Source organism: Haematobia irritans, chromosome 3 (genome assembly GCF_050003625.1).
Source record: "Haematobia irritans isolate KBUSLIRL chromosome 3, ASM5000362v1, whole genome shotgun sequence".
NCBI lineage: Eukaryota > Metazoa > Arthropoda > Insecta > Diptera > Muscidae > Haematobia > Haematobia irritans.
In genome coordinates, this window is record NC_134399.1 from 191,532,934 (window position 1) to 191,821,291 (window position 288,358).

The window sequence follows — 288,358 nt, forward strand, 5'->3', positions numbered from 1 at the left end:
AGAAAGTTTTGTCAAAATTTTATTTCTATAGAAAATTTTGTCAAAACTTTATTTCTATAGAAAATTTTGTCAAAATTTTATTTCTATAGAAAATTTTTTCCAAATTTTATTTCTATAGAAAAGTTTTTCCAAATTTTACTTCTATAGAAAATGCTGTCAAAATTTTATTTTGTCAAAATTTTATTTCTATAGACACTTTAAACTTAATTATATATGTATTTAATCGGCCTTTGTTAGTTTAATATATACCACGTATGGACTATGTGGTATATATTACGGTGTTAGGAAGTTTTAAGATACCTTGCCATCGGCAAGTGTTACCGCAACCCAAGTAATTCGATTGTGGATGACAGTCTTCAGTAGAAGTTTCTACGCAATCCATGGTGGAGAGTACATAAGCTTCGGCCTGGCCGAACTTACGGCCGTATATACTTGTTAAATTTTATTTCCCTAGAAAATTTTTTAAAAAGTTTATTTCTATGGAAATTTTTTCCAAAATATTATTTCTTTAGAAAATATTTTATATTTGATTTCTATATATTTTATTTTAGAAAATTTTGTCAAAATATTATTTCTATAGGGTTTCTTGTCAAAATTTTATTTCTATATGAAAAATTGTCAAAAGTTTTATTTCCATAGAAAATTTTGTCAAAATTTTATTTCTCCAGAAAATTTTGTCAAAATTTTATTTCTCCAGAAAATTTTGTCAAATTTTTATTTCTATAGGAAACTTTCTCAAAATTTTATTTCTATAGAAAATATTTTATTTTTTGTTTTATTTCTATAGAAAATTTTGCCAAAATATTATGTCTATAGGAAATTTTCTCAAAAATTGTATTTCTATAGAAAATTATGCCAAAGCTTTTATTTCTATGCAAAACTATGTCAAAATATTATTTCTATAGAAGTTTTTGTCAAAATTTTATTTCTATAAAAAATTTTGTCAAAATTTTATTTCTATAGAACATTTTGTTAAAATTTTATTTCTGTACAAAATAATGTCAAAATTTTATTTCTATAGGAAATTTTCTCAGATTTTTGTTTATAGAATATTTTGTCAAAATTTCATTTCTATAAGAAATTTTGTCGAAATTTTAATTCTATAGGAAATTTTGTCGAAATTTTATTTCTATAGAAAATTTTGTAAAAATATTATTTCTATCGAAAATTTTTTAAAAATGTTATTTCTATAGAAAATTTTGTCAAAATTTTATTTCTATAGGAAATTTTCTCAAAAATTTTATTTCTATACGAAATTTTCACAAAATTTTATTTCTCCAGAAAATTTTGTCAAACTTTTATTTCTATAGTAAATTTTGTCAAAATTTTATTTCTATAGAACATTTTGTCAAAATTTTATTTCGTTTTGTTTGTTATTGTTGGCTTCTCTTCAATCGTTATTGTTGTTTTTGATCTCAGCATAAAGCCATGCATTGACTAAACTACAAGTGTAGCTTAAACAACAGAGGAAAAGTATGCTTGTCAAATTTATTTGGGCAAAGCCCTATAGACTGCAAGATGGTTGGATGTACAGCTGTTTCGGAATTACCACATTCCTCATCAGCATCCTCTACTTGCAGCAAAACTATCAACCAATTATTAGAATAAATTCGGGTAATTCACTCAACCCAAAGTGAACTACACTTGAACCTCCCGAAAAAGGGTTTGATAGTCGGTTACTGCCTAAACAAATTTGCCAGCATATCTCTTTTCCTTTGCCAAACTCAAATCATCGATTTGAATGTATTTGGCTGGGTTTGTTTTTGAGCGTGCTTCATCTATCTTCATTCGTTTTGTTTGTTATTGTTGGCTTCTCTTCAATCGTTATTGTTGTTTTTGATCTCAGCATAAAGCCATGCATTGACTAAACTACAAGTGTAGCTTAACCAACAGAGGAAAAGTATGCTTGTCAAATTTATTTGGGCAAAGCCCTATAGACTGCAAGATGGTTGGATGTACAGCTGTTTCGGAATTACTACATTCCTCATCAGCATCCTCTACTTGCAGCAAAACTATCAACCAATTATCAGAATAAATTCGGGTAATTCACTCAACCCAAAGTGAACTACACTTGAACCTCCCGAAAAAGGGTTTGATAGTCGGCTACTGCCGAAGAGGTATGTTGGCAAATTTGTTTAGGCAGTAGCCGACTATCAAACCCTTTTTCGGGAGGTTCAAGTGTAGTTCACTTTGGGTTGAGTGAATTACCCGAATTTATTCAGATAATTGGTTGATAATTTTGCTGCAAGTAGAGGATGCTGATGAGGAATGTGGTAATTCCGAAACAGCCGAAATTTTATTTCTATAGAAAATTTTGTCAAAATTTTATTTCCGTAGCTTCAAAGCTTTTATTTCTATGAAAAACTATGTCAAAGTTTTATTTCTATAGAAAAAATTTTGTCAAAATTTTATTTCTATAGAAACAATTTTGTCAATATTATATTTCTATAGACAATTTAGACACAATTTTTTTCTATAGAAAATTTTGACACAATTTTGTTTTCTATAGAAAATTTTCTCAACATTTGATTTCTTAAGGAAATTTTCTCAAAAAAAAATTTGTGAATTTCCTCTTAGTTGGAGAGGATTATTTTACAAAATCTACCAAAACATCAAGATTTCTACCAATCTACCATTTTTGGTGGAATTCCACCAACTGTGGCTACCGTGATCTGGTGACATTTGTCGATGGCAAGATGGGGTTTTATTGCTTAGTATCTTTCGCCAACACATTCTGTGAAAAGTAAATTTTCAGTCGTTCTCCAAGACTGAAGCCTTACTTCTTCATGCGTGCTGCTGCAACAATTCAGATTTGCCTTAAAAAATGAAGTTATCTTTGATCGACATTGTCTTTCTGGAATTTTCGCGAGAAAAGTTACAAATGTGTCCCTAGTCTCCTTAGGGTGTGTGTTTACACACCAGGTCATTGACATTGACTATCCGTATCTTAAATCAAAGATTTCGATATGGAAAATTTTCAACCATGATCCAGGTGGTTGTTTTTACTTGGACAGAATTCATTTAATACCACCACCATATCAGCAGATGCATTGATGTATTCTTAAATATGAATGTTATTTCAATATGGGTCCTAAAACAATCATGAATTGACAACCTGTTTTCCATCATTCCAAATTGTTTTGTTTTCGCTTCGCTTACCAGATGAGGAATATTGGAATATTTATTTTTCACAGCTTCAACATTCATCATCGTAAATGTTTTCGTGGTGTTTTTTTTCCTATTTGCTATTTGTGCAAGAGCTCAATATTGTCTTGTGAAAAAGTGCGGCCATTCATATCGCCCCCTTCCATTCCTTTTATGCGTTTTATTTTCTTTGGAGTTCTATAATGATGGAATAAATGGATGTTTGTTTGCATGTGGAAATTCGATGGAGACAATGATGGTTATACTACATACACATGCAGATGAATCCATCATCCATCATGGGAACATTATGATGCTATGGCATTTCCTCTCCCACCCCCCGTCCACAAACCCAACATTGAAAACAAAACCAGCATTGTCATCAATGTTTGGTCGACCAATAATACCATCACCACCACCATTGCCGCCTCTACTATCATATCAATGATCACTTCAATCAACGCCAACTCTTCATTGGGTGTCATTGAAATTGCATTGCATTGTCATTGGTCTGGGGATGTTCTGGAAATGCAACAAATCCTTTTTTTCTCATTTGCTTTATTGAAAAACAGAGAATGCATCCAAAACAACAAACCATCGCATAAGCTCATTTACCATTAAGCGTGGAAAATTTTACTTCGTTTTTTTTTTTGAGGGTTCTGTTTCTGGATTAATTTTTTTCATTTGGCGTTGATATCTCTGGTGTCAGTCATTGTGGTTTTTAGCCATCACCATTAGTGTATGCTTTTCCATAGTTTTCAACCCTAGAGATGTCAGAGCCTAGGCTTGACTAGGATTAATCGATGGGTTGCATTTACTTGGATTGACCGGAAGTTCCATATGGGAGCGAATAGTGTTGCCATCATATAAAGGTGACAAAAATTTTGGGAATATCTAGAATTTCAAGTTGGTTCGATACTCTCCCACACAGATCGCTTCAAATAGTACGTTTCCCGAAATTAAATTACATATAGGGACTATAGGGCTGTTTTCTCTTATCATTGGTTGCAACTTATTCTATTCAGAACATCTCATCAGTGCAAGCAAAGATAATTGAGAAGAAGATACAGTCTTGTTATAGTAAAACTGAAGCACCAGAGGACTCTGCCAACAAAATATCATAAAGTTTGCGTCGACGTGTCTCTCAAATGTACTGCCGTTTGCGTCGGAAAATATCATAACATTTGTGTTTTTCATAAATTTCTGAATAAAAACCCACAAAAGCAATACCAAAACGATTGTAGAAAATTAAAATAAAACGTATGTATATTTTAAAGCGAATATTCATTATGGTTTTATGTGAATATTGCCGTTTTAAATTTATTCCTGGGCAGAGCTGCTTGGGAAAATAATTGTCAAATAAAACAATTTTTTTCTCAAAGCCCTCTACACCTTGACATTTGTTTTCTCTTTATAAGAGCACAATGCTTAATCTTGTTACACTCAATTATGTTTGGTGCAAGTCTCTTCGGTGTTGCCAGATTGCATTTTGATCAAGTGACGCTTTTTAGACGCTTGTTTTCTGTGATTGATGACAGTGTTGGATATTTTTTGGATATGCTGTTTTACATGTCCTGGATAAACGAGTACTCTGTTTTCTTTTAGTCCGTGACTGCTTAGGGTATCCAGTGCTAAAAGAAAAGAGCTCTATATTAAATTTTTGGTTGAGTTTTAGAGGAAAGAATATCCCATGAAATAACATTGGATAAAAGTTGTGGTTTTTAGGAGTCCAACACCCTCAAAAAAAAAACAAGTAAGGAAAGTCTAAAGTCGGGCGGGCAGAGTATTATATTATACCCTGCACCACTTTGTAAATCCACATTTTCGATACTATATCAAATCCGTCAAATGTGTTAGGTGCTATATATAAAGGTTTTTGTCCCAAATACATACATTTAAATCTGACTCCAACTGAACAAACTTTGTAATCTATAGACTTAAAATTTAAGTCGGCTAATGCCCTGGGATGGCACACTATGTTAGTAAAAAACAAGTATATACGGCCGTAAGTTCGGCCAGGCCGAAGCTTATGTACCCTCCATCATGGATTGCGTGGAAACTTCTTCTAAACACTGCCATCCAGAATCGAATTACTTAAGTTGCGGTAACGCTTGCCGATGGCAAGGTATCTTACAACCTCCTAACACCATCTTCTAAATTGTATGTAAGTCCATACGTGGTATATATTAAATTAAAAAAGATCGATCCAATACGTATATATTTCAGTTTGACAAAGTAGACATAAAATTTTTACAAAATTTTCTACAGAAATAAAAGTTTAACAAAATTTTCTATAGAAATAAAATTTTCACAAAATTTTCTATAGAAATAAAAATTTTGACTAAATTTTCTATAGAAATAAAATCTTGGTAGATTATTTCTGGCTCGAGTGGCAACCATGATTATGAACCGAATAAAATTTGAACAACATTTTCTATAGAAATAAAATTTTGATAAAATTTTCTATAGAAATAAAAGTCTGGCAATGATGAAAATTTTATTATGAACCGAATAAAATTTTAACAACATTTTCTCTACAAATAAAAATTTGACAAAATTTTCTATAGAAATAAAATTTTGGTAGATTGTTTTTGGCTTTAGTGGCAACCATGATTATGAACCGATATGCACCAATTTTTGTGTGATTGGACCAATTTTGGTATGGTTGTTAGCGACCATATACTAACACCACGTTCCTAATTTGAACCGGATCCGATGAATTTTGCTCCTCCAAGAAGCTCCGGAGGTCAAACCTTGAGAACGTTTTATATGGGGGCTATATATAATTATGGACCGATATGGACCAATTCTGCCACGGTTGTTAAAGATCATACACTAACACCATGTTCCAAATTATGTGGATGTGGACCAATTTTTGCATGATTGTTAGATACCATATACCACCACCATGTACCAAATTTCAGCCGAATCGGATGAAATATGCTTCTCTTAGAGGCTCCACAAGCCAAATCTGGGGATCGGTTTATATGGGGCTATATATAATTAAGGACCGATGTGGACCAATTTTTGCATGATTGTTAGAGACCATAAACCAACACCATGTACCAAATTTCAGCCGGATCAGATGAAATATGCTTCTCTTAGAGGCTCCACAAGCCAAATCTGGGGATCGGTTTATATGGGGGCTATATATGATTATGGACCGATGTGAACCAAATTTTACATGGTTATTAGAGACCATATACCAACACCATGTACCAAATTTCAGCCGAATCGGATGAAATTTGCTTCTCTTTTAGGCTCTGCAAGCCAAATCTGGGGATCGGTTTATATGGGGGCTATATATAATTATGGACCGATGTAGACCATTTTTGGCATGGTTGTTAGAGACCATATACCAAATTTCAACCGGATCGGATGAAATATGCTTCTGTTAGAGGCTCCACAAGCCAAATCTGAGGGTCCCTTTATATGGGGGCTATACGTAAAAGTGGACCGATATGGCCCATTTTCAATACCATCCGACCTACATCGATAACAACTACTTGTGCCAAGTTTCAAGTCGATAGCTTGTTTCGTTCGGAAGTTAGCGTGATTTCAACAGACGGACGGACGAACGGACATGCTTAGATCGACTCAGAATTTCACCACGACCCAGAATATATATACTTTATGGGGTCTTAGAGCAATATTTCGATGTGTTACAAACGGAATGACAAAGTTAATATACCCCCATCCTATGATGGAGGGTATAACAAATAAGGAAAGTCTAAAATCGGGCGGGGCCGACTATATTATACCCTGCACCACTTTGTTGATCTAAATTTTCGATACCATATCACATCCGTCAAATGTGTTGGGGGCTATATATAAAGGTTTGTCCCAAATACATACATTTAAATATCACTCGATCTGGATAGAATTTGATAGACTTCTACAAAATCTATAGACTCAAAATTTAAGAAGGCTAATGCACTAGGGTGCAATACAATGTTAGTAAAAAATATTGGAAACATTTAAATCTGATGCAATTTTAAGGAAACTTCGCAAAAGTTTATTTATGATTTATCGCTCGATATATATGTATTAGAAGTTTAGGAAAATTACAGTCATTTTTACAACTTTTCGACTAAGCAGTGGCGATTTTACAAGGAAAATGTTGACATTTTGACCATTTTTGTCGAAATCAGAAAAACATATATATGGGAGATATATCTAAATCTGAACCGATTTCAACCAAATATGGCACGCATAGCTACAATGCTAATTTTACTCCCTGTGCAAAATTTCAACTAAATCGGAGCAAAAAATTGGCCTCTGTGGTCATATGAATGTAAATCGGGCGAAAGCTATATAAGGGAGCTATATCTAAATCTGAACCGATTTCAACCAAATTTGGCACGCATAGCTACAATGCTAATTCTACTCCCTGTGCAAAATTTCAATTAAATCGGAGTAAAAGATTGGCCACTGTGGTCATATGAGTGTAAATCGGGCGAACTATATATATGGGAGCTATATCTAAATCTGAACCGATTTCAATCAAATTTTGCACACTTGACTATACGACCAAGCGTTGTGTTTGTGCAGAATTTCAAGCAAACCGGGTAAAACTTTTGGCTTCTGGGGCCATATAAGTCCATATCGGGCAAAAGATATATAAGGGAGCTATATCTAAATCTGAACCGATTTCTTCCAAAATCAATAGGGTTCTATTCTGACCCAAAACATGAACTTGTGCAAATTTGAAGGCAATTGGACTTAAACTGCGACCTAGACTTTGATCACAAAAATGTGTTCACGGACAGACGGACGGACGGACATGGCTAGATCGACTCTGGGACCCACCCTGAGCATTATTGCCAAATACACCATGTGTCTATCTCGTCTCCTTCTGGGTGTTGCAAACATATGGACTAACTTATAATACCCTGTTCCAGAGTGTGGCGCAGGGTATAAAAAATCGCTTCTGTAACATATACCCCAAACACATTTTCCTTCAAACATATATATTTTCAGGATTGGTCCAAGTAAAATATTGTTTGTATTGTTCAAACATATTGTTTCACCTTAGGGCATACACTGGTAGAAAAAAAACTTAATGAAATTTTCTTTGTGTGGATATGTTTTTAATATGTTACTTCCATTATTTTACTTGCAGCATACTCTCTATGTCTCTATTTCTAAACACATATATGTTTATAGGCTATTTCTAAATTAATATATGTTTGCATCTAAGCATATTATATTTACAAACAGTTTATGTACCAAGCATAATATGTTCTAACATATTAACATATATGTCCCAAGCATGTCACTTAAAAATATTGTGTTAAAAAATTTTAGTTCCAAACATACAATTCTTACAACCAAACATATGAAAAACAGTCTTTTTCGTCCGTGAAGAAGGGTGCTAAACCAAAACATGGACCGGCATGCATCATATTATTGTATATAGGAGCTAAATAAATAAAGGGATCAATAAAAACCAAATAAATCAACACAGTCTTTCTGGACCTAAAATACCTCTAGATTTTCAATTTTAGCCAAATCGGATATAAATTAGGTTTCTAGAAATCCCAGAAGTCATATCGGTTTATAGGGGTGCTTTACCGTGGATCGAAACACACCTATTAATGGATCTAAAATACCTCTCGATTTCCAATTTCAGACTAATCGGATGATAACTCCCGAATCAAAAACACCTGAAGTCAAATCGTGAGAGTGGTCTTTATGGGCAATATAACAAATCATGGACCAAGGCACACATATTTTCGGGCTCTAAATATCTCGAGTTGTTGCATTTCAAACAAATCGGATAAAAAATTGTGGTGTCTAGATACTGAAGATCCCAAATCGGTGGGTTCGGTGTATATGGGGACTATATCAAAACCTGAACCTGGAAGAAACTGTACCAAATTTCAGGAATATTGCGTCATTACATTGTTTCTCCCTGAACAAGAATCTTTATCAGCAAATATCCCACAAGCGAACCAACTTTCAAATTTCGAAGAAAAATACCTTTATTGTTGTAGTATTTTTACTTTGTTCCATCGTTCCCCCACCCCCAAGTAAACCAAACTCCCGATTTTACTTTCTTAAGGGACTACACTCCACACTTTTCATCCGATTTCCTGTAGTTTTGTTTTACCCACAGTTCGGATATAACCCACATATTCTCCCATTCTTCATGTGGACATTCGATTATAAGGGTTAGAATGGTCCAAATAAACATTAAATCTTGATTTTTAATAGTCCAGTTCTTCAGATATAATTAAGATGGTCCCTAAAAATGTATAATTTACTATAGACCTGCATAAGCGTAGGAAGGCCTCTGGGGGGGGGGGGGGGCTTAGACCCCCCCAGAAAAATTTTAGCCCCCCCCCAGAATTTGAAACTCTATTTATGACTTTCCATTTTTCAATAAATGTCAATAGTTTTTTTAATTTTTATAAAAATAAACAAGTATATACGATCGCACAAATTTCCGCTAAAGACTTTCATGAACAATCGAATTACTTGGGTTGTGGTAGCAGTTGCCGATGGCAATGTTTGAAGTAAGATATTTATGAAATAAAGCTGTGGTTGAACTTATGATTGATTTAGTTTAGTCAATTTAATTAAAAAAATAGTAATTGATATTAAAACTATTCTTTCATAAATTAATATCTTAATAATGCTGCGAAAAAGCGTTGCCAAAAAAGTAGTGAAAATGTTCTTTTTGGGTCTAGAAGTGGTGCAAAATTGGCGGAGAAGCAATGAATGTAATATGAGCTTGTCATAGGACAAATGTCCACCGTTTCAACAGCCGTTGCAATGAATTTGCATCACTTCTTAAGGTGAGATCCGAATTCAGTGTTTTGAATGTGAATTAAAAAATTGTTTCCCAAATAAATAATTTTTATATTGTTTTTATGATTTTTAATGCATTCTGACGCTTGTTTGAAACGTTTTTCCTGGAATAATTTCCAAAATTATCGATTTTTCTATAATGGATTTAGCAGTTTTGTGGCAAAATTTGAATAATTTGTACCAATTTATTTATTCTTACTCTTTTTTTAAACTATTTGAAAAAAAAGAAAGCAAAAAATTACACATTAAAATATGAAAAAAAATTAAGTAAAAAAACTTCCTGTGTAGTTAAAATAATTGAGGACATTTTTGGAAGTACTTTTAAAGTTGTTCTTTTAGAACAACTCATAATTTTTTTGCTGGGAAAAGTGTGGAACTACTTTTAGTTGCTTTATTATAAATTGTTTGTCGAGTTATTTTGATGTCTAATTTTTTATTCAATTTTATGAAATAAAACATTAATTGAACCTATAAGTTCAGTCTATAAATTTTAGCTATGGGGGGGCTATAGCCCCCCCTAGGAAAATTGTCTAGCTACGCTAATGTAGACCTGACACAAACCGTGTAATCAAATTTCAAAAATTATTTTATGTCATCGGTGGTGTTTGGTCCGATCGGACCAATATAGTAACACTTTTCTTTATATAGTATGAAATCAATGTGTCTTTTTCAATTTTTCCTTTATTTCCTCTTGGCTATTCCATTGGAATTATTGGGTTTTGGTTTCAACGTCATACCCATACAAATATGATTCTTCCCGAGTTATGACCTTCTGGAGGTATTGTTGACTGTCGCTGATGATGCTCAACAACTTCTGAGTAATGTCCATGCGACATTGTTTTTAGAAATTGTGGAATATTCTTCCGTTCTCTAAAATATCCTAAAAATACTTTAGCATGGGCCGAACGATAAGCTAGTATCAACATTCGTGATTGTAATTCGGCGACTATCCAAAATAATTTTTAGTGCTTTAATGTTTTCATCGACAATTGATTTCGATTGTTGTAAATTTTTAAAGTCGCCGATTCCATTTTCCCAAAATTTTAAAGATGACGTTTTAATCCTGATTATTATATTTTTTGCCACCTGACATATTCAATAGTTTAGTCGTGGCCACCTGATAATAGTCTAAGGCTATTATAAGGGTGATAAGGTGTGACTCTTATGTGGTATAAAGCAACTCCCCACAATATCAAAATTCATATACAGTCTCAGCAGTCATTGTGAATGATTTTTTCTCATATTGCAACAACTTCATCACATTAAGAAGATGACAATTAATTAATTAAATATTGTTTACAGTGTATATAAGATTTACATATAAAATTGTTGCATTCTAGTTTTCTTTTAGTGTATGCATACCACACATATTTTCAATATTGACATAATGAATTACTTTATCAACATTTTATGTATCCAAAGATCAGCAACATGTTTAAAATTCTTGTTTTTGTTTTGATCGCAGTATTCGTTTTTTTTGTGGGGGGACAACAATAACAAGTAACATTTAAACATATGTCTAAAACTCATCTCAAAAAAAACAGAAAAAAACGAAACGAAATAAAGCAAGAGAGACTTATATTCTGCTCACGGATTCCCTAGTGAATAGCGGCAGAGAGGCAACAGAATAAAAGAAGTAAAATAAATACAAACAACTTTCGTTACTTAATAACATCTATGAAGAAGACAACTGTTGCTAGCTCTGCTAAGCAGAGGGAGAGAGAATTACAGAGAAACAGAGATCTTCTCTTCTACTTCTTTTTCTACTTGTGTAATTGTTATTATTTTGACTTAGCATATTGTGATTGTATGAAGTAAAGGGCATCAAACAAGAGTGCAGCGCACAAGAGTTAACAAATAGACAATCAATGGATCAGTTAAAACCACACATGACGATCACGTTTAATCATAATGATTGAGATAATAATTATCATAATATACATATATGCCTTTGTTCTGTTGATTATACAGCGAGATATATGTAGTAATGATCATTTACATTGACTGCAACGTCATTGTCACTTACAAACATCAACGTTGACAGTCTTCTGGGCTAAAGAGACTGAGCCATGATGGCATTAAAGCAGTGACGTCTACGTCGCTGTCATCGTCAACGACACTGAGAAACCAAAAAAGAGACGAAGTAGTAGTCACAAACAAATAACAACATATGGGAAAAATGTGTTTCATTTGTTTTGTCGTATTTTAGTCAATAGCGAGATACCGTTTTGAACGGACTTCATAAAAAAATTAATGCGAAGCATAAAGAAGCGTAACGAACGACGCTACATTGCGGGTTAAAACAACGGAGAACTTTATTAAAAACAAAACACGAAAATATTAAATCCCTTAAACCATGAGAATTTAAGAAAAAATTCCAGAAAAAAAAGTGTAATAAAAATTCTTCGAAATGTATTTTAATTTAAAACAAAAAATGCTACTTATAAATTATCAAGGGAAAAAGTGTAAAATCGTATAGAGTTCAGTTCAATTGTCTTTGTTATCAGTGTTAATAGAAAAAAATCTCATCCCATCTTCTTAATATTCATTCGGGATTAATTGTCTACAACCACTTGTTTGTATTTTGTAAAATAATACATACATACATAATATATACATATATACATACCAAAATAATATTTAATAAATACAACGTCAATCGAAATGTCAAATAGAATGTCTGTTTCACAAAACAATCACTCTCTACTATAATTGTTGCTGTTTTTAATTTGTTACAAATTGGAATTGCATCTGCTTCGTCTTTAAACAATCACCGAAAAATATATAGTGTTGTTGTTTTTGTTGTTATTTTGTTTCTACTGTGTTGGGTGTTGAATTGATTACAAATATTATAATCAGTGTGGTGTTTTTTTGTTATTTATGAAATTCCCTTTCTCCACTCAAAATCTCAACGAGGAGTAAGAAATTGTAAATAAGAAAATAAATAACGAAAAAAAGAATCTTGAAGAAGTGTAAAACAAAGAGAAATAAATATCAACATCCTCAAGTCGAAAGAAAGTGAAAAAGTGCAAGATATTTTCGTTTTATATAAATTTTATTAAACAAAAAAAAAAATTAATAAAAATAAAATATACAAATCTTTCTTATATACATGTGTAATTAAGTGTTTTCGTACTTGCTATATTATATATTTTTGTGTTGCTGTATTCATTCATTGTGGATTATAAATATTTACAAGTAAGTTTATTATTTTTTTTTTTTGTACATTTTTGGTTTCCTCCATTATCGCAAATGTATTTTATTAGCAAAATCCAAGATACTTGTTTTTTAAAATAATAAAATAATGACAATTATTGCAATTTGGATTAATTCTTTATATATAGACTACACTGAAAAGAAATCTTGCCCTCTTCAAGGTATTTGTATTTACACTAATGATTTTGGAATTGATTCCGAGCCAAAGGAAGAAAATTAGAATTTATTAGTTTTATTTTACTTTTTTTTTCTTCAAATGCTATCGAAGTCTGGTAAAAACGTCCCAGCAAAAAAAAAAAAGGACGCAAAAAACATAGTGAACATTTTCTCTTTGGATCCGGAAGTGGTTCAAATTGGCGCAGAAGCGATGAATTTATAAACATGGGCTTGTCATAAGTAGGATTTCACCGTTGTACTGAATTTGCATCACTTCTTAAGGTGTGATCCTAATTCAATGTTTTGGATGTTAATTAAAACAAGTAAGGAAAGTCTAAAGTCGAGCGGGGCCGACTATGTTATACCCTGCACCACTTTGTAGATTTAAATTTTCGATACCATATGACATCCGTCAAATGTGTTGGGTGCTTTTTATAAAGGTTTGTCCCAAATACATACATTTATATATCACTCGATTTGGACAGAATTTGATAGACTTTTACGAAATCTATAGACTAAAAATTTAAGTTGGCAAATGCACTAGGGTGGAACACAATTTTAGTAAAAAAATATGGGAAACATTTAAATCAGAAGCAATTTTAAGGAAACTTCGCAAAAGTTTATTTATGATTTATCGCTCGATATATATATATATATATATATATATATATATATATATATATATATATATATATATATATATATACAGTCGAAGCTCTGTTTAACGAATATCCCATTTAGCGAAAATCCAATTTAACGAATGTCAAAATTCTTAACATTGAGTATTCTAAATAACGAACAATTGAACAAAATTTACGTTCGATTTAACGAAAAGGCTTTTAATCTTAAGAAAATAAACAACAAAAAATCAGCAATATTTGACGATTGTGAGAATGGCTTAAGTCCTTAGGAAATGTCCACCAAGTACGGCATTCCCAAGATATTTAAATTCCATTAAAATGTTTGAAAACACATATTCAATGGCCGGGTCTGGTCCCGCCGGGTAACTGGTCCCGCAGCTTCGCTACGGGAAATGTATCTACAACAGAGCCGGTGCAGGACTACTCCCTGGTGTGAATAGACCAGTTCCAGTCATTGACGGGGATAAATTTACACTGCAGGCCACGGATTGGACTCATTTCAAACTACATGACCTGGGAGAACTTAGTAGGACTAGACAGGTCCTCATGAACCAGTCTGGGACAAACCCTTAGGTACCGGAATTATTTGGATCATCCAAAGTGCACCAGAAAGAAAAACTTTTGGACTATGTTGGCCCATAGGTAAATGTCTAGATCAAATAAAATTTTAAAAGAATGAGAGTATAGAAATCAATAAAATATATGAAAATTTAAAAACTACGACAAACACGAGCACTGGTACTAGTCCTGTGATAGGTCCGTTAGTGGCATATTTCGTAGAATTGCCAGTTGGACAAGTGGTGAATTTTTCTCTTAATAATGAGTGCTACCCGATTCTATATTTAGCTCAATAACAAGGAACCTCCGTCTTATAGCTGAAGAGAAACTATAAAATACACAGGAATGTCAACATCATTAGTGAGAGGGATAAACTACCCCTGAAAAACTTTTTTGGTGCTTGGTCGAAACGGCAATCTAGCGTTGAGAGTACATCTATGCCGGCAGGAGCAGCAGAGTAATGGTGTATGTAGGACGTTTTAGGAAGATGTTACTATGAATACTACCTATGCCTGGCCCATCTTGAAACCGGGGACTGGAAACAAATTATGCAATTCGTCTAAGAAGTTAAGAGCACACAAATTATGACATAGGTATATATAGGCCCCCATACGACAGCGAATCTTGGATCCTCTTTTCAATCTAATCTAACCTAGATATATCAACTTCATCAGGATTATTTTAAATATTATTTTTTAAGTATCTCTGTGCTTTAATTTTTTCAAACGATTATGAATTTTTACTCATCTGGTAAAAAACTACGATTTTCAATAAAAGTTAACATTTAATATTCCCGTTCGATTTAACGAATTTTTCTAAATAACGAAAGAGCCTGACAATATATCGTTCGTTAAACCGAGCTTCGACTGTATATATATATATATATATATATATATATATATATATATATATATATATATATATATATATATATATATATATATATATATATATATATATATATATATATATATATATATATATATATATATATATATATATATATATATATATATATATATATATATATATATATATATACATATATATATATATATATATATATATCGCAGTGGCGATTTTACAAGGAAAATGTTGGTATTTTGAACATTTTTGTCGAAATCAGAAAAACATATACATGGGAGCTATATTTAAATCTGAACCGATTTCAATCAAATCGCACATGACTATATTACTACTACCTATAGACTCAAAATTTAAGTTGGCAAATGCACTAGGGTGGAACACAATTTTAGTAAAAAAAAATATGGGAAACATTTAAATCAGAAGCAATTTTAAGGAAACTTCGCAAAAGTTTATTTATGATTTATCGCTCGATATATATGTATTCGAAGTTTAGGAAAATTAGAGTCATTTTTACAACTTTTCGACTAAGCAGTGGCGATTTTACAAGGAAAATTTTGGTATTTTGACCATTTTTGTCGAAATCAGAAAAACATATATATGGGAGCTATATTTAAATCTGAACCGATTTCAATCAAATTTGGCGCACATGACTATATTACTACCCAGCAAAAAAAAATTAGAAGTTGTTCCACAAACATTTCTTTTAAAGCCCAGCCCAGAATCCCCCATCGAGTTTTTCCACCTTCCGATGCAGTCCTTTTGGACAAGTCCACAAACATTTCTTCTAAAACGCATCGTGGAATCTCCCAATAATTTTTTTCCACTTCTGATGCAGTCCTTTTGGAAAAGTGCTCAAACATTTCTTCTAAAGCGCATCTTGGGATCCCCCAATGATTTTTTTCTACTTCCGATGCAGTCCTTGTGGACAAGTATTAGAAAGAACGCACTCAGGCTATTTTAAGTGCAAATTTTGTACAATTAAATTTTACAAAAAAAATAGAAAACTAATAAAAAAACTACAAAAAAATAGAAATTAATAAAAAAAGTAAACAAATAATAAAAAAAAAAAAATAAATTCCATCCCCGCTGGGATTTGAACCTGTGCCGTTTGACTTTTTCGCTTCCGTGGAAGTTCTTTTGAGAAGGTTTTGTAAATTACGAGAATTTTTTTGTTGATTTTTAATGGAAAAAATATATTTTAATGGAAAAAATATATATATGCCGAAAATAAAAACGATGCATGACATAAAAAAATAATTTTGTAGAAAAATATTTGATAAAAAAATTGCTGCTGGTGAGATTTGAACCTGCGTTTCTTATTTTTTCGTTCATACTAATAAAGAACATCTCGAGAAGCAATTAGAATGTTATTCCTTGGTGTCGTATTACGATCATATCGCAAACATTTGAATTGACTTTTCGACGCTTTATGTTCAATGGCGTTTGTGGCTGTGTGTGCTAAGGCGTTCTGTTATGGTGCCAGCAAACCCAGGTTCAACCCCTGGTCGGAGCGAAAAAGTTTTTCAAACTGTGAAAATTCGATAATAGGAAAATAATTGTGTAATAAAACATATGGATAAAAAAAAGTGAAATTGGTTGAAAAAAAATTTTTTTTTGCTTTTTAAATTTCTTCATTCAAATTAACTTCCAGGGCACAACTTCTAAAGCAATGCAAAGGATCCAAAAAGAGAGTACTTCCGTCCTATGACAAACCCATGTAAAATTCATTGGAGATGATCCAAGTTTGCACTACTTCCAGATCACAGATTGGGGATCCAAACTACTTTTTTGGAAGCTCTTTTTTTGCTGGGTAATTGTACTCCTAGTGCAAAATTTCAACCAAATTGGGCCAAAACTCTGGCCCAAATTTTGTACACTTGACTATACGACTAAGTGTCATGTTTGTACAAAATTTCAAGCAAATCGGTATAAAACTCTGGCTGCTGGGTCCATATTAGTACATAAGGGCGAAAGATATATATGAGAGCTATATCTAAATCTGAACCGATTTCTTCCAAAATCAATAGGGTTCTATTCTGACCCAAATTAGGAACATGTGCCAAATTTGAAAGCGATTGGACTTAAATTGCGACCTAGACTTTGATCACAAAAATGTATTCACAGACAGACGGACATGGTTATATCGACTCAGGGACCCACCCTGAGCATTATTGCCAAAGACACCATGTGTCTATCTCGTCTCCTTCTGGGTGTTACAAACATATGCACTAACTTATAATACCCCGTGCCACAGTGTGGCGCAGGGTATAAAAATATAGTTATATTTTGAAAAATAAATAACTTCTATAATTGTTTATGATTTTTAATGCATTCTAACGCTTCTCTACAACGTTTCACCGCAAATAATTTCAAAAATTCGCAATTTTTCAAAAATGGATTTAGAATTTTTTCGACAAAACTTTTACCAAATTTGTACCATTTTATTATTTCGTACTTTGTTTTTAATCTATCATAAACAAAAAAGTTAAAACTGTCCCTTTAAGTTATGAATAAAGTTAAAAAAAATTTTTTTGAATTAAAAGAACTTCCTCTGTAGTTAAAATAAAAAACATCTTTGAGAGGAAATTTTTGGTAGTGCTTTTAAGAATGTGCCTTTAAGGTCTTCAAAATGAAGTGTTGAAAGACATCCCATATTTTTAGTTTTTTTAGTCGATCTTTAGATATATGGTCGAAATACTAAAATTCAACCAACTTAAAGACGATTTCATTAATTTTGAAGAATAATTCCGAATTATTAAAGCCAAGTTGATCATAGTATAGCAATTTGTTTTTTTTTCATGTAAAGAATCACATTTTCAGGTCGGATCATTATGAAGAAAACGCAACTTGATTGAAAACTTTATCGACTTTTGTACAAGGAAAAAAACTTTCTATCAGAGACATGCGTTTTCTATTCTAAGCAAAAATCGTAGTGGTATATTAAGGACAATAACTCCTTCGCCTCAAGACAATATATTTTTCAGCGTGTATTGTCTCAAGAAAATACAGTGAAAATTAGGCTTCGGTAATTGAGCTTAATTTTTTTGGATCATTTATGGTCAAGACTTAAAAGATACAAACGCAAAAACAAATTTTGTCATCGTTTCCTGCAAGTTTCATCAGCCTTTTCAACAGGGTTTGGTTTTTTTTAAATTATTTTTGTGAGTCTGCAAATTCTTAGGAACGTTTTAGACAGGAAGCTGAACTTTAAGCTCTATAATGAAAACAGTTTTTAAAAAGTTTCGATAACCTTTTACTCGTTCAAGAAGGCAATTCCGGATAAGTGGAAACAAAAAATTACAATCAAAAAATGATTATATACTCGAAATACCTGGAAACTAATATAGCACAATGATTACCCTAGCAATGCAGTATTTTTCAGGCTGCAATACTTGCAATAAAAGTACTGACAAATGCACTGCAACCACATTTGTCTTTTCGTATCGTATAATCAATTTTCAAATATTTTTTTTTATATTTTTATATAACCTCCTGAACCAAATATGTAGCATTTTTGCCTAAGAGAGATTTTTCATTAGTATAAAAATCTTGTAAATCCAATCCTACACTGAAAGAAGAGTTTTCTTTTCTGAGCTGCTGACATACTCTCTCTCTCTCTGATGGTGTCAAACAGCTGACCTGTGAACTAATACCGGTCGTTACATTTGGTGAATCGTTCATTGGAACTAGTCCATTCCGGAACGACACAAGTCTATAAGCGACAGACTAGTTCAACCGAGGAATTTAATTTTCTCTTTATATTCTAAATCCATATATTCCATATATACCTCCTAAATTTAATTTTAAGATTCCTTGATTCATTCTGAGGAGATATCCATTAACTTCATGTTCATTACAAATCTATTGCAAAATAGGCTTGCGGGCAAGCTTAGTAAGAGATTTGAAAAAACACCTTCGCGTAACATTTCTTTTATCTACCACCGTAAACCTTTCGCATATTAAATATTTATTCATATCTGCAAATCTTAAAATTTATGGAAACGGATAAAAGAATAGAATAACTGATCACCAAATTTTGTTAATTTTATTTTTTTTAAAAACCATAGTAAAAAATAATTAACATAACTTGTTTCATCTCAGATTTCTTAAAATCTTGCTAATATTGGACAGCGAATATAAAATTACCGGTTTCGCAATTTGCCAGCAAAAAAATAAAAACATTTGCGAAATACGAATGTTTTTATTTTGTCAATTATTTTAACGCCATAAATAATTATTTCTCTTGTATATAGTAAATTGCAACTGCTATCTTTAAAAATGCTCGTAAATTGCCAGAGATATTCTTTATAGGGAATATTCAATAATGGATCCTTCATTAATTTTGTTACGATCATATTGCCTGTTTTTGGTTTTTGGTTTTTTTTTAATTAGCCTTCTTAAAACCTTTTATGTGACATTTTGAATTTTATTCATTTTTTTCATAAGTATAGAAAAGGTTTTTGGTTTATTATGATATGGTCAAACTCGTTTCCTAATGCTTAATTTAAAACCATCATAACAAGCTTAAAGTCGTAAAAAATCAATTAGAATATATTGATATTTCAGAGTTGGATATGCGATAAATTGCTTGTAATAATAAAAATTAACAACTACGACAGGGTATAATAAGTTTGTGCCCAGTTAGAGCTGTTTATTATTGTACCAATCGTATCTGAATCAAATTCTGATTCCATTTAACTATGTCCGTGTATTTGTGCCCATTTATTTTTTGTTCAAAGTACAGCTCATAAGACCAATTATCCTGAAATTTGGCACAGGTTTTAGTCTATCTTAGAAAATCTTTTTTGATTTTTTAATATATGAGGCAGCTATATCTAGGTATGAGATGATTCTTCGTATATTTAGAGATATTTCAAAAGGTATTATGATAAATCTAAAGTGAATCGTTTACCCCCATACTACGTTTGAGATATTTAATTAACCAAATCGTATTTATAATCACCTCACTGTGACCAATTGTCTCAAATTGGGAATGTTCTAACATCAGCTTGCAATATCCGGGTGGGATTTTCAAATTTAACGGCCACTTTCTCATCCTTAACTTAATATATAATGAAAATATAAACCGCTTGATTGTATTTTGATCAGCCTGGTTATGATAATTCAAACGTGATTATGATAACTCAAACATCTAAACGCCAAAAAGGGAATTACTTGTATAAAATTTCGAGTGAGATAAATTTTTTTTGTGTTGAGTGAGCAACCTTTTCTAATCTAATAATTAATAAAATTTTGACATTTTCTATAGAAATAAAATTTTGACGAAATTTTCCAAAGGAATAAAATTTTAACAAAATTTTCTAAAGGAATAAAATTTTAACAAAATATTCCACAGACGAAAAAAATTGGCAAAATTTTTTATAGGGATACAATTTTGACAACATTTTCTATAGAAAAAAAAAATTGACAAAATCTTCTGTAGAAATAAAATTTTGACAAAATTTTCTATAGAAATAAAATGTTGATAAAATTTTCCATAGAAATAACATTTTGACAAAGTTTTCAATAGAAATAACATTTTAACAAAATTTTCTATAGAAATAAAATTTTAACCAAATTGTCTAAAGGAATCAAATTTTAACAAAATATTCCACACACGAAAAAAAAATGGCAAAATTTTCTATAGGAATACAATTTTGACAAAATTTTCTATGGATATAAAATTTTGACAAAATTTTCCATAGAAATAAAATTTTAACAAAATGTTCTATAGAAATAAAATTTTGACAAAATTTTCTATAGAAATAAAATGTTGATAAAATTTTCCATAGAAATAACATTTTGACAAAGTTTTTTATGGAAAAAAAATTTCGGGAAAATTTTCTATGGAAATAAAATGTTGACAAAATTTTCTATGGACATAAAATTTGGACATAATTTTCCATAGAAATAAAATTTTGACAACATTTTTGATACGGGAACATTTTTTATGGAAATAAAATGTTGACAAAATTTTCTATAGAAATAAAATGTTAATAAAAATTTCCACAGAAATAACATTTTGACAAAATTTTCAATAGAAATAACATTTTAACAAAATTTTCTATAGAAATAAAATATTAACCAAATTGTCTAAAGGAATCAAATTTTAACAAAATATTCCACAGACGAAAAAAAAATTGGCAAAATTTTCTATAGGAATACAATTTTGACAAAATTTTCTATGGAAATAAAATTTTGACAAAATTTTCCATAGAAATAAAATTTTAACAAAATGTTCTATAGAAATAAAATTTTGACAAAATTGTCTATAGAAATAAAATGTTGATAAAATTTTCCATAGAAATAACATTTTGACAAAGTTTTTTATGAAAAAAAAAAAATTCGGGAAAATTTTCTATGGAAATAAACTGTTGACAAAATTTTCTATCGACATAAAATTTTGACATAATTTTCCATAGAAATAAAATTTTGACAACATTTTTGATTCAGGAAAATTTTTTATAGAAATAAAATGTTGATAAAATTTTCAATAGAACTAACATTTTGACAAAATTTTCTATAAAAATAACATTTTAACAAAATTTTCTATAGAAATAAAATTTTAACAAAATTTCTAAAAGAATAAAATTTTAACAAAATATTCCATACACAAAAAAAATTGGCAAAATTTTCTATATGAATACAATTTTGACAAAATTTTCCATAGAAATAAAATTTTAACAAAATGTTCTATAGAAATAAAATTTTGACAAAATTGTCTATAGAAATAAAATGTTGATAAAATTTTCTATAGGAATAACATTTTGACAAAATTTTGTAGGGAAAAAAATCGGGAAAATTTTCTCTGGAAATAGAATATTGACAAAATTTTCTATGGACATAAAATTTTGACAGAGTTTTCCATAGAAATAAAATTTTGATAAAATTTTTGATGGGAAAAATATTTCGGGAAAATTTTCTATGGAAATACAATGTTGACAAAATTTTCTATGGAAATAAAATGTTGACAAAATTTTCCATAGAAATACTATTTTGAATAAATTTTCCATATAAATAAAATTTTTATACATTTTTCCATAGAAATAGAATTGTGACAAAATTTTTTTATGGGGAAAATTTTCTATGGAAATAAAATGTTGACAAAATTTTCCATTGAAATAAAATTTTTATAAATTTTTTATGGAAATAAATTTCTGGAATAATTTCTATGGAAATACAATTTTGAATAAATTTAGTATGGAAATAACATTTTTATAAAATTTCCCATAGAAATATAATTTTTACAAAATTTCCTATAGAATTACAATTTTAACAAAATTTTCTATTGAAATAAAATTTTGAGTTTGTATAATGCGTAATTAGTCACTATTGTGAATTATATAAATCACAAGAAGTCGCTATTGTGAATACGGCGATAATCAGTGTTGCTAGTATTTGTGTTGGGAGCCACCGTGGTGCAATGGTTAGCATGCCCGCCTTACATACACAAGGTCGTGGGTTCGATTCCTGCTTCGACCGAACACCAAAAAGTTTTTCAGCGGTAGATTATCCCACCTCAGTAATGCAGGTGACATTTCTGAGGGTTTCAAAATTTCTCTAAGTGGTTTCACTGCAATGTGGAACGCCGTTCGGACTCGGCTATAAAAAGGAGGTCCCTTGTCATTGAGCTTAACATGGAATCAGGCAGCACTCAGTGATGAGAGAGAAGTTCACCATACCACAATGGACTGAATAGTCTAAGTGAGCCTGATACATCGGGCTGCCACCTAACCTAACCTAGTATATGTGTTCGTGAAAGGGTTTCAGTTGAGGACTGGGATATTTGATGGGGGAATTTCAATAAATTCGAAATCTGTTCAGTATACTAAAGAACGTTTGTAATTTGTTATTTCTCTAAAAGACATTTCCTGAGGACTCGGGAAAAATGTCTCCTTGTCAGTGTTCATCACTGATTTACACAATATTTTCCTAGAAATAGAAATGATGAATATGGTTCACCTTGACATTAATGTTTCACCATATTTTATTATTTTTACTGATTTCCTACAGAAGAGCATATTTCTTTAGAATTTTTTCATAAAAACTTGTAAAAAGTTATTGAGAAATTGTCGCAAGGAATTTTAACTTAAATTAGGGAACTTTGGGGATGAAATCACTCTGATTTGAGAACAATACCACACTAAATTTAGATGATTACCATACTAAAGAATTGTTTTTCTTTTCTGAGTAACGAAATTTTAGACAAGCAAATATAAATGATTTCAAGAATCTCTGATCATTAATTTGAGTTTATTTGCTCTAAAAAAGAAAGCCGAATTTCGTTTGTCTAAAATTTCGCTTCGGAGGAAAGTAATTTTTCTTTGGGTGTTTATGGAAAATTTAAGAAATCTCATTTAAAATATCTTTTATCTTCAGCAGCATTGTCGAACCATACCAAATTTAATTTGTTAAATTTTACTTACACAAATATTGGTTTTATTATAAGATGTATTATTATTGTTATTATCTTCGTCATATCTCTTCTCGTGTGGTTCGAATTCCGCATCATTTCATTTACAAAACTTTTGCAAATTAATTCATTCAAATGCAATATCCAAGTATTTTTCCCCAAGGACTACCTGTGGTATTCTCAGATTATTTACATTTTAATTTTTATAAAGTGCAAATATCAAACCGCAGGTGGATTAGTAGCTGCAATCATATAATTGAAAAGTAAACTAAGGTAGGGCATGGACAAGAAACCACCAAAGAAAGATGAGATCCATAACGAAACTGGAGCAAAAAAAGCTCTGCAGAAATTCCAAAAACCACTACTAATCCATTAAAATCACAAAATAAACAATGGAAAAAAGAGATAAAGAAAATAAAAAAAAAAAACACCACACAGAAACATTACACAAAATAGTTCAAAGATTGCGAAAGTGTTACAATAAACACCTCTATCTAGCTCAAGATTCATGGAAGAATTCCAGGGGAAGGGTAAGAGATGACGATGGTATAATCATTCCAAGTGTTTGTTTGGACTATTCAAGCGATTCACTACTTTCCAAACCTATAAGCCATACCTCAATTTGGCGCCTGAGAGTTGAAATAAAATTGAATGCTTAGTAGCATGGTTACTGGCAATAAAATCATATTGAATACTATTTCTTTTCTTTTTCTTTGATCTTCTGGTTAAGGTTTAAGCTTTCTTTGAATCTTAATTCTTTGGGGGTTTTGAATTGAATTCGAATAAAAAAAAAAACATTTTTTTATTGCTAGCTATTTTGTAAACCACAGACAGTGTTAAAGGTTTTTGTTTGTGGTTCGACGAAATAGATTCCAAGTCAATTGATTTATTTACTATCAAATAAATCCATTAATAATGACAGCCCCCATATTAAATTTGGCCCTTCCAATCATATTTAAACATGGTCCACATATATTTTAACCGAAATAATTTATGAAGGAAAAAGTGTTTCCCTTTTTCTAAAACTCACAAAACACACAAACACCCACTTACCGAGTTGTAAGAGAGAGAATTTTACTTTGTTAATAACAGATGTGGAGCGAAAAATAGCAATGTTATTATACCCATTCCTTTCCCTCTGTAGTTCTTTTACTGTTTGGTAGATTGGTAGAATTCTTGATGTTTTGGTAGATTTTGCAAAATATACCCCTCCCACTAAGAGGTACATTTATTTTCTATAGAAATAAAATTTTAACAAAATTTTCCATAGAAATATTTTGACAAAATTTTCTATAGAAAAAAAAATTGAAAAAAAAAATTCTGTAGAAATAAAATTTTGAAAAAAAAAATCTAGAGAAATAAAATTTTGAAAACATTTTCTATAGAAATAAAATTTTGACAAAATCGTCTGTAGAAATAAAATTCTTACAAATTTTCTATAAAAATCAAATGTTGACCAAATTTTCAATAGAAATAAAATTTTGACAAAATTTTCTATAGAAATAAAATGTTGGCAACATTTTCTATAGAAATAAAATTTTAACAAAATATTCAATTGAAATAAAATTTTGACAAAACTTTCTATAGGAATAAAATTTTGACAAAATTTTCTAAAAAAATAAAATTTTTACAAATTTTTCTATCGAAATAAAATTTTTACAAAATTTTCTGTAGAAATAAAATTTTTACAAAATTTTCTGTAGAAATAAAATTTTGACAAAATTTTCTATAAAAATTAAATTTTGACAAAATTTTCTATAGGAATAAAATTTTGACAAAATTTTCTATAGAAATAAAATTTTGACAAATTTTTCTACAGAAATAAAATTTTAACAAAAATTTTGTATAGAAATAAAATTTTTACAAAATTTTCTATAGAAATACAAATTTTACCATATTTCCTATAGAAATAAAAATTTGACAAAACTTTACAAAGAGATAAAATTTTATCATAATTTTCCATAGAAATATTCCATAGAAATTTTCTATACAATTAAAATTTTGACAAAATTTGCTGTAGAAATATATTTGTGACAAAATTTTCTATAGAAATAAAATTTTGACAAAGTTTTCTATAGAAATATAATTTTGACACAATTTTCTATAGAAATAAAATTTTGACAAAATTTTCTAAAGAAATAAAATTTTAACAAAATATTCCATAGAAATGAAATTTTAACAAAATATTCCATAGAAATAAAATTTTGAAAACAAATGTCTATAGAAATAAAAATTTGACAAAAATTTTCTATGGAAATAAAAATTTTAACATAATTTTCAATAGAAATAACATTTTGACAACATTTTTCAAAGAGATACAATTTTAACAAAATATTCCATAACAATATAATTTTGACAAAATATTCTGTAGAAATCAAATTTTGAGAAAATTTTCTGTAAAAATAAAATTTTGACCAAATTTTCTATAGAAATAAAATTTTGACAAAATTTTCTATAGAAATAAAATTTCGACATAATTTTCCATAGAAATATAATTTTGACAAAATTTTTACATAGAAATATAATTTTGACAAAATATTCAATTGAAATAAAATTTTGACAAAATTTTCTATAGAAATAAAATTTTTACAAAATTTTCTATAGAAATAAAATTTTGACAAAATTTTCAAAAGAGATTTTGACAAAATTTTCTATAGAAATAAAATTTTTACAAAATTTTCTATAGAAATAAAATTTTGACAAAATTTTCCAAAGAGATAAAATTTTAACATAAATTTTTTTGACAAAATTTTTACATAGAAATATTATTTCGACAAAATATTCAATTGAAATAAAATTTTGACAAAATTTTCTATAGAAATATTTATTTCGAGCGTACTTCTTCTTCTTCTTTCTTTCATTAGTTTTGTTTTGTTATTGTTGGTTTTGTTCTTTAAGCATTGTTGTTGTTTTTATACCCTGCACCACACTGTGGAACAGGGTATTATAAGTTAGTGCATATGTTTGTAACACCCAGAAGGAGACGAGATAGACACATGGTGTCTTTGGCAATAATGCTCAGGGTGGGTCCCTGAGTCGATATAACCATGTCCGTCTGTCCGTCCGTCCGTCTGTCTGTGAACACATTCAAAGAAATAAAATTTGTAAAAAATTTCCTATAGAAATAAAATTTTGACAAAATTTTCCAAAGAGATAAAATTTTAACAAACTATTCCATAGAAATAAAATGTTGACAAAATTTTCTGTAGAACTAAATGTTGACAAAATTTTCTACAGAAATAAAATTGTGACCAAATTTTCTATAGAAATAAAATTTTGACGAAATTTTGACAAAATTTTCTATAGATATAAAAATATGACAATATATTTTATAGAAATAAAATTATGACAAAATTTTCCGTTGAAATAAAATTTTGACAAAAATTTTCGTTTAAATAAAATTTTGTCAATATTTTCTATAGAAATAAAATTTCGACAAAATTTTCTAAAGAAATAGAATTTTGAGAAAATTGGTGACAACATTTTCTAAATAAATAAAATTTTGACAAAATTTTCTATAGATATGAAATATTGACAAAATTTTCTATATACAATTTTGACAAAACTTTCTATAAATTTAATATTAAAAAAAATAATAATAATTTTCGTTTAATGTCATTCTACCAAAGTCCATTTTAAGTTCTGCCATTTTTGTAGAAGTAGTAACTTGGAAGGCTATAATTCATGCCAAAGGTAGCCAATTCGAAAATATCTAAGCTTCTTAAATCTAATTTAATCTAATTTAATCTAATTTTATTTCCAACATTTTTTTTTTGAAAAATAAAGCGCTTTACTTTGTTGAATTACATATCAGCCACTTTATATATAGCCTGATTTAAATGTAATGTACTCTTTTGTTGTAAATGATCGATATTGACGCTTTTATCGATTGTGTCTACTAATAACATTTTTTCCAGTGTAGCTAAAATATGATGATCCATACACTATCCAGAATTTCCTCATCATTTGCTATTTTTCTGCTCTTCGCTGTAATCTTAACAGTGTTTTTGGTTCACTAAGGGTCACCCACATAGAATTATTGTAGGTTTTCATGTTCGATCTGTTTTTGTTGTGTTCCCCCCTTTTGCGTTGAACGATGATGAGGTTGTTGTTGTTGTTTTTTTCGCCATGAAGTGGGGCATTTGTAATAATAACAATAACAATAATAATAATATTCATAAATGAGAGCATTAGAAGCAGAAGTAATTCTGCTGTTGTTGTTTGCTGCCAGCTCTCAATATTGTGACCGAATGACGGCGACTGTGTGTAGTTGCCGGTGGTTTTGTTGTTACATTGACATAAACATACAAATTATGATTTTGTTGGTGACTTTTGGTTTCATTTTCAAACAAAAAAAATTCTTGTGATTTTTCTTGGTTAGTGCTAACCAGAGATGGGAGAATAAAATTGGGAATTTAATTTACAATTATAGCAATGGTATGAAAGTGGTACTTTTTTATTATAGCAACGTAAACATGTAATATACACATAAAAAAAACTTTTTGTCTTCTATCACGAAATTAATTGATCTAATTAATTTTTAATTGAAATGTCTTCAACCACAGAAATGATAGTATCAATCACCAAAGTCATTTAAAAAATTAATTGATTCAATTGATGTTTATTTCAATTAAAAAATTTGTTGAACCAATTAAATATTTATTGATTTTTTTAATTCAGTTAAAATATTAAATGTTGGTGATATTTCTTCTGTGTAGTTGAAGAAATAAAGCGAAAATTATATTTTTTTCTTTTTTGTATAACGTAATCTGGGCTTTCTGCATCCCATTCAATTCTATGTTGTTACAATTTAATCATTCCCATCTCTGACTGTAAACAAGTTATAACATTGAGCATGGCATCACTTCTAGTTTCTCACTTATTTCTAACCATGGAAAAGTTGTGGTTGTAGGAGATTTGAAAGTGTTTTCTGTTTTTTTGTCCGTCCTCCCAATCGTCTATCTATTCCTCCTTTTCCATCATAGTCGTCTTGAAATGAATCTGAAAGTGTTGAGAAATTTATTGCCTAACCCATGAAATGAACAACAAGAAAAATCACACATCATCTTCATATCACATTTAAATTTGTACTAGAATCATTTAACATCATGCATTCTCTTGTATTGGCATTAAGCATACATACATTTTTATATGTTTTGTTGAACATTTAAAGTTTAGTCAAAGTGAGGGATTATTTTGTCTTGTCGTCAATATTGTGAAATATGTATTTTGGTCATGTTTTTTCCATATGAATGTTGTAGTATATAAAAATTCTAAATTACTTACATTTATTTAAAAGGTCAAGATCGTGTAAAAATTATTAGATATGAGCAAATCTTTTGTGGGAAAAAATGTTTATCAATTACAATACTTTTGTGATTTGGATTCACAATAATTCATAGAAAAAAATAATAGAGATTTTATAGGACCGGACGACGAAATGAGTGGGATCCTATCCTATATATCTAATTTTTTGATAATGGAGCCATCGTGGTACAATGATTAGCATACCTGATATACAGACAAAGAGTTCTGGGTTCAATCCCAGTTTCGACAGAACACGAAAAATTTATTCAGTTGTTGATTATTCCTTCTCAGTAATGCTGGTGATATTTTTGAATATTTAAAATTTTCTATGTAGTTTCACCGTAATGGGAAACGCTGTTTGGACTCGATTATAAACAGAAGGTCCCTTGTCATTGAGCCTAACATGAAACGGACCGAATTCAGTGACAACAGAGAACTTCACCACTTCGGTATCACAATGGACCGAATAGTCTCAGTGAGCTTGAAATATCGACTTAAGACTACCAAAATTTGAAGAAAATTTTACCAAAAATCTACCAAAATTAAAAAGTTTTATATTGAAGTTTATGATTAATTTTTTTGTATATAATATTTTTTTAAAATTTTATTTCGATAGACAATTTTGCCAAATTTTATTTCTAAAGAAAATTTTGTCAAAATTGTATTTCTATAGAAAATTTTGTCAAAATTTTATTTCTATAGAAAATTTTGTCACAATTTATTTCTATAGAAAATTTTGTCACAATTTTAGTTCTATAGGAAATTTTGTCAACATTTTATTTGTATAAAAAAATTTGTCAAAATTTTATTTCTATAGAAAATTTTGTCACAATTTTAGTTCTATAGGAAATTTTGTCAACATTTTATTTGTATAGAAAAATTTGTCAAAATTTTATTTCTATAGAAAATTTTGTCAAAATTTTATTTCTGTAGAAAATTTTGTCAAAATTTTATTTCTATAGAAAATTTTGCAAAAGTTTTATTTCTATAGAAAATTTTGTCAAAAATTTATTTCTATAGAAAATTTTGTCAAAATTTCATTTCTATAGAAAATTTTGTCAAAATTTCATTACTATAGAAAATTTTGTCAAAGTTTTATTTCTGTAGAAAATGTTGTCAACATTTTATTTCTATAGAAAATTTTGTCAACATTTTATTTCTATAGAAAATTTTGTCAAAATTTCATTTCTACAGAAAATTTTGTCAAAATTTCATTTATATGGAAAATTTTGTCAACATTTTACTTTTATAGAAAATTTTGTCAAAATTTTATTTCTATTGAAAATTTTGTCAAAATTTGTTTTCTTAGAAAATTTTATCAAAATTTTAGATCTTTAGGAAATTTTGTCAAAATTTTAGGTCCTTAGGAAATTTTGTCAAAATTTTATTTCTATAGAAAATTATTTCAAAATTTTATATCGATAGAAAATTTTGTCAAAATTTAATATTTAAAGAAAATTTTGTCAAAATTTTATTTCTATGGAAAATTTTGTCAAAATTTTATTTCTATAGAAAATTTTGTCAACATTTTATTTCTATAGAAAATTTTACAAAAATTTCATTTCTATAGAAAATGTTGTCAAAATTTCATTTCTATAGAAAATTTTGTTAAAATATTATTTCGATAGAAAATTTTTTAAAAGTTTTATTTCTATAGAAAATTTTATCAAAATTTTATTTCTATAGAAAATGTTGTCACAATTTTATTTCTATAGAAAATTTTGTCAAAATTTTATTTCTATAGAAAATTATTTCAAAATTTTGTTTCTTTAGGAAATTTTGTCAGCAGTTTATTTCTATAAATACAAAAAAAATCTATAGAATATACTGTCAAAATTTTTTCTATAAAAAATTGTGTCAAAATTTCATTTCTATTGGAAATTTTGTCATAATTTTATTTCTTTAGAAAATTTTATCAAAATTGTATTTCTATAGAAAATTTTGTCAAAATTTTAGTTCTATAGAAAATTTTGTCAACATTTTATTCCTATAGAAAATTTTGTCAACATTTTATTTCTATAGAAAATTTTGTCAAAATATTATTTCTATACAAAATTTTGTCAAAATTTAATTTCTATAGAAAATGTTGTTAAAATTTTATTTCTATAGAAAATTTTGTCAACATTTCATTTCTATAGGAAATTTTGTCAAAATTTTATTTCTGTATAAAATTTTGTAAGAGTTTTATTTCTATAGAAAATTTTGTCAAAATTTTATTTCTATAGAAAATTTTGTCAAAATTTTATTTCTATAGAAAATTTTGTCAAAATTTTATTTCTATAGAAAATTTTGTCACAAGTTTATTTCTGTAGAAAAGTTTGTCAAAATTTTATTTCTATAGAAAATTTTATCTACTTTTTATATCTATAGAAAATTTTACCAAAATTTTATTTCTATTGAAAATGTTGTCAAAATTTTATTTCTATAGATAATTTTGTCAAAATTTTATTTCTATAGACAATTTTACAAAAATTTTATTTCTATAGAAAATTTTGTCAAAATTTCATTTCTATAGAAAATTTTGTCAAAATTTTATTTCTGTAGAAAATTTTGTAAAAGTTTTATTTCTATAGAAAATTTTGTCAAAATTTTATTTCTATAGAAAATTTTGTCAAAATTTTATTTCTATAAAAAATTTTGTCAAAATTTTATTTCTGTAGAAAATTTTGTCAACATTTTATTCCAATAGAAAATTTTGCCAACATTTTATTTCTATAGAAAATTTTGTAAAAATTTAATTTCTATAGAAAATGTTGTCAAAATTTTATTTCTATAGAAAATTTTGTCAAAATTTCATTTCTATAGGAAATTTTGTCAAAATTTTATTTCTGTAGAAAATTTTGTAAAAGTTTTATTTCTATAGAAAATTTTGTCAAAATTTTATTTCTATAGAAAATTTTGTCAAAATTTTATTTCTATAGAAAATTTTGTCACAAGTTTATTTCTATAGAAAAGTTTGTCAAAATTTTATTTCTATAGACAATTTTATCAACTTTTTATATTTATAGAAAATTTTACCAAAATTTTATTTCTATTGAAAATGTTGTCAAAATTTTATTTCTATTGAAAATGTTCTCAAAATTTTATTTCTGTAGATAATTTTGTCAAAATTTTGATTCTATAGAAAATTTTACAAAAAATTTATTTCTATAGAAAATTTTGTCAAAATTTCATTTCTATAGAAAATTTTGTCAAAATTTTATTTCTGTTGAAAATTTTGTAAAAGTTTTATTTCTATAGAAATTTTGTCAAAATTTTATTTCTATAGAAAATTTTGTCAAAATTTTATTTCTATAAACAATTTTGTCAAAATTTTATTTCTGTAAAAATTTTATTTCTATAGAAAATTTTGTCAAAATTTAATTTCTATAGAAAATTTTACCAAAATTTTATTTCTATTGAAAATGTTGTCAAAATTTTATTTCTATAGATAATTTTGTCAAAATTTTATTTCTATAGAAATTTTGTCAAAATTTTATTTCTATAGAAAATTTTGTCAAAATTTAATTTTTATAGAAAATTTAAAAAAATTTTATTTCTATAGAAATTTTTTTCAAAATTTTACCAAAATTTTATTTCTATAGAAAATTTTGTCAAAATTTTATTTCTATAGAAAATTTTATCTAAATTTTAGTTCCTTAGGAAATTTTGTCAACTTTTTATTTCTATAAATAATTATATAAACATTCCATTTAAAAAAATTTCTATAGAAAATATTGTAATTTTTTTTTCTATAAAAAATTGTGTCAACATTTCTTTAGAAAATTTTATCAAAATTTTGTTTCTATAGAAAATTTTATCAAGATTTGTTTTTTTTATCGAACATTTTTGGAGTACCTCTTAGATGGAGAGGAATATTTGGTAAAATCTACCAAAACGTCAAGAATTCTACCAACCTATCAATCAGTAAAAAATCTACCATTTTTGGTAGGATTCTACCAACTGTGACAACGGTGCTTTCCACTATACCTAATCTACATAACCTAACTTTTGCGATCGTAGTAATTCATGTATGGGGATGCTGTTCGGAATTAATTTTAGTTGAAAGAACATACGACTGGTATGATAAAAAAGCGTTGACAAAGACATACATTCTGTCTACCAGGAAACAAATTGGAATTCATTCGTTTTTTTCTGAATTTTTCTTTATGTGCTTTCAGAGTCCTTTCTTTCACTTGAAGAAGAAATTATGCTTCAAGTAGGAAACATCTTTAAAATACAGTGTTGCAAAACATCTCCTATTTTTAAAGGCCTTATTGCTTTGTAGTCCAAATACAAAATTTCATCAAATTTAAAGACTTAATGTAATTATTTTGAATATTAATTAATTTTGTAATTATTTTGAATATTAATTAATTTTGAAGAATTTTTCATAATTATTGAAGCCAAGTTAATCTTAAATAAATTTTCTTTTATGTTAAAATACCCATTTTTAAGTGGAATCACTTATACTATAAAGACAAAACGACTTCATTGAAAAGCTTATCGACTTTTGGACAAGGAAAAACTATTTATATCATAAAAATGAGCCTTTTATGCTAAGAAAAATTCACATTCGTATTTTAGGAACATAAAATCTTTGATCTCACGACCAAACTACGCAATCAATCTCGCATTATTACCCAAATATATTTCAAATTTGCTCATCTCAATCGAACAGACTTTAATCTAAATTGAAATTTATTTGTACATGGAAAATAGCTTTATATCACAAAAATTGAGCCTTTTATGATAAGAAAAAATCATACTCGTATTTTAGGAACATAAAATCGTTGATCTTTTAACCAAACTACGCAATCAATCCCGCATTATTCCCCAAATATATTTCAAATTTGGTCATCTCTGTATCGTACTTTTAACTTTATAGAGCCTAGATTTAATGACGGATAACTCCCAAAAAATGTCTTTATTTTAAAAAAGCCAAGTCTTTGGTTTGGAATCAATACCAAAATCCTTATGCGAAGATCAAAATATTTGGGTCCAAGTAAACTTTTGTAGAGACTTATTTTAGTTAGCAACCTTGGTTTTATTACCAATCTACACAATCCTGACTATGCACATGTCTCATCGCTGGCTAATTTCCATAGCTCTTGGTGTAGATCTGGCGGTTGCATACACTGAAAAAAATATTGTCGTGAGGTCAAAGATTTCATGTCTTTAAAATACAAATGCAAATTTTGCTTACAATAGAAGACGCATTTCTCTAATATAAAGTTTTTTTCCTTGTCCAAAAGTCGATAAACTTTTCAATGAAGTCGTATTGTCCTTATAATTAAGCGATTTGACTTAAAAATGGGTATCATAACATGGAAGAAAAAATGTTTGGGCTAAGGTCAACTTGACTTTAATAATTCAGAAATGTTCTTTAAATTTAATGAAATTGTCTTTAAATTTGTTGTCTTTTTGCATGTTGACTACAAAGCAAAAAATCGTTCAAATATAGGACATGTTTTTCAAAACTTTATTTTAAAGAAGTTTTTTACATCAAACATAGCATAATTTCTACTGGAAGTCGAGTCTTAATTTGAAAAAAAAAGTTGTCGTTAACTCGTTTTTAAAGGACTTTCATATCATATGAAGAAGAAAAAGCTGAAAAAGTGAAAAATTAAAATTTGCTTCCTAAAAGCAAGTACACAAAACTCACATTTAAAAGAGAATTGTGTCTTAAAAGTATCCTTACTTGTATTCTCCGCTTCTTTGGCTCGGAATCAATACCAAAATTTTTAAAGTAAAGACAAAATCTTTGGAACCGGGTATGCTTATTTTTCAGTGTATGATTCATTTTTGGTCTTTTATGCTTCAAATGGAAATTACATACAAGAATTATTCCTCTCAAATTAAACCATTTTTCATTACCAAGAATTGTAGTTATATGAAAAACATGATACACAAGTTTTTCATATAACTACAATCCTTTAATCTTATTTTTTGATTTCAGTTTGTTACTACACTAATGCACCAATATATAAACATCAATTTTTAGGGACATTGCTGAATTCACCTAAATTCCATTGATAAAGAAACTATTAACACTCATGGATCGGATTAAGTTTCATTTGTGATGAAATTGATTTTAATAAAAATATAAAAACAATATCCTACTAGTTCGATTTTTTCCATTTCTCCATTCTGTAAAATCATAATTAATTCCATTTTATCACAAACTTGAATAATATATTTTGTCAAAACTATTCATTGTTTTTTTGAAATATCCCATATACACAATTAATCCTTTAATATTCAATATCTCCATAAATAGTCTGTTGTCTGACTTTTTAGGCTATAGTCCACCAAACACTTATCTCTTTATGCAAATCTCTTCTGATGTTTTGCATGCATATCAAAAATATTTACATTATATGATGTTTTGTTTTAATGTTTTTTTTTTTGTATTATTGTATATCTCTATCTCGAATAAGTAAATAATTTGTTGTGACATTATGTGTATGGCCCTCTCTGTCTTTATTGGGGATATTGTACTCGATTTTAAAATCATATACAGAGCACAGGGACCAAAGATAGAGTGAGAGAGAGTGAGAGAGGGAGTATGATGATGTTAAGCGACACAACATAATCTATTGTCATAAAGCTGATGATGCCGGCAATTTATGTGATAATATTGGTGACACACATAAAAACGCAAGCACAAAAACAGGCATGCATGCATGCGTGCTTGTATGCATATTTTACAACATAATTATGCTATATTTCCGCATTTCCTGTTTTGTTTTAGTTGTTGCCGTTTATTTCATTTTTGTTTTGGATTTTTTGCTATTCCCTTATTTTCCGCTGCGGCTATTGTCTGTCTGTCCGTCTGTCTGAGGATGGGTCGTTGGATCACATTGTGGAAATCTGCAATACATTGAGAGAAAATGACAATGATTGAAGAAAAATTGAAACAATTACCGATGAGCCTTTTTAGCGTTATGCCACTATTTTTGCTGTGCTACTAAATGCCACATTTCTTCAATTTTATGCTACTTTTTGTTGGGAATACAAGACAAATTTAGAAAATATTGATAGTTTCCTTCTGCTTTATGAGGTGCAACTTTTTGTGCCACCTTTTTTTAAAATGTGCCATTTACATGTTTAACGAATATTCTCCACCCTAACAGGGATACGTTAAGAGTTACTGCTTAGAATTTGCAACAAGTTGATCAATTATATAAAAAAGGTTGCACAAAAAGTGGCACATCATAAAGCCGAAGGAGTATAGAATAACCTAAAATAAATTAGTTTTTTTTTTCTAATTTATTAACGTGTTTTTCTAAATTACGTTTCGGCTAAAGGACTGAATAGTCTGAGTGAGCCTGAAAATAAATCGGAGTGTCACTTTAACCTGTAATCTATGTTTTGGTTGATTCCATTATAACATTCCTGGTATTTTATCGGGAAGTGCTGAGTACATGATATAGGCATAAAAGCTGGTTGACAATATGATATTTTTTTCTTACTGCTTCCCAGCAAAAAAAAGCGTCTCCCAAAAAGTAGTGAAAATGTTCTTTTTGGATCCGGAAGTGGTGCAAAATTGGCGCAGAAGCGATGAATTTAAAATGGGTTTGTCATAGGGCGGATATCCACCATCACTTCTTAAGATGTTATGCGAGTTCAGTGTTTTGGATGTGAATTAAGAAATTTAGAGATATTTTGACAAATAAATAAATTTTAATTTTTTTATGATTTTTAATGCATTCTAACGTTTGGCTGGAATGTTTGACATCAAATATTTTCAAAAACTCGCAATTTTTCTAGAATGGATTTAGCATTTTTTTCGGCAAAATCAAAAAAAAAAATGGAACATTTTAATTATTATTGGACTGTTTTTAACCAATTTGAAATAAATGAACTTCCTGTGCAGTTAAAATAAAGAACTTCTTTGGGAGAAAATTTTTGGAAGTGTTTTTAAAGTTGTGCCTTTGGAACAACATCCAAATATTTTTACTGGGTATTTATGGGAGCTATATCTAAATCTGAACCGATTTCTTGCAAAATCAATGGGGTTATATTGTGACTTGTGACAAATTTTAAGTCGATTGGGCTAAGACTGCGACTTGGACTTTGATTACAAAAATGTGTTCAGAGACAGAGGGACGATTCTGAGCTGTATTGCCAAAGACACCATGTGTCTATCTCGTCTCCTGCTGTGTGTTGCAAACAAATGAATTAACTTTTAATACCCTGTTCCACAGTGGGGCGAAGGGTGTAAAACCCAGCACCAAGACTGGAAGTTACGATTTTTTATTAGGGAACAGGATCCCGCATTTCCCGGGATTTTGCCTTATTTTCGCTCTCGCTTTCCTTATAGATAAGGGGGGAATTCTCTCCAATTTTTTTTTTGCTGGGTTTATAATAAAAGTGTGGCACTTTTTGTACTATTTTCTCCAAACTGTGCCACTTTATGTTACGAATGATTTCTTTTGTGATGTTTTACATGTATTCTCAACCCTTATAGGAATACGAAAAATGTTAGCGCTTCGATTTATAAAATATTGCACAATTATTTCAAAAAGGTTGCACAAAAAGTGGCATGCTTTATGATAAAAAATTTCCAAATCTGAATCAGTGTTTCTTCTAAAATTAGTCATAATTGCAGATAATTCAATACAATTGCCTGAGATCCACCGTGGTGCAATGGTTAGCATGCCCGCCTTGCATACACAAGGTCGGGGGTTCGATTCCTGCTTCGACCGAAAACCCAAAAAAAAAAAATTTTTCAGCGGTGGATAATCCCACCTCAGTAATGCTGGTGACATTTCTGTGGGTTTCAAAGCTTCTCTAAGTGGTTTCTCTGCAATGTGGAACGCCATTCGGACTCGACTATAAAAAGGAGGCACCTTGTCATTGAGCATAACATGGAATAGGGCAGCACTCAGTTATAAGAGAGAAGTTCACCAATGTGGTATCGCAATGGACTGAATAGTCTAAGTGAGCCTGATACATCGGGCTGCCACCTAACCTAACAATTGCCATAATTTTGAATCAAACTCGATTCATATTTGCTTTATAATGAAATTGTGGCACTTTTTTCCAACTGTGCCACTATATGTTCGAAAAACTTATTTTGCGATGTTTTTCAAATATTCTCAACCCTTATAGGAATATGAAAACTATTAGCGCCTTGATTTGTAAAATATTGCACAATTATTTAAAAAAAGGTTGCACAAAAAGTGTCATGATTTATCATAAAACTAACCTTCCAATATTAGTCATGAGTTGTAGAAAAAAAAAATCCCGAAATCAAAAATTTTATTTCTTAATATATTGATTTTTAAAATTTTTGTTTACTCATTTGTTTACAGTGTATTATGGGAATTGTATTTAAATTAAAATACATGATGATTTGTGATGGTTGCCAGCATTTTGACTCATACTCGATCATTCTAGCAGAATGAGAGCAAATCCCAAGAATCTCAACCCTTCACACTTCATATTTTATATGAAGTCAAAGGGGCCCTCACACCACTATCCGGCATTTGTGGCATATGTCCCTCCTTTTCATAGGTTTTGAACTCTTCTGTAAATATCATTTCAAGTGAAATGGTGAAACAATTTTAACCGCAGAGTTTTATTCGTTTTGTCATTATTTTTTTCTTTTGCTCTCAGTGATTATTGACATAACAATGTGATTTTTTTTTTTAATTTTGCATTTAACTTTAAAGAGCTATGATGATGATGAAGGAGAAGGAGGACAATATTGGATACCCTAACTTTGGATATTTAATGATGCTGCTGTTGCTGTTGCTGTTGCCGCTGCTTCTGCTATTTTGCTTTTTGGACTTTAAATAACACCATCGTTGTCGCCATAATCATCACCGTCATCGTTGTCGCCACCACCATCATCAACATCATTGCCCTGACAATTGCGTGTGAATGTGATTTTCTTTCATTTTTTTTGTGGTTTAAATTGAAATGAGTTTATTTTCGGTTTCGAGATTAATGCTTCATTGTATTTAATGCGCATCAAAATAAGAGTTGATGAATGCGCTTTGTAGCATAGTCGACACTAAATTGAAATGTTGTGGAAATATAATACTGAGTTGTTTATTGGCGCAACTATGCTATTGCGCTGACAAAAATTGTAAATGGGTCATAAATTACAATTCTCTGGTTGTATTTTGAAAAATAAATTATTTCAATCATAAATAGTAATAAATAATTTAAGCGAAAAAAAAACAGTAAAATGGGACTTATTTCGAATGGCCCAATTGCGCTATAGGCATTAATGGAACTATTGAACGGTTAGACATGTCACTGATGGTATTCGCAAGATCTTAATCACAGTCGGATATTCTCATAATACCCATCAGATATTAGGATAGAACACATAAACCTCTGCATGATCTATACGAGAACCATATATACTCAAAAAAGGTTGACAAATTTGGACTTTCCCTTAAGGATTCTGGTTTTGATTCCGAGCCAAAAATGCTGCTTCTTAAAATTAATATATTTTTTAGGACCCATCTTGCTTTAAATTCAGAATCTGTAAAATTAAAATTAGGATAACGATCTCATTCATCGAATTTTCATTATCCTTTTGTGATATATTAATAAAGCTTTTTACTTAGAAATAAATATCAGTTTAAAATTTGAAATTACCCACCAAAAAAAATATGGGAGTTTTTCCAAAGGCACAACTTTAAAATCACTTCCCAAAAATGTCCTCCCAAAGATGTTCTTTATTTTAACTACATAGGAAGTTCTTTAAATTCAATTTTTATAACTGTCTTTTTTTCATATTTTTATTGAGAAATTTTAAGATTTTTTGTCTCAAATAGGTTAAAAACAGATTACGAATTAATAAAATGGTACAAATTATTAAAATTTTGTAGAAAAAATATTCTAAATCCATACTAGAAAATTTGCGGATTTTTGAAAATATTTGAGGAAAAACGTTTCAGACAAGCATTAGAAAGCATTCAAAATTATAAAAAATTATAAAAATTATTTATTTGGGAAAATATTAAAAATTTTTATACCCTCCACCATAGGATGGGGGATATATTAGCTTTGTATTGCTCTAAGACCCCATAAAGTATATATATTCTGGATCGTGGTGAAATTCTGAGTCGATCTAAGCATTTCTGTCCGTCCGTCTGTTGAAATCACGCTTACTTCCGAACGAAACAAGCTATCGACTTGAAACTTGGCACAAGTAGTTGTTATTGATGTAGGTCGGACGGTATTGCAAATGGGCCATATCGGTCCACTTTTTTGTATAGCCCCCATATAAACGGACCCTATGATTTGGCTTGCGGAGCCTCAAAGAGAAGCATCCGAAGCATCCGAACCGGCTGAAATTTGGTACATGGTGTTAGTACATGGTCTCTAAAACCCATTCAAAAATTGGTCCACATCGGTCCATAATTATATATAGCCCCCATATAAACGGATCCCCCGATTTGGCTTGAGAGGCCCCTAAGAGAAGCAAATTTCATCCGATCCGGTTGAAATTTGGTACATGGAGTTAGTATATGGTCTCTAAAAACCATGCAAAAATTGGTCCACATCGGTCAATAATTATATATAGCACCCATATAAACCGATCCCCAGATTTGGCTTGCGGAGCATCTAAGAAAAGAAAGTTTCATCCGATCCGGCTGAAATTTGGTACATGATGTTAGTATATGGTCTCTAACAACTATGCAAAAATTGGTCCATATCGGTTCATAATTATATATAGCCCCCATATAAACCGATCCCCAGATTTGGCTTGCGAAGCCTCAAAGAGAAACAAATTTCATCCGATCCGCCTGAAATTTGATACATGATGTTGGTATATGGTCTCTAATAACCATGCAAAAAGTGGTCCACATCGGTTCATAATTATATATATAGCCCCCATATAAACCGATCCCCAGATTTGGCTTGCGGAGCCTCTTGGAGGAGCAAAATTCATCCGATCCGGTTCAAATTTGGAACGTGGTGTTAGTATAAGGCCGCTAACAACCATACCGAAAGTGGTCCATATCGGGCTATAGTTATATATAGTCGATCTTCAATCATACAAAAATTGGTCCATATCGCTTCATAATCATGGTTGCCACTCGAGCCAAAAATCTACCAAAATTTTATTTCTATAGAACATTTTGTCAAAATTGTATTTCTATAGAAAATTTTGTCAAAACTTTATGTCTATAGAAAATTTTGTCAAAACTTTATATCTATAGAAAATTTTGTGAAAATTTTATTTCTATAGAAAATTTTGTTAAAATTTTATTTCTATAGAAAATGTTATCAAACTGAATTATATACGTATTTAATCGATCATTTTTGATTCAATATATACCACGTATGGACTTACATACAATTTAGAAGATGGTGTTAGGAGGTTTTAAGATACCTTGCCATCGGCAAGCGTTACCGCAACTTTAATAATTCGATTGTGGATGACAGTGTTTAGAAGAAGTTTCTACGCAATTCATGGTGGAGGGTATATAAGCTTCGGCCTGGCCGAACTTACGGCCGTATATACTTGTTTTTAATTCACATCCAAAACACTGAATTCGAATCACACAATAAGAAGTGATGCCGATTCAGTGCAACGGCTATTGAAAAGGTGGACATCCGTTCTATGAAAAGCCCATGTTAAATGCATTGCTTCTGCGCCAATTTTGCACCACTTCCAGATCCAAAAGGAACATTTTCACTACTTTTTTGGCTACGCTTTTTTTTTGCTGGATTATTATAAATTTAAAATTTAAATTAAATTATTCTTTAAATTCTTTACTTTAAGGGAATTCGTCCTTAGTACAAAGACATGTGACTTTGACGGAAGGATGAAAATTTTCAAGATTCGTGTCTTACTTTTAACGAAACAAAAGCGATGTGTGTTCTAAATAAAAATTTTTACAATACTTTTTAAGTACACAGAATATAATATTATAATTTTTGAGCTAACAATAAATTGTTGTTATAGAAAATTTTTAAGTTCAACAAAATTTTTGTTGATATAACAAAATGTTTGTTGATATAACAAAATTGGTTGCTAAAGTGACTAAAATAGTAATTGTATTTACAAATTACATTGTTAGCTCAAATTAAAACATAATTTTAATTGTATTGATAATCAAATTAATTGATATTTTTTTGTGTGTATATTACCTCGCAGATATCATTCATATCAACGTTATACTAAAACTTAAAAACAGCTTAGGAATTATGTTCTTTTTTGTAAATATTCCGCGATTCCGGGATCCCGCTCAAAGAAAAATTTTCCAAGTCTAAATTAACCCCATGGTAATTTTTGTGGTATTGAATATAATATTTACTGTGAAAAAAAATCCCGAGAATTCCCTCTAATTATAAGCGAGAGCCAAAATAAGGCAAAATCCCGGGAATTCCAGGGATCATGTTCCCGAAAAAAAAATTTCCAGTCTTGATGCTTGGTTTTATACTCTTTGCCCCACTGTGGAACAGGGTATTATAAGTTAGTTCATATGTTTGCAATACACAACAGGAGACGAGATAGAAACATGGGGTATTTGGCAATACTGCTTAGGATCGGTCCCTGAGTCGAATAGCCATGTCCGCCCGTCCGTCTGTCTGTGAACACATTTTTGTAATCAAAGTCCAAGTCGCAAGTTTTGGCCCAATCGACTTAAAATTTGTCACAAGTTTCTGTTTTGGTCAGAATATAACCTCATTGATTTTGGAAGAAATCGATTCAGATTTAGATATAGCTCCCATAAATATCATTAGGTTTTTCCAAATCGGGCTAATATAGCCAAAAACCCTAATTTTCAACACTGTTAAGTAGAGAAATTTTAAAAAATGAGTCAAAATCAAATTTTCCTATACCTCGAAAAATCATAAATGCACTTTTGGGAAATTGCATGAAAATGGCCGTAGATTTTGTAGAAGCCTAAAATTTTTTGGAAATAAAATTTTTTTATATAACCCAGCAAATTTGAAGTATTTGAGATGGTATCGAAAATACTTCAATACAAAGTGGTGCAGGGTATAACATAGTCGACATCGCCTGACCTTAGACTTCTCAACTAAGTCCCACTAAAATATATGTATGTTGAAGGCTCTAATTTTTTTCAAAAGATATTTAAACAATTCCAGTTTCTATTTCCACAAAATAAAGTAAAACTTACTAGGCCTATACATTAGTCTGCTGGTCTCAATTGCTATGCGTGGGTGTTTCTCTATTTTCCCTCAAACCATGTGAAAAATCCCATTCGACTAATGAATAACAGAAAAATAAAACGCATTTTAATTAAATCATTCATTCTAATGAATATTTATTTAAATTTCAATTGAGTAGCAACAAAGACAAACAAAAAAACCCTCTGACGACCACGCAATATCATGATGTGTGAATCTAGCCAATGCCAATGCCACCATTACCATCATCACCACAGAACCTACAATGTTGTTTTTTCTCCCCTTTTTGTTTTGTAACGAATATCGGTTATATATTCGGTTTCATATGGCTATAATCTGGCTGAATTGAGGTTTTCGCTTGGGTTCGGTGGTTCTCACTTCTGTTATGCCACATTCAAAAGTGTCAGAAATAAAGAAACGATTGCCATTGACTTGCAATGCAATTAAGAATTAATTAAACATGCATCCAAGTGTAATCGTAAAAAGCAACAGTAACCATCATATATGTATGATGCAACAACAACACATCACAAACCTATATGTATGGCTAGTGATAGCCATCACAAACAATATCTGGAAACATCACATATACGCACACGCTCTCACACTCTCTCCCGCACCCACAAAACATACAACAACCAGGAGCAGGAGCAAAAAAGAGTGTTACATTATTTCATGTTAGTCACTCAGTTGGAAAAGTCAGTTCGTTTTGTTGCAATGCAATCTCACATCGTTCTGTCTGTCTGTCGGTCCATCCTTCATTCTTATACATATGTATGTACATATATTATGCTAATGATAATGATTGTGATGGTCTATAGTTAGATCTATAGCAAGTTCGAGTTAGAAATTTGCTATTGAATAGATATGGGCAAGAAATGTAATATAAACGAATGAATTGTGATCTCTGAATATGCTGGAGAAATTAAAGATAATGATAATGTTGATGATAATGATAGCGATTGAGGGTGTTACATATATTGCTACTGTCCATTTATCTTGTGAAATATGCAAATATTTCATCATACCGAACTCTGGGTATAATGAACATATGTGTAACTACTATGTTCTGTTAATTGAACAATCAAAAACTGACCTAATTTTTTATTTTTTATAATAATCGATTTAGCAGAATGACACATACTCGTACACACCAAACATTGGTTAATTTTACAAAATGTAGAAACAGTATTGCAAACGCCGATATAAAAACAAGTAGGGAAAATCTAAAGTCGGGCGGGACCGACTATATTATACCACATATTCGATACCATATCAAATCCGTCAAATGTGTTGGATGCTATATATAAAAGTTTTTATCCCAAATACATACATTCAAATTTGATTTGATGAGGACAAAATTTGTTAGACGTCTACAAAATTTATAGACTTAAAACGTAATGCTACACGCAAAAAAAAATAATTCTTTCCTCCCAAACGAAATTTTAGACAAACAAAGTACGTTTCTCATTTGCTTTTAGAAAGTTTAGTTGGAAGAAAAGTATATACTTTTTGTGATAAACGTTTATTCTTTTCCAGGATGTAAAAACAATTTCATAAAGACTAACTCAAAATAAAAATCTTTTCTGGCCAATTGCATTTTCCCTCATATCTTTCTCACTTCCAAGAGGTTGGGTCATAGTGGGACAATTGTCCATTTGACAACAATGACCACTGGAGGCAGAATTTTATAAAGAATTTTATTTTTTTCCAAAACTGAGCGGATCTAAAAAATTCTATCAAATATCGATAGAGCTCTTCAAGCCCTTTCATATGGAGTATGGGTCATTGTGGGACAATTATCCATGTGGCCACAATGGTCACTTGAGTCTCATCCTCTCAAAAAATTGTGCCGAAAATCTCAATTTTCTGCAAAATTTTGAATGTAGCTGTGAGTGATAATGCCACAAGTGGGTGATTATACCCTGCGCCACACTGTGGAACAGGGTATTATAAGTTAGTGCATATGTTTGTAACACCCAGAAGGAGACGAGATAGACACATGGTGTCTTTGGCAATAATGCTCGGTGTGGTTCCCTGAGTCGATATAACCATGTCCGTCTGTCTGTCCGTCCGTCCGCCTGTCTGTGAAGACATTTTTGTGATCAAAGTCTAGGTCGCAGTTTAAGTCCAATCGACTTCAAATTTGGCACATGTTCCTGTTTTAGGTCAGAATAGAAACCTATTGATTTTGGAAGAAATCGGTTCAGATTTAGATATAGCTCCCATATATATCTTTCACCCGATATGCACTTATATGGATCCAGAAGCCACAGTTTTATCCCGATTTGCTTGAAATTTTGCACGAGGAGTACAATTGGTAGTATAGTCGAGTGTGCAAAATTTGATTGAAATCGGTTCAGATTTAGATATAACTCCCATATATATCTTTTGCCCGATATGGACTTCTATGGCCCCAGAAGCCAGAGTTTTACCCCAATTTGGTTGAAATTTTGCACATAGAGTTCAATTAGTAGTGTAGTCAAGTGTGCTAAATTTAATTTATTTAAATATAGCTCCCATATATATCTTTCGCCCGATATGGACTAATATGGTCCTAGAAGCCAGAGGTTTGGCCCAATTTGATTGAAATTTTGCACTAGGAGTACAACTAGTAGTGTAGTCAAGTGTGCCAAATTTGATTGCAATCGGTTCAGATTTAGATATAGCTCCCATATATAGCTTTCGCCCGATTTACACTCATATGACCACAAAGGCCAATTTTTTACTTCGATTTAGTTGAAATTTTACACAGGGAGTATAATAAGCATTGTTGCTATACGTGCCAAATTTGGTTGAAATCGGTTCAGATTTAGGTATAGCTCCCATATATATGTTTTTCTGATTTCGACAAAAATAGTCAAAATACGAACATTTCCCTTTTAAAATCGCCTCTGCTTAGTCGAAAAGTTGTAAAAATTACTCTAATTTACCTCTACTTCTAATACATATATATCAAGCGATAAATCATAAATAAAATTTTGTGAAGTTTCCTTAAAATTGCTTCAGATTTAAATGTTTCCCATATTTATACCCTGCGCCACACTGTGGAACAGGGTATTATAAGTTAGTGCATATGTTTGTAACACCCAGAAGGAGACGAGATAGACACATGTTGTCTTTGGCAATAATGCTCAGGGTGGGCCCCTGAGTCGATATAACTATGTCCGTCTGTCCGTCCGTCCGTCCGTCTGTCTGTGAACACATTTTTTGATCAAAGTCTAGGTCGCAATTTAAGTCCAATCGCCTTCAAATTCGGCACATGTTCCTAAGTTGGGTCAGAATAGAACCCTATTGATTTTGGAAGAAATCGATTCAGATTTAGATATAGCTCCCATATATATCTTTTGCCCGATATGCACTAATATGGACCCAGCAGCCAGAGTTTTATGCCGATTTGCTTGAAAGTTTGCACAAAGGGTACAATTAGTAGTATAGTCGAGTGTGCAAAATTTGATTAAAATCGGTTCAGATTTAGATATAGCTCCCATATATATCTTTTGCCCGATATGGACTTATATGGCCCCAGAAGCCAGAGTTTAGGCCCAATTTGGTTGAAATTTTGCACATGGAGTACAATTAGCAGTGTAATCAAGTGTGCTAAATTTTATTGAAATCGGTTCAGATTTAGATATAGCTCCCATATATATCTTTCGCCCGATATGGACTTATATGGCCCCAGAAGCCAGATTTTTGGCCGAACTTAGTTGAAATTTGGCACTAGGAGTACAATTAGTAGTATAGTTAAGTGTGCAAAATTTTATTGAAATCGGTTCAGATTTAGATATAGCTCCCATATATATCTTTCGCCGATATGGACTAATATGGTCCTAAAAGCCAGAGTTTTTCCCAATTTGGTTAAAATTTTTTACAGGGAATAGATTTAGCGTTGTAGCTAGGCGTACCAAATTTGGTTGAAATCGATTCAGATTTAGATATAGCTCCCATATATACCTTTCGCCCGATATGCACTTATATGGACGCAGAAGCCAGAGTTTTATCCCGATTAGCTTAAAATTTTGCATAAGGAGTACAATTGGTAGTATAGTAATGTGTGTCAAATTTTAGTGAAATCGGTTCAGATTTAGATATAGCTTCCATATATATTTTTCGCCCGATATGGACTTATATGGCCCCAGAAGCCAGAGTTTTGGCCTAATTTGGTTGAAATTTTGCACTAGGAGTACAATTAGTAATGTAGTCATGCGTGCTAAATTTGATTGAAATCGGTTTATATTTAGATATAGCTCCCATATATATTGTTCGCCCGATTTACACTGATATGACCACAGTGGCCAATCTTCTACTCAGATTTAATTGAAATTTTGCACAGGGAGCAGAATTACCATTATAGCTATGCGTGCCAAATTTGGTTGAAATCGGTTCAGATTTAGATATAGCTCCCATACATAGCTTTCGCCCGATTTACACTCATATGACAACAGAGACCAATTTTTTGCTCCGATTTAGTTGAAATTTTGCACAGGGAATAGAATTAGCATTGTACCTATGCGTGCCAAATTTGGTTGAAATCGGTTCAGATTTAGATATAGCTCCCATATATATGTTTTTCTGATTTCGACAAAAATGGTCAAAATACCAACATTTTCCTTGTTAAATCGCCACTGCTTAGTCGAAAAGTTGTAAAAATTACTCTTATTTTCCTAAACCTCTAATACATATATATCGAGCGATAAATCATAAATAAACTTTTGCGAATTTTCTTTAAAATTGCTTCAGATTTAAATGTTTCCCAAATTTTTTTACTAACATTGTGTTCCACCCTAGTGCATTAGCCGACTTAAATTTTGAGTCTATAGATTTTGTAGAAGTCTATCAAATTCTGTCCAAATCGAGTGATATTTAAATGTATGTATTTGGGACAAGCCTTTATATATAGCACCCAACATATTTGACGGATGTGATATGGTATCGAAAATTTAGATCTACAAAGTGGTGCAGGGCATAATAGACTTTCCTTACTTGTTTTTTACTAACATTGTGTTCCACCCTAGTGCATTAGCCGACTTAAATTTTGAGTCTATAGAATTTGTAGAAGTCTATCAAATTTTGTCCAGTCGAGTGATATCTAAATGTATGTATTTGGGACAAACCTCTATATATTCAGCACCCAACACATTTGATGGATGTGGTATGGTATCGAAAATTTAGATCTACAAAGTGGTGCAGGGTATAATATAGTCGGCCCTGCCCGACTTTAGACCTTCCTTACTCGTTTAATTTTAGATAAAGTAAATTGGTCAGGAAGACCATTTAATTTTTTTCTGGGTGATCAAAAAATAAATCTATCATTGGTTAGATAGATTTAATTTATTATGAAAACTACGCAAATCAAAAGATTTTTATATATCACTTTAAATGAACTTTTTGCGTTATTTAAAATTAGACCATCTCTAGAAATTTTTTGGAAAAAGAAAATTCTTCTTTTTGTGAGTAAAAAATACGTCATTATAATAATATTAATCTTCGATTCCACAAACTTTTCTCTTGTTTAAATTTTTTGTGATGAACTATATTAATAGAATATAGTTACATCGAAGATGTGTGGAACTCAAAATCTATATCCTCTGAATTACAACGATTTCGAATAAAAGGAATAACACTTATGCTCTTCAGCTATAAGGATCTAATTCCAATTAATGTAACTCTGTATTATTTTACCTCAAGATCTTCGATACATTCCAAACTAGTTTTGTATGCCCTATTCATTTGTCTTCCTTTATTCCATTTGAGCTAGAATTCCATTTGCTCTTGTGGAAACAGAGGCACTGACTCTTTTATCTGGATGAATGTACAGAAAAAAATACCTAAAAAGAATCGAAGACTTTTCACTAAAAGTACAAAGCATTAGCTGATGGCCTCAGTTGTCAATGCTTTTTATATTTTTATACTAATATTATATTTACTATAAATTTAGTATCAACTATAAATAAATAAATAAAAGTACAAAGTGTTACGTTCTTTCTTAAGTACTGTGAAAAACTTCGTTAAAAGAACGTAAAACTTCGTACTTTTTAAAATACCATTGTAGTACACAATATCAAAAGAGAGAGAGAGAGAGGAGGAGGGAGATTTGCTCTCGGTATTCACAAGCCGAAGTGGAATATCATCACCTCAAACATGTTTGCAGAGCTTAATGTTATTTTTGGACAGGGCAATTTGGAACATGTCTGTCTGATTTCGTCAAACATTTTTATATTTGTCGAGAAAACAATATTTTTGCGTTCTTGAAGCAGTTTTCGGGTAGTAGGTTAGGTTATGTGGCCCGATGTATCAGGCTCACTTAGACTATTCAGTCCATTGTGATACCAAATTGGTGAACTTCTCTCTTATCACTGAGTGCTGCCCGATTCCATGTTAAGCTCAATGACAAGGGACCTCCTTTTTATAGCCGAGTCCGAATGGCGTTCCACATTGCAGTGAAACCACTTAGAGAAGCTTTGAAACCCTCAGAAATGTCACCAACATTACTGAGGTGGGATAATCCACCGCTGAAAAACTTTTTGGTGTTCGGTCGAAGCAGGAATCGAACCAACGACCTTGTGTATGCAAGGCGGGCATGCTAACCATTGCACCACGGTAGCTCCCGTGGTGCAATGGGTCCAGGTAGTAATGTCCCTTCTCTGCTTGCATTGATGTCTTCGAGAAATATTTAGATAAACATTTAGATGCAATTTGAAAATTAAGGCAATATTTCCACCAAAATGAAACCTTATGATCAATTTGTGTATACATTTAAAAGGAAATTATGGACAATCTGTACTGTGATGTAGTCTCCAAAGACTTTATTTGGCAATTGTGGTAACGACTGCATGATTTATGTGTGTGGTTATAATCTTCTACATGATGCATTCCTATAGTTAATATCTCACTCAAAGTGCATATGAACTCTGAATATGATGTTCCAGAAATAAATTTCAGCCAACCATGCCTAAACATCCAACACATGAATAGTGGCCCCACCGTATAAAGGCAAACCGAGTAGAACTTGGTGGCCCAAACCGCATTTATCTATTGCACGCCCTCCAGCTCTCTCTCTCTCTCTCACACCACCAACGAAGCTATCGGCAGACAAAACTACTCCACCATGACCAATAAAGCCACCCCAATGATCATAAATGTTATGGTGCGTACACACAATGTTGTGGAGGGGGTAAAAAAGGGAAAAACTTTATTCATTTTCATTTGAAAAACTTCCGGTTGGATACAAACACACACCAATGCTTAGAACGCAATTGCAACGGTAGATATGGTTGTTTGTTTGCGATAGGCAGACTTCAACATTCTCCTCTTGCCTTTGGCATGGATTGCTGGTTTGATGGTCGCTGGTCAATAAAACTACTTAACATAGTTTGATTTATGCACCTCGTTTGCTCTCTGTGGGTATATGTGCATGTGTGTGTGTGCGAGCCATAAAAGCCCCCGGGCATTTCTTTTTGTTTGTCATCCTTATGAATGACCCTTTTTAATTTTGGACATCGCTAAACACCAAAGTTCTATTCTAGCAATTGATCATAGACTGTGGTCGTTTCAATTCTTCTTTGTATTTGTTTGTGGCAACCTAACCATGAACATTTCGCTGAATCCCCCCGGCAGGCAGCCAGGCTGGCAGTAGTAGAAATATGGTCAAATGAACACGTTCATCAACACTTTGACGCTTCGTTGCATTGGTAACGAACGTTTGTATAATGAAGTGAAAACCTCCCCCTCTACATATATAGAGAGTTTTTGAGCAGTGTCTAACACATTGTTAATAAGTGAAATAATTGATACAGATGACCCTCTAATAATGGAAAATGGTAATTTTTAGGAAAGTGAAAACTAAAACAAGGGACTGCAAGGTATGGAAAGAACTAAAATCGAATCATAACTTTGAAGAGCCACATTTTATTGTACACTCAGAAATGACGTTCTTGTGATGATTCTAACATTGAATTCAGGAAAAGGTGCTAAAGGGCTTTCCAATAGAGGTCCTATTTTGTGGTTTGGATTTGAGATAAATAATATTTTATAAAAAAGAGGAAAGTATAATAAAAAGCAATATAAGCTAAATGGCCATCACGTCTATACGCTCATTTCCTTTTCATGAAATTTTGTATAAATAAATCCCAAAACGCCTGCACTTATGTCCTCACATACTATCTTTGATGTCTTAAATCGATGATTGGCTTTTGGCGTAGACCTTATCCTTCACGTGGATTCAAAAGAAAGATGACATACTAAGATCTTGTGTTAGATCACAAGATCTTAGTATGTCATGTGATTCGAAATAGCACCTCCGGTTGAAACCCCAAAAGTGTTATTTCGTATGGTGGGACTTTTTACCATTGTTGTAGGGAATCAATGCTAAATTTCTTTGATCAAAATCAAAAACTATCTAACTTTTTATAAACACAAAATCAAAAGTGAAGTCGTCTTTGTGCAATCATCAAAATCGCAAATTAAAAATGCGGGATATTTTCAAATCTTTGGGAATTTATGCCGAAAAAAACAATGAAACAGACTGATCAATTGATAAATTCTCCATCGTTAACCACTACTGGCTCCCATCCTTCTAGCAATATAAGAATGCCGCGACGGAAACACGATTCGTCTTTCGACTCAAACCGCGAATCGACCAAATTTTTGGCTTACTCATAGAACGAAAATGCTGATCAGCCAGGTCATCGATCGGAACAAGTGGTAATCAGAAGAAGCAATGTCTGGGCAAAACAGCGAGTGAGGTAGGATTTCACCTTTAGGTTAGGTATAGTCGCAGTCCGATATTTCTGACTTACTTAGACTATTGGTCCATTGTGATACCAAAGTGGTGAATTCCCACAAAAAAGGGGTTTGGAATATGTGACCCGGTTTTGGAACTGTGACCGAGCGTTATCGACCTTCAAAATCACCTTGTCGTGCCTTTCCAAATATTGTGACCATTTATCACACAATGGTTAGATTAGATTGTGGAGGAGGACAAAACATTTTGAATCGAATTGCTGCCCACTTAGCTGATTTTTTCCAACTTCTGCTTCCTGAGGTGGTCTCCTTTAAATAGCTCAAGTACTTCCACTTGTCTATCTTCCTTAATGTTGCTTAAAACATCCATATAGAGGTCCTGATGAAGGCGAGTGTTTTCCTTAAGCTGTACTTTCGCAGATTGGTGAGAGGCTGAAAGAAACAGGAGTTTAGTATCTTGTTTTTGTCTAATGCTGGACACTGGTACAGGAAGTGGTAGGAATCTTTCGTAACTTCCGGCTCCAGCCATTATCTGCAAATGTCATCATCTTTCAGACCCATTCTTACCATATGTTTCCGAAGTGTTTTATGTCCAGTTATACATATTATAAATATTGACCGCCATTAGAATTTCCCAATTCCTACGGTTATTTTCGTCGCATATCAGTTTAGTTTGTACGCAACTGTCCAAGGAGACCAGACGTCTACGCCATAGTTAATTATATTTGACATGAATCCTTTAAAGATATGAAGACAGCGGAGGAAACACAATCGCAGGGACATTATTCGTTTCATGAGCGGCCACTCTGCTCATCTGTATCTTAATTTCCCGTTATTTCACAGTAGCCAGGTACCCAGCACAGAGTTATATTATGCTGTCCAGTGAGAACCCTCTCTCTACCTATCGACGACAGCGGCTGACTAACTAACACCATATATCTGCGTTGCCCAAGGCTTTTATAGCTACTTGTCTGTCGAGTAGCTAATATCGCTTCTGACCGATGGCTCCATCAACGTCCTACCGTCTAAGACTCCCGTATTCCTATTTCACTGCAATAAATGCTCCCACCAGTTCCTTTTCCATTTTGAAATTTTTTGGAAAAAGAAAATTTTTCTTTTTGTGGGTAAAAAAAAATTACAGCAGTGGTTTGAAGTCATTATAATAATATTAAACTTCGATTCCACAAACATTTCTCTTGTTGAAATTTTTTGTGATGAACGATGTATCTCCTCCGAATGCGATGTAACTATATTAATAGAATATAGTTACATCGATGATATGTTGAACTATAAATCTATATTCTCTGAATTGAAATCTATATCCATCTATGCTCTTCAGCTATAAGGATCTCATTCCAATTAATGTAACTCTGTATTATTTCACCTCAAGATCTTCGATACATTCCATCTGTATACATATTCAGTGTTCCAAAAGGTATCCTCCTTTCCCCTCCCATGCAAAAAATTGGTTCATATCGGTCCATAATTATATATAGCCCCCATATAAACCGATCCCCAGATTTGGTTTGCGGATCCTTTAAGAGAAGCAAATTTCATCCGATCCGGCTGAAATTTGGTACATGGTATTAGTATATGGTCTCTAACAACTATGCAAAAATTGGTCCATATCGGTCCATAATTATATATAGCCCCCATATAAAACGATCCCCAGATTTGACCTCCGGAACCTCTTGGAGGAGTAAAATTCATCCGATCCGGTTGAAATTTGGAACGTAGTGTTAAAATGTGGTCTCTAACAAACACGCAAGAACTGGTCCATAATTATATATAGCCCCGATATAAATCGAACCTCAGATTTGACCTCCGGAACCTGTTGGCGGAGCACAATTCATCCGATCCGGTTGAAATTTGCAACGTGGTGTTAGTATACGGCCGCTAATAACCATGCCAAAATTGGTCCATATCGGTCTATAGTATATAGCCGATCCTCAATCACACAAAAATTGGTCCATATCGGTTCATTATCATGGTTGCCACTCGAGCCAAAAATAATCTACCAAAATTTTATTTTTATAGAAAATTTTGTCAAAATGTTATTTCTATAAAAAAATTTTGTCAAAATATTATTTTGTGAACATTTTATTTAGAAACTTTTGTCAAAATTTTGTTTTTATTTTATTTAGTCAAACTTAATTATATATGTATTTAATCGGCCTTTTTTAGTTTAATATATACCACGTATGAACTATGTGGTATATATTACGGTGTTGGGAAGTTTTAAGATACCTTGCCATCGGCAAGTGGTAGCGCAACCCAAGTAATTCGATTGTGGATGACAGTCTTTAGTAGAAGTTTCTACGCAATCCATGGTGGAGGGTATATAAGCTTCGGCCTGGCCGAACTTACGGCCGTATATACTTCTTGTGGCTTGAAATTGTCGTAGTGGATACATTCTTCATCTCTAATTGTAGCTTCTAAGAAGCGAATGAGAAATGTTTTGAAGAGATCCTTCTTCTATTAAGGCCTTATCATATAAGGTTCATATTGCGATTTCCATTTAATTCAGGAGAATTTCTTATGCAAAGATCACCAACGTTTAAACCTTTCCAATTTTTCAGTCCTACTTTATTGTTCTAATTTCATAAACTTCATCCATTGTGTATTCTCTGTACTTCCTTTGCTTCAGAAACTCCAAGTACAGGTGTTTCCTATACCAAGAACAAAACAGAAAACCGAATGCACAAAACATTCGATTGTTGCTGTCTGTCTATATTAGTTCATCATTTTTATTGTCTCTAAGTCGACTGAATGTCATTGTGATGACAATGGTTCTTGTCATTAGAAATATTCTTCAAAAGATTCCATTTCATACCAAAAAAAAAAAAAAGCAAAAAAGAAGACAAAACAAACAACGAAAGTATGGTACGTATTGCACTTGTTGGTTCTATTTGCCTATGGATAGAAAACCCCTTTCTGAGTTTTCATTTTTGTTGCCTTGTTTCATAGTTCTTTCATTATTTTCACGCGTAGTATTCTTAATTTATTCCCCGCCCCATTGAGGTGATTCTTTGAACATTTTTTATGATTATTTTGACAGACTGTTTTGGATGGATATGCCGTGCCGTGTCGGCAGATGGACGGACAGGCACATAGTAAAGTAAAGCGAAGCAAATTGAAGCAGAAGCCTAGGGAAAGCTGATGCAATAACAAACAAGCATTTCCCATATGGCATAAGGTGCAATGGCAGGAAGCTAACCATGTTTTCTTTAATTTTTCTTTTTTGTTTTTTTATTTTTTTATTTTTCACCTGTGAAAATATTTTATAGCCGGCTGTGGTTCAGTAACGTCTTGGTTAGTTAGTTTCCATAGTTCAGAGCTTCCTCATTCTATTAGAAGATTCTTGCTTTCATATCAAACAAAACTAGCATAAGCAACAGGCTAGCCGATTCTAGCTTCAACTTAGCCTATTACCATTTGTCTATTGATGTAACTAGCATTACTAATTTTTTTAGTCTGAATTTTCTTTCATTTCGTTTTGTTTTTTGAACCATGGAAAATTGAGCTTCAGCTTTAGTTTTGTATCTCGGTGTGATTTTCTTCAATTCTTCATGCTATTTATTCTTCGTTGTCATCCATCGGGGTCTTATGTAATATGTGTCTCGTCTCTCCCTAATGAAGTGCAAGGGAACCCAAGTTAATAGGTTTACGTTTCATTCTTTGGAGCTATTTTTTTTTTGGGTAATACTCAATTCTATGGTATTTTTAAGGCGATTACACTATGGGTATCTCTTCCATTCACAATCATCCTAATGGTGAATCTGGCAAAAACAAGAAAAACAAAAACAAATGTATTAGGTAAACGATGCAATAATTAAAGTGAATGGATAATGTAATCTGTTGTCTATTAGTTACCTCATTGCTGGATGCATTCCATATGAATGAGAGAAAGAATAACCAAAATAGAAACGAATATGGTCGTGAATCATGATTATGTAAATGTAGGAGGGACTATTCATACAAATACTGCATCATTGGATTGGGATGGTTTCGAAGGTCTTTGATATCTAATTAATCATTTAAGGATCATTGATTACAAATTGGCTGGTACAGGTTTAGGAATAAATGAAGAAAATGGTACTACTATGTGGTCAAATCTCCAAGTAAACCAAATACCTCAAATTGGAAGCCAAGGCGATTTGTCTGCAAATGGTCACTGGTTTAATCTCGCTGTCAGCAATGTGTGTGAAGAAATAGTCAAACTTGCAGTTTTGAGCAGAAAACATAGTCGAGACACGAACCAGAATCTAAAAACCAATTTATGTTTTCTAATTGGAATTTGGATTTTTGCCAATTTCAGCAGAAAACATAGCCGAGGCACGAACCAGAATCTTAAATACGAATTTACGTTTTCTAATTGGAATTTGAATTTTTGTTATTTTGCTTATTATTCAAAAACTAAGCCGCGTGCTATATAGAGATTAGGTTCGTTGTCAAAATTTTATTTCTATAGAAAATTTTGTCAAAATTTTATTTCTATAGAAAATTTTGTCAAAATTTTATTTCTATTGAAAATTTTGTCAACATTTTATTTGTAAAGAAAATTTTGTCAAAATTTTGTTTCTATAGAAAATTTTTTCAAAATTTTATTTGTGTATAAAATTTCGTCAAAATTTTATTTGTATAGAAAATTTCGTCAAAATTTAGTTCTATAAAAAATTTTGTCAAAATTTTATTTCTATAAAAAATTTTGTCAACATTTTATTTCTATAGAAAATTTTGTCAAAATTTTATTTCTATAGAAAATTTTGTCAAGACTTTATTTTTATAGAAAATTTTGGCAATAGAATTTTTGTTGCAATTTAGTAAGAAGTACTTTTTCGCTCAAAAAGATACATTTTTAGTACTTTCTTAAAAATTGTATTTTGCAAACCTGGTCCTGGTCCTGGGTAAATGTTAATCCAAAAAAAAAAGCAGATCCTTGATCAATATATAGGAAGGTCTATAAATTATTCCGAACCGACATGAACCAAAATTTTACTCTCCCAAGAGGCTCCGGAGGTCAAATCTGGGGATCGATTTTTATGGGGGCTATATACAATTATGGACTGATATGGATTCATTTTTGAACGGTTGTTACTGGCCGTACACTAGGTTAGGTATAGTACAGCCCGATATTGCAGGCTCACTTAGACTATTCATCTCTTTTTGATTTTCTCCGATTGTACATTTTAACATGCAAATATTTAATCTTAAACATACCAAATATTTGGCGCATCCCGTTAATATACCAAGCGCATCGCCCACCCAAGTTAATGCACTAATACGGTTATTCGCACAGTCATTCACAACCAAATATGCTTCTCAAGGAAAGCAGCAAACATTTTCTCTCATTTGGCTGTCTCATTGTGTCAGTGTTGCCAGTATTGGGGATTTTCCTCCAAAAATTGAGATATTTTTCGCTGATGAAGATGAAATTCTTGAGTTGAGTACTTGGAGATTTGGTGGGGAATTTCCAAAAATTTAGAATTTTTTTGCGGGATTTTTCCAAAATTTTTGAAAATAATAAATCAGGCTTAGAATAATGGTCTAGATGAAATTCTTTTTTCCTACATTCTTAAAAACTCGCTTAAGGGAGTACAGCGAATCCTCAAAATATAAAAAGAGCGTTACTCCTTTTAATTAAATGACACCATGTGTTGGAAATGGAGCATTTGGACTGAAAATGGTGTCAGGATTTTATTTCGGCGGCCCAGGCGCTAATTTATATTTTACTTTGCTTGGCTAATGACCAGTTTCTCATCCTCCGATTAATTTTAACCGGAGGATAGACCTCCGGTTAGTAAATTTTTTGTATGGGATCAGCTGTTTTATCAACACGATAAATAATAACAAGACATTGAGAAACTGACCCTAAGACATTTTAATACTATTGTGAAATAATTTCGTTTGGACTCGGGTCAAAATGTTACCGATATCTTAAAAATATCGATAAGATGAATATGTTTCAAAAAGGCCTATTTTTTATAACGCCTTTTTATAAATGGATCAACCAATTTTTATTATTATACCCTGCGCCACACTGTGGAACAGAGTATTATAAGTTAGTGCATATGTTTGCAACACCCAGAAGGAGACGTGATAGACACATGGTGTCTTTGGCAATAAGGCGCAGGGTGGGTCCCTGAGTACATCTAGCCATGTCCGTCTGTCCGTCTAGGTCGCAGTTTTAGTCCAATCGACTTCAAACTTGGCACAAGTATGTGTTTTGGCTCAGAATAGATCCCTATTGATTTTGGAAGAAATCGGTTCAGATTTAGATATAGCTCCCATATATATCTTTCGCCCGATATGCACTTATATGGACCCAGAAGCCAGAATTTTACCCTGATTTGCTTGAAATTTTGCACAAACATAACACTTGGTCGTATAGTCAAGTGTGCAAAATTTGATTGAAATCGGTTCAGATTTAGATATAGCTACCATATATATCTTTCGCCCGATATGGACTAATACGGTCCCAGAAGCCAGAGTTTTACCCCAATTTGGTTGAAATTGTGCACAGGGAGCACAATTAGTACTATAGTCAAGTGTGCCAAATTTTATTGAAATCGGTTCAGATTTAGATATATCTCCCATATATAGCTTTCGCCCGATTTAGACTCATATGACCACAGTTGCCAATCTTTTACTCCGATTTAATTGAAATTTTGCACAGGGAGTAGAATTAGCATTGTAGCTATGCGTGCCAAATTTGGTTGAAATCGGTTCAGATTTAGATATAGCTCCCATATATAGCTTTCGCCCGATTTACACTCATATGACCACAAAGGCCAATTTTTTGCTCCGATTTATTTGAAATTTTGCACAGGCAGTAGAATTAGCATTGTAGCTATGCGTGTCAAATTTGGTTGAAATCGGTTCATATTTAGATATAGCTTCCATATATATCTTTCGCCCGATTTACACTCATATGACCACAGAGGCCAATCTTTTACTCCGATTTAATTGAAATTTTGCACAGGGAGTAGAATTAGCATTGTAGCTATGCGTGCCAAATTTGGTTGAAATCGGTTCAGATTTAGATATATCTCCCATATATAGCTTTCGGCCGATTTACATACATATCACCACAGACCCCAATTTTTTGCTCAGATTTAGTAGAAATTTTGCACAGGGATAAAATTAGCATTGTAGCTATGCGTGTCAAATTTGTTTGAAATCGGTTCAGATTTAGATATAGCTCCCATACTTATGTTTTTCTTATTTGGACAAAAATGGTCAAAATACCAACATTTTCCTTGTAAAATCGCCACTGCTTAGTCGAAAAGTTGTAAAAATGACTCTAATTTTCCTAAACTTCTAATATCGAGCGATAAATCATAAATAAACTTTTGCGAAGTTTCCTTAAAATTGCTTCAGATTTAAATGTTTCCCATATTTTCTTTTTTACTAACATTGTGTTCCACCTTAGTGCATTAGCCGACTTAAATTTTGAGTCTATACATTTTGTAGAAGTCTATCAAATTCTGTCCAGATCGAGCGATATTTAAATGTATGTATTTGGGACAAACCTTTATATAGCCCCCAACACATTTGAGGGATGTGATATGGTATCGAAAATTTAGATCTATAAAGTGGTGCAGGGTATAATATAGTCGGCCCCGCCCGACTTTAGACTTTTCTTACTTGTTTTTTCTTTGTTTAGTGGTAGTGCGTTATTTCAAGCTTATTTAGACTATTCAGCTCATTGTGGTGGTACCACAGGTGTTGAACTTCTCTCTTATGAGAGCATGTTAACCATTACACAGAGGTGGCTCTTAGCCGACTATAAATTTCCTCTTTGTAGACGTAGGTGAGTCTCTGACATATATATACAGACTCAAAAATTTCACTTAATCCTATACACTCTAATTCAAAACTATCGATTTAAATCATTCCTCCATATTATTCTCAAGTAAAAATTCTACCAGCAACTTTTTTCATCGACATAAATTCAATTCATTGACAGCGAAAACATCACATAAAACCGAAGTTTATCTCTAAAACTCATAAATACTAAAATAAAATGATAATGCTGGAAGATGATGAAGTAGAGAAAACGAAGAAAGACAAAGCAGCAAAACTAACTTCAAAAGACATGAAATAAAAAAAAAACAATGAAAATCAAAAAGAAGAAGAACATAAACAATACAATTTTCTGAATTTGAACTTTTAAACGCCATTGCCGCAAACCATCAACAACACACAATCGAAGCAGCAACGTTGGCGTCAGCGACAACGACAGCAAAGAAAAAGAGATGAAGAAAAAATGAAAAAAAAAAAAACAGAATCCATTCTTTGGCGCCAAATGCAACATTTGCAATGAAAAATTCGTGCAGATTTATTGCAACTGATTAAATGGAACGCCAATGAACGCATACCAACAACAATGAATAGACGATGGAAAGTGTTGTATATGGTGGATTACTGGTCTATGTTGTACCACCATATACACAAATGTACAAAGTTAAAAAGCATCCAGTTCAAAGTTCTGACGAAGATAGTTGTTGCAATGGAGACCTAGAGAAGAGATTCTTCTCATGCACGAGATTAGAAATTGTGGAAATTGAGGGAAAAATCTAATTAAAAATTTATACACATGTTATAGAAACATGGTTGGTCTCTATGTTGTTCCACGAAGAGGAGAAAATAAAAAAAGGAAAATAAAACTATATATGTACTACAAACCATTAACAAGATCCAGTGATATCTATTACAAGGGCAATATTAATTTCCAAAGGATTTATTAAATTGCTGCAAAAGGGGGGAACGAACAATGTTTTGCAACTTTGTATAATCCACTGCGAAAACAAATTTCAGAATAGAGAATAAATAGTGAGCCCTTCATCACTCACTAAACTAACATAACAATTTCAGGTTCCAATCCAATCAAATCGATTGAATTCCATTTATTAATACGAACTATATAAATAAAATTACCTCTATTAAAAAAAAAAAAAAACACAAGTATATACGGCCGTAAGTTCGGCCAGGCCGAAGCTTATGTACCCTCCACCATGGATTGCGTAGAAACTTCTACTGAAGACTGTCATCCACAATCGAATTACGTGGGTAGCGGTAACACTTGCCGATGGCAAGGTATCTTAAAACTTCCTAACACCGTCTTCTAAATTACAAGGTAGTCCATACGTAGTATATATTTAACTAAAAAAGGCCGATTAAATACGTATATAATTAAGTTTAAAGTTTCTATAGAAATAAAATTTTGACAACATTTTCTATAGAAGTAAAATTTGGAAAAAATCTTCTATAGAAAATAACATTTTTACACAATTTTCTATAGAAATAAAATGTTGACAAAATTTTCTATAAAAATAAAATTTTGACAAAATTTTTTATAGAAATAACATATTGACAATGTTTTCCATAAAAATAAAATTTTGGTAGATTATTTTTGGCTCGAGTGGCAACCATGAATATGAACCGATATGGACCAATTTTTGGGTGATTGGGGATCGGCTATATATAACTATAGACCGATATGGACCAATTTTGGCATGGGTATTAGCGGCCTTATACTAACACCACGTTGCAAATTTCAACCGGATCGGATGAATTTTGCTTCTCCAAAAGGCACCATAGGGGGCTATATATAATTATGCACCAATTCCAGCATGGTTGTTGGATACCATATACTAACATCACGTATCAAATTTCAACCGAATCGGATGAATTTTGCTCTTCCAAAGGGCTCCGGAGGTCAAATCTGGGGATCGGTTTATATGGGGCCTATATATAATTATTGACCGATTTCGACCAATTTTTGCATGGGTGTTTGAGGCCATATATTAACACCACGTACCAAATTTCAACTGAACCAGATGAATTTTGGTCTTCCAAGAGGCTCCGGAGGTAAAATTAGAGACCACCGAATCAGACTAATTTTGCTCCTCCAAGAGGCTCCGGAGGTCAAATCTGGGGATCGGTTTACATGGGGGCTATATATAATTATAGACCGATATGGGCCAATTTTTGCAGAGTTATTAGAGACCATATACTAACACCACGTACCAAATGTCAACCGGATCGGATGAAATATGCTCCTCCAAGAGGCTCTGGAGGTCAAATATGGGGATCGGTTTATATGGGGGCTATATATAATTATAGACCGATATAGGCCAATTTTTGCAGAGTTATTAGAGACCATATACTAACACCACGTACCAAATGTCAACCGGATCGGATGAAATTTGCTTCTCTTAGAGCAATCGCAAGCCAAATTTGGGGGTCCGTTTATATGGGGGCTATACGTAAAAGTGGACCGATATGGATCAATTTTTGCATGCCGGATCGGATGAAATTTGCTTCTCTTGGAGCAATCGCAAGCCAAATTTGGGGATCGGTTAACATGGGGGCTATATATAATTATAGACCGATATGGACCAATTTTTGTGTGGTTGTTAGAGACCAATATACTAACAGCACGTACCAAGTTTCAACCGGATACGATGAACAAGAGGCTCCGGAGATCAAATCTGGGGATCGGTTTATATGGGGCTATATATAATTATAGACCGATATGGACAAATTTTTTTGTGGTTGTTAGTTACCATATACTAACACCACGTACCAAGTTTCAACCGGATCGGATGAAATTTGCTTCTCTATGATGCTCCGGAGATCAAATCTGGGGTCGGTTTATATGGGGTCTATACGTAAAAATGGTCCGATATGGCCCATTGGCAATACCATCCGACCTACATCAATAACAACTACTTATACCAAGTTTCAAATCGATGGCTTATTTAGTTCGGTAGTTAACGCAATTTCCACAGACGGGCGGACATTGCTATATTGACTCGGAATTTCACCACGACCCGGAATATATATACTTTATGGGGTCTTAGAGAAATATTTCGATGTGTGACAAACGGAATGACAACTTTAATATACAAATTAATATATCCTAAGTTGGAGGGTATAAAAAAATAAATAATAATACACAGAAAAAAATTTCACGGAAATTTTTCCAATTAAAATCATAATTGAGTTTTAAAAAATATTCAATTAAAAATTTAATCGATACAATAATGTTTTTAATTGAAACAATAATCAATCACACAAAAAATAGTATTAGTTTTTAATTGGATCAATTAATTTTTTAATTCACTTTCAATGAATTTTTTAATTGATACTATCATTTCTTCACACAAAAAATTTTCACGAAAATTTTTCCAATTAACATTTTAATTGAGTTTTAAAAAATATTCAATTAAAAATTTAATTGATTGAACAAATTTTTTAATTTGAACAAAAATCAATCACAAAAATAATAGTATCAATTAATTTTTTAATTGGATCAATTAACTTTTTAATTGACCTTCAATTAATTTTTTAATTGATACTATCATTTCTGTGATTGAAGGCATTTCAATTAAAAATTAATTGGATCAATTAATTTCGTGATTGAATCAGAAAAAATTTTGTTTTGTGTGCAGAATATATATACTTTATGGGGTCTTAGAGCAATATTTCGATGTGTTACAAACGGAATGACAAATTTAATATACCCCCCATCTTAAGGTGGAGGGTATAAAAAAATAAATAAGAATAATACACAGAAAAAATTTCACAGAAATTTTTCCAATTAAAATCATAATTGAGTTTTAAAAAATATTTAATTAAAAATTTAATTGATACAACAATATTTTTTATTGAAACAATAATCAATCACACAAATTAATAGTATCAATTTTTAATTGGATTAATTAATTTTTTAATTTACTTTCAAAGAATTTTTTAATTGATACTATCATTTCTGTGATTGAAGACATTTCGATTAAAAATTTAATTGGATCAATTAATTTCGTGATTAGAACAGAAAAAAAATGTTTTGTGTATAAGATTTGTATATGTAATGAAATGTTTTAATATCTCAGTTAATTTAGAAATAAGTTCTTTAAATCAAAAATAGTTTCCTCATTTTAATGAAAATTTCCTATACTTCAATGACTTATGACTTTTACGGAGGGGCGCAAATTTCATGGGTTTGTGTCTTAAAGTTAAATATTATTGTTATTGCAAAGATTAAGAATTTTCTTTTAATTAAAATTTCTTTGTTTTAAAAAGGTTTGTCCTTTATATAATATAGATTACATATCCTCAATTTTAGGATACATCATTTTGCATATTATTTGAATTTTATTGTTTTCAATTATATTGTTTTAAAAAATTTAGTTTATTTGGTTGTTGTTTGTTTTTTACATATTTAATATTTTCGTATGCAATAAATTGAACTATTTCTTATGATCTCTTAAGAAAACTTTCAAAATCATTAGGTGATTGGATATTTATTTTTATTTCATTCAATTCAATACGACTAATAAATACTTCTTAAATGTCACTGGATAATCTTCCATGTCCCCAAACCATGTAGATAAACCATCAATAGATAAATAAATAGCTAGAATTTGCTATTATAACATTTAAGTTCGAAAGAAAAAAAATCCCACCAACAATATCACTCACATCAACCTTTTGCAAACACCACCAACACTAATAAAAGCACTAAAACATCAACAGCAATGGATGGGACAGGGACAGATGAACGGACATATAAACGTCGCATGATATTGAGCTCTAAAATAAATTACGCTTGCGTAAATTCCCATCAACAAATGGCAGCTGGTGCAGTTTGGCTGCAGTGAGTCAATCCATCCATTGAATGGCGCGAATCCGTCAAGTCTGTGACACAACACCATAGCAAACTTGACGGATTAATATTAGAAAAGATACATTCACAAAAATATACTCGAAAAAAAAAACAAATGATACAAACAACAATGCAATATAGAACCAACGATCCATCCAACAACTCATCCATCCATCCATCCATGCACCATCAGTAATGAACTTTGTTGTTTTTTGTTAATGGCTACAACGATGCTGAATTAAATAAAAATCTTAAAATATATAAAAAAAATCAAATAACACACACACACACAAAGGGTGTAAATTTATAGGGAATCTTCGAGAAAGAAAACCACTTGTTAACTTTGAAACCTCTTAGTCCATATTTCCGTGTGTTACAGAAATATTCTTCAAAGATGAAGTTGGTATGTCAATGATGGTAATTAAGATGGTGTAAATAAAGCCGGTTTGTAAATTGTAGTAAGAAAACAGAAATGGCAAATGTACATACCTTAAATTTTATGCTGCTGAAAAAAGAAAATATAAAAAATATATTTATTTTTTTTTAATAAATTATAAATACAATTATAGATAATAAATGCTAGGAATTAACATAAATAGAAACAGGTATATAAGGCCATTGATCGATATGAACTATATTCCTTTGGATATGTAGTAACTCCAGATTTTAAGTTTTAAGTAAATAGGGTAAAAATTGCGTCCTTAATGCCCTCAATGGGAGCTATATACACCAAATTTGCCATAACTATTGACGACATTAAAATATCGGCCTCTATGGGGACTACATATATCAAAACATAGTCCGATATAGGACACATTTAGGACAGCTTTTAAAAAGCCTTAAAATACTTATAGGTATTTAAGAAAATTCGAAAGAAATTTGTGGCTTCCATGCACTTGAGAAGACAAATCGGCAGAGAGGGATCTTTTATGGGGGATATCGGAAAATATAACCCAAAGTATACGAAATTTAGCACAGCTCTTAGCTTCCCAACAGAATTCAACGAAATTGTTTATAGACGATTTAACTTTATTTTAGTTCATGAAAATCAGTTGATTTTAGTTCAATTTTGCCAAATGTGAGATTTTTATTGTTATTTTAATTATTTTTTTTAAATAATTCAATGACGTGATCTTAACATGAAGAAGATTGAAATACAGTATTTTACTTCACTTGAAAATCGATCATATTTTCCCAAAATGGGTTATGTTTACTTAAATGGCGTTCATAAGTTTCCCAAATGAGTATAATTGTCATAAATTGTATCTATTTCCAACTTCATATAGCGCTAAAGATATTTTTGGCAATTTTTATTACCAATTTTTTCTTTTAAAATATGAAATTCTCTTAAGTAACAGAAACAAATTTCTTATTTTTAATAAATTTTGTTCAGTTTGACAAAAATTGTTAACTTATTTCTATCACGTTGCAATTAGTAAAACATTTTAGTTAAAATCTACTAAAATGAAACTATATTTTATTTCATTGTGGGTTCGCTTTTTTCTGGGTGTAATTTGTTTAAAATTGTTTTAGATTTCAAATTTCCGATGAAAATTGTTGATTGCATCCCCTCAAGATATCAAATCGTGAGATCGGTCTATATGAAGGCTATATCAAAACATGAACCAGTCTATACCACATTTGGAGCAGCTCTTTACCAAACTAAAATGCTGATATTTCATGAAAATTTGATAAAAAGCAGTGGCGTGTATAGGCTCACGAAGTCGGTGGATTGGTTTATATGGAGTCAGTAATCGATATTTCAATATGTTAAAAACAGAATGGCTAACTTATTATACCTCCATATCAATCAACATTCATGGTGGTGGATATAAAAATTAAGTTCAAAAATTCACTAAAAATCAAAACGGAATGTTTACGGTTTCATCCACGTGAACGTTTGTGAATATCTTTCGTTTTTCTTTGGCCATAAATAGTCTTAAAATATTCCTTAACATTTAGTATACCAATCACGGGTGCCACAGTTTGGAGAATTCTACCACAAATGGCAGATTTTTTAATGTTTGGTAGATTTTGCAAAATATATAGAAATAAAAATTTGACAAAATTTTTGTATAGAAATAAAAATTTGAAAAATCTTTTGAACAGAAATAAAAATCTTACAAAATCTTATAAAAATAAAAATTAAAAAAAAAAAAAAATTTCTATAGAAATAAAATGTTGACAAAGTTTTCTATTGAAATAAAATTTGACAAAATTTTCTATAGAAATAAAATTTTGACAAAATTTTCTATAGAAATAAAATTTTGACAAAATTTTCTATAGAAATACATTTTTAACAAAATTTTCTATAGAAATAAAATTTTGACCAAATTTTCTATATAAATAAAATTTTGAAAAAATTTTCTATAGAAATAAAATTTTGACAAAATTTTCTATATAAATAAAATTTTGACAAAATTTGAATATAAATAAAAATTTGACAAAATTTTCTAAAGAAATAAAATATTGACAAAAATTTTCTATAGAAATAAAATTTTGACAAAATTTTCTATAGAAATAAAATTTTGAAAAAAAATCTATAAAATAAAATGTTGACAAAATTTTCTATAGAAATAGAATTTATAGAATTTTGAAAAAATTTTCTATAGAAATAAAATTTTTACAAAGTTTTCTATAGAAATAAATGTTTAACAAAATTTTCTATAGCAATAAATTTTTAACAAAATTTTCTATAGAAATAAAATTTAAAAAAAGAAAATTTCTATAGAAATAACATTAAAAAAAAAATTTTTCTATAGAAATAAATTTTTAACAAAATTTTCTATAGAAATAAAATTTTGACAAAATTTTCTATATATATAAAATTTTCACAAAATTTTCTATATAAATAAAATTTTGACAAAATTTTCTACAAAAATAAAAGTTTGACAAAATTTTGTGTATAAATAAAAATTTTGGCAAAATTTTCTAAAAAATAAAATATTGACAAAATTTTCAATAGAAATAAAAATTAGTCAAAATTTTCTATAGAAATAAAGTTTTGACAAACTATTCTATAGAAATAAGATATTGAAAAAATTTTCTATAGAAATAAAATTTTGACAAACTGTTCTACAGAAATAAAATTTTAACAAATTTTTCGATAGAATTAAAATGTTGACAAAATTTTCTATAGGAATAAAATTTTAACAAACTTTTTTATAGAAATAAAATTTTGACAAAATTTTCTATAAAAATACAAATGTGTCAAAATGTCCATACAAATAAAATTTTGACAAAATTAACGATAGAATTACAATCTTGACAAAATTATCGATAGAAATAAAATTTTAACAAAATTTTCTATAGAAATAAAATTTTGACAACTGTTTCTATAGAAATAAAATTGTGACAAAGTTTTCTACAGAAATAGAATTTATAGAATTTTAACAACATTTTCGATAAAAATAAAATTTTGACAAAATTTTCAATACAAATAAAAATTAGTTAAAATTTTCTTTAGAAATAAAGTTTTGACAAACTGTTCTATAGAAATAAAATATTGACAAAATTTTCTATAGAAATAAAATTTTAACAAAATTATCTATAGAAATAAAATTTTAACAAACTTTTTTATAGAAATAGAATTTTGACAACATTTTCTATAAAAATAAAAATGTTAAAATTTTTTATAGAAATACAATTTTGACAAAATTTTCTATAAATATAAAATTTTGACAAAATTGAAATAAAGTTTTGACAAACTGTTCTATAGAAATAAAATATTGGCAAAATTTTCTATAGAAATAAAATGTTGACAAAATTTCCTACAAAAATAACATTTTGACAAAATTTTGTATATAAATAAAAAATTGACAAAATTTTCTAAAGAAATAAAATATTGATAAAATTTTCTATAGAAATAAAAATTTGTTAAAATTATATATAGAAATAAAATTTTGACAAACTGTTCTACAGAAATAAAATTTTAAAATTTTTTTCGATAGAATTAAAATTTTGACAAACTGTTCTATAGAAATAACATTTTAACAAAATTTTCGATAGAATTAAAATCTTGGCAAAATTATTGATAGAAATTAAATTTAAACAAAATTTTCTATAGACAAAATAGACAAATTTTTTTATTGAAATAAAGATGTTACAAAATTTTCTATATAAATAAAATTTTGACAAAATTTTCTACAGAAATAGAATTTACAGATTTTTGACAACATTTTCTATAGAAATAAAATTTTGACAAAATATTCGATAAAAATAAAATTTTGACATTTTCTAAAAAAATAAAATTTTGACTAAATTTTCTAAAGAAATAAAATTTTGACAAAATTTTGTATAAAAATAAAAATTTGACAAAATTTTCTAAAGAAATAAAATATTGGCAAAATTTTCAAAAGAAATAAAATATTGGCAAAATTTTCCAAGGGTATAAAATTTTGACAAAATAATTTTTTTGTTTGGTTATTTTTTGGTCAAATATTATCCCAATTTTTGGTAGATTTTTTTGGCTCGATTGGCAACCGTGATACCAATTAGAAAATGCAAACTATTTTTAATAACTTAGATATTGTGTCCAACCACGAAATGTACAAATAAGAGATGATGCACAGTGCTAGTGCATCCATTTGGGAAGAGTATTTGTATGTAATTTCCATAAGAAGTTAGCATATAAGAACCAAAATGAGTCATCTCCTGCCGCCAGTTTTATTGTAAAGGCTATGAAAATTCCAATTAGCCAGCGATTAAACATGTGTGTAGGCAGATTTGTGTAGATTGGTATATGGCATTGTCTTTTCTCTCACAAAACAAAATTTTAAGAAAATTAAAAAAATCAAATACGGGATTTGGACCTGAATTTTCACAGCTCTTGACTATCATTAGTACCCAGCAACAAAAGAGCTCCCAAAAAAGTAGTTTGGATCCCCTATTTGTTATCCGGAAGTAATGCAAACTTGGATCATCTCCAATGAATTACATGGGCTTGCCATAGGACGGAAGTACTCCATTTTTGGATCCTTGGCATTGCTTTAGAAGTTGTGCCTTGGAAGTTCATTTGGATGAATAAATTTAAAAAACTAAACAATCAAATTTTTTTCCTATTTCACTTTTTATTTTTTTATTTTTACAAATTGAAAAGCTTCTTCGCTTCCACCGGGGGTTGAACCTGGGTCTGTTGGCTTGTCCAAAGAACTGCATCGGAAGTGGACAAAAATTGATGGGGGATTCCGGGATATGCTTTAAACTAAATGTTTGTGGAACAACTTCAAATTTTTTTTGCTGGGTGCACACAAAAAAAAAAAATTTCTGATTCAATCACGAAATTAATTGATCCAATTAATTTTTTAATTGAAATGTCTTCAATCACAGAAATGATAGTATCAATTAAAAAATTAATTGAAGGTCAATTAAAAAATTAATTGATCCAATTAAAAAAATTAATTGATACTATTAATTTTTGTGATTGATTTTTGTTTCAATTAAAAAATTTGTTGATTCAAGTAAATTTTTAATTGAATATTTTTTAAAACTCAATTAAAATTTTAATTGGAAAATTTTTCGTGAAATTTTTTTTCTGTGTAGTTAATAACCATACGATACATATGTTGATTAACTTCCAGTTGTATTATATTGCTATAGATATGATAGAATTACGTTTAGTCAATGTAAATCGCAACGTAAATTCCTGTAAATGTATTTGCTCAAATTTTGTATTCTATACACTTTGTTAGATGTTAAAAAATATAATTTTTCTTCTCTTCTGTACTAACAATATGTAGAAAAAAATTAATTTTTAAGGAGCTACCTCAAATAGAACTGAGAACTTGATTTTTGAGTTGTGACCAAATGGCCTTACGAAAATAAGCGTCATTTGCAACAGCCTCTACTTTCAAATAACATTGAGAACTACATCGAAACTAAGTGAGGAAATATAGCTCTTTTGTTCTTTTCGATTGTCCTCCTAAGCGGACATCGTTATTGAAAGGGTTAAGCAAGTCTCTAAGGATTATATTGTAATTTGTCAAAAGACGGTGGCAATAGGATAAGGGGAGGGTTTAGAGAACTTTATGTTTGTGAATAACAATATAATATTTAATTTTTTTTATTTATTTGCAGATCCGTTTATATATGTGTATGGCGTGTATTCCAACAATAAGGATGTTTTAAACGGTAAGAAATCATTCGATTATATTTCATTTATTCAAATACATTAAGAACATTTTATAAATAGATCGTTGTACCAACTCAAACTTTTCTGGGTAGTTTTTCACTATCTAATTGATGGCCTTCAATGCAGTTTTTTGCAGCATTGTTCGAAACATAAAAATCAGTTTTCTTTAAGTAGTACTTACAGAAACCAAAAATAACCCTTTCCCTTAATTTGCATACCACAATCACCAATTCCAACATCACTTAAATGATGTTATTGGTGTGCATTCTCAGGCTCGATTTCAACTTCAAACCAATGTTCACAATATTTTTGTTGATGTTGTTCTTTTTGTTTGTAATCCCATTCTCTGTGAAACGTAGTAAGTCACTAGCGGCTAAGTTACAAGAGTTGCCTATTCGCAAAAACCATCAGACTTGGTATACTACTACCATACTACTCAGTTGCATCTTCCTCAAATGAATACAGGGTCTTATTGCTGATGCCCAATGTTGCCGATGGCGTTTCCTGAGAAATTGCAAATATAGCTCTAACAAAGCAAACAACCAAATAAACAAACAAACGGAAAGAACTTAACATCCAAAGAATCAGCACAACACCAATCACTATTCAAAGAGTATTTTCTCAGGCTTGAGGAGTCTTAGAAAATATTATTATTGCCACCATTTGTGTAAATATTGTCGTCAGTATTGTTGTTACATCTTATTGCTAACATTGACTGCTGGTTGTAGCTTTGCTTTTTTCGTTTCTTGCTTCCTTCTTGATATCAGACGGGGCCCATCCACACTAGCCTGTTGTGAAGAAGTTTTTAGTTTTTTTTATACAAAAGTTTCTTAAGTAGCAAAACTTTGCTACATCACACAAACCAAAGAAGTTGTAGACCATTTAACAGCGATAATGAAAGAGTTCCTTTAATATATCATGACCGATTTCCTATAGAGCGATTATAGCTCGTGTGTTGAATTATAAAATAAAAATTCAAATCGTCTGGGGTAGTTGTACCATACCTATCAGTTTTTGATACCGATTGTAATGATAATCAAAATGAGAATAAAAATGTCGACTTTACGATTTTTTCAAAATGTTAAATAGTCAAAAGCCTGTAAAAGTGAAAATTTTGGATGCATGAATTTACGCATCCCAGCAAAAAAAGCGTCCACAAGAAAATAGTGAAAATGTTCTTTTTGGACCAGGAAGTGGTGCAATTGACGCAGAAGCGAGGAATTTAACATGGGTTTGTCATAGGACGGATGTCGACCATTTCAACAGCCGTTACACTGAATTTGCATCTCTTCTTAAGGTGTGATGCGAATCCAGTGTTTTGGATGTGATTTAAGAAATTTTGTGCTATTTTGACGAATAAATAATTTTTAAAATTTTTTTATGATTTTTAATGCATTATAACGCTTGTCTGGAACGTTTGACAGCAAATATTTTCAAAAATTCGCAATTTTTCTAAGTAGGAATTAGCATTTTTTTCTGCAAAATTTAAATAATTTTCACTATTTTCTAATTCTGGTTTTCGCCTATTTGAAACAATACAATTTTAAATTTCCCAGTAAAAATATGAAAAAAGCGACTTATAAAAAAATTTACTCAAATGAACTTCATGTGCAGTTAAAATAAAGAACATCTTTGGAAGGGCATTTCTGGAAGTGCTTTTAAAGTTGTGCCTTTAGAAGATCCTCCAATTTTTTTTGCTGGGATATGCTGGATCTCTTTATTCCCGCATCCTGCACTATCCCTCAACAGTGAAACAAATGATAGAGTTACGTTCAAAGAAATTCTGAAAAGGGTTCGTCCTTCTCCCCGATCAGATAACGCAATAATTTACGTACCTTATAGTGACCAAGTTCCTTACATGGTTGCCACAGATGGTAGAATTCTACCAAAATTGGTAGATTTTTTTTACTGTTTGGTAAATTAAGAGGAATATCAATTTACTGTAGATATACAATTTTGAAAACATTTTCTATAGAAATAACATTTTGAAAGGATTTTCTATAGAAATAAAATTTTGACAAAATTTAGTACAGAAAAAAATTTTGACAAAATTTCTTATATAAATATTATTTTTTTGACAAAATTTTCTATAGAAATAAAATCTTGACAAAATTTTCTATGGGAATAAAATTTGACAAAATTGTCTATAGATATAAAATTTTGACAAAATTTTCTATAGAAATAAAATTTTGACAAAATTTTCTATAGAAATACAATTTTGACAATTTTTTCCATACAAATAAAACAAAGACAAAATTTTCTATAAAAATAAAATTTTGACAAAATTATCTATAAAAATAAAATTTTCTATAGAAATAAAATTTTGACGAAATTTTCCACACAAATAAAATAAAGACAAAATTTTCTATAAAAATAAAATTTTGACAAAATTTTCCATAAAAATAAAATTTTGACAAAATTATCTAAAAAAATAAAATTTCAAACGAATTTTAACGACCTTACACGAAAATTAAGAATTTTTGAAGAAATTGAAGTTATAAATTTGTTTTTAAATTTTATTTCTATAGAGAATCTTGTCAAAATCTTATTGTCTTTATTTATTTGTATGGAAAATTTTGTCAAGATTTTATTTCTATAGAAATTTTGTCAAAATTTTATTTCACATTTGTTGTTTTGATCTCAGCTTTAAACCCATTGCGTTGACTAAACTACAAGAGTAGCTTAACCAACAGAGGCAAAGAATGTTAGTCAAATTTATTTGGGCCCTGTGGACTGCAAGATGGTTGGATGAACGCACATTTCGGAATTACTACTTGCAGCAAATTTTGTCTTCTACAGAAAATTTTGTCAAAATTTTATTTCTGTAGTAAATTTTGTCAAAATTTTATTTCTATAGAAAATGATGTCAAAATTTTATTTCTATAAAAATTTTTCTCAAAATTTTATTTGTATATAAAGTTTTGTCAAAATTTTATTTCTATAGAAAGTTTTGTCAACATTTTATTTCTATAGGAAAATTTGTAAAAATTTTATGTCTATAGAAAATTTTAACAAAATTTTATCTGTAATAAACAAAAGTTTATTTCTATAGAGAATCTTTTCAAAATTTTATTATCCATAGAAAATTTTTTCAAAATTTTATTTCTATAGAAAATTTTATTTTTATAGATAATTTTGTCAAAATGTTATTCTTGTAGAAAATTTAGTTTTTATTTAATTTTTATAGAAAATTTTGTCAAAATTTTATTTCTATAGAAAATTTTGTCAAAATTTTATTTTTATAGATAATTTTGTAAATTTTTATTTTTATAGAAAATGTTGCCTTTATTTTATTTGTATGGAAATTTTGGTCAAAATTTTACTCCTATAGAAACATTTGTCAAAATTTTATTTCTATAGAAAATTTTATTTTTTATAGATAATTCTATTTTTATAGAAAATGTTGTCTTTGTTTTATTTGTATGGAAAATTTTGTCAAAATTTTATCTCTATAGAAAAATTTTTCAAAATTGTATTTCTATAGAAAATTTTGTCAAAATGTTGTTGTTGAAATAAAATTTTGACAAAATTTTCCATAAAAATTAAATAAAAACTAAATTTTCTACAAGACAAAATTTTCCATAAAAATAAAATTTTGACAAAATTATCTATAAAAATAATATTTTGACAAAATTTTCTATAGAAATAAAATTTTGACAAAATTTTCTATGGATAAAATGTTGACAAAATTTTCTATAGACATAAAATTTTGACAAATTTTTCTTTAAAATTTTTAAAAGATTGTTTTTACAAAAATTGTCTATAGAAATAAAATTTTGACAACTTTTTCTATAGATATAAATTTTTGATAAAACTTTCTATAGAAATATAATTTTGACAAAATTGTCTATGAAAATAAAATCTTGACAAAATTTTCTATAGAAATAAAATTTTGACAAAGATTTCTATAGAATTAAAATTTCGACAAAAATTTCTATAACAATCAAATGTTGCCAAAAATTTCTACAGAAAACAAATGTTGCCAAAATTTTCTATATAAACAAAATGTTGACAACATTTTCTATAGAAATACAATTTTGACAAATTTTTCTATAGAAATAAAATTTTGACAAAATTTTCCATAAAAATTAAATAAAAACAAAATGTTCTATAAGAGTAACATTTTGACAAAATTATATATAAAAATAAAATTTTCAATAGAAATAAAATTTTGACAAAATTTTCTATAGATAAAATGTTGACAAAATTTTCTATAGACATAAAATTTTGACAAATTTTTCTTTAAAATTTTGAAAAGATTGTTTTTATGAAAATTGTCTATAGAAATAAAATTTTGACAACATTTTCTATAGAAATAATTTTGACAAAACTTTCTATAGAAATAAAATGTTGACAAAACTTTCTATAGAAATAAAATTTTGACAAAATTTTTTATAGAAATAAAATTTGAACATAATTTTCTATAGTGATAAAAATTTGAAAAGATTTTCTATAGAAATAAACTTTTGATTTGTTACAGATAAAATTTTGACAAAATTTTCTATAGACATAAAATTTTTACAAATTTTCCTATAGAAATAAAATATTGACAAAAATTTGTCAAAACTTTCTATAGAAATAAAATTTTGACAAAATTATCTATACAAAAAAAAATTTTGACAAAATTTCCTACAGAAATCAAGTTTTGACATAATTTTCTATAGAAATAAAATTTTGACAAAATTTCTTATAGAAATATTATTTTTAACAAAATTTTCTGTAGAAGACAAAATTTACTGCAAGTAGTAATTGCGAAACTGGCGTTCATCCAACCATCTTGCAGTCCACAGGGCTTTGCCCAAATAAATTTGACAAACATTCTTTTCCTCTGTTTGTTAAGCTACTCTTGTAGTTTAGTCAACGCAATGGTTTTAAAGCTGAGATCAAAACAACAAATATGAAATAAAATTTTTACAAAGTTATCTATAAAAATAAAATTTTGGCAAAATTTTCTATAGAAATAAAATTTTGACAAAATTTTCCATAGAAATGAAATTTTGACAAAATTTTCTATTGAAATAAAATCTTGACAAGATTCTCTATAGAAATAAAATTTAAAAACAAATTTATAAGTTCAATTTCTTCAAAAATTTTTAATTTTCGTGTAAGGTCGTTAAAATTAGTTTAAAATTGGATACATTTGTACAATTCAATAGGAAGGATCATAATATATAATATTGCAAATATTGATATAAACTTCTAAACTAAGATAATTAAAATTTCTTTGAAAGAGAAATATTATTTTTATTCTAGCCATAAAATAGGATATTTTTAAATTTAGAAGAAATTTAATAAAATTTTCTTAAAGTTTTCGTAGATTTTGTTTGGAATGCGTGCCAACCGTGGCCCCTTATCATATCTTAGCATTGCTACAGTTTGAAGATTAAAGTACAAAAGTAAAGGCTTATAATGAGTTATCGATTCCATATATATATTACAGTATAGTTACAAGATATTAAGAAAATGCCCCTATGTTTCTTAAAGGTTTTTTCCTGTTGTTCTTTTTGTTTTTTTTTTTGTAATAAACACAGTTGTGCCGCCTATTTTCATTAACACATCAACAGCATCTCCACATTGTTGATATTTACTTTGCCCATGAATTGGCCACTTGTGTAAACATATGACGCGAAAATTATGACGAAATAAACTGTTAAACAATCTGTGACATCTCCGGTTGAGTTCTCACATTGATTTCAATGCAAAACCTTGACAGATCTCATCCAAAGATGTGGATTGTTTGTAGCAAATGAAGCATTTCAGTACAAAAACACATCATCCACAATATGGTCGATTGAAAGTTATGAAAGTGGTCGTTTGGAGGGGAGATTTTTACCTTGGTTGAGTTGTGTAGTTTAATTTGAGAAATCTTATAAAAAGATCATAAAGCTTATAATTATAAAATATGAAAGTCGTATACGAAATTCACAGAAATTTTATTAAAAGATGATAAACGTTTATAATTATAGAATATTTTTTATTTATACTAAGGGTGTGGTCACACTAGCCAAAAATATTTGGCCAAAATGAGTGTGAAAAATTTTGCCAGGAGTATTTTCTAAAAGACTGGGTACACATTTTTCGGGATGTTATCTAACAGGTTGGCTGATAAGTCCCCGGTCTAACAAAGAAAACACATTTTTTTTTGTCAAAATTCGTTTTTATTATTCAAGAGCGATACAACGATTATAACGACCTTCCAATTTTTTGATACCATTTTGGTGTACTCCTTCGGTTTTGCCTCAAAATAGCCCTCAGTTTCATTGCAGCCAATTTTTTTCCTGCGAGCATCCTTTTGAGGTCTGAAAACAAGAAAAAGTCGCTGGGGTCCAGATCTGGAGAATACGGTGGGTGGGGAAGCAATTTGAAGCCCAATTCATGAATTTTTGCCATGGTTCTCAATGACTTGTGGCACGGTGCGTTGTCTTGGTGGAACAACACGTTTTCCTTCTTCATATGGGGCCGTTTTGCCGCGATTTCGACCTTCTAACGCTCCAATAACGGCATATAATAGTCACTGTTGATGGTTTTTCCCTTCTCAAGATAATCGATAAAAATTATTCCATGCGTATCCCAAAAAACAGAGGCGATTACTTTACCAGCGGACTTTTGAGTCTTTCCACGCTTCGGAGACGGTTCACCGGCCGCTGTCCACTCGGCCGACTGTCGATTGGACTCAGGAGTGTAGTGATGGAGCCATGTTTCATCCATTGTCACATATCGACGGAAAAACTCGAGTGTATTACGAGTTAACAGCTGCAAACACCGCTCAGAATCATCATGGTGGTGTGTAGGGTGACCTATTGACTTTTTAAAATCTCTGTAACTTTTTTGTTTATGAATATAAGTAAATACTTCAAAAGCAAAAGTTTCATATTTTGTTAAGATCTTTATAATGGTTATCAGAAATGTGCATCATAGGGGTATACGAAGCGAAGTAAAAAAATTAAAAATTTGACGTCGGAGTCAAAAATGACCAATGCACGAAATATAGCCCCTGATCAACCACGAACAACGATATGCGTTTTTTTTCGATCGGACTGCAAATGACGGCACTGCACCATAAATTGTATTTCGGGGGGTCGTAGGGTGCACGGAAAAAAAGTTTTGGTGTTCTGAAATTGTCTTCGAATATGCTACAAAACCGGGGGGGTGACCGCATCAACTTTTTTCGTGACCCTATCGCCCGATTTTGCCAAATTTTGGCCTTAAGTCCCTATTTATGAACCGATCTGACTCAAAGTTGGCCAAATCTAATTTTCTATAGCACTTACTATATGTGCAAAAAAAATCATCGAAATCGGTTCTGATTTAGCTATAGATCCCATATATATGCATTGCCCGATTTTCCAAAATTTGGCCATAAAACCCTTATTTATCAACTGATCTTACTCAAATTTCGCTTACTCTAATCTTGTATAGTATTGACTTTATGTGCAAAATATCATCCAAATTGGTTCAGATTTAGATATAGCTCCCATATATATGTAGCGCCCGATTTTCAAAAAAGTTCTCCTTATAAACTTATTTTTGACAATAGTGGCCTCATTTCTTAAATTTAGCACAAGATAATTTCCTGTAATATCAACAAAGTTCTGTCCATAAAACATCTTATTTATTTATTTATATATTTACAATCATAATGAATTATGAAAATAAACAGGTAATATAGGTGCTAACAACATAGGTTTTCGACCTGATGAAACATTTAATCAACATCGAAACATATGAAAAACATATTTTTCTAACAGTGTAAATGTATTATTATCCCTTAATAACTGAATTAAACCTTGGAGGCATATTATGCAATAATGCATTTTTTTAAAACAATTCATTTTATTAATATTTATTTGGAAATTAACATTTGTCGACATCAGCCAGAAAAAAAAGCAAAAAAAAACTTTTAAAAACCTTTGTTTTCGGTGTGAAAAATCCACAAGCGCCATGGTTTTTCTCCCTGGTATAGAGTGGTGTAATAAAAAGTTAAACTTGAAATGAATTGATTGCATAAAGTCGCGCCACAACAGACAGAAACAGCATCAAGCTTTTGTTAAAAACACACACCAACCATTGCAATAAAAACTGTAAATATATATCAAAAAAAAAAAAAATATACAATCAATATTATAATTTAATATGATGATACCCCAAACCACAATATCACATATGAATGGTATATGGTGTATTTTGATGAGTTAGTGTATGTGTGTGTGTGTGTGTGTGTGTGCAAGTGTATGCGGTTCTCTGGACATATTTCGCTTATATGATATTTCTTTGACACTTGTATACGTTAAACTTTAAGAGGGGGACCCCATCAACCGGTGGCATTTAATTAATGTTTGATAATTAATAAATAAAAGCTGAGGGCAATAAAGGCGTCTCAACAGACATGTGACAGCTTTGATGGGTGGGGGACTTTCATTAGCCGTTATAAAAACAAGAGCTTAATTAAAATGTCCATAAATTTTAATAAATTAATGGTTAATTTAAACGCATGGGGTTTTTTGACATTTTTCAAACTTCCTGTAGCAATGCAGTCACCAATCGCTACGTCTCTGATGAATTAACTAGCATCTAAAAGTTTTTACTGACTGTCTGTCTATCGTTTTTTTCTTGGCTATTTAGTTTATTATTATGGCGTCTATTAATGTCTACTGTTTCTTTATAATTTAACAGTTTTAAATATTTATTTATTTTTTGATGTTTTTTTTTTATATGTGCTTGAGGCAGAAAATCCACTGCACATGTTAACAATAAATTATTTTTTTTGGGAACTTTTGAAAGGAAAACCTGACATTTGTATTATATAAAAATCACGTTTTCTCCTTTGTGTGGCGCCTAATTTGTATGTCATCTATTAATGACAGCTTTAAAGTTTAAATTTTATTTTTAGTTATGTGTTCAGGTAATGGGATGCTAGTTAGGAAATTCAAGGAAAACTACTGTTCATTGGAACCCATTTAATTTCATATGACCAATTAGCTTCAAACAAACTTATCAATGGCGAAACTACTGGAACAGCACTCGCAAAGAAATAAAAAAAGGTTGGAAAATATGTATTAAAAAACTTTGTTATTTTGTTTGAGTTTTTTTGAATTTCTTTGAAATTTTAAACTTTTATAATTTTTTAAAAATATTTATTTTTTGCAATAAAGAAACTAATTTTTGTTCTACAATCAAAGCTCATTTCGTTTATATTAAGTACTTCTCACTTGAAGTCTTTAATAAGACACTTTTTGAAATTTCATGGTAAAAATTCAATGTAGAAGTATATAGTGCCGGATATTATTTCTGTTGTTAAAAGTTTTATTTTTTAGAAAGTGGCCAACCTTTGGCATACCTTTATGCTTCTGTACACAAACACGGTTGCCGAACTTGGTAGAATTCTACCAAAACAGGTAGATTTTTTTACTGTTTGGTAGATTGGTAGAATTCTTGAAGGTTTGGTAGATTTGCACAACATTCCTCTCCAATTTTCTATAGAAATAACATTTTGACAAAATTTTCTATAGAATTAAATTTTGACAAAATTTTCTATAGAAAAATAATTTTGACAATATTTTCTATAGATATAATATTTTGACAAAATTTTCTATAAAAGTTAAAAATTTTGAAAATATTTTCTATAGATATAACATTTTGAGAAAATTTTCTACAGAAATCAAATTTTGACAAAATTTTATATAGAAATAAAATTTTGAAAACATTTTCTATAGATATAAAATTTTGACAACATTTTCTATTGATATAAAATTTTAACAAAATTTTCTATAGATATAAAATTTTGAGAAAATTTTGTACATAAATAAAATTTTGACTTAATTTGCTATAGAAATAAAAAGTTGACAAAATTTTCTATAGGAATAAAATTTTGACAAATTTTCTATAGGAATAAAATTTTCAGAAAATTTTCTATAGATATAACATTTTGACAAAATTTTCTATAGAAATAAAATTTTTACAAAATTTTCTATAGGAATAAAATGTTTACAAAATTTTCTATAGAAATAAAATTTTAACAACATTTTCTATAGATTTGTACAAAATTTTCTATAAAAATTAAATTTTGGCAGAATTTTCTATAGAAATAAAATTGTGACTTAATTTGCTATAGAAATAAAATGTTGGCAAAATTTTCTATAGGAATAAAATTTTGACAAATTTTCTATAGGTATAAAATTTTCTATAGAAATAAAATTTTGACAAAATTTTCTATGGGAATAAAATTTTTACAAAATTTTCTATAGAAATAAAATTTTTACAAAATTTTCTATAGAAATAAAATTTTGACAAATAGAAAATATAGAAATAAAATTTTTACAAAATTTTCTATAGAAGTAAAATTTGAACAAAATTTTCCATAGAAATGAAATTTTGACAAAATTTTGTATAGAAATGACATTGTGACAAAATTTTCTATAGAAATACATTTCGACAAAATTTTCTATAGAAGTAAAACTTGTACACAATTTTCTTTAGAAATAAAGCTACGACAAAATGTTCTATAGAAATAAAAATTTTGACAAAATTTTCTATAGATATAAAATTTTGACAAAATGTTCTATATAAATAAAATTTTGACAAAATTTTCTATAGGAATAAAATTGTGACAAACTATTCTATAGAAATAAAATTTTGACAAAATTTTCTATAGGAATAAAATTTTTACAAAATCTATATATATAAAATTCAATCTATGTTTGTTTGTTTGTTTGTTTGTTTGTTTGTATGTTCCGAGTTGGCTCCGAAACGGCTGAACCGATTTACTTGAAACTTTCAGAGATCGTAGGGGGCGTTCATGTGGTGAAAATAGGGTACCTCATTTTTTGACACCTGGTCGCGGAGGGGGACCTCCCCTTTGTCGGACTTTTTGAAAATTGGACCAAAGTTGACCGATTTGCTTGAAATTTTCATTGAAGGTTGGGGTTGGCATCTAGATAAAGATCCGCTACTTTATATTTCGATATTTGGTGGCGGAGGGGGACCTCCCCTTTATTTGACTTTTTTTAAAGTACAGTAAAAAAACTAAAATTCTCTAAATTATCTGAGATTTACAGAGAACATGCGGTGAGGTTATGGAATTAATATGGGGTACCTGATGATTTCATATGTGGACGGAGAGGGGGACCTCCCCCTTACCCTACTTTTTGAAACTTGGAACAAAATTATGCGATTTGCTTGAAATGTTCATTGAATGTTGGGGTTGGCATCTAGACAAAAATCCGCTACATTATTTTTCGATATTTGGTCGGGGAGGGCAACCACCCCTTTGCCCGACTTTTTTTTTAAGTACAGCGAAAACAAAACTAAACTCCGCCGACTGAAATTTTACGGAAAAAATGGGTGAGGTTATGAAATTTATATCCGGTGCCTGATTTTTTAATAAAAATAAAAGGGCATAGGGAGACATCCGCTTCTCTTAAGTACATACAGAGAAACAATTAAACTTTACCGAGTTACTTGAGATTTACAGAGGACTGGGGAGAGGTTACGATATTAATAGTTGATACCTGATTTTGTGATATTTGGACGGAGGAGAGGCCGCCCTTTTAGGCTTCTAATTTGCTTGACGTTTTCTGGGACGTTTACAAAATATACGCTACATCACTTTGCGATATTTGGTCGGGGAGGAGGTTCTCCTCTAAAACTGCAAAAAAAAAATTCCTAAGTTTTCTTGAAATTTACAAAGGCAGTGGGGGAAGTTTAGGAAGGAAGAGGCAACCTTCATTGCTCCACACTTGAAGGAAAGTTTCAAGAATTTTCAGGGAAGGTTAGGGGTGCTATTCACTACGGTGTTTGTCCATATTGTATCGGGGAAAGTGACGTCCCTTTAAAACAATAGAGCAAAATTTAAACATCGCCGATCTACTTGGAATTTACAGGGAACGTGGGAGGAGGTGATTAAATTTATACATGATTTTTAAATTAGTATATGATTTTTCGATATCTGGTTGGAGAAGGGGAAATTGAAATAAACTTTGTCGATTTACTTCGATAGAATTTATAGGGACCATTGAGTCGTTGCGAAATTAATATAGGGTACGTGATAGTCCGATATCAGGTCTTAGTGGAGCGAAGGTGGGGAGAGGGTTCCCTTTTGTCCGTTTTTTTTTTTTTTTCTTAAATTGAAAGTAGAGGGTTGTCCGTAAATGGGAACTCGGTACATAATTTGATGATTTTTGCACAGGCTTCTGCAACACTTCTTTTTAGTAAAGAACTTAAATTTATATGAAATTGGCAGCCAACGTAGAGGGTGCATCATTTTCCAACATTTTAGCAAATGTTAATGTGGTAAAATTTTTTAATACTTTTGCTTTTTCCGATTTATTGGATGGGAAATAGTAATTCTTTGTATGATATAATATAGTGCTTAATTTTCAGATATGTTGAGGAGAAGGATACCTTTCCTTGACAAACCACATTTAAAAGAAGATTGTCCAACTACTTGAATACAGAACATTATTAAACAAATTTGGAGGAAAGGGTCCAACCACTCCCGCCGTATTTGTACCTATAAACGAAAAATCAAGTAGTCCGATTTGTTTAAAAGAATTCAAATCTTTTCGAATTTGTTTTCAGCACGAAGGATATAGTTGACTAAGTTAACGCAAAACGTTCCTCCAAATACGCTTCGGAAGGCGCAGCGAAGCGGGCCGGGTTACGCTAGTTTTGTATAGAAATAAAATTTTGACAAATAGAAAATATAGAAATAAAATTTTGACTTAAATTGCTATTGAAATAATATGTTGACAAAATTTTCTATAGGAATAAAATTTTGACAAATTTTCTATAGGAATAAAATTTTGAGAAAATTTTCTATAGATATATAATATTTTGACAAAATTTTAACAAAATTTTCTACAGAAATAAAATTTTGACAAAATTTTCTGTAGGAATAACATTTTTACAAAATTTTCTATAAAAATAAAATTTTTACAACATTTTCTATAGAAATAAAATTTTGACAAAATTTTCTATAGAAACAAAATTTTGACAAAATTGTCTGTAGATATAAAATTTTGAGAAAATTTTATACAGAAATCAAATTTTGACAAAATTTTCTATAGAAATAAAATTTTGACAAAATTTTCTATACAAATAAAATCTTGACAAAATTTTCTATACAAATAAAATTTTTACAAAATTTTTTACAGAAATAAAATTTTAAAAAATTTTGAATAGAAAAAAAATTGACAAAATTTTCAATAAAAACAAAATTTTAACAAAATTTTCTATAGAAGTAAAATTTGTAGAAAATTTTCTATAAAAATGAAATTTTGGCCAAATTTTCTATAGAAATAAAATTTTGACTTAATTTGCTATAGAAATAAAAAAATATTGACAAAAATTTCTATAGAAACAAAATTTTGACAAAATTGTCTATAGATATAAAATTTTGAGAAAATTTTGTACAGAAATCAAATGTTGACAAAATTTTCTATAGAAATAAAATTTTGACAAAATTTTCTATACAAATAAAATTTTGACAAAATTTTCTATAGAAATAAAATTTGAACAAAATTTTCTATAGAAATAAAATTTTGACAAAATTTTCTATAGAAATGAAGTTTTAACAAAATTTTCTTTAGAAATAAATTTTGACAAAATTTTCTATAGAAATAAAGCTACGACAAAATTTTCTATAGAAATAAAGCTACGACAAAATTTTCTATAGAAATAAAATTTTGACAAAATTTAATATAGGAATAAAATTTTCACAAAATTTCTATAGAAGTAAAATTTTGACAAATATTTCTATAGAAATCAAATTTTGACAAAATTTTCTATAGAAGTGAAATTTTGACATAATTTTCTATAGAAATACAATTTTGACAAAATTTTCTGTAGAAGTAAAAATGTTTACAAAATTTTCTATAGAAATACAATTTTGTCAAATGTTCTATAAGTATAATATTGTCAAAATTAAATAAAATTTTGACAAAATGTAATATAGGAATAAAATTTTGACAAAATTTCTACAGAAAGAAAATTTTGACAAAATTTTCTATAGAAATCAAATTTTGACAAAATTTTCTATAGAAGTGAAATTTTGACATAATTTTCTATAGAAATACAATTTTGACAAAATTTTCTGTAGAAGTAAAAATGTTAACAAAATTTTCTATAGAAATACCATTTTGTCAAATGTTCTATAATATAATATCGTCAAAATTTTTTGTAGCGAATTTCAAGTGGAACTCAATCCTGGAGTCGCGAGGCTGGTAGCATATCAAAGGATTGGAAAGGTACTGTTGTTCATATTGCCGTACTTCAGCCGAAGATTCTTTAGAAATATATACCCAAATAAATATATATCCCAATTTTGGGAACTTATTTTATGTTTTTTTATTTTTTATTTTGGCGAGTTATTTCATGAGGACTTATTTTATTGAGTCATTAAATTAAATAAAATAAAACTATAATTTATTTATTGACGCAATCTATTTTAATTACTTTATTAAACTTAGGGAAGACTGCAACATGAAATTAAACAAAAGGCAATAATAAGAATTGCATTAAAGAGAAAAATACATTTTTTGCTCTTTTCTTAATGATTGTTTTGGGGTTTTTATTGCTTTAAAAGAATGGCTGCTTTAAAGAATGAGTTGCTATCGAAATTCAATACATTGTAAATAAAGAAAGGTGAGGTATTTTGAATTAAAAATTGTGGTGAAATCGATTAGCTGAATTTTCATCATTTTCTGAAAATATAAAAAATTGACTTTTTATTTATTTTTCTTACATTTAAAAATGACGATATTTGACGTTTGGAAAAGTAGTCTTCTCGAATCTCCAGCTTTCTTGCAATTTGAATTTTTCGACTTTTTACAAATTTAGAAAAGTCCACTTTCGACGTTGTGATGTTTCAACTCAAGTTCGATGTTTTCGTTATTAGTTTTTTTAATCGGATTGTAACCCAAAATCAAAAGTCGATTATTCGATTAAAAGAAAAAAAATTTTCTGATTCATTCACGACATTAATTAATCCAAATAATTTTTAATTGTAATGTCTTCAACGAAGAAAATGATAGCTTCAATCACAGTTTTAATTGGGCATAATAAAATACTTGATTAAAAATTAATTGATTTGATTAGCCAACAACAAGATTTTTTAAACAAAAAATTTAATTTACCCATTAAAAATAAGAAAAAAGTGAGTTATAAATATTTGAATTAAAAGAACTTTCTGTGTAGTTAAAATAAAGAACATCTTTGGGAGTACATCTTTTCGAAGTGCTGTTAAAGTTGTGCCTTTGGAAGAATTTCCAAATTTTTTGTTGGGCAGTTAAAAATTTAATTGATGTTGATCGGAAAACTCAATTAATTTTTTAATTGATTCAATTAATTTTTTCTTTAATTAACTAACTTGACTGACTTAGTATATTTAATTTGATTAATTCAATTAATTGTTTCATTAAAAATTTTAAAAACAATCAATGCTTTTTTAAGTGATTTAGGCTTCCGAGTTTGATTAAAAAGTTTATTGTAAATTAAAAAAATTGCAATCTTTGACCTAAATTTTCAGCCCCAAATAACTGCTTAATTGGAAATATTTTGGTGACATTTTTTCAGTGTTTGTAGATAACAAAAACTGGACGTATTGTTCTTGCATGTAGTATTTTATTTATTTATTTTATCGTGATTCTTTTAATTATTTATTTCTTTCAATGTATATATCCAATTTTTTTTAAGCTTAAGCACATCCCCCAGACGTCGCCAATTGTGAACTGCAATCCACTGGTAGCAATTGATTATTGCATGTTTCTTTTTTTTTGGAATACGTATTTTTTTGTTCTTCTGCTTTTTTTTGTCTCAAAAAATGACGTGAGATTTTATAAATGGCTTAAAGAAAAAGCAACAGAAAATACAAATCAGCAGCAGCAGCACCATAGTCATTATCATCATATCGACCACCACCAGAAATCATACTCATGAGCCCAACTCATTTTCACTTTAAATTGAATTTTTACGAATGCATATTAATTTTTTTAAACATTAAATAATGTATATGCATACGAAATGCATTTTTTATTTTGATATTTTTTTATGTTTTTATATTTACAAGGAAATTATTTATTGGCCCTCATATGAGGACAGCGATACTAATCATGACTTGTGGTATTTCTATGAAGGAAGTGAGAGTGATTGAATGATGATCATTTGAAGTTTTGTATTTTTTATTAAATTTTAATTAACTCTATAATCAAACTACCAATCAAATGTCATTAAATTTTTAATGTGGTTACAAAATTTTTCACAAATTAGTAGGAAACCTTTGTTTGGATGTTCGATTATATTAAGTTACTTAAAGATCTTATTTAATTTTCGAATGTGATCTAAAATATTTAAAGACGTTGCAGGTATTAGGTCTTACATTGTTCGAATGAGCTTTGAAACAATGACATATTTGGTGACTGAGGAAAAACGTTACCAAAGTAATCATATGAGCATGGAAAAATTGTGGTGCATACAAAAGTAAAAAATCGACTTTATCGACCTCATGTAAAAAAAAACTCGGAAATTTTAAATCGACTATTTGTAGTCTTCTGCAATCTGATTTAGATTTTTTTAATAGTCGCAAAAATTGAAAGCCTGTTCCTTTAAATTTGGCACAAAGAGCGATTTTAACCGACTCTAACAGCAGAACACAAGGAGTAAAGCCCCTATGAAGCGTGAAGTTTGTACACCACTTATCAGTAATTTAATTGGAAATTCTGATGGAGAAAGTTTGACAATTGTAAAATTTGTTAAAAACTATTAATTGTACCATCTGCGAAATAATCGTTCGAAACAGCCACCAATCGAGATTTCAACGGGTAAATTTCTGTCACAATTCTTTTCATCATTCCAAAGTGAAATAAAATAGCATTGAAATCTTTCATCCACATTTTATATCAATGCACTAAAAAAAGTGAACCAACCAACAAAAAAGAAACAAGTATATACGGCCGTAAGTTCGGCCAGGCCGAAGCTTATGTACCCTCCACCATAGATTGCGTAGAAACTTCTTCTCAACACTGCCATCCACAATCGAATTACTTAAGTTGCGGTAACGCTTGCCGATGGCAAGGTATCTTAAAACCTCCTAACACCGTCTTCTAAATTGTATGTAAGTCCATACGTATATACGGCCGTAAGTTCGGCCAGGCCGAATCTTATGTACCCTCCACCATGGATTGCGTAGGAACTTCTACTAAAGGCTGTCATCCACAATCGAATTACTTGGGTTGCGATAACACTTGCCGATGGCAAGGTATCGTAAAACTTTTTAACACTGTCTTCTAAATTGTAAGTTAGCCCATACGGGGTATATATTAAACAAAAAAAGGCCGATTAAATACGTATATAATCTAGTTTGACAAAATTTTCTATAGAAATAAAATTTTGACAAAATTTTCTATAGAAATGAAACCTTGACAAAATTTTCTATAGAAATAAAATTTTGACAAGATTTTCTATAGAAATAAAAATTTGACAAAATTTTCTATAGAAATAAAAACTTGACAAAATTTTCTATAGAAATAAAATGTTGACAAAATTTTCTATGGAAGTAAAATGTTGACAAAATTTTCTATAGCAATACAATTTTGACAAAAATTTCTATAGAAATAAAATGTTGACAAAATTTTGTATAGAAATGAAATTTTGACAAAATTTTGTATAGAAATAAAATGTTGACAAAATTAAAATAATAAATAAATAAATTTTTTACAAAATTTTCTATAGAAATAAAATTTTGACAAACATTTCTATAGAAATAAACTTTTGATAAAACTTTCTATAGAAATGAAATTTTAACAAAACTTTCTATAGTAATAAAATTTGACAAAATTTTCTATGGAAATAAAGTTTTGGTAGATTACAAAATTTTCTATAGAAATAAAATTTTGACAAAATTTTCTATGGAAATAAAATTTTGACAAACATTTGTATAGAAATAAACTTTTGACAAAACTTTCTATAGAAATGAAATTTTGACAAAACTTTCTATAGTAATAAAATTTGACAAAATTTTCTATGGAAATAAAGTTTTGGTAGATTGTTTTTGGCGATATGGACCAATTTTTGTGTAATAAGTCATCGGCTATATATAACTAAAGACCGATATGGACCAATATTTACATGGCTGTTAGAGGCCATATATTGACAAAATGTACCAAATTTCAACCGTATCGGATGACTTTTGCTCCTCCAAGAGGTTCCGGACGTCAAATCTGGGGACGGTTTATATGGGAACTATATATAATTATGGACCGATATGGACCAATTTTTGCATGGTTGTTAGAGACCATATACTAGCACCATGTACCAAATTTCAACTGGATCGGATGAATTTTGCTCTTCCAAGAGGCTCCGGAGGTCAAATCTGGGGATCGGTTTATATGGGGGCTATATATAATTATGGACCGATATGGACCAATTTTTGCATGGTTATTAGAGGCCGTAAACTAACATCAGGTACCAAATTTCAACCGGATCGGATGAATTTTGCCCCTCCAAGAGGCTCCGGAGGTCAAATCTGGGGATCGGTTTATATGGGGGCTATATATAATTATGGACCGATATGGACCAATTTTTGCATGGTTGTTAAAAACCGTATACTAAGACCACGTACTAAATTTCAACCGGATCGGATGAATTTTGCTCCTCCAAGAGGCTCCGGTGGTCAAATCTGGGGATCGGTTTATATGGGAGCTATATATAATTATGGACCGATATGGACCAATTTTTGCATGGTTGTTAGAGGCCGTATACTAACATCAGGTACCAAATTTCAACCGGATCGGATGAATTTTGCCCCTCCAAAAGTCTCCGGAGGTCAAATCTGAGGATCGGTTTATATGGGGGCTATATATATTTATGGACCGATATGGACCAATTTTTGCATGGTTGTTAGAGACCGTATACTAAGACCACGTACCAAATTTCAACCGGATCGGATGAATTTTGCTGCTCCGGGAGGCTCCCCAAGCCAAATTTGGGGATCGGTTTATATGGGGGCTATACGCAAACGTGGTCCGATATGGCCCATTTTCAATACCATCCGACCTACATCAATAACAACTACTTGTGCCAAGTTTCAAGTCGATAGCTTGTTTCGTTCGGAAGTTAGCGTGATTTCCACAGACGGACGGACAGCCGGACAGCCGGACAGACGGACAGACGGACGGACGGACGGACATGCTTAGATCGACTCAGAATTTCACCACGACCCAGAATATATATACTTTATGGGGTCTTAGAGCAATATTTCGATGTGTTACAAACGGAATGACAAAGTTAATATACCCCCATCCTATGGTGGAGGGTATAAAAAGATCGATCAAATACGTATGTAATTCAGTTTGACAAAATAGACATAAAATTTTGACAAAATTTTCTATAGAAAGAAAATTTTGACAAAAATTTCTACAGAAATAAACTTTTAACAAAATTTTCTATAGAAATAAAATTTTGACAAAATTTTCTAAATATAAATTAAATTTTGGCAGATTATTTTTGGCTCGAGTGGCAACCATGATTATGAACCGATATGAACCAATTTTTGTGTGATTGGAGATCGGCTATATATAACTATAGACCGATATGTACCAATTTTGGTATGGTTGTTAGCGGCCATATACTAACACCACGTTCCAAATTTGAACCGGATGGGATGAATTTTGCTCCTCCAAGGGGCTCCGGAGGTCAAATCTGGAGAACGTTTTATATGGGGCCTATATATAATTATTGACCGATATGGACCAATTCTGGCACGGTTGTTAAAGATCATATAATAAACCCATGTTCCAAATTACAATCGGTTTATATGGGTGCTATATATAATTATGGACCGATGTGGACCAATTTTTGCATGGTTGTTAGAGACCATATACCAACACCATGTTCCAAATTTCAGCCGGATCGGATGAAGTATGCTTCTGTTAGAGGCTCCACAAGCCAAATCTGAGGGTCCCTTTATATGGGGGCTATATGTAAAAGTGGACCGATATGGCCCATTTTCAATACCATCCGACCTACATCAATAACAACTACTTGTGTCGATAGCATGTTTTGTTCGGAAGTTAGCGTGATTTCAACAGACGGACGGACGGACAGGCATGCTTAGATCGACTCAAAATTTCACCACGACCCAGAATATATATACTTTATGGGGTCTTAGAGCAATATTTCGATGTGTTACAAACGGAATGACAAAGTTAATATACCCCCATTCTATAGTGGAGGGTATAAAAAGTCAGGTTAAGTATAAACAAGGAGGCTTTTTTCTTTATGTCGGCCAGAATACGCCTTGTTGAGCTCTCTGTCCTTAACGAATTCCCTAATATTTCCAGTCCTTGTTTCAAAGTGTTACAGTCCCCGAATCACCTCTTCAACGATATGGTTAACTCGTTAATAAAGGCAGGGCAGTGACAATGGTAGTGTTTCAATATCTCATCATCCGCAAAATACGCCCCACATCAGCATAGATGTGCTCTTATTTCTACAAAAAAAAAACAAATTCTGATTTAATCACGAAATTCATTGATCCAATTAATTTTGTAATTCACGAAAATGATAGTATCTATCACAGTTTTAATTGGGCACAAAAAAATATTTGTATTTATACCCTGCGCCACACTGTCGAGCAGGGTATTATAAGTTAGTTCATAAGTTTGCAACACCCAGAAGGAGACGAGATAGACACATGGTGTCTTTGGCAAAAATGCTCAGGGTGGGCTCCTGAGTCGATATAGCCATGTCCGTCTGTCCATGAACACATTTTTGTAATCAAAGTCTGGGTCGCAGTTTTAGTCCAATCGACTTAAAACTTGGCAAAAGTAAGTGTTTTGGTTCAGAATAGAACCCTATTGATTTTTTAAGAAATCGCTTCAGATTTAGATATAGCTTCCATATATATCTTTCGCCCGATATGCACTTATATGGACCCAGAAGCCAGAATTTTACCTTGATTTGCTTGAAATTTTGCACAAACACAACACTTGGTCGTATAGTCAAGTGTGCAAAATTTGATTGAAATCGGTTCAGATTTAGATATAGCTCCCAAATATATCTTTCGCCCGATATGGACTAATACGGTCTCAGAAGCCAGAGTTTTACCCCAATTTGGTTGAAATTTTGCACTGGGAGCACAATTTGTAGTGTAGTCAAGTGTGCCAAATTTTATTGAAATCGGTTCAGATTTAGATATAGCTCCCATATATAGCTTTCGCCCGATTTACACTCATATGACCACAGAGGCCAATTTTTAACTCCGATTTGGTTGAAATTTTGCTCAGGGAGTAGAATTAGCATTGTAGCTCTGCGTGCCAAATTTGGTTGAAATCGGTTCAGATTTAGATATAGCTCCCATATATATGTTTTTCTGTATAGTCGGCCCCGCCCGACTTTAGACTTTCCTTACTTGTTTTTTTTTCTGAATAGATGCTCGGTAATATTCCCACGATCCTCCTGACTGCAGTCCTGCACTCCTTGAGTAGTTTTCCAGACGTTTTCTTGTCTGTATTTGAGTCATCCTGCCGACCTTTGCATTGGTCCACATCACTTTATGTGTCTCCCGTGCCCATTCATCCAACTAGGTCCTCGTTGCCTCTATGGGCTTTGCGTTCTTTCAGTTCACTTATCACCAGTTAATTTATCTTTATGTTTCTTCTTAGTGCGGCATCTAGCGGCACCCATACAATGCGGATCCTGCCCTATTCCAAGTATTCGTTAATTATTCTTTTGCATTCTAACACGGTTCGCTATCGAACCGTAATGTCTGCTATTGCCTTTATTGCCCTCCGGCAACCTCCGGTATGACATGCAGAAATATGCTGTGGTCCAGTACTAGGAATAGGGGTTCTTTGTTTGAGTCCTCCACATATACCCCCAATCCCGTCCTTTCACCCATTTTCGATCCATGGGTGTAACAATCATGTCCCCCTGCTATCTGTTCTGGAGTCCCATTACTCACTGCCATCTTACTGACAGCAGAATGTCACACACGCCATTTACACCCACCGCCTCCCCAATTTTTGATGGTTAACCATGTTTCCGTCAATTTTTTTAACATCTTCAAGCTCGTCGAAGCCATGGCGGTTTCGATTTTGATGTGAACCTCTACAGGTTTTAAGTCCAGTATCATTTCCAAGGCTCTGGTTGACTGGTATTCATTTCTTTTGTGTCATAGAAAGTTCATAATGGGCACATGTTTGGTAAAATTCAAAAATTAAGTAAAATTTTATTTGTGTATATTTTTTCTTTTTTGGTCATTTTACTAACACAAAAAATATGCAAGTGAAGGAAAGTTTCATATATAGGTGAACATTTAACTAAAACTTAGTAATTTCCATCCGTGGTGCAATGGTTAGCAGGCCCGCCTTGCATACAAAAGGTCGTGGGTTCGATTCCTGCTTCGACCAAACACCAAAAAGTTTTTCAGCTGTGGATTATCCCACCTCAATAATGATGGTGACATTTCTGAGGGTTTCAAAGCTTCTCTAAGTGGTTTCACTGTAATGTGGAATGCCGACTCGGCTATAAAAAGGAGGTCCCTTGTCATTGAGCTTAACATGGAATCGGGCAGCACTCAGTGATAAGAGAGAAGTTCACCAAAGTGGCATCACAATGGACTGAATAGTCTAAGTGAGCCTGATACATCGGGCTGCCCCCTAACCTAACCTAACCAAATAATATCCATGAACTAAAATAATCGGCTATAGTGCCCTGGAGAGATCACTTTTTTTTGAGTGTGCCCAAATCAAACCATATACTCTAGAATTTAATCATTGGGGTGACTACATCATTCTACTTTCACTTTATATACTACGTCTCTTTATAAAAATTTATTTCCCTAAATATTATAAATCTATGCTAAAAGGGACAAAAAACATCATTGCCATGTAACAAAAAATTGTTAATGAATTTCGATTTCCTTTCTTTACAATGTTTTGGTTAAATGAAATTAGGTCACAAAAACAATTCTTTTCCAACCGCAGAAAACTGACTTGAGAACTAAATCATTTGGTAAAAGAAGAGCCCAGAACTGAAATTAAAAAAAAAAAAACACCATTGATGTAAAGAAATTCACCCAAGCCATTCCAACCATACAAGCAGTCATTATTAATGAAGAAAAAAAAATGAAAAAAAAAAAAACAATATCAACATCAAGTTAAGTAATTAATTTTAATTTGCTTAAGCAGAAATATCTTGTTTTGGGATTTTCAACAGTTTTTGCTTATTATGATTTTTTTTTCGGCAAAGTTAAACTCAAGAAATGCCATAAATGCTTTTGTTCGTTTTATTATTCTTTTGTTGTTAAACAAACTATAAAGCAGTTAAATTGAAATACGTGATTTTTGATAAACTAACAAAAATTATATAAAATACCACATAATCGACAGATATAAATGTGGTTACAATAACATAATAGTTACTTTATTTAATCACTTCATTTTCAAAGAAAGTTGTGTGGCTTTATCAAATGAGATAGGCAAAGACTTAAAAAGAAACTACTTTTAAAGCACATCAAGGGAGAAGTAAGGCTAGGTATAGTGGCAGCTGTACTGAACTGTATGCAGGATAACCCAACAAACAAAAGAGCTTCCACAAAAGTGGTTTGGATCCCCAATTTGTGATCCGCAAGTAGTGCACACTTGGATCATCTCCAATGATGTTTACATGGGCTTGTCATAGAACGGGAGTACTCCACGTTTGGGTTCTTTGTATTGCTTTGGAAGTTGTGCCTTGGAAGTTAATTTCGATGGAGAAATATAAAAAACTAAAAAAATAATTTTTGTCAGTATTTCTTGTTACATTGCAAGTCAAACGGCGCAGCTTCAAATCCCAGGGATAATTTTTTTAATATATTTTTTAAAATTTTTTATTGATTTTCTATTCAAACGGTCAAATTCCATACTTTCTAAGACTTGTCCAAAGGGATTACATCGGAAGTGAACAATAATAGATTGGGGACCCCGGGATGCGATTTAAAGGAAATGTTTGTGGACTTGTCCAAAAGGTCTGCATCGGAAGTGGAAATAACGTGATGGGGGATTCTGGGATGCGCTTCAAAAGAAATGTTTGTTGAACAACTTCCAATTTTTTTTGCTGGGAAGTTGAACTCAGAGAGATGTAAAATAACCCACGTGGAAATGAAGAAGAAACAAGTAAGTAAAGTCTAAAGCAGCGTTGCCAGAATTGTTTCACAAAAAACCGCTAGATTTGTCCAAAAAAAAGCTAAAATTTTTTGTATTAAAAGTCACATTTTTGATTGAAATTTAACAAACTTAAAGGCTTTATTTATATCACTTAAAATGCATATTATTTTAATTGTATTCATTTTAATTCAATTTCTGTGAGACTGTAAGAAAATTTAAGTCATATTAGCTCTGTTTGCGCACTCGATACATTTTGATTACTATCACAAATTTTTACTGGAAGTCCTTCGTTTATATTTCCTAGTAAAAACATTTTTCCCAGTAAACTTGCAATTGTTAGCTGGTTAATCATCAACAAGTCCAATGTCACATAGAACTGCATTAGAAAATATCAATATATTTCGTTTTAACTGAATTAATGATAAATTCGTGAACGTGTACACTTCTCCTAATTTTACCCAAGAGAATAAAACCCATTCTAACTGTCTTGCAAGTTTATATTGAATAACTTTTATTCGAAAATTTCCCATACAAACCTATTGTAGTCCAATTTTCGTAAATGTAAATCCATTCCATTAATATATAGCAGATTTGTTTTGATCCTATCACTACGAATTTTTTCATTGCATTTTTTTGATGTTAAAAAAAATAATACCACATTCAAAACTTTATTTCCTTAATTATTCTATGTTCGGTTCCAAAGATTTTGTACACTAATAATTTTGGTATTGATTCCGAGTCAAATTTGAATTTATTCGTTTTTTCAGATTTTTCTTCATGAGCTATCACAGTGCTTTAAAAACGTGCTAACGACAACTTAGATTTCCAAATTCAGGCTCGACTTTAAGTAGAAATTATTCTATGTATACGTTTTTAAAATAAAATGTTGAAAAACCTCTTCTATTTTAGAACGCTATTTTGGTTTATGGTCAAGATACAAAAACTCCACAAATTTAAAGACTATTTCATTAATTTTAAGAATTTTTTAGAATTGACCCTAGCCTTCTTTCATGAAAAGATACCCATTTTAACTATAAGGACAAAAAGAATTTTTCGGCTATTGGACAAGGAAAACAGTTTATATAAGAGAAATTCACAAATGCTATTATAACCAAAATTCGCGTTCGTATTTTAAGGAAATGAAATCTTTGGCCTCACCACAATATTTTTTCAATGTATAAAGCAATTCACATCTACTATTTTAATTTAGTAATATCATAATAACTTTAGAATATTATAATAACATAAAAGGAGTCAAATGCTAATATTCCTAATAATTTACTGACCGTTTATATAAGGAATTGAAATATGTGGAAAACCTTATTCTGGCAGCAAGGCTTAGATAAAAACGAAGTTTTATCCATATTTCAATAGGAACATGTCGAAAATAAAAAAAGCCAAAAATAGCTAAAAGGGCCATGAAAAAAGCCAGAAAAAAAGCTAAAAGCTAAATGCATTTTTTTCCCGCTAAACGTCTTCAAAAAAAGCCAAATCTAGCGGGAAAAAAGCTAAATTGGCAACGCTGGTCTAAAGTCAAATGGAGCCAACTATACTATAACTAATTTGGAATATACCTATATTTAAATCTGAAGCGATCGGGTGATACATACACTGAAAAAAAATATTTACCTGATATTAAAGATTACGCAACCAAAATTTTAGGATGGGCAATTTACAAAATTTAAAGGACAAATTACTTTAAAATAATGAAATTTTAATTAAAATAAAGTTTGTAATCTTTGCTTCAATTTTTTAATCATTAAAGTAAGTAAAGTCCAAAGTCAAGTGGAGCTGACTATACTATGACTAATTTCGAATATACCTATATTTAAATCTGAAGCGATCGGGTGATATATACACTGGAAAAAAATATTTACCTGTTATTAAAGATTACGCAACCAAAATTTTAGGATGCGCAATTTACAAAATGATAAGGACAAATTACTTTAAAATAATGAAATTTTAATTAAAATAAAGTTTAAAATCTTTGCTTCAAATTTTTTTCGTTAAATTTAGAATACAAATTTTGTAAATTTGCGTCCCTCCATTAAACTCTTATGTCATTGAACTAAGGTAAATTTGCCTTAAGGTAAACAAACATACTTTTGATTTTAAGAAATAATCCTTAAATCAGCAGCACTATTGAATATTTAGATTTACGATGAAGCTATCGACTTGAAACTTGGCACAAGTAGTTGTTATTGATGTAAGTCAGATGGTATTGAAAATGGGTCATATCGGGCCACTTTTACGTATAGCCCCCATATAAACCGACGCTCAGATTTGGCTTGCGGAGCGTCTTGGAGGAGCAAAACTCATCCGAACCGGTTGAAATTTGGTACATGATGTTAGTATATGGTCTTTAACAACCATGAAAAATTTGGTCCAAATCGGTTCATAATTGTATATAGCCCCCATATAAACCGATACGCAGATTTGGCTTGCGGAGCCTCTAATAGAAGCAAATTGTATCATATCCGGCTGAAATTTGGTACATGATGTAAGTATATGGTCTCTAACAACCATGCAAAAATAGGTCCACATCGGTACATAATTATATATAGCCCCCGTATAAACCGATCTCCCGATTTGGCTTGCGGAGCCTCTAAGAGAAGCAAATTTCATCCAATCCGGCTGAAATTTGGTACATGGTGTTAGTATATGGTCTCTAGCAACCATGCACAAATTGGTTCACATCGGAGCATAATTATATATAGCCCCCATATAAACCGATCCCCAGATTTGACCTCTTGGAAGAGCAAAATTTACCCGATCCGGTTGAAATTTGGTACGTGGTGTTAGTATATGGTCTCTAACAACCATGCAAAAATTGGTCCACACCGGTCTTAATTATATATACCTCAATTTGAACCGATCCCCAGATTTGACCTCCGGAACTATTGGAGGAGCAAAATTCATCCGACCCGGTTGAAATTTGGTATATTGCGCTAGTATATGGCCGCTAACACCCATGTCAAAATTGGTCCATATCGGTCTATAGTTATATATAGCCGATCCCCAAAAACAATCTACCAAAATCTTATTTCTATAGAAAATTTTGTCAAAATTTTATTACTATAGACAATTTTGTCAACATTTTATTTCTATCGGAAATTTTGTCAAAATTGTATTTCTATAGAAAATTTTGTTAAAATTTTATTTCTATAAGATTCGGCCTGGCCGTATATACTTGTCTTTAAATGTGATGATTTTTTATAAAGTGACTATGTGAAAACATCATTTTGAAGACGGTTTTTTAGTGAAGCGTTGTGTAATTTGAACTTCAAGTCGAGTTTGAAATTCAAATTTTTATTTGTGATTAAAAAGTTTATTTAGGATTTTGATATTACATGAAGATTTGTTTTGTAATTTTGTCTTCAATATGTCCTAAGTTCAATTCGCAGCTTCTTTGGCTTGGTGAAAATACCAATCATGAGTGGAAAGGCAAAATCTTTAGAACCGGGCAAAGTTATTTTAGTGTACTCCTTAGCCCGTGTTTTGAAGTTATCTCTTTCTACGCTAATTGCCTTTTGTAAAATTATGAATATCCTAAAGAGGTTTGACTTTAACCCCCATTTTCATAAAGCTCCGTTAGTGTTCCGTTAACTAACCAATTTTTAAACCGTATTATAGACGAAGCTGTCATCTTGCCTTTATATTCCATAGGCCAGTTAGGAACTTAACTGACGAAAATTTTTCAGTTAAAGATAACCGGAGAGGATATTTGGAATTTACTTTCAGTTAACTGGCAGTTAAAGCCTACCGGAGCTACATGAAAATGGCCGTAAGAGATATAATATAAATGAACATATCTCGTATGCAATAACTACATCGCGAGAATCTACATCTGGGTAGGCCCCGTCATATTAATATCCTCCGTTCCTATTTACGTTACATTAAATTTTAATTAATGAACATATCGAAGATTTTCCCATTTTAAAGAACCTACCTTAATTCTTTGTTCAACTCGATTTCTATAAAATACAAGAGTAATTGTGTTATCTCAACATACACACGAAAAAAATCATTGGAAAAATAATCCGGAATTAAATATGGAAACAACGAAAAAAAAAAAACTGACAACAAATAAGGAAACCATATGAAAACCAAAAAAAAAACAGTCCTTCCTCAAAAATATGGACATAAATCTTTTTAAATCCCCATTTCTTTCCTAAATATTAAAATTGTCTGATAAACTCAATATGAGACATGGAAAGGAATACATGTACTAAAAGAAACAGATAACAAGTTCACAAGAATAATGGATTATTAAGATTTGTCCAAATGCAATGAATCAGGTTATCACAATTACGAAGACTTGCATCAAAGAAATGAAAATGAAACCAGAGATGGGCAAAGAAGATGATAAGTTTGAGACACTATGAGACATCATGACACTGAGAATGATGAAGTCATTGCAGGCAGAGACTCAGGCTCTTTCCAAAGATAAGAACACAAATGAATGCTTTGACATATCATCAGTTTTTTATACCCTCCACCATAGGATGGGGGTATATTAACTTTGTCATTCCGTTTGTAACACATCGAAATATTGCTCTAAGACCCCATAAAGTATATATATTCTGGGTCGTGGTGAAATTCTGAGTCGATCTAAGCATGTCCGTCCGTCCGTCCGTCCGTCCGTCTGTCCGTCTGTCCGTCCGTCCGTCTGTCCGTCTGTCCGGCTGTCCGTCCGTCTGTGGAAATCACGCTAACTTCCGAACGAAACAAGCTATCGACTTGAAACTTGGCACAAGTAGTTGTTATTGATGTAGGTCGGATGGTATTGAAAATGGGCCATATCGGACCACGTTTGCGTATAGCCCCCATATAAACCGATCCCCAAATTTGGCTTGGGGAGCCTCCCGGAGCAGCAAAATTCATCCGATCCGGTTGAAATTTGGTACGTGGTCTTAGTATACGGTCTCTAACAACCATGCAAAAATTGGTCCATATCGGTCCATAAATATATATAGCCCCCATATAAACCGATCCCCAGATTTGACCTCCGGAGACTTTTGGAGGGGCAAAATTCATCCGATCCGGTTGAAATTTGGTACCTGATGTTAGTATACGGCCTCTAACAACCATGCAAAAATTGGTCCATATCGGTCCATAATTATATATAGCTCCCATATAAACCGATCCCCAGATTTGACCACCGGAGCCTCTTGGAGGAGCAAAATTCATCCGATCCGGTTGAAATTTAGTACGTGGTCTTAGTATACGGTTTTTAACAACCATGCAAAAATTGGTCCATATCGGTCCATAATTATATATAGCCCCCATATAAACCGATCCCCAGATTTGACCTCCGGAGCCTCTTGGAGGGGCAAAATTCATCCGATCCGGTTGAAATTTGGTACCTGATGTTAGTTTACGGCCTCTAATAACCATGCAAAAATTGGTCCATATCAGTCCATAATTATATATAGCCCCCATATAAACCGATCCCCAGATTTGACCTCCGGAGCCTCTTGGAAGAGCAAAATTCATCCGATCCAGTTGAAATTTGGTTCATGGTGCTAGTATATGGTCTCTAACAACCATGCAAAAATTGGTCCATATCGGTCCATAATTATATATAGTTCCCATATAAACCGTCCCCAGATTTGACGTCCGGAACCTCTTGGAGGAGCAAAAGTCATCCGATACGGTTGAAATTTGGTACATTTTGTCAATATATGGCCTCTAACAGCCATGTAAATATTGGTCCATATCGGTCTTTAGTTATATATAGCCGATGACTTATTACACAAAAATTGGTCCATATCGCCAAAAACAATCTACCAAAACTTTATTTCCATAGAAAATTTTGTCAAATTTTATTACTATAGAAAGTTTTGTCAAAATTTCATTTCTATAGAAAGTTTTGTCAAAAGTTTATTTCTATACAAATGTTTGTCAAAATTTTATTTCCATAGAAAATTTTGTCAAAATTTTATTTCTATAGAAAATTTTGTAATCTACCAAAACTTTATTTCCATAGAAAATTTTGTCAAATTTTATTACTATAGAAAGTTTTGTTAAAATTTCATTTCTATAGAAAGTTTTATCAAAAGTTTATTTCTATAGAAATGTTTGTCAAAATTTTATTTCTATAGAAAATTTTGTAAAAAATTTATTTATTTATTATTTTAATTTTGTCAACATTTTATTTCTATACAAAATTTTGTCAAAATTTCATTTCTATACAAAATTTTGTCAACATTTTATTTCTATAGAAATTTTTGTCAAAATTGTATTGCTATAGAAAATTTTGTCAACATTTTACTTCCATAGAAAATTTTGTCAACATTTTATTTCTATAGAAAATTTTGTCAAGTTTTTATTTCTATAGAAAATTTTGTCAAATTTTTATTTCTATAGAAAATCTTGTCAAAATTTTATTTCTATAGAAAATTTTGTCAAGGTTTCATTTCTATAGAAAATTTTGTCAAAATTTTATTTCTATAGAAAATTTTGTCAAACTAGATTATATACGTATTTAATCGGCCTTTTTTTGTTTAATATATACCCCGTATGGGCTAACTTACAATTTAGAAGACAGTGTTAAAAAGTTTTACGATACCTTGCCATCGGCAAGTGTTATCGCAACCCAAGTAATTCGATTGTGGATGACAGCCTTTAGTAGAAGTTCCTACGCAATCCATGGTGGAGGGTACATAAGATTCGGCCTGGCCGAACTTACGGCCGTATATACTTGTTTTTTTTTGGTTTTGATAAAAAGATTTTATTTTTTATGGAATTTTTCCCATCATTGGACATTAAGGAAATGGACAAATACCCATAGTAGGAATAGAAGAATAAATAGATTTTTATGTTTATAAACAAACAAGCAAACATTTAATGTTCATTTGATGAAGAAGCTTTTTGGTCTGTTGCATATATTCTTCATTTCATGGTTTCATTTCATGATCCATCTTTGGAAAAATTTCATTAAAACTTTGAATATAACACCAGAGGTCAATAAACCCTGTGGTATAGTTGAAGACGACATAAAATATGCTTTTGTTTTAATTTTTGTTATATGTTTTGTCCACTTCCCCAAACACGTTTCTTCTTTCTGTAGTTAATAAACATATAAAATTTGTTAGTTCATGTGTGACAAATTCCTCTAGAACATTAATCTTATGTACCACCACAATAAACACACATTTTATGCCAATATCTATATTAAATACAAAGTTAATATTTTTATAGTTTGTAATAATTGCTTTAATGTGTTTATTTTTATTTACTAGTATGTTGCTTTTTTTTTTGGTTTTTGATTGCTATCATAAAATATGATTGTATTTTATACAATTTCATAGGAAATAATTTTGTAATTGACAACTGACAATATAATTAAATGTGGTCTAACTTCCGTTGTATGGTTAATTCTGCATATACCATCAATTATGGCGGCATATTTTATGTTAATGTTTATAAGGGTCGCACTTAATGAAAATGGGAAAATTGGGTCGACGGTTGGTAGATTTTTTTCTGTTTGGTATATTGGTACACTTCTTGAAGTTTTGGTAGATTTTGCTAAATTATTCCTTTCCAACTAAGAGGTACATAAATTTTCTATAGAAATAAAATTTTGACAAAATTTTCTAAAATAAAAATTTGGAAACATTTTTTCTTTAGAAACAAAATTTGGAAACTTTTTCTATATAAATAAAATTTTGACAAAATTTTCTATAAAAAAATTTTGAAAAAATTTTCTATAGAAATAAAATTTTGACAAAATTTTCTATAGAAAACAAATTTTGAAAAAAAATTTTGAAGAAATAAAATTTTGACAAAATTTTCTATAGAAATAAAATTTTAACAAAATTTTCTATAGAAATAAAATTTTGGCAAAATTTTCTATAGAAATAAAATTTTTATAAATTTATCTATAGAAATAAAATTTTGATAAATTTTTCTATAGAAAACAAAATTTTACAAAATTTACTACAGAAATAAATTTTTGACAAAATGTTCTATAGAAATAAAATTTTGACAAACTTTTCTATAGAAATAAAATTTTGACAAAATTTTCTATAGAAATAAAATTTTGACAAAAATTTCTAAAGAAATAAAACTTTTATAAAATTTTCTATAGAAATAAAATTTTGATAAAATTTTCTATAGAAATAAAATATTGATAAATTTTTCTATAGAAAAAAAAATTGACAAAATTTATTACAGAAATAAATTTTAGACAATATGTTCTATAGAAATAAAATTTTTACAAAATTTTCTATAGAAATATTTTTTTACAAAATTTTCTATAAAAATAAAATATAGACATAAAATTTTGACAAACCTTTCCTTAAAAAAATTGGAAAAAGGTTTTTATAGAAACAAAATTTTCTATAGAAATAAAATTTTAACGAAATTTTCTATAGAAATAAAATATTGACAAAATTTTCTTTAGAAAATAAATTTTGACAAAATTTTCTATAGAAATAAAAATTTGGCAAAATTTCTATAGAAATACAATTTTGACAACATTTTCTATATTTTCTATATATTTTTGACAAAATTTTCTAAAGAAAAAATTTGGAAAAAGTTTTCTATAGAAACAAAATTTTGCAAAATTTTCTTTATAAATAAAATTTTCACAAAATTATCTATAGAAATAGAAGTTTTAAAAAATTTTCTATGGAAATAAAATTTTAAAGAAATTTTCTATCGAAATAAAATATTAACCAAATTTTCTATCGAAATAAAATATTGACAAAATTTTCTATAGAAATAAAATTTTGCCAAAATTTTCTATAGAAATAAAAATTTGGCAAAATTTTCTATAGACATAAAATTTTGACAATATTTTCTATAGAAAAAATTTGGAAAAAGTTTTCTATAGAAACAAAATTTCGCAAAATTTTCTATATAAATAAAATTTTGATAAAATATTCTATAGAAATAAAATTTTGACAATACTTTCTATAGACATAAAATTTTGACAAAAATTTTTATAGAAATAAAATTTTGACAAAATTTGTTTATAGAAACAAAAATTTGACAAAATTTTCTCTAGACATAACATTTTGACAAAATTTTCAATAGAAATAAAATTTTGACAAAATTTTCAATAAAAATAAAATATTGACAAAATATTCTATAAAAATAAAGCGTTGACAAAAGTTTCTCTAGAAATAAAATTTTGACAACCTTTTTTATAGAAATAAACTTTTGACAAAAATTTTTATAGAAATAACATTTCGACAAAATTTTCTATAGAAATAAAATGTTGACAAAATTTTTTATAGAAATAAAATGTTGACGAAGGTGCTATAGAAATACAATTTTGCCAAAACTTTCTATAGAAATAAAAATTTGGCAAAATTTTCTATAGACATAAAATTTTGACAACATTTTCTATATATTCTATATATTTTTGACAAAATTTTCTAAAGAAAAAATTTGGAAAAAGTTTTCTATAGAAACAAAATTTTGCAAAATTTTCTTTATAAATAAAATTTTGATAAAATTTTGTATAGAAATAAAATTTTGACAAAACTTTCTATAGACATAAAATTTTGACAAACTTTTCTAGAGAATTAAAATTTTGACAAAATTTTTAATAAATAAAATTTTGACAAAATTTTCAATAAATAAAATTTTGACAAATTTGCTATAGACATAACATTTTGACAAAATTTTCAATAGAAATAAAATTTGGACAAAATAGAAATAAAATTTTGACAAAATTTTCTGTACAAAGAAAATTTTTTATAGAAATACAATTTTAAGAAATTTTGCTATAAAAATAAAATTTTGAGAAAATTTTCTATATAAATAAAATTTTGAGAAAATTTTCTATAGAAATAAAATTTTGAGAAAATTTGATATAAAAATAATGGCCTGTTCCTGTATATCGAACGAAAGCTTTCTTTCGTATTCCAAACGAAAGAAATTTGATTTTTGTTCTTTTATTTCGAAAGGCAAGTCACTTCATATTTTGTTGTCGAGTAATAAACGAACATATATAAGTGTCAAGAAAAAAGTAAAAGCATTGTTAACATTTGAATGAATTCTCAGGCCAAAAATTTAAAAATACTCATTTTTAATAATCAATGTATTCTCATACAAACGAATCGAACTTTCAAAAATATAAAAACCCAAATTCATTCGAATTCGAGTGACTGCCTTTCATTCGAACTGGTTTTCGTTCGATATACAGGAACAGGACATAAAATTTTGTCAACATTTTCTATAAATTCAATATCACACAAAAAATATCAAGCAAAAATTTCAATTGATCATACAATCAAAATGCATTGAAGTTCTCCATTTTTGTAGTTACTTTCCCTTTATGGTTTAAGCTAAAATTCTTATAACATTTTAAATTCGACACATTGACAATTCAAGCGATATTTATACACCTAGAAAAAATTCGCTAGTAGTAGAGATCAAAATATGTAATTAATAAACTTCTAATTTAAAATAATAAAACATTTGTTTAGAAGAAAATGTTTTGTCGTACCAACCACAAAAATTTGATCAATAATTTTATACGGAGATTTTTTAAATTTGGTAGATTTTTGATAAAATGTTCTTCAAATTTTGTAGATTATTTTTAGCACAAATGGCAAGTGTTATCGGATTTCTTTGTGCTTGATATGTGGCTTTGTGTGAAACCAGAAATACTTATTGAGGGTAGTTGATATGTAATGCGACCAAGTAAAGCACTATATTTTTCTATTCTTTGTTTAATTTTATTATGCAAAACGAAAAAATGTTGCTTAGATTTGTTCGAATTGTCTACTTTTTCCACGAATTATTACCTTAAAACGGCTGCCAAAGCCATCGAAAGCTGTAGGAAAGTCGTTCTGTGATACTTTGGTCAAGGCTGGGGCGTCGAAGTATTGTAATTGGAGTTTGTAGATTTTGTTGTAGTCGGAGTAGAGAAATTTTTGCCCAACTCAGACACCTACCAAATTAAAATTTATGCAAATTTGATTCCATTGAGTCTTCAGTCTATCAATCACTGACACTGCATAACTACTTCCAATGATGGAGATTATTCTATGTTTTCTATGAGTAAAGATTAGAAGAGGGGTTGAATTGATATATCCTAATGCTCACTACCAGGAAATTCAGTTTGTAACATTTCGAAATACCGATTTAATTTTATTTACTTTTTTCTATTATATTTAAAATGATAAATTTATGTCCGATTTTTGTAGACTTTACGCTTCCATGTAAAAAAATCTTTTGATTTAAACATTTTTTGAATTGTTTATTTATTCGTTGCATACTAATAAATATTCACAATTTCCCATATGAATATGAAATTTTGTAGGATATCCCAGTATCAGAACAACCTGGTTCACAGTTGACAGACAATGAAATACAATATCCAGGGATAGATGTTATCGGAACGAATTATACATGTTGTACAACAAATATCAGGAAATGTGATATATGAACAAAAATGTCAAATATGAATGTGTAATTGAGAATAAAGTAAAACATTGGAAAAAAAGACATAATCATTGGATAGTTTAGTCAATATTGTGCGAAAAAAAAGAATAAATGAATTATGATAGTGACATATACATACATTATTGGTTTGCCTTTTAATTTCAACTTCTTATAATAAATTATAGCAGAATGATAAGATAATAAATCATGTGTCTATATATCACTTTACGATACATTTTAACCTTGGCGGGTTATATATGCTTTCACAATATCCTCCAAAGGGATACTACATACATTTTAAAAAGTTCTCTCTTTATATGAATTTAACTCTTAACTCTACCCCAATAACCAGTGTTGCCAATTTGGTGCTTTTAGCACCAAATTTAGTGCTTTTTGATTTCTAAAAAGCACCAAATTGCCTTTTTGGTGCCTTTTCAAAAAAACCACCAACTTGGTGCTTTCTGGCATTTTCATTTAGTGCTTTTGGTGCTTTTTTATTTTGAACAGTATTAAGTTTAATTGATACAAAAATTTTGATTAGACTTTCAAGAGCCGAAGAAACTCAAATTTATTGCCAAATATAGAATTTGATTGTTATGAAGTTGGTATTGATTATTTTTTAATTAATATTGTTATTTAGTGTATTCTGTAGGAAAGTCGAACAATGAGTGGCGAATTTTTGAATTTGGTAAAGATGTCATTAAAAACGTTGTATTAAATTCACAAAAGCACGCAGAATTGGAATAAGCAATAGACTTCTTCCATATATTAATATTTTGAAAGTTGAAAAACATGACTGATCAAAATGAATTGGACGAAAGCATTAAAACTGATCAAAGTGTATACTTAAATAGCGGTTCATAATGATGAGTACTAACAGCCTGTTTCTGTATGTCGATCGAGCTCTATCGATCGACTGAAATGGAAACAAGCAGCTGAATTTATAACCAAAAATCAGGTGTTTTTATGCATTTCAGTCGATCGATAGAGCTCGATAGACATACAGAAACAGGCTGTTAGTTCGAGTTTTGCTGCTAAAGTGAAAACTATATCAGTAAAAACGGTATAAAATTATGCATATTTGCTGCAAATTTTATTATAATGGGGAATAGCCAAATTTTCACAAAGTTTGTATTCCTTAAAATGAATTATTAAAGAAAAGTAATTGTGAAAAAATGACTATTTTAGCAGCTAAACTCCATCTTAATACCCACCTTAACTTCTTAAAATTCAATTCATAATACATCTTCGAAAGTTTTTTTTTTTTTTTTTTTTTTTTTAGTAGTAGTAGTAATTTTCGATTTTGTGGTGGAAGGTGGTATGTTAGAATTTATAATATATTTTTGGTGCTTTTTGGCCTTGGGGAGTTGGCAACACTGCCAATAACAACCAATGCCATGGACTTTTTCCCTACGTGTTTATTTATATGCCTCTCTGAGATTTTCAAATGAAGAGAGTGCATACTTGACCCAATAAGACATTATTTGCAATGCACACATGTGTGTATGTGCAAATAATGAATTTCTACCGCCATTGCTGTTTCAATGATGCTTGATAACAACTCATCTTTCAATAGATGACGATGATTATTTGCTTTGTATTCATTGATTTCACACATTCTCATACATATATGTGGTGAGCAGAAAATGTTATCTACCAATTTGCAATCCTATTAACAGTGCTCTTTATATGCATGACTCTATATTCTTGTTTACTCTCACAATTAACTGTGCTATTATCAATCAACAACATCTAAATGAATATACAGAGAATGTCACATCTATGGATGTCAGTCTATTCATTAAACAGACTAACTAACACATATGCACAATTATGTGCGCACATCTAGAGATCCATATACTAATACATATGTACGTTCTACTATTAATGGGGAGAAGTTGGCACATAAGCCTATTTTCATAGATGCAATGAATGAATTTATTGATAGGTTCTCATCCCTTCACTTTTCTTTGGTTTTTGTATGACATTAATGATGTATGATGATGAGAGCATAGAACATATGATGTACTTATGTTGTTGGTTATTTGCATAAAAACAGAAACTCAAGCACACAAATATAACGGTATATACATACAATTTGCTGTTTGATATTTAGAGTGAGATAAGTCAAAAATTAGTATAGTTGTTCTCAGGCACAATTGCATGCCCGCCTGGCATATAAAATATAATCGAAACTAAGATTGAACCCATGAGGGTTTCGATTAAACACCAGCGATATATTATCCCCCCTTAGTAATTCTGGTGACATGTCTGAGTGTTTGAAAGCTTCTCTGGACAGTCTAAGTGAGAATCTTGTCAGGCTACGAAACTGAATACCCAGAATGATTGCTGAGTTTATTCACCGATGCCTTCATCGAGCAAAAGAACAAGTATATACGGCCGTAAGTTCGGCCAGGCCGAAGCTTATGTACCCTCCACCATGGTTTGCGTAGAAACTTCTACTGAAGACTGTCATCCACAATCGGATTACTTGGGTTGCGGTAACACTTGTCGATGGCAAGGTATCTTACAACTTGCTAACACCGTAATATATACCACATAGTCCATACGTGGTATATATTAAACTAACAAAGTCCGATTAAATACGTATATAATTAAGTTTGACAAAACTTTCTATAGAAATAAAATTTTGACAAAAGTTTCTATAGAAATAAAATTTTGACAAAATTTTCTATAGAAATAACATTTTGATAAAATTTTCTATAACAATAAAATTTTAATAGATTATTTTTGGCTCGAGTGGCAACCATCATTATGAACCGATATGGACCAATTTTTGTGTGATTGGGGATCGTCTATATATAACTATAGACGGATATTGACCAATTTTGGCACGGTTACTAGCGGCCATATACTAACACCACGTTGCAAATTTCAACCGGATCGGATGAATTTTGCTCCACCAAAAGGCTACGGAGGTCAAATCTGGGGAACGGTTTATATGGGTGCTATATATAATTATGGACCGATATGGACCAATTTTTGCATGGTTGTTAGAGACCATATACTAACACCACGTACCAAATTTCAACCGGATCGGATAAATTTTGCTCCTCCAAGAGGTTCCGGAAGTCAAATCTGGGGATCGATTTATATAGGGGCTATATATAATTATGGACCGATATGGACCAATTCTTGCGTGTTTGTTTGAGACCACGTTCCAAATTTCAACCGGATCGGATGAATTTTTGCTCCTCCAAGAGGGTCCGGAGGACAAATCTGGGGATAGGTTTATATAGGGGCTATATATAATTATGGACCGATATGGACCAATTTTTGCATGTTTGTTAGAGACCATATACTAACACCACGTACCAAACTTCACCCGGATCGGATGAATTTTGCTCCTGCAAGAGGCTTCGGAGGTCAAATCTGGGGATCGGTTTATATGGGGGCTATATATAATTATGGACCGATATGGACCAATTGTTAGAGACCATATACTAACATCACGTACCAAATTTCTACCGGATCGGATGAAATTTGCTTCTCTTAGAGGCTCCGCAAGCCTAATCGGGGGATCGGTTTATATGGGGGCTATATATAATTATGAACCGATGTGGACTAATTTTTGCATGGTTGTTAGAGACCATATACCAACACCATGTACCAAATTTCAGCCGGATCGGTTGAAATTTGCTTCTCTTAGAGGTTCCGCAAGCCAAATCGGGGGATCGGTTTATATGGGGGCTATATATAATTATGAACCGATGTGGACCAATTTTTGCAATATTGTTAGAGACCATATACCAAATTTCAGCCGGATCGGATGAAATTTGCTTCTCTTAGAGGCTTCGCAAACCAAATCGGAGGATCGGTTTATATGGGGGCTATATATAATTATGGACTGACTATGGGGGCTATATATAAAAGTGGACCACTTTTTGCACGGTTGTTAGAGACCATATACCAACACCATGTGCAAAATTTCAGCCGGATCGGATGAAATATGCTTCTCTTAGAGGATCGGTAAGCCAAATTTGGGGGTCCGTTCATATGGGGGCTATACGTAAAAGTGGACCAATATGGCCCATTTGCAATACCATCCGACCTACATCAATAACAACTACTTGTGCCAAGTTTCAAGTCGATAGCTTGTTTCGTGTGGAAGTTAGGGTGATTTCAACAGACGGAATGAAGGACGGGCATGCTCAGATCGACTCAGAATTTCACCACGACCCAGAATATATATACTTTATGGGGTCTTAGAGCAATATTTCGATGTGTTACAAACGGAATGACAAAGTTAATATACCCCTCATCCTATGGTGGAGGGTATAAAAATGCATAGTCGACTTAGTATATTTAAGAGGTAGAATGTCAATATCTGCATATAGCCTAATAATGGTGATGATATGCCATTAGGTGGGTCGAAATTATGCTGCTGATGTCATCATATTTTTTTGTTGCAGCTTTGAGTTAAATCTGTTAAAAAAAGATTTTATATGTTTAACCATAGACAGTCATCCTTTGTCAAAATGCCGACGCGCAATTTCATTTTCGATCTAAAATGCGTTTTAGGCGATTGAGAAATGATAAATTCAAATTATACTAATTCAACCATTTATATTTTCATAACATTTCTTGACAATAATAGAAAAATCACAATTTTGAGACAATTTTTCTACTCTACGTCTACGAGTATATAACTATAGCCTATATTATTTCAGATTCTTTTTTGATTTTTTTCCAACACTTCTACAGATATTACAAGCCAAATAGCGTTTCGTATGACCATTTGGTCACAATTCAAGAATTAAGTTTTCAGAACAAACACATATAGCTTTATAAATAATTGAGGTAGGCCTTCCAAATTGCAACATTTTTTCTGCATGCTGTTAGTACAAGTAGAAACAGAGGAAAAATGAAAGTTTTTAACATTAGGTTCAATTCGGTAGTGAAAGGGTTAAAGAATGCAAATTTTTTAACGCCGTCTTTTTTAATTGACGATTTTAATCACAACTCAGTTAGCACCACTATTGTACTCATTCTCTCATGGAAAATTTCATGTCACGATTTGACAATTCTCTCTTCCTTTCCTTCCCCCAATACCCGAAAATTGTGATAATTGTATAATTCCTATGAACTAACCCACCTTAACAAATAGTAACAATGCCAGTGGCATGCATTCACTGAACATACTCATTATTGACATACTCATGATGCTACTGTAAAGTACGCAGTAAATAAAAACAAAACTATTGATTGTGGCTAACAATGCCATGTGTTATACTCGCACTCAGAGTAGATGATGCACTCAATGCGAATGACACAAACACAGGCACATAGCATTCTCTTACTCAATTAATTTGCAATGAAAGAAAAAAACAAAAAAAAATAGAAGAGGTTAATTATCTATTGTGTACTGAAATATAAATATTGAAACGAAAGCAACATAATGATGGGGAAAATAATTCAATACTATAAAAAAAAAACAAAAACAAAACAAAATCGAATCGAATTGAAAAGAATTTTAATGATTATTGAAGGAGAAAAGAAACCCTTAATAGATATGAAAATATACAATATGTTGTTATTGAAGTTTTGTATTATATCTCAAATGGTTATTAACGTTTTAATGTAACTGTTAGCAAATTGTAAAATTATTGAATTTATTGGAAACCACAGTTGTTTTATTAACTCAAAATAATATCAAAAGTTCATTGACTCATGTCATAATCAGTGTATACTTCTATAGGTTCGTCACTGGCTAAAATGTATATTCCAATGTTTAGGTATTTGGAAGATCATCTAATATTTAGAGACATTGCTGAATTCTGCAATCAGGTGTAGTAAAACACCGAAACCATAGACTGCCATCCATCTTGCAGTCTATAGGGCTTTGTTCAAATAAATTTGACAGACATTCTTTACCTCTGTTAGTTAAGCTACTCTTGTAGTTCAGTAAACGCAATGGTTTTAAGCTGAGATCAAAACAACAAATATGGTTGAAGAACAAACCAACAATAAACAAGTAAGTAAAGTAGAAAGTCGGGCGGGGCCGACTATATCATACCCTAAACCACCATTACAGAATTAGTAATCATAAGCATTTGTGGGGTAACATGTAGTTCTGGGAGATAAACCGCATTTGAATATTTAAGAAAATTAAGGGGTACATGTCTATGGGTGCTTTGTGTCAATCTGACTATAGCTCATAGTTGACAAAATTTTCTACAGGAATAAAGTTTACCACACATTGTTAAAGATCAAGCCTTGCCGGCTTCTAATTTCCTCCTCTAGAGCCACAAAAATGTATAAATTATTACAATTTGTATTGAGTGAAAATGTCCTACATTGTGGCCCTACGTCCCTACAAGACGCTAAATATTAGAAAAAAACCTACATATAGGGAATTTCCCCTACTTCTAGCAACACTGGCTGTGTTGATATTACACCTACGGAGTTAGTATGCCACTAATATTGAGCCCATTATTAAAAAAGAGAAAATCGTTAAATTAGTGTGGGTAATAAATACAAATTTGTAAAAATCGAGCAATATTCTTATGTATGAGCTACAAGTACGTATAAGTATATATATATATATATATATATATATATATATATATATAATATATATATATATATATATATATATATATATATATATATATATATATATATATATATATATATATATATATTATATATATATATATATTATATATATATATATATATATATATAATATATATATATATATATATATATATATATATACAGTATGTCAAGAAAGTATTTTGACAATAAGATAAAAATTATGTTTTGTTCCAAAATTAAATATAATGAAATTTTAAAAAATATTTTATTACATATTACGTACACAGCATTGCTGCAAAAAAAATAATGCAATGTCAAAATACTTTCTTGACATACTGTATATATATATATATATATATATATATATATATATATATATATATATATATATATATATATATATATATATATATATATATATATATATATATATATATATATAAAACCCTTATTTATCAACCGATCTTACTCAAATTTGGGTAAATGTAGTCTTCTATAGCACTAACTATATGTGCAAAAAATCATCGAAATCGGTTCAGTTTTATATATAGCTCCCATATATGTATCACCCGATTTTGAAAAATTCGACCTTAATAACCCTATGTTTGACCATACAGGTCTCAATTCTTAACTGCTCGTATTCAAATCTTGCACAAGGTAACCTTTTGTGGTATTAATCAAACCCGCAAAATATTTTGCAAATTGGTTCAGATTTAGATATAGCTTCCATATATATGCATCGCTCGATTTTCCCAAATTTGGCCATAGTACTCTTATTTATTAAACAATGTTACTCAAATTTCAAATTTTGATGTACTAGCCTATCGTACTTATACGTACTTGTAGCTCATACATAAGAATATTGCTCGATTTTTACAAATTTGTATTTATTACCCACACTAATTTAACGATTTTCTCTTTTTTAATAATGGGCTCAATATTAGTGGCATACTAACTCCGTAGGTGTAATATCAACACAGCCAGTGTTGCTAGAAGTAGGGGAAATTCCCTATATGTAGGTTTTTTTCTAATATTTAGCGTCTTGTAGGGACGTAGGGCCACAATGTAGGACATTTTCACTCAATACAAATTGTAATAATTTATACATTTTTGTGGCTCTAGAGGAGGAAATTAGAAGCCGGCAAGGCTTGATCTTTAACAATGTGTGGTAAACTTTATTCCTGTAGAAAATTTTGTCAACTATGAGCTATAGTCAGATTGACACAAAGCACCCATAGACATGTACCCCTTAATTTTCTTAAATATTCAAATGCGGTTTATCTCCCAGAACTACATGTTACCCCACAAATGCTTATGATTACTAATTCTGTAATGGTGGTTTAGGGTATGATATAGTCGGCCCCGCCCGACTTTCTACTTTACTTACTTGTTTATTGTTGGTTTGTTCTTCAACCATATTTGTTGTTTTGATCTCAGCTTAAAACCATTGCGTTTACTGAACTACAAGAGTAGCTTAACTAACAGAGGTAAAGAATGTCTGTCAAATTTATTTGAACAAAGCCCTATAGACTGCAAGATGGATGGCAGTCTATGGTTTCGGTGTTTTACTACACCTGATTGCAGAATTCAGCAATGTCTCTAAATATTAGATGATCTTCCAAATACCTAAACATTGGAATATACATTTTAGCCAGTGACGAACCTATAGAAGTATACACTGATTATGACATGAGTCAATGAACTTTTGATATTATTTTGAGTTAATAAAACAACTGTGGTTTCCAATAAATTCAATAATTTTACAATTTGCTAACAGTTACACTAAAACGTTAATAACCATTTGAGATATAATACAAAACTTCAATAACAACATATTGTATATTTTCATATCTATTAAGGGTTTCTTTTCTCCTTCAATAATCATTAAAATTCTTTTCAATTCGATTCGATTTTGTTTTGTTTTTGTTTTTTTTTTTATAGTATTGAATTATTTTCCCCATCATTATGTTGCTTTCGTTTCAATATTTATATTTCAGTACACAATAGATAATTAACCTCTTCTATTTTTTTTTTGTTTTTTTCTTTCATTGCAAATTAATTGAGTAAGAGAATGCTATGTGCCTGTGTTTGTGTCATTCGCATTGAGTGCATCATCTACTCTGAGTGCGAGTATAACACATGGCATTGTTAGCCACAATCAATAGTTTTGTTTTTATTTACTGCGTACTTTACAGTAGCATCATGAGTATGTCAATAATGAGTATGTTCAGTGAATGCATGCCACTGGCATTGTTACTATTTGTTAAGGTGGGTTAGTTCATAGGAATTATACAATTATCACAATTTTCGGGTATTGGGGGAAGGAAAGGAAGAGAGAATTGTCAAATCGTGACATGAAATTTTCCATGAGAGAATGAGTACAATAGTGGTGCTAACTGAGTTGTGATTAAAATCGTCAATTAAAAAAGACGGCGTTAAAAAATTTGCATTCTTTAACCCTTTCACTACCGAATTGAACCTAATGTTAAAAACTTTCATTTTTCCTCTGTTTCTACTTGTACTAACAGCATGCAGAAAAAATGTTGCAATTTGGAAGGCCTACCTCAATTATTTATAAAGCTATATGTGTTTGTTCTGAAAACTTAATTCTTGAATTGTGACCAAATGGTCATACGAAACGCTATTTGGCTTGTAATATCTGTAGAAGTGTTGGAAAAAAATCAAAAAAGAATCTGAAATAATATAGGCTATAGTTATATACTCGTAGACGTAGAGTAGAAAAATTGTCTCAAAATTGTGATTTTTCTATTATTGTCAAGAAATGTTATGAAAATATAAATGGTTGAATTAGTATAATTTGAATTTATCATTTCTCAATCGCCTAAAACGCATTTTAGATCGAAAATGAAATTGCGCGTCGGCATTTTGACAAAGGATGACTGTCTATGGTTAAACATATAAAATCTTTTTTTAACAGATTTAACTCAAAGCTGCAACAAAAAAATATGATGACATCAGCAGCATAATTTCGACCCACCTAATGGCATATCATCACCATTATTAGGCTATATGCAGATATTGACATTCTACCTCTTAAATATACTAAGTCGACTATGCATTTTTATACCCTCCACCATAGGATGAGGGGTATATTAACTTTGTCATTCCGTTTGTAACACATCGAAATATTGCTCTAAGACCCCATAAAGTATATATATTCTGGGTCGTGGTGAAATTCTGAGTCGATCTGAGCATGTCCGTCCGTCATTCCGTCTGTTGAAATCACCCTAACTTATATATATATATATATATGAAAAAAAGCGCAACGTGACCCCATTTGTCGAAATCGGGCGATACATATATATGGGAGCTATATCTAAATTTGATCCGATTTCTTCCAAATTCAATAGCGTTCGTCCTTGCGTCCAAAAAACTCGCTGTACCAAATTTCATCAAAATCGGTTAATACTTGCGACCTGAATCCTGTGAACAACAAATACATGGACAGACGGACGGATGGACGGACGGACACCAAGCGCTAGATCGACTCAGGAGGTGATTCTGAGTCGATCGGTATATATTTTATGGGGTCTAAAATCAATATTTCTGGTAGGCACATTTTTTGGCCGATCAAACTTATTATACCCTGACCACTATTTGGTTTAGGGTGTAACAAAGCGAATGAAGTAAGAGGAAGCACCGTGGTGCAATGGTTAGCATGCCCGCCTTGCATACACAAGGTCGTTGGTTCGATTCCTGCTTCGACCGAACATCAAAAAGTTTTTCAGCGGTGGATTATCCCACCTCTCTAAAGCTGGTGACATTTCTGAGGGTTTCAAAGCTTCTCTAAGTGGTTTCACTGCAATGTGGAACGCCGTTCGGACTCGGCTATAAAAAGGAGGTCCCTTGTCATTGAGCTTAACATGGACTCGGGCAGCACTCAGTGATTAGAGAGAAGTTCACCAATGTGGTATCACAATGGACTGAATAGTCTAAGTGAGCCTGATACATCGGGCTGCCACCTAACCTAACCTAAGAGGAAGCACGCTCAAAATATACACAGCCAACTACACTCAAATCGATAATTTGACATTGGCAAAGAAAAAGAGAGATGTTTACACAAAGATTTAATTCGGCAAAATCCGACTATCATAAGGGTGGTTCACTTTGGGTTTAGTGAACTACACCAATTTATTTTGATAATTGGTTGATACTTTTGCTGCAAGAAGAGGATGCTGATGCACAATGTGGTAATTCCGAAACGTGCGTCCATCCAACCATCTTGCAGTTTATAGGAATTTGCTCAAATAAATTTGACAAACATTATTTTCCTCTGTTAACTTTTGTTTCAAATAGGTTAAAATCAGAGTAAGAATTCCTAAAATGGTACAAATTATTTAATTTTTTTTCGAAAAAAATGCTAAATCCAATCTGAAAAAATTGTGAATTTTTGAAAATATTTGAAGTCAAACGTTTCAGACAAGCGTTAGAATCCATTAAAAATTATAAAAAATTATAAAAATTATTTATTTGACAAAATATCACAGAAATTTTTAATTTACGTCCAAAACATTGAATTCGGATCACACCTAAAGATGTGATGCAAATTCAGTGCAACGGCTGTTGAAATGGAGGACTTTTTTGGCGACGCTTTGTTTGCTGGGTAGTTGTTATTGATGTAGGCCGGATGGTATTGCAAATGGGCCATATCGGTCCACTTTTACATATAGCCCCCAATAAACGGACCCCCAGATTTGGCTTGCGGAGCCTATAAGAGTAGCATATTTCATCCTATCCGGCTGAAATTTGGTACATGGTCTAAGTATATGGTCTCTAACAACTATGCATAAATTGGTTCATATCGGTCCATAATTATATATAGGCCCATATAAACCGATCCCCAGATTTGACCTCCGGAGCCTCTTAGCGGAGCAAAATTCATCCTATCCGGTTGAAATTTGGTACGTGGTGTTAGTATATGGTCTCTAACAACCACGTATAAATTGGTTCATATCGGTTCATTATTATATATAGCCCCCATATAAACCGATCCCCAGATTTGGTTTGCGGATCCTCTAAGAGTAGCATATTTCATCCTATCCGGCTGAAATTTGAAACATGGTGTAAGTATATGGCCTCTAACAACCATGCAAAAATTGATCCATATCGGTCCATAATTATATATAGCCCCCATATAAATCGTTCCCCAGATTTGTCCTCCGGAGCCTCTTGGAGGAGCAAACTTCATCCGATCCGGTTGGAATTTGCAACGTGGTGTTAGTATATGGCCGCTAATAACCATGCCAAAAGTGTTCCATATCGGTCTATAGTTGTATATAGCCGATCCCCAATCACACAAAAATTGGTCAATATCGGTTCATAATCATGGTTGCCACTCGAGCCAAAAATAATCTACCAAGATTTTATTTTTATAGAAAATTTTGTCAAAATTTTATTTCTATAGAACATTTTGTTCAAATTTTATTTCTGTAGAAAATTTTGTTAAAATGTTATTTCTATAGAAATTTTTGTTAAAATTTTATTTCTGTAGAAAATTTTGTTAAAATTTTATTTCTATAGAAAATTTTGTCAAAATTTTACTTCTATAGAAAATGTTGTCAAAATTTTATATTGTCAAAATTTTATTATGTCAAAATTTTATTTCTATAGAAACTTTAAACTTAATTATATACGTATTTAATCAGCCTTTTTTAGTTTAATGTATACTCGTATGGACTATGTGGTATATATTACGTTGTAAGGAAGTTTTAAGATACCTTGCCATCGACAAGAGTTACCGCAACCCAAGTAATTCGATTGTGGATGACAGTCTTCAGTAGAAGTTTCTACGCAATCCATGGTGGAGGGTACATAATATTCGGCCTGGCCAAACTTAGGGACGTATGTACTTGTTTTGTTTCAAATAGATTAAAAACAGAAATGGAAGAAATCATTAAAATTGTTCATTCGAGAAAAATTTTTTGGAAAATATTTCAGGTCAAACGTTTCAGACAAGCATAATAATACATTGAAGATTATAGAAAAAAATATAGAAGTTATTTAGTTGTATATCACTAAATTTTTTAATCCACATTCAAAGCACTGAATTCGTATCACACCTTAAGAAGTTAACATTTTCATTTTCACTAAATTTTTGGCGATTATTTGTTTGCTGGGTAGTCTAAATATTTCCGCAATTTTTTTGTTTACAAGCCACATGTTTTATTTTTTTAGGATGTTCCAGCAACATTGTGGTAACATCATAAAAAGTGGTGCCATTTGTATGCAACATTTTTTTCCCAAACGAAATCAGTATTAATAATAACAATTCCTTATCCTTCATGTCTAATAAGCTCAAATGGAAATTTTAATAAAAAATGTTCCACGTTCCATGGGTATTTAAAAGATCACCCATGCTGAATGCTTCCTAATATCTAATTTATTATAATTACCTATTCCGTAGGTATTATTTGTTATAACACCTCATATAATAATGTTATAACTAAAATTTCAAATTTTAAAAAAATTCACACCTCTATTATTTACGTCACTTGAGAACAAAGAAAATATTTGAGCTAAATCTATGACACACGACATTACTGATAAGCTGCTCAATGACCCTGAATATATATGCCAATAATCCAGTGTTTTAAATTATTTCCAATCCAAAAGGCCTTCACACTGAGACATAAAATAGTTTGTTCAACAACCTTTTAAGAAAGTAGCATGCGTTTGTAAATTATTTCGAAAGGAAATTTTCATCATTCAAGGATTTCTTCGTGTATACAATACTGATTGTTATGATAATGTAGAATTATGTGAAAACAATAATGGGTGATTAAATTTCAAATTAGCACATTCATTAGCAATGTCAATGACATTAGTTTTTTCTTATATTTTTAGTCAAATATTTTTTGTTGATGCTTTTCAAGATATACTTAAGTAAACAAAAAGGGCTCTTTTATATTATGAATCAGGTCTTATGCCATCAAGATCAAGACAATGTTTGGTAAAGTTCATGCAATTTTCTTTCCAGCAAACTCAAGGTCGACATTCGAAATATTAAATTCCAAATATTATGAAAGATTGTTTAAAAAAATTATGGAACTTGGTTTAAATTGAAGAGTTTTACAAGAAACATGTATTGGAGATGAGTAAATGTAAGTTTTTGGATCTATCGCTAAGATAAATTTTTTTTTTACCAATATCGCAGATAGTGATCCAACATAATAATACTGAAGTTATGCTCAAACACTCAAAAATTAGGCTCCATCAGAATCTACAGGATGGTTGATATATAATGCAACAAAGTAAATCACTATGTTTTTTTTTTTGTATTGTATTGTATTTTTCAAAAGCAAAAAATATCGGAAATAACATCAATTTTTTTAAATCAGTTTAGATTTAATTGATGATGATGATTTTTTTTTTAATTTTTTCCATTTACTCCAAGTATTTTGTTTCGTGAAGTGAACTTTCCAGACGTCCATAATGAAGTTTTCAAAAGCAATAACCATATTGAAGTAACCTTTGTAATTGTTGTCACGACTTCCTATGAACTAACCATTACTATGGTCATAAATGTGGAGAATTTCGAAGGCAATGGACAAAAGATTATAGGTTTTTATTTTTTTTTTTTTGTTGCCATTGTCCAAATTGACACCAAATGTTCCACAAAAAAGGTCTATTAATACCTATTTGCTAGGTTTCAGCTACAAGCCCCTACTTCTTGTTGTTCTTGTTATTCGTCCTTTATACCTCCACCCAGCAATGGTGAACACAAAAAAACAGGAATATAATTTCAAAGGTCAACAACAGACATTTATATATTGTATTATTAGTATATCTTTTATTACGAGTATTAAATTTTTTTCGTTTTAGAATTGGGACAGGTTCTTTGAAAGGCAATGGAGGTGGAGTTCAGTTGTTTTTTCTCCTTATTGATGTAATAATAGAAGTTAAAAATAAAATAAAAAAACAATATGTGCAGACAAAAGTTCGGTCGGGCCGAATCTTATGTACCCACCACTATAGCATTACTACATCTTTTTATCGACTGACCATATGATTTTGCTTTCTTAGGGAAATTTGGATCGGTCTATATGGGAGCTATATCTAATTATTCTTTGCATAGTTACTTTAAAATGAATACTGACATCTTGTACCGAGTTTTTAGCGGATCGAATCGAGATAAGCCTTCAATAAATAAAATCTAGGGATAAGTCTATATGGAACCTATATCTAAGTATGGATCGATATGGACTAATTTTTATGTCCTTACTTAAAGTGAATATTTGCCGAAATTTTTATGAAGAGAGTGGATAATAAACCTTCAGGCCACTCAGTCTGGTATTTATATGTATTAAAACAAAAAAAAAAAAAACTAAACACCTGTCTTTGGATCCAACGAGTTTGACCTCCCCTCCCCTTGATTCCGAGTAAAAAATTCTGCTTCTTCAAAATTATGTTAAAATCAAAATTATTGCAGATACTTTGAATTATATATTGTATCTTAATACAAAAAAAAAGTATATACAGTAGTAAGTTCGGCCGGGCCGATTCTTAAATACCCACCACCATGAATCAAATATAATAGTTTCCTTTGAAAACTCCAGGGGGGTTTGATGACAGATATTTTCCCAAGCAGATCAGTTCAACCAGTAAGCTTCCCACAGATAAATGTAAAGATTTTACCTATGAAGACTAGGTTAGGATAGGTGGCAGCCCGAAGTATCAGGCTCACTATTCAGTCCATTGTGATACCACATTGGTGAACTTCTCTCTTATCACTGAGTGCTGCCCTATTCGATGTTAAGCTCAATGACAAGGGACTTCCTTTTTATAGCCGAGTCCGAACGGCGTTCCACATTGCAGTGAAACCACTTAGAGAAGCTTTGAAACCCTCAGAAATGTCACCAGCATTACTGAGGTGGGATAATCCACCGCTGAAAAACTTTTTGGTGTTTGGTCGAAGCAGGAATCGAACCCACGACCTTGTGTATGCAAGGCGGGCATGCTAACCATTGCACCACGGTGGCTATGAAGAGTAGATCAGATTCTGAATTTATAAGAACCATTTTTTGTATGAGTTTTAGAGGAATCATAAACATCTCTTGTAAGTGTACAAGAAAATTATGAAATAACGCCTTAATTTGAAATGTAAAATCTGTAGAATTTCATTCCAATTATTTTAATGATTACAAGAAGAAAATCGGGAGATCGGTCTATATGGGGCCTATATCGAAACATGGTTCGATAATCACCATTTTCGGCACATCTCTTTATTTTCCTAGAGTACCTCTAGATTTCCAATTTCAGACAAATTGGGTAAAAACTACGGATTCTAGAAGCCCAAGAAGCAAAATCGGGAAATCGGTCTATATGGGGCCTATATCGAAACATGGTTCGATAATCACCATTTTCTGCACATCTCTTTATTTTCCTAGAGTACCTCTAGATTTCCAATTTCAGACAAATTGGGTAAAAACTACGGATTCTAGAAGCCCAAGAAGCAAAATCGGGAAATCGGTCTATATGGGGCCTATATCGAAACATGGTTCGATAATCACCATTTTCGGCACATCTCTTTGTTTTCCTAAATTAGCTCTACATTTCCAATTTCAGGAAATTGGGTAAAAACTACGGATTCTAGAAGCCCAAGAAGTAAAATCGTGAGGTCGGTTTATATGGGGACTATATCAAAACTTTGACCGATATAGCCCATCTTCGAACTTGACCTGCCTGCAAACAAAAGACGAATTTGTGCCAAATTTCAGGACGATAGCGCCATTATTGAAGGCTGTAGCGTGATTACAACTGATAGACAGACGGACATGCTTATGTCGTCTTTGAATTTCTCCCTGATCAAAAATATATATATTTTATATAGCCAGAAATCGATATTTCGATGTGTTACAAACGGAATGACACACTTAATATACCCCCGTTACCATTCTATGGTGGTGGGTATAAAAAGGCCGATTAAATAGGTATATAATTCAGTTTGACAAAATTTTCTATAGAAATACAATTTTAACAAAACTTTCTATAGAAATAAAATTTTGACAAAATTTTCTATAAAAATAAAGTTTTGATAAAATTTTCTATAGAAATAAAATGTTGACAAAATTTTGTATAATAATAAAATTTTGACAAAATTTTGTATAGTAATAAAATTTTGACAAAATTTTCTATAGAAATAAAATTTTGACAAAATTTTCTATAGCAATAAAATTTTGACAAAATTTTCTATAGCAATAAAATTTTGAGAAGATTTTCTATAGCAATAAAATTTTGACAAAATTTTCTATAGCAATAAAATTTTGACAAAATTTTCTATAGAAATAAAATGTTGAAAAAATTTTGTATAATAATAAAATTTTGACAAAATTTTGTATAATAATTAAATTTTGACAAAATTGTGTATAGTAATAAAATTTTGAAAAAATTTTCTATAGAAATAAGATTTTGGTAGATTATTTTTTGGGATCGGCTATATATAACTATAGAGCGATATTGACCAATTTTGGCATGGTTGTTAGAGGCCATGTACTGGCGGAATGTACCAAATTTCAACCGGAATTTTGCTCCTCCAAGAGCTTCTGAGGTCAAATCTGAGGATCGGTTTAAATTGGGGTTATATATAATTAAGACCGGTATGGAACAATTTTTGCATGGTTGTTAGAGATCATATACTAACACCACGTACCGAATTTCAAACGGATCGGTGAATTTTGCTCTTCCAAGGGGCTCCGGAGGTCAAATCTGGGGATCGGTTCATGTGGGGGCTATAGATAATTATGGACCGATGTGGGCTAATTTTTGCATTATTGTTAGAGACCATATACTAACATCATGTACCAAATTTAAACCGGATCGCATGAAATTTGCTTGTCTTAAAGGCTCCGCAAGCCAAATCTGGGGATCGGTTTATATGGGGGCTATACGTAAATGGGACCGGTATAGCCCATTAGCAATACCATCCGACCTATATCAAAAACTACTTGTACGTGTAAGTTTCAAGTCGATAGCTAGTTTCGTTCGGAAGTTAGCGTGATTTCAGCAGACGGACGGACATGCTTAGATCGACTCAGAATTTCACCACGACCCAGAATATATATATTTTATGGGGTCGATGTGTGGTTGGCTGATAAGTCCCCGGTCTAACACATAGATGGCGTCGCATATTATTTTTATGTAGTACCAACCTTCAAATGATTCGTGTCAAAATTTGACGTCTGTAAATCAATTAGTTTGTGAGATAGAGCGTCTTTTGTGAAGAAACTTTTGTTACTGTGAAAAAAATGGAAAAAAGTAATTTCGTGTTTTAATAAAATACTGTTTTCTGAAGGGAAAAAATAGGGTGGAAGCAAAAACTAGTCTTGATAATGAGTTTCCGGACTATGTCCCCAGGGAAATCAACAATAATTGATTGGTATGCAAAATTCAAGCGTGGTGAAATGAGCACGGAGGACGGTGAACGCAGTAGACGCCCGAAAGGGGTGGTTACCGATGAAAACATCAAATAAATCCACAAAATGATTTTGAATGACCGTGAAAGGAAGTTGATCGAGATAGCAGAGGCCTTTAAGATATCAAAGGAACGTGTTGGTCATATCATACATCAATATTTGGATATGCGGAAGCTCTGTGCAAAATGGGTGCCGCACGAGCTCACATTTGACCAAAAACAACAACGTGTTGATGATTCTGAGCGGTGTTTGCAGCTGTTAACTCGTAATACATCCGAGTTTATCCGTCGATATGTGACAATGGATGAAACATGGATCCATCACTACACTCCTGACTCCAATCGACAGTCGGCTGAGTGGACAGCGACCGGTGAACCGTCTCCGAAGCGTGGAAAGACTCAAAAGTCCGCTGGCAAAGTAATGGCCTCTGTTTTTTGGGATGCGCATGGAATAGTTTCTATCGATTATCTTTGAGAAAGGAAAAACCATCAACAGTGACTATTATATGGCGTTATTCAAGCGTTTGAAGGTCGAAGGTCGCGGCAAAACGGCCCCATATGAAGAAGAAAAAAGAGGTGTTCCACCAAGACAACACACCGTGCCATAAGTCATTGAGAACGATGGCAAAATTTCATGAATTGGGCTTCGAATTGCTTCCCCACCCACCATATTCTCCAGATCTGGCCCCCAGCGACTTTTTCTTGTTCTCAGACCCCAAATGGCTGCAATGAAGAGGTGATCGCTGAAACTGAGGCCTATTTTGTAGCAAAACCGAAGAAGTACTACCAAAATGGTATCAAAAAATTGGAAGGTCGTTATAATCGTTGTATCGATCTTGATACAATAGTAAAAAATAATAAAAACGAAATTTGACAAAAAATGTGTTTTTCTTTATTAGACCGGGGGCTTATCAGCCAACCTGTTACATGGACAGACGGACGGACACCATGCGCTAGATCGACTCAGGAGGTGATTCTGAGTCGATCGGTATATATTTTATGGGGTCTAAAATCAATATTTTTGGTAGGCACATTTTTTGCCAGATCAAACTTATTATACCCTGACCCGTTACATTACACTCTTAAAATCTTGTTATAGTCTTTAGAAGTATGATCTCCAATGTATTCATTAACTTGTCTTTATGGCAAAATATATGCTAGCTTATTTGAATGACATAATAATATTTTTAATATTTTCTGTTTATTTATTTTCATTGCATTTTTCATATATTCTTTTGCAGTTTCCATACACAGTATTGCAGTACTTCAACGAAGAGGACAACAAACAAAAAATCCTCATAAAAACCCAAACGCAAACAAAAACAAGGAAAACTCAACGTAGCACGTGACATATGATGATTGCTCATATCCAAAAAATAGTGGAGCTAACATACACCGTTCGTGACATATGAAGAGGTACGTACGTAGAGATAGTCTCCATTTGAAGTGAACAATCAACATGTAATATTAGACCCAACATATGGAGGAGTTAAACTCTGGCCACAGTTGTCATGGGTAAACCATACAAGGATGGGAAATTTATTCGCAGATTGAAGAGTTTTCGTGGGGGATAACCTTGTAGCAAATTTTAATAACATTGGACAATAATATCGTCGTATGTGAGAAAATTGGACGATATATCTATAAAATGGGACTTTATTCAAATTTTAACCAATTTATTCAATTTTGCGAAGTTTTTAAAATATTACGCTGAGCAAAATTTAAGTTTATTAAACAGATGCCATATGTGAACAGATCGGCGATAAGTATATAAGAATACATCGATGCCCTCATTCCAGAATAAGCTAAGTCGACTTAGTATGTTTTGATGGAGTTCGGCGATAAGTATATAAGACTATATCGATGCCCTCATTCCAGAGTACGCTAAGTCGACTTAGCATGTTTTGAAGGAGTTCGTTGTTTTTTATTCGGATTGATATGAATTGCATCCTGTCAAAAGTTCGAATTTATTGGACATTTTTATCAAAAGTTATGGTTAATATTTTACTTAGTCTGTGTCTAAAGTTTAAAAAAAATGTCCAATCCAAAAAGGGCAAAAAGCTTTGTTCGGTCTAAAGTGGTCTAAGTCATTTCTAGCCATGTTCTATTATCACTAATTTGAGTTCGTATATACTAAAAAAATTATAAAAAATACGATTTTAAGACGGAAAATAAGGAAATTTTTATCTTGTACGGGTTTTGAGAAATTTAAAAAAAGAAACTTGTTTCTTGTTTCCTGTAAAATTCACTTTTTACACTTAGGGCATTTTGGAATGTAGACATCGATATCTATATTTGAACTTTTGAGTCACATTGTGAGCTAAAAAATTCAAAAGTGATCGGAATTTAGTTGCAGGCTGAAATTTGAACATAAAAATACCTGCATAGAACGGTAGATGGACGAAAATCCGATTGGCTCTGAAGTTAGGTTAGGTTAGGTTGAAAAGAGGATTCTGGTTGACCGGTCACACATTGGCTGATATACACATAAGCCTGTATTCGGTTTGTTGTGCGCTATAACTTCTTCTTTCCATCGAATCCTTCTTTTATTCCAGGAACTTTGTGTCTCTAACAAATTACTAAATTTGTTTCCAGTCCCTTTTTCCCAGCTTGGTCATGTCCCAAATCACCTATTCACCGATATGGTTAATTCTTTGCTAGTTACAGCAGGGATGTGACATAGCTAGTGTTTCATGGTCGCATCATCTTCAAAGAATGTCCTACACCCGCAGAGAAGGAATATGATCACCTCCTAGAGCTAAATACTATTTTCTATGGGGAACATATAAACTTTTTGCAGCAAAAATTTTGTTTTCGCTCCAAACCTTAAATGGTTGCGACAAACATGTTATATGTACTCCGTCCAATAATAACAAAAATAATAGGTACACTACAAAAACAGTGAACCCACTAGGAAAGACAATTTTAGTTAATATTAAAACAAATATAAGATTAATTTTAGAAAATTTTAACTAAACTATATTAGAAACGCTGATGTCGCAGATGTAAGTAAATAATTTTTTAGACAAAATTATTATTTTTCACGTATTAAAGAAAATTTGGTAGCTTGAAGGAAAAAATTGGAGTTCAAAATTGCAAAAATATCTTTAGTACCCCACGAAGTTCAACATGGGCGCATTATTGGTAAAATTTACAAATTTTAAGAAGTTCAATGTTGTGGAACACACGAATATAGTAAATTCTTACGTTTCATTTGTGTATAATTTTTATACCCTCCACCGTAGGAAGGGGTTATATTAACTTTGTCATTCCGTTTTTATACCCTCTACCATAGGATGGGGTTATATTAACTTTGTCATTTCATTTGTAACACATCGAAATTCTGAGTCGATCTGAGCATGTCCGTCCGTCCGTCTGTTGAAATCACGCTAACTTCCGAACGAAACAAGCTATCGATTTGAAACTTGCACGCTCACAAAAAATCGCTTCTGTTACATATACTCCCAAACATATTTTGCTTCAAGCATATACATTTTTGGGTATTGCCCAAACATTTATATGTTTGATCTCTTCCAATATATAATATGTTTGAAAGCATATTGGTCTAAACAATATATGTTTGGGTAGTCTAAGTTCCAAACATTTTGTATTTTTGCATCCAAATTCAATAATGTTGTCTTCCAAAAAACAATATGTTATTATGTGGACATATAATATGTTTGGAAGCATTTTGCACCCAAAAATATTATATGCTTAAAAAAATTCTTCCAAACAATATTGTGCTCAAAATTTTATTTATTTATATATTTACAATCATAATGAATTATGAAAATAAACAGGTAATATAGGTGCTAACAACATAGATTTTCGACCTGAATGCTTAAAATTTTGTTTCAGCCCAATTGTATATTCCCCCACATCTTTTTCACTTCCACGAGATTTTTTAGTTCTTAGCACCTTTTTCTGTAATACAAACATTGTAGAAGAAATTATTCAATTGTATGATTTTTTTTATTTTAATTTTACCTTTTGCCGGACGGGGATTCGAACAGCGGACCACACAGTTTGTAAGGATCAAAGAAGTTGCTGATCAATTGCCCAAGGGAAAATAAAATGTTAATTTTGTAATAACAAGCAACAACCACCAACTTAATTCAATATCGCTCCCTGTTAAATAGCGCTCCAAGCTACTAAACACATATATGTTTATAGGCTATTTTTAAATTAATATATGTTTGCATCCAAGCATATTATATTTACAAACATTTTATGTCCCAAACATAATATGTTCTAACATATTATCATATATGTCCCAAACATGTTATGCTAGTTTATGAACATTATATGCTTGCACTCAAAAATATTGTGTTTAAAAATTTGTGTTCCAAACATATAATGTTTATAGCCAAACATATGAAAAACAGTCTTTTTCATCCATGTGGCACAAGTTGTTGTTATTTATGTAGGTCAGACGGTATTACACATGGGCCATATCGGTCCACTTTTACGTATAGCCCGCATATAAACGGCCCCCCAAATTTGGCTTGCGGATCCTCTAAGAGAAGCAAATTTTACCCGATCCGGCTGAAATTTGGTACATGGTGTTAGTATATGGTCTATAACAACCATGCAAAAATTGGTCCACATCGGTCCATAATTATATATAGCCCCCATATAAACCGATCCCCAGATTTGGCTTGCGGAGCCTCTAAGAGAAGCAAATTTCATCCGATCGGGGTGAAATCTGGTACTGGTGTAAGTTTATGGTCTCTAATGACCATGCAAAAATTGGTCCACATCGGTCCATAATTATATATAGCCCCCATGGTTAGGTTAGGTTAGGTTATGTGGCAGCCCGATGTCTCAGGCTCACTTAGACTATTCAGTCCATTGTGATACCACAGTGGTGAACTTCTCTCTTATCACTGAGTGCTGCCCGATTCCATGTTAAGCTCATGACAAGGGATCTCCTTTTTATAGCCGAGTCCGAACGGCGTTCCACACTCCAGTGAAACCACTTAGAGAAGCTTTGAAACCCTCAGAAATGTCTCCAGCATTACTGAGGTGGGATAATCCACCGCTGAAAAACTTTTTGGTCGTAGCAGGAAACACCATGGTTGCATACACAAGGCGGGCATGCTAACCATTGCACCACGGTGGCTCCTCCCCATATAAACCGATCACCAGATCTGACCTCCGGAGCCTCTTGGAAGACCAAAATCCATCTGATTCAGTTGAAATTTGGTACGTGGTGTTAATATATGGCCTCAAACACCCATGCAAAAATTGGTCGAAATCGGTCCATAAATATGTTATATATAGCCCCCATATAAACCTATCACCACATTTGACCTCCGGATCTCCTTGAAAGAGCAAGATTTATCCGATTCGGTTGAAATTTCGTACATTGTGCTAGTATATGGTCGTTAATAACCATCACACAAAAACCAACCCAATCACACAAAAAATAGTCCATATCAAGTTCATAATTGTATATAGCCCCAATATAAGCGACCCCCATATTTCAATTCTGGGTCTCTACGTACCGTCCATATCGATTCGTAATTATTTGTAGGCTTACCTACCTTTTTTTCTAATATTTATATACCACGTATGGACTAACTCACAATTTAGAAAACGATGTTAAGAAGTTTTAAGATACCACAGCCCAAGTAATTCGATTGTGGATGAGAGTCTTTCGTAGAAGTTTCCACGCAATCCATGGTGGAGGGTACATAAACTTCGGCCTGGCCGTATATACTTGTTTTATTTTAAAAATTTCACTCATTGACTTTTTCTATCTTGATTAAAAAGTTAATTGTATCAACTATTTTATTAATTGAACATTTTTTCAACTTCAATCAACTTTTAATTGGAAATATTTGGCTATATTTTCTTCAGTGTACCCTTCTTTTATTCCAGTAATCCTGTGCCTCAAATGAATTCCCTACATGTACCATCTCCTTCTGTTCCTATTTTGCAAAGGTTTTCCCTCAGTTCTAGGGGTCCACCGTGGTGCAATGGTTAGCATGCCCGCCTTGCATACACAAGGACGTGGGTTCGATTCCTGCTTCGACCGAACACCAAAAAGTTTTTCAGCGGTGGATTATCCCACCTTAGTAATGCTGGTGACATTTCTGAGGGTTTCAAAGCTTCTCTAAGTGATTTCACTGCAATGTGGAACGCCTTGTCATTGAGCTTAACATGGAATCGGGCAGCACTCAGTGATAAGAGAGAAGTTCACCAATGTGGTATCACAATGGACTGAATAGTCTAAGTGAGCCTGATACATCGGGCTGCCACCTAACCTAACCTAGGGGTCCGGTCATTATTTTCACAGTCCTACTCTTCCTACTCTGCTTGAGTATTTCTCTTGATTTTTTCTTATCTTGGTCATCCCATTGCCATTTCGTCGTCATCCTACTCGGCCCATGTTGCCTGTATTGGCTTTGCGTTCCCTGAGTTCACTTCCCTATGTGCCCTACCTCTTATCGTCAGTTCAATTGCCTCTAATTTGACCATGTCCCGGCACCCATATGATCCTCCCATATTCCGTGTATTCTTTGGCCATGTTTTTGCATTCCAATACGACTCGCTATCGAACCTTAATATTTCATATTGTCTTCAATGCCCTTTGGCAATCTGTAAAAATTTTCATGTTTTGTGTCCTCGTATTATTTTCCAGACATTTACTGCATTCCATTATGACATGTACTTCTGCCTGCATAGTTGTGCCGTGGTCCGGTATAAGAAATGGGATATCAGTATCAGGATCCTGCACATATACGGCTAGTCTCATCCTCTCTCCCATCTTCGAGTCGTTGGAGTACCAGTTATTTTCCTCTGTATCTGTTGTGGAACCCTATTCTCCCTGGGCTCTCAGTTATACGATCATGGATTGTTGCGGCATACATCATTACCCCCACTATATTTCCTATTATTATTTGTTGGTTCGTCATATTTCCTAACATCTTCAATCTCTTCGCAGTAATGGTGACTACTTTCTTTATCCGAACCACTATAGGTTTTATGTCCAGTATAGTAACCAAGGCTCTGTTTGCCCCAGTTATCCCAAGACAACATGTCCGTTGGACCCGATGTGAAATTTCTGTTTCACTTTCTCTCCATCATACATCAGGTGGACCCTGAATCGAAAGGTAACAGTGTCCAACATCTGTAGGTTTTCTCAGTCCTCTCTTTAATGTGGCTCTTCCAATTCAGTTTCCTGTCTAATATTGCTTCTAGGTGTTTTGTTTTTAATCAGTCACTGATATCGTCTTGCCCAAAAAAAACTCCGTTCCATATTTTGAGTCTTTTACGGGAATACTCGTAGGCACAATTCTGTCTTCTCCATGCAGGCCTCTGGGTGGGCCCTGTCATATGCTGTCCTCAGGACCCTTTCTGCCCTCCTACAGAGTCTGTTAGGATATGTTCCCTGCAAAAGTATTATAACAACGTCTGTCTTCGATGTATTGCCTACTCAAAATTGGCGTATAAAAAAGACATCAACGCCATGAAGGTCTGTATTGCGAAAGCTTGATTTAAAAAGTAAATAAGGTTTAAAAATCTTTTAAAAATTTCTTTTCCAAATAATTTGTTCTTTCGCCAAAAATTTATCGACTTACCATATCGTATGTTCTTCATTGACCCAATGTACAAAAATGTGTACTATGAATAAATGTCGCATCTCTGTTATTCGAATCACCCACTCTCAGAATAATTCATTCGACAACACTGTGCGAATGAGAATGTCAGTCGACACCCTATTTGATCCGGATGTAAAACGCCAAGTTCGTAATACATTGGAGCAAAGTTTTGCTTTTTTTCTTTTGGTATAAACATGTATATGTTTTTGACAAGAAATTGACATGTTTTCGGATTGGGACGGTATGGTTGTATGTACTTTTTGCTCATTTCTTTTTCTGATGCTGGGTAAGGGAATTTTTGCGGTATATTAAAGTAACGGACAGGAAAGTACACGTATTGACGCGTATATATGTTAATATTTTTGTGAGATTATAATATAATACATATGTATATGTTATCACGAATATAAATGTGTATGAATAAATGTACATATATGTATGCATAACTCAGTCACGGCAAGTGTATGTGAACACTTCCTTTTTGCGGTTTATTTATTATTGTAAAACAAAACTATTCGCACGGAATTGAACTTTTGACAGATTTTTTTTTTTTTGTTTTTTGCAAAATATAACATTTTTTTTTTATTTTTTAAGTAAAACGTGTATATAGGAGAATATATTAAAAAATATAGTAGCGTTGAAAAGTTTTTGTTGAGAACAAATATTTTTTGTCGATAATACTGTTCCATGTTGAAACATATTTGAGGTGATCACATTCACATGCATAAAAAATATTGATTTTAGACCCCATAAAATATATACCGATCCACTTGAAATCCTCTGCAATGGGAACTAGAACTTGGTAAAGTCCACTTTATGCTTACACTTACACCAACCCTTCTAAATTACTGATTTATTTTGAACTTAGTTGACTTATTGTTGTATATATAAAAATTCCATATTATTACCTCTCAGGCTATACTCTGTAGGCTATTAAACTAACATTTGGCCCCCCTAGGAATATTTGACTCATTGCTAAAATATGCATTGCTGGCAATTTTCACAGTTATTTCAATAATGATGTGGATAATGAGGTAAAATATTTAATTAGTCCTTTCCTAAATTTAAATTTGTAAATGAGTATATAACACCTGCAGGTTGGGTGTTAAATTGTGGCAGAATTATTGAAGTCTATGGGGGGTTATGAGTGTCCGTATGAGATGTCCATCTTTGTAAGTAATTAATTATAAAATTTTAAATTTCATCCAAAAATTCTTTATTGTAATTTAATTTATTCGTGGGTCCTATGACCGATACGATATATATGTATGTGTGAATTTTAATTAAAACGCATACATATAAACCAACAACAATCACAATAGAATTGGATTCGATTTAATTGTGTGTGTGTGCGTGTGTTTGTCCGTTTATTCAAAAAGTCATTAAATTTTGATAGCCCAAGGGGGATAATTTATTTATTGAGCCTGAAAGCAGACGTATTTAATTAGGTGACAACATTTGATATCAAACGAAACATAACGATGATTTCGATAATTTGAAATCAATGGCAGCTTATTGGAAAGCAATGAGATTTTCAAAAAACAACAAAAACATTCCAATTAAATGATTATTCTTTAAATAGACTGACATTGTAATGCATATTGGAATAATAAGAATAAAAATATACGTCTTTAATTTGGGACGCGAAAATATAAATTCTGCCTCTAACTAACCAGTAAAAAATGGATATTTAAAATGTTTAAAACGAAATTTTGAAAAAATAGGATAGAAATTAAATTTTCCCTACACTGAAAAAACAGTGAACCCACCAGGAACAACACATTTAGTTAATTTTAGGAAATTTTTAATATTTTTAGAAAATTTTAATTAAACAGTATTACAAACGCTGACATCACGCCGATATCACAAAAATAAGTAAATATTTTTCGACAAATTCAAGAAAATTTATTAGACATAATTATTTTTTTCCACTTGTTAAAGAAAATTTTGTAGTTTCAAAGAAAACGACATACGAAGTTCATGATGGATGAATTTGTAGTAAAATTTACAAATTTAAAGATATAATGAACTATTTGGTGAGAAGTACGAATTTAGTAAAACTTTTTACTTCATTTGTGTATAATTTTTCCCGTTTTTTAGTTCATTTAACTAACGTACGCAAAAAATTATTAGAGTAAAATTTCCTATAGAAATAAAATTTTGTCAAAATTTCCTATAGAAGTAAAACTTTGACAAAATTTCCAATAGAAATGAAATTTTGACAAAATTTCCAATAGAAATGAAATTTTGACAAAATTTCCTATAGAAAATTCCTATAGGAATGAAATTTTGACAAAATTTCCAATAGAAATGAATTTTTGACAAAATTTCCTATAGAAATGAAGTTTTGACAAAATTTCCTATAGAAATGAAATTTTGACAAAATTTCTTATAGAAATGAAATTTTGACAAAATTTCCTATAGAAATGAAATTTTTACAAAATTTCCTATAGAAATGAAATTTTGACAAAATTTCCTATAGAAATGAAATTTTGACAAAATTTCCTATAGAAATGAAATTTTTACAAAATTTCCTATAGAAATGAAATTTTGACAAAATTTCCTATAGAAATGAAATTTTGACAAAATTTCCTACAGAAATAAAATTTTGACAAATTTTCCTATAGAAATTAAATTTTGAAAAAAATTCCTATAGAAATGAAATTTTGACAAAATTTCCAATAGAAATGAAATTTTGACAAAATTTCCTATAATTTTTTATAGAAATGGAATTTGGACAAAATTTCCTACAGAAATAAAATTTTGACAAATTTTCCTATAGAAATTAAATTTTGAAAAAATTTCCTATAAAAATGAAATTTTGACAAAATTTCCTATAGAAATGAAATTTTGACAAAATTTCCTATAGAAATTAAATTTTGACAAAATTTCGAATAGAAATGAAATTTTTACAAAATTTCCTATAGAAAGGAATGTAGACTACAATGAACTTTTACGGTGCACCCAGGATGTGCCATGGAGAGATATTTATCACATGCCCAACGTAGACGACAAGGTAGTTTTTCTTGAACGGAACATAAATAAAATCTATGATGATGTCGTGCATGAAAGAACTCGGTGCGTACGTACAGAACAACAACCTTGGTTTTCCCACACCATAATGATCACACCACACCAAAATATCAGGAAGAGAGATGAGGCATACGCAAGATGGCGACGATTTAAGACGTCTAGGTTACACGATGAATTTAAGATTCTTAGACGTGAGGTCGTGAAACTAGTTCGAGATGCGAAGAGTTGTTATTTTGGCAGGAAATTTAGTAGCGCTGTCAATAGTAAGCAGAAGTGGCGGAACGTCCGCACCGATAAATGTCAGGAAGATCCTGATAAACTCAATATGAGATTTATTGAAAATAGTGTTGCTCTTACTGACGATCGGCTACACATACCGAATTATGATATTTTTCCACACCACGAGCAAACTTTCTCGTTTCGCTGTGTTTCTCAGGATAACACATTTAGATCAATACTTGCCATAAAATCTTCCTCTAAGGGTATAGATGGTATTGACCCTCGTTTCGTAAGGATAATTCTGCCACTTATTCTACCATACATTACCCACATCTTTAACCATGTTCTAACTACTTCCACTTATCCCAGAACCTGGAAACGGACGAAAATAATTCCTATTCCGAAGACTAAGGGCGAGTATAGGCCTATAGCCCTTTTACCATTCTTTTCGAAGGCACTTGAGAATATTGTATTTCGACAAATGAATGAGTTTATTGTGGATCATGACCTTTTAACGGATAGGCAATCAGGATTTCGTAGAGGCCGGAGCTGTACGACGGTTCTAATTGACATGGTAGAGACTATAAGGAGGGATATTGACAGAAATAGGTTATGTTTTTTGTTACTCTTGGATCATTCTAAGGCATTTGACACTGTGTGTCACCAGATACTATTGGCAAAACTGAGACGATTCTTCAGATTTGACCCATCAGCCTGCTCACTTCTGTTGTCCTATCTGACAGGAAGATCACAAGTGGTTCTGGCCAGTGATAGATATTCGCGGCCCATGAGTTTAGACAGAGGAGTTCCACAGGGATCTGTATTAGGTCCCTTGCTCTTCTCCATTTACATTAATGATATAGTGGATGTTTGTGAGGGTTGCGACGTACATATTTATGCGGACGATGTTCAATTGTGTTTTTCGAGTGATACTTCGAACATCCTGAGCTGTGTAGACAGAATAAATGACAATTTGAGGAAGGTTAGTCGATGGGCTATAGACAATGGATTAAGGCTTAACCCCGGGAAGACGAAGTGCTTAGTTTTGTCGCGTAGAACTTTTGACCCAGGTACATTACCTGTGATCTCTATTGACGGCTGTCAAATTGAATATGCCACAAACGCAAAGAACTTGGGAGTGAAATTTGATACGAAACTGTCCTGGAATCGCCATATAGACATAACCATATAACACAAAATAATTTATTCGGGTGAACCGAAATATCTTTTTCAAAGATTATGTTTTTCACGATCGTCTAGGATAAGATCAATCATTCCAATTAGGTCTCACTATTTGGTATCTGATAGACAATTTCTGATATCTACTACTCGGCTGTGGAACAATCTACCATCGCATTTGAGAACTATAAATAATCATCAACAATTTAAGAACAGACTGCAAAATCATTTTTCTTTGATGACATAAGTTAATATATTATATTTACGTATGTATACAATTAATTTGACTCGCCAAATATATACATGTTTTGAGGGAATTAGATTAAGATTTAATAGATTAATATTTAATTTTAATTTTATATGTTTACTATTATTATTAATATTTTTGTTAAAAATTCTTATTATTTCAACTATTGTTATTTTTAATATTTTCATTATTGTGACACATTTTATTTTTAACTAACTTTTGTATACAGTACTATTTATAAGTTCATACTTTTTGTACTGATATGGATCAATAAAGAAAGAAAGAAAGAAATTTTGACAAAATTTCCTATAGAAATGAATTTTTGACAAAATTTCCTACAGAAATGAAATTTTGACAAAATCTCCTATAGGAATGAAATTTTGACAAAATTTCCCATAGAAATGAAATTTTGACAAAATTTCCTATAGAAATGAAATTTTGACAAAATTTCTTATGAAAATAAAATTTGTATTGAAATGAAATTTTGTGAAAATTTCCTATAGAAATGAAATTTTGACAAAATTTCCTATAGAAATGAAATTGTGACAAATTTTGCTATAGAAGTGAAATTGTGACAAATTTTGCTATAGAAATGAAATTTTGAAAACATTTTCTATAGAAATACAATGTTGAAAACATAAAATTTTGAAAGAGATTCCTATATATTTTTAAATGTTGTTTCAGTTGGTAGACTCATTTATTGCTTTTTGTGTTTTTAATTTAGTTCACATAGTTTTTCTTTATAAAATATCAATTAATTCTATTATTTTCCTCACAATTGAGGTGTTAAGCTAAATTTTATAATTAAAAGTCACGTTTTTACTGTTTTTTATGAACGCTTTTGGTGTCGTTTTTACATAAAAGGAAAATCTGTAACAATAGCTTCATATGGATTTTTTTATTGGTTTCTGACACCATAATTTTCGTTTGTGGCCAACAAAACAAAAAACTCCGATTTTAAATACACATGGAGCATATTAATGAACTATGTGTTGTTGTTTTGGCCATTGCGTGTTTTTATTTTTGTTGTTATTAACTGATACATTCAGTCACTGTTGATTTATTTTGGCTATATGTTTAAACCTTAAAGAAATATATTTAAATATAATACAATTTAAATAATGCCACGAGCTCAATAATAAAATGCATTGGCTACACTCAAAGCAAAATATGTGGGGGGAGCAGTTGATGCGACACAAATTAAATCATAATATTCTGTAAATAAAAATTGAAAATACTTTAAGATTAAAAATTAAAAGTATTTTGTACAAAACCTTAATTTTTAAAGCTCACTTAAACTTTTTACTGAAATACGGGCTTAGAAAAATTAGCATGAAAGACCCCTATTCAATTTTAAATTTATATAAAATTTAATAAATATCCAAAACACATATTCTTAACATTTTTTTTGTTTTTTGTAAACTCTATGAAAACTAAATTTAAAATTTTTATTGCCAATATTTTTTTCGAGTGTATAAACCCAGAACTTCATAGAATGGGAAAGTGTGCATCATGAGACAAAAACTTCCAAAAATACATTTGGAACCATTGAAGAAGTGCTAACACGATCGTAAACTTCCATTGAATGAAATTTAAATATGACCAAACGACAGACCAACATATGAAACCGAATCCCAAAGTATACTACATAATATCTCTTAGCTAGTCTGAATAGCCCGCAAGCCCAAATAGAAAGCATGCAACAAACCAATATGAATATATGTCAGCAGACAGTTAATGGTAAGCGGAGAAGCCCCCAAAAACAAATAGGGCAATGTCATAAAACAAAACCAATAGTCGACCCAGTTTGATACAATTTAATGACAGTGGTCACAGCACAATGGCTGAAACGAAAATATTGTTTACACTACATCTATTCTACAATAAATTTTGTCAAAATCTCATCTTTATAGGAACTTTTGTCAAAATTTTATTTCTACAGGAAATATAGTCATAATTTCATTTCTTTAGGAAATTTCAATTTTATAGGAAATTTTGTTAAAATTTAAATTTTATAGGAAATTATGTCAAAATTTCATTTGTATAGAAAATTTTGTCAAAATTTCATTTCTATAGGAAGTTTTGTAAAATTTCATTCCTATACGAGTAGGAAAATTTCGTCAAAATTTCACTCCTATAGAAAAATTTTCCAAAATTTTATTTATATAGGAAATTAAGTCAAAATTGCATTTCTATAGGACATTTTGTCAAAGTTTCATTTTTATATGAAATTTTGACAAAATGTAATATGTATTGGAAATCTTATGAAAATTTCATTTCTATAGGAAATTTTGTCAAAATTTTATTTCTATAGGAAATTTTGTCAGAGTTTTATTTCTTTAAGAAATTTTGTCAAAATTTTATTTCTATAGGAAATTCTGTCAAAGTTTCATTTCTATAGGTAATATTGTCCAAATTTTATTTCTATAGGAAATTCTGTCAAATTTAATTATTATAGGAATTGTTTTCAAAATTTCATTTTTATAGGAAATTTTTTCAAAATTTGATTATTATAGGAAATTTTGTAAAAATTTCATTTCTATAGGAAATTTTGTCAAAATTTCATTTTATAGGCATTTTTTTCAAAATTTCATTTATATAGGAAATTTTATCAAAATTCCATTTTTATAGGAAATTTTGTCAAAATTCCATTTTTATAGGAAATTTTGTCAAAATTGCATTTTTATAGGAAATTTTGTCAAAATTGCATTTTTATAAGAAATTTTGTCAAAATTTCATTAATATAGCAAATTTTGTCAAAATTTCATTAATATAGCAAATTTTGTCAAAATTTCTTTCTATAGGAAATTTTGTCAAAATTTCATTTCTATAGGAAATTTTGTCAAAATTTCATTTCTATAGGAAATTTTGTCAAAATTTCATTTTATAGGTATTTTTTCCAAAATTCCATTTTTATAGAAAATTTTGTCAAAATTCCATTTTTATAGGAAATTTTGTCAAAATTTCATATTTATAGGAATTTTTGTCAAAATTTCATTTCTATAGGAAATTTTGTCAAAATTTCATTTTATAGGTATTTTTTTTTAAATTCCATTTTTATAGGAAATTTTGTCAAAATTCTATTTTTATAGGAAACTAGGCCCGGCCCGCTTCGCTGCACCATTTACCATTTATGGACAACCCTCTACTTTCAATTTAAGAAAAAAAAACGGGCAAAAGGGAACCCTCTCCCCACCGTCGCTCCACTCCGACCTGATATCGGACTATCACGTACCTTATATTAATTTCACAACTACTCAGTGCTCCCTATAAATTCTATCGAAGTAAATCGACAAAATTTATTTCAATTTTCCCCTTCCCCAACCAGATATCGAAAAATCATATACTAATTTAAAAATCATGTATAAATTTAATCACCTCCTCCCACATTCCCTGTAAAATTCAAATAGATCGGAGATGTTTAAATTTGTTCTAAATATTGTTTTATAAGGACGTCACTTTCCCCGATACAATATCGACAAACACCGTAGTGAATAGCACCCCTAACCTTCCCTGTAAATTCTTGAAACTTTCCTTCAAGTGTGGGGCAAAGAAGGTTGCCTCTTCGTTCATAACCTTCCCCCACTGCCTATGTAAATTTCAAGAAAACTTAAGAATTGTTGTTTTTTTGCAGTTTTAGGGGAGGACCTCCTCCCCGACTAAATATCGAAAAGTGATGTAGCGTATCTTTTGTAAACGTCCCAGAAAATGTCAAGCAAAGGGCGGCCCCTCTTCCGTCCAAATATCACAAAATCAGGTATCAACTATTAATATCGTAACCTCTCCCCAGTCCTCTATAAATTTCAAGTAACTTGGTAAAAGTTTAATTGTTTCTCTGTATTTACTTAAGAGAAGCGGATGTCTCCCTATGCCCTTTTATTTTTATTAAAAAATTGAGAACCTGATATAAATTTCATAACCCATTTTTTCCGTAAAATTTCAGTCGGGGGAGTTTAGTTTTGTTTGTACTTTCCAACAAAAAAATTCGGGCAAAGGGGTGGTCCCCCTCCCCGACCAAATATCGAAAAATAATGTAGCGGATTTTTGTCTAGATGCCAACCCTAACATTCAATGAAAATTTCAAGAAAATCGCATAATTTTGTTCCAAGTTTCAAAAAGTAGGGCAAGGGGGAGGTCCCCCTCCCCATCCACATATGAAATCATCGGGTACCCCATATTAATTCCATAACCTCACCTGTAAATCTCAGATAATTAAGAGAATTTTAGTTTTTTCACTGTACTTAAAAAAAAATCGAACAAAGGGGAGGCCCCCTCCGCCACCAAATATCGAAATAAAAAGTAGCGGATCTTTGTCTAGATGCCAACCCCAATCTTCAATGAAAATTTCAAGCAAATCGGTCAACTTTGGTCCAATTTTCAAAAAGTCCCACGAAGGGGAGGTCCCCCTCCGCGACCAGGTGTCAAAAAATGAGGTACCCTATTTTCACCACATGAACGCCCCCTACGATCTCTGAAAGTTTCAAGTAAATCGGTTCAGCCGTTTCGGAGCCAACTCGGAACATACAAACAAACAAATAAACACACATAGATTGAATTTTATATATATAGATGTTGTCAAAATTCCATTTTTATAGGAAATTTTGTCAAAATTCCATTTTTATAGGAAATTTTGTCAAAATTCCATTTCTATAAGAAATGTTCTCAAAATGTTAATTCTACATAAAATTTTGTCAAAACTTCATTTCTAAAAAAAAAAAAATTGGGAAAATTTCTATTCTATAGAAAATGCTCTCAATATTTCACTTCTATAAGAAATTTTCCCAAAATTTCATTTCTGTTGGCAATTGTGATAAAATTTCACCTTTGAAGTAAGTTTCGTTTCTTTTATTACTTTTCTTTTCGGCTCTTAATTTTGTCTTTTTCAATCGACTGTCTTCTTAACAACGATGGCTTCTTACACTTATCTTACCTTTAAATCTAAATCAGCATTTTTAGTGGTATTTATATTTTCCCTTAGGTCAACCTGGAAATAGAAATGTAAACAAAAATTCAAAAACGTGTTAGTTGTCATTTTGGAGGCGTTAAAATAGAAAATCTTTTATATTTGGTATTGTGTTAAAGTGGGGATAGAAAACAATTTGAGAATTTGGTACAACAGGCTAATGACTTTAGCCTTAAATTCTGATGTAAAAAAGAAAAACAACAAAAACAAAATAATATTAATATTCCAAGTTAGTAACATTAAGTCATATGACTCAATTTTATAATTTCACAATTTTGTAAAATAAAGAGTGTGAAAAAACACAAATCTACCATATGTTCCACTTATTTGTATGTTTTTAGGTTGACACGTTTCCAACAAACGAATTATTTATTTGTCCAAATTCAAGGACAAATTTTGAGTAATTGTCAAATAGGTTGGTTACCTATTTGAATGTGATTGCACGATTTTACGCATTTGTAATAGCCAAATTTAGTCACGATGATTTATCCATATTATTTTTGTTTTTTTTTGGCTTAAATGAAGCTACCAATTTTTTGTATTCGATAGTAGTTTTTTTTTAATTGGTACCAAATTGCCCTTCCTTTATTGTTGTGTTTTTTTTTTTTTTTTTTAATTGTTTACTAAAATATTTTTAACATGTTTGTCTGATTGTTTTGTATGGCAAAACTTTATGATATGACCTTAAAAATGAGCACGGTAAACCCACTTTGACCATTGAAATCCTGTAATAATAGCCGTATATACCCATATTTATGGTGTAACGTGGTTTACATTAAAAATCCATTACGAATTCATAAGCTTTTTTTTGAGGTGGGCGAAGTCATTATTTACACTCTGGAAATTTTGAAATTGAATTTGTATTCAGAATGAAATAGGTTAAAGCCTGTGAATAGTATATTTAAATAAAAAAATAAAAATAGGACAATAATTACCAATTTCACAACAATTGCTTTGTTAGAAATATTTAATAATATATAAGAATTTTATTAAAATCTTAAGTTAAGAAAATATAAAAAATAGGTTGTAATTTCGGTTGAAATATTTTTTTTTTGTAATTTTGAAAAAAATTTCTATGAAAATAAAATTTTGACAAAATGTTCTATAAAAATAAAGTTTTGATAAAATTCTCTATAGAAATAAAATTTTGACAAAATTTTCTATAGAAATAAAGTAATGATAAAATTTACTATAGAAATAAGATTTTGATAAAATTTTCTATTGAAATAAAATAAATAAAAATTTTGCCAAAATGTTCTATAGAAAAAAAATTGACAAAATTTTCTATATAAATAGAATTTTGAAAAAATTTTCCATAGAAATAAAATTTTGTAAAAAAATTCTATAGAAATAAAATTTTATAGAAAATAGAATTTTGAAAACATTTTCCATATAAATAAAATTTTGAAAAAAAAAATCTATAGAAATAAAATTTTGAAAAAAAAATCAATAGAAATAAAATTTTAACAAAATTTTCTATAGAAATAAAATTTTGACAAAATTTTCTATAGAAATAAAATTTTGACAAAATTTTCTATAGAAATAAAATTTTGACAAAATTTTCTATAGAAATAAAATTTTGACAAAATTTTCTATATAAATAAAATTTTTCAAAATGGTATATAAAAATAAAATTTTTCAAAATGGTCTATAAAAATAAAATTTGTCAAAATTTTCTATAGAAATAAAATTTTGACAGCATTTTCTATAGAAATAAAATTTTGACAAAATTTTTTATGGAAATAAAATTTTGACAAGATTTTCTATAGAAATAAAATTTTGACAAAATTTTCTTTAGAAATAAAATTTTGATAAAATGTTTAATAGAAATAAAATTTTGACAAAATTTTCTATAGAAATAAAATTTTGACAAAATTTTCTATAGAAATAAAATTTTGGCAACATTTCCTACAGAAATAAAATTATGAAAAAATTTTCAATAGAAATAAAACGTTGACAAAATTTTCTACAGAAATATAATTTTGACACAATTTTCTATAGAAATAAAATTTTGACAAAGTTTTCTATAGAAATAAAATTTTGGCAAAATTTTTAACAAAATTTTCTATAGAAAAAAATTATGACAAAATTTTCTAAAGAAATAAAATTATGACAAAATTTTCTATAGCAATAAAATTATGACAAACTTTTCTATAGAAATAAAATTTTGAAAAAATTTTCTATAGAAATAAAATTTTTACAAAATTTCCATGGAAATAAAATTTTGACAAAATTTGCTATAGAAATAAAATTTTGACAAAATTTTCTATGGAAACAAAATATTGACAAAATTTTCTATAGAAATAAAATTTTGACAAAATTTTCTATAAACAGAAAAAAAATCACCAAAATATTTCCAATTAAAAAGTTAATTGAAGTTGAAAATGTTTTCAATTAATAAATTAATTGATACAATTAACTTTTTAATCATGATAGAAACATTAAGTTAATTAAGTCAATGATTGAAAATTTTAAAATTTTTAATTAAAAAATTAATTGATGCAATTAACTTTTTAATCAAATTCGGAAGACTAATTCATTAAAAACAATGCTGATTTTTTTTTTTAATTTTTAATTAAAAATGTATTTCAAACAATCATTTGTTAATCCAAATAAAAACTCTAAGCCAATTCAGAAAGTAATTAAAAATAGTTACCTTTTTTAATTAATAAATTAATTGAGTTTTGCAATCAACATCAATTCAATTTTTAATTGAATCAATTAAAAAATTAATTGAAATTTGCTGAAAAAATCAATTAATTTTTTCATCAAGAATTTTTTCTATGCCCAATTAAAACTGTGATTGATACTATCATTTTCGTGATTGAAGACATTTCAATTAAAAAATTAATTGGATCAATTAATTTGGTGATTGAATCAGAAAGAAAATTTTTTGTGTGTAGAAATAAAATGTTGACAAAATTCCAAATGTTGGTCGTTTATTTTTGGTTCGAGTGCGCTAAACTCAAACTCACTTTGTTTAGATGCCCATAAATTTTTTTGTTTTCAAGTAGAGGCTGTAATCTGAATAGACTCCTTCACTAAATGCAATTGTATATACTTCTGCAACAACCAACGGGAAATACGCAAGTTTGAAATGGTCCCAAATGGTTATATTCTTAAACGGACATTCGTACAAGGGCTATAACTGATATTATTTTAGATTCCTTTTAGTACATTTCTCACAAGATGTGTATTTTCGTAAGGTTATTTGGTCACAAATCAAGAATCAAGTTTTCAGAGCAATCTCATGTAGGTTAGGTTAGTTATAGTGGCAGCCAGATATTTCCGCCTCACACTATTTAGTCTGTAGTGATACCACAATGTTGAACTTATCTCTTATTACTGAGTGCTGCCCGATTCTATGTTAAGCTCAATGACAAGGGAACTACTTATAACAGACGAGTCCGAAAGACACTCTACATTGCGGCGAAACTTCTTAGAGAAGCTTTGAAACACTCAGAAATGGCACCAATATTACTGAGAGGGGATAATCCACCGCTGAAAATCTTTTTCGTGTTGGGTCGAAACTGAGGTTGAACCCATTACCCTATGTACGCAAGTCGGGCATGGTAATCATTGCACCACGGTGGCTCCCGTTTGTGGACCTAAAATACCTGTAGAATTTGAATTTCGAATGGACAAAAAATTACGATTTCTAGAAGCCCAAGAAGATCGGTTTAAATGGAGGCTAATCTAAGACATGAACCAATACACATTATATTTAACATATCTACTTTCGGCCTAAAGTACTTCCAGATTTTGATTTTCAAGCAACTCGATTGAAAATTGTCGTTAAATTTTGAAGGCTGTTCCGTGATTACAACGATCAGACAGTCAGTAGTCGGAAATCGATATTTCCATGTGTTACAGACGGGGTGACAAACTTATTATAACACCCATTACCATTGTATTGTGGTGGGTACAAAAATTCATAAAAATATTCTCCAAGTCTTTATGGCAATTTTAAATGATATTAAGCTTTGTAGGTGCCTTGGATTGCCCACCTCCACTGCAAAACAGCAAAAACAAAAAATACATGCTGCAATTGTATCAATAACATTTCTCAATTAAACCAAATAGCATATTGTAAAATATTTATTCGTTATTATTTAAAAAAAAAGTGCAAAATATTGTGTTTTTTCCAGTTGACCATTAATATAAAAAAATTCTCAATATGCAAAAAAAGTTCCCTCCATATTTCAGTACATTTTTTTATGCAATTGGCAAAATTGGCATTCTCTCCTCCACCCCACATCAAAGTTCATTAAAGTTCAAAACTTAATAATTCGCTCTTATTTTGTTGATTCTTTCATGCTTTTTGTCGCCATTGCGTATGGACGATTGTCGACATTGTCACCGTCAATAATTTATGAAAATAGTTTAACTTTGTTATTTATTATTAAAAAAGCACTGGTGACCGAGTGTAGGTATAACAACATTTCATACGACTCATATATACATATATGGCTGATCAAAAGAGTTAGCGAGGAGGAGGTGGGGGGCTTAGCAGATAGTGTAATACATGTTCCAGTACTCGATTTTTTTTCGGTTAATATACAGTTCGTTCAGAATATGGGGGAAGCTATATGCGAGTATGTAACTGCTTCAAAAAATACAAACCGTTTTTTTTTGTCATTGTTGACTCATGAATTTTTCATTAAATATTCCATTCTTATTTCATTCACACAGTATTTGCAATGGTTTTCAGATTGTTGGCTCGCTTGCTATGATAAAAATGAATGAGTGAGTGGAACGACTTCTTGTTTTTCTTTTTTGCATTGGTTACTGTAACTATCATCGTTTTTATTAAATTAAAAATTAAAGTTTTTGACCATTGAGTAGAGTGATGTGAAAATATATCATGAATATAATAACAATAATAGTTAAAGTCATATTGTAAAGGAATTTTATAGATTAGTAGTGGTAATGGTTTTGGAATGTACCTTTTTTAGGACTCGTGATATACAAAATCAATTGGGTAAGGTTGTAGTTATACACTGAAAAAAAGCATGCCCGTTTCCAAAGATTTTGTCTTTACTTTAAACAATTTGTTATGAAGACAATTTCATTAAATTTAAAGATTTTTTCTGAGTTATAAAGTCAAGTTGACCTTAGCCCACACATTTTTTGTTTCATGTTATGATACCCATTTTTAAGTGAAATCACATAATTATAAGGACAATACGACCTTATTTAAAAGTTTATCGACTTTTGGACAAAGAGAAAAACTTTATTTTAGAGAAATACATCGTCTATGCTAAGCAAAATTTGCATTCGTATTTTAAAGACATGAAATCTTTGACCTCACGACAATATGTTTTTCAGTGTAGGCTTGTTTTAACATCAGGCTTATTTATAAGCAAAATCAAGTTCATTTGGATCCAAAGAGTTTGACCGCCATTCAACTATAGTGATATTGCCTTTATATACACAACGAAAAGGATTCTTTAAAATATAGGTTTTAAAAATCGATTTTAAGATACAGATCTCATATAGCAAATTTTGACGAAGCTGATCAAGAAATTCCATTAAAAGTTAAAGTATGAAACATCCTCAAAATAAAACTCAAGCGTTTTTATATTTAATTAAAAGATGAACAATTCGCGATAGTTTAAAGTTTCATTAAATTGTGTTGACATTGCACCACGGTGGTTCAGTGGCATGCCCACCTTTTATATAAACGGACCTGGGTTAAATCCCAAGGCATAACATCTGAAAGTTTTACAGCGGCAGTTTATTACCTTCCTGCAATGCTGAGAGTGTATAAAAGCTTCCCTAAGTGGTTTCGCCATAATATGAAACGCCGGTTGGACTCAGTCATACGAAGGAGGCCACAAGCCATTGAGTACAGAATCAGACTGCTATTACATCTAACCTACAATAATGAGCACGCCCTCCTTGAATACATAGGATCGTGGGCTCGAACATAGTTGCGACCAAACACCAAAAAGTCTTTCAGCAGTGGATTATCCCACCTCAGTAATGCTGGTGAAATTTCTGAGTGTTTCAAAGCTTCTCTATGTGGTTTCACTGCAATGTGGAATGCCGTTCGGACTCGACTATAAAAAGGAGGTCCCTTGTCATTAAGCTTAATATAGAATCGGGCAGCACTCAGTGATAAGAGAGAAATTCACCACTTTGGTATCACAATGGACTGATTAGTCTAAGCTAGCCTGAAATATCGGGCTGCCACCTAACCTAACCTACTACCAAAATGGTATCAAAAAATTGGAAGGTCGTTATAATCGTTGTATCGCTCTTGAAGGGAACTATGTTGAATAATAAAAACGAATTTTGACAAAAAAATGTGTTTTTCTTTGTTAGACCGGGGGCTTATCAGCCAACCTGTTATACCTAACCTAACCTACAATAATGCAAAATGTATCCACCTTAATTTCTTTGGGCATTAATCCTTAATTTCCTTCGGAAAAAGGTCCTTGTGGATGAATACCGATTAATATTCCCTTAGTATCCAAGGGCGTTTTCTTTTAGCAACAAAATATATGTTGACTTAGTTTTACACTATTCATTTTATTTTCGTTCAAATGATCATTGTCAAGATCAGTGTCATTCCAAAGTTATTGTTAATTCATATTATTGTGGGGGATACAGGACCACGGTTGCCACAGTTGATAGAATTCTAAAAAAAAGGTAGATTTTCTACTGTTTGATAGATTGGTAGAATTCTTGATGTTTTGGTAGATTTTGCAAAATATTTCTCTCCAACTAAGAGTTACTACACATATTTCCTTTAGGAATAAACATTTTGACAAAATTTTCTATAGAAATAAAATTGTAAGAAAAATTTCTACAGAAATGAAATTTTGAAAAAAAAAAAATCCTATAGAAATAAAATTTTGAGAAAATTTTCTATAGAAATAAAATTTTGACAACATTTTCTACAGAAATAAAATTTTGACAAAATTTTCTATAGAAATAAAATTTTTAAAAAAATTTCTATAGAAATAATTTTTTTTGGTAGATTTTACAAAATATTTCTCTCCAACTAAAAAGTACTACACATATTTCCTTTAGGAATAAAAATTTTGACAAAGTTTTCTATAGAAATAAAATTTTAAGAAAAATTTCTATAGAAATGAAATTTTGAAAAAAAATTCTATAGAAATAAAATTTTGAGAAAATTTTTTATAGAAATAAAATTTTTACAAAATTTCCTATAGAAATAAAATTTTGAGAAAAATTTCTATAGAAATTAAATATAATATTTTTAAAAGTTTAAATCCAATATTTTTAAAAGTTTTAATTATTGTGATTGGTCCTACTATCAAAGTCCATTGTGAGTAAGTTCTCCCTTTTTGTAGAAGTAGTAACTGAAATAATTAAAATGAAATAATAAAACATTTCTTTCGAAGAAAATACATTTTTTCATCGCAACGAAGAGGCTGCAGTACGCCTCTTCGTTGCGATTTCTCCTGTAATCCTTTGATCAACATTTGTCCAATGCATTTATTATTCAACTGGCATTGGCTTTATTTTATGTTCTTCCAAACAATTCATTGTATTCATCGCCAGATAAACAGCCTTCAATAATAAATATTGTAATTTTTGAGAACTTTGAATATATGCCTGATTCTATTCCATTCTAGAAGTTCCACAAGAAAGAACTCTGATGCTTATGTCCGCTCACCAACCATACCAAAAATTTGATGCCATGAATTAGGCGCTTCATCTCTCAAACGACGTTTGCAAATATCGAATACTTTTAATATATATTATTCTGTTTTTATATAAGCTTCTTCATTCTCAAGTCTACGTGTGCATACTTCAAAATCATTTGGAATGTGCAGTCAATGTGTCTAACTTGTTACACAAGCCTCCATACTCACTTGTATTGCATTTCATGAGAAGAAGACCTTGTCTGAGGTCTTCTTACGAGCAATCAAGTTAATTAATAATATTTAGTACATGGTACAGTGGTTATAGACCATATTGTCATCTAATTGCCTTAGTGTCAAAGTTGAAAACAATAAATTTTTATTGAAATATTTTGTGAAGTACAAGGCAAGAGCAATTGATTCGATATCGCCATAAGGAAAGATGCATCAATGAATTATGGAATTTTTAATTTTCTTTAGTTGGGTGACCCAATGAATGAATTTAATTGTGCAATATATTGTATATTGATTGTGAAAAATTGCGCTTAATTTTTGCTGATGATTAAAAGACAATTAATCAAAAAATTTTATTGTATGGTATTGATCTCAAGTGTGGTTTGGTTTTCTTCCTACATCAATTTAATCACACATATAAGAACCCAGCAAAAAAAGCGTCACCAAAAAAGTAGTGAAAATGTACTTTCTGGATCCGGAAGTGGTGCAAAATTGGCGCAGAAGCGATGAATTTTAAAAAATTGAATCGAAAGAACTTTCTGTGTAGTTAAAATAAAGAAAATCTTTGGGAGGGCATTTTTGGAAGTGCTTTTAAAGTTGTGCCTTTAGAACAACTTCCAATTTTGTTTGCTGGGAATTAAATAAGAACTGAGTGGAATATTCTCAAGACAATTTATGCAACAATTCCTAGCCTAAGTTCCAGCCCTGGTGAACGATACAAAATGTCTACAAAATTTTATCGGTTAAAATGTCTAGCAAACAGAACTAAATTGTCTTCATTTCTAATTAGATAGAGTCTCAGAACCAGTACATACCTAGTCCCTGGTGTGTGTGAAGCAATTCTACACGGACAAAAAAGACTGATTTCCATATGTTTCGGTTTAAAAATTATATGTTTGGAACTCAAATTTTTAAGTGCAAACATATAATGGTCATAAGTATAAAATATTTGGGACATATATTTTAATATGTTAGAACATATTATGTTTGGAGCATAATATTTTTTAAAATATAATATTTGTAGATGCAAACATATATGTGTTTAGAAAGAGAGAGAGAATATGCTGTATGTTAAAAAATGGAAGTAACCAATTGGCGCCTTAAAAATATATTCACACAAAGAAATTTTCATTAAAAGTTTTTTTTTTGTACCAGTGTATGCCTAAAATGAAACATAATATGTTTGAACTATAAAAGCAATATTTTGTGTGGACCAATCCTGAAAATACTTATGCTTCAAGCAGAATGTGTTTGGGAATATATGTACCAGTAGCGATTTTTTTATACCCTCCACCATAGGATATGGTATATTAATTTTGTCAATCCGTTAGTAACACATCGAAATATTTCTCTAAGACCCAATAAAGTATATATATTCTGGGTCGTGGTGAAATTCTGAGTCGATCTAAGCATTTCCGTCCGTCCGTCCGTCTGTTGAAATCACGCTATATTTAAAGTACATGGTGAAATTTAGTACATCGTGTTAGTAAACGGCCTCTAACAACTATGCAAAAATTGGTCCACATTGGTCCATAATTATATATAGACCCCATATAAACCGATCCCCCGATTTGGCTTGCGGAGCCTCTAAGAGCAGCAAATTTCATCCGATCCGGCTGATCCGGTACATGCTGTTAGTCTATGGCCTCTAATAACCATGCAAAAATTGGTCCAAATCGGTCTATAATTATATATAGCCCCCATAAAAGCCGATCCCTCGATTTGGCTTGCGGAGCCTCTAAGAGAAGCAAATTTCATCAGATCAGGCTAAAATTTGGTACATGGTGGTGGTATATGGTCTCTAATAACCATGCAAAAATTGGTCAACAGCGGTCCATAATTATATATAGCCCCCATATAAACCGATGCTCAGATTTGACCTACGGAGCCTTGTGGATGAGCAAAATTCACCCGATCCGGTTGAAATTTGGTACATAGTGTTATTATATGGTCTCTAATAACCATGCAAAAATTGGTCAACAGCGGTCCATAATTATATATAGCCGCCATATAAACCGACCCTCAGATTTGACCACCGGAGCCTCGTGGATGAGCAAAATTCATCCGATTCGGTTGAAATTTGGTACTTGGTGTTAGTATATGGTGTCTAGCAACCATGCAGGAATTGGTCCATATCGGTCCATAATTATATATAACCCCCATTTAAACCGATCCCCAGATTTGACCTCCGGAGCTCTTGGAGGAGCAAAATTCATCCGATCCGGTTTAAATTTGGTACATTGCGCTAGTATATTGCCGCTAACAACCATGCCAAAATTGGTTCATATCGGTCTATAGTTACATATAGACGATCCCCAAAAATAATCTACCAAAATTTTATTTCTATAGAAAATTTTGTCAAAATTTTATTACTATACAAAAGTTTATCAAGATTTTATTTCTATAGAAAATTTTGTCAAAATTGTATTACTATACAAAATTTTGTGAAGAATTTATTTCTATAGAAAATTTTGTCAAACTGAATTATATACGTATTTAATCGGCTTTTTTTGTTTAATATATACCCCGTATGGACTATTTTACAATTGAGAAGACTGTGTTAAAAAGTTTTAAGATACCTTGCCATCGGCAAGTGTTACGGCAACTCAAGTAATTCGATTGTGGATGACAGTCTTTAGTAGAAATTTGAACGCAATCCATGGTGGAGGGTACATAAGATTCGACCTGGCCGAACTTACTGCCGTATGTACTTGTTTTTTTTTTGAGGGTGTAGTTGTGATCGAAATGTATTGAATATGAGCCACCATGGTGCATTGGTTGGGAACCACCGTGGTGCAATGGTTAGCATGCCCGCCTTGCATACACAAGGTCGTGGGTTCGATTCCTGCTACGACCGAACACCAAGAAATTTTTCAGCGGTGGATTATCCCACCTCAGTAATGCTGGTGACATTTCTGAGGGTTTCAAAGCTTCTCTAAGTGGTTTCACTGGAATGTGGAACGCCGTTCGGACTCGGCTATAAAAAGGAGGTCCCTTGTCATTGAGCTTAACATGGAATCGGGCAGCACTCAGTGATAAGAGAGAAGTTCACCACTGTGGTATCACAATGGACTGAATAGTCTAAGTGAGCCTGATACATCGGGCTGCCACATAACCTAACCTAACCTATGGTGCATTGGTTAGCATGCCCTCTTTACATACACTGGGTCATGGGTTCATTCCCAGTTTCGAGCAAACAGCAAAACAATTTTCAGCGGTAGATTATCCCTTCTCAGTATTGCTGGTAACATTTCTGAGTGTTTCAAAGTTATTTCATCGCAATGTTCCACATTGCGTTCGGACTCGTCTATAAAAAGGAGGTCGCTTTTCATTGATTCAATCACGAAATTAATTGATCCAATTATTTTTTTAATTGAATTGTCTTCAATCACAGAAGTGATAGTATCAATTAAAAAATTAATTGAAGGCCAATTAAAAAATTAATTGATCCAATTAAAAAATTAATTGTTACTATTAATATTTGTGATTGATTTTTTTTTTTCAATTAAAAAATTTCTTGATTCAATAAAATTTTTGATTGAATATTTTTTAAAACTCAATTAAAATTTTAATTGGAAAAATTTTTCGTGAATTTTTTTTTTCTGTGAAACATAGAATCGAGCAGCACTCAGTGACGAGGAAGAAATTCACCACTGAGGTATCACACTGTACTGAATAGTCAAACTAACATAAACTATGGAAGAGACCAGCTACTTTGTAATGGGTTTACACGTTAGGACACGACTTGGATCCATTCAAAAGAACACGTTCTGGGCCATCTTAGTAGGACTACCCTATAGACAAGTTATCATGAACTAGTTTGGGAAAAACTCTTAGGAAGATGTTTCAGTTTAAGCATTCGTATCGCACAATAGCATTTCAGTAAACTGTAGATCTTGTCAGGTTCCAAAATCAAGAGTATAGAAATCAATAAATTATTTAACAATTTTAAAATTGCGACAAACGGTAGCACTGGTACCGGCTTCATAAGAAGTTTGTAAAAACTGAGTTTCTCAATTTTGTATCAACGGAAACGGGCAACTATGGTAATTCAATTTCTTGAACAAATAAAGGATTTCTTTCTTTTTTTTCTATCACTTTTATGGGAGAACTCGTGGCCTAGTCTTTTTCTCTATCACTACTCTTTCTATTGACAGTTTAACACTAAACAAGTTGTTTGACATTTTTATTACTGATACGTAATAAAAATTTTTCACTTTTCAAGTAGATCTAAGTAGTTCAACACGAGAACATCAACCCCCCAGTAGCATCCATATGGAAACCATTAATCTGTACTAGAGAAGAAAATAATTAAAATTTCCTTGGGGCATATGCTAACACTTAAAATGAATTGATTGATAAGTGCATAGCTAAAGCCATGGCATTGATTTCCATGGCCCCCGAAATCACATCATTTTAGACTTCTCTCATCGGAATATTGATGAAATTCAAAAGAGTAATTTTAATTACCATTCCAAAATAAACACAATAAATAGTGTATGAATTAAAGGCAGAACAGTGGTAGACATTGAAGGAATGCGTTAAGGGGGCCTCCAATTTGGAGACGTAGTCAATCGAATGAATGAACAAAAATTAACATATTCCAAATTATGTACAATACATCGCGTCACTTTTCTTCAAAGTGTGCAGATATGTCCGGATAACATATGCTTCATGCAGCGATTTATCTCACCACGTACAAATTTCTATGTTTGGTATAATTTTCACTGCCCATATTCCTTATGTTTGCAGCGTATCATTTCCAGCTGTGATTCTGCTTACTGAATTGAATACCTTCTCCCGGATCTTAGGATTCCATATATTCGCTTATGGTCATCTATTAGTAGATATATTGGAATCATACCGGCTATTGCCTGCATTCAAAAAAAAAAAATAATAATAATAAAGTTTACTTTGATCAAAGATTTTTACCTTCCCTTAAGGATTTTGGTATTGATTCCAAGCCAAAGATGCAGCTTCTTTAAAATAAAGAAATTTTTTTAGCGACCTGCCTGGCTATAAATCTAGGACCAATAAAATTAAAATTGGGATACAGATATCATTTATAAAATTTTCATTCTCTTTTCGCGGTTTATTAATAAAGGTACTCACGTACAAACAAATGTCAGTTTAAAAATCCAAATTATACCAGACACTTCAAAGTAAAAAATGTTTTCGTAATTCCAAAAAAACTTTAAACCAAAAACGCTAAATCCTCAAAATAAGTCTTAGCCCATATTAGAAGCGTTTTTAGCTTAAATCTAAAGTTTCAATATTTCAGTCAATTTAAGGACAATTTCCTTAAATCAAAAATGTGTTTCTTTACTTTAAGAAAAATTTGCCTTAGTTCAAAGACATGTGACCGTAGAGGAGGGATGCAAATTTACAAAATGTGTGTCCTAAATTTAATGAAAACATTTTTTGAAGTAAAGATTCTAAACTTTATTTTAATTAAAATTTCATTATTTTAAAGAAATTTGTCCTTAATAGTTTGTAAATTTCGCATCCTAAAATATAGGTTGCGTAATCTTTAATATCAGGTAAATAGTTTTTTCAGTGTGAACAGTAGCAGCTGACACCGCTCTGTAACCAGAAATTAGTCTCAATGCCCTTCTCTGGGCCGATATTTGCTTATTTGCCTTCCGGAGTACCTGTGAGGGCTCCAAACATCGCCCCAAAATATGGAATACGCCACTTCTATTTTAAAGAAATTTGTCCTAAATATTTTGTAAATTTCGCATTTTAAAATTTAGGTTGCGTAATCTTTAATAGCAGGTAAGTACTTTTTTTCAGTGTGAACAGTAGCATCTGACACCGCTCTGTAACCAGAAATTAATTTCAATGCTCTTCTCAGGACCGATATTTGCGTATTTGCCTTCCGAAGTACCTGTGAGGGCTCCAAACATCGCCCCAAAATATGGACCGATACGCCCCATTTTCGCCACACCTATTTGTGGTCATAACATACCTCTAGATTTTAAATTTCAGGCACATCGGATAGAATAGAATATAGTTTCTAGAAGCCCAAGAAGTAAAATCGGTAGATTGGTCTGTATGGGGCTATACCAAAACGTGGACCAATAGGCTCCATTTTCGCCATACCTATTTGTGGTCCTAAAATACCTCTAGGTATCCAATTTCAGACAAATCCGATAGAAAAAACGTTTTCTAGAAGCCCAAGAAGTAAAATCGGGATATCGGTCCATATGGGGGCTATATCAAAACATGGACCGATAATCACCATTTACGGCACATCTCTTTATTTTCCTAGAATACCTCTACATTTCCAATTTCAGACAAATTGGGTAAAATCTACGGATTCTAGAAGCCAAAGAAGTAAAATCGGGACATCGGTCCATATGGGAGCTATACCAACACATGGACCGATAGACACCATTTTCGACACACCTGTTTGTGATCATAAAATACATCTTGAATTCTAATCTCAGGAAAACCGGATAGAAAAAACGGTTTCTAGAAGCCCAAGAAGTTAAATCGGGAGATCGGTCCATATGGGGGCTATACCAAAAGACATCATTTTCGACACACCTATTTGTGGTCATAAAATACATCTTGAACTCTAATCTCAGGATAATCGGATAGTAAATACAGTTTCTAGAACACCAAGAAGTAAAATCGGGAAATCGGTCTGTAGGGGGGCTATACCAAAACATGAACTGATGGGCACCATTTTGGCATACCTATTTGTGGTCCTCAAATACCTCTAGAAAATACGTTTGCTAGAAGCCCAAGACCCCAAATCGGGGGTCGGTTTTATATGGGTGCTATACCAAAACATGGACCGATAGGCACCATTTTCGCCATACCTATACATGGTCCTAAAATACCTCTAGATATCCGATTTCAGACAAATCGGATAGAAAAAACGATTTCTAGAAGCTCAAGAAGTAAAATCGGGAGATCGGTTTGTATGGGGGCTATACCAGAACATGAACTGATAGGCACCATTTTCGCCATACCTATTTGTGGTCCTAAAATACCTCTAGATATCCGATTTCAGACAAATCGGATAGAAAAAACGATTTCTAGAAGCTCAAGAAGTAAAATCGGGAGATCGGTCTATATGGGGGCTATACCAAAACATGAACTGATGGGCACCATTTTGGCATACCTATTTGAGGTACTCAAATACCTATAGAAAATAGGTTTCTAGAAGCACAAGATCCCAAATCGGGTGTCGGTTTTATATGCGGGTTATATCAAAACCTGGACCGATATAACCCATCTTCGAACTTGACCTGCCTGCAAACAAAAAATCAAAACCAAAATTGCAGGACGATATCTCCATTATTGATGACTGAAGCGTTATTACAACAGACAGACGGACATGCTTATATCGTCTTCGAATTTCTCCCTGATCAAGAATTTATATACTTTATATAGTCGGAAATCGATATTTCGATGTGTTACAAACAGAATGACCAACTCATTATACCCCCATCACCATTCTATGCTGGTGGGTATAAAAACCCAGCAAAAATAGCGTCGCCAAAAATGTAATGAAAATGTTCTTTTTGGATCCGGAAGTGGTGCAAAATTGACGCAGAAACTATGAATTTAACATGGGTTTGTCATAGGACGGAAATCCTCCATTTCAACAGCCGATGCACTGAATTTGCATCACTTCTTTAGCTGTGATCCGCATTCAATGTTTTGGATGTAAATTAAAAAAATCAGTAATATTTTGGCAAATAAATAATTTTTATAATTTTTAATAATTTTTAATGGATTCTAACGCTTATCGGGAACGTTTGACCTCAAATATTTTCAAAAATTCAAAATTTTTTCACATTGGATTTAGCATTTTGTTCGACAAAATTTAAATAATTTTGCACCATTTTATGAATTCTTAAACTGTTTTGAATCAATTTGAAGAAAAAAATATTAAAATTACCCATTAAAAATATGAAAAAAACATATTGTAAAAAATTGAATGAAAAGAACTTCCTGTGTAGTTAAAATAAAGAACATCAGTTTACATCTTCTGAAAGTGCTTTTAAAGATGTGCCTTTGAAAGAACTTCCAACTTTTTTTTGCTTGGAATTTAAATGTAATTTGATAGTCTCTAATTTATTTTACTTAATTTGGGATGTAGGTAAAACCATATCTCGTTGTATACAAAACTGTCATACGGACAATTCCAGCGTAGACATGATTGTATAATCGATTTAAAGTTCTTACCAATTCTTATTGGAAGCCTCAAAAACCCTAGGCCTGCTCAAGTATACCTCTGACGTACTGTACTCTAAAACTAACACGCTTCGAACTCATAAAATACTATAATAAGTGCACTCGACCGTCCGTCCGCATTGCTCATTAAGATAGAACCACAGTCTCCTGTGGCAGTAGGAGTAGTAGCAAATTGATTTTCTATTTGTTTTTGTTTCCCATCAAACTAATCAGTCGCCATCCATTCAAATATCCAATACGGCTATCCGTCAATCTACGAAAGAAGAAAATAACCACAAAGTTCATCACCACAATAAATTTTAATAGAACCATAATAATTGTTCCCTTTCGTTTTGTGGTGTTTCGGTTTTAGTGGCTTGCTGCTGTTGTTGTTGTATTTGGTGGTTTTGTGTGTTTGTTGTTGCTGTTGTCGTTGTTGAAACCGAATAACCAGCCATGAAATCCTACACATACAACTCATTAAATCGACATTAACGGCATTTCAATGGCGACACATCAATCAAACCGCACACAGCACACACACACAACAGGGTTTTCGCTCTATAATGCCTCTTCATCACATTATCGCGGACCGAGAACGAACTGTAATAGTAAAACGGTTTGCGAGCGCGCGCATGCGCCATGAAGCCCCCCCCTAAATGGGAAAACAATGGAGATGAGTGGCATTACCACACTTACAGACAATTCAAATCGCTAATGCTGTCTTTAAATGGAGAGGACCAACTGAAAATGTCAGCAGCTTTGTAAGTATGGTCCACACACTCATTCTAGCGTTAGTTACTGAATAAATCTCATGAGAATGACCTTTATTATTGAGCGTATCGAAATCTGACTGTTGACTGAATTATTATGAATAATTTGGCGCCAGCTAATCTAAAGGCATTGAATTGACATTTTGAGTATATCCAATTACATGTTTTATCGTCATGCCATGGATAATACAAATTTCGAAGGAGATTGTTTTTTTCGAGGCACTGATACAATAAAGTACTTTGAGGGGTACATATCAAAGTATTTATTTTCATGAAAGTTTAGAAAGTTTTTTTTGTTTTTTTTTTTTAATATTTTGATGAAATTAACATTTAAGTTATTGTACTGCAGTTAGAAGGAATTAAAAATGAGGCTTATTCATATATTTATTGTTAACTGAAAAAATTACTATTTCCAAGAACGTTTCACTATAAAGGTGGCATGCACGTTTGCCACTCGAGACAAAATTAATCTACCAAAATTTAGAAAAAATTTTAATAAAAATTGGCCAAAATTCTAAAGTAGAAAACTAAAAAATTTTTTGCTAAAATTTTATATCTATAGAAAATTTTGTCAAAATTTTATTTCCGTAGAAAACTTTGTCAAACTTTTATTTCTATAGAAAATGAGGCTTATTCATATATTTATTGTTAACTGAAAAAATTACTATTTCCAAGAACGTTTCACTATACAGGTGGCATGCACGTTTGCCACTCGAGACAAAATTAATCTACCAAAATTTAGAAAAAATTTTAATAAAAATTGGCCAAAATTTTAAAGCAAAAAACTAAAAAATTTTTTGCCAAAATTTTATTTCTATAGAAAATTTTGTCAAAATTTTATTTATAGAAAATTTTGTCAAAATTTTATTTATAGAAAATTTTGTCAAAATTTTATTTATAGAAAATTTTGTCAAAATTTTATTTCTATAGAAAATTTTGTCACAATTTTATTTCTATAGAAAATTTTGTCACAATTTTATTTCTACAGAAGTTTTTGTCAAAATTTTTTTTCTAAAGAAAATTTTGTCAAACTTTTATTTCTATCGAAAATTTTGTCAAAATGTTATTTCTATAGAAAATTTTGTCAACATTTTATTTCTATCGAAAATTTTGTCAAAATTTTATTTCTATCGAAAATTTTTCCAAAATTTTATTTCTGTCGAAAATTTTGTCAAAATTTTATTTCTAAAGAAAAGTTTGTCAACATTTTATTTCTATAAAAACAACAATTTATTTCTTTAGAAAATGTTATTTCTATAGAAAATTTTGTCAAAATTTTATTTCTATAGAACATTTCCTCAAAACTTTATTTCTATAAAAAAATTTATCAAAATTTTATTTCTATAGAAAATTTTGTCGAAATTTTATTTCTATAAAGAAAATTTGTCAAAATTGTATTTCTTTTGAAAATTTTGTCAACATTTTATTTCTATAGAAATATTTGTCAAAATTTTATTTCTACAGAAAATTTTGTCAACATTTTATTTCTATAGAAAATTTTGTCAAAATCTTCTTTTGTCAAAATTATATTTCTCAAAAAAAAATTTTCTCAAAATTTTATTTCTATAGAAAATTTTGTCAAATTGTTTTCTATAGAAAATTTTTCCAAAATCTTATTTCTATACAAAATTTTGTCAAAATATTAGTTCTATGGAAAATTTTATCAAAATATTATTTCTATCGAAAATTTCGATACAAAATTACACTCGAGACAAAATTAATCTACCAAAATTTGGAAAAATTTTTAATAAAAGTTGGCCAAAATTCTAAAAAAAATCAACAAAATTTTCGTCAAAATTGTGTTTCTATAGAAAATTTTGTCAAAATTTTATTTTCATAGAAAATTTTGTCAAAATTTTATTTCTCTAGAAAACTTTGTCAAAATTTTATTTCTATAGAAATTTTAGTCAAAATTTTATTTCGATCGAAAATTTTGTCAAAATTGTATTTCTATCGAAAATTTTGTCAAAATTTTATTTCTATCGAAAATTTTGTCAAAATTTTATTTTTATCGAAAATTTTGTCAAAATTTTATTTCTATAGAAAATTTTGTCAAAATTTTATTTTTATAGAAATTTTTGTCAAAATTTTACTTCTATCGAAAATGTTATCAACATTTTATTTCTATAGAAAATTTTGTCGAAATTTTATTTCTATAAAAAATTTTGTCACCGCTTTATTTCTATAGAAAATTTCCCGAAAATCGTATTTCTATCAAAAAATTTGTCAAGATATTATTTCTACAGAAAATGTTAACAAAATTTTAGTTCTATAGAAAATTTAGCCAATAATTTTGTCAAAATCGTATTTCTATGGAAAATTTTGTCAAAATTTTTTTCTATAGAAAATTCTGTCAAAATTATATTTCTATAGAAATACAATTTTTACAAGTTCTACAGAAAATGTTAACAAAATTTAAGTTCTATAGAAAATTTAGCCAAGAAGTTATTTCTATAGAAAATTTTGTCAAAATCTTATTTCTATCGAACATTTTTTCAAAATTTTATTTCTATCGAAAATTTTGTCAAAATTTTATTTCTATCGAACATTTCCTCAAAACTTTATTTCTATAAAAAAATTTGCAAAATTTTATTTCTATCGAAAATTTTGTCAAAATTTTATTTCTATGGAAAATTTTGTCAAAACTTTATTTCTGTGGAAAATTTTGCCCAAATTTTATTTCTATCGAAAATTTTGTCAAAATTTTATTTCTATAGAAAATTTTGTCAAAATTTTATTTCTATCGAAAATTTTGTCAAAATTTTATTTCTAAAGAAAATTTTATCAACATTTTATTTCTATAAAAACAACAATTTATTTCTTTAGAAAATGTTATTTCTATAGAAAATTTTGTCTAAATTTAATTTCTATAGAACATTTCCTCAAAACTTTATCTCTATAAAAAATTTGACAAAATTTTGTCGAAATTTTATTTCTATAGAACATTTCCTCAAAACTTTATTTCTATAAAAAAATTTTGTCATAATTTTATTTCTATAGAAAATTTTGTCGAAATTTTATTTCTATAAAAAATTTTGTCAAAACTTTATTTCTTTAAAAAATTTTGTTACAATTTTATTTCTATAGGAACTTTTGTCAACGCTTTATTTCTATAGAAAATTTCCAGAAAATCGTATTTCTATAAAAAAATTTGTCAAGATATTATTTCTACAGAAAATTTTAACAAAATTTTAGTTCTATAGAAAATTTAGCCAAAAAGTTATTTCTATAGAAAATTTTGTCAAAATCTTATTTCTATAGAAAATTTTGTCAACATTTTTTTCTATAGAAAATTCTGTCAAAATTATATTTCTATAGAAAAACAATTTTTACAAGTTGTACAGAAAATTTTAACAAAATTTTAGTTCTATAGAAAATTTAGCCAAAAAGTTATTTCTACCGAAAATTTTGTCAAAATTGTATTTCTATAGAAAGATCTGTCAAAAATATATTTCTATGGAAATACAATTTTGTCACAATTATATTTCTATAGAAATTTTGTCAAAATTTTATTTCTATAGACTATTTTGTCGAAAGAACTAAACAACGCGTTGACTTTTCTGGTACTCGTGAATACAACAACCTTCCACAGCATATTAAATTCTGCACATCAATATCTAATTTCAAAAATTTAGTTAAAGAGTTCTTAAAAACGAATATCTTAAATATCTTGTCATAATATTGCTTCTGATATAGTACTATTAACTAATATTTTCTTGTCTATAGCTAACATAACTGCTCTTAAAATTTATTGTTAATTAAATATATATACTATTATTTCTTATAGAAATTGAAATAAAATAATACTAAGTGTAACATTGCCAACTAGCCTCTCCAATGCCTTTGGGCGCTGAGGCATATATTATATTATAAACTATATGAATTTTTGTTAATAATAATAATAAAAAAAGTGTATTTCTACTAAAAATTTTATTTCTATAGCAAATTTTGTGAAAATTTTATTTCTATAGAAAATTTTGTCAAAATTTTTTTCTATAGAAAATTTTGTCAATATTTAATTTTTATAGAAAATTTTGTAAAAATAGTGAGGCTATCGTTTTTTTTTATTTTGCACAAACTCGTGGTTTGTCTGCAGGTCGAGATCTCTGTCGGTGGACCTTGTTTCGATATTGCCACCATGACATCTTGAGCATAGAATTAAATTAGAATTCTAGATGTGTTTCAATCTCCCAACTGACAGCTCGTAAAGCGTATCGTATTCACAACGTTTTGAAATACGAACGCTATTTGTGTTGTTTTCATCAAAGTAAAGGATTCATCTCGCCCAAAGAATGAAATTAAATCGTGAACATTTTCTTGAGATAATTTTTTAAACCTTTCGAAGTGGATTAACTGAAGACCAATACATCGATGAGCTCAATTCAATTTTTGGCGATGAAGCTCCTTCAAGGGTAAATGTTGATTGATGGCATGGTGAACTCAACTGAGATCGATTTTCACTCCAAGACAAATTTCATAAAAGTCGTCTAGAATCAATTGATGTCCCGGAAACCATTGTGTGTCAACTGATATTGCAGAATCGTCATGTGACCTATCATGAGATTGTATAACCTTAGGTATTAGGTTAGGTGGCATCCCGATGTATCAGGCTCACTTAGACTATTCAGTCCATTGTGATACCACATTGGTGAACTTCTCTCTTATCACTGAGTGCTGCCCGATTCCATGTTAAGCTCAATCCCTTGTCATTGAGCTTAACATGGAATCGGGCAGCACTCAGTGATAAGAGAGAAGTTCACCAATGTGGTATCACAATGGACTGAATAGTCTAAGTGAGCCTGATACATCGGGATGCCACCTCCTCCTCCTTTTTATAGCCGAGTCCGAACGACGTTCCACATTGCAGTGAAACCACTTAGAGAAGTTTTGAAACCCTCAGAAATGTCACCAGCATTACTGAGGTGGGATAATCCACCGCTGAAAAACTTTTTGGTGTTCGGTCGAAGCAGGAATCGAACCCACGACCTTGTGTATGCAAGGCGGGCATGCTAACCATTGCACTACGGTGGCTCCCTAAACCTTAGGTATTAGTGGGACCCGACACATTCAATATTGCAATATTGCATGAACATTTGGCCTTCAAAAAAAAAAAAAAATAAATAAATAAATAAAAAATGTGTACTCGTTGGATCCCATATAATTTGCCAATCGCTCAAAAAAGGATCATGTCGATTGGTCGAAGGAAATGCTGCTTTTTATAGCCGAGTCCACATGTTGAGAAAACACTCAGAAATGTCATCAACTTTACTGACGAGAGATCAGCAAACGTTGAAAAACTTTTTTGTTTTTGGTCTAATCTGAGATTTGTACGCAAGGACAGATATTTCTAAAGATTAATTTTCTTTGATCAATTATAGTAAAATAATAGTAAATATTTGTTAAGAAATGAATTTGTATATAATTTTTAATTATCTCAATTATCTTTCTACTTTCAGGATATAATTTTCTTTCGTAGATAAAAATGTAAGTTACTATTTTAACTTAGCTTTATAAATTTTACAATATTTTATCTATATGTAATTTCAATGCCTCTCAATCACTCTCACTTAAAAAATGGGAAAATTGAGATTATCTCAGGTCAAAAAAAAAGTAAAAAAATGCATTAGAGGTAAGTGCATATAAATGGCCAGCAATTACATTATCAAGAAAATGAGCTTAAATAATGTCATTGAATCTTTTTCTAAGCCATATATTGTCATTTTAAATTTTATTTATTTATAAAAAAACTGCTGTAACTGAATACGGTGAAACTTAACTGTTTATTTATTGTTCAAGAGAAAAAAATAATAAAAAAAAACAAATCACATTAAAAACAGAATGGAGGTGAAAAAAAAAGACCATACTGGAAAAAAGTGAATTAGATTTCACGCCAGACATGAGTACCGCATTTTATTTATGTTTATTTTTTTCTTCTTATTGTCTTCGTGGATTGTCTTGTGGCGCATGTCGTCAGTTTTATGTCAGTCTTTACACTTTAAAACCGTTAACACTCCCTACTTTTTTTTATTCATAAAAAAATCTTTGTAGAAAAAATAGAAGAAAAAACAAAGAAGACAAACGAAGAACCGCAGATAAGGTTGATGATTAGAGAATACAAATAAAACTAAAGACCGGCCAATGGACGCAATGGACGAACGGACGGACGGACAAGAGAAATGAAATAAAGAAAGCCCATAAACTTATCTTTTCTTTTATTAGTTTTATTTTAATATTTGTATAAATGGTAATGACATTGACTAATGTAATGAAGATATTTACATTGTCAAGATTATATGAAGATATTCGTTTACTTTTACCTTGAGAGTCATAAATTATTTAATTTGGTTTTATAAAAATTAAAAAAAAATTAAATAAAATAGTGAAGATTGTAATGTTACTTCTGTTTCAAGGGTTTCTAATTAAAACACCTGTTGGAAAATATTATATTGATTCGAAAGGATCTTTAGATTGCGCGAATACACACCCAGAGAAGGAATATCAGGTCATCAGGTGAGGTGATCAAACCTGTTCCAAGAGCAAAATAAATAGCTTTGGATCATTCAAATCCCCCGGACCTGATGGAATTACTAAGACGGAGTTAGGTTAGGCTATGTGGCAGCCCGATGTATCAGGCTCACTTAGACTATTCAGTCCATTGTGATACCACAGTGGTGAACTTCTCTCTCATCACTGACTGCTGCCCGATTCCATGTTAAGCTCAATGACAAGGGACCTCCTTTTTATAGCCGAGTCCGAACGTCATTCCACATTCCAGTGAAACCACTTAGGGAAGCCTTGAAACCCACAGAAATGTCATCAGCATTACTGAGGTGGGATAATCCACCGCTGAAAAAGTTTTTGGTGTTCGGTTGTAGCAGGAATCGAACCCAAGACCTTGTGTATGCAAGGCGGGCGTGGTAACCATTGCACCACGGTGGCTCCAAGGCGGAGTTACAAGCGGTAGCTGACAGAATTATCCCCTGGTTGTCGGCGATATATATAGGTTGTATCAACTTAGCATATATTCCAGGAAAGTGGAGGGAATCAAAAGTCGTTTTCATACCTAAAGCGGGAAAAGCCTCTCACTCGAATGCGAAGGATTTCCGACCAATCAGCTTATCATCATTCCTACTTAAGACTCTGGAGAGGATGATAGATATTTATCTTAGAACTAGCGTCGATTTAAGTTTGCTCTCGAAACGACAGCATGCATACTCGAAGGGCAGGTCTACTGAGACCGCATTACATGAATTAGTCAGCTTTATTGAAAGCTCACTATCTGTCAAAGAATACACAATCGTGGCGTTTCTAAACATCGAAGAGGCGTTCAATAACGTCCATCCGAGCTCGATATTAAATGGACTGACAACTCTGAATGTTGATCCAGGTATACTTAGGCTGTTAGACGAACTTCTAAGGAAGAGACGCATTTCAGCCACACTAGGACAAGCAAACATACAAAGGTATGTGAACAGAGGCACTCCTCAAGGAGGAAATGTTGCAATGTTGCTATAAACAACCTTCTGGTTTCCCTAGAAAAAGAAAGGATAAAAGTGGTGGCATACGCAGATGATGTGGCGCTAGCAGTCAGGGGAAAATTCCCATCAAGAGTTAGAGATATTATACAGAGAGCCCTCCGGATGACTGAGAAATGGGCGAAAGATAATGGTCTTGGGGTAAATCCTGCAAAGACAGAACTAGTCATGCACTGCATAGATCGCAAAACTCCCACGGTTGGGCCCATTTCCTTAGGGGGTATTGAAATTTCCTTTGGTGAGTGTGCAAAATACCTGGCGTTATTTTGGACAGGAAGCTGAACTTTAGGCTTAATATTGAAGAGAGGGCGAGAAAAGCCACGGTAGCTTTATACTCGTGCAAAAAGGCAATAGGGAAAAAGTGGGGACTAAAACCAAAAAATTGTACATTGGCTATATACGGCAGTGGTTAGACCTATAATGCTATATGGTGTTGTAGTCTGGTGGCCGGCACTTCAGAAACCGACTTGTTTAGATAAAGTTCAGCGTATGGCGTGCTTGTGTATCTCAGGTGCATTCAGCAAGACAGGAACAAATTCCCTTAATGTCATACTGCATCTATTGCCTTTAGATATTTTGGCCAAACAGTCAGCTGCAACAATGGCTGTGCGGTTGCGCGTGCTATTGCTGTAGTCGGAAAGCAGGTACGGCCTCAGTTTGGTCCTCAAAATAATGCCAGATATGCCTAACGTAGTGGATTACACTTTGGCGAGACCATTTTTCGACAAAAAGTTTGAGACTCTAATTCCCAACAGTGAGGCGTGGTGTACACGGACCCCGGGGAATAAAAGATATATAGATTTCTACACTGACGGCTTCAAATTGGATGGACAAGTGGGTTTCGGAGTATATTCTAAAGATCTGGAACTTCGAATAGCGAATAGCGAAAAGATTACCTGATCACTGTAGTGTTTTTCAGACTGAAATATTAGCAATAAGAGAAGTGGTGAATTGGCTGAGAAGTAATGCTCCAAGCAATATTGGCATTAATATATACTCAGACGGTCAACCTGCAATAAAATCCTTGGACTCTGTGTTCCTCAACTCGAAAACGTCCATCGACAGCCGCAAATCTCTCAATGAGATGGCTGAGCAGCACAATATTCATCTAATATGGATGCCTGTCCATATGAACTTACCGGGGAATTGCGAAGCAGATGAGCTAGCAAGGCTAGGAACTACCTTACATAACCTGTTGGTATGCCTCTGGCTACCTCCAAGCTCTTGCTGTGTGAGAAGGCTGTCATGATGGCAAATGTTCGATGGGAGAATTGTAACGACACCAAGCAAATATGGCCCCATTTAAACTTAAACCGAACACAAGTGTTCTCAAGACGTCAAATATCACTCCTGATATCTGCTATAACGGGTCGCTACCTGATAGGCGATTTTGCAAAAACCATTGATGCGAAATATAATGACTACTGTATGAGCTTTTTTGTCGAAAAAAAATCCGTTCTAGAAAATGCGATTTTTTTTTAATGTTTGACGTCAAACGTTTCAGACAAACGTAATAATGCATTAAAGATCATACAAATTATTTATATGGCAAAGTGTCACCAAATGTTTTAATTCACATCCAAAACACTGAATTTGGATCACAACTTAATAAGTGATGCAAATTCAGTGCAACTTCTGTTGAAATGGTAGATATAGGAGTACGTCCTAGGACAAGCCCATGTTGAATTAGTCGCTTCTATTCGAATTTTGCTCCTCTTCCGGATCCAAAAAGAACATTTTCAATTTTTTTTGGCAAAGTTTTTGTTGCTGGGTTACTTTGTCCAAATTAAAAATCTGCGCAAATATAGCATTTGTATATTAAAAATATGAATTCTTTGGACTTACGAACATATTTTTTCAGCATTTCCCTTGTTTTGGAAAATTCAAAATAGCCACTACCATAAATTTTTTGTCATTCGTCGCCGTAACTTCCTAGCAGATTTCGCAAATCTTGCTAGTCACCAATAAAATCTGGGATATAAGAAATAAAAGTCACTTTGCGTTAGCTAATCTTTATACTTGAAATTCGCAATGGAAATCCAGTAGACCAATATTAACCACCTGTACATATTTCATCTACCTACCTTCTTACCCATACTTACAAAGCTATGAGCAAAGGAATTTATTTTCCACCTGATGTCATCTTTGTGGCACAATAAAAATTACTTAAAATGCTAATGAAGATAATGATCTTATTTTAATACACACCGGGTTTCCTGACACTTTGCCTTATTTGCCACGTTCATAGCCATTTAAAACATTTAATTTTTATGGTCACAAAGTGAATTCCCTAAACCATCAGCTTTTAAATGCCATAGCAAACCGAGGAGGTTAACGTTTCTGGGCCATTGGTGCAATTATGGGCTACCTAAGCACGCGCGCATTCCCTTAAGAACGCGCCAAATGAAGATTAAGGAAATTTAATTTTTGATTTTAAGGGAAAAATACAAAAAAGGAAACCAAATCTTACAAACTAAGTAAAGGGAGGATGTAATTTTTTTTTTCGACCCAGAACCATAACCAGTTTAACTCTTAAAGAAATCTTTAAGACAAAAAAAAAATGAATTAAACTACAAAAACAATTTTGTCACCATCTAAAAAGAAACAGAACCACCATAACTAAATTGGTAGTCTGGAATATTTTAAGCCTATCTATAGGCCAAGTTAGTATTTGTTTGTGTGTGTGTGTGTAAGTTTTTCGTTTTCTAAGACCATTATCCCAGATTGGAAGATATCCTGTCTACCGTTTTTTTTTTTGTTTAACAAACCTGAAACCCATCCTAAGAATACAAGAGATAATCACAAAAACAATATCCATTGGAGTTGGGTAAATTTGTGAGTTTCTTTTGTTTATTTCGCGTCTGCTTTTTTGTTTTTGTTCTATGACCCAATTAAATGTATTTTTGGAATATTTTCATGCTGTTTGCCCGTGATGTGGTTGTATTCATTGTCTGCCGCATGCTGATAATACAGAGGTGACACTTCCATGATGAGTTCTTTCTCTCCTACTCACCTCTCTCTATCTCTCCCTCTCTGTCTGCGTGGTATTTACCACTGACCTATACCAACAATTTTGAATCGTACCAATTATAAATATGGGCTAGAAATGGTCGTAAGAAGATTTTATTTGTTTTTCATCCGAGAGGAGTTATTTGCCGACGTTCGGTTATCTCCAATACCTGCAAAGCAGTGCAATCCAATGTGTTTATCTTGATGTTCACATATTTCTCTTCTACTATTTGTCTTGAGATAAGAGTATTGTAATTAAATTTGGTGTGTGTGTGTGTTTTTGTTTGTTTGGATGTTTGGTGTAAAAAGTAAGAAGAAGAGATTGTTAATGAAAATTATACCTGTGTTTTACCTGTATCCCTGCAAACATTTTCTATCGAAAGAGTATCGAAGTAGATTCACACTGGAAGATAAAACTTTCATAGGCGATATCATTTTCTTATCGAGTAAGTGTCCCCGTTCGGGAACAAATGTCCCACTACGCGATTGTGTTCTCGGGGAATCAAACCAGTGACCAAAAGAAGTCAAAAACGCGATAGTTATTTTTTAAAAAATAAAAATGATGATCGGCCGCACCGAGCTTTGAACTCGGAACCTCTCGTTTTCAAGTCAGAGGCTCTCCCTCTGTGCCACCCACGCTCGTTGGTTGATAGTGGCTTTTTACACACATGTACTCTCAGAGAGGTGCTATTGAAAAATTAGCTATGTCGATGTATGGAGTCTATATTTAGATTTTTGATCGCTGTTAGAGTCGAATTTGTTTCGAAACGGAAACACCCCACGCGATAGTTGTTTTTATTGTTGCTGTGCTTGCGATTTTACTACCAGAAAACTTCCTAGCGATCCGAAATAGTGACATCTTAGCGAAAGACGATAAAACTATCACCCTAATGTTGGCAGGGATGTGATAGATGCTTGATGTATGGAACTCCTTTGAGTGAGTGAGTTTGTGTTATAAGACTCACTCGACAATATTTGGCAGATATGAGTTTTTTTTTTCTCAAAACTACACTATTTTCGAGTTTGAATAAAAAAATCTAGCAAATTCAAAAATTCACATTGTGATTTTTTTATACAATATTGAATTTTGTAGCTATGGGAAACAAATCAGTCCTCTCAAAGAAATATTTTACTAAGTCATACAAAATCTTAGAATTGTGTCATATTAATTTAAGCTGATGGTCTCTGTAGCCAATGCCACTTTTCCTTCTAATATTATTTTTATGTTATATTATAAGTCTAATATTGTAAATAGCTAAATAATTAAGCATTATATAGAATATTAGAAAAAAAAACAATCACTTTTATTACAAACTTATATTTTGATGTATGTTATAATAATTCTTTAATTTATAAATATATCCCAACAAGGGAAAGTTATTACTTCTATAAAAATAGAGATGTTACTATCAGCGTTGCTACAATGAATTTTTATTTTGGACCAACATTTTTCCAAAATTGGGCCAAAATTTGTACCAGCCGACCATTTTCCCAAAATAAATTAATATAATTTAAAAGTTACAATTTTTCTAAAATTTTACTTCGATAGCAAAATTTTATTTCTTTAAAAATTTTTATTTCTATTGAAATTTGTATTTCTATTTATTTCTATCGAACATTTTGTCAACATTTTTCTCTATTGAAAATTTTGTTAAAATTTTATTTCTATAGAAAAATTTGTCAAAATTTTATTTCTATAGAAAATTTTATCCAAATTTTATTTTTATAGAAAACTTTTTCAACATTGTATTTCTATAGACGATTTTATCAAAATTTTACTTCTATTGTCCTTAATTTATTTCTATAGAAAATTTTATGGAAATTTTATTTCTATAGAAAATTTTGTCCAAATTTAATTTCTATAGAAAATTTTGTTAAAATTTTATTTCTATAGAAAATTTTGTCAAAATTTTATTTCTATAGAAAACTTTGTCAAAATTTTATTTCTATAGAAAATTTTGTTCAAAATTGTATTTCTATAGAAAATTTTGGTCAAAATTGTATTTCTATAGAAAATTATGTCAAAATTTTATTTCTATAGAAAATTTTGTCAAAATTCCATTTCTATAGAAAATTTACCCAAAAAATTATTTCTATAGAAAATTTAACCAAAATATTATTTCTTTAGAAAATTTAGCCAAAATTTTATTTCTTTAGGAAATTTTGTCAAAATTTAATTTCTTTTATTTCCATAGAAAATTTTGTAAAAATTTCATTTCTTTATGAAACTTTGTCAAAATTTAATTTCTTTTATTTCTATAGAAAATTTTGTCAAAATTTCATTTTTTAGGAAATTTTGTCAAAATTCCATTTATATAGAAAATTTAGCCAAAATATTATTTCTTTATAAAATTAAGCCTAAATTTTATTTCTATATAAAGTTATCGTAAAATTTTGTCTCTATATAACATTTTTGCATAATTTTGTATCTATATAACATTTTTATACCCACCACCATAGAATGGTGACGGGGGTATAATAAGTTTGTGATTCCGTTTGTAACGCATCGAAATATCGATTTCCGACTATATAAAGTATATATATTCTTGATCAGGGAGAAATTCGAAGACGATATAACGATGTCCGTCTGTCCGTCTGTCCGTCTGTCTGTCTGTTGTAATCACGCTACAGACTTCAATAATGAAGCAATCGTGCTGAAATTTTGCACAAGCTCGTCTTTTGTCTGCAGGCAGGTCAAGTTCGAAGATGGGCTATATCGGTCCAGGTTTTGATATAGTCCCCATATAAACCGACCTCCCGATTTGGGGTCTTGGGCTTATAGAAATCGTAGTTTTTATCCAATTTGCCTGAAATTTGAAATCTGGAGGTATTTTATGACCATAAAGAGATGTGCCAAAAATGGTGAGTATCGGTCCACGTTTTGGTGTAGCCCCCATATAGACCGATCTCCCGATTTTACTTCTTGGGCTTATATAAACCGCAGTTTTTATTCAATTTACCTGAAATTTGAAATCTAGAGGTATTGTAGGACCACAAATACGTGTGCCAAAAATTGTGAGTATCGGTCCATATTTTGGTATAGCCCCCATATAGACCGATCTCCCGATTTTACTTCTTGGGCTTATAGAAAACGCAGTTTTTATTCAATTTACCTGAAATTGGAAATCTAGAGGTATTGTAGGACCACAAATACGTGTGCCAAAAATTGTGAGTATCGGTCCATATTTTGGTATAGCCCCCATATAGACCGATCTTCTGATTTTACTTCTTGGGCTTATAGAAACCGCAGTTTTTATTCAATTTATCTGAAATTGGAAATCTAGAGGTATTGTAGGACCACAAATATGTGTGCCAAAAATTGTGAGTATCGGTCCATATTTTGGTATAGCCTCCATATAGACCGATCTCCCGATTTTACTTCTTGGGCTTATAGAAACCGCAGTTTTTATTCAATTTACCTGAAATTGGAAATCTAGAGGTATTGTAGGACCACAAATACGTGTAAGACCAAAAATTGTGAGTATCGGTCCATATTATGGTATAGCCCCCATATAGACCGATTCCCCAATTTTACTTCTTGGGCTTCTAGAATCCGAAGTTTTTATCCTATTTGCCTGAAATTGGAAATCTAGAGGTATTTTCGGGTCACAAAGAGGTGTGCCGAAAATGGTGAGTATCGGTCCATATTTTAGTATAGCCCCCATAAGAACGATCTCCCGATTTAACTCCTTGGGTTTCTAGAAACCGTAGTTTTTATCTGATATGCCTGAAATTGTAAATATTCTGGTATTTTAGGCTCACAAAAACGTGTATCGGATTAAGTTTTTATCGGTCCATTTGGTAATGCCTCCATATAGACCGACTTCACTTCTTGAGGGTGTAGAAGGCGCACAGATCATGAAAATTGCTTGAAACTCAATGTAAAATTTCCAGATTTTACTTCTACAGATTTAAGATTTCAAATCAAGACGTTATTTTATAATTTTCTTGCACACTTACAAGAGATGTTAATGATTCCTCTAAACCTCAAACAAAAATGGTTCTTATAAATCCAGAATATGATATAGTCCTCATAGGTGAAATCTTTAAATTTATCTTCGGGTTGTGTCCTCAAGTCCTCAAGCCCTCCTGAAATTTCAAAGGAAACCCTAATATTTGGTTCATGGTGGTGGGTATTTAAGATTCGGCCCGGCCGAACTTACTGCTGTATATACTTGTTTTAAGTTTATTTCTGTACAAAATGTTGGCAAAATTTTATTTCTTCAGAAAAATTTTGTTAACATTTCATTTCTATAGAAATTTTTGTCAACATTTTATTTCTAAAGAAAATTTTGTCAAAATTTTGAAAAATTACCGATTTGACAAAAATGGACCAAAATCAACCAAATTCCATCCAAAATTTAAAATTTATTAATTTTTTTGCCCAATTTCAATGGTCCAAAAAATTATCGATCGGACCAAAATGGCAACCATGGTTACTATATGTATGACCAGGAACTTTGATCGGTATGTGTTTACATAGAATGAGAGACAATATGAGAGAAAATTGAGATATTTGAAGATAATCTTTAAATATTGCTATAACTCTGGAACAGCGTTGCCAGTATTTTTCGGGCTCTTGTCCCCAAAATAGAACGATTTCATCCCCAAAAATCCCCAATTTTATTTAAAATTCCCCACAAAAATCCGCAATACAGTTTTTTGGCAAGATTTTTGAAAAGTAAAGTAATATACTCTGCTGTAAAAAATCCGTCACAATTTAAAAATTTGAAAATTTGCAATTTTTGTTATACCAGTTTGCGAGATACAATAAGATTAAAATTTCAAACCACAAAACCAAGAGACTGGTGCTCAAAATATTATCCGATATAATCCCTCATTAATTATTGGTATAAAGAGTCATCGAATTTGTATCTTATGCAAATCGTCTTCTAAATGCTCGAGAAATAAAAATTATATGTGTGCGGTATATATTTTGCAAATCAATGATGCACACAAATGAGGGGCCAAGACTTCGACCCCAGTCCTTACGAAATAATTTCACAATAGTAAAAAAAGGAAACAAAGTAAATTGTAAAGTAGCTCTTGGAATAGAATTTTTTTATTTTTAAGACTCTCTATACCTTTGTAAACATGTAAAAGTAAAGAATTTCATATAAACCATAACTCAAAACCTGATTTATTATACTGACCAGATTTTGAAAATTCCCTACAAAAATCCCCAAATTTGTGGAAATTCCCCAACAAATTCCCAAGTCCCCAACTCAAAAATGTTGTCTCCATCCACGAAAAATAGCCTTCGTATAGACTGATCTCCCGATTTGGCTTCTTCGGCTTCTGGGTTTTATTCGATTTGGCTGTTATTGGAAATCGAGAGGTATTTCAGATCCGAAAATAGGTGTTCCCAATTTTTTACATGTCCCATTCCATCTCTTAACAACACTTTTCTCCTTGACCAAAAGTCGATAATTTATCAAGAGATTCGACTTGAAAATGAATATCGTTACATATGTTAGAAATATTAGAAATATTAAAACATATTTCAAAATTATTATTATCGTCCTTAAAATCGCTGATTTTTAGTAACTTTACTTTACTAAAAAATATTCCGAAGCAAAATCTTTAAAATGGTTGTTTTCACTGTATATTTATACCCTGCGCCACACTGTGGACAGGGTATTATAAGTTAGTGCATATGTTTACAACACCCAGAAGGAGACGAGATAGACACATAGTGTCTTTGGCAAAAAGGCTCAGGGTGGGCTCCTGAGTCGATATAGCCATGTCCGTCTGTCCGTGAACACATTTTTGTAATCAAAGTCTAGGTCACAGTTTTAGTCCAATCGACTTCAAATTTGGCACAAGTATGTGTTTTAGCTCTGAATAGAACCCTATTTATTTTGGAAGAAATCGATTCAGATTTAGATATAGCTCCCATATTTATACCCTGCGCCACACTGTGAAACAGGGCCCGACTTTAGACTTTCCTCACTTGTTTTTTGTATAAAGTTATCCTTCTCAAACTGCATGTGTTGCCAACTTTGTGAAAATTGCCCAAAAATCGAATAATATCCCTGGCTAGATGATTTGAGTGAATCCTGAGACAATAAAAACCTCATACCATTAGAGTGATCTCTTTGTTTTGCTACTTTATCGGAAACTCTTCCTTGATAACAAAACCAAACAACAACAGTAGCAACATGTATGATAGAAAGGTTATCAATGATTATGTTTTGATTCCCTTCTTCTAAAGAATATTTTAAATATTTCCTCCTACACCCACTGAAAAAAATCTTCATAATAATAGTGGTGGTTGTGGATCGCTCTTTAGGATGATATCTATTGTCGTAAGAGTGTGAGTGAAATTTGTAATTCGTGCTTAGTGAGGTTTCATTCCTTATACGGCTAAATGGAAATTCAATTTCCCTTTTCTTTGGCCATGCTTTGATAGTGGTAGTTTCATTGCTTGCCTGCATAGAGATCCTCTTCTTCTTCTTCTTGTTCATGTGCTTGTTCTATATGGTGTGATATTAGTGTATCTCTACTTATTCTTCTTCGAACTTCATGCTATATGCCTCATACCAATGTATGATCTACGTTCATTCAATCTTATGATTCTGTTGTACGCAGTATGACTTGGGTTGCTTGTGCTGCCATCATCGGTTCATGTACTCTCGATTTTTTGAGTTTTTCGGGCATATTTATTTGTTTCACCAGTGCGTTGTTTTTCTCGTATTGCCCCGTTCAATTCTACTCATAAATGTAGCCATGCTCTATGGTGTTGTTTTGTTTTTGTATTTGGTGTTTTTGTTGTTGCTGGCTGGCTGCTGGTGAATTTTGATATTCGAATTTTGTAAGTGTTTCAACAAGAAAAAAAAAAAAACAGAAACAAATGGAAATATTAGTTGTGTGTTCAGTTTGTATTGAGATTTCACGGATTTAAGACGCAAAATTTCCGAAAAACGCAAAATATTAAAATAAGCAAAAGATTTTGAAAAGAAATTAAAATTTTCATAAATAATTATATGAAATAATAATATGATGAAAATAAAGTAAAAATATGAATATAAAAAATTTAATAAATTATAAAACCATGTAAAATGGTACCAGAAATTAAACAAAAAGAAAATTTCATATTAACTAAAGATAAAAAAAAATAAATAAAATTTGAAGTGTCAAAAGAAACCGTAAATTGCCTTAACATTTTTAAAAAGTGTCAAATCCTTATGTCTACATATAAATTATAATAATCGGCATAAAATTGAAACCACAAAAAAAAACAACATAGCAACCACCCACCTCTTACATTGTATACAAATTTTTGAAAATACGACAAAAAAAATAATAATATTTGAAAGCTTTAAAAAATTAATAAATGTCAAAGAATTCTGACATGAATTCCACCTAATGCCCTATGCCATAAAAAAATATTTACAAGTTTTTGTGAAGTGTTGTGATTTTGTTTTTTTATTCTGTGTTTGTCTTGTGTTTTATTTTTTGCAATAAATTTTATTTTGAAATTACTTGTCACTACAAACGGATACCATTCTCGCCCCAAAAACGCAAAATACAAAAACCATTGGATTAAAGCTAATACAAGTCAAAGCATGTCATGTAAGTGTGTCTTATATATTCCTTTATTGAATTAAAGAAATAAATATTTTAGTGTTCATATATTTTTGTTATATGTTTTAAAACGTTTTGTGGTTCTTTTCTTGATTTGTATTTTTTTTTTTTTTTTTTTTTTGGAATTGATAAGAATTTCAAGGTTTTACAAAAACATACTACATGTGAACTGATTTCATGTTTTAATACAAGAATTTCATCAGGCTGTTCCATAAAGTTCCAAAACATGTTTTATTTTTTGTTTTTTTTTTTTGTTTTTTTTTTTTGTATAATGTGTAGGTGCCAATCAGAATGTTTAATCGTTCATTTAATATTTTATGACTAACTATTGTATATCAAATTGGGGAATATAATTTATTTTGGGGGTAGTCTTTGGAATTTTCCATAAATATTTTATTACATTTATTGTATTATATTAAACTCTATTCGAGAAAATACTTTCAACACACAAAAATCTCAGTAGATACAACGAAGAAAGAGTTTTGTTTTCTGAGGAAAACATGAGGAAAACAAATAAAAAAGAGTTCAAGCAATCGTTGAATATTTTATTATAACTTCGAATTTATCTGTTCTACAAGAAATTATTTTATAAGAAAGGGAAATTCCGTTTGTCTAAATTTTCGTTCCGGAGGAAAGTATTTTTTCTTTGGGTGTAGTTAGTATATATAAATTCTTCTAATTTAATTTTTTAACGATCCTTCTACATGGATATAATTTCGAGAAGTAATTTATAAAAATATTATTTTGAGCGCAACATAGAAATTTAGGGTTTTTTTAATCAAATATTTGAGATTTAATTCCAAAAAAATATTTACAAAAGACTGATCAATTGAAGAGTTATTCATAGCTAGGCATTAGGTTTTGGTAAGTGGTAAAATAAAAAACGCCATGAAAAACAATTTGTCTTCAACACCCGAATTAACCCAATTTTTAGCTTCCTCACAAGAATGAAAATGACGCATGACCTGGCTGATCAGGTCATGCGTCATCGTTGGGAACAAGTGATAATCAATAGGAACAATGTCTGGGCGAGTAGGATAGGACTACCCACTTGAATGTTTCCAAATAAGATTTTTTTGGTTTTGCAATATAGAGCCGTGTGTTCAAAGTGCTGTAAAATCACTTTGCCGTCACTTTCCAAATATTCTGACTCGGTTCAAATGCATCAATTTAATTTGCTGGGTTTTGACAACTCATAATGCGCAACTGGTCCTTTCAAATACACACACCCAGAGAAGAAATATGATCACCTCAAACATGTTTCAAGAGCACCATGTTATTTTTTCACAGCGACCATGTAGCATTGTTGTCGCAAAAATATTATTTTCTCGTCAAACATAACATACCTCCATGAAAAACAATTTGTCTTCAACACCCAAATTAACCCAATATTTACACGCAAAGAAAAAAAAACGTTTGGAAAACGTGTACCGAAAACGTTTTTCTTTTGTTAGAGTTTTTTGAATTGCTTCGAAAATTTTAAACTTTTATCACCAAAAAAATTCGTTTGTTACAAAATTTTTATTTTTTCAACAAAAAAAGTTATTTTTGAAATAACAACACAGTCCATTTCGTTTATATCAAACACTGTTCTTTTCTGACTTTAGGTCTTTAATAAGACACATTTTACAGTTCAAAATTTAATATAGTACAATGTAATGTTGAACATTTTTTCGGAATCTTCCGAATATATCTGGAATATATGTAAAAAAAAAAACAAAAGCAAAAAAAAAACTTTGGCCGAAGCAGGGATCGAACCCACGACCCTTGGCATGAGAGTCGGACGTAGCTACCACTGCTCCACGGTGCCAAACTAAATGTTTGTTTCTGTTAAATAAACTTTGTTTATTCGGTTCGTGGGCGCCGCAAGCTATGCTATATAAATATAACTTATATGGATATTTATCTATTGATGACCATAACAGGTACATAGCTCAGTGGTTAGTGTGTTGGCTTACAATGTGCATGGTCCGCGGTTCGATTCTCCGTCCAGGCGAAAGGTAAAAAAAATTTTAAAAATTTATAAAATCGTATAATTTCTTCTACATTGTTGGTATTACAGGAAAAGGTGTTAAGAACTAAAAATCCTCGTGGATGTGAGAAAGATGTGAGGGACAATGCAATTAGCAAGAAAATAATGTTTTTTTTTGAGCTAGTCTTTATGAAATTGTTTTTACATCCTGGAAAAGAATAAACGTTTATCACAAAAAGTATATACTTTTCTTCCTTACAGCGAAAAGCAAATGAGAAACGAATTTTGTTTGTCTAAAATTTCGTTTGGGAGGAAAGAATTATTTTTTTGCGTGTAGGTTCCTCATAAGAATGAAAATGCTGATCAGCCAGGTCATGCGTCATCGATGGGAACAAGTGATAATCAAAAGGAACAATGTCTGGGCGGGTAAGATAGGACTACCCACTTGAATGTTCCCAAATAAGATTTGTTTGGTTTTGCAATATAGAGCCGTGTGTTAAAAGTGCTGTAAAATCACTTTGCCTTCACTTTCCAAATATTCTGACTCGGTTCAAATGCATCAATTTAATTTGCTGGGTTTTGACAACTCATCATGCGCAACTGGTCCTTTCAAATACACACACCCCCGGAGAAGGAATATGATCACCTCAAACATGTTTCAATAGAACCATGTTACTTTTTCACAGCGGCCATGTAGCATTTTTGTCGCAAAAATATTATTTTCTCGTCAAACATAACATACCTCCATGAAAAACAATTTGTCTTCAACACCCGAATTAACCCAATTTTTAGCTTCCTCATAAGAATGAAAATGCTGATCGGCCAGGTCATGCGTCATCGATGGGAACAAGTGATAATCAAAAGAAACAATGTCTGGGCGGGTAGGATAGGACTACCAACTTGAATGTTCCCAAATAAGATTTTTTTGGGTTTGCAAAATAGGGCCGAGTGTTATAGTGCTGTAAAATCACTTTGTCGTCACTTTCCAAATATTCTGACCCGGTTCAAATGCATCAATTTAATTTGCTGGGTTTTGACAACTCATCATGCGCAAATGGTCCTTTCAAATACACACACTCAGAGAAGGAATATGATCACCTGAATATGAGCACCATGTTACTTTTTCACAGCGACCATGTAGCATTTTTGTCGCAAAAATATTATTTTCTCGTCAAACATAACATACCTCCATGAAAAACAATTTGTCTTCAACACCCAAATTAACCAAATTTTTAGCTTCCACATAAGAATGAAAATGCTGATCAGCCAGGTCATGCGTCATCGATGGGAACAAGTGATACTCAAATGGAACATTGTCTGGGCGAGTAGGATAGGACTACCCACTTGAATGTTTCCAAATAAGATTTTTTTGGTTTTGCAATATAGAGCCGTGTGTTAAAAGTGCTGTAAAATCACTTTGCCTTCACTTTCCAAATATTCTGACTCGGTTCAAATGCATCGATTTAATTTGCTGGGTTTTGACAACTCATCATGCGCAACTGGTCCTTTCAAATACACACACCCAGAGAAGGAATATGATCACCTCAAACATGTTTCAATAGCACCATGTTACTTTTTCACAGCGGCCATGTAGCATTTTTGTCGCAAAAATATTATTTTCTCGTCAAATATAATATACCTCCATGAAAAACAATTTGTCTTCAACACCCAAATTAACCCACTTTTTAGTTTCCACATAAGAATGAAAATGCTGATCAGCCAGGTCATGCGTCATCTATGGGAACAAGTGATACTCAAATGGAACATTGTCTGGGCGAGTAGGATAGGACTACCCACTTGAATGTTTCCAAATAAGATTTTTTTTTGGTTTTGCAATATAGAGCCGTGTGTTCAAAGTGCTGTAAAATCACTTTGCCGTCACTTTCCAAATATTCTGACTCGGTTCAAATGCATCAATTTAATTTGCTGGGTTTTGACAACTCATCATGCGCAACTGGTCCTTTCAAATACACACACCCCCAGAGAAGGAATATGATCACCTCAAACATGTTTCAATAGAACCATGTTACTTTTTCATACATGCTACATGTTATCCGTGCAAAAGTAACATTTTGCTCTTGGAACATGGTTGGGGTGATCATATTCCTTTTCTGCGTGCATCCTAAGCCTCTTTCCATGGATATTCGGCTTTACCGTCAAGGTAGAGACATAACCGGAATATGATTTTTTTCGCTTGTTATTGTCGTAGTGAATCCACTTTTCGTCACCATTAACGATGCAATGCAAAACACCTTTCCTTTGGTGCCTTTAGAGCAGTTGGTCGCCAACTTTCCGCAAAAGCAGTTTGGGGGCAAAAAACTTGACATATTGAGAGTCAAAACAATACTATGTCGGTTACATTTCGGGCAACTGACACATACTGAAAATTAGAGCTGTGGAATGTGGTTTTAAGATGAATATAGTTTAAATAATATTGTCTGATTTGTGCACCCTCAAAAAAAAAAAAATCGCTTCTGTAACATATACCCCAAACACATTTTGCTTCAAGCATATATATTTTCAGTATTGGTCCAAACAAAATATTGATTGTATTATTCAAACATATTATGTTTCACCTTAGGGCATACATTGGTAGAAAAAAATTCTAATGAAATTTTCTTTGTATGGATATATTTTTAAGGCGCCAATTGGTTACTTCCATTATTGTACTTGCAGCATACTCTCTAGATCTCTCTTTCTAAACATATATATGTTTATAGGCTATTTATAAATTAATATATGTTTGCATCTAAGCATATTATAAAGGGTGATTCTTTTGAGGTTAGGATTTTCATGCATTAGTATTTGACAGATCACGTGGGATTTCAGACATGGTGTCAAAGAGAAAGATGCTCAGTATGCTTTGACATTTCATCATGAATAGACTTACTAACGAGCAACGCTTGCAAATCATTGAATTTTATTACCAAAATCAGTGTTCGGTTCGAAATGTGTTTCGCGCTTTACGTCCGATTTATGGTCTACATAATCGACCAAGTGAGCAAACAATTAATGCGATTGTGACCAAGTTTCGCACTCAGTTTACTTTATTGGACATTAAACCAACCACACGAATGCGTACAGTGCGTACAGAAGAGAATATTGCGTCTGTTTCTGAGAGTGTTGCTGAAGACCGTGAAATGTCGATTCGTCGCAGTTCGCAGCAATTGGGTTTGTGTTATTCGACCACATGGAAGATTTTACGCAAAGATCTTGGTGTAAAACCGTATAAAATACAGCTCGTGCAAGAACTGAAGCCGAACGATCTGCCACAACGTCGAATTTTCAGTGAATGGGCCCTAGAAAAGTTGGCAGAAAATCCGCTTTTTTATCGACAAATTTTGTTCAGCGATGAGGCTCATTTCTGGTTAAATGGCTACGTAAATAAGCAAAATTGCCGCATTTGGAGTGAAGAGCAACCAGAAGCCGTTCAAGAACTGCCCATGCATCCCGAAAAATGCACTGTTTGGTGTGGTTTGTACGCTGGTGGAATCATTGGACCGTATTTTTTCAAAGATGCTGTTGGACGCAACGTTACGGTGAATGGCGATCGCTATCGTTCGATGCTAACAAACTTTTTGTTGCCAAAAATGGAAGAACTGAACTTGGTTGACATGTGGTTTCAACAAGATGGCGCTACATGCCACACAGCTCGCGATTCTATGGCCATTTTGAGGGAAAACTTCGGAGAACAATTCATCTCAAGAAATGGACCGGTAAGTTGGCCACCAAGATCATGCGATTTGACGCCTTTAGACTATTTTTTGTGGGGCTACGTCAAGTCTAAAGTCTACAGAAATAAGCCAGCAACTATTCCAGCTTTGGAAGACAACATTTCCGAAGAAATTCGGGCTATTCCGGCCGAAATGCTCGAAAAAGTTGCCCAAAATTGGACTTTCCGAATGGACCACCTAAGACGCAGCCGCGGTCAACATTTAAATGAAATTATCTTCAAAAAGTAAATGTCATGGACCAATCTAACGTTTCAAATAAAGAACCGATGAGATTTTGCAAATTTTATGCGTTTTTTTTTTTTAAAAAGTTATCAAGCTCTTAACAAATCACCCTTTATTTACAAATATGTTATCTTAGTTTATGAACATTAAATGCTTGCGCTTAAAAATATTGTGTTAAAAATTTGAGTTCCAAATATATAATTTTTACACCCAAACATATGCAAAACAGTCTTTTTCGTCCATGTGTTTATAATCCTGTCATTACTAATTTGTGCTCCCAATAATTTCTATTTTTATATCCTCTACGTAGGAGTATTGAGCTATTTATATTTTATCATTTTGTTTTACTTTTTATACCAAATACGATACTCGCTAACTAATAGCCTATATTATCACAGGGGGGTTTCCCTCCCACAAAAAAAAAATATATATCAAACCTTTCATTAAAAGTACAAAGTGTTACTCTCTTTTTAAGAAATTTTTCATAGCTTTTATGACGAACGTTCATTTAATGAACATTCGTTTAATGAAGACTATAAGAAACATATTGAAAGAAGAATGTTTTATAAAAATAATAAATTATTATTCATAATAATTGCTTTAACATGTTTTTGTTTAAATTTAGGACACGACTCTTTTTAAATTTGCTTATCTACTTTAGACTAGAGTATCCAACTAACCGGTTTTTTTGAAAACAATTTAATGAAATAATCTTCGATTTAACGGAGATATTGTATTTTTGGATTAAAGATTATGCTATGTTTCAAGTAAAAAAACGTATTTAAAATAAAGAGTTGAAAAACGTGTCCTATATTTGAACGATTTTTTGCTTTGTAGTCAAGATGCAAAAAGACAACAAATTTAAAGACAATTTCATTAGATTTAAAGAATTTTTCTGAATTATTAAAGTCAACTGGACTTTTGGACAAGGAAGAAAACTATAACTTGTCGCCATTTCAAAGGTAATTTCTCTGGGCCTCTGCAATAGAAGAACTAATTTCTATTGCGATAGTCGATTTTCCCATACCTGTTTAGAAACGAGTTTATCGCCAACAAAATTTTTCGCCATGAACTAGAATAGATGGTATATAATGGGTGACAGGTTCGACTTTAAAATGGATCGATAAGAATATTCCAATCATGCTCCCGGGACTTACGGCGTTTCTTGATTGTCGCTTGACGTAGTTTTCTTGTGATATAATTTCGATTGCTTCCATCAGATTATTGACAGTACAGTTTCGAATGTATAATTTTGTCATATAAGAGCAGGTCATTGTAAATAATTCCATGGCAATCTCACCAACCACAAGAAAACATTCTGGCTTGTTTCTTCACGATTCTATGTTCTCAATGACAAAGGACCTCCTTTCTTATAGGCGAGTCCAAACGGCATTTCACATTACAATGAAACCACGTTGAGACGCTTTGAAACACTCAGAAATGTAAACAGCAACCATGGCTGAATAACATTTTGGTGTTCGGTCGAAACTGGGATTAAGCCTAGGACCTTTATATGCAAGGCGAGTATGCCACCCATTGCACCATGGTGCCTCCCAATTTATCTTCCAGTTTGTGGTGTATCTTTGACATGGAAATTATCGCAACGTAATCGACGAACACAAAATTGCGCTTGATCAGGTCCATAAATAATGTTCATATATACTCCAACGTCTGGCTTTCGTTTTCGTCCCTATCGCAGAAAAAAATGTCATACATAGTGTATTTTCTCATTTTTTTTTCAAGTGTCCATATTTGAAAAACCTTTATGAACAAATTACAATATTCCCAGAAAAGGTGCGCTAGTAAGAAATTCAATATTTCTACAATCATCTAGAGGAATTAGGTACAAAACGAGATATAGACAAATACGCCATATATTGGGGAAACGGTGGATTTTTTTATATCATTTAAAGAACAGACAGACATGATTTCCACTGTCTTGCATTGGAATTTCGTCATCGTTTCAAAAGGAATGACAAACGTGTTGTATACTACTCCTCATGGTGCGGGCTAACAAAGATATTCGAGGATGGTCGATTATACACTTCTTTCGATGGTAAAAAAATGTTAGACTCTTATAGAATATTCGGAAAACAACAGGCATATTATTCTATATTAAAAAACAAGTGAGTAAAGTAGAAAGTTGGGCGGGGCAGACTATATCATACCCTAAACCATCCCTACTGAATTAGTAAACATTGTTTGTGGGGTATCAATGGTACAGGTTTGGGAAAAACCCGCATTTCCATATTTAAGAATGGGTACATGGTTATGGGAGTTTTATCACAATCTGAACAGTAATGTCTGATACTAGGAGCTATAGTTGATTCTGAACCTATAGAGTTAGTATGTCACTAATATTGAGTCCATTAATAAAAAAGAGGACATCGCTTAATTAGTGTGGTAATAAATCCAAATTTCCGAAATTAGGGCAATAGATTTATATAAGAGCTGCATGTAAGTCTAAATATATCGGCTAATACGTGTACATTTGAAATTGGAGCAACATTGGTTAATAAATAAGAGTACTATGGCCAAATTTGGGAAAATCAATCGATGCATATATATGGGAGCTATATCTAAATCTGAACCGATTTTGATGATATTTTCCAGATTTGGTTGATACCCGATCTTATTAAATTAGGCTATTATGGTCAGAAATAGAGTTAAAAGGAGCACATTTTTTCAAAAACGGGCCATTATTATATATGGAAGCTATATCTAAATCTGAACCGATTTGGATTATATTTTTCAGGTTTTGTTGATATTACAGGAGATTACTTTGTGCTAAATTTGAGTAATATCGGTTAATAAATGAGATCACTAGGTCAAAAATAAGGTTGTAAGAGGCAAATTTTTGAAAATCGGGCGCTACATATATATGGAAGCTATATCTACATCTGAACCGATTTGGATGATATTTTGCACATATAGTCAGTACTATAGAACATTAGAGTAAGCCAAATTTGAGTGAGATCGGTTGATAAATAAGGCTTTTATGGCCAAATTTGTGAAAATCGGGCGATACATATATATAGCTCCCATATATTTAGCCAAATCTGAACCGATTTCGATGATTTTGTGCACATATAGTAAGTGCTTTAGAAAATTAAATTTGGCCAACTTTGAGTCAGATCGGTTGATAAATAAGGGGCTTATGGCCAAATTTGGGAAAATCGGGCGATACATATATATGGGAGCTATATCTAAATCTGAACCGATTTCGATTAAATTTTGCACACTTAAAGGGTGGTCAATTGGATTACTTTGTGTCAATTTTAACGCAGATCGATCAGTAACTGAACGAAATCGGGCGATACATATATATGGGAGCTATATCTAAATTGGATCCGATTTCTTCCAAATTCAATAGCGCTCGTCTCTGTACCAAAAAACCGCCACATACCAAATTTCATCAAAATCGGTTAATAATTGCGACAGGAATCCTGCGAACAACAAATACATGGACGGACGAACACCAATCGCTAGATCGACTCAGGAGGTGATTCTGAGTCGATCGGTATATATTTTATGGGGTCTAAGATCAATATTTCTGGTAGGCACATACCAGATCAGAAATATTGATATTAGACCCCATAAAATATATACCGATCGACTTAGAATCACCTCTTGAGTCGATCTAGCGCTTGGTAGTCGTCCGTCCGTCCATGTATTTGTTGTTCACAGGATTCCGGTCGCAATTATTAACCGATTTCGATGAATTAAATTTATTACATTATTCAAAGTTAACATAACACAAGTATATACGGCCGTAAGTTCGGCCAGGCCGAATCTTATGTACCCTCCGCCATGGATTGCGTAGAAACTTCTACGAAAGACTGCCATCCACAAATTTCAACTCACATGGTTGTTAAATATCATATGATACCACCACGTACCAAATTTCAACCAGATCGGATGAATTTTGCTTCTCCAAAAGGCACCGGAGGTCAAATCTGGGGATCGGTTTATATGGGAGCTATATATTATTATGGACTGATAGGAACCGATTCCTGCATGGCTGTTGGATACCCTATACTAACATCACGTACCAATTTTCAACCGAATGGGAAGAATTTTGCTCTTCCAAGGTGCTCCGGAGGTCAAATCTGGGGATCGGTTTATATGGGGCCTATATATAATTATGGACCGATATCGACCAATTTTTGCATGGGTGTTTGAGGCCATATATTAACATCACGTACCAAATTTCAACTGAATCAGATAAATGTTGGTCTTCTAAGAGGCTCCGGACGTCAAATCTGGTGATCGGTTTATATGGGGGCTACATATAATTATGGACCGATATGGACCAATTTTTGCATGGGTGTTACAGACCATATACTAACACCATGTACCAAATTTCAGCCGGATCGGATGAAATTTGCTTCTCTTAGAGGCTCCGCAAGCTAAATCGGGGGATCGGTTTATATGGGGGCTATATATAATTATGGACCGATGTGGACCAATTTTTGCATGGTTGTTAGAGACCATATACTAACATCATGTACCAAATTTCAGCCGGATCGGATGAAATTTGCTTCTCTTAGAGGCCTCTCAAGCCAAATTTGGGGGTCCGTTTATATGGGGGCTATACGTAAAAGTGTACCGATATGGCCCATTTGCAATACCATCCAACCTACATCAATAACAACTACTTGTGCCAAGTTTCAAGTCGATAGCTTTTTTCGTTCGGAAGTTAGCGTGATTTCAACAGACGGACGGACGGACGGGCATGCTCAGATCGACTCAGAGTTTCACCACGACCCAGAATATATATACTTTATGGGGTCTTAGAGCAATATTTCGATGTGTTACAAACGGAATGACAAAGTTAATATACCCCCCATCCTATGGTGGAGGGTATAATAAATTTAATCAAACTAATTTAAAGTAATCAATTAAATTACAATAATATACATCAAATCAAATAAATTTAATTCATTTAATTAAATTTGATCTAAATAAATAATTGGATATAAAACTATATTTTATTTATTTATAAATATTATGCAAATGTACAACTATGTGAAATATTTTTCCTTAGTTTCCCAATTTAAATTAATACTTGTTTCGACCAAGTTTGTAATCCCCTTATTCCTTAATGCTTTCAATAAATTTCAAGCATATAATGACCATAGCTTTAACTTGACTTTTTCTGTAATATCTTTCAATATTTAATTAAAATCTTCAATTGGTAAATATTCCATCATTTGAAGTAGGCTTTTGAAATCAAACATAAATGTTGGTATAATCAATATTAAGTTTTATTTAAATTCCAAAAACAAAAACACATCAAACAATGCATTTATAGAGCAAGTCTAAAGCATAACCCAATACAAGTATTGATTCATATATTTTAATTGCATTTTTTTGTAAATGACCTATCTACTGAAAGATTGCTTTACCAAGGTGCCTTATCAAGCCCGAAAAGCATATAATAGCTGATGTCTGCCAACACTTGAAAGTAATTTCAAGCACTTCAGTATCTCCCCAAAAACTAAAAAAAAAAAAACGAAAACAACCACCAACATACGGTTTATCTTTTACCTTCCAACAAATTTCATATTGTGCAAGTCCATATCATAGTACAAGTTCCTATCTGTTTTCCCAGACTGTTTGTATAGAGAGATACAAAAGTGCTGCTGAAATACCATCAAACCAATTATAAACTACTTGTATGCAGTGATTTTAATTAAAACAAAAAAAAAATATTGGAGAAAAAAAAAATAAACCCAAAAAAAACCATACTCACACATTCCATTGTTGTGATGAAGATAAAAACAAAACAAAAACCCAAAGAAAAATCATATCATATAAAATTCTTTTGTTTTTCTTTTTACACAAAAAATCCATAGTTGTTATTGAAAAATCATCACTCACAAAAAAAATGGAAAATTAAACTGCCAACAACAGAAATATTAAAATGATTTTTTGACTATCAAGTTAACAATGATTACTACTATAAATATTGGACATACAATTTGTTTAACAAAAAATATATAATTTGTTTTTCATAGTTTCATAAAGCAGATATTCCTATTATTATTATGCAATAAAGAATATTTTTGCATCGATCTTATGTAAGTACAAAAATACATAAGAGTATTAAATTTCGACTACTGGTATTGAACAATGGGGGAGAGTTTTATTTTTCTGAAAAAATAAATGTGTATGTTAGCAAAGAGGATAATAATATATCAAATAAAAAAGGTCGAATATTATCCTCTTACCAACGTAAATAATAAAAAATATTAACGTGCATAATATTTCATTATGTGAATGTTTACTTATGGCAAGTTTTTCTTAAAAACCTATTTAATAGAATAATTGTTTCCAAAATAATAGGCTAATACTTATTTTGAAGAGTTTGCATCTTTGGTTAAAAGAATTTTTTTTTAAATAAGATTTTGTATATGGGACACTGTGGCTAATATGTATCGCAACCAAGTTCAAGTTGCTAGCATTGCAAATCTGACAGCTGACCGATTTATTCCAGAAACAGTTAATTTTATTATATACAATCTAACAAAAACATTTCCGTCCGTCCGTCTGTTCAAATCACGCTAACTTCCGAACGAAATAAGCTATCGACTTGAAACTTGACACAAGTAGTTGTTATTGATGTAGGTCGGATGGTATTGCAAATGGGCCATATCGGTCCACTTTTACGTATAGCCCCCATATAAACGGACCCAAATTTGGCTTGCAGAGCCTCTAAGAGAAGCATATTTCATCCGATCCGGCTAAAATTTGGTACATGATGTTGTTATATGGTCTCTAACAACCACGCAAAAATTGGTTCACATCGGTCCATAATTATCTGAAATTTGGTACATGATGTTGGTATATGGTCTCTAACAACCACGCAAAGATTGGTTAACATCGGTCCATAATTATATATAGCCCCCATACTAATCGATTCCCAAATTTGGCTTGCGGAGCCTCAAAGAGAAGAGAATTTCAATCGATCCGGCTCAAATTTGGTACATGGTGTTGGTATATGGTCTATAACAACCATGCTAAACTTGGTCTACATCGGTTCATAATTATATATAGCCACCATATAAACCGATCCCCAGATTTGGCTTGCGGAGGCTCAAAGAGAAACAAATTTCATCCGATCCGGTTGAAATTTAGTACGTGGTGTAAGTATATGGTCTCTAACATCCATGCAAAAATTGGTCCACATAGGTTCGTAATTATATGTAGCCCCATATAAACCGTTCTCCAGATTTGACCTCCGGAGCCTCTTGGAGGAGCAAAATTCATCCGATCCGGTTGAAATTTGGAACATGGTGTTAGTATATGGTCTCTAACAACCGTGCCAGAATTGGTCCATATCGGTCCATAATTATATATAGCCCCTGTATAAACCGTTCTCCAGATTAGACCTCCGGAGCCTCTAGGTGGAGCAAAATTCATCTGATCCGGTCCAAATGTGGAACGTGGTGTTGGTATATGGTCTCTAACATCCATGCAAAAATTGGTCCACATAGGTTCGTAATTATATGTAGCCCCCTATAAACCGTTCTCCAGATTTGACCTCCGGAGCCTCTTGTAGGAGCAAAATTCATCCAATCCGGTTCAAATTTGGAACGTGGTGTTAGTATATGACCGCTAACAACCATACGAAAATTGGTCCATATCGGTATATAGTTATATATAGCCGATCCCCAATCACAAAAATCCATATCGGTTCATAATCATAGTTGCCACTCGAGCCAAAAATAATATATCAACATTTTATTTTTATAGAAAATTTTGTCATAATTTTATTTCTATAGAAATTTTTGACAAAATTTTATTTCTATAGCAAATTTTGTCAAAATTTTATATCTATAGAAAATTTTGTCAAAATATTATTTCTATAAAAATTTTTATTATACTTTTATTTCTATAGAAAATTTCGACAAATTGAATTATATACATATTTAATCGGTCTTTTTTAATTTAATATATACCACGTATGGACTTACTTACAATTTAGAAGGTGGTGTTAGGAGGATTGAGGATACCTTGCCATCGGCAAGCGTTACCGCAACCCAAGTAATTCGATTGTGGATGGCAGTGTTTAGAAGGAGTTTATACGCAATCTACGGTGGAGGGTACATAAGCTTCGGCCTGACCGAACTTACGGCCAAATATACTTGTTACTAATATGTTTTCGCACAAAATCGTTCGCTCGTAAACGTAGTGAGAAAAACAAAAAAACACATAAAGCTCTCGCTTACAGAAGTGCAACTTAGTAAGCGAAGGAGGAAGCATCCGCTTACCTTAATGCAACGAAATTGCGCTAATTTCAGCACTTCCATATTTTAACAAATTTTTGACGGGCGTTTAATAAAAAAAAATTTAAGTGCGTCGCCCGCTATAAACGAAGAACTTACTTACATCTTTAGAAAAAGTAGCTCCGAATTCTGCACTTACAACTTTGCGCAGAATAGTAGTGCCTACAGTATGAACATTTTAATTTGGGTGCTTCCAATTTTATAATTATTTTTTGCTGGGATGAAAAGAAAAGATGATGCACAGTGGGAGTTAAGATGTTTCAATTTGTGAGAAGAAAATTCCCAAATGTTTTCTCCATAAGAATTTAGCACACGCAGAGAAGGAATATGATCATCTCAAACATGTTTCAAGAGCAAAATGTTATTTTTGTATGGTGACCATGTAACATGTTTGTCACTAAAATGTTATTTTATCGTCAAATATAACCTGCTTGCCGAAATCAGATACATGATTTCCGAGAAAAAAACATGGTTGCGAAAACCATGTTACATGGTCACTGTAGTGTCAAAAATAACATTTTGCTCTTAAAACATGTTTGAGGTGATCGTATTCCTTCTCTGGGTGCATAAAGGGAACAAAATTGAATTATCTCTCCCAGCCAGATCTATACTAAATGCTGTGGAAAAGTTCATTCGCCCGAACTGAAACATGTATAGTCTAGGCGTGTATACATTTGTATTTGGCGTTTTCTTTTCAATGATTCTATTGATAAATTTCCTTGATCTACTTTGTCCGTAAAGCTGGGCCTGAATACCAAAATTTCGCCGGGAATAGGAAAATATAACGCAGAGCCACTTTTGTGCTTTGGTGGCCTAGGGATTTTGGAGTAAGGTTAACGCTAAAAAAATACCAAAATTTCGCCGGGAATGGGATAAAGTGACACAGATCCAATTTTGTGTAGCCTGTGTGTCGACGTTTTGAATGCCTTAAATAGTACCAAAAGGTAACCAGTTCGAACAAATCTAAAGAGACCCCAAAATTCATTCATTAAAAATCCAAAATCCAGTTCACCTAGATTTAACTGTTATTCGCCGAAAAGAGATTTCAAATTCACTTTTAGTAGATTACAAGACTAATGTGAATGAGTTATTACTCTGTCGCATTACACAGCAGTCACTCTTGTAATTCCATAGTGCTTACCTGTATAGATCGGTATATATAAGGCGGGGTTTGGATTCAATGTTTCTAGGTTTTAGATTACATAATCTTTCATAGTAGGTTAATATTTTTCCAATGTAAAAAGTTTTAATTATGACGCAAAATAAAATCCTTAAAATTTGCTCTTACCTTCCTGAGCTTCCTGGATAGCTTGAATTGCCTAAAATAAATGTACCATTCGACCTTCATACGAAAACAACATTTTATTGACCTCTATGACTGTCTATGATGAACTTCCACATATTAAAACAAAATTCCCAATCGGAACTACATATGTTCAACTCTCTCTCTCTCTCTCTCTCAACACATGTATTTCCTTCTTTGCTCACGCATAAACAGAACACCCTTGATACATATATTCAACACTTTCCATAGAAAGTCTCTTAATATTTCCCCCTATATATCTGGTAAATCTCTAATTAGCCAGGTAACAACAACCATTGGGTATTTGTCATATTTAAAATTCGCATCATAAATTTCTCAAACCCTTTCTTGTTGAAATAAATGTCAAATTTTATGCTTAATACACCCACAATGGTATTTACTTTGAATTATCATAAAATATTTTATGACTTGAGGCTTAAAAGATGCAACAGCAGTGGTCGTAGAGTCAACAGATGATGATGTGCCATATGTCATATGTTTGAAATGCCTCTCACGATATTTTTTTTTTCGTACAATGTCACAAATGTGGCCACTTACTCAAAAACTCACACTCACATACGAAATACACGAGTATGTATTTTCACCAGCCCACTCGTTGACTTACAGTGTAAGCCATAAGTGTTGGGAGATTTTACGCACTCTCTGATAGGTTCGTTATCATTGCCTCGTATTTTAGGCATTCGACAACCTCCTGCCAGTCAGCAAGTTGTTGATCAATGGGTGAGATAAAAACGATTTGTTTATTTGCTTAAATAAAAAAAAAAGAAAAACAAGAGAAAAAACTAACATTGCAAGAAATTTACATTGATTATTGTTTGCGATGTTGTTGCTATTTTTTTAGTTTGCTGTTTATTAATTCGGCACGCGTTTGTCTTACTTACATTGTTCTCCGTTTTATTTTATTTATTTTGTTGTTGTTGCTATTGTTTTACTTTTGTTTATAAACATTATTTGGCTGGCATTGCTTTACTTCAGTTTTTTGTTGTTGTTTTCTTTAAATAAAACACACTAAAATGTATGTGTTAAAAAACACTTTGCAATAAATTTTGCACTGGATTTCTTTATATTTTGCAATATATTTAATTTTGGGGAATTTCAATCAATCGATATCATATTTCCGGGTTCAATTTCAAGGAATACCTTTAGGATGCGGTCAAATACTTGAACTCACATATCCCATATTTCAAGCGGAATAAAATTGTTTTTTTTTTTTTAATGAATATATAAAACTATGAATATTTTAGTCATTGAGCATTGGGAATACGTGGTGTTTTGCATGTTTGCCTAACACTGTGACAAAGGTCAAATGTTTGTCATAGGTGATTTGTACCTTGAGAAATGCTAATTACTATTCTGAGTAAATTAAAATTTCTCAAAATTGTTTCTCTTATTAAGATCCCTCTCATATTCTCTCCGTTTTTTCGTAACAGATCGTATTAGGCTAAAGTGGCAGTCCAATTTGATTCAGGCTAACTTAGACTATTCAGTCCATTGTGAGATCGTAGATAACACTAGTTTACACTGAAAATGTACACTTGATAAGAGTCGACTTTTGTATATTTATTTTGATCTGGTGAATTCGAAAACAAAATTATGGAATAGTTTTTGAGATATCCCGTTATTTTTAGTTTTTCGCTCTTCTTTCACTAAACATATTATATCTCGAGTTAGAAATGTCAGATTATATCCGATTTTGGTACTTAAATGAAAGGTGACGTCTACTCGTGTATAATTGGATCTGTGATAAGTTAAGTGGTTCAAAAAATATCGATGCGAAAAAGCCAAATTTTCAAAAAAAAAAAATCGTATTTTACAATCGACCTTTTCCGCCAGAATAAATCATTGCAAAAAACGTTCGGGTTCTCTTCATGGTCGTATAGATGATACTCTAATGTAAGTAATAAGACCAACTAGAAGAAAAATGACAAAGTTATAAGAAATTGAGTGAACAAATCCGATGTCAAATCATGCAAATATGACTCACTCACCCACACAAAAATGCATTTTTGTGTGGGTGAGTTGCTCATATTTGCATGATTTTACATCGGATTTGTTCACTAAATTGTTTTTTTTCGAATTTAGCACATCACAAAGCACATCTCATCAAGTGTACATGAATTTTTTTTGTAAACTAGTGTAATTACAGATTGAGTTCCCAAGGAAATTTGTTTCTGATTCAATCACGAAATTGATTGAAATTAATTTATTGGAATTGCTTCACTCACGAAAATAATAGTGAAAATTGCAGAATTAATAAGAAATAAAAAAAATTTTTGTTGAAAAATTTAATTTATTTTTGTCGTAAACTTTAAGTTTTTAATTGAGACAATTAATTATTTTTTGTATTATTATTTTTTAATTATAACCGTTTTATTATTAAGCATTTGTTTTTAAGAATTTTACGCTTATAACTATAGTTGGATTTTTCTTTGGATTTTAATTAATTTAATAATACCAAATTTAAACAAACAATTATATTTTTAATTGGCAATATATTTCAATTTAATTAAAATGTTAATTGAGATATTCAAAATTTTAATGAAGAATGTAGTAATTGTTATTATTTTTTTAATTTATTTAAACAGTTTTTCAAATTCAATCAACTTTTTAATTGGAATTATTTTGGTGATGTAATTGTCTGTATACAGGGTGGCAGCCAATTTCTAAACCGCTTGTCTAACAGATTTCATCCAGTGGCAGTTCATTTTATTATTTATAAGCTTTAAAATACATTTTGATTTATTGCATTCAGCAAGCGTGATACCATGCTCTTTAATTTGGGGAAAAACGCAACATTTAAATGTGAATAAATGTTTTGTTTCTCGTACCATTACTCGATAACGTGATGCTGGCAATGTTGCATCGAATCTAAAAAGTAGACGAAAAATACGCCAACAACAGAAATTATCCGAAAAGTGAGGGCCAGATTTGATCGAAACCGATTCATAAAAAAGTTCGATGCGAAAGAGCTGATTCGCTTGCACGAAAGTGGCAAGTTGCCGAATTTGGTATTCTCCAATGAAAAGCAAGCAGTGCGTGAAGAAACAAAATTATTGTGTTTACTTGCCAAAGAGGTCAGCTGAAAATTTACTCCTTTAATGGGCCGCCGTAATGTAACGCCGTTGGCCGCTGTCCCAATGCTGAATATTATTTGGAAAATGTCCTAAAGACAATATTGAAACCTTTGCCAGGCAAATATTTTGGCCGCATATCGCGGACATTCCAACTGGGCTCAACACTCCACTAGTCAACTAAGAATGGCTTAAAAAGGAGGTTCTTCGTTTCATTTCTACAGCACAATGGCCACATATGGTCAAAATCTCCGGATCTCAATCCATTGCAACTGGGGCATTTTGGAGAGAGAATGGTTAGTACTTAAAAGTACCAAAGAGTCGGTCTGGCATGGGGCCAAATTACCGCAGAGCCACTTACGTGCAGCGTGTGATATCTTTGTCCAATTCGAACAAATTTAAACTGCCAGTGTTTGATTCTAAAATTTGATGTTATTTCCAACATTTTTTGTTTCTGAATTATAAAATCCTCCAAGATTTGATCAAAAATTTCAAAATGAGAAAATTATAAATTTGGTAGATTTTTAAAGATTTTTTTTTTTAATTTTTCGTATATTATTTTTAAATCGTGTGACTCCTTTTTTTATTATTTCAAGTGTATTGGCGTCAAACAAAAGCCTTACAGCCTTATGCAAACAAATTTATAAATCGATTGAAAAAAAAAAATATATATATACAAAAACAAAAAGTTTATTGTAGGGTTTCTAAAAAAAAGATCGAAAGTCCTTTTAACGAATACAGAAAATTCAATTTAAGGAACGTCTATGATCTTTACGTTGATTATCCCAAATGACGAAAAATTTACGAAATGGCTTTAATAAGTAAATAAGAAAAATATCAACTTCACTCATTGTAACTAAGCATAAAAAATGCAAAACAACCAGCAATGCTGTGTGATTATAAATATGTACAAATTTCTAATTAATTAATTTCAAATATACAAATTTCTAATTAATTAATTTCATTATCTGTGACAAATACTCCCAATGAAATGTTATAGTTATTAATTTGGTCACACAAGCAAATGTGTAATCGCCTACCGATAGCCGCTTTCGTTGTATCTATACTTATAATAGAGTCCTTACGGCAAAACATACTATGTGAAAGACTATTGAGACTTGGCTTTAAACACTCAATAATATCAACAAGGATTACCAAGTGGACATTAAGAGCCACCTACACTTTGTACTACTCGGCCGGATCTAGAACCCATCATTTGCTTACTAACCATAGTACCGCTGTGGCTTCTTTCCCAATTCCCCAATTTTGCATTATAATATATTTTGTATGTATCACAAACAGAGTTAAAATCTATTACCATGTGTAGTCAAGACGGCGTTGCTAACCATTGCACCACACTGTCTCCCAATATCCGACTCTCCATATTCTTCATTAACTCTCTCTCTCTTCAACTGCACTTATTCAATTATGGCCGAGTGTAAATTGAAATGAATATTTATAAATTTAATTTATTGGCATAAGCTGCCTTTTCACCAAAAGCCCAATGCATTTATTACGTGCATATTTTGTATAATTTGTATATATTTTTGGTAAATGTATACAAATGTTCCATTTGTTTATAATTCAGTTGAAATGCATTCACTATTCATGGCTCTCAAAAAAAAAAAAAAAAACTCTCACACTCATTCATTCATTTATAGTGGCATGTTATTTGCACTTGCATATTTTTATTGTTGTATTGCTAAAGGCTTCGTTTGATGCTACTAGACAAAATGAGTAAAATATGGGAATGAAATCTTCACAGAAAACAAATAAAATAGGAAAATTCAAAAATTCTTTTTTTTTAATGGGGAAAAAAGAAGAAACGTATTTTATTTTTTTATTTTGAAGAGCTCTTCTCACAAAACGAAATCTCTATTCCACCTCAAAAACAAAAATTTCAAAAATCAACCAGAAATAAAAACACGAATTTTTCCCAATTTAATCGCATAAAATTTTATGAACGCTTTTTTTTTTAGTCATATATATATATATATATATATTTTTTTTGTTCCAGAATTTTATGTGAAATTTGAATTTTTAATTGCCTACTGCAAGTGCATATGCAATGTGCTCAATTATAAAGATTTTTTCTTTATTATTGGATTTTATATCAATTTTTTTTGTTAATAGCAACGTGCAAAGCTCAAAACATGGGAATTCTAGAATATCATATTTCTGTTGCAGTTTTCTGTTTTGTTTTTTTGTTTTTTTTGAGTAATTCAATTTCTATGAGCATGTCGAATTTAGTAGGAGGTAAAATGTGTCGACGAGTTTTGGCCAGGGGCTGGATTTTTATACGATTTCAATTACATTCACAAGTCCACATGTAGTTTACGTTTATTTGTTTTGAGTTGGTGTTTTATTTACACTTTCTGTTATAGATTTCTAAAGGAATATTGAACATTGGGAGAATTTGAAAAACATTGATATAAATACTTTTATAAAAAAATACTACGATCAGGCCAAAGGAGAAGGAATATAATCAATCAGAGAAGGAATATGATCACTTCCGAATCAAAAGGTTATTTTTGGACCATGTCAACATGTTTGTCGCAACCATATTATTTTCTTGGACACTATGTATGTGATTTCGACAAACATTTTATGTTTGGGAAGACAAAATGTTGTTTGCCGCAAAAATCTATTAAAAAATAAAATTTTGCTTTAAGAGGTGATGATATTCCTCCTCTACGTGTACGTGGTTAACATGTACTGCAACCAACTGCTGCTTACTACAATTAGTTCTAAATCACTTGTCTAACATCTGCAAGCTTTATTCCAATGACAGTTAATTTTATTGCTTACAAGCTTACAAAAGCATTTTGATCTATTGCATTCAAAAATAAAATTTTTCCTGATTGGTCGATTACGACTGCGGCAGAAATGATCCGAAAAGTGAAGGCCAACATTGATTGATTACCACTGCGGTAAGGAGTAGTTATTGGAAACATGCTCATGATTTGATCTTATCGTAAGAACGGATTCAACAAACATTGAAAAATTAGCTTGGACTAAAGGCATTGCAGTTCCATAAATTGCAAAGGTTCACCGATGCACAAAAAAGTAAGGCTGGAAAGAGCTAGTTGCTGATTTAGGTTTTCTCCGATGGGAAGCTATTCCAAATTGAACAGTTTGTGAACAAACCAAATGATCGGGTTTACCTGTCAAAGAGATCAGTTGACAATGTACGCCTTCTCCGTATCTTACTCCGTTGGAGTTTTGCTTCTGGGACATTGTGGAGATTGACATTCAAAAATACCAAAGTGTCGATCATCTCAAGTCTGCGTTTCACCGGGAATTGGCCAAAATACCGCAAAGCCACTTTTGTGCCGTGGCTTTGGACAGGGGAATTTCCTTTGTCTAAAATTTCGTTCCAGAGGACAGTACTTTTTCTTTGGGTGTAGAACAAGGCAGCACTCAGTGATAAGAGAGGAGTTAACCACAGTGGTACCTGTCAAAGAGATCAGTTGACAATGTACGCACCGAGAGAAGGAATATGATCACCTCAAACATGTTTTAAGAGCAATTTTTGGGTGGTGACCATGTAACATGGTTTTCGCAACCATGTTATTTTCTCGGAAATCATGTATTTGATTTCGGCAAGCAGGTTATATTTGACGAGAAAATAACATTTTAGTAACAAACTTGTTACCTGGTCACCATACAAAAATAACATTTTGCTCTTGAAACATGTTTGAGGTCATCATATTCCTTCTCTGCGTGCGCCTTTGTTTGGCCACCAGAACTCATGAATTGCCTTAATGGCCGATGATTACTCCCCGCTCATATCCATCAACCGTGTGGTCAAAATTAATACCAAATGTTATTGGGAAAGTATTCAAAAAACAGTATCGAAGCCCTGGCAGAACATTGCGGCCGTAGAACGACATTCAATTAATTTTTAATGCAAAATTGTCACCAAACTCTCCAGATCTTAATGCGTTGGAAGTTTGCGCCCGGGGCATTTTGGAGATTAAGATTGGCACTAAAAATTCCCAAAGTGTCGATCATCTCAAGACTGCGTTTCGCCGGAAATGGGCCAACAACTGGACTCAGCACCATCGCACTCAGTACGTGTCAACCAAAAATGACTTAAATTTCAATGCAGCATATCCACCAATATCTCCGGATATTAATCCTTTGCGTCTGGGCCAAAGTGTCGATCATCTCAAGAGTGCGATTCGCCGGGAATGGGCCAACAGAACTCAGTACCATCGCACTCAGCACGTCTCAACCAAAAATGCTCCATTATCAATGCACAACGGCTTCTAAAATCCCCACATCTTTGTTCATTGGAGTTTTGGTTCTGGGGCATATTGGATACGATTGACCTTAAAAAAAGTGTCGATCATCTCAAGACGGCGTTTCCCCGGGAATGGACCAACAGGACTCAGCACCATCGCACTCAGTATGTGTCAACCAAAAATGATTAAATTTCAATGCAGCATAGCCATCAAAACCTCCGGATATTAATCCGTTGGACTTTGCGTCTGGGCCAAAGTATCGATCATGTGAAGACGGCGTTTCCCCGGGAATGGGCCAACAGGACTCAGCACCATCGCACTCAATACGTGTCAACAAAAAATGGCTTAAAAAGAAGGTTACTTGCTTAATTTTTAACGCATAATGGCATCCAAAATCCCCGCATCTTAGTCCGTTGGAGTTTTGCTTCTGGGTCATTTTGAAGAGTAAGGTTGACACTAAACAATACCAAAGTGTCGATCATCTAAAGACTGCGTTTCGCCGGGAATGGATCAACAACTGGACTCAGCACCATCGCACTCAGTACGTGTCAACCAAAAATGGCTTAAAAAGAAAATTACTCGCTTCATTTTTAACGCATAACGCATTCTCCGCATCTTAGTCCATTTGAGTTTTGCTTCTGGGACATTGTGGATAGTACGATTAACATTAAAAAATACCAAAGTCTCGGTCATCTCAAGACTGCGTTTCACCAGGAATTGGCCAAAATACCGCAGAGCCACTTTCGTGAAGCATGCCGTGGCTTTGGAAAGGGGAATTTCCTTTGTCTAAAATTTAGTTCCAGAGGAAAGTATTTTTTCTTTGGGTGTAGAATACGGCAGCACTTAGAGATAAGAGAGGAGTTCACCACAGTGGTATTATTCAGTCTAAGTGAGCTTGGTATATCAAGTTGTCACTGTACCTAACCTAACATTGTTGCATTAGATATCAGCCATCGTGCTAAAAAAGAGTTTTCCATCAAAAATAATTGTTTTTCCAACAAAATTGTATTCCACTGTTCGCTCCGATTAATTCCTCTTCACATTTGGTATTCGCTAAAAAAAACGAAACAAAACAAAAATAAACGTGGTGCCGAATTTCATGCATTCCACCAACATACATCTTTCATTGATAATGGTGATGGTACCTATGAATGTACTGTACCGATTATTACCACATTTCATTGAGAATGGGGTGTAAAGGTGTCAAATTGCAACAAGTTTTAGATGATGATGATGATGATGATGGAAATGTACATGCCGCCACCGCCGCCGTGAGCACTCTGGATATTCAGTAACATTCGCGCGTATATAGCATCATTAGTCCCTAGTTGACTAGGTAGCCCTTGGGCAAACTTTCGCCATACTCTAGGAATTCGGAATGGAATTGGGAATTCATGGGGCATAGTGAAAATTGAGATAAATGATGGTGGCGTGATGTTGCTGATATTTTACGCCTGGCTAGGTCGTTTGTTTTCATCTGCCATTCATTCAGCGACTGGTCCATTTCAAATTTCCCTTTTTCTGATTTGAATAATTGTAGAATTTAGCCATCAATATAAATTAAGCAATACGAGATTGAAATTGAAATTGTAGTACATAAAAATTGGGAGAAATTGCAATGTATGCATGGTATGTGGAAAAACCTGACAAAACAAAAGAGGAGAAAACATGCCAAAAATTGTGTTGTTGGCATATTGCAGATTACACATTGCATTGTTAAATGAAATTTAAGTAATTTCAGTTTTCATTTGCTGTTTAATAATGTTACTTTTTTTTTCTTATAAATGGCCAAATCATTGCAAATTGGAATCAATTTTAAAAGCCCTCCCTAACAGATGAGCGAACCAGTGCAAATATGTCTGTCTATAATTACCAATGAATTCAGTTCGCCTTTTTTTTTTTTGTTTGGCAAAAATTCGTTTAATTCATTTAATGGTGATGTGATGGTGGCCATCATAGTCTTTGCATATGCCTCTCTCACCCGCCACAAAAAATAGCATCGAAATCATATTTATAATTATTGAAATGGAAATCAATTAAAATGTTTCCAAGTAGGCTTTTCGCTTTATACAATTATTTCTATTATGGTAAGAGGTCATACTTAACTTTTTTTTCGTTTTTGCTTTTGTGGCCTTAATGCAAAGTGGAATATTTATTTCAATATTTCATTTAGTTTTTGAGTACTTTTGCCAAAAAAAAAGAACACGAAACGCATTTAAAAGTATAAATTCATAATGGAAGAAGAAGCTTATGGAATCAATATTTCACTTTAGGGACACACAAAAAATATATATTTTATGAATAGTTTTCACAAATGAAGAGTGCGATGGTGCTGCGTCTTGTTGGAATGCCCCACGGCTGAAATTTCTTTTTTGGCCAGGGCATCAATATCATATTTAGGTCATTGACAAAATTTTCTATAGAAATAAAATTTTGACAAAATTTTCTATAGAAATAAAATTTTGACAAAATTTTCTACAGAAATAAAATGTTGACAAAATTTTGAAAAAAAAAATTTCAATATAAATAAAATTTTGACAAAATTTTCTATAGAAATAAAATTTTAACAAAATTTTCTATAGAAATAAAAACTTTTGACAAAATTTTCTATACAAATAAAATTTTGACAAAATTTTCGATAGAAATAAAATTTTGACAAAATTTTCTTTAGAAATAAAATTGTGACAAAATTTTCTTTAGAAATAAAGTTTTGACAAAATTTTCGATACAAATAAAATTTTGACAAAATTTTCTATTGAAATAACATTTTGACTAAATTTTCTATGGAAATAAAATTTTTGTTAAAATTTTCTATAGAAATAAAATTTTGTTAAAATTTTCTATAGAAATAAAAGTTTGTTAAAATTTTCCATAGAAATAAAATTTTGACAAAATTTTCTATAGAAATAAAATTCTGACAAAATTTTCTATAGAAATTAAATTTTGACAAAATTTTCTATAGAAATAAAATTTTGACAAAATTTTCTATAGAAATAAAATTTTGACAAAATTTTCTCTAGAAATAAAATTGTGGTAAAATTTTCTATAGAAATAAAATTTTGACAAAATTTTCTATAGAAATAAAATTCTGACAAAATTTTCGATAGAAATAAAATTGTGACAAAATTTTCGATAGAAATAAAATTTTGACAAAATTTTCTATAGCAATACAATTTTGTTAAAATTTTCCATAGAAATAAAATGTTGACAAAATTTTCTATTGGAATAAAATTTTGACAAAATTTCCTATAAAAATAAAATGTTAACAAAATTTTCTATAGAAAAAAATTTTAACAAAATTTTCTACAGAAATAAAATTTTGACAAATTTTCTACAGAAATAAAATTTTGAAAAAATTTTTATAGAAATAAAATTTTAACAAAATTTTCTATAGAAATAAGATACTATACAATTTTGTTAACATTTTCCATAGAAATAAAATTTTGACAAAATTTTCTATAGAAATAAAATTCTGACAAAAAAAATAAAATTTTGACAAAATTTTCTATAGAAATAAAGTTTTTGACAAAATTATCGATAGAAATAAAATTTTGACAAAATTTTCTATAGAAATAAAGTTTTTGACAAAATTATCGATAGAAATAAAATTTTGACAAAATTTTCTATAGAAATAAAATGTTGACAAAATTTTCTATAAAAATTAAATTTTGAAAAAATTTTCTATAGAAATAAAATTTTGAAAAAATTTTCAATATACATACAATTTTGACAAAATTTTCTATATAAATACAATTTTGACAAAATTTTCTATATAAATAAAATTTTGACAACATTTTCTAAAGAAATAAATAAAATTCTGACAAAAAATAAATTTTTGACAAAATTTTCTATAGAAGTAAGATTTTGACAAAATCTTTTAAGAAGTAAGATTGTGACAAAATTTACTATAGCATTAAAATTTTGGCAAAATTTTCTATAGAAATAAAATTTTGACAAAATTTTCTATAGAAATCAATTCTTGACAAAATTTTCTATAGAAATAAAATTTTAACAAAATATTCTATAGAAATAAAATTTTCTATAAAAATAAAATTTTGACAGCATTTTCTATAGAAATGAAATTTTAAAAAATTTTCTATAGAAAAAAAATTTTAAAAAATTTTCGGTAGAAATAAAATATTGACAAAATTTTTTATAGAAATAAAATGTTGACAAAATTTTCCATAGAAATAAAATTTTGGCAAAATTTTCTATACAAATTAAAAGTTGACAAAATTTTCTATAGAAATTAAATTTTGACAAAATTGTCTGTAGAAATAAAATTTTAACAATATTTTCTATAGATATTACATTTTAAGAAAATTTTCTATAATTAAGATTTTGAAAAAATTTTCTATAGAAATAAAACATGTTCTATAGAAATAAAATGTTGACAAAATTTTCTTAAAAAAATTTAATTTTGACAAAATTGTTTACTGAAATAAAATCTAAAAAAAAAAAAATTCTATAAAAAAAAAATTAATTAAATTCTATAAAAAAAATTAATAAAATTTTCTATAGAAATAAAATTTTAACAAAATTTTCTATAGAAATAAAACTTTAACAAATTTTCTATAGGAATAAAGTTTTGACAAAATTTTCTATAGAAATAAAATTTTGACAAAATTTTCTACTGAAATAAAATTAAAAAAAAAAAATTATAAAAAAAAATTTAACAAAATTTTCTATAGAAATACAATTTTAACAAAATTTTCAATAGATATTAAATTTTATCAAAATTTTCTATAGGATTAAAATTTTGAAAAAATTTTCTATAGAAATAAAATTTTGTCAAAATTGTCTATAGAAACAAAATTTTGACAAAATTTTCTATAGAAATACAATTTTGACAAAATTTTCTATAGAAATAAAATTTTAACAAAATTTTCTATAGAAATAAAATTTTGACAAAATTTTTTGCTGAAATAAAATTAAAAAAAAAAAAAATAACAAAATTTTCTATAGAAATAAAATTTTAACAAAATTTTCAATAGATATTAAATTTTATCAAAATTTTCTATAGGATTAAAATTTTGAAAAAAATTTCTATAGAAATAAAATTTTGTCAAAATTGTCTATAGAAACAAAATTTTGACAAAATTTTCTACAGAAATAAAATGTTGACAAAATTTTCCACAGAAATAAAATTTTGACAACATTTTCTACAGAAATAAAATTTTCTATAGAAATAAAATTTTAACAAAATTTTCTATAGAAATAAGATTTTTACAAAATCTTTTATAGAAGTAAGATTGTGTACAAAATTTTCTTTAAAAAATTTAATTTTGACAAAATTTTCTATAGAAATAAAATTTTAACAAAATTTTTTATAGAAATAAAATTTTGACAAATTTTCTATAGAAATAAAATTTTGGCAAAATTTTCTATACAAATTAAAAGTTGACAAAATTTTCTATAGAAATTAAATTTTGACAAAATTGTCTGTAGAAATAAAATTCTTAGAAAATTTTCTATAGAAATCAAATTTTGACAAAATTTTCTATAGAAATAAAGTGTTGACAAATTTTTCTATAGAAATAAAATGTTGACAAAATTTTCAATAGTAATAAAATTTTCACAAAATTTTCTATAAAAATAAAATTTTAACAAAAGAAATAAGATTTTAGAATAAATTTGTTTCTTGTGTAGTTTTTTTGGTAAAATTTTCTGCCAATTTTGGTAGATTATTTTTGGCTCGAGAATACTAATAAACTAATAATTTGTATAAAATCTCATTTTGGTACAAAGTTGTGTTTTTTGCTCTGTAATTAATTAAACAATTTTGCAATGTAATACCATATAATTTATTTTTTGTTTAGAATTTAATTAAAAATTGTAATCACAATGCATAAATATTTTGCGATCTCATCAATCAATTAGCTTTTGTATGGAAAATGGTTAACCGGCTGGTGGCATCTTTTGAAAATAAGCAATGTTCCATGAAAAGGTTACTTGCCGCATAAACATTTGATTTTATAATAAATAAATACACCAGTCAAAGTATTGGCGGTAAAGCTAAATCATCAGAGCAACAACAAAATCCCATAAAAAATAAACTATAAAATTTTCCCAAGCCAAACAAGGTTAAATGGCTAGAGACCTCCCAACGCCCCACCATTGGTGCCACATTTGGATTCTATTTAGATAGAGAAAAAAAAAACGCAATTTATTTAGGCATAAACAGGCGGAATAAACTTTTTTTTTGGAATTACAAATCAAAAAGCCACAATATTTACAAATGGAATATTTGATATTGGATGGAAGAGAGAACAAAGGAGATAATTGTATCAAATAGAACTTGTAATGAAGCTACTCGAACTGTGATGAGAAGGAGGAGGAATAGGAGGAGGCTAATAGTGACACCAGACATTCCATAGATCATTTGTTAATGATTTCGTTAATGTCTAAAACAGTTAACGCAAATCTAATGAAAACGAAGAAACGATTCTATTGATTTAGTTGATTTAATAAAAAAATGACAAAATTCGTGCACTGAAAAACAAAAAATATATTGACTTAACCCTTAAATGCGCACTGTATCTTTTAAGATACAGCGAGAAAAAAATTCTTACATCTTACAATTTTAATCGAATTCTATGGAATCAAGTTTTTTGTATTTAATACATCATAATGCTATTTATAAGAATATGTTTTTCGGGAAAATTTGTTGTACTTCTGAGTAATCTGCAATCGATATTAAAAATCAAATTTTGACCAAAAATTCAAAAAACTACAAATTGGTAGTTAAATAATTTTTAAATAATGTTGGTAAAAAAAACTGTTTAGTGTAACAATATCTATACTCTCTACTAAAATAATATTGTTTATTTGTAAATAAAAACTTAATTTAATGCGCACTGTATTTTTTAAGATACAACCACCATTTTTATTTTATTTTATTTTTTTTTTGTTTTTGCAAAAAAACATATAATTTTTTAATGTGGTATGCACATATTCTTTTTTACCCTTTTTCCATATTGTATATTTTTTTCGGAGGAATCGGTTATCTTGTGCAAACAAAATCTTAAATTTTGGACACAAATTTTGGAAATTTCCGTTCCTCCATTTATGTCTATGAACTAAGGGAAATTTTCCTTATAGTAAGGAAACACATTTTAGATTTTAAAAAATCGCCCATAAATTAACTGAAATATTGAATCTTTAGATTTAAGATAAAAACGCTTCAAATATAGGCTAAGACTTATTTTGAGGTTTTTACATCTTTCCTAACAAATGGCTCTATATTAAAGAGTCCTCATTTTTGGCTCGGAATCAACACCAAAATCTTTAAGGCTGGGTACAAATCTTTGGATCCAAGTACACTTTGTTTTTTGAGTGTAGATAATGTGACTAATACTCTCGCAATCCTATGGTAAACTAATTTGCAACTTGGCATTAGACGTAGATTTTTTTTGTTCATTGACCAAGCCACCCAAATTTTAGTCAACACAATTGGCACACAATTGCCATGAATAATTACAGAATTTCCCCTTTGCCAGCTATTGAAATTAAATTTGAAATTGAATTTTTTAGTTTGTACCAGCCAGCTATTTGAACAGTTGGTAATCGTTTGCCCACCCCTCCTGTCCGTCCATCCATCCATCTTTTGCATTGCTGGAAATTCTCTAGGTCATTGTACTTTAAATGAAAATTGAACAAAAAACCAAACAATTCGAAGGGAAATCCTAACAATGGCAACAACAAATTCTATTGTTCTTTTGTTATAGATTTTTTTGTGTGTACTTTATGTTTTTTTTTTTTGCTCGTCTCGACAGGTATTACAGCATATCAGGTAATAATTTGTCGATTTGTTTTTTGTTTGTTCTAAGTTCAATGGATAAAAAAAGGCAAGCCCTATTATTTAAAAGGAGGTGGAGGAGGCGTAGGCTAACATTGGATTTGATTTAGGTGAAGTAGAAGATTACTGGATTTTTTTTGTTTAACAATCAACAGGTGTATGTTTATCGCAGAGAATGCGTTAGTGCACAGTGGAATAGATGTGGTGTTTTGGTGGATGCTCTATGAAAAAGTAGTTGTTCTGATGTTTTTTTTTATTGAATTTTAAAAAATCTCGAATAAGAAGTATTTGAAAAAATAATAAAAGCTCATTTTGAACAACTTTGCTAATATTAGGGATTTTCCCCATGGAGATGGGGAATTTACAGAAATTAGAGGATTTTTTGAAAACTCTTCATTGTGAATAACGGGCAGTTGCTCTTTATAGAAACCTAGGGATTTTTTGAAATATTTTCACTATAAATAACAGTCAGTTGCTTTTAACAGAAATTTGAATTTGTGTCACTTTCTGTATACTCTAAAGGGAAACGCTGCTCTCCGTAATAGAAACAAGTATATACGGCCGTAAGTTCGGCCAGGCCGAATCTTATGTACCCTCCACCATGGATTGCGTAGAAACTTCTACTAAAGACGGCCATCCACAATAAAATTACTTGGGTTACGGCTGATGGCAAGCCATCTTAAAACTTCTTAACATCATCTTCTAAATTATAAGTTAGTCCATGCCGGATATATAGTAGACAAAAGAAAGGACGATTAAATACCCTGCAAAAAAAGCGTCGCCAAAAAAGTAATGAAAATGTTCTTTTTGGATCCGGAAGTGGTGCAAAATTGGCGCAGAAGCGATTAATTTAACATGGGCTTGTCATAGGACGGATGGACACCATTTCAACAGCCGTTGCACTGAATATGCATCACTTCTTTAGGTGTGATCCGAATTCAGTGTTTTGGATGTGAATTAAAATATTTTGTGATAGTTTGACAAATAATTAATTTTTATAATTTTTCATGATTTTAATGCATTCTGACGCTTGTGTGAAACTCTTGACCTCAAATATTTTTAAAATTTCGTAATTTTTCGAGAATGAATTAAGAATTTTTTTCGACAAAAATTTAAATAATTTTCTTAATATTTACTCTGTTTTTAACATATTTGAAACAAAAAAAGTTAAAATTGTCCTTTAAAAAATGAAAAAAAAAACGAATTATAAAAAATTGAATTAAAAGAACTTCATGAGTAGTTAAAATGAAGAACATCTTTGGAAGAACATTTTTGGAAGTGCTTATAAAGTTGTGCCTTTAGAAGTACTTCCAAATTTTTTTGTGGGTACGTATTCAGTTCTTGACCGGTATATATAGGGAAGAAATAATTACGAACCGATATGAACTTTTATGCGGTAATTATAGATCCAGAATTGAAATATGAGGGTCGCTTTAGATGGGGAGTAAATACAATTATGAACACGAGTCTACCAAAATTGGCAGATTTTTTACTGTTTGGTAGATTAGTAGAATTCTAAATGTTTTGGAAGATTTTGCAAAATATTCCTCTTCAACTATAAAATGCTTCATACATTTTCTTTAGAAATAACATTTTGACAAAATTTTCTACAGAAATAAATTTTTGACAACATTTTGTGTAGAAATTATATTTTGACAAAATTTCGTAAAACATATCATGCTGACAAAAATTTCAATAGAAATAAAATTTTGAAAAAAATGTATTATTAAATGTTCACAAAATTTTGTGTAGATATTATATTTTGACAAAATTTCGTAAAAAAATAAAATGTTGAAAAAAATTTATATAATAGAAATAAAATTTTGACAAAATTTTCTATAGAAATATACAATTTTGACAAAATTTTCTATGGCAATAAAATTTTGGTAGATTATTTTTGGCTGGAGTGGCAATCGTGATTTTTCTGTGATTGGGTATCGGTTTATTTGGGGGCTATATATAATATAGATCGATACCAGCGTTGCCAGAATTGTTTCACCAAAAACCGCTAGATTTGCCCAAAAAAATAGCTAAAAAAAAGCTAAAAAATGCTAAAAAATAGCTAGAAAAAAAGCTAAATTTTTTTGTATCAAAAGTCGCATTTTTGATTGAAATTTAACAAACTTAAAGGCTTTATTTCACTTACAATGCATATTATTTTCATTTTAATTCCACTTCTGTGAGACTGTAACAATATCTAAGGCATTTAGCTCTGTTTGCGTATTCGATACATTTTGATTACTATCACAAATTTTATACTGGAAGTCCTTCGTTTTGTGGGAGCTACCTTCCCAACACCTCTATTTTATTTACTCGTTATTTTAAAATATTAAATGATCTAAGTATGCTTTGGATTTGGTAAAAAAATGATTTGTCATTTTTTTAAATAAAATTTTAGTTTGGTTTTGCAATTGTGAAAAATTCGAAATACATTACTTTTATTTAAATTGTAGAAAATACCTATAGTTTACATTTCCCAGTAAAAACATTTTCCTTTCCTTCATGAGCTATCAAAGTGCTTTAAAAACGTGGTAACGCCAACTTAAATTTCCAAATTCAGACTCGACTTCAAGTAGAAATTATTGTATATATACGTTTTTAAAATAAAGTGTTGAAAAACATCTTCTCTTTTTGAACGCTATTTTGGTTTGTGGTTAAGATGCAAAAACTCCTCACATGAAAACATACCCATTTTTAAGTTGAATCACTTAATTATAAGGACAAAACGACATTATGGTCTTTTGGACAAGGAAAACAGTTTATATAAAAGAAATTCACAAATGCTATTATAACCAAAATTCGCGTTCGTATTTTAAGGAGACGACGAGTCAAATGATAATATTCCCAATAATTTACTGACAGTTTATCTAACAAATTTGTATGGTAATAGTAGATTTAAAGTTTACGATAACTTTTATGTATATAATGAAAAAAACTTTACAAGGTGTATTTACTACAAAAATGCCCGCATAATGGCTGGACTCATTATTAATGTTTCAACTGAGCTTTGAAATATGTGGAAACCCTTATACTTGCAGCAAGGCTTAGATAAAAACGCCGATTTATCCATATTTCAATAGAAACATGTCGAAAATAAAAAAAGCCAAAAATAGCTAAAAGGGTCATGAAAAAAAGCCAGAAAAAAAGCTAAAAGCTAAATGCATTTTTTTTCCCGCTAAACGTCTTCAAAAAAAGCCAAATCTAGCGGGAAAAAAGCTAAATTGGCAACGCTGATCGATACGAGTCAATTTTGGCATGGTTGTAATATCCGCCATATACTAGCGAAATGTACCAATTTTCAACCGGATCGGATGAATTTTGCTCCTTCAAGAGGCTCCGGAGATCAAACCTGGGGATCGGTTTATATGCGGGCCACATATAATTATGAACCGATATGGACCAATTCTGGCATGACTGTTAGAGACCATATACTAACACCAAATTTCAGTCGAATCGGATGAAATTTGCTTCTCTTAGAGGCTCCGCAAGCCAAATCGGGGGATCGCTTTATATGCGGGCCACATATAATTATGAACCGATATGGACCAATTTGTGCATAGTTGTTAGAGACCACATACTTACACCACGTACTAAGTTTCAACCCGATCGGATGAATTTTGCTCCTCCAAAAGGCTCAAGAGGTCATATCTGGGGATCGGTGTATATAAGGGCTTTATATAATTATGAAACGATATGGAACAATTCTGGCATGGTTGTTAAAGACCATATATTAACACCATGTACAAAATTTCAGCCGGATCGGATGACATTTTCTTCTCTTAGAGGCTCCGCAAGCCAAATCGGGGGATCGGTTTATATGGGGCTATATATAATTATGGACCGATACGGACCAATTTGTGCATAGTTGTTAGAGACCACATACTTACACCATCTACTAAATTTCAGCTGGATCGGATGAAATTTGCTTCTCTTAGATGCTCCGCAAGCCAAATCTGCGGATCGGTTTATATGGGGGCTATATATAATTATGGACCGATGTGGACCAATTTTTGCGTGATTGTTAGAGACCATATACTAACACCATGTTTACTTTCTTATACTTACACCATGTACCAAATTTCAGCCGAAACGGATGAAATTTGCTTCTCTTAGAAGCTCCGCAAGCCAAATCTGAGCGTCGCTTTATATGGGGGCTATACGTAAAAGTGGTCCGATATGGCCCATTTGTAATACCATCCGACCTACATCAATAAAAACTACTTGCGCCCAGTTTCAAGTCCATAGCTTGTTTCGTTCGGAAGTTAGCGTGATTTCAACAGACGGACGGACGGACATGCTTAGATCGACTCAGAATTTTACCACGACCCAGAATATATATACTTTATGGGGTCTTAGAGCAATATTTCGATGTGTTGTATAAAAAAACGTGAAAGGGAAATGGGAGTAGTAGATCTTCTGGTACAAACTCATTAACAAATATAAAGACGAGTCGTCAAAAGTTTTTGTTCAATAATTACAAAAGTCGCAATATCAAATTTTTAAATAAAAGATTTAAAAAGTCGAAAATCGACTTTTGAAAATTAAAAAAATCTTTCGCCCATCAAAAACTCTCATTACCAAATTCTCTTGGAGGTAACATATTGTAGTTTAAAATTAGTAGGTAATTACTATTAAATGGAATGTTTACTTTCTTATATCCTCTCTAGAAAGTATTTCTCTGCAGTATTACCGAGAGGTTAACTGTGAGCTTTGTAAGCAAACAAAGTGAACAAATCCATTTGCTATGGGGTAGTTCTCATGAAGATATGATGTATGGTAACCTAGATGGCCAGACATTATTTCCAAGCGCATAGTAATGCTCGGGGTATGGCATAAATGCTTTGGGTATGCATTTTTGTAATAATTCTGAAAAATTCTTTAAAACTAATGAAATCGTCTTGGAGTGTGTTGAATGTTTGTATCTGCACTACACTAAAAAAAATTTACATTAATGCAAAGATTTTGACCTTCCCATAAGGATTTTGGTATTGATTCCGCGCCAAAGATGCGGCTTCTTTAATATAAAGAAATTTTTTAGCGACTTATATGGCCTTAAATCTAGGATCAATAAAATCAAAATTAGGATACAGATCTCATTTATCGAATTTTGTGTATCTTTTCGCGGTATATTAATAAAGCTATTCACAAACAAATGCCTGTCTAAAAATTCAAATTATAACGGATATCTCAAAGTAAAAAATGTTTTCTTTATTCCAAAAAAACTTTAAACCAAAGATGCTAAATCCTCAAAAGAAGCCTTAGCCTATATTTGAAGAGTTTTTATCCTAAAACCAAAGATTCAATATTTCAGCTAATTTAAGGACAATTTTTTTAAATCAAAAACGTGTTTCTTTAGTTTAAGGAAAATTTGCCTTAGTTGAAGGACATGCGACCTTAGAAGAGGGATGCAAATTTTCAAAATTTGTGTCCTAAATTTAATGAAAAAAATTGTTTGCAGTAAAGATTCAAAACTTTACTTTAATTAAAATTTAATTATTTTAAAGAAATTTGTCCTTAATATTTTGTAAATTTTGCATTCTGAAATTTAGGTTACGTAATATTTAATATCAAGTCAACATTTTTTTTTTTTTATTTTTATCTTTGGCTCGGAATCAATAGAATTGTGTCTTAAAGGTATCCTTACTTCAATTCTTCGATTCTTTGGCTCGGAATCAAATTCAAAACCATTAGCGTAATTCTTTGGAATCTCATACTCGTATGTTGGTAACATAGAACTGTTAATCTTTGTTATCATAGAACAGTCAATCACCCCACTGTTTGAAATTTTTTCGAAAATGATGTGGCTTCACTTGGCGGTAATTTAGTTATCAAAATTTTTTAATGTTTACTTGCACACATTAGACACGCACCTGTTTATTATTAAGGGGGTACCTATTTGCTTATGTTTACTATTAAAAATTTAAAAAAAAATCTACATTTTGTTAGTAATTGGGATCCACAATTATTAGACGATAATTTATGATACTGAATGGTCATAATTTGTGGTTCTGATAGATAGATAGGTTAAGTTACAATAATGTTCCAAAAAAAAATTCTTCATAAATACAAATTGATAAGTAAGTCCATCATTTTTTAAGACATAATGGTCATTATTAAGAGTTCATTGGCACCATTTCCCAAACTTATCGAATACAATGCGTAAGGTGTCTATAATGGATACATTAAAAAGTCATAAATCCACACCTTGGATAAATTGAAGTAAAAGGACAAGTAGAGCAAAATATGTTATCGCTAATAGTTTAAAATTTCCTTAAGTTCACTGATATATCGCGAAGAAGAGAAAGTGGATGTAGTGAATGCATATTGAAAAGGACATTGATCTAAGCTGAAGCGAGTAGGTCATTAGTATGCTTCAACGATACAATAGAAAATGTCAGTGACCTTTTAAAATTGTACTATCTATTATATGGTGAAATGAAATGAACGAAAGAAATGAAATTCATTAAAAGAAATTTTAAGGAAGAAGTTTTCTTTCAAATTCTATAACGCAAAAAAAACAAAAAACAAGTATATACGGTCGTAAGTTCGGCCAGGCCGAATCTTATGTACCCTCCACCATGGATTGCAATATATACAATTATGAACCTATATGGACCACTTTTTGTGTGATTGGGGATTGGTTTATCTGAGGGCTATATATAGCTATAGACCAATATGGATGTTAACGGCCATATAGTAGCCCAATATTCCAAAATTTCAACTGAATCGGAAATAATTTGCTCCTCCAAGCGGCTCCAAAACAAAATCTGGGGTCGGTTTATATGGGGGCTATATATGATTATGGACGAATTTTGGCATGGTTGTTAGTGTTCATATACTAGCCCAATGTACCAAAAGGTACCGGAGGTTAAATCTGGGGACCGGTTTCTATTGGGGGGCTACATATAATTAGCGACCAATATGGACCAATTTTGGCATGGTTGTTAGTGTCCATATACTTACACAAAATACAAAATTTAAACTGGATAGGATGAAATTTGCTCCTTCAAGAGGCTCCGGAGGTCAAATCTAAGGAACGGTTTATATGGGGGCTATATATAATTATGGACCAATTTTTGCAAGAGGCTCTGGAGGTCAAATCAGAGGATCGGTTTATATGGGGGCTATATATAATTATGGACCAATTTTTTGCAAGAAGCTCTGGAGGCCAAATCTGAGGATCGGTTTATATGGGGGCTATATATAATTAAGAACCGATATTGACCAATTTTTGCAAGAGGCTCCGGAGTTCAAATCTGAGGATCGGTTTATATAGGGCTATGTATAATTAGTTATGGTCCGATATGGACCAATTCTTGCACGGTTGTTAGATACCATATACTAACACCACGTACCCAATTTCAACCGGATCGGATGAAATTTGCTTCTCTTAGAGGCTCCGAAAGCCAAATCTGGGGATCGGTTTATATGGGGATTATATATAATTATGGACCGATGTGGGCCAATTTTTGCATGGTTGTCAGAGACCGTATACCAACACCATGTACCAAATTTCAGCCGGATAGAATGAAATTTGGTTCCCTTAGAGGCTCCGCAAGCCAAATCAGGGGATCGGTTTATATGGGGCCTATATATAATTATGGACCGATCTGGACCAATTTTTGCATGGTTGTTAGGGATCATATGCTGACACAATGTACCTAATTTCAACCGGATCGGATGAAATTTGCTTCTCTTAGAGGCTCCGCAAGCCAAATCTGGGGATCGGTTTATATGGGGGCTATATATAATTATGGATCGATGTGGACCAATTTTTGCATGGTTGTTAGAGACCATATACCAACTCCATTCAGCCGGATCGAATGAAATTTGCTTCCCTTAGAGGCTCCGCAAACCAAATTTGGGGTTCCGTTTATATGGGGGCTATACGTAAAAGTGGACCGATATGGCCCATTTGCAATACCATCCGACCTACATCAATAACAACTACTTGTGCCAAGTTTCAAGTCGATAGCTTGTTTCGTTCGGAAGTTAGCGTGATTTCAACAGACGGACGGACATGCTTAGATCGACTCAGAATATCACCATACCTTATGAGGTCTTGGAGCAATATTTCGATGTGTTACACACAAAATGACAAAGTTAATATACCCCGCATCCTATGCATGAACAGAAGGAATATGATCACCCCAACCATGTTCCAAGAGCAAAATGTTACTTTTTCACGTAAAACATGTAGCATTTTTGTCGAAACCAAGGTCTTATCTCGGAGACTATGTATCTGATTTCGGAAAGCATGTTATGTTTGACGAGAAAAGAATATTTTTGCGACAAAAAGTGGAACATGGTCGCTGTGAAAAAGTAACATGGTGCTCTTGAAACATGTTTGAGGTGATCATATTCCTTCTCTGGCTGTGGTGGAGGGTATCAAAAACTTTTTTTCATGTGAACTTCCTACAATAACTACACCCAGAAAAAAAGGGGATCTAATGTCAACTGAACTTTATTTAAGTTCATGAAGATTAAGTTCATGATTTTAGTTAAATTTTGCACAATATGAGTAAATGTTCCTTATTTGAATAATTTTTTTTTCTAACTTTAATGACGTGAACTAAAAATAAGAAAAAAATTGTATACAAATACAGTGCACAATTTTACTACAAAATAAAATAGATCATATTTTCCTAAAATGGCAGAAGTTTGCATAAATTGAGTTCATAAATCTCTACAGTGAGTAAATTTTACTAAAATTGTACCTGCCTTGAACTTCGTACAGCGCTAAAGACATTTTAACAATTTTTAAATCCAATTTTTTCTTTCAACATATCAAATTTTCTTAAACAACAGAAAAAATTAATTATTAATTAACTAAAAAAAAATTCTTCAGTTTGACAAAAAGTATTAACTTATTTATAACATGTTGCAACTAGAAAACTATTTTAGTTAAAATAAACCTATATTTTCTTCCACGGAGGGTTCACTTTTTTTGGGTGTAGTTCCCAATATATAAATATCAACTATCGTATTAATACCAATCTTGGCCCAATGAAATGTTTCTCACCATAAAACTGAAAACCAGAACTTTAACCAAAACAATTTAGTTCCCAAGATCTCTAGAAGCAACAAAGCATAATGAACGGAAGAAGCTTCGTACTTGAGAATAAGCAACACATCTGCCCATCTTCTAAGCCCACATGGTGTGTGGTTAAGCTAACTTGTTTACAAAAAAAAAAAATAAATTCCCACATAATCATTGCCCAATGATCCATATTTTAAAGATAAATTCTTACAAGGCCTCCATAAGTGCTGACGAAATTCTAAAGTCTATGGGAAAACATGCCCTCAATTAAAGTTCTAAGATGATTTCCTACCTATGTCCATGGAAGTGGTTCAGTTATGAATAAATTTCACACGTGCAAGTACCCGAATGCAATAGCCAAGAATAATTCTCGCATGCTTCTATTGTAAGTTTGGTTTTTAGTGGTGAGAAAAAAGTTTATAGTGCTCTTAATTTTGTTCTTGTTGTTGTTGTTTTTTTTTATAAAAAAAAATCTCATGGAAATACCACCACCAGCATACATTTTTTGTAACTTTTTGTGAGTTGTCTAATTGTGGTTATGAAAACAAGAAAAAAGTTTCTTTGATGCCATAAAAATAAAATTGTTGTCACACTCACCGAAACTATGCCACTTCATGACGACTGCATAATGTTGCTATAAATAACTCTTAATGTTGGTTGATTACTGCTTCCTTGAGATGAAATTCTAGAGAAGGTATACCCCATCCATACGCATTTCAGTTGGGTTATATGAACAAAGTAAAGTGAAGTGACTTAAATAATGATGTCTTAGAGCGTTCTAAGAATACTGAATGTTCTCATCATTGATAAATAATTTTAAGAATAAATATAGTTAGGGTGATTGTTATCCTATGCAATATATTTCTATATTTCTTAAATTTTTTATTACTCGTAAGCAAAAATGTCGAAAATGCAGATGCCATTTTTGAGCAGCATAGAAGACGCATTTATCTGCAATGCAATGTTAGTTTACTGGACCAAAAGTTTATGAACATTTCGTTGAAAGCGTTTTGTATTTAGAGGTAGGTATGTTGACTTCAAAATCGATAGCTTTCTGTGAAATTCAATTTTGTTGAATTAAGTTTTATTTGGCTTTGACAATTCTGAAAAATTATTTAGAATTAATGATGGTTAGGTTAGGTGGCAGCCCGATATATCAAGCCCACTTAGACTATTCAGTCCATTGTGATACCACAGGGGTGAACTTCTCTCTTATTAATGATAATCATAAAAAGCGTTTATAAATAGAAGAAATATTTGAACTTGAAAAATGGGATAAACTATACTGGAAGATGAGATTACATGACAAAATAATAAATTAAGATTTGTGTCCTAGTACTAAGTACACAAAACCTACATTTACCAATTATACCGGTATGAAGTGAGCGTCAAGATACAAATGTGTCGATAGGGACATTGTTTTTTTTTTTATACCCTCCACCATAGGATGGCGGGTATATTAACTTTGTCATTCCGTTTGTAACACATAGAAATATTTCTCTAAGACCCCATAAACTATACATATTCTGGGTCGTGGTGAAATTCTAAGTCGATCTAAGCATGTCCATCCGTCCGTCTGTTGAAATCACGGTAACTTCCGAACGAAACAAGCTATCGGCTTGAAAATTGGGATAAGCAGTTGTTAGTGATGTAGCTCGGATGGTATTGCAAATAGACCATATTGGACTACTTTTATAAACCAGATTTGATCTCCGGAGCCTCTTGGAAGAGCAAAATTCATCCGATCCGAATGAAATTTGGTACGTGGCGTTAGTCTCTGATTGGTCCATATCTGTTCATAATTATATATAGCCCCCATATAAACCGATCCCCAGATGTGACCTCCGGAGCCTCTTGGAGGAGCAAATATCATCCTATCTGGTTGAAATATGGAACGTGGTGTTAGTAAAGGTTGATACGGTCAGAATTTGGTCAAGGGAAAACGCGTATAAATCGGTGAAATCGTCTATTAAAAAAATCAAATTAAATTTCGTTTTCAAGTTCAATTAGTATAAATTTCAGGAAAAATATTCAGTTAGGCTTTCGTTTTTCCAAATCCGAATTGCCGGGCCTCACGCTTGACACCTGCCATCAGATTTTGTACAGCCACCTTGTCCACCTTCTTCGCCACAGAAAGCCAGTTTGCCTTGAACTGCTGCTCGTCCTTAGCAGTTTTTTTGGTCTTCTTTAGGTTCCGTTTGACAATAGCCCAGTATTTCTCAATTGGGCGGAGCTCTGGCGTGTTGGGAGGGTTCTTGTCCTTGGGAACCACCTGCACGTTGTTGGCGGCATACCACTCCATGGCCTTTTTACCGTAATGGCAAGATGCCAAATCCGGCCAAAACAGTACGGAACAACCGTGTTTCTTCAGGAAAGGCAGCAGACGTTTATTCAAACACCCTTTCACGTAAATTTCTTGGTTGACAGTCCCGGAAGCTATGAAAATGCTGCTTATCAAGCCACAGGTACAGATGGCTTGCCTAACCAGATATTTCTTTGCGAACTTTGACAGTTTTATGTGCTTGAAAATATCTGCTACCTTTCCCCTTCCTTTTGCCGTATAAAACTCCTGTCCCGGAAGCTTCTGGTAGTCGGCTTTGACGTAGGTTTCGTCGTCCATTACCACGCAGTCAAACTTCATCAACATCGTCGTGTACAGCCTCCGGGATCGCGTTTTGGCCGTCGTATTTTGTTTATCATCGCGATTTGGAGTCACTACCTTCTTGTAAGTCGATATAGTCCGGCTCGTTTTTTGGATCGATGCACGGTTGTAGACGATACACCCAGCTTATTTGCGGCATCTCGGAGAGAGAGGTTAGGGTTTCGCTTGAAACTACCGGCAACTCTTTTCGTCGTCTCAGCGGCTTCCGGTTTTCGATTTCCCCCCGATCCAGATATCCTGGCTGTCGACAAACGTTCCCCAAACACTTTAATTACATTTGTAACGGTTGATTTAGCAACTTTTAGCGATTTTGCCAGCTTTGCGAGTAGCTCGGATTTTCGCGATGCGCGAGCAAAATTTTGATACGCTGCTCTTCTTGCTTGGACGGCATTTTGACAACTGAAGAGTGAATTCCAAAATCAAAATAGGAGCAACATTCTACACACACACCTTCAAAATGAGGGGTGTTCAGGTTTTTTAAATGCAAAATTGAAAGAAATACGTCAAGTTTATATTGACCAAATTTTGACCGTATCACCATTTATATAAGTTCACTTACAATTTTCACAATGTTAAGACGTTTAACAGACCTTGTCATATACTACCACGGCGCTCAAAATTCGCCGTAATTTGTAGTCAATATTCAAGTCGGAGGGTACATAAGATTCGACCTAGCTACATTTTTCGGATTATTTCTGGTCTTCGGCAAACTTCTGACCGTTTATACTTGTTTATGTCTCCCATCCTATGATAGAGGGTATAAACATCCTGCGTAGTACTTGAATAATTCCAAAAGTCCATTGATTGTATATGCTTGTGTGCTCTTAAATATTTTGCACATGTATTGGTCTCTTAAGTATTTCCACGTGCATTACAAGATTAATATACAATACCATGTTTTTTGTTTTAAGAAAAATTCCATTGTAAATTCAACATTGCCATATACGATATATTGTACCTCTATACAGGCATGAACTCATAGGTAATAACAATAAAATGCCTTATAAAAATGTCATAATTAATTTTATATATACTTACATATGAGTGAGTACTTAACTCTGAGTATTCGTACAGAGAGTACAAAGCATACAAAGGTATATATGTGTATATGTGTGTGTGTGTGTTTGAGGTAATAGCCTAGTGATAATGATAACTGCATTATCATTGTTATAGCTTTTGTTATTTTTATTTTTATTATTATTATATATATTTTTTTGTTATGATTATGATGCTGTTAAAGTTACATTTTGTGCCTTGTTCGCTTTCTGTCCGTCTGCCTATGATTTCTTTTAATCCTCGTCTATCACAATGTATGGCATGCGTATGGCGGGTATTATGAAATTTTTTTTTGTTAATATCTGATAAAAACCCAAATAGGTAGGCTGGAATGAAAGAATATGTAATGAGCAGTATGGGGGGGGGGGGGGGGGTTGGGAGTTAAGGGGCCAAAGCAGCATCATCATATGTATCAAATCATTTATATTTTTATCTTCATTATTTTTATGATGTGATGAATTTTGTTTTTCCATTCTTTGATAAATGTTTCTTCACTTCACTTATAATGTGCTTTTGTTTTGTCTTCACAAGGTTAAGTATCAGGGGACTACTGTTTTTTTTTCTCCTTTTTTTTTGTTTTTACTTTCGTGCCAATGAGATTTTCATTTGTTGGGAATTTTAACAAAAGGAATATTAAACTGGGTTGGAGCTGTGAAACAAAGAATTCGGTGGAAGTCTAAAAATTTTGATAAAAAATTATCCATATTTAAAAGGCTCAAAGACATGAAATTGGGGGCGTATTTTATCGAAATGGTGGACTAAACTACAAATATTTTCACTTAAACAAAACTTTTGAAAAACGAATATGGCTTGCAAAAAAAAATTCCCGTTAAAAATGTTTTTTTTTTTTTTTTTTTTTTTTTTTGAAACGACAGTATATTATTGTGCCAAACGTTGACGTCTTTTATGGTATGTAAAGCAATTTAATAAATAACTGATTAATATCAAAACAACATTGAAAATTAAAAAAATGAGCCAGTTTTAATTTCATTATTTTTACACCCTGAAAAAAATTCTACTAAAAAAATAATTTATAAAAAATAATATACTAAACTTTTTTCCGTGAAACAAAAATTCTAAACAATGTTAAGCATTGTTCCCTTTTGTGATCATTCGACTTTTCTGAATAAGGTCGCTGAATGTAAAGCAAGTATGTAAAGTGCTACATTCTTGCAATCGACCAACTGATAGCTCTTTCGTAAATCTTCACATTTTTGAGGTTATACATAGGCAGAACGTTTTGGCATACGAGGACTATCTCGCCTAAAAAAATGGTATTAAATCGTGAAAATTTTCGTGTGATTATTTTTTACAACTTTCGACGGTGATTAACTCAACAACAGTGCATCGATTAACTTAATTACATTTTTGGAAATGAGGCTCCGTCAGGGACCAGTGTTTATCTATGGTATGGTGAATTTATCCGAGGTCTTAGTTCACTCCTAGACCAATTTCGTGAAGGTCGTCCAAAATCAGTTGTTATTCTGAAAACCATTGATGCTGTGCCTCAACTGATATTGCAAGATTGTGATGTGATCTATCTTGAGATTGAGACAATCTTAGGCATTAGTCGGATCAGCATACATTCAATATTTCATGAACATTTGATCGCTAAAAAAATTGTTCGCATTAGATCCCACACAATTTTTCAATCGCTCAAAAAAAGCCTCGTGTTGATTGGTCGAAAGAAATGTTCCAAAAATCGATGGTCTTTCGAAACACGTCTATGACATCGTAACTGGATGAATCCTTGATTTATGCATATGAACCCGAGAGTAGGTTAGGTTACACAAAAAAAATATCACCAAAATATTTCCAATTAAAAAGTTAATTGAAGTTAAAAAAGGTTTTAATTAATAAATTAATTGATACAATTAACTTTTTAATCATGATAGAAACATTAAGTTAATTAAGTCAATGATTGAACATTTTAAAATTTTAATTAAAAAATTAATTTATACAATTAACTTTTTAATCAAATTCGGATAACTAATTCAGTTAAAAAAAGTCTAAATTTTTTTTTTAATTTTTAATTAAAAATGTATTTCAAACAATCATTTGTTAATCCAAAAAAAAAACTCTAAGCCAATTCAGAAAGTAATTAAAAATAGTTACTTTTTTAATTAATAAATTAATTGAGTTTTGCAATCAACATCAATTAAATTTTTAATTGAATCAATTAAAAAATTAATTGAAATTTGCTGCAAAAAATCAATTAATTTTTTAATCAAGAATTTTTTCTTTGCCCAATTAAAACTGTGATTGATACTATCATTTTCGTGATTGAAGACATTTCAATTAAAAAATTAATTTTTAATTGAATCAATTAAAAAATTAATTGAAATTTGCTGCAAAAAATCAATTAATTTTTTAATCAAGAATTTTTCTTTGCCCAATTAAAACTGTGATTGATACTATCATTTTCGTGATTGAAGACATTTCAATTAAAAAATTAATTGGATCAATTAATTTGGTGATTGAATCAGAAAAAAAAAATTTTGTGTGTAGGTGGCAGCCCGATGTATCAGGCTCACTTAGACTATTCAGTCCATTGTGATACCACAGTGGTGAACTTCTCTCTTATCACTGAGTGCTGTCCGATTCCATGTTAAGGTCAATGACAAGGGACCTCCTTTTTATAGCCGATTCCGAACGGCGTTCCATATTGCAGTGAAACACTTAGAGAAGCTTTGAAACCCTCAGAAATGTCACCAGCATTACTGAGGTGGGATAATCCACCGCTGAAAAGCTTTTTGGTGTTCCGTCGAAGCAGGAATCGAACCCACGACCTTGTGTATGCAAGGCGGGCATGCTAACCATTGCACCACGGTGGCCCGAGAGTAAGATGCCTGTTTTTTCGGAAAAACTGAACATGTCACAAAGTTAACTCCAGAATAACGCGGTATTGTCAACTAGGAGTGGTACAAAAGTACGTTTCCCAGTTGTCATGAGGCAAATCAACCGCCGAAGACGGATCACTCTTCATCACGATAATGCGAACTCTCACACATCTGCTCCAACAACTGCACATTTGACCAATCAAAACATCGATTTGATGGATCATCCGTCGTATAGTCCTGTCGTGGCACCGAATGACTCTTTTATTCCCGTACACACAAAAAAAAAATCTGATTCAATCACGAAATTAATTGATCCATTTAATTTTTTAATTGAAATGTCTTTAATCACGGAAATGATAGTATCAATTAAAAAATTAATTGACGGTCATTTTTTAATTGATCCAATTAAAAAATTAATTGATCCAATTAAAAAATTAATTGATACTATTAATTTTGTGATTGATTTTTGTTTCAATCAAAAAATTTGTTGAATCAATTAAATTTTTAATTAAGTATTCTTTAGAACTCAATTAAAATTTTAATTGGAAAAATTTGAGTGAAATGTTTTTCTGTGTACGTAAAAAATAAAATTAGAGGTTAAAGTTTTGCGACGCCTGAATAATCGATTGATAGGTCCAGAATGCATAGTATAGAGAAAACTCAACCAGAGTGGCAAGAGTGCTTCGAAAATTGTCCAATTGGCTAGCTTTGGCACAAATTATGACCTTCAAACGGCCAATAAGTCATTACACACTGCACGAAAGTATCGCGGCGGTATTTGGAGCCATTCCCAATGAAGTGCCATCTTGAGATGATCGATACTTAGGTATCTTTTATTGGCAACCTTACTTTCCTAAAGGCTCCAAGATGCAAAAGTCCAAGGAATTGAAATACGGAGGTGGCCATTGTACGGTAAGAATAAAGTGAGGAACCTACCTTTCACGGGAAAATTTGATCTGGCCTTCACAGTTCAGATCATTTCTGATCTTGTTACCATATTTTTCATCCACTTTTTGGACTCGATGCAACTCTGAGCACTGATCTGACCCTACGGATTTGTCTCAATTTTTAAATTTTCAATACTGTCTTTATATCCAAATCTTTTTAGATTTAAATATTTACTGAAATGCAATTATCAGTATTCATATTCCAAGAGTTTCTCCTTTTTGGTGCCATTTGGATGGTCAAAATGAAACAAGCTCCTGTGAGTTTGTCCCAGACTCTAGTCCTACCAAGCTATCTCACGACATATATTTTGGAATGAATCCCAGTCGTGTCCGAAAGTGTAAATTTACCCCGAAAATGAAAATCCCGTGTAAAAGTGACCGGTGACCAGTCTCAGTTCTGGGGAAAGCATACACCCAGACAAGGAATATGATCACCCCAATCATGTTTCAAGAGCAAAATGTTACTTTTTCACGGAAAACATGTAACATGTTTGTCGACGACCGGTGACCAGTCTCAGTTCTGGGGAAAGCATACACCCAGACAAGGAATATGATCACTCCAATCATGTTTCAAGAACAAAATGTTACTTTTTCACGGAAAACATGTAACATGTTTGTCGACACCAAGTTTTTGTTTTGTCGAAAATTATGTATCTGATTTCGGAAAGCGTGTTATGTTTGACGAGAAAAGAATATTTTTGCGACAACAATGCTACATGGTCGCCGTGACAAAGTAACATGGTGCTCTTGAAATATGTTTGAGGTGATCATATTCCTTCTCTGGGTGTATGCTTTCCCCACAACTGAGACACACCTAGATACTGTACCGATCCTGGGATGGATCCATTTCCCGTAGAAAATAAACAAGAGATTTATTCTTATTAAAATTGGGGAAGACTCTAACGATGGTCACTTGTGGTTTTCCATCCAAATATAAATTAATCGCACAGTGACGATTGACTTTCATCGCGAATAAAATTATTTTTAAATGAAATAAATCAAAATGCTTTTGTAAGCATGTAAAAAATAAAATGAACTGTCACTAGAACAAATCTCTAAGATATCAAACGAGCATTTTACAAATGATGTTGGTTGCAATATATATCAGCCACACTGTACAGAATTTTTTGTTTATCCCTAAGAGGTCTCTCCGAATGTCGATGTCAAGCCGAATAAAATTAATCGGTAATTCTCTTATGGGTATCTTGATTATTTTTCTCCACTAAATGTATAATCCTCAGCAACAGACAGACCATAGCTTCTAATACAGTCGAGGGGAGTGAAATAACAAACAAAAAAATCTTATAAATTCCAAGAATGCTGCCGGTTTTTCGATGGTGCAGTTGTTTTTGTTACTGTTCTTGTCTTCTAATTCCTACATACCAAAGAAGTCTTTTTTTTTTCATTTTTTCAAGAGTCTTTGTTGGGCCTACGTTTTTTTTTTTTGATCTTGTTGAAATATTTTATGATACTCAGACGAATGAAGAAAATGTTAAGTGTTTATTGGAATAATAAATATTCTTGGTATGGTTGGCCCCCTTTTTGTTTGTTCCTAAGTGGGAGTGTTAGCGAGGGGATGTTGCCGCATTGAGAGAGGACCCAAGACACTCAGTGACACACACAAGTTTTGCAGTGCATATCTTCTGAGGGTATATTTTTGTGGTTCCGCTTAAAAGAGTGATAAGGTTAATGGCAATTTCCCACTGCCATTCATTCCAACATCGTTTTTTTGACATTGATGGCCTGCAACCTGTTCGAAAGTGAATATTTCAAAAATTTCCCAGCAAAACTTTTATGGTAAAATGCCTCAGATTTTTATGTGAAGCGGAATGTGCTTTGGTTTATGTCCAAAATTTGACGGATAACCATTTGTTCTAAATTATTTATGTGAAAGAATATTTTAAGTGGGCCATAAATTGACACTCTCTCTCTGTTCTGTTTCTCTTCAATATTTAAAAATGTTGTCTTAAAAAAGAGAGCAAGGTTGTGACCATAATTAAGAAAATGAGATTCATATGTTTTGAAGTTTTTTTTTTTTTTTTATTTGATTTTTTTGACATTGACCAGAAAATGTGTCTGCTAATTTCTAATAAGCAATTAATGCTACATGATCCATATGGTGTTATATTTTGGGGGGTTGTTAATTTCGTAATTGACGTCTATAAATCAAAAAAAAAATCTAAAATCAATTTTGATGGCTGTTTTCTAAGGGGGGTGATGGACATGTTTAAGAGTTCGTTTGAGGGGGCCTACATGATTTTTCCATCAATTGATATGACTATGATTGCGTGGCCGAAGACTTGTCTACATATGAAAGAAATTCGAGTAATTTGTTCATAAATTGATTGTTCACTTTAGTTTAATGTCTTTCCTGTTGACGACTTCACTGAAAACTTTATCGACTTTTTGACAAGGAAAAAAAAAATATATCAGAAAATTGCGTCTTCTTTGCTAAGCAAAATTTGCCTTCGCATTTTAAGGACGAACAATTTTTGGTATTACGATAACATTTTTTTTTTCAGTACAGTTCTGGTTAAAATGTAAGGAAGACAGCGGTCACTCTACAATTAAGTGATTCAAATTAAAAATGGCTATCTTAAAATAAAAGAAAATTTTGTTTGACTACGGTCAACTTGTCTTTAATAATTTTGAAAAATTCTTAAAAATTCTTTAAAATTGTTGTCTTGACAACAAAGCAAAAAAAAAAAAACAGTATATACGGCCGTAAGTTCAGCCAGGCCGAATCTTATGTACCCTCCACCATGGATTGCGTAGAAACTTCTACTGAAGACTGTCATCCACAATCGAATTACTTGGGTTGTGGTATCTTAAAACTTCTTAACATCGTTTTCTAAATTGTTAGTTAGTCCATACGTGGTGTATATTAGACAAAAAAGTTATGTATAGGTAAGTCTACAAATAATTACAAATCGATATGGACTTTTTGCACGATACGTACACAGAAAAAAGTATCACCAAAATATTTCCAATTAAAAAGTTAATTGAAGTTGAAATTTTTTTCAATTAATAAATTAATTGATACAATTAACTTTTTAATCATGATAGAAACATTAAGTTAATTAAGTCAATGATTGAAATTTTTAAAATGTTTAATTAAAAAATTAATTGATACAATTAACTTTTTAATCAAATTCGGAAGACTAATTCAGTTAAAAAAAGTGCTGATTTTTTTTTACTTTTGTAATTAAAAATGTATTTCAAACAATCATTTGTTGATCCAAATAAAAACTCTAAGCCAATCTAACAAAGTAATTAAAAATAGTTACCTTTTTTAATTAATAAATTAATTGCGTTTTGCAATCAACATCAATTAAATTTTTAATTGAATCAATTAAAAAATTAATTGAATTTTGCTGAAAAAATCAATTAATTTTTTAATCAAGAATTTTTTCTATGCCCAATTAAAACTGTGATTGATACTATCATTTTCGTGATTGAAGACATTTCAATTAAAAAATTAATTGGATCAATTAATTTGGTGATTGAATCAGAGAAAAAATTTTTTGTGTGTAGAGAGCCAGAATTGAAATATGGGGGTCGCTTATATGGGGGCAATATACAATTGTGAACTTGATATGGACCAATTTTTGTGTGATTGGGGATCGATTTATCTGAGGGCTATATATAACTATAGACCGATATGGACCTAGTTAGGCATGGTTGTTAACGGCCATATACTAGTACAATGTACCAAATTTCAACTAATTCGGATGAAATTTGCTCCTCCAAGTGGCTCCAAAACCAAATCTCGGTTTGTTAACCGAATAAAATGTTAACAAAATTTTCTCTAGAAATAAAATTTTGACAAAATTTTCTATAGAAATAAAATTTTGGTAGATTATTTTTGGCTCTAGTGGCAACCATGATTATGAACCGATATGGACCAATTTTTGTGTGATTGGACCAATTTTGGTATGGTTGTTAGCGACCATATACTAACACCACGTTCCTAATTTGAACCGGATCGGATGAATTTTGCTCCTCCAAGAGGCTCCGGAGGTCAAATCTGGAGAACGTTTTATATGGAGGCTATATATTATTATGGACCGATGTGGATCAATTTTTCCATGGTTGTTGGAGACCATATACCAACACCATGTACCAAATTTCAACCGGATCTGATGAAATTTGCTTCTCTTAGAGGCTCCGCGAGCCAAATCTGGGGATCGGTTTATATGGGGGCTATATATAATTATGGACCGATGTGGACCAATTTTTGCATGTTTGTTAGAGACCATATACCAACACCATGTACAAAATTTCAGCCGGATCGGATGAAATTTGCTTCTCAGAGGATCGGCAAGCCAAATTTGGGGGTCCGTTTATATGGGGGCTATACGTAAAAGTTGACCGATATCGCCCATTTGCAATACCGTCCGACCTACATCAATAACAACTACATGTGCCAAGTTACAAGTCGATAGCTTATTTCGTTGGGAAGTTAGCGTGATTTCAACAGACGGACGGACGGACGGACGGATATGCTCAGATCGACTCAGAATTTCACCACGACCCAGAATATATACACTTTATGGGGTCTTAGAGCTATATTTCGATGTGTTACAAACGGAATGACAAAGTTCATATACCCCCATCCTATGGTGGAGGGTATAAAAAAAAAATTTGAAAATATTAATTTAATTTATTTTAAAGACGATTTTTTCTTAAGACAGCATAATTTCTACTTTAAGTCGAGTCTGAATGTGAAAATTTAAGTTGTCGTTCACAGAAAAAAATTTCACTAAAATTTTTCCAATAAAATTCTTAATTATGTTTTAAAAAATATTCATTTTAATTGATTCAAAAAAATGTTTTATTTAAAACAAAAATTAATCACAAAAATTAATTTTGTAATTGACGCTATCATTTCTGTGATTGAAGACATATCAGTTAAAAATTAATTGTGTTTTAAAAAATATTCAATTAAAAATTTAATTAATTAAAAAAAATGTTTTATTTAAAACAAAAATCAATCACAAAAATTAATTTTGTAATTGACACTATCATTTTTGTGATTGAAGACATATGAGTTAAAAATTAATTGAATCAATTAATTTCGTGATTGATGACAAAAAATATTTTTTTTGGTGGGTTAACACGTTGTAAAAGGCCATTAATTGCACATGAAGAAAAAAAACAAATACATCAAAATTTGCTACCTAGAATCAAGTACGCAAAACTTAAATTTAAAAGACAACTCTGTCTTAAAAGTATCTTTACTTCAATTCTCCGCTTCCTTGGCTCGTAATAAATATCAAAATCATTAGTGTAAAGACAAAATCTTTGGAAATGGCCATGCTTTTTTTTCCTGCATTAGCAGCCGATAGTCGCTCCCCGTTCGTATTCAACGACAGTGGGCCGAATATTATCGGGAAAATTTCCTAATGGCAGTATAGAAGCCCTGGACAGACAAATATTCCGGCCCCAGACTAGGTTAGGGTAGGTTAGGTGGTAGCCCGATGTATCAAGCTCACTTAGACTATTCAGTCCATTGTGATACCACATTGGTGAACTTCTCTCTTATCACTGAGTGCTACCCGATTCCATGTTAAAAAGTAGGATCCTCATTTCATTTCTATCGTACAATGACCACCAAACATGTCCGAACCTCAATCCGTTGGAGTTTTATTCCTGGGACATTTTGTTTAGTAAGGATGGCTCTAAAAAATACCAAAGTGTCGACCATTGGAAAACGACACTTCGCAGTAATGATCCTTTGTTGGCCGTTTGAAGGCCATAATTCGTGCCAAAGATAGCCAATTCGAAGAAATCTAAACTGATTCTAAAATGCGATGTTTTCGACATTTTTTTTTACTTTGGAGCAGCAAGATCATTATTATTTTGATTTAAGCTTATAAGCTTTAAGCTTATACGTTGACTAAACTGCAACAGAACAGAGGAAAAGTATCTTCAGTTAATTGATTTTGGACAAAGCTCTGTAGGCTGCAAGATGTTTGGATGGAAGATCGTTTAGCTATAAACCAATAATCAGAATAAATTCCAATAATTCACTAAACGCAATGTGAATTACGAATCCCGAAAAAAGGTGTTTTGATAGTCAACTTCGCCTTCATCAGAACAAAAACTTAAAATATATGGCGATTATTAGACAAAAGTTCATTATATCACTATTTTTATTCGCTAAATCAAATGGTGATTAAAGTATAATAACATTGATCTGCAAGAAAATGTGCCTATCAGACCGCATATCATATATACCGATCGACTCAGAATGACCTGTCTGTCGATGTATTTGTTGTTCGCAAGATTCTGGTCAAAATTGTTAACCAATTTTGTGAAATTTGTTACAAGGTGTTTTTTTTTTTTTTTGGACCAACAACTAACGCTATTGAATATTAGAATATCAGACAAATTATCATATTTCTCAAAAAGCTCCCCAGACTCCTGGATTCAGATTAATGTTATCAAACAAAAAACTTCATAATTTTTTTATCTGATCTTATGCGCTTTACAGACTATCAGTTATTCCGGACGGAATGTCAGTGTTTGTAAAGAATCTTACAGTGTGTCGGATCGATACGACTTGTCGGCGATGGCTAAATAATCGGTAAATGGGTTATCGATCCCATAAACATGCAGCAGTATCGATTATGCATTCGGACTTAACTGATAATGTGCACAATATATGGGATATGTTCGACACGAGCACTGTCGTCCAGAATAACTGATAGTCTGTAAAGCGCCTTATTCATATCTTGCACGGCAAAATAATTTGTAACATCTTTTAGATTTGAAAAATATACACATTTAGTATTTCATGTTAGCCTGATACCGAAACAGGCAATTAACGTCCAAATGCATTATATCTAATTTTACAATTATTAATCGAGCTTTATGGAGAGATTTAGATTAAGGAACATGATTAATAGAGTCATTGAAAAGAAAACGCCAGATATAAATCTATACACGCCTGGACTGTATATGTTTCGTATCGGGCGAATGAATCTTTCCACAGCCTTTAGTATAAATCTGGCTGGGATTTAGATTTAACGGACATCGTCTGAGATTTAGGTTATCTGAATAATTCCCCTCCAACGCTTAGATTTACTAATTCAGTAGGGTGGTTTCAAGCTCTACAAAGGCTTTGATGGACTTCAGTCTTTTCCTACTGATTTTCAAAAAATTGCAATGTTTAATTAGCTGCATACATTTTAAATAAATTAATTAATTTACAAAACTATTTGATTAACAATAATATTCTATAATTGTGTGATATTAAATATTTTATTTTTTCTTTCATTTCATTTCAGTATATCTTTGGCGAAAAACGTAATGGGCATTAAGCAACAAAAGCCAAGAAACCAAACCAAAAGCTAGTGTAAATCATACGAAAAGCCTATAAATGTCTGCAAACAATTACAAAATCTTCAATATATTTTAATGTAATACACCAATAACATTACGAAGATTTGTGAAGAAAGAGTAAAAAAGTACAAGAGTTAGAGAAAAAACGCATAAAGGTATAAAAAATTTAATCCCAGCACGCAGAGTTTGCACTCTGAAGGCAAAAGAAGCCAAAGTAAACTAAACATGAATTTGTCATCCCTAATAATCAGCAATATGGCTACAACACAGCTCTATCTTGTCCTGCAAGTCACAATGCTGATGACACTTGTTATGCCCTTGAGGCCATTGACAATGACAACAGCATTACCGGTAACATCGAAACCCATTGAGAATACAGCAGAAAATTTAGCCTGGCAAGCATGGCTAATGTTGCCACCTGAACAAAAACAGCTGATGAAATCACGTAAGGTTACACCAAAATCAATATTCACTCTCCCACTGAGAGTGGAATGTCCTGAAGGTCATCAACAGGTAGATACGAAATGTTTACCCACGGTTATAGGATCAAATGCTGTTCTCATTGATCCCAACGTTTTGGGTTTGGTATTGGGTGATTCTCCGGTGGAAATTGATTATGACTATGAAGATGATCTAGCGGCAACTGCTACCGGTGGAGGTGGTGATGGAGAAGAGGGAAAGGCCAATATGCCTGTATTTAATCCTCCCATGTATTTAAGTGATTCGGAAAAATTCAATACAGATGCTGTATTCGATTTGAAGCCTCCAAGTAAAGATGAACCCCTGAAGTTTAATATTTTTCAAACTAAATTTCCTACGGATGATTATCCCTTAGAAGATTATTCTTCAATATCCAATGAAGCTTCAGCTATGACATCACAAGATACAGACGATACTAATAGTCCAAAAGATTCATATTTACCAGCTGCTATGAATGTCACCCAGCACAAAGATCTAAAAACCGAAGCTTCAAATATGTCCAACATCCATAGTGATTTCAATCTGGATAATCTAGAAGCCATCTCATTGCCCGCTTCCCATGGCCAAGAACATAAGCAACATCGCATATCTTTATTTAATGAAGATTCTGCTTTACATTTGGTTACCACTGTCATGGATCAGGCCGAGGGGGAATTGACAACCCAAACTCAAGCAGCAAAAGAAAATGATTTGGAAAGTTTACTTCAAACGGAATCCTTGATGCCTATGTTGAATCATACTACAGTGGCTACTACCATACCAGCGGAAAGTTTAACAACTATGGATGAACCAAAATTGGGTGAGAGATTATCTTTAAATATTGGCGATATGGAAGAAATGACTACCATGTTACCCAATTTTACGGACGAAGAGCAAGAACCATCTGGATCAATGTATCAACAAGAGAAGGTCGAACATATCCGAAGTGTTACAATGAATCCATTGTCCTCGGAATACAATGAAGATCCAAATGAAGTGGAGGCCACAACAACCTTGACCCCAGCGGCCACCATGGACAATGAGCCGTGGCAAGAGGAGGACTCATTGGAAACCACAACCACAATGACCAGTGAAATAATACAATTGGATGAAACAACCATTATTGAAAGTAATTTCAATGATGCTCTGGCTATAGAAACGACTACACCAGTGTCAAAGATTTCTTCTGGTCAGGCAACAACACAAAGACCTCAGGTTTCTAAAGAATTATCATACAAGTCAGCAACGAAACAAGCTATGCAGGATTTTGAAGAATTACAGAACATGCGTAAAGGCCAAAATGATCAAAATCTTGCAGAGCCTAAGAAATCGAAAGTAGAACCGGTTGAGAAAATGTCTGTCCCGTCGATGGCTGAGCCAATAATAAAGTCAAGCAAAAAGTCGAATGCAGTCACAACAAAGCCAACTACACCCATGGATGAATTAATAATCCAAGAAACAGTGACACCGTTACTTACAGCCCATAACAATAATAATAATGACAGTGACGGTAGTGGCAATGCCACCACCACTTCCTTCTCCACCAATAGTTCCAGTAACCATACCAATGACCGGTTTTACTATCAGCACTTTGCCAAGCAAGAAGATCTTGAAAGTACTCAAGTTATTTCAACAACAGAAGCAGCAACAGCACCACCACCACCAACAGAAGTAGCAGCATTTGACAGCTCTGAGGTTGAGACAAAGTCCGGTAATATACAGCCAGAGCATAGCTCCACGAAGCCTTCATCCACCATGGCGGACATTGAGCCGCCAATGGAATTTTCAGTAACACCAGCAACAAGTGAAATTGATCTGGCCGAGGAATTACGTTTAATTAATGAATTGGTGAAGGGCAAACAACGTCCAGGGCAAACGGCATCATCACTAACAACATCAGATGCTTCAGATTCAGATGCTTCCACAACCAGCAAAACATTATCAACATCAGTAACTGATGCTAATGAAGATACCAATACCCCATCGCCATCACCGTCGCTATCAACTAGCAAGTCAAGTGAAAGTTTATCAAGTTCCATGAAATTTACATTGGAAACCACCAAGATATGGTCCAAAATTATGCCATTGATTAAAACAACAACTGAAAGATCAACTAAGAAAGTTCCCTCATTGCTTGAGGAGGAAAGATCAACTACATCTACTGATTCATCACTTGCATCTAACTCCAACATCATGCCTTCATCATCAAAATTAATAGCCAGTAATCGTAGTCATAGAAATAGTAAAATTATAAGAATCAATGGTTTCAATAGTCTGGAAAATCCAGATATTAAGGGGTCGTCATTTGCAACAACATCACCACAACCAAGAACAACAATTGAAGATAGTTCTTCATTATCCTCTGAATCCTTAACAACAACAGATGAAGATGAATCTTTAACAATATCAGCATCATCATCAACATCATCTCTTCCAACTACTAAGGATTCTGATGATGTTGATCAGACAGCCTATGAACCTTTCTGGTGGATCCCTTTGGCCTGGAGATTTGATAGTCCTCGTATCACCAGTAGCAGCAGCAGCACCACCACCACAACAACAACGATAAGACCCTCTGTGAATCAAGATCGTAGTAGTGAAGTTGAAGATATGCCTCTACTGTTAAGGTTTTGGTCAACATATCATGCTCCAAAATCAAGTTAAAATCTAAAACAATAGTAGTCCAGGATAAGTCCAAAAAAAAAAACAACAAATGCCATAGTTCAAATTTTATTTTTATTTGTTTATCGTAGTTAAATTTTGCTCAAAGTAAAAAAGTAACTCACGTATTGTCTCTTCAACAATCCACAACCATCAACTTTACTCCCCCTCCAAAAAAAAGTATTAGTACAGTAATTTAAAAAGTGAAAACCTAAAAAAAACATAAACTAATGCGCATATCTAATATGTTTAATGGTAAAAAGCTTTTGAAAAAAAAGCTTGGAATGTGAGTTTTGGTCTTTAAGATGGAAATGTGGTGTAAGCTTTCAGAACCAATGACTAAATGTGGAAAGGTCCTTGGCTTCATGGTTTAAGAGGGGTTTTCTATCTGAGGTCCATAAAAAAAATTAAGCCATAACTTTCAGCACAAACTTCAATGATATGCATCTACTATCTGGGTTCCATTAAAAATTTAGGCAAAAGCTTCCTGCTGATATCTCATTGGGCTATAATGGAATTTGAAGGAAATGTTGAAGTTTTTGTTAATGACATCTATGACATTAATTGCAATTAATGTTTATTTACTATAGAATGTCAAATAAAATGCATAATATCAGCAAACAGGTATTGATTTTAAGAAAAGCTTTTCTCAAGCTTTTTGATATTATTAAAAGACTTTTGGAGAATATTCAATATATAGCAAAATTATCATTATCGATTTCAAAAAACGTCAAGCAAGCGAAACTAACGAACTATTTTAAACCACACACAAAAAATTTTTTTTCTGGTTCAAACACGAAATTAATTGATCCAATTAATTTTTTAATTGAAATGTCTTCAATCACAGAAATGATAGTATCAACTAAAAAATTAATTGAAGGCCAATTAAAAAATTAATTGATCCAATTAAAAAATTAATTGATACTATTAATTTTTGTGATTGATTTTTGTTTCAATTAAAAAATTTGTTGAATCAATTAAATTTTTAATTAAATATTTTTTAAAACTCAATTAAAATTTTAATCGGAAAAATTTTCGTGAAATTTTTTTATGTGCATACTAGGAATTTCTTTTCGTTACGGCCATAAATCTTAAATTCTGTAAACCTAAATTCGAGATAAAATATTTGAAATTTATTTCTCCTTAAATATCTAACAGTTCAAGGATAAGGGAACCCTATGGCCCTTTCCATATAACTCAGTAAATTGCAGATATCTTCTTTTTAGTTAACTTTAACTGAAAACTTTTCGGCAGTTATAGTAGACATATCCCTAGTACAGTTTGAAGGTTCTTTAGCCATCCTTGAACTAAGGGAGCTTCATGAAAATGGGGGTTAGTTGCTAAATATAATAGTCCTTAATCGTCTAATTGTTTTATTGCATTAAGTGGTTTTAAAAAACTAGCAATATAATCAGACTCCCCAAAATAAAAACCTAGTAGAATTCCACTCCGATCACAAGCGATAAATAAAGACTCCATGAAATAATGTATCAAATATATAAGGCCCCAAAAAGGGAAAATGAAGTCTGACCTCAAACCTCCTGTGTACAAGAAGTAAAACAAAATATTCCACGGTTTAATGCTTGATGATTTGGGTATTAATTTAATTTTTCTTTTCCGTGTGGTCTGAGTATATTTCATGGTGAAATAAATCTCCAAAATAGAATAATGAAATAAGGCCCTAAAATTGAGGATTATTGAGTATTGAAAACTACTTTTTTTAATTGAATCTAATATAAAGAAGTAAACAAATATTCTATCCAAATAAAAACCTAGTAGAATTCCACTCCGATCACAAGCGAAAACGAAAGACTCCATGAAATAATGCATCTAAAATATAAGGCCCCAAAAAGGGAAAATGGAATCTGACCTCAAACAAGAAGTACAAGAAGTAAAAAAAAAATATTCCACGGTTTAATGCTTCATGATTTGGGTATTAATTTAATTTTTCTTTTCTGTGTGGTCGGAGTATATTCATGGTGAAATAAATCTCCAAAATAGAATAATGAATAAATGAAATGAAATAAGGCCCTAAAATTGAGGATTATTGAGTATTGAAAAATACTTTTTTTTTGTAAATTGAATCTAATTTAAATTTAAAATTAAATTAAGGTATTGATTCATATGATTTGGGTATTCAATTAATTTTTGAACGGGCTATATTTGAAATAAGGCCCCAGACCTTAGGCGTTATCAAGAATCTGCAAACATTTTTTTGAAAATGTATTTCATAGGAATTTAAAAATTGATTTAGATATGCATTTGGGTATACTTCATGGTGACGTAAAGCCCCAAAATGGAAGATTGAAATTAGGTCCCAAAAGCTGAGGATTATTGTGGATTGATTGAATTTCTTCTTAAAAATGAATACAATTTCCTTCCAATAGGAATTTCATTTATTCATTAATTCAATTTATTTCAATATTCAGATATTTGTTTTGTCGAGTTATATTACATTGTAAAAAGCCCTAAAGCCCCAAAATTAAATAATGAAATAAGACCCTAAACCCTGAGGATTATTGAGTATCGACAAAAACTTTCTATATGAATCTAATTCAAATTTAAAATTAAATTAAAACATACATTCAGGGGGCTTGGGTGTTCAATTCCTTTTTATCTGGCTTTATTTCATTGTGAAATAAAATCCCACAATGAAATATTGAAATAAGTCCCCAGACCCTAAGAATTATCGAGAATCGACCAACACTTTTTTTGAAAACGAATATAGTTGGAATTTAAAATTAAATTAAGATATGCATTTGGATATACTTCATGGTGACATAAAGCCCCAAAGTGGAAGATTGAAATTAGGTCCCAAAAGCTGAGGAGTTTTGTGGATTGATTGAATTTCTTTTTAAAAATGAATCCAATTTCATTCCAAAAGGAATTTCATTTATTCATTAATTCAATTTATTTCAATATTCACATATTTGTTTTGTCGAGTTATATTACATTGTAAAATAAAGCCCCAAAATGGAATAATGAAATAAGACCTTAAACCCTGAGGATTATTGCGTATCGAAAAACCTTTTTCTAAATGAATCTAATTCAAATTTAAAATTAAATTAAAACACACATTCAGGGGGCTTGGGTGTTAAATTCATTTTTTATCGGGCTTTATTTCATTGTGAAATAAAATCCCACAATGAAATATTGAAATAAGTCCCCAGACCCTAAGAATTATCGAGAATCGACCAACACTTTTTTTGAAAACGAATATAATTGGAATTTAAAATTAAATTAAGATATGCATTTGGATATACTTCATGGTGACATAAAGCCCCAAAGTGGAAGATTGAAATTAGGTCCCAAAAGCTGAGGAGTTTTGTGGATTGATTGAATTTCTTTTTAAAAATGAATCCAATTTCATTCCAAAAGGAATTTCATTTATTCATTAATTCAATTTATTTCAATATTCACATATTTGTTTTGTCGAGTTATATTACATTGTAAAATAAAGCCCCAAATTGGAATAATGAAATAAGACCCTAAACCCTGAGGATTATTGAGAATCGACAAAAACTTTTTCTATATGAATCTAATTCAAATTTAAAATTAAATTCAAACATCCATTCCCAAGCCCAACTGGGTGTTCAATTCATTTTTAAAGGGCTTTATTTCATTGTGAAATAAAATCCCACAATGTAATATTCATATAAGGTCCCAGAACCCAAGCATTATCGAGAATTCACAAACATTTTTTTAATGAATTTAATTGGAATTTAAAAATAAATTTAGATATGCATTTGGGTATACTACATTGTGACCTAAAGCCCCAAAAATTGTCACAATGAAGCAAATAGATCCCAAAAGCTGAGGATTATTGTGGACTAATTGAAATTCTTTTTTTTTTAATTAATCCAATTTCATTCTAATAGGAATTTCATTTATTCATTGACTCAATTTATTTTATTAAACCTTTTTTTGTCGAGTTATATTACATTGTAAAACAAAGCCCCAAAATGGAATAATGAAATAAGACCCTAAACCCTGAGGATTATTGAGTATCGACAAAAACTTTTTCTATATGAATCTAATTCAAATTTAAAATTAAATTAAAACATCCATTCCCAAGCCCAACTGGGTGTTCAATTCATTTTTTATCGGGCTTTATTTCATTGTGAAATAAATTCCCACAATGAAATATTGAAATAAGGCGCCAGACCCTAAGCATTATCAGAGAATCGACCAACACTTTTTTTTTAAACGAATATAATTGGAATTTTAAATTAAATTAAGATTTGCATTTGGGTATGCTTCATTTTGACCTAAAGCCCCAAAATGGAAGATTGAAATTAGGTCCCAAAAGCTGGGGATTATTGTGGATCGACAAATTCTTTTTTAAAATGAATCCAATTTCATTCTAATAGGAATTACATTTATTCATTAATTCAATGTATTTCATTAAACAGTTCTTTTGTCGAGTTATATTACATTGTAAAAAGGCTCAAAGCCTCAAAATTAAATAATGAAATAGGACCCCAAACCGATAAAAACAATTTTTTAAATGAATCTAATTGAAATTTAAAATTAAATCAAGATATCCATCCAAGGGGCTAGGCATTCATTTCATTTTTTTTCTGGTGAAGATCTATTTAATTGTGAAATAGCCCCGAAATGTAAGAATGAAATAAGAACCCAAATCCTGAGCATTATCGAATATCGGCAATTACCTTTTTTATAAATGAATTAAAATTAAATTTACATATCCATTTAAGAGGTTAGGTATTCATACCAATTCATTTGATTTTGTTCCAGGTAAGGGTATACTACATTTTGAAATAAAACCCCAAAATGGAGGAATGAAATAAATTCCCAAACCCTGAGGCTCAGACAAAACCATATAGCAAAACTGAATCTAATTCAAATTTAAAATTAAAATTAAATTTTTAAATTTTTGCGCGCGCGTGTTTTTTTTTTTTTTTTTTTGTCGGGTTATATTTCATTGAGAAAAGAAGCCTCCAAATGGAAGAGGAAATAAGGCCCCAAACCCTGAGTGTTATCGAATATCGACGAATACTTATACATACAGAAGAATGAAATAAAGCTCCCAATCCTAAGTATTAGCGAATATTGGCAATTACTTTTTTTTATAATTTATACTAATTTGAAAATTTTTTATAAAAAAAAAATAAAATTAAATTTAGATCTATTTTTTTAGGGCTAAAATTGGATTCGCGTTAGCCTCTTTGGATCCTCTTTGTAGAATAAAGTTTTAAATCTCAACTAATGGGCGGTAACTCACCTCAAATTCTTTCTTTCTTAATGGGTGATTACAATGAAACATTGTTTAAAAAATAATGCCTCGCAATAAATATGATTCATATTTAATTTTTGGTGAAAATTTTGCCAAGTCTTACTTTCTCAAGCAAAGGCTAATAAAAGAGTTTTCAATAAATCTCATAAAGTTGTGGGGTATTTTTTTTTTTTTTTTTTTTGAATTTTGGGGAATTTTTCATTGTCCCATTAATTTTTGTTTTTAATTTATTTTTTTTTATTATTTTCATTGGAGTATATTTCATTGTGGAATAAAGCAAATAGGGGTTAATTTTAGGGACAATTCAGCCAGCCTTTAGCCTTCTCAAGCAAAAAATAAGGAATCCCAGCAGTTTTATAGTTTATTCTCGTATACAGTTGGAGCTTCATTTTAGATCATTTTTTGGGGTATTATTTCATTGGGGTTTTATTTCGTGGAAGGTGAAGTAAAAAAACAAAACAAGAAACACAATATAAAAAAAATCTAATAAAATATCTAACAAAAATAAATAAAGAAGAAATTCCTTTTCTGATTTTTATCGGTTTTAAATTTTCAATTAAATTAATTTTCATGAAATAACACAACATTTGCAGTATAGGCTTAGTTTCATTTTCTTGTTGGGGCCTTATTTCATGTAGTTATTTAAATTAATAACTATATTTTATTGCAATGAAAAAAAAAACTATTAATTCAACTTACCAATAAAATTGTTCAAAGTTTAGCTTTCAGACCTGAAAAGAAAATTTAAAATAAATATTTAACTATTTGAAATTATTTAGTTATTTTAAATATGATTTTTTTATAAATGGGGAAGTTTTTAAATTAATTTCGTTAATTAATTGTCGCAAATTCTCAAAGTTTATTTTGTAATTTCGCACAATTTATAGTAAGCTTCATAATTCATAAGCCTTCACAGATAAAATTTTCACGAAAATTTTTCCTATTAAACTCTTAATTGAGTTTTAAAAATATTCAATTAAAAATTTAATTTAATCAACAAAATTTTTAATTGAAATAAAAATCAATCACACAAATTAATAGTATCAATTAATTTTTTAATTGACTGTCAATTAATTTTTTAATTGATACTATTATTTCTGTGATTGAAGATATTCCAATTAAAAAATTAATTGGATCAATTAATTTCGTGATTGAATCAGAAAAATATTTTTTTGTGTGTTATAAGTGCCCAAAAGTAATTATTTCAAAACACAGAATAAATGTTCACGAAAATTTTTCCAATTAAAGTCTTAATTTAGTTTTAAAAATATTCAATTAAAAATTTAATGGATTCAACAAATTCAATCAATCACAAAAATTAATAGTATTAATTAATTTTTTAATTGGATCAGTTAATTTTTTAAATTACTTTTGTAAAAATTTAATGGATTCAACAAATTCAATCAATCACAAAAATTAATAGTATTAATTAATTTTTTAATTCAATCAATTTTTTAAATTACTTTTTTAATCATTTCTGTGATTGAAGACATTTCAATTAAAAAATTAATTGGATCAATTAATTTCGCGATTGAATCGGATTTTTTTTTTTGTGTGAACAGCTTTCAGATTTTATATTTATGATTTTATTTTTTTTTTTTTATTTATCACAAGAGTATTTCTAATCTCAAGTTAAGCCTAAAAATTAACAATTTCAACAACAATGTATACACCTAATTTTGAAGCTCAATGTATATTATCAAAATTTTCTCTTTTTAAATTCTTCTTCTTAAATCTAGATCGTATTTTCTCTAGAAATTTGGACTGATTTTTGAAATTTTTTGAACATGTAATTTTTATAATATTTTTTTTCGGAAATGTTTAAACACCCAAAGAAAAAATACTTTCCTCCGGAACGAAATTTTAGACAAACTAAATTCTCCTTTCTTATACAGGATTTTCTTGTAAAGCAAATAAACGCGAATTTATAATAAGAGATTCAACGATTGTCTCTAAAGTTTTTTATTTGCTTTTAAAGAAAATTTCTTTGTGACAAAAGAAAACTTTACTTGTCTAAAATTTCGTTCATCGGAAAAGAAAACTCTTCTTTCAGTGAATAGAAAGTTATAGTTAGAAGGAGCACATATACACACACACAATTTTTTTTTTCTGATTCAATCACGAAATTAATTGATCCAATTAATTTTGAATTGAAATGTCTTCAATGATAGTATCAATTAAAAAATTAATTGAAGGTCAATTACATAGTTAATTGATCCAATTAAAAAATTAATTGATACTATTATTTTTGTGATTGATTTTTGTTTCAATTAAAAAATTCATTGAATCAATTAAATTTTTAATTGAATATTTTTTAAAACTCAATTAAAATTTTAATTGGAAAAATTTTCGTGAAATTTTTTTGTGTGTATGGCATCCTATAAGGCCGTTGACATCAAATTTATTGGCAAACCAGAACAAAAGAAAACTCGTATAGCTTTGTCACCATTGGCGGAAGGTACCACCCTATGATACTATATGGCTGCATGATATCAGCCCAATTTTTACAAATATAGCCATATTACGGTCCATTGGCCTCAAATTTAAAATTTTTTACACAAAACCAAAAAATATAATTTTGTGTCTTAATTTTTTTTATTAAATCCTGTCCAAAGGAAATGTTTTACTCTGACAGTTTATACAGCTTCATTTTCACCTGTCTCATTTTTCTAGGATTCCAAATACATTGAAACATTTTATAAATCCCAAATTTCCAAATTTCGAGAGAAAAGTTTTACTATATTTTATTTCCCTTTTTTTACCAAAAAAAAGTTTAAAATTTAATTTCGAATAATAATGTTTTATATCATTATCAATTTTAAAACGATTTTCAATTAAAATTTTTTTAGTTTTTATAAACACTATGAGTCTGTTTTTTAGGAACACGCAAGCTATATTTCCCTTTTTACAAATATCAACCATTAGACATTTTTCTCTTTTTATTCGTTGTTTTTTTTAGGAACATGTGAGCTATATTTCCCCTTTTACAAATATCCTCCCCCTCCAAGAGATATTACCAAAAGGGTACCTCTTAAAAATTTCGTTTAATATGATTTCAATTCTACCACATCTTATTTGTTATAAATTTTTAATTTACACAAAAATTTCTCTTCAAATAAGAGTCAAACACTGTTTCAACTTCATCATTTCCTGTTGGGAAAAATCAAGCAACAACATTTCCTTCGAAAAACCATTTGCCACAAATTTACTCAGATATTTGTATATTTTGGATAAACTTTTTTGTTTTGCGGAAGGATTTTAACCTTTTACCCAAAGAAGAAAGAAAACAAGCCCCTTCTTTTAAACCACATAGCCATGGAAACATAATCAAGCAACCATACAAAAAAAAAAAAAACGCCACCCATACATCATATCTCACACCATCGCCACAACCACCACTACCATTAAGAACAATTTCCGTCTCCCGTAAAAAATCAGCATGTGTAAATGTAATCACCATTTGTGGGGTTTACTTTAATACATTGATTTGTATATTTTATAAAGATTTCTCAAAAAAAAAAAAAAAAAAAAAAATATGAAACAGATTTTTTTTCAACAAAATTCTGAGAATTTTTAAGACGGAGAATATAAAGCCAACAAAATATTTGCGCAGGAAGTTTATGTGAAAAAAACACACACAAGAAAAAAATATGTATTTAAATACTTAGTACATTTTGTTATTACGTTTATTATTATTTTTTTTTACTTATTATTAATTTTTTTTCGTGTGTAAAATATCTTATGTTGTTGTTGTTTCTTTTTTGATAAAGGCAAACGGTTATAAAAAAAAAAAAAACAAAAATACCAAGAAAAAAAATTTAAGCTCCCTACACAATCTCTATGTACTCTAAGAAATCGAAAAGATTATACGCATCGTACCATGTATGGAAACCAGTAGCAATATTCAAGTGTGATTTATAAAATAAAAATATTTAAATGTATATGTATATAGGTATGTAAAACAAGCCCTTAATTAAAGCTAATAAAATATTAAATAGATTTATCTAAATATATACATCTCTTTGTAATGTAAATGTCTGTATATCGTTTTGTACTAAAATTCAATATCCAAATATTATAATATAAGTATTTATGTGTGTGTGTATTATATTCGAAAAAAAAACAAAAACAAGCAACAATTTATTATGCATTAGTTTATTAGATTAAGTTTAAAATGCCACAAAAGGTTAATATTTTAATTTTCCATATAAATTTCATTTAGATTTTAAAATGTATAAATTTTGTTTCTAATAATCCCGATCCAAAAATGTGCAAAAATTAAATATTCATTTGAAAATTATGATAAAAAAATGAAATAATTTTACAACTAAATTTCTATTATTATTTTTTTGCGTTCATAAAATCTATTTTGATCACTTTTAATGGAAACCAATTTTAGATTGCCAATTAATGGTCCCGAAAAAAATTTTTTTACCTACAAAAAAAAAGCAAAAGCCAAATAGAATAGTACACAGAAAAAAATTGTTTTTGTCTTCAGTCATGAAATTAACTGAATTCTCAATAGAAATTTCTTCAATCACACATAGAAAAAATATTGTTTGTCTTCAGTCACCAAAATAAATAATCCAATTAATTTTTTATTGAAATTCTTCATTCACGTATAATCAAAACATTAATTGGTCCAATTAAAAAATTAATATTTGTGAGTAATTTTTGTTTTAGAAAGTTTTCTGAATCAATTAAATTTTTGGTTGAATATTTTTTTAAAATTCAAATAAAATTTTAATTGGAAATTAAATCAATTTGTTTTTTTTTTCAATTAATTTTTAATTAATGTAATTAATTTTTGTGATTGGTTTTTGTTTTATTTAAAAGATTTAAAGTTAAAATAAGATATGAATTGGAAATTAAATTAAATTTTAATTGAAATTTCTTCAACACAATTCATCACTAAAAAAATTAATTGGTCCAATTAAACAAATTAATTGAAATTTCTTCAATCACACATAGAAAACAAAATATTGTTTGTCTTCAGTCACCAAAATAAATAATCCAATTAATTTTTTATTGAAATTCTTCATTCACGTATAATCAAAACATTAATTGGTCCAATTAAAAAAAATAATATTTGTGAGTAATTTTTGTTTTAAAACGTTTTTTTGAATCAATTAAATTTTTGGTTGAATATTTTCTTAAAATTCAAATAAAATTTTAATTGGAAATTAAATCAATTTGTTTTTTTTTCAATTAATTTTTAATTAATATAATTAATTTTTATGATTGATTTTTGTTTTAATTAAAAGATTTAAAATTAAAATAAGATATGAATTGGAAATAAAATTAAATTTTAATTGAAATTTCTTCAACACAATTCATCACTAAAAAAATTAATTGGTCCAATTAAACAAATTAATTGAAATTTCTTCAATCACACATAGAAAAAAAAATATTGTTTGTCTTCAGTCACCAAAATAAATAATCCAATTAATTTTTTATTGAAATTCTTCATTCACGTATAATCCAAACATTAATTGGTCCAATTAAAAAATTAATATTTGTGAGTAGTTTTTGTTTTAAAAAGTTTTTCTGAATCAATTAAATTTTTGGTTGAATGTTTTTTAAAATTCAAATAAAATTTTAATTGGAAATTAAATCAATTTGTTTTTTTTTTCAATTAATTTTTAATTAATGTAATTAATTTTTATGATTGGTTTTTGTTTTAATTAAAAGATTTAAAATTAAAATAAGATATGAATTGGAAATTAAATAAATTTTTAATTGAAATTTCTTCAACATAATTCATCCCTAAAAAAATTAATTGGTCCAATTAAAGAAATTAATTGAAATTTCTTCAATCACAAATCACAATTAAAAAAATTAATTGGTATAATTAATTTTTGTGATTGATTTTTGTTTTAATTAAAAAGTTTATTGAATCTATTAAATTTTTGATTATACACAAAAAATATTTTTTTTCACGAAATTAATTGATCCAATTAGTTTTTAATTGAAATGACAGAAAATAATAGAATAAATAGTAAAAAATATAAAATTAATTGATGGAATTAACAAATTTGTTGAATCAATTCATTTTTTAATTGAATATTTTTTTAAAACTCAATTAAGACTTTAATTGGAAAAATTTTCGAGAAATTTTTTTCTGTGTTAAAGTTTTGATTAAATATTTTTTTAAAATTCAAATAAAATTATAATTGGAAAATTTTGGTGATATTTTTTCCTGAGCATAAATGGTAGTGGCATTCACCAGATTCAATTAAAAAATTATTTGCTTCAATTGAAAAATTAAAAAATTAAATTAAAATTGATTTTTGTCTATATTAAAAAGTTTATTGAATCGATTAAATGTTTGATTGAATTTTTAATTATTTTTTTTAATAAAATATTAATTGGAAAAGTTTTGGTGATATTTTTGTCTGTACATAAATGATTGTGTCATTCACAAAGTTTATTAAAAAATTAATTTTTACAATTTATTTTTGTTATTGATATTTATTTAAATTATTTTTTGTAATCAATCAAATGTTTAATTGATTATTTTTTTTAAAAATCTATTTAAAATTTTAATTGGAAAAAATTATGTATATAAAGAAATTTTTTCTGTGTACAAAGGCTAGTGTAATTGTCTTTTCTGGGCAACGAAATTTTGGACAAAACAAATTTTCTTTTGACATTAAAAAAATAATCTTTAAGAACAAATAAAAAGATTCTTCTGTGTTTGCTCCAAAAATCAAAATACTTTGTAACAAAGGAGAATATCGTTTAACCAAAATTTCGTAGCGGAAAAAGCCATATAATTAGTGGTCTAAAATTGGAAATTATCGATTAGAAAACAAATATATTGCTTCACGCAATTATTTTCACAGTTTACTAAAGGCAAAGCCCTTCCATGTTTTAATGAATCTCCTTGAAATTTTATAACTAAAGTTTATTATTTCAATTTTTTTTAAGAAAGAGAAAAATACCCAATGCTATTATCCAACAAACTTTAACATTCTTTAATATTAAATAACCTAAACGGTAATTGAGAAATAAATATATAAAAAAATAAAAAAAAAATGTCAAAGAGAAAACTTAAAAAATAAACATAAATATATATTAAAAAAAAGATGAAAAAGATTTTATAACCACCACCTAAATATTTTCCGTTCCCCTTAACTGCTTTGTCATTTTGTACATAAAATATTTTATTTTAAATTTATACAAATGTATGTCAAAAATAAATCCATCTTAAGTTAATCCTGCTTTTTCTACAAATTCTATACTTCATTAATAATACTAGATTCTATGTGCAACCATATATTTTTGTAGTTGTTTTTATTTTAGTAATTTTTATTAAATTAATAAAAATTCATTTAAATGTGTATATACCCATGATAATGATTAACAAAATTCCCCTACTCTATGTAATATTTTTATTTTAGATTAAGTGTCACAATTCAAAATGTCACGTTGTATTTATTATTATTTTTTATATTATGTTTTCTTAATATAAATTAATTTCCAATGTATAATATATTTAAAAAACAAAATATCTATTCCGTAACAAAAAAACGAAAATTTATATATAAAACGAAAAATACAAAATATTACTAATGCTTCGCTCATTTATTTAACGAAAAATTGAAAAACGAATCAATAAAGAAAAACTTGAATGTTTTTTCTAAAAAATTTAAAATTGTTTTGTGTTTTTATTTTGAAATATCTCTGGGGGGAGATAACCATCAAAGTGTTCTGACACAAATTTTGGGCTCGTATACGAAGGTAACCACATTGCAATATGGAAATCGGAATTATTGTTTCACCCATAATATATGTACGAATTACGATTTCTATTTTACAATACTACAACCTTGAGTCATAGTTCTATCGATCCAAAATTTGGCTTAAATTCGATGTTTTTCTTGTTTCCAAGCAGGTCACTTATGATACGCAGAAGAAATACGCCTTGTTTTTGTTTTTGATAAAAATGTTTATCAGGGAAATTATTAAAAATTTGATAAAATTTTGCATTGATAGTTTGAATTTCTTTATCGATTTTATATTTGATCAAAAAAAGTTGGAATATCAAAGAGTTGTATATTTTCTCTTATCAATAACATTGCAAATACTTTCTGGTAAAACAAAGTTGGGATATCAAACGATAAAAAAATAGAAAAAAAATTCTATAGAAATAAAATTTTTATAAAATTTTCTATAGAAACAAAATTTTTACACACTTTTCTACAGAAATAAAATAGTGGCCAAATAATCTATAGAACTAAAATTTTGACAAAATATTCTATAGAGATAAAATTTAGGCCAAATTTTCTATAGAGATAAAATTTTGACATAGAAATAGAACTTTAACGAAATTTTCTATAGAAATAAAATTTTGATAAAATTTTCTATAGAAATAAAATTTTTATAAAATTTTCTATAGAAATAAAATTTTTATAAAATTGTCTATAGAAATAAAATTTTGATAAAATTTTCTATAGAAATAAAATTTTTATAAAATTTTCTATAGAAATAAAATTTTTATAAAATTGTCTATAGAAATAAGATTTTGACAAAAATTTCTATAGAAATAAAATTTTGAGAAAATTTTCTATACAATAAAAATTTTCTATAGAATCAAAATTTTGAAAAAATTTTCTATAGAAATAAAACTTTGAAAAAATATCTATAGAAATAAAATTTTTACAAAATTTTCTACAGAAATAAATTTGTGACCAAATAATAGAAATAAAATTTTGCCAAAATGTTCTATAGAAATAAAATTTTGAAAAACTTTTCCATAAAATAAAATTTTTTGAGAAAATTTTCTATAGAAATAAAATTTTGACAAAATTTTCTATAGAAATAAAATTTTGAGAACATTTTCTATGGAAATAAAATTTTGTCAAAATTTTCTATAGAAATGAACAAATATTTTCTATAGAAATAAAGTTTTGACAAAATTTTCTATAGAAATAAAATTTTGAGAAAATCTTCCATAAAATAAAAATTTTCCAAAGAAACAAAAAAAAAATTCCAAAGAAGCAAAATTTTGAGAAAAAAAAATCTATAAAATAAAATTTTGACAAAATTTTCAATAGAAAAAAAAATCTTCAGAAAATTTTCTATGGAAATAAAATTTTGACAAAATTTTCTATAGAAATGAAATTTTAAAAAAAAGTTTGCTATAGAAATAAAATTTTGAGAACAATTTCTATAGAAATAAAGTTTTGACAATATTTTCTATAGAAATAAGATTTTGACAAAATTTTCTATAGAAATAAAATTTTGAGAAAATTTTCTATAACAATAAAGTTTTGAGAAAATTTTCTATAAAATAAAAATTTTCTATAGAAACAAAATTTTGAAAAAAAAAATCTATAGAAATAAAATTTTTACAAAATTTTCTATAGAAATAAATTTTTACAAAATTTTCTACACAAATAAAATTGTGGCCTAATAATCTATAGAAATAAAATTTTGACAAAATCCTCTATACAAATAAAATTTTGACAAAATTTTCTATAGAGATAAAATTTTGACATAGAAATAGAATATTAACGAAATTTTCTATACAAATAAAATTTTGACAAAATTTTCTATAGAAATAAAATTTTGTCAAAAGTTTCTATAGAAATAAAATTTTGACAAAATTTTCTATAGGAATATAGAAATAAAATTTTGGCAAAATTTTCTATAGAAATAAAATTTTGACAAAATTTTCTATAGAAATAAAATTTTGAGTACATTTTCTATAGAAAAAAGGTTTTGACAAAATTTTCGATAGAAATAAAATTTTGAGAAAATTTTCTATAACAATAAAATTTTGAGAAAATTTTCTATAAAATAAAAATTTTCTATAGTAACAAAATTTTGAAAAAAAAATCTATAGAAATAAAATTTTGACAAAATTTTCAATAGAAATAAAATTTTGACAAAAGTTTCTATAGAAATAAAATTTTAACAAAATTTTCTATAGAAATAAAATTTTGACAAAACTTTCTATAGAAATAAAATTTAAATAAAATTAAACGAAATTCTCTATAGAAATAAAATTTTGACAATATTTTTTTTAGAAATAAAATTTTCAGAAAATTTTCTATAGAAATAAAATTTTGAAAAATTTGCTATAGAAATAAAATTTTGAGAAATTTTTCTATAGAAATAAAATTTTGAGACAATTTTCTATGGAAACAAAATTTTGACGAAGCCTCTATAGAAATAATATTTTGACAAAATTTTCTATAGAAAAAACAATTGACAAAACTTTCTATAGAAATAACATTTTAAAAAAATTTTCTATGCAAATAAAATTTTCTAAACATATAAAAATATGACAACATTTTCTATAGAAATTTTTTTTCTCTCTTTATTTAACTTATATAGTTATTATTTACACTTTCTTTTTTTTTATACAAAACTAGATTAAATTACATTAAAATCTCAGTTTTACATATGAAATTAATCTACTTTTAATAAGAAAATAATTATCAATGTTTTTTAAATCATCTGGCATTTCAATTTAAGACCGTTATATAAAAGTAAATTTTGATAGAAACTAGTTGTACTAAAATGCAATCTGAAGTTATTTGTGTTTCTTAAACTGTACGGTTGTACATATGTTATGTAGTTCTCCAAATACATGGGCAACATTCCATTTTTAATTTTGAAGATAAATATTAAAGCATTCATTACAAGCCTCTGGTTTATTGATAGCCACCGCAAAGTATCCAGCATTGTAGATATATGAGATAATCTGTGACATCTCAATATGCAACGCATTCCTTTATTTTGCAATTTTTGAAGTCTATTTTTTACAGATTGGTTTCCAAGAAATAATAATGTAGAGCAGTATTCAAAATGTGGTTTTATCGTTGTATTGTATATGTTTATAGCAGTTTCTGTAGGCAGTTGAGATCGAATTCTTCTTAAAAATGCTATTTTCTTTGAAATTTTCGAACATATGTAGTTGAAATGAGTATCAAATTTAAGGTTTCTGTCAATTATAGCACATATGTACTTTATTTCCTCCACTTGCTCCACTATTTCATCTTGTATGTATATGTGGTTAAATGTTGGCCCATTCAAAATCATTGCTTTTGTTTTGCTTATATTTAGTTTTAGCCTATTCCAGGTATATCTCCACATTTTTCAAATCTTGATTTAAATCTCTTATACACTCCTCTATATTAGATCCATGGGTATAAATCAGGGATCCGGAGCGGTCCATTTTTTTCGCTCCGCTCCCGCTCCGGAGAAAAAAAAACGGCTCCGCTCCTCGCTCCGCTCCGAGAAAAAAAAAATCGCTCCGCTCCTCTTCGAGAAAATTATAGTACAAACATTGTATTATTTGTTCAATTGAGTTTTATTTTATTTAGAAAAATCGGGCGGTATATGGGAGCTATAGCTAAATCTGAACCGATTTCGATGATTTTTTGCACATATAGTTAGTGCTATAGAAGATTACATTTCACCAACTTTGAGTAATATGGGTTGATAAATAAGGGTTTTATGACCTAATTTGACAAAATCGGGCGATACATATATATGGGACCTATATCTAAATCTGAACCGATTTCGATGAAATTTTCAGACTTAAAGGGTGATACAGAAGATTATTTTGTGCTAAATTTGACGACGATCGGTTAGTAAAAAAAGTGCAACGTGACCCCATTTGTCGAAATCGGGCAATACATATATATGGGAGCTATATCTAAATTTGATCCGATTTCTTCCAAATTCAATAACGTACGTCCTTGTGCCCAAAAAAACTCCCTGTACCAAATTTCATCAAAATCGGTTAATAATTGCGACCGAAATCCTGTGAACAACAAATACATGGACAGACGGACGGACGGACGCCAAGCGCTAGATCGACTCAGGAGGTTATTCTGAGTCGATCGGTATATATTTTATGGGGTCTAAAATAAATATTTCTTGTAGGCACATTTTTTGGCAGATCAAACTTGTTATACCCTAACCACTATGTGGTTTAGGGTATAATGACTTTAAAACAATGTGTTGAAATATTTTATTAATTTTGAAGATTTTTTCAGAAATATTAAATCCATTTTGACTTCATTAAAGGAAGCATTCTAGGAAGCATATGTTAATTTTTCATTTTTTAGATTTTTTCGTCAGTTGTTATCAAAATCCTTTAAAAACGAGTTATTTTTTTTTCCATATTAAGACTCGACTTCCAGTAGAAATTATGCTATGTTTCAAGTAAAAAGCGTCTTTAAAATAAAGTGTTGAAAAACATGTCTTATTTGTTAACGATTTTTTGCTTTGTAGGCAAGATGCAAAAAGGAAACAAATTTAAAAACAATTTTATTAATTTTAAAGAATTTTTCTTAATTATTAAAGTCACGTTGACCTTACCTCAAAAATTTTATCTTTCATGTTATGATACACATTTTTAAGTAAAATCACTTAATTATAAGGACATTACAACTTCATTCAAAAGTTTATTGCCTTTTGGACAAGAAAATAAGTATATACAGCACTAAATTCGGCCGGGCCGAACCTTAAATACCCACCACCATGAACCAAATATTAGGGTTTCCTTTGAAATTTTAGGAAGGCTTGAGGACTTGAGGACACTTCCCGAAGATAAATTTAAAGATTTCACCTATGAGGACTATATCAGATTCTGGATTTATAAGAACCATTTTTGTTTGAGTTTTAGTGGAATCATTAACATCTCTTGTAAGTGTGCAAGAAAATTATAAAATAACGTCTTGATTTGAAATCTTAAATATGTAGAAGTAAAATCTGGAAATTTTACATTGAGTTTCAAGCAATTCAAGTGAAGTCGGTCTATATGGAGGCATTACCAAATGGACCGAGCCTAAAATACCAGAATATTTACAATTTCAGGCAAATCAGATAAAAATTACGGTTTCTAGAAACCCAAGGAGTTAAATCGGGAGATCGTTATTATGGGGGCTATACTAAAACATGGACCGCTACTCCCTATTTTCGGCACACCTCTTTATGACCCGAAAATACCTCTAGATTTCCAATTTCAGGCAAATAGGATAAAAACTTCGGATTCTAGAAGCCCAAGAAGTAAAATCGGGAAATCGGTCTATATGGGGGCTATACCAAAATATGGACCGATACTCACCATTTTCAGCACACCTCTTTATGGTCCGAAAATACCCCTAGATTTCCAATTTCAGACAAATTGGATAAAAAATACGCTTTCTATAAGCCCAAGACCCCAAATCGGGAGGTCGTTTTATATGGGGACCATACCAAAACATGGACCGATACTCACAATTTTTGGCACACGTATTTGTGGTCCTACAATACCTCTAGATTTCCCATTTCAGGTAAATTGAATAAAAACTGCGGTTTCTATAAGCCCAAGAAGTAAAATCGGGAGATCGGTCTCTATGGGGGCTATACCAAAATATGGACCGATACTTACAATTTTTGGCACACGTATTTGTGGTCCTACAATACCTCTAGATTTCTAATTTCAGGTAAATTGAATAAAAACTGCGGTTTCTATAAGCCCAAGAAGTAAAATCGGGAGATCGGTCTATATGGGGGCTATACCAAAACATGGACCGATACTCACCATTTTTGGCACACCTCTTTACGGTCATAAAATACCTCCAGATTTCAAATTTCAGGCAAATTGGATAAAAAATACGATTTCTATAAGCCCAAGACCCCAAATCGGGAGGTCGGTTTATATGGGGACTATATCAAAACCTGGACCGATATAACCCATCTTCGAACTTGACCTGCCTGCAGACAAAAGACGAGGTTGTGCAAAATTTCAGCACGATTGCTTCATTATTGAAGACTGTAGCGTGATTACAACAGACAGACAGACGGACAGACGGACATCGTTATATCGTCTTAGAATTTCTCCCTGATCAAGAATATATATATACTTTATATAGTCGGAAATCGATATTTCGATGTGTTACAAACGGAATGACAAACTTATTATACCCCCGTATATATAAAAAATTTTATTTTAGAGAAATGCGTCTTCCATTTTAAGCAAAATTTGCATTCTTATTCTAAGGACATGGAATCTTTGACTTCACGACAATATTTTTTTCAGTGTAGAAAACTAAAAAATTAAATATAAATAAGATCGTTTAATTGCATTTATTTGACGTTCATTACAAACATCTTTGTAGTAATACGGGATGAAATTGATCGAAAGTACTGTTGTTACTTTTACAACACATACTAGATATATATTTTGACATTTGCCGTTTTTGAAAACAATTACTAAAAAACACGTTGTGTTTTCCCCAATGTACGTACGTACAAAAATACATATCGTACATTTTAAACGTTTACTCACACTACGCTAAGTACTAGCTAAATTTGAAATTACCTACACAGTGTAATTTCAAAGTTACACATTTCATTCAAGTAATATTTTATTCGGAGCGGAGCGGTTTTTCATTTGGAAATCGCTCCGCTCCGGATTTTAGAAATGTCGCTCCCGCTCCGGCAAAAAAAGGGCTTGCTCCGCTCCGCTCCGGATCCCTGGTATAAATACGAGCATCATCCGCAAACAGACAAACTTTTGCTTTATGCAATATTTGTTTAATGTCATTGACATATATTAAAAACAGTAAAGTGCCCAATACTGCTCCTTGTGGTACCCCAATTTCAACTCCAATTTTTGACGATATATGTAAGCCACACTTTGTCCTTTGCCTTCTATTACTCAGGTAGCTTTCAAACCATTTCAGTTCTTTTCCTTTAACTCCATATCTATACAATTTCTTCAAAAGTATTTCTCTATTTACAGTTTCAAAAGTGCGTTTTAGATCTAGAAAAACAGCTGCAAAGCAGTTTTTTGCATTAATTTCTGATTTCCATTGGGTTACAACGAGATTAAATAGTGCTTCGCAACTATGGTTCTGCCTAAATCCTGATTGGGTTTCAATAAAAAAATTATTAGTTTCAAAGTGTGTATATAACTGTGTATGTACAATTTTTTCTATTATTTTGCTTAATATAGGCAGCATGTTTATCGGTCTTATCTCATTAGCATTTGTCGTATTTTTAATTTTCTGTATGGGTATAATGTATGATTCCTTCAGGACATCTGGAAATATTCCGGTTTCTTAAGATTCCACAACAATTTTGTGCAGAATTTGCCCAACAATGTCGAAGTTATCCAGCAGCATTTTAGTTTTCACAAAATATTGATCTTTCTTGCCATTCATCGCTCTCATAGTCTCCCTTAACTCATTTAGATATATCATTCTGAATTTGAAATAAGACTGAGCGTTTTGTACTATCAAGTTTTCATATGTTTCAAAAGGTATACTGTTTACGACATCATAAATGCTGTCTATAAAAAACGAATTTAGCCCTTCTGCAATATCCTTATCTCCAGACACAACAACGCCTTTCAAATTTATTTGTTTTATTTGGGTATCCTCCTTTTTTAAAACTAAACTTTTTATTGTCCTCCACATGGATTTTTGGTCTAAACAACCTTTAATTTTGTTGTTAATGAAATTGGCTTTCGCTTTTTTTTTATTTCTTTGCCATAATTATTTCTGATGTGTCTATACTTCTTCCAATCATCCTCATTATTGCTCCAAATCGCTATATTATATAACTGTATCTTATTGTGTTTCATTGCTTTAAGATTGTTGTTGTACCATGGGTTTGGCGGGCTATTTGTTATATGCACCTTTTTACAGATCATCATTGAACTCAATGCATTATTTATTTTACTCACAAAATTTTCTGTGATTTCATTTACTGATGAACCAAAATCTACTACATCATTTAATATGTTTCGAAAGAGAACGTTGTTGAAATGCAAAGATCTTACTTCCTTTGTACTATATGTTTCTATGCTTTTCCTTCTAATAAGAATTTCCAGTGCCTCGTGGTCGCTAATTTTCATATAATCATTTGTAGACGTTTGAATTCCTTCAAAATTACTGATAACATAGTCTATCAAGGTAGACGAATTTTGTGTTATCCTCGTAGGCTGTATTACAATTTGCTTAAAATAGTTATCTTCTATTATTTCTTCTAGCTGCTTCTTTTTACAGCTATTCTCAAGCTAGTTAACATTGAAATCTCCCATTATTAAGCATTTGTCTTGGCCTGAAAGTTTGTCTATTTCATTCTCAAAAAAGTTTGTGAATTCTCCTGAAGGAGTAAAAGAGGGGGATCGGTATAATCCAGCTAATAAGTTCTTCAAAATTTGAAAATAAGCCTGCGATGTTCATATATAATCCCTTTATATACTTTGGTTGCTAGTATGCAACACGTTCATTTTCGTATTTCGTTCGCCTTTGTAGTACGCGACACTCATTACTTCTACAGTCATGGTTTACATCAACATCTCTTCAATTTAATCTTTCCTTTGCCTTTTGGCAATTTATACATTTGATGTATTCATTTCTACACTCTCGAAAAGTGTGACCAGCCCCGCTACATTTGGCACAAACCTGTTCCACGCTTTTACAATGCCTTGACGTGTGGTTAAAATCCCAGCATTTGAAACATCGCAATACATTACAGCTTTCATATACTGGGCACCTGTCCCACTCAACGTTAATTTTCTTCTTTTTCATTATTATATCATATCCTTCCCCATCTGTTTCAATAATTGCATTGTAAACATTTGAAATTAGAAATAAATCAAAAAATTATCGCTAACAGTAGAGATTGTAATATATAATATTGCAAATTTTGAAATAAACTTCTAAAATCTAAAAATAAAAACATTTTATTCGAAGAAAAAAAAAGTTTTTTCATTATAACCACACAAATATGATCAAAAACTTCAAAATGAGATTTTTAAATTTGGTAGATTTTTGGTAAAATTTTCTTCAAATTTTGGTAGATTGTTTTTAGAGATGTTTTTCAACATTTGATTTCAAAGAAAAGTTTTTACTTAAAAATGAGCATAATTTCTACTTGAAATCGAGTCCGAATTGGGAAATTTAAGTTGTCGATAAAACATTTTCAAAGGGCTTTGTTATGCTACACCCAGAAAAAAGTGACCATTTCTTTAAGTTAAAATGAACTCATTGTGAAGAAAGTTGAACTTCGTATAGCGCCAAAGACATTTTTATTTGTTTGAACGATGTGATTTTCGTAGAAATTAGGTAGAATGCATTCCATATATTAGTTAACATTTTCCTATATTTATGTACCACTATACTACAGAATGAATAAATTTAACTGATTTGAATTCATATATGGAATGATTTTATTGAAATTTTTTCATTCATTTGGACAAATCTTACATATTTGTGGTAAAACTTTTACTTCATAATTAGAACTGCTTGCCTTCGTTTTTAAATACAATTTTATTTATTTATATAAGCAATTTTATCTTCAATAAAAGACATGTTTTATTAATATATTGAATATATTTATTAAGAATCAACAGCATCGACTGTCCTTGAAATATTAGTTTATTATTCCACTATTTCCAATTTTCATGTGATATTATCAACTGTAAAACGCACTTTTTCATCTTCTTCTTGTACTTTTCACTTTTAATAAGTTGCTTCCTAACGATTTTGTCCTACTTTTACAATTTCAATATCTACAAATATAAAAAATGATAAAACAGTTTTGTTACAAAAGGTTAGCGTCACTGAATATTACCTGATATTTGAAGATTCCAAAATGAAGACAAATGAAAGGGTTGTTATTCTGCTGGTGTTTTCTTCCTTTATACACCATCACGACATTGATAGATTTATTTTCAAAAAACTAAAAATTTTCTCACTAATTTAAAATAACAAATATTGTATATATTTTATTTGCTATTTATTATATTATTTTACCATATTATTTTTATACCCACCACCATAGAATGGTGACGGGGGTATAATAAGTTTGTCATTCCGTTTGTAACACATCGAAATATCGATTTCCGACTATATAAAGTATATATATTCTTGATCAGGGAGAAATTCTAAGACGCTATAACGATGTCCGTCTGTCCGTCTGTCTGTCTGTCTGTCTGTCTGTATGTCTGTTGTAATCACGCTACAGTCTTCAATAATGAAGCAATCGTGCTGAAATTTTGCACAAACTCGGCAGGTCAAGTTCGAAGATGGGCTATATCGGTCCAGGTTTTGATATAGTCCCCATATAAACCGACCTCCTGATTTGGGGTCTTGGGCTTATAGAAATCGTAGTTTTTTTCCAATTTGCCTGAAATTAGAAATCTAGAGGTATTTTATGACCATAAAGAGGTGTGCCAAAAATAGTGAGTATCGGTCCATGTTTTGGTATAGCCCCCATATAGACCGATCTCCCGAGTTTACTTCTTGGGCTTATAGAAACCGCAGTTTTTATTCAATTTACCTGAAATTGGAAATCTAGAGGTATTGTAGGACCACAAATATGTGTGCCAAAAATTGTGAGTATCGGTCCATATTTTGGTATAGCCCCCATATAGACCTATCTCCCGATTTTACTTATTGGGCTTCCACAATCCGAAGTTTTTATCCTATTTGCCTGAAATTGCAAATCTAGAGGTATTGTAGGACCACAAATACGTGTGCCAAAAATTGTGAGTATCGGTCCATGTTTTGGTATGGTCCCCATATAAACCGATCTCCCGATTTTACTCTTGGGCTTATAGAAACCGCAGTTTTTATTCAATTTACCTGAAATTGGAAATCTAGAGGTATTGTAGGACCACAAATACGTGCGCCAAAAATTGTGAGTATCGGTCCATGTTTTGGTATGGTCCCCATATAAAACGACCTCCCGATTTGGGGTCTTGGGTTTATAGAAACCGTAGTTTTTATCATATTTGTCTGAAATTGGAAATCTAGAGGTATTTTAGGACCATAAAGAGGTGTGCCGAAAATGGTGAGTATCGGTCCATATTTTCGTATAGCCTCCATATAGACCGATTTCCCGATTTTACTTCTTGGGCTTCTAGAATCCGAAGTTTTTATCCTATTTGCCTGAAATTGCAAATCTAGAGGTATTTTCGGGTCATAAAGAGGTATGCCGAAAACGGTGAGTATCGGTCCATATTTTAGTATAGCCCCCATAAGAACGATCTCCCGATTTAACTCCTTGGGTTTCTAGAAACCGTGGTTTTTATCTGATTTGCCTTAAATTGTAAATATTCTGGTATTTTAGGCTCACAAAAACGTGTATCGGATTAAGTTTTTATCGGTCCATTTGGTAATGCCTCCATATAGACCGACTTCACTTCTTGAGGGTGTAGAAAGCGCACTTATCATGAAAATTGCTTGAAACTCAATGTAAAATTTCCAGATTTTACTTCTACAGATTTAAGATTTCAAATCAAAACGTTATTTTATAATTTTCTTGCACACTTACAAGAGATGTTAATGATTCCTCTAAAACTCAAACAAAAATGGTTCTTATAAATCCAGAATCTGATATAGTCCTCATAGGTGAAATCTTTAAATTTATCTTCGGGAAGTGTCCTCAAGTCCTCAAGCCCTCCTGAAATTTCAAAGGAACCCCTAATATTTGGTTCATGGTGGTGGGTATTTAAGATTCGGCCCGGCCGAACTTACTGCTGTATATACTTGTTTAACAATCTCTCCGTATACCACAACAACGCGATTCCAACTAAAAAAACAAACCACGCGCAAACATATCGATTACACCCACGCGCAAACACATCGATTACGATGACAGGTATTGATTACAGGTAGACAATAGAAATATAGGAAAATTTCCTATATTCTAACAAGTTTGTTTCCTTAAGTTTTGAAAGGATTGCATACTTCTTAGTACGAATGAACTAAAATATTTTTATAAGCCAAGTGTTGTTCGTATATATGAAAAAGTTTCTATTATAAAGGAAGTCGCAATTATCATTTTATAAGAAATTTTACTAATTTTGAGGAAACTTGGTTTTAGTTCGTTTTTTGTTTATTTTTACGAATGCTTTGTTATCGGTGAATAAAATTTTCTTGTTCAGTAGGAAATTCTTATACCCAGCGAAGAAAACAGTATGAGTAAAATTCCATGCCTTATTCTAGTTAATGAACTATTCCTAACTGCTTACAGTTTAGGATTTTTTTACTGAAACGAGTAAATTTTATTATTTCTCACAAAAATTTACCTTAATGGAAATAAAATGGATAAACTATGTTGATGAAAAATTTTTCCTTTAGTTTCGAAGGCACTTTTTTCTGGGTGTATGGTCACATTGGGCAAATATTTGACAGAAATCAAAAAAGAATCCTTCGCCACAGCCAAATCTGCTAACATTTTTAGCTCATATTTGATATATAATATCATGGTATGTTTATTTTGCAAAGACGGCATCCAGATATTCGGAAAATGATTCTGCAAAATGTTTGACACTCATTTTGGTCAAATATTTGCCTAGTGTGACCATAGCCTTAGCACATAATGAAAAAACGAATAAGTTAAAATTTGTTTCGAAAAATCGAATACCAAAACTCAAATTTTTAAGTGATTTGTGTCGTATAAGTATCTTTACTTTAATTCTCCGCTTCTTTGACTCGAAATCATTACCAAAATTGTTAGTGCAAAAACAAAATCTTTGGAACCGGCTATGCTTTTTTAGTGCATATTGATATACAATATTAAACGCCTATAATTAAACATCGGTAATTTAATACATATTTATCCAGCGAAGAAATTTGGAAGTTCTTCTAAATGTACAACTTTAAAAGCACTTCCAGAAGTTGTACTACCAATGGTGTTCTTTATTTTAACTACACAGGAAGTTCTTTTCATTAATTTTTTTATAACATGCTTTTCTCATATTTTTAATTGGTAATTTTAACGTTTTTTGTTTCAAATTGGTTAAAAACAGTTTAAGAATTCATAAAATGGTAGAAATTATTTAAATTTTGTTGAAAAAACTGCTAAATCCAATCTGAAAAAATTATGAATTTTTGAAAATATTTGAGGTCAAACCATTAAAAATTATAAACAATTATAAAAATTATTTATTTGACAAAATGTCACATAATTTTTTAATTTACATTCAAAATATTAAATTCGGATCACACCTAAAGAAGTGATGCAAATTCAGTGCACCGGCTGTTGAAATGAAGGACTTCCGTCCTATAACAAGCCCATGTTAAATTCATCGCTTCTGCGTCAATTTTGCACCACTTCCGGATCCAAAAAAACATTTTCATTACTTTTTTGGCGACGCTTTTTTCCTGTGTATTTACAATGTCATATTAATAAACTTTGTTATTACTGTTTAATTGCTGTTTACTTAGGTGCCCATGTGTATGTGTTATGATCCTTATTAACTTCCTTAATTTTAATCTTTAAAATTGAATGATTTACAAGCATAGCTTAAAGTCTTAAACAATTCTTATCAAATCATGATATAAACTCATGCGTACAAACAATAATACATTGCAAGGCACATTACCTCCCTCTCTCCCATTGAGATACATACACACCCCCATCCCGTCAATCCATTCAATGATAAACAATGCCAGATGTCACAAGAATGCCACAAGCAATTCGAACAATGTCCACAAGTAATCTTTATTGCCAATCCTCCTCGTATATTACAAACACATACATACATACATGCTCACACAAGAAAAAACTCGCATACTCACTTATTCCTATAATGAGAGAACTAAATACCTAACAAGCACCTCGATTTCTTAATTTTTTTTTTGTTCTGCGAAAATTAAGTGTAAATGTGTAGAATTTAACGGCTCTCCATCTCAACACATACAAATATTCCCAAATACTGTAAACATTGTATGGGGGAATGTTATTCTCTTACCCCTGTATGGGGGAATGCTATTCTCTCTACCCCTGGGTAGCATACATTTACACACATGTCACTTTGGATTTTTTTTACGTAGCGTTAGATTTTGTCACTCCATTCCATTGTCACATAAAAATTTGCTAAGTGTTGTGCTGTTGTAGATAATTGTGGTGTAGCTGGCATTGTTGATCTATTTGTTGTTGTTGTTGTTGTTATTGTTGCTGTTTTGTAATGGGAATTAAAGGAAATAAATAAAGATACAGCAGGTTATATATATACCACCAGGTTATTATGCACCAACTCCATTTCATAGCTACCCACCCCTCCCATTCTCAAGAGATGTCTGCGAAGCCCCTGTTATAATCACACACGCAAAACGAACACCCACTGTTCTCATGCATGCCAAAATACGCAACATTACAATGTGTTATAAATACTAATTTGCTAAGAACATGAACACTCATAAAAACTCTCTCACACTCGCACTCCCCCGACCACTCATACTCGGTGGGTGATAGAAATCCCCATATGTATTTGGGGGAATGAGAGAAAATTCTCGTAAATATTATATATACAGGTGTTTGGTGAGAATACTATGCTACACTTCGCATGCAAACGGAAATGAAACATTTAATATAATCCGTAAAATGGATAAAACTTAGTCCTTTGCCAAACGGTGTTTGTTAGTAAACAATTATCTGAAAAATCCATGTGACAAAATGACTTATTTGGCAATACAAGTAATTTAGATTAAATGTGTTCCAGCGTGTGTTTTTTCCACTTTATTTTTTTTTTTTTTTTAGAAAATTAGGTAGGTGATTATAGATATAAAATAGATGGGTTTGGAATTGTCTATATCTCTTGTAGGGCCACTATTACTTCATGAGTAAATTTAAGATTTTTCTAAAAAAACGGCAGCCAATATTCTCTTGTCGCCCTGGCGTACTAGCAACAATTTTAGTTTTTTGAGTATCTAAGTTACATAGTGAACCAATGAACGATGTCTTTTCGATTTCTGAAATATCAGATAAAGTTTTCTCATAGGTTTCGCAGGTTTATTAAAATTTTATTAGTGTACATAGTGAGTGAATCAATCTCTATCGGACGGGGCTAGCTAGCACTTGTGGTTTCGGGGTTGTCTTTTCACTAGAAGAAGGATATGAATACGCGGATTTTCAAAGGACACAATGGACTCCCTCAAAATCGGCACGATACTTGGCCGTTGTCTTATACCACAGACTGAATTGGTTCGAGAATATAGCGAATCACCTGAAGAAGACCTATGCGACACTATACGCATGTCAAATGTTGGTTGGAGAACGTTGGGGAATGAAACCATTCCTTTTTAACTGGCTTTATATACCGATAATACGAACGTAAGTCACGTCTGGTAACCCATTACGAACAACCACAATCATATATTGAAATTGAGCAGAATAAATAGAATGGCTCTTATTTATGAGACCGATGTAATGAGGACAACGTCCATCACCGCCCTGGAGGTATTAGTTTGAGTAGGTTCACTTGACTGACGTATGAGGAACACTGCGGAGGGCATACTAATTCTTAGCTTAGCCCCCTACAGGAAATTTTAAACCCTTCGACTCAAAATGTTAAAACGAAAACAGTTGGCGTAATTATTACAACTATACGTACTTAATTTTAAGACATAGTGTCTGAATAATTTTAAGGAAAAACTATCCAAAAATTTTATTTAGATGTGTAAAGGCAAGATCCTTTTTAAATTGAGCCCGCGTCCGAGGGCCACTAGTTTTCCCAAAAGGTGGGTATTGAGTTCAAGTCATATCAGTTCACTTTTACGTGTAGCCCCCATATAAACGGACCCCCAGCTTTGGCTTGCGGAGTCTATAAGAGAAGCATATTTCATCAGATCTTGCTGAAATTTGTTACATTGTGTTGTTATACGAGGGCAGTTCGGAAACTTCTTAGCCTAGCACAAAAAGCGCAGTATAAACAGAAAAAATCTAAGTGTTTTGGAAACTTCCATCTCGGTTATGAACACGTGTTAAATTTTGTTTCGATCTGGCAACTCCTTCATATAGAAACATGTGTTCAAAAAGACGCATCCGCAATTATTTTACAATGGAAAAATTAGAAATGCGTGCTGTCATTAAATATTTACATAAAAAAGGTTTATCGGGACAAGAAATTCATAATGATATGGTGAATGTGTTAGGTGAAAGTGCTCCTTCGTATGCAACAGTAAAAAATTAGGTTGCTGCGTGGTCGTACAAACATTGAAGATGAACCACGTAATGGACGTCCAAAAACAGCAACAGCAACAGAAATTGTAGCCAAAGTGCAGTCGATCAAAAACGCATAAGAATGAAAATTTCTCAAGCTTGTTTGGATCGTTTTAAGCGAAATAAAATGGATTTTAAGCGTCGTTTCATAACTGTTGATGAGACATGGATCCACCACTATACTCCAGAGGCAAAAGAACAATCCTAAAATCAACGAATTAAAGTACGAGTTGCTTGACCACCAACCTTATTCTCCTGATTTAGCTCCCAGTGACTTTTACTTGTTCCCAAATCTAAAAAAAATTCTTGCTGGCAAGCGTTTTACCTCACATGAAGATGCAATTACAGTTGTAAACCACTATTTTGAAGACCTTGAGGAAAACTATTTTGATCAAGGGATAGGATTGCTAGAAAAGCGTTGGACTAGGTGTATTGAAGTTTCAGGAGATTATATTGAAAAATAAAAATATTTTTGAAAAACTAACTATTCTCTTTCATTGATAGGCTAAGAAGTTTCCGAACCGCCCTCGTATGGTCTTTAACAACCATGCAAAAATTGGTCCACATTGGCTGAAATTTGGTACATGATGTTAGTATATGGTCTCTTACAACCATGCTCAAATTGGTCCATATCGGTCCATAATTATATAAACCGATCCCCAGATTTGACCTCCGAAGCCTCTTGGAGGAGCACAATTCGTTCGATCCGGTTGAAACTTAGTACGTGGTGTTAGTATATGGTCTCTAACAACCATGCAAAAATTGACTTCCGGAGTCTCTTGAAGGAACAAAATTCATCCGATCCGGTTGAAATTTGCTACATTGCGCTAGTATATGGCCGATAACAACCTTGCCAAACTTGGTTCGTATCGATCTATAGTTATATAACTATAGCCCCCAGATAAACCGATCCCAAATCACAGAAAAATCACGATTACTACTCGAGCCAAAAATAATCTACCAAAATTTTATTGGCATAGAAAAAAAAAATTGTATATTTCTATAGAAAATTTTGTCAACATTTTATTTCTATAGAAAATTTTGTCAAAATATAATTTCTAAAGAAAATTTTGTCAAAAATTTATTTCTATAGAAAATTTTGCCAAATTTTTATTTCTATAGAAAATTTTGTCCGAATTTTATTTCTGTAGAAAATTTTGTCAAAATGTATTTCTATAGAAAATTTATGAAGAACCACTTAAAGGGTGATACGGTCAAAATTTGGTCAATATAAACGACGTATTTCTTTCAATTTTGCATTTAAAAAACCTGAACACCCCTCATTTTGAAGGTGTGTGTGTGTAGAATGTTGTTCCTATTTTGATTTTGGAATTCACTCTTCAGTTGTCAATATGCCGTCCAAGCAAGAAGAGCAGCGTATCAAAATTTTGCTCGCGCATCGCGAAAATCCGAGCTACTAGCACGTAAAGCTGGCAAAATCGCTAAAAGATGCCAAATCAATCGTTACAAATGTAATTAAAGTGTTTGGGAACGTTTGTCGACAGCCAGGAAGTCTGGATCGGGGGGAAATCGAAAACCGGAAGCCGCTGAGACGACAAAGAGAGTTGCCGGTAGTTTCAAGTGAAACCCTAACCTCTCTCTCCGAGATGCCGCAAATAAGCTGGGTGTATCGTCTACAACCGTGCATCGAGCCAAAAAACGAGCCGGACTATCGACTTACAAGAAGGTAGTGACTCCAAATCGCGATGATAAACAAAATACGACGGCCAAAGCGCCGTCGTATTTTATACTAATTGAACTTGAAAAAGAAATTTAATTTGATTTTTTAAATAAACGATTTCACCGATTTACACGCGTTTTCCCTTGACAAATTTTGACCGTATCACCCTTTAGTTGGAGAGGAATATTTTGCAAAATCTTCCAAAACATTAAGAATTCTACCAATCTACCAAACAGTAAAAAATTTGCCATGTTTGGTAGAAAATTTTGTCAAAAATTTATTTCTATAAAAAATTTTGTCAAATTGTTATTTCTATAGAAAATTTTGTCAGATTTTTATTTCTATAGAAAATTTTATTTCTGTAGAAAATTTTGTCAAAATGTTATTTCTATAGAACATTTATGAAGCATCTCTTAGTTGGAGAGGAATATTTTGCAATATTTTCCAAAATATGAAGAATTCTGCCAATCTATAAAACAGTAAAAAAATTATCATTTTTGGTAGACTCGTGTTCATAATTGTATATAACACCCATATAAAGCAACCCCCATATTTCAATTCTGGCTCTATAATTACCGCTCAAAAGTCCATATCGGTTCGTAATTAATTCTTCCCTATATATACCGATCAAGAACTGTATATGTACGTATTTAATCGACCTTTCTTTTGTCTAATATATATCCCGCATGGACTAATTTACAATTTAGAAGATGACGGCTGCAACCCAAGTAATTCAATTGTGGATGACCGTCCTTAGGAGGAGTTTCTACGCATTCCATGGTGGAGGGTACAAAAGATTCGGCCTGGCCGAACTTACGGCCGTATATATGTACTGGTTTTTGTACTGGTTTTTAATAATTCCATGAACTAAAATGGAGTTAAATTGGCTCTAGTGTCATAGAGGTTTCATTTGTTTTTTGATAAAACTTCTACACTTATCAGTTCAGCCGTTTTTGTTTTTAAACAGATTTTTCATATCTTATGTTTGAGGAATTTGAAAAGTTGTTATTTTCTCCCTATTTTTTTACATTTTAAAGTTTATCAAAATTGGTCTATAACAAGTATATACAGTAGTAAGTTCGGCCGGGCCGAATCTTAAATACCCACCACCATGAATCAAATATAATAGATTTCTTTGAAAATTTCAGGGAGTTTGATGACAGATATTTTCCCAAGCAGATCAGTTCAACCAGTACGCTTCCCACAGATAAATGTAAAGATTTTACCTATGAAGACTAGATCAGATTCTGAATTTATAAGAAACATCTTTTTGTTTGAGTTTTAAAGGAATCATAAACATCTCTTGTAAGTGATTTGAAATCGCCTTGATTTGAAATCTAATATCTGTGGATTTTCATCCCAATTATATAAATAACTACGAGAAGTAAAATCTGGAAATTTTGCATTCAGATTTAAGCAATTTTCATGATCAGTGCGCATTCCTATACCCTCAATAAGTGAAATCGGTCTATATGGAGGCCTTACCAAATGGACCGATGAAACTAAATCATATACACTTTGTTATGGGTATAAAATGCCAGCATATTTTCAATTAGTGGCAAATAGGAAAAAAACTACAATTTCTAGAAACCCTAGGAGTTCGGTGTAATGGGGGCTATACCAAAACATGGAAAGATACATACAGTATTCAGCACATTTAATTGTAGTTCTAGAATCTAGACCCCAAATCGGAGGGCCAGTTTATAAGGGGGCTATATCAAAAACAGTACTGATACTCAATATATTCAGCACATCTCTTTATGGTCGAATACCTCTAGGTTAGGTTAGGTTAGGTTATGTGGCAGCCCGATGTATCAGGCTCACTTAGACTATTCAGTCCATTGTGATACCACATTGGTGAACTTCTCTCTTATCACTGAGTGCTGCCCGATTCCATGTTAAGCTCAATGATAAGGGACCTCCTTTTTATAGCCGAGTCCGAACGGCGTTGCAGTGAAGCCACTTAGAGAAGCTTTGAAACCCTCAGAAATGTCACCAGCATTACTGAGGTGGGATAATCCACCGCTGAAAAACTTTTTGGTGTTCGGTCGTAGCAGGAATCGATCCCACGACCTTGTGTATGTAAGGCGGGCATGCTAACCATTGCACCACGGTGGCTCCCGAATACCTCTAGATTTCCAATTTCTGGCAAATTGGATAAAAACTACGGATTCTAGAAGCCCAAGAAGTAAATCTGGAGGTCGGTCTATATGGGGGCTATATCAAAACATGGTCCGATAATCACCATTTTCGGCACATCTCTTTATTTTCCTCGAATACCTCTAGATTTCTAATTTCAGGCAAATTGGGTAAAAACTACGGATTCTAGAAGCCCAAGAAGTAAAATCGAGAGATCAGTCTATGTGGGGGCTATATCGAAACATGGGCCGATAATCTCCATTTTCGGCACATCTCTTTATTTTTCTAGAATACCCCTAGATTTCCAATTTAAAATTGGGTAAAAACTACGGATTCTAGAAGCCCAAGAAGTAAAATCGAGAGATCGGCCTATATGGGGGATATATCAAAACATGGACCGGTACTCACCATTTTCGATACACGTCTTTATGGTCCTAGAATATCGCTAGATTTAAAATTTCTGGCAAATTGGACAAAAACTACGGATTCTAGAAGCCCAAGATGTAAAATCGGGAAATCGGTCTATATGGGGGCTATGTCAAAACATGGGCCGGTACCCACCATTTTCGACACACGTCTTTAAGATCCTAGAATACTTCTAGATTTCCGATTTGAGGCAAATTGGGTAAAAGTTACGGATTCTACAAGACCAAGAAGTAAAATCGGGAGATCGGTCTATATGTGGGCTACATCAAAACATGGACCGGTACTCACCATTTTCGGCACACGTCTTTAGGGTTCTAGAGTACCTCTAGATTTCAAATTTCAGGCAAATTTGATAAAAAATACAGTTTTTAAAACTGGGGCTATACCAAAACATGGACCTATAGGCACCATTTCGGTACACTTTCTTGTGGTCCTAAAATACCTCTAGATTTCCAATTACAGGCAAATTGGATAAAAAATACAGTTTTTATAAGACCAAGACCCCAAATGGGGATGTCGGTTTATATGGGGACTATATCAAAACTTGGACAGATATAGCCCATCTTCGAACTTGACCTGCCTGCAAACAAAAGACGAATCTGTACCAAATTTCAGGACGATAGCGCCATTATTGAAGGCTGTAGCGTGATTACAACAGACAGACAGACGGACATGCTTGTATTCTCCCTGATCAAGAATATATATACTTTATATAGTCGGAAATAGATATTTCGATGTGTTACAAACGGAATGCCAAACTTATTATACCCCCGTCACCATTCTATGGTGGTGGGTATAAAAATGTTCAATTAATACACTTTTTAATTGGAAATTTTATAAAATTAAAAATTTAGTTTTAATTAAAAAAAAAATTGCAGATTTTTCTCTGTTTGCAGGTGAAGCCCGGAATTAGTGGTTCATCCCCCGGTATAGGATATTTTTTCCAATTCTTTTAAATTTTTTATTTATGCCAGAAATTGAAGATGGACAAGTTTTTAGTGCTGTTACTTATATGCGGTTCTTTCATGAAACCAATTCTTGTAATATTATTCATCCTAAAAATATGCTATACATAGCAAAAACAAAAGTTCGAATGATGCTAAGGAAATGAAGCATACCTTTAGGCGACAGAAAAGCTATTGATAGTATAACACTTTTATAACAAAGGCGTCAAAAAACACACCACATACAAAGAAATTATAAAATACAAAAACATGTAACACAAATCATAAACAATTTATATATTTAAAAAATCAAAGAATACCGTATTTTCCAATAGAAAGTCATTGGCATAGGTGTTATTAACATTTTTGTATTTCCATTTATTTATTTTATTTGTAATTTTTTTTTTTTCAAATAAACAACGTTTCCTACATGTCTGAAAATAATTTCCCTAACTGCTGCTTAAGCAATGCATTTAAATTAATTTCCCCAATAAATTCCATCATTTCGTGCTCTTGTGCCAATCATCATCAAATATAGCTCAAATATAATATTTTTCTTTTCCTTTTTAGACCCAACTGCAATGTCTGCAAAGGAAATTTGTTATATCGATTTCTATTTTATTATTATATTTTTTTTGTATGGAGTATTATAAGCACTCAGAGATATGAGACATTTCATATAAATATTGGTATTATAGACATTTTTTACCAGCACTAAGATAGTCATAGGAATCACCTCTACGGGTTCAGATTCAGACAAATATAAATGAAGTAATTTTTTTTAATGCTTTGTCATGAATAATTATTATATTACACCTAAATTGTTATAACTACAAAGTCGTAAAGTAAAGAAAACATTTTGGATTTAAAGCAGTAATTTTTATATTAACTGAGATATTGAATCTTAGGGTTAAAGACAAAAATAGCCTAATTCTTAGTTTGAGGACCTTGCATATTTGGTTTAAAATGTTTGGAAATTAGGAAAATATTTTTTTATATTTTTTAAATTATAACATATTTTGCAAATAGTGCAAAATTTGTTATTATAATTTTTTTATTAATATTTTTTTGACAAAATTACCCTCAATACTGTGCAAATTGCTTTTGAAAATTTTAAAATTTTGATCGCGTAATCTTACATATTTGATCAAATTTTTTTTTAAGTGTATAGACTTTAAATGAAAAAATTGCAATTTTATACTAATAAATAAAATGTTGACCAAATTTTCTATAGAAATAAAATTTTGACAAAATTTTCTATAGATATAAAATGTTGACATATAAAATTTTGACAAAATTGACATATAAAATTGACATATAAAGTTGACATATAAAATTTTGACAAAATATAAAATTTTGACAAAATTTTCTATAGATATAAAATGTTGACAAAATTTTCTAAAGATATAAAATTTTGACAAAATTTTCTATAGAAATAAAATTTTGACAAAATTTTCTATAGATATAAAATTTTGACAAAATTTTCTATAGAAATAAAATTTTGACAAAATTATCTATAGACACACTGTAAATAAAACGGTTTTATATCGTGTTGTGTGTAAATACAAATAAATAAATAAATAAATATAAAATGTTGACAAAATTTTCTATAGAAATAAAATGTTGACAAAATTTTCTATAGAAATAAAATGTTGACAAAATTTTATAGAAAAAAAATTTTGAGAATATTTTCTATAAGAAAAAAATTTTGTAAAATGTTCTATAGGACTAAACTTTTAAGAATATTTTTATAGAAATAATATTTTGATAAATATTCTATAGAAATAAAATTTTGACAAAATTTTTTATGGCAGTAAAATTTTGAGAAATTTTTTTATAGAAATAAAATTTTGGGAAAATTTTCTATAAAAATAAAACTTTGAGAAATTTTTTATAAAAATGAAATTTTGAAAAAAAAATTCTTCAGAAATAAAATTTTAAAGATATTTTCTATAGAAATAAATTCTATTGGAAAATTTTCTATAGAATAATTTTTGAGAAAATTTTCTATAAAAAGAATTTTTTGAGAAAATTTTCTATAGAAAAAAAATTTTTAAAATATTTTCTATAAAAATACAATTTTAAGAAAATTTTCTCTAGAAATAAAATTTTTAAAATATTTTCTATAGAAATAAAATTTTGATAAGATTTTCTTTAGAAATAAAATGTTGTTGTAGGGAATAAAATTTTAAGAATATTTTCTATAAAAATAATTTTTTTCCCAGTATACCCAAAGATTCGTGTACTAAATTAAATGAAACGAATTTTAAAACAATGATTATGGATTTTCTATTAATACTTTTTTAATTAAATTACCCTTAACATTGTGTAAATTGCGTTTCCTAAAATTTAGATCGCGTAATCTTTCATATTTGATCAAAATTTTTTTAGTGTATAGACTTTAAATCAAAAAAAAGCGCTATGGTTTTCAATTTCAACTTGTGAGCTCAATACTAATAAATAATTTCTGACAAAATTTTCTATATATATAAAATTTTCACAAAATTTTCTATAGATATAAAATTTCTATATTCTTTCTATAGGACTAAACTTTTAAAAATATTTTTACAGAAATAATATTTTGATACATTTTATATAGAAATAAAATTTTGACAAAATTTTCTATGGCAGTAAAATTTTGAGAAAATTTTTTATAGAAATAAAATTTTGGGAAAATTTTCTATAAAAATAAAACTGTGAGAAATTTTTTATAAAAATGAAATTTTGAAAATAAAAATCTTTAGAAATAAAATTTTAAAGATATTTTCTATAGAAATAACTTCTATTGGAAAATTTTCTATAGAAATAAAATTTTTAAAATATTTTCTATAAAAATACAATTTTGAGAAAATTTTCTATAGAAATAAAATTTTTAAAATATTTTCTATAGAAATGAAATTTTGACAAAGTTTTCTATAGAAATAAAATTTTGATAAAATTATCTTTAGAAATAAAATGTTGTTGTAGAGAATAAAATTTTAAGAATATTTTCTATAAAAATAAATTTTTTTCCCTGTACAGCCAAAGATTCGTGTACTAAATTAAAAGAAACGAACTTTTAAACAATGATTATGGATTTTCAATTAATACTTTTTTAATTAAATTACACTTAACGTTGTGTAAATTGCGTTTTCTAAAATTTAGATCGCGCAATCTTTCATATTTGATCAATATTTTTTCAGTGTTTAGACTTTAAATCAAAAAAATCGCTATGGTTTTCAATTTCAACTTGTAAGCTCAATACTAATAAATAATTTTCTATATATATAAAATTTTCACAAAATTTTCTATAGAAATAACATTTTGACAAAATTTTCTATAGAAATAAAATGTTGACAAAATTCTATAGAAATAAAATGTTGACAAAATTTTATAGAAAAAAATGTTGAGAATATTTTCTATAAAAATAAATTTTGAAAAATTTTCTATAGGACTAAAATTTAAAAATATTTTTACAGAAATAATATTTTGATACATTTTATACAGAAATAAAATTTAGACAAAATTTTCTATGGCAGTAAAATTTTGAGAAATTTTTTAAAAGAATAAAATTTTGGAAAAATTTTCTATAAAAATAAAACTTTGAGAAAATTTTCTATAAAAATGAAATTGTGAAAAAATTTTCGTTAGAAATAAAATTCGAAGGATATTTTCTATAGAAATAAATTCTATTGGAAAATTTTCTATAGAAAGAAATTTTTGTAAAAATTTTCAATAGAAATAAAATTTTTAAAATATTTTCTATAAAAATACTATTTTGAGAAAATATAATAAATAAAATTTTAAGAATATTTTCTATAAAAATTTTTTCCCTTTATAGCCAAAGATTCGTGTACTAAATTAAATGAAACGAGTTTTAAAACAATGATTATGGATTTGCTATTAATACTTTTTTAATTAAATTACCCTTAACATTGTGTAAATTACGTTTCCTAAAATTTAGATCGCGTAATCTTTCATATTTGATCGATATTTTTTCAGTGTATAGACTTTAAATCAAAACAATCGCTATGGTTTTCAATTTCAACTTGTGAGCTCAATACTAATAAATAATTTCTGACAAAATTTTCTATATATATAAAATTTTCACAAAATGTTCTATAGATATAAAATCTTAACAAAATTATCTATAGAATTTTAACAAAATTTTATAGAAGAAAAATTGAGAATATTTTCTATAAGAATAAATTTTGGAAAATTTCCTATAGGACTAATCTTTTAAGAATATTTTTACAGAAATAATATTTTGATACATTTTATATAGAAATAAAATTTTGACAAAATTTTCTATAGCAGTAAAATTTTGAGAAAATTTTTAAAAGGAAAAATTTTCTATAAAAATAAAACTGTGGGAAAATTTTCTATTAAAATGAAATTGTGAAAAAATTTTCGTTAGAAATAAAATTTTAAGGGTATTTTCTATAGAAATAAATTCTATTGGAAAATTTTCTATAAAAAGAAATTTTTGTGAAAATTTTATATAGAAATAAAATTTTTAAAATATTTTCTATAAAAATACAATTTTGAGAAAATGTTCTATAGAAATTAAATTTTGAGAAAATTTTCCATAGAAATGAAATTTTGACAAAGTTTCCTATAGAAATAAATTTTTGATAAGGTTTTCTTTAGAAATAAAATGTTGACAAAATTTTATATAGAAATAAAATTGTGTCAAAATTTTCTATGGGAATAAAATTTTAAGAATATTTTCTATAAAAATAAATTTTTTCCCTGTATAGCCAAAGATTCGTGTACTTAATTTAATGAAACGAATTTTAGAACTTTAATTATGAATTTTCTATTAATATTTTTTTAAATTAAATTACTCTTAATATTGTGTAAATTGCGTTTTCTAAAATTTAGATCGTGTAATCTTTCATATTTGATCAATGTTTTTTTCAGTGTATAGACTTTAAATCAAAAAAATCGCTACGGTTTTAAATTTCAACTTGTGAGCTCAATACTAATAAATAATTTTTGACAAAATTTTCTATAGATATAAAATTTTGACAAAATTTTCTATAGATATAAAATTTTGACAGCATTTTCTATAGAAATAAAATTTTGACAAAATTTTCTATAGAAATAAAATTTTGACAAAATTTTCTATAGAAATAAAATTTTGACAAAATTTTCTATAGAAACAAAATTTTGACAAAATTTTCTATAGAAATAAAATTTTGACAAAATTTTCTATAGAAATAAAATGTTGACAAAATTTCCTATGGAAATAAAATTGTTGCAAAATTTTCTTTGGGAATAACATTTTCAGAATATTTCCTATAAAGAAAAAAATTGTTGCCTGTATCAAAGACAATAGACTTTAGGAAGATGGGAAATTGGCTACTGAGCACATCAAACCATTTACGGTGTTAGTTTCGTACTATTCGTTTATCGAACCAATCGCGTATACGACAAGTATTGACATAGCATTAAAATGCAAATAAAAATAAATTAAGTATAGGAAATAAATTTCCATAAAGGGGAAAATGTATTTTTTTTGTTGTGGCCTAAAATTTTACATTGTTTCATTAAAAAAATAAAATTTTTCATTTAAAAAATAAAAACGAAAAACAACTAAAAAATTACAAACATGTATGGAACTAACATGGCAAATGCAACAATTGGTATGACGCAAGCCAATTTCCCATCTTCCTAAAGTCTATTGTCTTTGTCCTGTATAGCCAAAGATTCGTGTATTATGTCAATATTATTTTCAGTGTATAGACTAGATCAAAAAAATCACTAGGGTTTTCAATTTAACTCATGTGTTCAATGCCACGAATTCAAAAGGGTTGCTATAGAATAAAGGTAATATCGGCCCGCATATATTTCTCCTTCGAACGTCCTTCAACATTGATTTATGTGTCTTGTATTTTTCCATGGGAATCCCCCATAGCTTTGCGAATACTTGGAAACTCCTCATGCAATGAAGTAAATATGTACTATCATTCAATTTATGTTTTCCTAATGATCATAAAATCGAAACAACATTTTTTTCCCAAGGCATTTCTTACGTGTCTTTCAACGATTTTAACTTGGCTCGTTGGCTGGATGACTAAGATGACATTCAAAACATGCATTCAAATAGACATTTGCCTTAATGGTTAGGACGAAATGATCGGGCGTTAAAACCCCTGTCGCCCTCATTCCCCCATGGGAAATGTTTGTTAGCTAGTCAAGCAAGGATTTACATACAAGGCGGCAAGCAAGCCATTTTAGGGAGGAAATGGCTTGCAAGCTGTTGTCAGACAAGGAAGCCGACAAGGGAGTTAAGCATGCAAACACTCTAAACATTGGCAATGCCAAAAATTCAGACACCTCATCTAAGGATAATGTTTTAACAACACCAAACACCCAGGCAGACACACACGCACACACATGAAGGCATGAGTGTTTTTCCTATTGGCAGCATTAGAAGTAGTATCAAGGATAACGAGAATTTGAAAAAAAAAAACGAACGGAACAAAATATTTCCAACTTCTAATAGTACCATCTGTGGTACATACATGTGGGAAATGTGGAAAAGCAAAACCCATTCACCATATCATACATACCTATGAGTCAATACCCTTACGCTTGCCTATACACATACACACCTACACACAAATGTATATGCAAAACAAACATTAAGGATAATATTCAATGAAATTTACGTTTGCTGTTTTCCTACGAAACGAAGGTGTGTGTCTTTGAGTGTGAGATGAAAAAGGGGCCACAGCCAGAAAAATCAAATAATAATAATAATGGAAAAACGAATGTAGGAAATCACCTACATATGTGTTTATGCAAACTAGGGTTTAAGCATTGATCAAAAAAAAAAGGACTTCTTAAATGGGAACGGAGATTTAGCGGAAGTTTACCAAGAAACCAAACTCCAAACGTCTAAAAAAAAAAACTCACAAAGAATTTGGAAAATCACCTTGAAGACATGTAACTGTTAAATGCCCTTTAACTTTACTTTCCTTAGGTTATTCCTATTTCACATTTTGGGTTTATTAAGAGTATGGCATAAAAATGCTAATTTTGGAAGTTTTTCCCTTCTCACAATTGAGCGACTAATGGTGTTGTTTAAGGTCAGTCGGATTTTACCTTTTTCTCATGATTTGCCAGGGAATTTGCCAGGATATTTAAATTGGAATTGAGAGAGCAGAACATTAGTTCGAAAGGTTCAATAAAATTCTATTAAATAGTCATTTTGTGAGTATATTAAATTTGTAAGATATTGAAGGACTAAATATGAAAGTGGTCCTCACTATCTAGGATAAGAATATAATTTTACGAAAGAATGGCGCTATATGTGGAGGGCCCGTATTAAAGGGCCAGAGCACAATCCTGCAAGCTGAAGTGGGTGTCATAGGAGATTGTGTTAAATGGCTCGGAAATAACACGAAGCCACAGCACGTGAACATTTTCACAGATAGCCGGAGGGCAATGAAGGCAATAGCAGGCATAATGATAGCGAACCGGTGCCGGCACATGCAGAAATAAGAGGCACTCAAACCACGGTTGCAACACATGGTACAATTTTACCAAAAAAAATTAAATTTTTCCAAATTCTTGATGTTTTGATAGATTTTCATAAGAGGTACTCCAATTTTCTAAACAAATAAAATTCTGATAAAATTTTCTCTAGGAATAAAACTGTAAGTATATTTTGTGTAGAAATAACATTTTGAAAAAATTTTCTATAGGAACAAAATGTTCACAAATTTTCTATAGAAATAAGAATAAAATTTTGACAACATTTTCTATAGAAATAAAATTTTGGCAACATCTTCTATAGAAATAAAATTTTGACACAACTTTCTATTGAAATAAAATTTTGACAAAATTTTCTATTGAAATATAATTTTGTTTTTTATTATTGGTTTGTACTGTAATCATAGTTGTTTTGATCTCACCTTTAAAACCATTGTGTTGACTAAACTACAAATAAATTCGACAAACATTCTTTTCCTCTTGTAGTTAGTCATCATAATGGTTTTAAAGCTGAGATCAAAACAACAAATATGAAATAAAATTTTGACAACATTTTCTATAGAAATAAAATTTTAATAAAAATTTTTTATAGAAATAAAATTTTTATAAATTTTTTTTATAGAAATCAAATGTTGACAAAATTTTCTATAGAAATAAAATGTTGACACAATTTTCTATAAAAAAAATGTTGACACAATTTTCTATAGAAATAAATTTTTAAAATAATTTTCGATAAAAATAAAATTTTGACCAAACTTTCTTTAGAAATAAAGTTTTGACAAAGTTTTCTATGGGAATGAAATTTTAAGAATATTTTCTATAGAAATAAAATTTTGACAAAATCTTCTGCTGAAATCTTAAGAACATTTTCTATAGAAAAACTATTTTGACAAAATTTTCTATATAAATAAAATATTTTCTTTAGAACTATTATTTTGACAAAATTTTCTATAGAAATAAAATATTTTCTTTAGAACTATTATTTTGACAAAATTTTCTATAGAAATAAACTTTTGACTAAATTTTCTATAGAAATAAAATTTTAACAAAATTTTCTATAGAAATAAAATTTTGACAACATTTTTTACTAAAATAAAATGTGGACTAAATTTTCTATAGAATAAAATGTTGACACAATTTTCTATAGAAATAAAATGTTGACAAAATTTTCTATAGAAATAAAATGTTTACACAATCTTCTATAGAAAAAAATTTTGAAACAATTTTCGATAAAAATAAAATGTTGACCAATTTTCTTTAGAACTAAAGTTTTGACAAAATTTTCTATGGAATTAAATGTTCAGAATATTTTCTATAGAAATAAAATTTTGACAAAATCTTCTGCTGAAATCTTAAGAATATTTTCTATAGAAATACTATTTTGACAAAATTTTCTATAGAAATAAAATTTTCTACGGAAATAAAATTTTGACGGAATTTTTTATAGAAATAAAATTTTCTACGGAAATAAAGTTTTGACAAATTTTTTATAGAACTAAAATTTTGACAAAATTTTCTACAGAAATAAAATTTTGACAAAATTTTCTATAGAAATAAAATTTTTATAAATATTTTTTATTGAAAAAAAAATTTTGACAAAATTTTTTATAGAAATAAAATTTTGACAAAATTTACAATAGAAATAAAATTTTAACAAAATTTTCTATAGAAATAAAATTTTAACAAAATTTTCTACGGAAATAAAATTTTGACAAAATTTTCTATAGAAATAAAATGTTGACACAATTTTCTATAGAAATAAAATGTTTTCTCTATAGAAAAAAATTTTTGAAACAATTTTCGATAAATATAAAATTTTGATTATTTTGTCTTTAGAACTAAAGTTTTGACAAAATTTTCTATGGGAATAAAATTTTAAGAATATTTTCTATAGATATAAAATTTTGACAAAATTTTCTATTGAAATAAAATCTTAAGAATATTTTCTATAGAACTATCATTTTGACTAAATTTTCTATAGAAATAAAATGTTAACAAAATTTTCTATAGAAATAAAATTTTGACAAAATTGTCTACTGAAATAAATTGTTGACTAAATTTTCAATAGAATTAAATTTTGACACAATTTTCTATAGAAATAAAATGTTGAATTTGAAACAATTTTCGATAAAAATAAAATGTTGACCAATTTTTCCTCAAAACTAAAGTTTTGACAAAATTTTCTATGGGAATAAAATGTTCAGAATATTTTTTATAGAAATAAAATTTTAACAAAATTTTCTGCTGAAATAAAATCTTAAGAATATTTTCTATAGTAATACTATTTTGACAAAATTTTCTACGGAAATAAAATTTTGACAGAATTTTTTATAGAAATAAAATTTTGACAATTTTTTATAGAACTAAAATTTTGACAAAATTTTCTAAAGAAACAAAATTTTTATAAATTTTTTTTATAGAAATAAAATTTTGACAAAATTTTTTATAGAAATGAAAATTTGACAAAATTTTCTATAGAAATAAAATTTTAACAAAATATTCTGTAGATATAATTTTTTGACAAAATTTTCTACAGAAATAAAATTTTGACTAAATTTTCTATAGAAATAAATTTTGACAAAATTTTCTATAGAAATAAAATGTTGACACAATTTTCTATAGAAACAAACAATTTGAAACAATTTTCGATAAAAATAAAATTTTGACTAATTTTTCTTTAGAACTAAAGTTTTAACAAAATTTTCTATGGGAATAAAATTTTAAGAATATTTTCTATAGAAATAAAATTTTGACAAAATTTTCCATTGAAATAAAATTTAAGAATATTTTCTATAGAACTACTATTTTGAAAAAATTTTCTATAGAAATAAACTTTTTACTAAATTTTCTATAGAACTAAAATTTTGACAAAATTTTCTATAGAAATAAAATTTGGACGGAATTTTCTATATAAATAAAATTTTAACAAAATTTTCTATTGAAATAAAATCTTAAGAATATTTTCTATAGAACTACTATTTTGACTAAATTTTCTATAGAAATAAAATCTTGACTAAATTTTCTATAGAAATAAAAGTTTGACAAAATTTTCTATAGAAATAAAATTGTAATTTAAATTTTCTATAGAAATAAAATGTTGACACAGTTTGCTATAGAAAAAAAAATTGACACAATTTTCTACAAAAATGAAATTTTGAAAAAAAAATTGATAAAAATAAAATTTTTACAAAATTTTCTTTTGGAATAACATTTTAAGAATATTTTCTATAGAAATAAAATTTTGACAAAATTTTCTATTGAAATAAAATCTTAAGAATATTTTCTATAGAAATACTGACAAATGACAAAAATTTCTATAGAAATACTATTTTGACAAAATTGTCTATAGAAATAAAATTTTGACGCAATTTTTTATAGAAATAACATTTTAACAAAATTTTCTATAGAAATAAAATTTTGACAGGTACCTAGAATGTAGGGGACATCTGACGATGGTGCATGTCCACTAAAAAAATTAATTTCGAAGAATCCCTGAAGGATTTTGGTATTGATTCCGTGCTAAAGATACGTCTTTCGTTAAAAAAATATATTTTTAGCGACCCATCTGGCTTTAAAATTAAAAATAGGATATCGACCTTGAATCCAACAGTCAAAAGGCCGACGAAATTGCTGAGGGGTGACCCAGACAAGAAAAAGTCTGGAGAACTACACAAGGAGAGTAGGTCGACAGTTAACATAGAAGAACCGTGGGAATAATCACTGAATACATAGAAAGGGGGGCACATCTGTGCAGAATATAATTAGCAGAGGATGGTGCATGTACACTAAAAAATGTTTACTTGGATCCTAAGGTTTTGACCTTTCCTTAAGGAGTTTGGTATTGATTGCGAGTCAAAGATGCATCTTCTTTAAAATAAAGACATATAAATATAGGATCAATAATATTAAAATTAGGAAATAAAGGAATGTTTGGTTCTCTTTTCCCGATATATTAATAAAACCTTTCACGTACAAACAAAATAAATGTCAGTTTAAAAATCCAAATTAAAGCAGATACTTCAAATTCAAAAAGGTTTCTTAAATACCCAAGAAAAAAAATATATATTAACTCAAGCATGTTAAATCAAAAAAAAATACGTCTTACCCGTTTTTACCTTAAATCGAAAGAGTCAATATTTCAGTTAATTTAAAGATAATTTCTTTAGATCAAAAATTTGTTTCTTTAAAATTTACCTTAGTTCAAATTTTCAAAACTTGTGTCCTAAATGTAATAAAAAAATTTAAACACAGATTATAAACTTTATTTCAATTAAAATTTTATTATTTTAAACAAATTAGTCCTTAATATTTTATTAATTGCACTTCCTATCATGTAGGTTACATGTAATAACATGTAAATATTTTGTTCAGTAAAATAATATTTATCTATGGATTTGCAGCTTTAACTTCCTGCAGGGTTATCCCCGCAGGAGCAGACTGAGTAGACATATTATTAATTTATTTATTTATTTATTTTTTTTTTTTTTTTGTAAAAAGTTTCCATCTTAAGAAATTCATGTGCTTCGAGAAACAATTTCGAAATTAAAAATACGAGTAAAATATTTCATAACAACTCAAATAATTTTATTATTATAATTTTTTAACCACTTCACCATATATAATAGTACAAATTGTTTGCCTACAACCAATACACTTTGTAGAAAAAAATCGAATATAGATCACCACCTTATAGCGTCCTTCCACATTTGTTGTGAAATCCATGAATGCCTCCAAAGTAAATGGTTCAAAGTGATAGATATGCTGAAACAAAATATAAAAAATTGAAATGGTGATGGAGTTTCTTGCAACGATGTTACGATGCGAATTTTTCTGATCATAGAAGATGATTTTTTTGATAAAAAGTTGGTTTTCCTTGTCCAAACGACGATAAACTCTTCAATGAAGTTGTTTTGTTCTTATAGTTAAGGGATACGACTTTAAACCCACAGTTGGCGCTCGTAGGTCTCTTATCATTCAGTTGAAAAGTTTGTCGTGAGTAATATATATCTATATTTAAAGAAAAAAAAAACCAATATAACTTACACCAAATTTGTTGAAACATTTCTGATCCTGTGGGGGAGCATGTATAAACCATTTCGTATAGAGGGGAGATTTGCGATCAAACATGAATGTACAGAAGTCACTTGATACAAAAACGTATGGTGTTATTTGCCAATTGCCATTAGCAAATTTGAATAGTTCAAGAGATAGCTAGAGATTCGAGAACATTATAATAATCTTAGATATTCAAATCAGAGATCAGATATTCAGATTAGATCAGAGAAACTTACTTCAACACGATCTGAAGGCTGAGTATCTGGAAGGATATTGGTCATGTTGCCGCTGACATGTATGATTCCGTCGGAATATTCCATGTTTAAATTACTTAGATCAAGCATGTCATGCATGCTCTTCTCTCCACGACAATTTTCAAATATATCCTCACTGGAAAAGAAAAAGTCGTAAATTGTTCCATTTACCACCACTGTTATGATTAAATGTATAAAGAAGATGACCAGTGAATATTCCCGAACGGATAACATTATTGAATGACCAAAGGTTAAATAATTTATGATCATATATCGAATATTTAATTCTTTTTATATGGATTTAATAAAGCTTGACTTTTTTTTTAGCATCCAACAAACAATAACATAATACTTTTATTAATTGGCAATTGTAGAGTTTATCAATTAAATCAAACTATTTGTAACGACTGCAATTATTGTATAATTTCACTTATTCAATAAAGAAGATAACATTGATATAAAGCATTTATAAAAATTTTATACCCTCCACCATAGGATGGGGGTTATATTAACATTGTCATTCCGTTTGTAACACATCAAAATATTGCTCTACGATCACACATGAATGTGTTTATGGGCTCTAAGACTCCATAAACTATATATATTCTGGGTCGTGGTGAAATTCTGAGTCGATCTAAACATGTCCGTCCGTCCGTCTGTTGAAATCACGCTAACTTCCGAACGGAACAAGCTACCGACTTGAAACTTGGCACAAGTAGTTGTTATTTATGTAGGTCAGACATATTGAAAATGGGCCATATCGGTCCACTTTTACGTATAGCCCCCATATAAAGGATCCCCCAGATTTGCTTTGCGGAACCTCTGACTTAAGCATATTTCCTCCGATCTGGCTGAAATTTGGTACGTGATGTTAGGTTAGGTGGCAGTCTGATGTATCAGGCTCACTTAGACTATTCAGTCCATTGTGATACCACATTGGTGAACTTCTCTCTTTTCACTGAGTGCTGCCCGATTCCATGTTAAGCTCAATGACAAGGGACCTCCTTTTTATAGCCGAGTCCGAACGGCGTTCCACATTGCAGTGAAACCACTTAGAGAAGCTTTAAAACCCTCAGAAATGTCACCAGCATTACTGAGGTGGGATAATCCACCGCTGAAAAACTTTTTGGTGTTCGGTCGAAGTAGGAATCGAACCCACAACCTTGTGTATGCAAGGCGGGCATGCTAACCATTGCACCACGGTGGCTACGTGATGTTAGTATATGGTATATAACAACCATGCAAAAATTGGTCCATATCGACCCATAATTATTTATAGCCCCCATATAAACAGATCCCCAGATTTGGCTTGCGGATTCTCTAAGAGAAAAAAATCTCATCCGATCCGGCTGAAATTTGGTACGTGGTGTTAGTATATGGTCTCTAACAACCGTGCAAAAATTGGTCCATATCGGCCCATAATTATGTATAGCCCCCATATAAACCGATCCCAAGATTTGGCTTGTAGAGCCTCTAAGAGAAGGAAATTTCATCCGATCCGTCTGAAATTTGGTACATGGTGTTAGTATATGGTCTCTAAAAACCGTGCAAAAATTGGTCCACATCGGTCAATAATTATATATAGCCCCCATATAAACCGATCCCCAGATTTGGCTTGCGGATCCTCTAAGAGAAAAAAATCTCATCCGATCCGGCTGAAATTTGGTACGTGGTGTTAGTATATGGTCTCTAACAACCATGCAAAAATTGGTCCATATCGGCCCATAATTATGTATAGCCCCCATATAAACCGATCCCAAGATTTGGCTTGCAGAGCCTCTAAGAGAAGGAAATTTCATCCGAACCGGTTGAAATTTTGTACATGGTGTTATTATATGGTCTCTAATGACCATGCAAAAATTGGTACACATCGGCCCCCATATAAAGCGATCCCCAGATTAGACCTCCGGATTCCCTTGGAAGAGCAAAATTCATCAGATTCGGTTGAAATTTGGTACGTGCAGGAATTGGTTCATATCAGTCCATAATTATATATAACCCCCATATAAGCCGATCCCCAGATTTGACCTCCGGTGCCTTTTGGAGAAGCAAAATTCATCCGATCTGGTTGAAATTTGGTACGTGGTGGTCGTATATGATATTTAACAACCGTGCCAAAAGTGGTTCATATCAGTCCATAATCATATATGGTCCCCATATAAACCGATCCCGAGATTTGGTTTTGGAGCCTCTTGGAGGAGCAAATTTCATCCGAGTCAGTTGAAATTTGGTACATTGTGGTAGTATATGGCCGTTAACAACCATGCCTAACTAGGGCCATATCGGTCTATAGTTATATATAGCTCTCAGATAAATCGATCCCCAATCACACAAAAATTGGTCCATATCAAGTTCGTAATTTTATATAGGCCCCATATAAGCGACACCCACATTTCAATTCTGGCTCCCTACGTACCGTGCAAAAGTCCATATCGATTCGTAATTATTTGTAGACTTACCTTTTTTGTCTAATATATACCACATATGGACTAATTGACAATTTGGAAATCGATTTAAGATATCACAACCCAAGTAATTCGATTGTTGATGACAGTCTTTCGTAGAAGTTTTTACGCTATCCATGGTGGAGGGTACATAAGATTCGGCCAGGCAGAACTTACGGCCATAAATACTTGTTTCTTCTATGAGAGGATGTAATTTCGTGAACTGCACTTTAAAAGCACAACAGGGCATTAAATTTTCCTGGTTTTAACAACGCTTTGTGGAAATCTCAAAATGTGGAGTAAAATTTAGTTCAATTTTCGTGCGAGGTAGTTCATTCTTCCTATAAAAAAGTTCACTTTTTTCGGTATACGAAAAACTTAAATTTGAAAGAGAATGGCTTCGCAAAAGTATCCTTACTTGAATTCTCCGCTTCTTTGGCTCGTAATCAATACCAAAATCATTAGTGTAAAGACAAAATCTTTGATTTTTCGGTGTATGTAGCGGTACATGTATCGGAACATGTTTTGGTCGAGCCGCCATATAGACCGAACTGCCGACATGACTTCTTGGGGCTTGTAGAAATTCCAATTTTTATCCAATTTGCCTGAAATTGGAAATCCAAAGGTATACCAAAAATGGTGTGTATATGTCCACGTTTTCGTACAGCTGCTATATAGACCGATCTCCCGATGTGACTTCTTTGGCTTCTAGAAATCGCAGTTTTTATCCGATTTGCATTAAATTCAAATGCCAGAAGTATTTTAGGTCCATAAAAACGTGTGGCGAACATTGTGTATATCGGTCAATGTTTTTCTATAGACCCCATATATACAGATCTCCCGAATTGCCTCCTTGGGCTTCTAGAAATCCCTCTTTTTAGGCGATTTTCTTGAAACTCATACTCTAGAGGAATTTTAGGTCTGCAAATAGCTGGTCAGAATATTGTGTGTATCGGTCCATGTTTTGGTATAGCTCCCATATAAACCCCTCCTCCGATTTGTGTTCTTAATCTACCGTGCTCATTCGAGTAATGCGGGTAAAATTCTAAATAATTTTGATTTCCAGGACAGGTAGTTAAAGATTCCTCAAAAACTCAACAAAACGAAAATGGTTCTTATAAATCGCATTTCTGATGTAGTGGCTAAATGTAGAAACTTTAAATTTAACTTTGGAAAGGGTACCGGATAAACCGATCTGTTGGGGAAAATGTATGTCTCCCAACCCCAATGAAATTCTATATGTTTGCAAGTAACCCGATGTGGATTTTTTTAGGTTTAGTGAAATTAGTAGTAGTTCTTCATTATTGAATTCATTACAAAGTTTTTTATAAAAATTTCAACATTTTAAAATTTTAAAAAAGTTTGCCATAAAGAAGTGCAAAACATATCGTTTGTAACGACAATATTACAGGGTAATGTATGTCTTTAAATTTAATATATATCTTAGTTATATTCTGATATGAAAAATTTTCTGTATCTTAGAGTGTATTTATGATAAAGAGCTAATTTATTCCATTGTTCAATTTCTTGACCATCCAAAATATCAATTACTTCTCTATCCGAAAGCAATGACTTTCCAAAAATGCTAAATCTGTTTTCATTCATAAAAGGACGGCGCCCAATTAGGTGTTTAATGCTCTCCAATTAGTTTATAAAGCTTGAATTTCTGTCTTCTTCTGATGCTCCAAATTTATTAGCATTTAAGCTTATTACGTCGGCCCTGGCCTTTAGTATTATTGAAACGCAGTCTTGTGAATATGTCTACTTAATATAATATTGAGCTCGGTTGTGATTGAGATGCCGATATATTCTCGATTGGCTAGATCGTAAATATGTGTTATGAAACTTTTTTTTTGGTTTTTGCCAGCAAATTTCTACTGAATCGTTTCCATTCGTTGTACATAATATTTTGACCTGGTCAACGCCCATTCTACCAGCATGTATTTTTATTTCCTTAACCCAAAATAATTCCTGTTGCAAAAAAGTTTGGTGAATTTATTTGGAAGTCTACTATCGTTATATAAATATAAAGTTTTTCCCTATATATGAAAGATGTAGACCAAATGTGTATTGGTGACCATCGTCTACACCTGTCTCAACAAGGAGTTAACCTCTTCAAATTGACAGAATCACCACACTTGGGCCGCGTAAGATTGTATTGATCTACATAGTGTCAAGTAAATATTCCATTTCATCCTCAATTGCACTTCTCTTTTTCCCAAGAAATTCCTCCATGTACAATTTTTGGCATTTTTTGATTTACTTCTTTCTAATTCCAATATGTTGCCTGAAACTCATTTTCGGTGTAAATATTACTCCTAAGTAGTTATATTTGTTTCCTTTTTAACTTCAGTTCCTTTATATACCCATTTTTCATATCTGCGGAGTGTTTCACCATTTCATAAAAACCACTATCTCAGATTTAGTTGATTTTACCTCTAAGTTCCACATTTCGCAATACTGCTCTAAACTATTTATCATTATCTGCATAATTTTCACATCCACCAGTATTACTATATCATCTGCATAGAGTAACAATCGTATAGTGTGACCCTCTATGGTTATTCCTCCACCTAGTGTTTAATGCAGGTCATTTATGTAATGTACGAAGAGCAACGGAGAAAGAAGAACCCTTCGTTAACTCCTGGTTTTGTTTCAAAATATTCCGAAAAATTTCACCTGCACTCTAGACCGCAGAAATTGTGTTGCTATTTTTGATTACCTACACGAACTTAGATGAGATGCCTATTGCGTGTAATTTGTATATTAAATAGAGGTCTGCACAATTCCATTTGTAAATGAAGAGTACACATGTACTTGCTACATGAGTACATCTATTTGAGAGAATCGCAAAACAATTGGTACACATTTTGATGAACACCAAAAGCCACGAGTAACTTCTTGTTGCTACTCTGATATCTTCACTACCAACAAACACATATTCCTCTTTCTCTCTTATTGAAGTGTACTCAGAGCGATCACGTCGAGTATGTTGCGAGAACAAAACTTCATACAGTACTCCATGTACCACGTGCAGTTTCAGAAATACAAAAAACAGTTACTCTCCATAATATATGTTTTCGGTTTGTTATAAAGAACGGCAAACGTTAAGGTAAGTGTGTGACATACATAAATATATGAAATATGTGACATACATACATATCTATGAATAATAATAATGGAAAGTTTTGCTTCGCACATAACTGAGAAATACTTGTGGTACCACGTGTAGTGAAGAGAATCCATGTTGTACTTTTTCTCAAGTACTTGCATTTTTATTGTTCCTTTTGTTCGGAACACATATTTTTTCGGATAAGTACTTGGTGGTATTTGACAAGCAAGTGTTCTCTTCACTTCACTACTTGCGCTCTGAGAGAAAGAAAGTGTATGTACTATATTCGACAGCGAATTGCATACATGTAGTGAAAAGTTATTCGATGCTGACCTCTAATATTAAAGCTGATCTGGAAATTTTGTCGAACGATGCTAAAGTCGACGAAGAACGCATAAACTTTTCTTTTTTTTGCTAGCTTGATATTAGTAGAGTAATTTAGTCGAAAACCAACCTGGTACATCAGTAGAACTTGGAACTTCTCAGTCCATTTGCATAATCTATAATTCAGTATTCCCTTCATTGTTTACAATTCATAAATGATATCCCTCTATAGTGGCAGCCCGATGTATCAGCTCACTTAGACTATTCAGTCCATTGTGATACCACATTGGTGAACTTCTCTCTTATCGCTGAGTGCTGCCCGATTCCATGTTAAGCTCAATGACAAGGGACCTCCTTTTTATAGCCGAGTTCGAACGGCGTTCCACATTGCAGTGAAACCACTTAGAGAAGTTTTGAAACCCTCAGAAATGTCACCAGCATTACTGAGGTGGGATAATCCACCGCTGAAAAACTTCGGTCGGTCGAAGCAGGAATCGAACCCACGACCTTGTTTACTGTAGGTTAGGTTAGGTTATGTGGCAGCCCGATGTATCAGGCTCACTTAGACTATTCAGTCCATTGTGATACCACAGTGGTGAACTTCTCTCTACTACTGTACATTTGCTCCACCCTATGCTTGTCAAATTTATTTGTACCATTTAGATAGATACATTTATAGATAGTTTAAATACTGACACGTAAAATCCCAACTAATTGTTCACATATACAACATTTAGTAAAATTTTTGAAAACATTACATTACATTCGTTATCGCAAATAAACTTTTTTAAATTAATAGAAATGCAATTAATCGGATGGTGTCGTGTTTGCTATCAGTATCAAAATTAAATAATTTTTTTAAATGTTTCTTCAAACTTTATTTCGCAACGAACATTTCGCCAATTCACGCTTTTTCCTTTATTTTAATGCTCCACTATTCATTAACCCGTACATGTCATAAAGAATCGGAAAATCAATAAATGAGATTTATATCCAAATTTTAATTCTATAAACCTAAACAATTTGACGAAATTTCTCCGATTTCATGGAATGGAGATGGCATCCATACAAAGATCCGCTACTTTATTTTTCCGTATTTG

The 288,358-nt window shown here is 31.0% G+C and overlaps 2 protein-coding genes across 2 annotated transcripts; one reads left to right on the forward strand and one right to left on the reverse strand.

Annotated features, from left to right (window-relative positions):
• The first annotated feature begins 12,183 nt into the window (after nucleotides 1-12,183).
• Nucleotides 12,184-234,240, forward strand: fog (folded gastrulation). Its single transcript, XM_075300953.1, has 5 exons — nucleotides 12,184-13,155; nucleotides 70,718-70,771; nucleotides 125,549-125,723; nucleotides 163,828-163,855; nucleotides 230,999-234,240. Exon 5 carries the CDS (start codon nucleotides 231,279-231,281, stop codon nucleotides 234,174-234,176), a length of 2,898 nt encoding a protein of 965 aa, XP_075157068.1. The 5' UTR covers nucleotides 12,184-13,155; nucleotides 70,718-70,771; nucleotides 125,549-125,723; nucleotides 163,828-163,855; nucleotides 230,999-231,278; the 3' UTR covers nucleotides 234,177-234,240.
• Nucleotides 234,241-280,629: 46,389 nt separating this feature from the next.
• LOC142230538 (uncharacterized) lies at nucleotides 280,630-281,614 on the reverse strand. Its single transcript, XM_075301183.1, has 3 exons — nucleotides 281,361-281,614; nucleotides 281,113-281,280; nucleotides 280,630-280,830 (listed from the first exon to the last, which is right to left on the reverse strand). The coding sequence occupies exons 1-3, from the start codon at nucleotides 281,610-281,612 to the stop codon at nucleotides 280,660-280,662; spliced, it is 591 nt and encodes a 196-aa protein (XP_075157298.1). The 5' UTR covers nucleotides 281,613-281,614; the 3' UTR covers nucleotides 280,630-280,659.
• Between the last annotated feature and the right edge of the window lie 6,744 nt (nucleotides 281,615-288,358).

Bases quoted from the DNA above. Each gene is read 5' to 3' on its own strand.
- fog (XM_075300953.1), top strand. From the start codon at position 231,279: ATGAATTTGTCATCCCTAATAATCAGCAATATGGCTACAACACAGCTC.
- LOC142230538 (XM_075301183.1), bottom strand. From the start codon at position 281,612: ATGTTATCCGTTCGGGAATATTCACTGGTCATCTTCTTTATACATTTA. The intron at 281,281-281,360 runs GTAAGTTTCTCT...TCGAATCTCTAG, and splicing joins AGCCTTCAGATCGTGTTGAA to CTATCTCTTGAACTATTCAA. The intron at 280,831-281,112 runs GTAAGTTATATT...ATTTTGTTTCAG, and splicing joins AATGTTTCAACAAATTTGGT to CATATCTATCACTTTGAACC.